This window comes from Dendrobates tinctorius, unplaced genomic scaffold, assembly GCF_039654945.1.
Source record: "Dendrobates tinctorius isolate UK_male_01 unplaced genomic scaffold, ASM3965494v1 ptg000233l, whole genome shotgun sequence".
Lineage (NCBI taxonomy): Eukaryota > Metazoa > Chordata > Amphibia > Anura > Dendrobatidae > Dendrobates > Dendrobates tinctorius.
In genome coordinates, this window is record NW_027361900.1 from 3,443,499 (window position 1) to 3,714,001 (window position 270,503).

The 270,503-nt window shown below is 46.4% G+C and overlaps 4 protein-coding genes, 1 long non-coding RNA gene and 4 other non-coding genes across 9 annotated transcripts; 4 read left to right on the forward strand and 5 right to left on the reverse strand.

Annotated features, from left to right (window-relative positions):
* Window positions 1–43,304: 43,304 nt before the first annotated feature.
* Window positions 43,305–148,309, reverse strand: LOC141060211 (uncharacterized). Its single transcript, XM_073556452.1, has 7 exons — window positions 148,174–148,309; window positions 72,638–72,787; window positions 72,329–72,508; window positions 72,123–72,246; window positions 71,942–72,039; window positions 71,653–71,743; window positions 43,305–44,199 (listed from the first exon to the last, which is right to left on the reverse strand). Exons 2-7 carry the CDS (start codon window positions 72,713–72,715, stop codon window positions 44,018–44,020), a joined length of 753 nt encoding a protein of 250 aa, XP_073412553.1. The 5' UTR covers window positions 72,716–72,787; window positions 148,174–148,309; the 3' UTR covers window positions 43,305–44,017.
* LOC141060209 (uncharacterized) lies at window positions 86,989–91,899 on the forward strand. The gene is made up of 2 exons (XM_073556450.1): window positions 86,989–88,955; window positions 91,782–91,899. Exons 1-2 carry the CDS (start codon window positions 87,127–87,129, stop codon window positions 91,837–91,839), a joined length of 1,887 nt encoding a protein of 628 aa, XP_073412551.1. The 5' UTR covers window positions 86,989–87,126; the 3' UTR covers window positions 91,840–91,899.
* On the forward strand, window positions 92,065–92,608 carry LOC141060186 (uncharacterized). The gene is made up of 3 exons (XR_012222672.1): window positions 92,065–92,240; window positions 92,323–92,446; window positions 92,530–92,608. It is a non-coding gene; the product is annotated as an uncharacterized lncRNA (long non-coding RNA).
* Window positions 92,822–103,330, forward strand: LOC141060210 (uncharacterized). The gene is made up of 2 exons (XM_073556451.1): window positions 92,822–92,881; window positions 102,505–103,330. The coding sequence occupies exons 1-2, from the start codon at window positions 92,875–92,877 to the stop codon at window positions 103,254–103,256; spliced, it is 759 nt and encodes a 252-aa protein (XP_073412552.1). The 5' UTR covers window positions 92,822–92,874; the 3' UTR covers window positions 103,257–103,330.
* On the reverse strand, window positions 126,734–126,816 carry TRNAL-CAG (transfer RNA leucine (anticodon CAG)). Its single transcript has one exon. It is a non-coding gene; the product is annotated as a tRNA-Leu (tRNA).
* On the reverse strand, window positions 133,824–133,906 carry TRNAL-CAG (transfer RNA leucine (anticodon CAG)). The gene has a single exon. It is a non-coding gene; the product is annotated as a tRNA-Leu (tRNA).
* TRNAL-CAG (transfer RNA leucine (anticodon CAG)) lies at window positions 142,782–142,864 on the reverse strand. Its single transcript has one exon. It is a non-coding gene; the product is annotated as a tRNA-Leu (tRNA).
* Window positions 146,742–146,824, reverse strand: TRNAL-CAG (transfer RNA leucine (anticodon CAG)). Its single transcript has one exon. It is a non-coding gene; the product is annotated as a tRNA-Leu (tRNA).
* Window positions 148,310–197,834: 49,525 nt separating the features above from the next.
* Window positions 197,835–210,240, forward strand: LOC141060271 (microtubule-associated serine/threonine-protein kinase 3-like). Its single transcript, XM_073556492.1, has 17 exons — window positions 197,835–198,120; window positions 202,545–202,612; window positions 202,860–202,945; window positions 203,839–204,047; window positions 204,444–204,582; window positions 204,673–204,805; window positions 204,997–205,162; window positions 205,279–205,449; window positions 205,685–205,798; window positions 205,940–206,052; window positions 206,146–206,237; window positions 206,641–206,709; window positions 208,091–208,164; window positions 208,318–208,417; window positions 208,778–208,854; window positions 209,337–209,429; window positions 209,655–210,240. The coding sequence occupies exons 3-17, from the start codon at window positions 202,866–202,868 to the stop codon at window positions 209,765–209,767; spliced, it is 1,743 nt and encodes a 580-aa protein (XP_073412593.1). The 5' UTR covers window positions 197,835–198,120; window positions 202,545–202,612; window positions 202,860–202,865; the 3' UTR covers window positions 209,768–210,240.
* Window positions 210,241–270,503: the final 60,263 nt, after the last annotated feature.

Here is a 270,503-nt window from a genome sequence, read left to right on the forward strand (position 1 = left end):
CACTATAAAGCCTGGGCCTCATTATACAGCTGTACAGGGGTCTAGTGAAGGCTTTTTAACCCTTTCCTCAGTCTGTAGCTCCTGGGCACAGGCCCTCACTCCTGTCCCTTCACTATAAAGCCTGGGCCTCATTATACAGCTGTACAGGGGTCTAGTGAAGGCTTTTTAGCCCTCAGACTGTAGCTCCTGGGAACAGGCCCTCACTCCTGTCCCTTCACTATAAAGCTTGGGCCTCACTATACAGCTGTACAGGGTTCTAGTGAAGGCTTTTTAGCCCTTTCCTCAGTCTGTAGCTCCTGGGAACAGACCCTCACTCCTGTCCCTTCACTATAAAGCCTGGGCCTCACTATACAGCTGTACAGGGTTCTAGTGAAGGCTTTTTAGCCCTTTCCTCAGTCTGTAGCTCCTGGGAACAGACCCTCACTCCTGTCCCCTCACTATAAAGCCTGGGCCTCATTATACAGCTGTACAGGGGTCTAGTGAAGGATTTTTAGCCCTTTCCTCAGGCTGTAGCTCCTGGGAACAGGCCCTCACTCCTGTCCCTTCACTATAAAGCTTGGGCCTCACTATACAGCTGTACAGGGGTCTAGTGAAGGCTTTTTAGCTTTCCTCAGACTGTAGCTCCTGGGATCAGGCCCTCCTGTCCCTTCACTATAAAGCCTGGGCCTCATTATACAGCTGTACAGGGGTCTAGTGAAGGCTTTTTAGCCCTTTCCTCAGACAGTAGCTCCTGGGAACAGGCTCTCACTCCTGTCCCTTCACTATAAAGCCTGGGCCCCATTATACAGCTGTACAGGGGTCTAGTGAAGGCTTTTTTAGATCTTTCCTCTGTAGCTCCTGGGAACAGGCCCTCACTCCTGTCCCTTCACTATAAAGCCTGGGCCCCATTATACAGCTGTACAGGGGTCTAGTGAAGGCTTTTTAGCCCTTTCCTCAGACAGTAGCTCCTGGGAACAGGCCCTCACTCCTGTCCCTTCACTATAAAGCCAGGACCTCATTATACAGCTGTACAGGGGTCTAGTGAAGGCTTTTTAGCCCTTTCCTCAGACTGTAGCTCCTGGGCACAGGCCCTCACTCCTGTCCCTTCACTATAAAGCCTGGGCCTCATTATACAGCTGTACAGGGGTCTAGTGAAGCCTTTTTAGCCCTTTCCTCAGACTGTAGCTCCTGGGCACAGGCCCTCACTCCTGTCCCTTCACTATAAAGCCTGGGCCTCATTATACAGCTGTACAGGGGTCTAGTGAAGGCTCTTTAGCCCTTTCCTCAGACTGTAGCTCCTGGGCACAGGCCCTCACTCCAGTCCCATCACTATAAAGCCTGGGCCTCATTATACAGCTGTACAGGGGTCTAGTGAAGGCTCTTTAGCCCTTTCCTCAGACTGTAGCTCCTGGGCACATGCCCTCACTCCAGTCCCTTCACTATAAAGCCTGGGCCTCATTATACAGCTGTACAGGGGTCTAGTGAAGGCTTTTTAGCTCTTTCCTCAGTCTGTAATTCCTGGGCACAGGCCCTCACTCCTGTCCCTTCACTATAAAGACTGGGCCTCATTATACAGCTGTACAGGGGTCTAGTGAAGGCTTTTTAGCCCTTTCCTCAGTCTGTAGCTCCTGGGCACAGGCCCTCACTCCTGTCCCTTCACTATAAAGCCTGGGCCTCATTATACAGCTGTACAGGGGTCTAGTGAAGGCTCTTTAGCCCTTTCCTCAGACTGTAGCTCCTGGGCACAGGCCCTCACTCCAGTCCCTTCACTATAAAGCCTGGGCCTCATTATACAGCTGTACAGGGGTCTAGTGAAGGCTTTTTAGCCCTTTCCTCAGTCAGTAGCTCCTGGGATCAGGCCCTCACTCCAGTCCCTTCACTATAAAGCCTGGACCTCATTATACAGCTGTACAGGGGTCTAGTGAAGACTTTTTAGCCCTTTCCTCAGACTGTAGCTCCTGGGATCAGGCTCTCACTCCAGTCCCTTCACTATAAAGCCTGGGCCTCATTATACAGCTGTACAGGGGTCTAGTGAAGGCTTTTTAGCCCTTTCCTTAGACTGTAGCTCCTGGGCACAGGCCCTCACTCCTGTCCCTTCACTATAAAGCCTGGGCCTCATTATACAGCTGTACAGGTGTCTAGTGAAGGCTTTTTAGCCCTTTGCTCAGACTGTAGCTTCTGGGCACAGGCCCTCACTCCTCTCCCTTCACTATAAAGCCTGGGCCTCATTATACAGCAGTACCGGGGTCTAGTGAAGGCTTTTTAGCCCTTTCCTCAGACTGTAGCTCCTGGGAACAGGCCCTGACTCCTGCCCCTTCACTATAAAGCCTGGACCTCATTATACAGCTGTACAGGGGTCTAGTGAAGGCTTTTTAGCCCTTTCCTCAGACTGTAGCTCCTGGGAACAGGCCCTCACTCCTGTCCCTTCACTATAAAGCTTGGGCCTCACTATACAGCTGTACAGGGGTCTAGTGAAGGCTTTTTAGCTTTCCTCAGACTGTTGCTCCTGGGATCAGGCACTCACTCCTGTCCCTTCACTATAAAGCCTGGGCCTCATTATACAGCTGTACAGGGGTCTATTGAAGGCTTTTTAGCCCTTTCCTCAGACAGTAGCTCCTGGGCACAGGCCCTCACTCCTGTCCCTTCACTATAAAGCCTGGGCCTCATTATACAGCTGTACAGGGGTCTAGTGAAGCCTTTTTAGCCCTTTCCTCAGACTGTAGCTCCTGGGCACAGGCCCTCACTCCTGTCCCTTCACTATAAAGCCTGGGCCCCATTATACAGCTGTACAGGGGTCTAGTGAAGGCTTTTTAGCCCTTTCCTCAGACTGTAGCTCCTGGTCACCATGTGATCTCACCATAACCCTAACAAGCTAATTAAGGTGTGAAATCTTCGTCAAAATTATCTTAGTACACAAATCTCCCAGGGTGCCCAAAGTTTTGCATCGCCCCTTTCTCCTTTTTGCAATTATGAAATTGTAAAAAAGTCTATATATATTTTTTTATTATTATTTTTGCCTAAAATACAAAGGCCATGTGTGATCTTAGAGGTTCGGCCTTTTAGAGATCATTTCATCTTCATCTTACTACTGCTCACAATAACGGTCATTTTGACCCGGGGCGCCCACACTTTTACATGCCGCTGTCAATGCTTCATCCCGCTGGTGCTCAATATTTAATAGGGTCTCACTATTAAACTTAATGAAAAGTTTGGTGAATGTCTTTGAGCTGTTATTACTAGAGATGAGCGAATATCGTCGGAGAAGTTGTTATTGGCTGATATCACTTACAGAATAGCTGCATCGGGACCCCGGATCCCTGGAGCGCTCCCGATAATCAGCTGCATGTGTCGCCCTCCATGCAGGTGCTGTGACTAGCGGAGCTAGGACCGCTCGGATCACAGAGATATGGTTATTATATATCTATGTTATAGGGCTTTCGCAGGGCAGGCTCTTAAAGGTTTACTTCTAACTCCTGATTTCAAATAAAGAGTTTTTTCCCCGCACTTTTTTCCTTTCAGTTGAGGCTGAGAGAAGCCAAATGGTGTAACAGCAGGGGGCCTCCTATTCCTAGTGTGAACACAGGCTGCAAAGGAGGGGGGGTGACACTGCTCTGTGTGTGTGAAGGGAGGAGGGGTGAAGCTGCAGTGCCAGCAGCCTGGATTGTCCTATAGTGCTGGATCTTTCTGGAAAGTTACAACAGAAAACATCATATTTTTGTAGGCAAAACCCCGTACCTCACAGACATTGTATATCACAAACATATCCTACACAAGGATGACCGGTTAAAAACACTATTCAAAGACCCCCCCTTGCTATGTTACAGACAACCTCCCAATCTAAGAAACATCATTATCCGAAGTTCAATGCCCTCAGATTCACCAAGAGGAACATATCCTTGCAATGGGAGAAGATGCAAAACCTGCATTCACATAGAGACCAAAGACAAAATCCGAATTCCCAACACAGCAGGACTATAAGATCCCAGGGACATTCACATGTTCCTCTTCCAATGTGGTGTATTTAATTCTATGCAATATATGTCCTGTGGGTGGCCTCTATGTTGGAGAAACAGGACAGAGACTGAGAGCAAGGATGAGGTCTCATCCTCATACAATTACAGACAAAAAAACCCATTTACCTGTGGCCAAACATTTCTGTGGTCCAGGACACAACATAGGCAATATGAAAGTTGTCATTTTAAAAGGCAATTTTAAATCACAGAAACACAGGAGAGTGTGGGAGCAGAAATTCATTACAATCTTTGATTCTATTCACACAGGACTCAATTTGTCAGAAGGTTTTATGGCCTATTACCATATCTGAGCTACTTGCTTCAAACAGCCCTTTGATCTCACAGAATTTTCACACCTCTGATGTAATCTTACCTAATTAAGGATTTTCCCTTCAAGCTCAGTATTTGTTTATTGAGATTGTATTGTCTATTTAAATGTCCATGTATCACACCAGCATGTGCTTTAAACTGTATATAAAAAAGGTTTCTTCAAATATTTTGTTATATCAGCCTGAGGAAGGGACATAAGCAGTCCCGAAAGCTTGCTTTGTAACAACATTCACTATTTGTTAGCCATTAAAAGGTATCATACCCACAAGATTCCTATTTTGTTTCTCTCACTGAGAGCACTTTATACAGTCATATGTAAAAGTTTGGGCACCCCTATTAATGTTAACCTTTTTTCTTAATAGCAATTTTGGTTTTTGCAACAGCTATTTCAGTTTCATATATCTAATAACTGATGGACTCAGTTATATTTCTGGATTCAAATGAGGTTTATTGTACTAACAGAAAATGTGCAATCTGCATTTAAACAAAATTTGACCGGTGCAAAAGTATGGGCACCCTTATCATTTTCTTGATTTGAACACTCCTAACTACTTTTTACTGACTTCCTGAAGCACTAAATTTGTTTTGTAACCTCATTGAGCTTTGAACTTCATAGCCAGGTGTATCAAATCATGAGAAAAGGTATTTAAAGTGGCCACTTGCAAGTAGTTCTCCTATTTGATTCTCCTATGAAGAGTGGCATCATGGGCTCCTCAAAACAACTCTCAAATGATCTGAAAACAAAGATTATTCAACATAGCTTTTCAGGGGAAGGATACAAAAAGTTGTCTCAGAGATTTAACCTGTCAGTTTCCACTGTGAGGAACATAGTAAGGAAATGGAAGAACACAGGTACAGTTCTTGTTAAGCCCAGAAGTGGCAGGCCAAGAAAAATATCAGAAAGGCAGAGAAGAAGAATGCTGAGAACAGTCAAGGACAATCCACAGACCACCTCCAAAGACCTGCAGCATCATCTTCCTGCAGATGGTGTCACTGTGCATCGGTCAACAATACAGCGCACTTTGCACAAGGAGAAGCTGTATGGGAGAGTGATGCGAAAGAAGCCGTTTCTGCAAGCACGCCACAAACAGAGTCGCCTGAGGTCTGCAAAAGCACATTAGAACAAGCCAGTTACATTTTGGAAGAAGGTCCTGTGGACTGATGAAAGAAAGATTGAGTTGTTTGGTCATACAAAAAGGCGTTATGCATGCGCTGTATTGTTGACCGATGCACAGTGACACCATCTGCAGGAAGATGATGCTGCAGGTCTTTGGAGGTGGTCTGTGGATTGTCCTTGACTGTTCTCACCATTCTTCTTCTCTGCCTTTCTGATATTTTTCTTGGCCTGCCACTTCTGGGCTTAACAAGAACTGTACCTGTGTTCTTCCATTTCCTTACTATGTTCCTCACAGTGGAAACTGACAGGTTAAATCTCTGAGACAACTTTTTGTATCCTTCCCCTGAAAAGCTATGTTGAATAATCTTTGTTTTCAGATCATTTGAGAGTTGTTTTGAGGAGCCCATGATGCCACTCTTCATAGGAGAATCAAATAGGAGAACTACTTGCAAGTGGCCACTTTAAATACCTTTTCTCATGATTTGATACACCTGGCTATGAAGTTCAAAGCTCAATGAGGTTACAAAACCAATTTAGTGCTTCAGAAAGTCAGTAAAAAGTAGTTAGGAGTGTTCAAATCAAGAAAATGATAAGGGTGCCCATACTTTTGCACCGGTCAAATTTTGGTTAAATGCAGATTGCACATTTTCTGTTAGTACAATAAACCTCATTTGAATCCAGAAATATAACTGAGTCCATCAGTTATTAGATATATGAAACTGAAATAGCTGTTGCAAAAACCAAAATTGTTATAAAGAAAAAAGGTTAACATTAATAGGGGTGCCCAAACTTTTACATATGACTGTATATTTTTTCTACTGGCTAACATGGTACCAAACCACTTTTTTCGCTTTTCAAAATAATGTACATATTTTATTAAAATTTCATACAAAACATTATTATGCCATGGATCATCCTTGGTAGCTGAGCCTGATTGGATATACAGGTAATACTGTTCACATGCCCATACACTATATTAGCATAATAGCAATCACTTATAGATGTGGGTTGGTCTTTGTCTATTAATTATTGTTGTCCATGTTATTTGGCTCTATCCATAGCACTGAGATATTTTCTCCCCTTGTGATATATACAGCATAGCTCTCATGGTTGCTTTTCCAAGGGGGTGGTGTGTCCTTTAAATCAACAGCTGCATATTTTGCACATTTCTTATCCATCATTCCCTCATGTTCTTTCCCCTGTGTCTTTTTTTTAGCATAATAATGTTTTGTATGAAATTTTAAACAATAAAATATGTGCATTATTTTGAAAAAACTCTTTGGACTAGTACACTTTTTTTCGTTTTTTCTTGCAGCCACCCCACAGAGTATAATGCAGCCCCCTCATAGAGTATGATGCAATCACCGCTCATAGAATATAAATATAATACTGTCCCCCAAAGAATATAATGTAGCCCCGAATAGAATATAATACAGCCCACCTCCCCATAGAATATAATGTAGCCCCATCAACGAGTATGATGCAATCCTCCCTCATAAAATCTAATACAGCCCCCCATAGAATATAATACAGCCCACCTCCCCATAGAATATAATGTAGCCCCATCAACGAGTATGATGCAATCCTCCCTCATAAAATCTAATACAGCCCCCATAGAATATAATACAGCCCACCTCCCCATAGAATATAATGTAGCCCCATCAACGAGTATGATGCAATCCTCCCTCATAAAATCTAATACAGCCCCCATAGAATATAATGTAGCCCCCCATAGAATATAATACAGCCCTCCTCCCCATAGTATATAATGCAGCCCCCCATAGTATAAAATATACCGCCCATAGTATATAACACAGCCTCCCTCATAGAATATAATATACCCCACAATAGTATATAACCCAGCCCACATATATAACCCAGCCCACATAGTGTATGGCACAGCCCTCATAGTATATAGCACAGTCCTAAAAGTACATAGCACTGCCCGCATAGTATATAGCACCGCCCGCATAGTATATAGCACAGCCCTCATAGTATATAGCACAGCCCGCATAGTTTATATAGCACAGCCCACATCTCCCCGCAAGAATGGCCTCACAGTCAAGTATTCACTTTTATAGTAAAAAAAACCCACTATCCTCACCTCTCCTCGTGCCTGCGCTGCTCCTGGCTCCTGTCTCAGCAGCTGCCTCTGCACTGCCTGCACCCGCAGTGTCAGAGGCAGGGAATGATGGGAGAGTGAGCATCAGCTGCCGCTCTCTCCCCCATCATTGCTTTGAACTGTACCGGCAGACGCTGGTATATTTCAATGTGGCGGTGGGTCAGCGCTGGTGGGCCCCCCTGCCTCACGGGCCTCAAAGCGGCTATGTGATGTGCCGCTAGCTGGGGACCCCTGGGGGAACGGGGGCCCTAGGCAGCGGCCTGGTCTGCCTGCCCCTAACGCCGGCCCTGGTTATAAGATACGTGGGGTTCCCGATCAGTTCGAAACCGCCGACCATAGACAAATGTCGGCGCAGCACAAAGCCCTGCTAGCGCTGATGTTTATCTACCGCTGGCAGTCATGAAGCGGTTAAGTTAAGGGTACCATAGTTTCTGTCCAGGCCTATTACATGAGATTAATTTTTTTTTTCATTCTGTGGAAGCATGGCTGAAAAGCCATGTCTGACATTCATTTCTTCATTTTCATAGATTTTTTGATTTATTATTACTTTTGTCAGATTCAAGTTATTTCTGTGACCATTGTGGGTTTTTCTGTCATTAAACGAGGGGCACCAACAATTTTGACCATGTGTGTAGGAGAAGTGAATAATTTGACTCCTCAGTCTCTTTCCAGAAATTAACACGCAGTGGATGTTGGAGTGAAAATTACACATTTGCCATTTTCTTACCCAGCACATAGTGCCCAGATTGTGCTCCAGGAGACACACACTGCAAATTAAGTGGATTCTTCTCACTATAATATTGCTAAATACAGGGATCCTAAATGTTGTTTGCGCACACTGCAAGACTCCGAAGTGAGAGCGGATTTTGCTGGATTGGTTTATAGAAACCTTGTTGCTTTTCAACAGCCTTTGAGCCACTAATAGTGTGGGAACCTCTGTTTTTCCACTGACAGATGATGGACCTGAGTGGGGACTTGTTTTTGTGAGATGAGAATTGGTATTATTTTCACCTACATGACATTGATTGGTTTCTTTTTATTCGATATTTGGGAGGCAGAATGAACAAACAGTTGAACACCACACACTACTGGCTCATCCAGCAAGGTTTTCTATTAGACTGTGAACTGTCATTGTCTTGGTAAATAAAGTTTTTTACATAGCTTGCCATTTTTATGGACAGTTTAAGTAGAAATGTTCAAAAATATAAAACTCAAGGATATTTTATTAAAAAATAATTTTTTCATCTTTGCAGATGACTGTACCAGGACATCAGAGGGACAGCTGACATCTTCAGCTTCTCAATCTGATGATCTTGAGATCCTACAGGATACAACTGAAGTGATTGCTGTTACTCCAGATATAGCATCAGCCATTCACAGCAAAGATCTGTCATCTGATCCTATGAAACAGGTCCCATCTTCTGATTCATTACCGACTACTAAGGAAAATGAAAGTCACAAAAGAGGCATTAAAAAACAAACTGCTCCTAAAGGAAAGAAGTCATTTTCCTGTTCAGAATGGGGGAATTGTTATGCACATAAATCACTGCTTGTTACTCACCATAGAAATCACACAGGGGAGAAGCCTTTTTCATGTTCAGAATGTGGGAAATCTTTTAATCAGAAATGGAGTCTTGTTACACACTCAGGGGAGAAGCTTTTTTCCTGTTTAGAATGTGGGAAATGTTTTACCCGGAAAGCGCAACTGATTAGTCACCAGAGAATTCACACAGGGGAGAAGCCTTTTTCCTGTTCAGAATGTGGGAAATGTTTTAACCAGAAAGTGAATCTGATTAGTCACCAGAGAACTCACACAGGGGAGAAGCCTTTTTCATGTTTAGAATGTGGGAAATGTTTTAACAATAAATCACATTTTCTTATCCGCCAAAGAACTCACACAGGGGAGAAGCCTTTTTCATGTTTAGAATGTGGGAAATGTTTTACCCGGAAAGCGCATCTGATTAGTCACCAGAGAACTCACACAGGGGAGAAACTTTTTTCCTTTTAATGTGGGAATATTGTAACCAGAAAGTTCTTCTTGATCGCCATCAGATGAAAAGCTTTTTCATTTTCTTAATGTGGGAAATATTTTACTTGCAAATCAACTGTTAATAAACATCAGAGACGTCACATAGGGGAGAAGCCTTTTTTATGTTCATAATGTTGGAATAATTTTAGCCAAAATTGAATCTTCTTAAATGGGCTGTCTCGTGTCAATCCTCATGTTTGCTGACAAAAGGATAAAACTAAACTTTATTAATTCCAAATGTAAAACTATACCTATAATTCCCCCCCTGAAGGTTAGTCAATAGGTGACTAATAGAAAATAACATGTACCCCACAGTTCAGTATTTAGGGTGAGGTGATGTATACACACTCTCCAAGCCTCTCATTTCTATGGGTTTCATCGTCCTCACCAAAGGCGACTCATCAGGAGACTCTTTAATATTGATCTATATTCAAGCGATATTAGACAAAAAAAGCTAAAATCATGTATCATTTTATCCAAAACAGTCAGAAAACTAGCCCCATATTGGCAGATCCCAGACTTCAAACTATATACAGTACATCGTAACAAGAAACGAGGAAAGGATTCGGCACACCAACCATGTAAAAATAAAAGAAAACCTTTATTGCAGCATGTGAAACTGGTTTAAAAACATTGGAAACACTTAACACGTTACAAGAGCCCTTACTCATAGGATATGAAAAAAAGAAACTGACATAAGCATTATATACAACAGAAAAGCAATCAAAATCATGTGAATAATGGCATTAATTATGCACCAGTTGTGAATCAATGAACTTGGGAATGGAAAGACACAATACAATAGTCAATGGACCCAACACTGTTCCTGTCTTAAATAACGTGAAAAACAAAAACTGATGATATAAAAATTATTAACATGATAATTGTACAGCCATGAAAAGAAAACGTAAAATAATATGGCAGGAAAATTAATAAATATAAAACAAATCGTGTCTCAAATTCATGCCTCTGGGGTGTTTAGTGTCAAGCTTTAAGATCCAATAGGCTTCACGTATAGTCAGAAGTTTGTGTTTATTGCCTCCTCTGGTCGGATTATAAACCTTCGCAAACGCATAAAAGGTAAAATTAGAACCATCTCCTCTGTGAACATTAACAAAGTGCTTGGCAGCCCCCGAATAAGCCACATTCTTATTGGGAAGATTGGTCAAGTGCTCGGCAATACGTTTGTTTTTATTTTCCGCGTATGTAATTTATCCCAAACAATGTGCATGAAATACAATAAATTACGGATTGGGGGTCACAATTGATAAATGAGGTAATGTCATACGATTTGCCGTCTGATGATTGAAAAACCTTTTTTCTGTCTATCGCATGCGTGCAAACATTACACCTACTACCAGCACATTTATAGAAACCAGAAATGGACGACCAAGATTTAGGAGTAGACATTGGCTTTAAAAGAGTAGGGGAAAGAGCATTAGCTAAAGTGCAACCCCGTCTGGCCATGGACCGCAGCCTGTACTGATAATATGCCGCAATTTGTCGTCCTGATATTGGTAAATATTTCTTAATTATAGATATTCAATTATATTGGGGCTGTAAGGTGCAGAAAAGGTGATAATAGAGTCGGAATGAAAATGAATAACGGATGATGTTTTAGTCGGTTCTAATGCGCTGGGTTTATTGGAAGCGTTATTAAATGCACGCTTGATGTTCAGGTTACTATAACCCCTGTGAAGTAGACGTTTACTGATAATTTCACTCTCCTTATAGAACAAACACTGATCACAGCATATACGCTCCGCTCCGTTACATTCACCGTAAGGGATCGCCTTAGTTGTATGATGGGGATGAGAAGATGAAGAAAGTGACAGAGAATTACCAGAATTCTCCTTCCTATGGATAGTGGTGTGAATACAATGGAGGGTGGGATCGCCCATAAGAAAAATGTCCAAGAGGCAGATTTGGGTATTTATATTACTGACAGTAAAAGAAAGATTCAAAATATTAGAATTCAGACACTTATGAAGGGAAGACAAATCAGATGGGAACCTCGCCGAATGAGCAGTAAATCATCCACATACCTACCAGAAAAAACAAGATTTATACAAAAAGGATTGGAATCAGAAAATAAATATAATTCCTCCCACCAAGCCATATAGAGAAAGGCTAATGTTGGGGAGAATTTTGAGCCCATTGGGACACCAAGGACCTGCAACAAAAAAAATCATTGTTAAACAGGAAAAAATTATGTTTTAACAAATATGTAAGAGAATCAATGATAAATGACTTAAGACGATCAGAATCATTGCTGTAACAATCTAAATGGTGAATAATCGCACGTACAGCCAAATTGTGGGGAACAGAAGAATATAGGATAACAACGTCACATGTAAAAAATTGAAAATCCTCTTGCCAATGAAAATGCTCAAAAACCTGCAAGACCGACAAGGTATCCTGGAAATCCCCGGAATTCTGGACACAAGAACTCAAATTCTCATGTAAAGATCCAATTCTAGAAATGATAGGACGTAAAGGTGGTGGAAAGACATTTTTATGACTCTTGGGTAGACCATGAAAACCAGGAATAATCTCATGATCTGGTAATAGCCATTTGCTGACTTTAGAATTTATGATGCCGGCACGTGTGGCTTTTCCACACTACAACCCCCTTTGTCAGATTGACGTATCACAATGTTGGAGTTGCACTGTATTTCCTCAACAGCATTAGATTAATAGACAAATTATTAACATGATTTATGTCAATTTCGGCATCCAGTGCTTTCGGTTCTTTTTAAACCAATGATTGGAAAACATCAAGAGAAGGAACCCTTGATTGTAAAGGGTAACTAGATGTGTATTTCCTGAAGGAAGTACAGATAGTGGTTTGAAATCGTACCCGGCTGCCCCTTTAAGAGAGACTTGCCTGCTGCCCCTGCAAGACTTTCAACTCAGGATCCGTTTTAACTATGAGTGCCTCTCAGGGGCCACTTTGGCCTCAGGGTCTGATTTGGTGGGTGGGGCCCCAGGATCTTATTCCTTGGCCTGGGCTCCTCAGGGCTTGAATTGTTGGCTGGGATCCCTCATGCTCCGATTTGGAGGCTGGGGTCGATCAGCCTCCGATTTGGAGGCCGGGGTGGCTCAGCCTCCGATCTGGAGGCCAGGGTCGATCAGCCTTCGATTTGGAGGCCGGGGTCGATCAGCCTCCGATTTCGAAGCCGGGGTCGATCAGCCTCCGATTTGGAGGCCGGGGTGGCCCAGTCTCCGATTTGGAGGCCGGGGTGGCTCAGTCTCCGATTTGGAGGCCGGGGTGGCTCAGTCTCCGATTTGGATGCCGGGATGACCCGGGGTCGATCAGCCTCCGATTTGGAGGCCGGGGTCGATCAGCCTCCGATTTGGAGGCCGGGGTTGATCAGCCTCCGACTTGAAGGCCGGGGTGGCTCAGCCTCCGATTTGGAGCCTGGGGTCACTCAGCTTTCGATTTGGCGTGTCGGCCCTTTAAGACTGATTTCGGTGCGCCGGCCCTTTAACAATCACTTTGGCGCGTCGGCCCTTTAAGAGCTAGTTTGGCTCACTGGGCTTCTTCTAAATAAACTCTGGCGGAAATTCTCTCTCAGGGGCATGCGTCATGTGATGAAGCTAGATTTGCATTAGAGCTGTGGGTTTCGCTTTAAGAGCTGATATTATGTGGCAGAAGCTCTGTCCTCGGGGCATCATGTGACGTTCGTAGGCGTTGGCATAGTAACTGGGTGTGCCTGCGCATATCAATGAGCTTAACTGCCATTTCAATCGCCTCTGGGCACGTTTTGCCATTTCCCATTGAAAAGCATTGGAGACAGTGCATTCCAATGACAGGAAAAAAAAATTTCAAACGCAAATTGCGCAAAAACTACAAATCTGATCGACATGAAAAATACTTAGCACACCTCTCATGGACGCTGGCTTCGAAACGACACCTCAACGGAGTCTGTGCGTGTAGCGGTTCGGGCCGCATTAATTGCGGAAATCAACTGAATAATAATAACTAGATGTGTATTTCCTGAAGGAAGTACAGATAGTGGTTTGAAATGGTGCCCGGGCTGCCCCTTTAAGAGAGACTTGCCTGCTGCCCCTGCAAGACTTTAAACTCAGGATCCATTTTAACTGTATGTGCCTCTCAGGGGCCACTTTGGCCTCAGGGTGTGATTTGGTGGGTGGGGCCCCTCAGGATCTGATTCCTTGGCCTGGGCTCCTCAGGGCTTGAATTGTTGGCCGGGATCCCTCAGGCTCCTATTTTGTGGGTGTGGCCCCTCAGGGTCCGATTTTGTGGGTGTGGCCTCTCAGGGTCCGATTTTGTGGGTGGGGCCCCTCAGGGTCCGATTTTGTGGCCGGGGCCCCGCAGGGTCCGATTTTGTGGCCGGGGCCCCTCAGGGTCTGATTTTGTGGGTGGGGCCCCTCAGGGTCCAATTTTGTGGCCGGGGCCCTCAGGGTCCAATTTTGTGGGTGGGGCCCTTCAGGGCCCGATTTTGTGGCCGGGGCTCCTCAGGGTCCGATTTTGTGGTTGGGGCCCCTCAGGTTCTGATTTTGTGGGTGGGGCCACTCTGGGTCTGATTTGGTAGGCGGGGCCCCTCAGGGTCTAATTTTCTGGCCGGGGCCACTCAGGGTCCGATTTTGTGGGCTGGGCCCCTCAGGGTCCGATTTTGTGGTTGGGAGCCCTCAGGGTCCGATTTTGTGGTTGGGGCCCATCAGGGTCTGATTTTGTGGCCGAGGCCCCTCAGGGTCCGATTTTGTGGTTGGGGCCCCTCAGGTTCCGATTTTGTGGGTCGGGCCACTCTGGGTCTGATTTGGTAGGCGGGGCCCCTCAGGGTCTGATTTTCTGGCCGGGGCCACTCAGGGTCCGATTTTGTGGGTTGGGCCACTCTGGGTCTGATTTGGTGGGCAGGTCCGCTCTGAGTCCGATTTTGTGGGTGGAGCCCCTCAGGGTCTGGTTTGGTGGGCGGGACCACTCTGGGTCTGATTTGGTGGGTAGGGCCCCTCAGGGTCCGATTTGGTGGGCGGGGCCACTCTGTGTCCGATTTGGTGGGTGGGGCCACTCTAGGTCTGATTTGGTGGGCGAGGTCACTATGGGTCTGATTTGGTGGGCGGGGCCACTCTGGGTCCGATTTGGAGACCAGGGTGGTTCAGTTTCCGTTTTGTAGGCCAGGGTCGATCAGCCTCCGATTTGTAGGCCAGGGTCAATCGATTTGGAGCCTGGGGTCACTCAGCCTTTGATTTGGCGTGCCGGCCCTTTAAGACTCATTTTGGTGCGCCGGCCCTTTAAGAATCACTTAGGCGCGTCTGCCGTTTAAGAGCCAGTTTGGCGCACTGGGCTTCTAAATTCTCTTTGCCGCACATTCTCTCTCAGGGGCATGCGTCATGTGATGAAGCTAGATTTGCATTTGTGCTCTGGGTTTCGCTTTAAGAGCTGATATTATCTGCCAGAAACTCTGCCTTGGAGGGGTCATGAAAAGTTTGTAGGCGTTGGCATAGTAACTGGATGTGCCTGCGCATATCAATGAGCTTAACTGCTATTTGAATCGCCTCACGACTGCCCCATGTTTTCCCTATGGCAAAATTTTCCATTTGAAATGCATTGAGACAGTGCATTCCAATGACAGGAAAATGTTTTTTCAAGCGCAAATTGCACAAAAACTATAAATCTGATCGACACGAAAAGTACTTAGCACACCTCTCGTGAACGCTGGCTTCGAAACGACACCTCAACGGAGTCTGTGCGTGTAGCGGTTCGGGCTGCATTAATTGCGGAAATCAACTGAATAGTAATAATAATACTAGATGTGTATTTCCTGAAGGAAGTACAGATAGTGGTTTGAAATGGTGCCCGGGTTGCCCCTTTAAGAGAGACTTGCCTGCTGCCCCTGCAAGACTTTCAACTCAGGATCCGTTTTAACTGTGAGTGCATCTCAGGCGCCACTTTGGCCTCAGGGTCCGATTTTGTGGGTGGGGCCCCTCAGGGTCCGATTTAGTGGCCAGGGCCCCTCAGGGTCCGATTTGGTGGGTGGGGCCCCTCAGGGTCTGATTTAGCGGCCGGGGCCCCTCAGGGTCTGATTTGGTGGGTGGGGACCCTCAGGGTCCGATTTTGTTGCCGGGGCCCCAGAGGTTCCAATTTGGTGGTTGGAGCCCCTCAGGGTCTGACTTTGTGACCAGGGCCCCTAAGGGTCCGATTTTGTGATTGGGGACCCTCATGGTCCGATTTTGTGGCCGGGGCCCCTCAGGGTCCAATTTGGTAGGTAGGGCCCCTCAGGGTTCGATTTTGTGGGTGCGTCCCCTCAGGGTCCGATTTGGTGGATGGGGCCCCTCTGGGTCCGATTTTGTGGCCGGGGCCCCACAGGGTCCGATTTTGTGGGTTTAGCCCCTCAGGGTCCGATTTGGTGGCTGGGGCCCCTCAGGGTCCGATTTGGTGGGCGGGGACACTCAGGGTCCGATTTGGTGGGCGGGGCCCCTAACGGTTCGATTTGGTGGGCTGGGCCCCTCAGGGTCCGATTTGGTGAGCGAGGCCCCTCAGAGTTCAATTTGGTGAGCGGGGCCCCTCGGGGTCCGATTTGGTCAGCATCGCCCCATAGGATCAGATTTGGTGGGCGGGGCCCCCCAGGGTCTGATTTTGTGGTTGGGGCCCCTCAGGGTCCGATTTTGTGGGTGGAGCCCCTTAGGGTCCGATTTTGTGTCCGGGGCCCCTCAGGGTCCGATTTTGTGTCCAGGGCCCCTCAGAGTCCGATTTTGTGGTTGAGGCCTTTCAGAATCCGATTTGGTGGGCAGGGCCCCTCAGGCTCCGATTTGGTGAGCGGGGCCCCTCAGGGTTCGATTTGGTGAGCGGGGCCTCTCAGAGTTCAATTTGGTGAGCGGGGCACCTCAGGGTCCGATTTTGTGGTTGGGGCCTTTCAGAATCCGATTTGGTGGGTGGAGCCGCTCAGGGTCCGATTTGGTGAGCGGGGCCCCTCAGAGTTCAATTTGGTGAGCGGGGCCCCTCAGGGTCCGATTTGGTGGGCGGGGCCCATCAGGGTCCGATTTGGTTTGTGGGGACCCTCAGGGTCCGATTTGGTGGGCAGGGCCCCTCAGGGTCTGATTTGCTGGGCGGGGTCCCTCAGGGTCCTATTTGGTGGGCGTGGCCCCTCAGAGTCCGATTTGGTGGGCGGGGCCACTCAGGGTCTGATTTGGTGGGCGGGGCCACTCAGGGTCCGATTTGGTGGGCGGGATCTCTCAGAGTCCGATTTGGTGGGCGGGGCCCCTCAGGGTCCGATTTGGTGGGCGGGGCCCCTCAGGGTCCGATTTGGTGGGCGGGGCCCCTCAGGGTCCGATTTGGTGGGCGGGGCCCCTCAGGGTCCGATTTGGTGGGCGGGGCCCCTCAGGGTCCGATTTGGTGAGCGGGGCCCCTCAGAGTTCAATTTGGTGAGCGGGGCCCCTCATGGTCCGATTTGGTGAGCGGGGCCCCTCTGTGTCCGATTTGGTGGGCGGGGCCCCTCAGGGTCTGATTTGGTGGGTGGGGCCCCTCAGGGTCCGATTTGGTGGGCGGGGGCACACTTTGCCGCACATTCTCTCTCAGGGGCATGCGTCATGTGATGAAGCTAGATTTGCATTTGTGCTGTGGGTTTCGCTTTAAGAGCTGATATGTGGCAGAAGCTCTGTCCTGGGGGCGTCATGTGACGTTCGTAGGCGTTGGCATAGTAACTGGGTGTTCCTGCGCATATCAATGAGCTTAACTGCCATTTCAATCGCCTCAGGGCACGTTTTGCCATTTCCCATTCAAATGCATTGAGACAGTGCATTCCAATGACGGGAAAAAAAATTTCAAATGCAAAATTGCGCAAAAACTACAAATCCGATCGACACGAAAAATACTTAGCACACCACTCGTGGACGCTGGCTTCAAAACAACACCTCAACGGAGTCTGTGCGTATAGCGGTTCAGGCTGCATTAATTGCGGAAATCAACTGAATAGTAATAATAATACTAGATGTGTATTTCCTGAAGGAAGTACAGATAGTGGTTTGAAATGGTGCCCGGGCTGCCCCTTTAAGAGAGACTTGCCTGCTGCCCCTGCAAGACTTTCAACTCAGGATACGATTTAACTGTGGGTGCCTCTCAGGGGCCACTTTGGCCTCAGGGTCTGATTTTGTGGGTGGGGCCCCTCAGGGCCTGATTTTGTGGGTGGGGCCCCTCAGGGTCCGAATTTGTGGGTGGGGCCCCTCAGGGTCCGATTTTGTGGCCGGGGCCACTCAGGGTCCGATTTGGTGGCCGGGGCCCCTCTGGGTCCGATTTGGTGGCCGGGGCCCCTCAGGGTCTGATTTGGTGGGTGGGGCCCCTCAAGGTCCGATTTTGTGGCTGGGGCCCTTCAGGGTCCGATTTTGTGGCCGGGGCCACTCAGGATCCGACTTTTGTGGCCGGAACCCCTCAGGGTCCAATTTTGTGGGTGGGGCCCCTCAGGGTCCGATTTTGTGGCCGGGGCCCGTCAGGGTCCGATTTTGTGGGTGGGGCCCTCAGGGTCCGATTTGGTGGGTGGGGCCCCTCAGGGTCCGATTTTGTGGCCGGGGCCCGTCAGGGTCCGATTTTGTGGGTGGGGCCCTCAGGGTCCGATTTGGTGGGTGGGGCCCCTCAGGGTCCAATTTGGTGGGCGGGGCCCCTCAGAGTCCAATTTGGTGGGCAGGGCCCCTCAGGGTCAGATTTTGTGGCCGGGGCCCCTCAGGGTCCGATTTTGTGTCAGGGGCCCCTCAGGGTCCGATTTTGTGGTTGGGGCCCCTCAGGGTCCGATTTTGTGGCCGCGGCCCCTCAGGGTCTGATTTTGTGGCCGCGGCCCCTCAGGGTCTGATTTTGTGGTAGGGGCCCCTCTGGGTCCGATTTTGTGGGTGGGGCCCCTCAGGGTCTGAATTGGTGGGTGGGGCCCCTCAAGGTCCGATTTTGTGGCTGGGGCCCTTCAGGGTCCGATTTTGTGGCCGGGGCCACTCAGGATCCGACTTTTGTGGCCGGAACCCCTCAGGGTCCAATTTTGTGGGTGGGGCCCCTCAGGGTCCGATTTTGTGGCCGGGGCCCGTCAGGGTCCGATTTTGTGGGTGGGGCCCTCAGGGTCCGATTTGGTGGGTGGGGCCCCTCAGGGTCCAATTTGGTGGGCGGGGCCCCTCAGGGTCCAATTTGGTGGGCGGGGCCCCTCAGGGTCCGATTTTGTGGCCGGGGCCCCTCAGGGTCCGATTTTGTGTCAGGGGCCCCTCAGGGTCCGATTTTGTGGTTGGGGCCCCTCAGGGTCCGATTTTGTGGCCGCGGCCCCTCAGGGTCTGATTTTGTGGCCGCGGCCCCTCAGGGTCTGATTTTGTGGCAGGGGCCCCTTTGGGTCCGATTTTGTGGGTGGGGCCCCTCTGGGTCCAATTTGGTGGGCGGGACCACTCTGGGTCCAATTTGGTGGGCGGGGCCTCTCAGGGTCCGATTTTGTGGTTGGGTCCCCACAGGGTCCGATTTTGTGGTTGGGGCCTCTCAGAGTCCGATTTTGTGGCCGGGGCCTATCAGGGTCCAATTTTGTGACTGGGGCCCATCATCCGATTTTGTGGCCGCGGCCCCTCAGGGTCTGATTTTGTGGCAGGGGCCCCTCTGGGTCTGATTTTGTGGGCGGAGCCCCTCTGGGTCCAATTTGGTGGGCGGGACCACTCTGGGTCCAATTTGGTGGGCGGGACCACTCTGGGTCCAATTTAGTGGGCGGGGCCTCTCAGGGTCCGATTTGGTGGGCGGGGCCCCACAGGGTCCGATTTGGTTGGCGGGGCCCCTCAGGGTCCGATTTGGTGGGCAGGGCCTCTCTGGGTCTTATTTGGTGGGTGGGGCCACTCTGGGTAAGATTTGGAGGCTGGGGTTGCTCAGCCTCCAATTTGGAGACCGGGGTCGTTGAGCTTCCTTTTTGGAGGCCGAGGTCAAAGAGCCTCCGATTTGGAGGCCGGGGTCGATGAGCTTCCGATTTGGAGGCCGGGGTCGATGAGCCTCCGATTTGGAGGCCAGGGTGGCTCAGCCTCCGATTTGGAGGCCGGGGTGGCTCAGCCTCCGATTTGGAGGCCGGGGTGGCTCAGCCTCCGATTTGGAGGCCGGGGTGGCTCAGCCTCCGATTTGGAGGCCGGGGTGGCTCAGCCTCCGATTTGGTGGCCGGGGTGGCTCAGCCTCCGATTTGGAGGCCAGGGTGGCTCAGCCTCCGATTTGGAGGCCGTGGTGGCTCAGCCTCCGATTTGGAGGCCGGGGTGGCTCAGCCTCCGATTTGGAGGCCGGGGTGGCTCAGCCTCCGATTTGGAGGCCGGGGTGGCTCAGCCTCCGATTTGGAGGCCGGGGTGGCTCAGCCTCCGATTTGGAGGCCGGGGTGGCTCAGCCTCCGATTTGGAGGCCGGGGTGGCTCAGCCTCCGATTTGGAGGCCGGGGTGGCTCAGCCTCCGATTTGGAGGCCGGGGTGGCTCAGCCTCCGATTTGGAGGCCGGGGTGGCTCAGCCTCCGATTTGGAAGCCGGGGTGGCTCAGCCTCCGATTTGGAGGCCGGGGTGGCTCAGCGTCCGATTTGGAGGCCGGGGTGGCTCAGCCTCCGATTTGGAGGCCGGGGTGGCTCAGCCTCCGATTTGGAGGCCGGGGTGGCTCAGCCTCCGATTTGGAAGCCGGGGTGGCTCAGCCTCCGATTTGGAGGCCGGGGTGGCTCAGCCTCCGATTTGGAGGCCGGGGTGGCTCAGCCTCCGATTTGGAGGCCGGGGTGGCTCAGCCTCTGATTTGGAAGTCTGGGTCGATCAGCCTCCGATTTGGAGGCCGAGGTGGATCAGGCTCCGATTTGGAGGCCGGGGTGGATCAGGCTCCGATTTGGAGGCCGGGGTGGATCAGGCTCCGATTTGGAGGCCGGGGTGGATCAGCCTCCGATTTGGAGGCCGGGGTGGATCAGCCTCCGATTTGGAGGCCGGGGTGGCTCAGCCTCCGATTTGGAGGCCGGGGTGGCTCAGCGTCCGATTTGGAGGCCGGGGTGGCTCAGCCTCCGATTTGGAGGCCGGGGTGGCTCAGCCTCCGATTTGGAGGCCGGGGTGGCTCAGTCTCCGATTTGGTGTGTCGGCCCTTTAAGACTCATTTGGGTGCGCTGGCCCTTTAACAATCACTTTGGCGCGTTGGCCCTTTAAGAGCTAGTTTGGCTGACTGGGCTTCTTTTAAATCCACTTTGGCGCACACATTCTCTCTCAGGGGCATGTGTCATGTGATGAAGCTAGATTTGCATTTGTGGTGTGGGTTTCGCTTTAAGAGCTGATATTATGTGGCAGAGGCTCTGTGCTGGGGTTCAAGTGAAGTTCGTAGGCGTTGGCATAGTAACTGGGTCTGCCTGCGCATATCAATGAGCTCAACTGTCATTTCAATCGCCTCAGGGCACGTTTTGCCACTTCCTATTGAAAAGCATTGGAGACAGTGCATTCCAATGACGGGAAAAAAAAATTTCAAACGCAAATTGCGCAAAAACTACAAATCCGATCGACACGAAAAATACTTAGCACACCTCTCAAGGACGCTGGCTTCGAAACGACACCTCAACGGAGTCTGTGCGTGTAGCGGTTCGGGCCGCATTAATTGCGGAAATCAACTTAATAATAATAATAATAAGAAGAATAAGTTAGCAGCGTTCGGATTACAATATAGTGGTTTTTTCAAACCACTATAACTAGATGTGTATTTCCTGAAGGAAGTACAGATAGTGGTTTGAAATGGTGCCCGGGCTGCCCCTTTAAGAGAGACTTGCCTGCTGCCCCTGCAAGACTTTCAACTCAGGATACGATTTAACTGTGGGTGCCTCTCAGGGGCCACTTTGGCCTCATGGTCTGATTTTGTGGGTGGGGCCCCTCAGGGCCTGATTTTGTGGGTGGGGCCCCTCAGGGTCCGATTTTTTTGGGTGGGGCCTCTCAGGGTCCGATTTTGTGGCCGGGGCCACTCAGGGTCCGATTTGGTGGCCGGGGCCCCTCAGAGTCCGATTTGGTGGCCGGGGCCCCTCAGGGTCTGATTTGGTGGGTGGGGCCCCTCAAGGTCCGATTTTGTGGCTGGGGCCCCTCAGGGTCCGATTTTGTGGCCGGGGCCCGTCAGGGTCCGGTTTTGTGGGTGGGACCTCTCAGGGTCCGATTTGGTGGGCGGGGCCCCTCAGGGTCCAATTTGGTGTGCAGGTCCCCTCAGGGTCCGATTTTGTGGGTTGGGCCCCTCAGGGTCCGATTTTGTGGCCGGGGGCCCCTCAGGGTCCGATTTTGTGTCAGGGGCCCCTCAGGGTCCGATTTTGTGGTTGGGTCACATCAGGGTCCGATTTTGTGGCCGCGGCTCCTCAGGGTCTGATTTTGTGGCCACGGCCCCTCAGGGTCCGATTTTGTGGCAGGGGCCCCTCTGGGTCCGATTTTGTGGGTGGGGCCCCTCTGGGTCCAATTTGGTGGGCGGGACCACTCTGGGTCCAATTTGGTGGGCGGGGCCTCTCAGGGTCCGATTTTGTGGTTGGGTCCCCTCAGGGTCCGATTTTGTGGTTGGGGCCCCTCAGGGTCGGATTTTGTGGCCGGGGCCTATCAGGGTCCAATTTTGTGACTGGGGCCCATCAGGGTCCGATTTTGTGGCCGCGGCCCCTCAGGGTCTGATTTTGTGGCAGGGGCCCCTCTGGGTCTGATTTTGTGGGCGGAGCCCCTCTGGGTCCAATTTGGTGGACGGGACCACTCTGGGTCCAATTTGGTGGGCGGGACCACTCTGGGTCCGATTTGGTGGGCGGGGCCCCACAGGGTCCGATTTGGTGGGCGGGGCCACTCTGGGTAAGATTTGGAGGCTGGGGTCGCTCAGCCTCCAATTTGGAGGCCGTGGTTGTTGAGTTTCCGATTTGGAGGCCGAGGTCAAAAAGCCTCTGATTTGGAGGCCGGGGTCGATGAGACTCCGATTTGGAGGCCGGGGTGGCTCAGCCTCCGATTTGGTGGCCGGGGTGGCTCAGCCTCCGATTTGGAGGCCGGGGTGGCTCAGCCTCCGATTTGGAGGCCGGGGTGGCTCAGCCTCCGATTTGGAGGCCGGGGTGGCTCAGCCTCCGATTTGGAGGCCGGGGTGGCTCAGCCTCCGATTTGGAGGCCGGGGTGGCTCAGCCTCCGATTTGGAGGCCGGGGTGGCTCAGCCTCCTATTTGGAGGCCGGGGTGGCTCAGCCTCCGATTTGGAGGCCGGGGTGGCTCCGCCTCCTATTTGGAGGCCGGGGTGGCTCGGCCTCCGATTTGGAGGCCGGGGTGGATCGGCCTCCGATTTGGAGGCCGGGGTGGATCGGCCTCCGATTTGGAGGCCGGGGTGGCTCGGCCTCCGATTTGGAGGCCGGGGTGGCTCGGCCTCCGATTTGGAGGCCGGGGTGGCTCGGCCTCCGATTTGGAGGCCGGGGTGGCTCAGCTTCCGATTTGGAGGCCGGGGTGGCTCAGCCTCCGATTTGGAGGCCGGGGTGGCTCAGCCTCCGATTTGGAGGCCGGGGTGGCTCAGCCTCCGATTTGGAGGCCGGGGTGGCTCAGCCTCCTATTTGGAGGCCGGGGTGGCTCAGCCTCCGATTTGGAGGCCGGGGTGGCTCCGCCTCCTATTTGGAGGCCGGGGTGGCTCAGCCTCCGAATTGGAGGCCGGGGTGGATCGGCCTCCGATTTGGAGGCCGGGGTGGATCGGCCTCCGATTTGGAGGCCGGGGTGGCTCGGCCTCCGATTTGGAGGCCGGGGTGGCTCTGCCTCCGATTTGGAGGCCGGGGTGGCTCAGCCTCCGATTTGGAGGCCGGGGTGGCTCAGCCTCCGATTTGGAGGCCGGGGTGGCTCAGCCTCCGATTTGGAGGCCGGGGTGGCTCAGCCTCGGATTTGGAGGCCGGGGTGGCTCATTGTCCGATTTGGAGGCCGGGGTGGCTCATTGTCCGATTTGGAGGCCGGGGTGGCTCAGCCTCCGATTTGGAGGCCGGGGTGGCTCAGCCTCCGATTTGGAGGCCGGGGTGGCTCAGCCTCCGATTTGGAGGCCGGGGTGGATCAGCCTCCGATTTGGAGGCCGGGGTGGCTCAGCCTCCTATTTGGAGGCCGGGGTGGCTCAGCCTCCGATTTGGAGGCCGGGGTGGCTCAGCCTCTGATTTGGAGGCCGGGGTGGATCAGCCTCCGATTTGGAGGCCGGGGTGGCTCAGCCTCCTATTTGGAGGCCGGGGTGGCTCAGCCTCCGATTTGGAGGCCGGGGTGGCTCAGCCTCCGATTTGGAGGCCGGGGTGGCTCAGCCTCCGATTTGGAGGCCGGCGTGGCTCATTGTCCGATTTGGAGGCCGGGGTGGCTCAGCCTCCGATTTGGAGGCCGGGGTGGCTCAGCCTCCGATTTGGAGGCCGGGGTGGATCAGCCTCCGATTTGGAGGCCGGGGTGGATCAGCCTCCGATTTGGAGGCCGGGGTGGCTCAGCCTCCGATTTGGAGGCCGGGGTGGATCAGCCTCCGATTTGGAGGCCGGGGTGGCTCAGCCTCCGATTTGGAGGCCGGGGTCGATCAGCCTCCGATTTGGAGGCCGGGGTCGATCAGCCTCCGATTTGGAGGCCGGGGTGGCTCAGCCTCCGATTTGGAGGCCAGGGTGGCTCAGCCTCCTATTTGGAGGCTGGGGTGGATCAGCCTCCGATTTGGAGGCCGGGGTGGCTCAGCCTCTGATTTGGAGGCCTGGGTCGATCAGCCTCCGATTTGGAGGCCGGGGTGGATCAGGCTCCGATTTGAAGGCCGGGGTGGATCAGGCTCCGATTTGGAGGCCGGGGTGGCTCATTGTCTGATTTGGAGGCCGGGGTGGCTCAGCCTCTGATTTGGAGGCCGGGGTGGCTCAGTCTCCGATTTGGTGTGTCGGCCCTTTAAGACTCATTTGGGTGCGCTGGCCCTTTAACAATCACTTTGGCGCGTTGGCCCTTTAAGAGCTAGTTTGGCTGACTGGGCTTCTTTTAAATCCACTTTGGCGCACACATTCTCTCTCAGGGGCATGTGTCATGTGATGAAGCTAGATTTGCATTTGTGCTGTGGGTTTCGCTTTAAGAGCTGATATTATGTGGCAGAGGCTCTGTGCTGGGGTTCAAGTGACGTTCGTAGGCGTTGGCATAGTAACTGGGTCTGCCTGCGCATATCAATGAGCTCAACTGCCATTTCAATCGCCTCAGGGCACGTTTTGCCATTTCCTATTGAAAAGCATTGGAGACAGTGCATTCCAATGACGGGAAAAAAAAATTTCAAACGCAAATTGCGCAAAAACTACAAATCCGATCGACACGAAAAATACTTAGCACACCTCTCATGGACGCTGGCTTCGAAACGACACCTCAACGGCGTCTGTGCGTGTAGCGGTTCGGGCCGCATTAATTGCGGAAATCAACTTAATAATAATAATAAGAAGAAGAATAAGTTAGCAGCGTTCGGATTACAATATAGTGGTTTTTTCAAACCACTATAACTAGATGTGTATTTCCTGAAGGAAGTACAGATAGTGGTTTGAAATGGTGCCCGGGCTGCCCCTTTAAGAGAGACTTGCCTGCTGCCCCTGCAAGACTTTCAACTCAGGATACGATTTAACTGTGGGTGCCTCTCAGGGGCCACTTTGGCCTCAGGGTCTGATTTTGTGGGTGGGGCCCCTCAGGGCCTGATTTTGTGGCCGGGGCCCGTCAGGGTCCGATTTTGTGGGTGGGGCCTCTCAGGGTCCGATTTGGTGGGCGGGGCCCCTCAGGGTCCAATTTGGTGGGCAGGGCCCCTCAGGGTCCGATTTTGTGGGTTGGGCCCCTCAGGGTCCGATTTTGTGGCCGGGGCCCCTCAGGGTCCGATTTTGTGTCAGGGGCCCCTCAGGGTCTGATTTTGTGGTTGGGTCCCCTCAGGGTCCGATTTTGTGGTTGGGGCCCCTCAGGGTCCGATTTTGTGGCCGCGGCCCCTCAGGGTCTGATTTTGTGACCACGGCCCCTCAGGGTCCGATTTTGTGGTTGGGGCCCCTCAGGGTCCGATTTTGTGGCCGCGGCCCCTCAGGGTCTGATTTTGTGGCCACGGCCCCTCAGGGTCCGATTTTGTGGCAGGGGCCCCTCTGGGTCCGATTTTGTGGGTGGGGCCCCTCTGGGTCCAATTTGGTGGGCGGGACCACTCTGGGTCCAATTTGGTGGGCGGGGCCTCTCAGGGTCCGATTTTGTGGTTGGGGCCCCTCAGGGTCCGATTTTGTGGCCGAGGCCCATCAGGGTCCAATTTTGTGACTGGGGCCCATCAGGGTCCGATTTTGTGGCCGTGGCCCCTCAGGGTCTGATTTTGTGGCAGGGGCCCCTCAGGGTCTGATTTTGTGGCAGGGGCCCCTCTGGGTCTGATTTTGTGGGCGGAGCCCTTCTGGGTCCAATTTGGTGGGCGGGACCACTCTGGGTCCAATTTGGTGGGCGGGGCCTCTCAGGGTCCGATTTGGTGGGCGGGGCCCCACAGGGTCCGATATGGTGGGCGGGGCCCCTCAGGGTCCGATTTGGTGGGCAGGGCCTCTCTGGGTCTGATTTGGTGGGTGGGGCCACTCTGGGTAAGATTTGGAGGCTGGGGTCGCTCAGCCTCCAATTTGGAGGCCGGGGTCGTTGAGCTTCCGATTTGGAGGCCGAGGTCAAAGAGCCTCCGATTTGGAGACCGGGGTCGATGAGCTTCCGATTTGTAGGCCGGGGTCAATGAGCCTCCGATTTGGAGGCCGGGGTGGCTCAGCCTCCGATTTGGAGGCCGAGGTGGCTCAGCCTCCGATTTGGAGGCCGGGGTGGCTCAGCCTCCGATTTGGAGGCCAGGGTGGCTCAGCCTCTGATTTGGAGGCCGGGGTGGCTCAGCCTCCTATTTGGAGGCCGGGGTGGCTCAGCCTCTGATTTGGAGGCCGGGGTCGATCAGCCTCCGATTTGGAGGCCGGGGTCGATCAGCCTCCGATTTGGAGGCCGGGGTGGATCAGCCTCCGATTTGGAGGCCGGGGTGGATCAGCCTCCGATTTGGAGGCCGGGGTGGCTCAGTCTCTGATTTGGTGTGTCGGCCCTTTAAGACTCATTTGGGTGCGCTGGCCCTTTAACAATCACTTTGGCGTGTTGGCCCTTTAAGAGCTAGTTTGGCTCACTGGGCTTCTTTTAAATCCACTTTGGCGCACACATTCTCTCTCAGGGGCATGTGTCATGTGATGAAGCTAGATTTGCATTTGTGCTGTGAGTTTCGCTTTAAGAGCTGATATTATGTGGCAGAGGCTCTGTGCTGGGGTTCAAGTGAAGTTCGTAGGCGTTGGCATAGTAACTGGGTCTGCCTGCGCATATCAATGAGCTCAACTGTCATTTCAATCGCCTCAGGGCACGTTTTGCCATTTCCCATTGAAAAGCATTGGAGACAGTGCATTCCAATGACGGGAAAAAAAAATTTCAAACGCAAATTGCGCAAAAACTACAAATCCGATAGACACGAAAAATACTTAGCACACCTCTCGTGGACGCTGGCTTCGAAACAACACCTCAACGGCGTCTGTGCGTGTAGCGGTTCGGGCTGTATTAATTGCGGAAATCAACTTAATAATAATAAGAAGAAGAATAAGTTAGCAGCGTTCGGATTACAATATTGTGGTTTTTTCAAACCACTATAACTAGATGTGTATTTCCTGAAGGAAGTACAGATAGTGGTTTGAAATGGTGCCTGGGCTGCCCCTTTAAGAGAGACTTGCCTGCTGCCCCTGCAAGATTTTCAACTCAGGATCCGTTTTAACTGTGCGTGCTTCTCAGGGGCCACTTTGGCCTCGGGGTCTGATTTGGTGGGTGGGGCGCCTCAGGATCCGATTCGGTGGCCTGGGCTCCTCAGGATTTGAATTAGTGGCTGGGATTCCTCAGGGTCTGATTTTGTGGGTGTGGCCCCTCAGGGTCCGATTTTATGGGTGGGGCCCCTCAGGGTCCGATTTTGTGGGTGGGGCCCCTCATGGTCTGATTTTGTGGGTGGGGCCCCTCAGGGTACGATTTTGTGGCCGGGGCCCCTCAGGGACCGATTTTGTGGCCGTGGCCCCTCAGGGTCTGATTTTATGGCCGGGGCCCCTCAGGGACTGATTTTGTGGGTGGGGCCCCTCAGGGTCTGATTTTGTGGCCGGGGCCCCTCAGGGTCCGATTTTGTGGCCGAGTCCCCTCAGGGTCCGATTTTGTGGCCAGGGCCCCTCAGGGTCCGATTTTGAGGGCGGGGCCCCTCAGGGTCCGATTTGGTGGGCGGGGCCCCTCACGGTCCGATTTGATGGGCGGGGCCCCTCAGGGTCCGATTTGGTGGGCGGGGCCCCTCAGGGTCCAATTTTGTGGGTGGGGCCCCTCTGGGTTCGATTTTGTGGCCGGGGTCTCTCAGGGTCCGATTTTGAGGCCGGGGCCCCTCAGGGTCCGATTTTGTGGCCGGGGCCCCTCAGGGTCCGATTTTGTGGTTGGGGCCCCTCAGGGTCTGATTTTGTGGTTTGGGCCCCTCAGGGTCCGATTTTGTGGCCGGGGCCCCTCAGGGTCCGATTTTGTGGTTGAGGCCCCTCAGGGTCTGATTTTGTGGCCGGGGCCCCTCAGGGTCCGATTTTGTGGCCGGGGCCCCTCAGGGTCCGATTTTGTGGCCGGGGCCCCTCAGGTTCCGATTTTGTGGCCGGGTCCACTCAGGGTCCGATTTTGTGGGTGGGGCCCCTTAGGGTCTGATTTTGTGGGTGGAGCCCCCTGGGTCCATTTTGGTGGGTGGGGCCACTCTGGGTCCGATTTGGTGGGCGGGGACCCTCAGGGTCTGATTTGGTGAGCGGGGCCCCTCGGGGTCTGATTTGGTGGGCGGGGCTCCTCGGGGTCCGATTTGGTGGGCGTGGCCTCTCGGTCCGATTTAGTGGGCAGTGCCCCTCAGGGTCCGATTTGGTGGGTGGGGCCCCTCAGGGTCCGATTTGGTGGGCGGGGCCGCTCAGGGTCCAATTTGGTGGGCAGGGGCCACTCTGAGTCTGATTTGGTGGGCGGGGCCCCTCAGTGTCCGATTTGGTGGGCTGTGCCACTCTGGGTCCGTTTTTGGTGGGCGGGGCCACTCTGGGTCCGATTTGGAGGCCAGGGTGGCTCAGCCTCCGATTTGGAGGCCGGGGTGGCTCAGCCTCCGATTTGGAGCCTGGGGTCACTCAGCTTTCGATTTGGCGCGTCGGCCCTTTAAGACTCATTTCGGTGCGCCGGCCCTTTAAGAATCACTTTGGCGCTTCGGCCCTTTAAGAGCCAGTTTGGCTCACTGGGCTTCTAAATACACTTTGGTGCACATTCTCTCTCAGGGGCATGCGTCATATGATGAAGCTAGATTTGCATTTGTGCTGTGGGTTTCGCTTTAAGAGCTGATATTATGTGGCAGAAGCTGTGTCCTTGGGGCGTCATGTGACGTTCGTAGGCGTTGGCATAGTAACTGGGTCTGCCTGTGCATATCAATGAGCTCAACTGCCATTTCAATCGCCTCAGGGCACGTTTTGCCATTTCCCATTCAAATGCATTGGAGACAGTGCATTCCAATGACGGGAAAAAAAATTTTCAAACGCAAATTGCGCAAAAACTACAAATCCGATCGACACGAAAAATACTTAGCACACCTCTCGTGGACGCTGGCTTCGAAACGACACCTCAACGGAGTCTGTGCGTGTAGCGGTTCGGGCCGCATTAATTGCGGAAATCAACTGGAAAATAAGAAGAATAAGAAGAAGATGAAGAATAAGTTAGCAGCGTTCGGATTACAATATAGTGTTTTTTTCAAACCACTATAACTAGATGTGTATTTCCTGAAGGAAGTACAGATAGTGGTTTGAAATGGTGCCCGGGCTGCCCCTTTAAGAGAGACTTGCCTGCTGCCCCTGCAAGACTTTCAACTCAGGATCCATTTTAACTGTGAGTGCCTCTCAGGGGCCACTTTGGCCTCAGGGTCCGATTTTGAGGGTGTGGCCCCTCAGTGTCCGATTTTGTGGGTGGGGCCCCTCAGGGTCCGATTTTGTGGCCGGGGCCCCTCAGGGTCCGATTTTGTGGGCGGGGCCCTTCAGGGCCCGATTTTGTAGCCGGGGCTCATCAGGGTCCGATTTTGTGGTTGAGGCCCCTCAGGGTCCGATTTTGTGGGTGGGGCCACTCTGGGTCCGATTTGGTGGGTGGGGCCACTCTGGGTCTGTTTTGGTGGGTGGGGCTCCTCAGGGTCCGATTTGGTGGGCGGGGCCCCTCAGGGTTCAATTTGGTGGGTGGGGCCCCTCAGGGTCTGATTTGGTGGGCGGGGCCACTCTGGGTCCGATTTGGTGGGTGGGGTCACTCTGGGTCTGTTTTGGCGGGCGGGGCCCCTCAGGGTCCGATTTGGTGGGCGGGGCCCCTCAGGGTTCAATTTGGTGGGCGGGGCCCCTCAGGGTCTGATTTGGTTGGCGGGGCCCCTCAGGGTCCGATTTTTTGGCCGGGGCCCCTCAGGGTCCGATTTTGTGGGTTGGGCCCCTCAGGGTCCAATTTTGTGGCCGGGGCCCCTCAGGGTCCGATTTTGTGTCAGGGGCCCCTCAGGGTCCGATTTTGTGGTTGGGACCCCTCAGGGTCCGATTTTGTGGTTGGGGCCCCTCAGGGTCCGATTTTGTGGCCAGGGCCCATCAGGGTCCGATTTTGTGACTGAGGCCCATCAGGGTCTGATTTTGTGGCTGAGGCCCCTCAGGGTCCGATTTTATTGGGGCCCCTCAGGGTCTGATTTTGTGGCAGGGGCCCCTCAGGGTCCGATTTTGTGGGTGGGGCACCTTAGGGTCTGATTTTGTGGGCGGAGCTCCTCTGGGTCCAATTTGGTGGGCAGGACCACTCTGGGTCCGATTTGGTGGGCGGGACCACTCTCGGTCCAATTTGGTGGGCGGGGCCTCTCAGGGTCCGATTTGGTGGGCGGGGCCACTCTGGGTCCGATTTTGTGGGCGTGGCCCCACAGGGTACGATTTGGTGGGCGGGGCCCCTCAGGGTCCAGTTTGGTGGGCAGGGCCTCTCTGGCTCCGATTTGGTGGGTGGGGCCACTCTGGGTAAGATTTGGAGGCTGGGGTCGCTCAGCCTCCTATTTGGAGGCCGGGGTCGTTGAGCTTCTGATTTGGAGGCCGGGGTCGTTGAGCTTCCGATTTGGAGGCCGAGGTCAAAGAGCCTCCGATTTGGAGGCCGGGGTCGATGAGCTTCCGATTTGGAGGCCGGGGTCGATGAGCCTCCGATATAGAGGCCGGGGTCATTGAGCCTCCGATTTGGAGGCCGGGGTCGTTGAGCCTCCGATTTGGAGGACGGGGTAGTTAAGCCTCCGATTTGGAGGCCGGGATAGTTAAGCCTCCGATTTGGAGGCCGGGGTCGATGAGCCTCCGATTTGGAGGCCGGGGTCGCTCAGCCTCCGATTTGGACCCCAGGGTCGATCAGCCTCCGATTTGAAGGCTGGGGTCGCTCAGCCTCTGATTCGGAGGCTGGGGTCGCTCAGCCTCCAATTTGGAGGCCCTGGTGGCTCAGCCTCCGATTTGCAAGCCGGGGTGGCTCAGCCTCCGATTTGGAGGCTGGGTGGCTCAGCCTCCGACTTGGAGGCAGGGGTGGCTCAGCCTTCGATTTGGAGGCCGGGGTGGCTCAGCCTCCGATTTGGAGGCCGGGGTGGCTCAGCCTCCGAATTGGAGGCCGGGGTGGCTCAGCCTTTGATCTGGAGGCCGGGGTGGCTCAGCCTCCTATTTGGAGGCCGGAGTGGCTCAGCCTCCTATTTGGAGGCAGGGGTGGCTCAGCCTCCATTTTAGAGGCCGGGGTCGATCAGCCTCCGATTTGGAGGCCGGAGTGACTCAGCCTCCGATTTGGAGGCCGGGGTGGCTCAGCCTCCGATTTGGAGACCGCGGTGGCTCAGCCTCCGATTTGGAGGCCGTGGTGGATCTGCCTCCGATTTGGAGGCCGGGGTGGATCAGCCTCCGATTTGGAGGTCGGGGACGATCAGCCTCCGATTTGGAGGCCGGGGTGGCTCAGCCTCCGATTTGGAGCCTGGGGTCACTCAGCTTTCGATTTGATGTGTCGGCCCTTTAAGACTCATTTCCGTGCGCCGGCCCTTTAACAATCACATTGGCGCGTTGGCCCTTTAAGAGCTATTTTGGCTCACTGGGCTTCTTCTAAATCAACTTTGGCGCACATTCTCTCTCAGGGGCATGTGTCATGTGATGAAGCTAGATTTGCATTTGTGCTGTGGGTTTCGCTTTAAGAGCTGATATTATGTGGCAGAAGCTCTGTCCTGGGGGCGTCATGTGATGTTCGTAGGCGTTGGCATAGTAACTGGGTCTGCCTGCGCATATCAATGAAAAAATGAGGATGAGTGACCTCATGGAGATCAACATCCAACACTGCGGAGACACCATCACATGTTTCTCAATGCAAGCAATGACTAGCCAGGTCTTTCATCGGGAAGGAACAACCACGGGAAGGGCAGTCTCCAATGAAGGAAACCACCTATGCCAAAACATAGTATCCATCCACAGACAGCTGTTTCGGGGTATCGTTGGCATAGTAACTGGGTGTGCCTGCGCATATCAATGAGCTTAACTGCCATTTCAATCGCCTCAGGGCACGTTTTGCCATTTCCCATTGAAAAGCATTGGAGACAGTGCATTCCAATGACAGGAAAAAAAATTTTCAAACGCAAATTGCGCAAAAACTACAAATCCGATCAACACGAAAAATACTTAGCACACCTCACATGGACGCTGGCTTCGAAACGACACCTCAACGGAGTCTGTGCGTGTAGCGGTTCGAGCCGCATTAATTGCGGAAATCAACTGGAAAATAATAATAAGAAGAAGAAGAAGTTAGCAGCGTTCGGATTACAGTATAGTGGTTTTTTCAAACCACTATAATAAGTCAAATTCTGAGTAGAAACAAAAATGTCATTGTCTTGAACAGAACATGGATTGCATTTTGGATCCTGAAGAGATGATAATGTACAAATGGCTTTCTGTTCCTCAAGTGAAAATAATGCGGTAGTCAAAGGTGATGAAGCGGGTTCAAATGTTGGTCAATTACATTGCCGATCCACAGAGAAAAAGTGTCTTTTGACGGTTAACAACCTCGTAAGTTTATTAACATCTTTGATGGTCTGGAATAAGTTGAACTTTTTGCTCGGTACAGAATTCAGTCCTTTTGATAAAACTTCCATTTGTGCTTGAGATAAAACCACAGGGGCCAGAATCAGGACATAAGAAAAACTATCAATGGCTTTTACTAAGTTGTTTTCCTGTGCCTCGTAGGATAGCGTCTCCATGGACGGTTTTCTCTGTCTCCGTCCTCCTCTCCTACGCAAATTGCGTTTTTTGTTGCAACAGTGGAAAAATTACGAGGGTCACGTGTATCCACAGCCCTCCTACGTGAGGAATGGCCAGTGTCCTAATCCGAGCTATTGTATTCAGATGAAGAAAAATAGACCGTTTTATTGTGTTTATAACCAGGTTTGGAAGCGTTCACATTATTTCTCAAGATGGATTTTTTAGAGGAACCATGAAAAGAAGATTTATTCCAACTATATACTTTGTTGTTTTTATAGTTCATAGTGTCTCTGGAAAACGTAGATTTTTTATGTCAGGATCCTGACAGCGCCGGCATGCAGCCTCCGCTGAGCAGGGACTCACCCACACTGTAGGGGGCCCGGGGTCAGGTACAGCTGGAAAGTACAGATGCACAGGACCTGTGGATGCTGAAGTTTGCAAGCATTCACAGGACCTATGGTCATGTGACTGCAAGGGGGCGGGGCTTAGCATCCTGATTTCAGAGATGGCAGGACATTATCCAAAAACTCAGAGTCAGTCAAAACGAAGGTCATACACAGTACGGGCAAGCGAGGTACAGGAGGGATATTCAGGAGGGAGGTCAGACAAAGCCAAGGGTCATACACAGCACAGGCAAAGCAGGTACAGAGTCAGCAAACCAGAGACATAAACCATAACAGAGCAGGGTCAGAATACCAGGCAGACGGACAATGATTGACAATGAGTGACGCACGGACAAAGCAGGGTCGGGCACACTCACATAGGAGTATAAGTGACAGGGGATGGCTCTCCCCTGAAGCTATAAAAACCCTCCCCAGATCCACAGAGAGGCTCTCAGAGTTAACTCCTTCACCACCTACCCAAAACACACCATGACATTTTAGTCTTGATTATATTGTCTTCCAATGAATTTATATTATCAGTGATTTTTTTCATGAAAATGTCAAATCAGGTCGTGAGTTAAATTTCTTTACCGTATATACTCGTGTATAAGCTGAGATTTTCAACCCATTTTTTAGGCTGAAAGTGCTCCTCTCGGCTTATTCTCGAGTCATTGTCTCAGGAGGTAGGCGTTGGAGGGGGAGCACAGGAGTCGGCAGCTGTCAGATCATACTCACCCCTTCCTGGCACGGTCTCTGCACTTCCCTGCTTCTCAGATGGTTTCCGGTGCCGCAGATCTTCCTGTGTTCAGCTGTCACGTGGTACAGCAAGATTAAGTGGCGCGTGGAGGTGAAACAGGGACAGGTGAATATCACAGGTGTCGGGGCCCTGAGCAAGCGGCGACACTGGCACCTGGCCCCCATAGCGTGTCAGTATCCGCACCTGCTCATGACACCGTCACCTGGCCAACAGCGGCGAGAGGTGAGTATGTCATTTTTTTTTAAATCACAGCAGCATATGGTGCATATATATATCTATGGAGCATCTTATGGGGCCATCAACATTTATGCAGCATTATATGGGGCATATATATCTATAGAGCATCTTATGGGCCATCAACCTTTATGGAGCAGCATATGGAGCAGCATATGGGGCATAATATTCTATGGAGCATCTATTGGGGCCATCAACCTTTATGGAGCAGCATATGGGGCATATTATTCTATGGAGCATCTTATGGGGCCATCAGCCTTTATGGAGCAGCTCTCCTCAACCACGACTATAAACTCTTGGTGAGGATCCTGGCGAACTGACTGCAGATGCTGCTACATGGCCTCCTATGTGAGGCTAAGACAGGATTTAATCAGGGATGCAGCAGCGTGGCAAATATTCGCATTTCAAACCTTTCAAACCTTTGCGGGCATTAAGGTTCCCGTGTCAATTTACTAATGGCTCACTGAAATGCTTGGGAATACAGGTGACAAAACACCCAGCTAAATTATAGAAAACTAATATTGATACATATCTTAAAAACTTAGAATCTACCTTAGTGAAATGGAAAGATTTTAACTTGTCATATCTAGGCAGAGCCAACTTAATTTAGATGACGGAATTCCCACGTCTCCTCTACCTCTTCCATACTATCCCAATTAACTATCTGTATCGCTCATTCATCTGGGAGGGAAAAATGCCCCGTATAGCCTTCAAAATACTCCAATGATTGCGGTGAAACGGGGGGATAAATTTCCCTGACATTTGACACTATACCTTAGCATCCCTGTACCGGGTGGTGGTGGACTGGCTGAGAGGAATGTCTTATTATGCCCAATATGACCTGGAGCGGTCTTACCCCGGCACTGGCTCTCCCTACCCTTCTACATCTCCCTTATACGGAATTGCTGACTGAAGTATAAGGGAGGGACAGGACTGTAGTCGTGACCTGTATTCCGGTGACAGCTGTGTCCAGTCCTTTCCCTACATGAAACAATACTATTCTCGGCATACCTGCATCTCCAGATTCAGGTTCACCCAGGCACTTCCCAGGCCATAGCAGTCTCTCTTCTAGGCGACCCCCATCAATGGAGACACAGTCCGAGACAACTTTAACACTTTCTCTACTTAGAATTTTGCACGTTACATTCACAGTTGGTACATCATAACATTTTCTTGCTTCCTGATCTTTCCTTTGCTTGTTGTCACTTCTGTGCAGTAAACGCCCGGACTGGACCGTACTAGACTGCTTCCCAGTTCCTTCCAGGCCTGACCTCACTATAATGACATTTCCTTCAGCCTGTTTCACCCCAGACATGAATTCATCAATCACTATGTTTGGTGGCCCCTAGTGAAGCATCCGGCCCGTCTGTACTGATCTTGTCGAAGCTCCAACTCCTTTCATCTCCTTAGTCCAGCCAACTTATGCCCTAAAAGCATTGGCCCAGGCGGTAAAATGCCACATCTTCCTTTTCCGATTCTGACCCACTGCTTAGGCATGCAGTGGCCGTGGGTAACGTGGACAATAACGACTTAATTTTATGTGACTGCCGAGCTGTCCGGCCCTATAGCCCATGTGGACACTTGGGCACCCTGGCCCCATCTGACTAAACCACTCTTCATCACTAACCTTAACTCTCAGCAGCCCCTCCTACAAATAACCCTCTAAGAACCTCCTATCAGGCCCCACTAGTATACCCCCTCTAGTGGTCCGCAACATAATTACAACTACCTGGTCTATAGGGGAAACTATATAGTAAGAGTGTCCTTCTCTAATATCCCAAGAAGGATACACTACCTATCCCTGACTGTACATATACAAAGAACACATAATATGTAAGCATTATAATACAGGAATGCAAGTCAATATATACAGTTTTCTATACAATGGTAACACATTCAAGTGGCAATACCATAAGCAATGAGCAGTAATACATAGTTATACATGTAGCAGTATCGCAGGCAATTATCATAAAACACGTCTGTAAACATTTAGAACTGGAAGACAATCAGAGGGAAGGGGAGCATGAAAGACATCATATCTTACACTCGTGAGAGCTAACCCACTTTTAATGTCCACATGGAGGGTATGGCGGAAACTACGTTGACATTTCCAGCTCTTTGCCTGGATGTCTCTTCTTCTTCCACTTATTGGTAACCCCCACTTTCAGGACGGGCACTCTCACCCTGTCTTCTACCAGTGGTACTCCCAAGGTATAACATCTATTAAGCACTTAGTCCACCCCGAGGAACGACGGATTTACTCAATAGAGGAGTTGAAATGTAAATATCCCACTGCCATATTCCCTCCCTTCCAATACTTGCAAGGTAAAAGCTATGGAACAAAAGTATTAGCACATCTTTCTGAATATGAATGGAGACCATCCGTGCTTAGATGGCTCACGAAATATAATTCTCCATCTGTCCAAATAGCCACTAATTACAAATTCATCCATATAGCTCTGGATTATGCACAATTCCAATTTCCAGTAACAAAATGGCAGACTGAAGACCCCAGCATGTCCTGTGACACTATTCTGAAAGCTCTAGACCCAGCCTACAAATTCCTCCCCTCAGCCCGTTTCCTAGAAATGAGATTGAAAATCTGTCACGGCTCTTACCTGACTCTGCGAAAAGGTCATAGAATGGGGTTGTACACAACTTCTAAATGTTTTATATGCCATTCCCTAGAAGCCAACCTGTTTCATTGCTTGTGGGCATGCCCGGTCATTAGACTATTTTGGGAAAGAGTACGGCAATACACTGCCACACATCTGACAAACTTTGTTCCTGATGAACCCTTATGGGCCATATTTGGATACCTAAAACCAGATAATTACACCTGTTCTCCAGGGGCCCATAAACTACTGCATTTGGTGGCGGCTGCCAGGACTAAGGCCATTTTACAGACATGGATCCACGACCATGCCCCTCCTTTCAATATCTTTCTAGAGAAGCTGTCGCTCTTGCTTCAAATGGACTGGGTTGAGGCCTCTTTACATAAAGAGGGAAGGGTGCAGGCCTTTTTCAAAACTTGGGAAAGCTTCATCTCTCTGCTCCCACAGCACATCCAGAGCGATATTAAGACCTGTTTTCAGCCAACAGTCTGGTACCAGGAGCAACTACTACTGGGGGAGACACCTGTCCATTGATGTCTCTGGGTGAACCGCTGCAGAGAGACACTTCGGGGTGTTTGGGGTGTACTTTAGTGTCAGTGGGTCCTGAACTTAAGATTAGACACATGTGCTGGGTGTCTGATGGGTAAACATTATGCTTGTTTTTGACATGCCCCCCGCTTCCTTCTCCCTTTTTTCCCATCCCCGGTTTTTCAGGTTTGTCTTGATCTATTGTTCTGTGTACCGATGCGATCTCTAATGAGGTTTCATTACATATGCCTCAAACATTATCTGCATGGATATATGTAGGAAAGATTTTTTTTCAATAAAAACAAAGTTAAAAAGACACAGCTGGATCCCAATGAAGGAGTAGAACCATCTCAAGGAGGATCACAGGGAAATGGACAGCATGAAACTTACATATGAGTGTCTGAGCAAAGGGTCTGAATACTTATGACCATGTGATAGTTCAGTTTTTCTTTTTTAATACATTAATAAAAATTTCTACATTTCAGTCAAGATGAGGTGCAGAGTGTACATTAATGAGAAAATTATGAAATTTTTTGAAATTGCCAAATGGCTGCAATGAAACAAAGAGTGAAAAATGTAAAGGGGTCTGAATACTTTCCGTACCACTATATATGTAGGGTGTATTTAGGTCATTGAGTGTAAACCGGCAGTGAGTGGGGCCGCCATATCGCAATCTTAGGGTGCCAACCTCGGCGGCAAGGCGGGCTGAGTGATAGGCCGTAATATGGCTAGATAACTTCTCCTCACTGTACCTCTGATATGATAAGCCCCCCTTTTTAAAGTATTAAAATTGTTGTAAGTAGTAGGAGGGTCTCTTTTTAGCTATTTTTTCATCTTCCCACTCTTCCATTATCATGGCTCTTATGTGTTTGTTAGCTGGAAAGACTCTGTTTCTCTGGGTTCACAGCCCCTAAACATTTCATCCTGTATTGAGTGAGCCATTTGTGCTTCCTCAGTTTTCATTGTACTCGTTCTGTATCGTCGGATGAAAAATAATCTTTATTCCTTTCCTCTGGGAGAACCTGAGGCATTTCCTCTCCACCCTCCAGATATTGGTACCGATCATAAGAACCTTCATCTTTCTCTGATGATACTTCCATTTCCCACCTTTCTCTCTTATGATGGGACATGACCTGTACTGTCTGAGGGGGAACTGGACTGGAAACTGTGCTTAGCGCGTCTTCCCTAATTATAGACCTCATGTCAGCCATGAATGAGGTCTGCTCCTTCTTTGGGATCTTTGTAATACATTCAGCACACAGCTGGTTCTTATGTGTCACAAGTAACTTAGCCAAGACACCTAACTACTTTGGCACGAAGGGTAATAAATGGTGATTTTTTCTCCTTGTCGTTAATGTATAGCTTGCCCAAATATGGAGGTGAGATTGACATTTAGCTTGAGAAATGGAAGTGTCAAGTACAACATTATCCATCACAGAACATGTGACACAGAGTTTGTCATTTACTTTGCCACTTGTCCTTGCAAGCTAATATATAGGACTCACGTGTCATGACTCTGGACAGGATGGTTCCGCCTCCATCCTGGTCAGGTCAGGGTTAATTTTAGTCTGCCTCTCTTTGGTTTTGGGGCGGCTATTTAATCTTGGCAGTTCCTGGATTTAGTGTCGGTGATACTTCTGTATACCTTGTTTGTGGTCGCTGACCCAGGTGACTCATCGTAAAGGTATGCCTTTGTCCCCTGACTTTTGCCTCTGTATTCTGCTTTGTACTTCTCTGTCTCTCCTGTTTATCTGATCCCCTTGGCTTGTCTCCGTTTACTCTTTGTCTTGTCGCTAGGTACTGCGCGCTCATCTGGCTTTTGACCCTCGGCTCTCTTTGACCAGGTTTACTGTCTTTGTCCTGTGCTCTGCATGCTCAGTTTCTTTCCCTGCACTCACGTGTGGTGTCTCTTCCCCCTGGTCACGTGATCGCTTAGTGCTGGGTCCTGTGCTTGCTGCCCTAGCCTCAGGTCCTTGTGTGCTGCATGCCTTCTGCCTGCACTCCCCGCGCTCATTCATGTGCCCCCTGATAGCGCTCCCTAGGCAGTGCCTGTGACACCTTAGAAAACCTAGAGACCGAATAAGGTCAGCTTCTTACTGCGCTAAAGCAGTCCGTTCAACGCATAGCGTTGATTGGCTGCGTTAACACTATAGCATAACGCGATCGCGTTATGCTATACCGCTAGTGCAGATGCTTCATATGCGCTAACGGTGACGGAAGCTCAGATGCTGCAGCACGTGTCCGAGGGTCCATCACAGAATAATGGCACATCGCTAGCGCATGCTGATTATGGCATGAGTTGGCGATGCGCCCAATAATGGGGGTTAATGGCAGCGTTAACAGATTGCGTTACACTGTGTTATGCCTCGGTGTAACGCAATACGTTAAACGGATTGCCATAACGCAGTGTGACCCAGCCTAAGTGAACATGTCTTGAGCATCAACAATTCTAAAAAGATTGAAGACATGACTCAAATAAAACCCTTGCCGAGACATTTCAAGACAAAACATAACTGTGATTCCAGCTTACTACGTGTCTCTGGCATCAATAGGGTCCTGGTTACCAAAAGGGGTGGCGAATGGAAAAAGATCTGGTCACTAGGGATGGGCGAACCCAAACTGTAAAGTTCTGGACCCGTACCGAACACATAGTGCTCGGTCACAAAGTTCTGAACATGGGTTTCCATGGGATACCTGTGTTACAGTTGGGGTCCAAAGCCTGTAATAGCATAAAATTAATAATAAATATTATACTTACCTGTCCTGGGTCGCATCCTCCAATCCTGCTGTCTCCTGGCCGCATCTGCTTCTGGGGCCGCGCATTAACTGGGGTGAACCCTGACGTCACCACACGAACGCCACTGACACTGGCTGAAAATTTCCGAGCAGTGGAGTGAATAAGCCGGAAGTTAATGAGCGGCCCCGGAAGTAGATGCAGCCGGGAGACAAGGCGGGAGGACGCGTCACTGGACTAGTAAGTATAATTATAATGTTTATTATTAATTTTATGCTTTTACAGCCCCCCCACCCCATATCTGTAAAGTCCAAGCTCTGGGTTTGGACGCAAGTTCGCGTCATCTCCGGCCCCGAGCTTGAACTTTACAAAAAATCTCGGGCGAACCCAGCGATCCCGATCATCGGGGGGGGGGGGGGGGGGGTTCGCCCATCACTACTGGTCACAATTAGAAACTAAATGGATCTGGCAATTACCTTATATCCCAATGGTGTAAATGAAGTTCTCAGCATCTCCCCTTTCCTATAGGGGGTTTGGTAGAATTTGTTCTCTACACTCTTTTTTAAATAAAACAGTTTTATCTGATTTCCATGTGTCTTATTTGTTTTTCATTTCCCTTTTATTTAAAAGGTTTCCTCATAAAACAACAGTCACAAGATAGCCTATCTGCACTTTACTCTCCTATGGTGAAGATCCTCTAGACATCCGGTGTCACGATATCACCGCTGCCACCAATATGTCACGATCCCACTGCTGACACCGATATGTCACGGACGGGGGAATGCGACGCACTGTCGACACATGGCTATCACAGGCACAGTGGGGGCTTATCTTAGTTAACCCACCACTGGCACCATGTGACAAAAATACAGCAAGCTAGTCTTGCCCTAACAATTTATCGCAGGGGGGTTATTTTGGATGCCCCAACACTGCTAACAACCTTCCAAGAACTGCGGGGATTTATGTATATCCCACTTTCTCAGTTCCACTTTGGAACTTGCAGCTCTCCGGCGCCCCCCTTATTCTCAGGTCAGTCAGGGAACTACACCTAGGATAATTAGTCGCCGGACTGGCTGCTTGTTGTGCACAGGCGATTAGACTGCTGCAGTAAGGGGATTATCAGTGCTCTGGCCTCAGTCACCCAATCAGCATATAAGACCCTTGCGTACTGCCAGCTAGCCCAACCAACCAAACACACCACGCCACCACCAGCCCCTGGTTTCTCTGCTTAAGTTATAGACTTAATAGAGGGGTTCGAAGCCAACCCAATTCGGTAGCATAATTATCTAAAGGCACGTGTTCGTTTCTTAGAGCATGAAGACAGACTGATAATTTTATGATTTATTCCCCAAAGGCGGGCAGTGATTACATAGATAAAAAGTTGTTACAAAGTTGAAACATTAGATATGTACATTGCAAATATAAAATAACAGGGATGAAAAGCAGAAATTAAAACTTACAGTTGCTCAATTATCTTTAGGCAAATCATGTGGCTGGGAGATGGGCAGGCAGCCAGCCAGACATCTCCCAACATCTGGTGGGTCCTTTCAGCATGAAAACTCCAGCTTAACTGACTGGTTTGTTTACTGGCATGCCTTATGGCGTCTGCTGTGTGACATCACAGAAGGGGTTGCTGGAGACGTTTGGCCCCCCTTTCTCTAAGTTACAATCTAACTGTAAAATTTATACTAACTATATCTCGATGAGGCAAGCTCACATAAACACGCAGATGGCATCGTTTTTCCCCATTTATCGAATACAATAAAACAAAACCAAACATGCAGTAGTTAGGACACATTTGGGAGTAATCCATATCTACGTTTATGAGAGTGCTAGAACTTCGCAAGAGCCACCGTAGCGAAGCCGGGTCCGCGCAGATCACAGAAATGTCTGTTTCATTTTTCTGTTGCGACCGGAGCCTGCGCTAGGCTTATTTTAATATCTCTCATTCATAAGCTTGCCCCGTATAGTTTAAACAAAGACTTCCTTTCCTGGCTGTGCAGGGAGGGGGGAAGAGAGAGAGAGACAGCTGCTTGCAACAGGAAATGTCTGGTGTCCTATTACTAATGCAGACACAGAGCTGTAAGTGAGTAAGGGGGGTTTTCAGCTGACAGGTAGATTTTCTCATCAGTAGAGTAGCAATGGGAGATACTAGAATGTTCCGTAAAATCATATCTACTTAGCATTACATCCGGACAGTCAGGAACATTGGATACCATCTGTGTCTACCCACTATTCTAACAATGAACGGTCTCTCCACATTCATTTACTCCTCTATACGGTTATTACTGGGAATGACACTATGATGACTTTTCTTCTGGGAGACACAGATCACATGTGACTGATATTGCAGTGTGAATATAAACTTATATTTTTTCTGTATTTTTCTGACCTTACATTGTGGGTTATGAGGTGTTTTGGGCTTGTTTTTTTGTATCCTTTATTTTTAACTTTCCAGTTGGTTAATTGGGATTCCAATATAAGCCCATATATCCTGGGAAGTGTCAGGTTCTGGGATTTAATTATATTTTTTAATAACAATTTCATTCACGATTATTCACTTAACTTATTGTTCATTACATTTTCTCAAAATAACATATTTCTCTTTTTTTACACATCCTAATACTGATTTATTTATATTTCAAAGAAAACATTTCTATGAGTGTATACACTTCACAACAAACACTTTTCCATATATTTTATTATCCATCACTGTTTCTTAAGCTGCTTTTATCGTTATAACTTTACCATATCACTTTTTATTCTCTTTTCTTATCCGTTGCACTTTCACTGGCCACTTGGTGGTGTCACATTTGGCTCTTTTCACATGCATTGTTTTGTTTCCTGACACCACTCACTGTCACCCCTAGATTGTTTCCTATAGAATTATAGATCCGTGTCCCTCGTGATGTAAAAACTGTATGAAGTATATAGTTTGAAGTCTGGGATCTGCATATATGTGGCTAGTTTTGTTTCGGATAACATGATACATGATTTTAGTTTTTTTTGTCTAGTCTCGCTTGAATATAGATCAATATTAATTAGTCTCCTGATGACGCCTTTGGTGAGGACGATGAAACCCGTAGAAATGAAAGGCTTGGAGAGTGAGTGTGTATACATCACCTCACCCTATATACTGAGATGTGGGGTACATGTTTTTTCTATTAGTCACCTACTGACTAACCTTCAGGGGGTGAATTATGGGTATAGTTTTACATTTGGAATTAATAAGGTTTATATTTATCCTTTTGTCAGCAAACATGAGGAATGACAAGAGACAACCCATTTAAGAAGATTTAATTTTGGTTAAAACTATTCCAACATTATGAACATAAAAAGTCTTCTCCCCTTTGTTATGTCTCTGATGTTTATTAACAGTTGATTTCCAAGTAAAATATTTCCCACATTAAGAAAATAAAAAAGGCTTCTCATCTGTGTGACTGCTCTGATGGCGATGAAGAAGCGCTTTCTGGTTAAAATGTTTCCCACATTCTGAACATGAAAATGGCTTCTCCCCTGTGTGAGTTCTCTGGTGCTTAACAAAATTTGATTTATTGTTAAAGCATTTCCCACATTCTGAACATGAAAAAGGCTTCTCTCCTGTGTGAGTTATTTGGTGGATAACAAAATGTGATTTATGTACAAAACATTTCCCACATTCTGAACATGAATATAGTTTCTCCCCTGTGTGAGTTCTCTGGTGCTTAACACAATGTGATTTATTGTTAAAACATTTCCCACATTCTGAACATGAAAAAGCCTTCTCCCCTGTGTGAGTTCTCTTGTGGGTAACCAATTGTGATTTCTGTGCAAAAGATTTCCCACATTCTGAACAGGAAAAAGGCTTCTCCACTGTGTGAGTTCTCTGGTGCTTAACATAATCTGATTTCTTGTTAAAACATTTCCCACATTCTGAACATGAAAATGTCTTCTTTCCTTTAGGAGCAGTTTGTTTTTTAATGCCTCTTTTGTGACTTTGATTTTCCTTAATAGTCAGTAATGAACAGAAGATGGGACCTGTTTCATAGGATCAGATGACAGATCTTTGCTGTGAATGGATGATGATATATCTGGAGTAATAGCAATCACTTCAGTTGTATCTTGTAGGATCTCAAGATCATCAGATTTAAAAATTGAAGATGTCAGCTGTCCCTCTGATCTCCTGCTACAGTCATCTGCGAAGATAAAAAAAAAAAAAAAAATTTAATAAAATATTAAGTTTTATATTTTTGAACATTTCTACTTAAACTGTACATAAAAATGGCAACCTATGTAAAAAACTTTAATTATTTACCAAGACAATGACAGTTCACAGTCTAATAGAAAACCTTGTTGGATGAACCAGCAGTGTGTGGTGTTCAACTGTTTGTTCATTCTGCCTCCCAAATATCAAATAAAAAGAAACCAATCAATGTTATGTAGGTGAAAATAATACCAATTCTCATCTCACAAAAAACAAGTCCCCACTCAGGTCCATCATCTGTAAACACTATTAGTGGCTCAAAGGCTGTTGAAAAGCAACAAGGTTTCCATAAACCAATCCAGTTATATCCGCTTTCACTTCGGAGTCTTGCAATGTGCGCAAACAACATTTAGGATTAGAGTTGAGCGAAACGGGTCGAAAAATTTCAAAAGTCGCCGACTTTGGGCAAAGTCGGGTTTCATGAAACGAAACCCGACCCTAGGATGAGGTCGGCCACGAGGTCGGCGACTTGCGTGCCAAAGTCGCGTTTCAAAAGTTTGTTTTGCGCTCTTTTTCAGCCAATCAGGATCCACGGACACTGTGGGCAACGTGATGACCTAGGCACGGGTCACCACCATCTTTCAGAAGGGCATGCAAGTGATTGGCTTGCTTTGGTGGGCGTCACAGGGGGTATAAAAGGGCGTGCACGCCGACCGCCATCTTACTTCTGCCGATCTCAGTATAGGGAGAGGTTGCTGCTGATTCTGTAGGGAGAGTGTTAGGCAGGGAAGAAAAAAAAACTGCTTCTGCTGCTAGCGATTGTGCCTGTACAACACACCAGTCACTGTGTGTGCAGTGCAAGGGGAGGCTATATTGTGGTGTATCAGTGGTGTTGGTTGTTGGGCTGCCTTCTAAGGCTTCCTGACAGCTGGCGTTGCTGTTTACCCACTGCTCTGCAAACTGCTTTTTTAAAAGCAATCCCAATTTTTTTTTTTGTCCTGCTGAGGTACTGAGCTGCAAACTGCTTTTTTAAAAGCAATCCCAATTTGTTTTTTTTTGTCCTGCTGAGGTACTGAGCGTGCATTTTTTCACACCATACAGCGGTGTACGCTCCTCACACAGTACCGTGTAACGGCTGTTATCACAGCCACAGTGAAGCTATCTGTGTCACTCTGTGAGAATAAGTCGAGGACATGTTCCGTTCTTACAGACCTGTACTCTAGGGAGATTCCTACTCTGCCCAATTCTACATACACCTTGTAGTTTGTGATACACTAGCCAATTTCTGCCTGTGACATAGCACTCAGATATTCAGTGGGCCTCACACAATCCAAAAGTGTCCAGTGTCTGCAGAAATTCAAAATCTCACTTATCCTCTAGTCACTTTGGTCACAGCTGTGCCATCGAGCCTGTGACATAGCGCTCAGATATTCAGTGGGCCTCACACAATCCAAAAGTGTCCAGTGTCCACAAGTGTCTGCAGAAATTCAAAATCTCACTTATCCTCTAGTCACTTTGGTCACAGCTGTGCCATCGAGCCTGTCACATAGCGCTCAGATATTCAGTGGGCCTCACACAATCCAAAAGTGTCCAGTGTCCACAAGTGTCTGCAGAAATTCAAAATCTCACTTATCCTCTAGTCACTTTGGTCACAGCTGTGCCATCGAGCCTGTGACATAGCGCTCAGATATTCAGTGGGCCTCACACAATCCAAAAGTGTGCAGTGTCCACAAGTGTCTGCAGAAATTCAAAATCTCACTTATCCTCTAGTCACTTTGGTCACAGCTGTGCCATCGAGCCTGTCACATAGCGCTCAGATATTCAGTGGGCCTCACACAATCCAAAAGTGTCCAGTGTCCACAAGTGTCTGCAGAAATTCAAAATCTCACTTATCCTCTAGTCACTTTGGTCACAGCTGTGCCATCGAGCCTGTGACATAGCGCTCAGATATTCAGTGGGCCTCACACAATCCAAAAGTGTCCAGTGTCCACAAGTGTCTGCAGAAATTCAAAATCTCACTTATCCTCTAGTCACTTTGGTCACAGCTGTGCCATCGAGCCTGTGACATAGCACTCAGATATTCAGTGGGCCTCACACAATCCAAAAGTGTCCAGTGTCAACAAGTGTCTGCAGAAATTCAAAATCTCACTTATCCTCTGGTCATTTGGTCACAGCTGTGCCTTCGAGCCTGTCACATAGCGCTCAGATATTCAGTGGGCCTCACACAATCCAAAAGTGTCCAGTGTCCACAAGTGTCTGCAGAAATTCAAAATCTCACTTATCCTCTAGTCACTTTGGTTACAGCTGTGCCATCGAGCCTGTGACATAGCGCTCAGATATTCAGTGGGCCTCACACAATCCAAAAGTGTCCAGTGTCCACAAGTGTCTGCAGAAATTCAAAATCTCACTTATCCTCTAGTCACTTTGGTCACAGCTGTGCCATCGAGCCTGTCACATAGCGCTCAGATATTCAGTGGGCCTCACACAATCCAAAAGTGTCCAGTGTCCACAAGTGTCTGCAGAAATTCAAAATCTCACTTATCCTCTAGTCACTTTGGTCACAGCTGTGCCATCGAGCCTGTCACATAGGGCTCAGATATTCAGTGGGCCTCACACAATCCAAAAGTGTCCAGTGTCCACAAGTGTCTGCAGAAATTCAAAATCTCACTTATCCTCTAGTCACTTTGGTCACAGCTGTGCCATCGAGCCTGTGACATAGCGCTCAGATATTCAGTGGGCCTCACACAATCCAAAAGTGTCCAGTGTCCACAAGTGTCTGCAGAAATTCAAAATCTCACTTATCCTCTAGTCACTTTGGTCACAGCTGTGCCATCGAGCCTGTCACATAGCGCTCAGATATTCAGTGGGCCTCACACAATCCAAAAGTGTCCAGTGTCCACAAGTGTCTGCAGAAATTCAAAATCTCACTTATCCTCTAGTCACTTTGGTCACAGCTGTGCCATCGAGCCTGTCACATAGCGCTCAGATATTCAGTGGGCCTCACACAATCCAAAAGTGTCCAGTGTCCACAAGTGTCTGCAGAAATTCAAAATCTCACTTATTTTCTAGTCACTTTGGTCACAGCTGTGCCATCGAGCCTGTCACATAGCGCTCAGATATTCAGTGGGCCTCACACAATCCAAAAGTGTTCAGTGTCCACAAGTGTCTGCAGAAATTCAAAATCTCACTTATCCTCTAGTCACTTTGGTCACAGCTGTGCCATCGAGCCTGTCACATAGCGCTCAGATATTCAGTGGGCCTCACACAATCCAAAAGTGTCCAGTGTCCACTAGTGTGAGCAGAAATTCAAAATCTCCCCTGTCCTATAGACACCTTGTACCTTGTTTTACATTACTATATAGTTTGTTGGATTTTGTCTACATTTTTACCAAAAATGAGGAAGGCTGGTGGAAGAGGCCGTGGAATTGGGCGGGGGTTGGCAGCTGGTAATGATGGTGTTGGATCTGATGGTAGTGGCAAGAGCAAAATAGGACCAAATGCAGGTGTTGAGCCTGCGTCATTGTCTGGCTCCATAAGGCTTCGAAGGCTTAGTTTTCTAGGAGTTGGCAAACCGCTTTTAAAGCCAGAGCATCAGGAAAAAGTTTTGTCTTACATTGCTGACTCAGCCTCCAGCTCTATCGCCTCCTCTTCTTCAGTTGTAAAAAGTAAAAGCACTGAGTCGTCATTGGAGGCTCATGTTCATGAAACACACCTTTCCTTGTGTCCTTCACCCCAACCAAGATTGAAGGATGACGCAGGCCATACTACTGATTACTCCATGGAGCTGTTTTCACATACCATGCCTGGATTATCAAGTCAAATGGTGAATTACCCAGGCCAAGATGAATCTGACATGGAGTGCACTGATGCACAGCCGCTGATGGATGATTCTGCTGGTACATTCACTCAGAGCACTACATTGTCCTCGCAGTGTACAGAGCCAGATTCTGACCCTGATGAGACTCAGGTGCCCCTTCCCGCACACTATACCACCATACACGGTGACACAGAGGAAGGTGCACATGACATTGAAAAGGAGGTGATAGATGACCCAGTTGTTGACCCAGATTGGCATCCATTGGGGGAAGAGGGTGCTGCTTCCAATAGCTCAGATGAGGAGCATCCACAGCAGACATCGACATCGCAACAGCTGTTATCTGGCAGGCCCGGAGCACTCCAAAGACAGGTTCCAAAAATCAAGAGTTGCTGGACAGCTTGTCCAGAGGGTCAAAAGATCACAGCGTGCTAGGCCGCAAAATGTCTGCCAAAGTAGGAAGAGTGCAGTGTGGCACTTTTTTGAACAAAATCCTCATGATCAGGCCAAGGTTATCTGTAAGAAGTGCGCAAAGACCTTTAGCCGAGGGAAAAATCTGAAAAATTTGAATACCAGTTGCATGCTTAGACATTTAACCAGCATGCACTTGCAAGCGTGGACACAACACCAAACCTCAAGTGCCACATGTGCAACTGATCACAACGAAGGTAGTCAGCAACGCTACATTGTTTCCCCCACTGTAAGCCCACCGGTTAGCACAGCAGCAAATGTTGAGGTGTCGTTGCAAGGCCACAGCAGTCAGGGAATCCCACTGTTATATCAACGAAAGACTGATTCTAGGCCATCAGAAAGAACACCAACTCCATCACCATCATCAACCCTCTCTCAGTCCGCCCTGTCCACCGCTACTTCCACCATATGCAGCTCTCAAGTCCAGCTCACCCTCCCAGACACTATGAATAGGTCAAGAAAGTACTCAGTCTCTCATCCACGTACACTGGGTTTGAACGCCCACATTGCCAAACTAATCTCGTTTGAGATGATGCCCTTTCGGTTGGTGGAAAGCGCAGCTTTCCGCGAACTCATGGCCTATGCAGTACCACGCTATGACCTACCCAGTCGCCACTTCTTCTCTCGCAAAGCCATCCCAGCCCTCCACCATCATGTGAAAGACCGCATTGTCCATGCACTCAAGCAGTCAGTGAGCGGAAAGGTGCACCTCACAACTGATGCATGGTCCAGTCGGCATGGCCAGGGCCGTTACGTGTCCATCACTGCGCACTGGGTTAATGTGGTGGATGCAGGGTCCACAGGGGACAGCGGTGGTGGGACAGTGCTGCCTAGCCCACGGTATAGGAAACAGTTGGCTGTAGGCGTTCGACCCTCCTCCTCCAGAAGCGAAAACTCGTCCAGAGCGCAGTCGTACGAGCACTCCATCTGCCACTGTTGCACACGAGGTGTCCCCCTATCGAGCAGCTAGTGGAAAGCGTCAGCAGGCTGTGTTGCAGATGATGTGTTTGGGCGACAGACACACCGCCGAGGTGCTGGCCGAGTACTTTCAGCGACAAACTGAGTCATGGCTGGGCAGTGTACATCTTGAGGCAGGCAAGGTAGTTAGTGATAACGGCCGTAATTTTGTGGCAGCCATAGCCCTTTCAAAACTCAGCCACATACCTTGCTTGGCTCACACCTTGAACCTGGTGGTGCAGTGCTTCCTCAAAAATTATCCGGAGTTAACAGCCCTGCTCCAGAAGGTGCGAAGACTGTGCGCGCACATCCGCCGGTCGCCTGTACACTCCGTTCGTATGCAGAAGCTGCAGCGATTGCTCCACCTTCCCAACCACCGCCTCATTATCGACATTGCAACAAGGTGGAACTCCACCCTGCACATGGTGGAGCGGCTGTGCGAGCAGAGGCAGGCCATAATGCATTTGTGGGAGGATACACGGCCAGGCACTTTGAGAGCAGACATGGAGTTGACAGGTGTGCAGTGGTCGAAGCTGAAAGACCTCTGTAAAGTCCTTCAGTGTTTTGAGGAATGCACACGGCTGGTAAGCGCAGACGACGCCATCCTAAGCATGAGCATCCCACTTATGCGTCTGCTCATGCAAACTTTGACGCACCTTAAGGAGCAGGCTTCTGCAGCCAATGTTGATGAGGAGGAAGAGGAGGAGGGAATCCTTGATGACATTCAGCCATTGTCTGCTCAGGGACCTCTCCTGGACGAGGTGGAGGAAGAAGAGGAGGAGGATGATGGGGATGATTACTTAGGGGAGGAGGATGCATCTCGTGGGGCAAGTGAAAATGTTGGCGTGGCAAGGTCTGGTACAGGGTTTGTGCATGACTGGAGGGATGTGGATTTGCCAGAAAGTGCTCCTCCAACCAGCACTCGCAGTGCATCATTGACACCGGGAACATTGGCCCACATGTCAGATTATGCCTTGCAGATCCTAAAAAGGGACCCCCGCATTGCCAAAATGATGAACGATGACGACTACTGGTTGGCCAGCATCCTGGATCCACGCTATAAAGGCAAATTACAAAACATCATGCCACAGGAGAACCTTGACCTAATATTGGCTAATAAACAAGCAACTCTGGTAAATCGGTTGCTTGAGGCATTCCCAGCACACAGCAGCGGTGATGGTTCTCACACGAGCCGTACGGGCCGGGGTCAGCTTGGCAGAGGTGTTCGTGGTGCACACAGCAGAAGTGGCGTTGGAGACAGGGGTTTCATGACAATGTTGTGGACTGATTTTTCAAGTACCGCTCACACAACTGGTAATACTGCATCGATGGAAAGTGACAGGAGACAGCAGTTGTCAACTATGGTTACAAACTACTTTTCCTCCCATATCGATGTTCTCCCACACAGGTCATTCCCCTTTGACTATTGGGCTGCTAAACTGGACACCTGGCCTGAATTGGCACAATATGCCTTACAGGAGCTCGCTTGCCCAGCTGCAAGTGTGCTATCGGAAAGAGTCTTCAGTGCAGCTGGATCAATCCTGACAGAAAAAAGGACCCGTCTGTCAACCCAAAATGTGGATGATCTAACCTTCATTAAAATGAACCACGCATGGGTTTCCAAGGATTTTGTCCCACCTTCCCCTGATGACACATAGGGTGACAGAAAAATGGCTTGCTTTGGTCCACCTATTCCTGGGTCTTGACCTATTTCACCTTTTGCATCAGCTGAATGTCCAACATCAACATATGCCACTTTCTAAAACTCCCTAACTGTGCTGCCTCCCCCCCCATGGCCGGGGTCACCACCTAGCGCACGACACCGTGCGAGTGCCGTTGCCCTGGACAGGTGGGTAGGCCGAATCTTGGGCGCGGGCACTGGCACAGGGTCCCTCATAGTGCAATCAAGTGTCTCTGACGGTGGTGGTGCACACCCGCCGTCAGACACACCGCCGTACTATGAGGGGCCCAGTGCCAGTACCGACGCCCACGAGTGGGCCCCCCTTGCTTGGGCGGGGCCCCAGCATTTGCAATCTTTACCTCTCCCTGCTCCTCCGCTGTGTAGTCTGGGCCGTCAAATCCATACTGGGCCTGACACCGTTTGAGCCTGCCTCCTGATGTATAGACATATATTTTGAATGTGTACGCTATCCATACATGTTATCTGGGGATACGGTACCCTTTCTCACCTTTGTGCAATCACGTGCAATCCATACTGGGCCTAACACCGTCTGAGCCTGCCTCATGATGTATAGACATATATTTTGAATGTGTACGCTATCCATACATGTTATCTGGGTATACGGTACCCTTTCTCACCTTTGTGCAATCAAGTGCAATCCATACTGGGCCTAACACCGTCTGAGCCTGCCTCCTAATGTATAGACATATATTTTGAATGTGTATGCTATCCATACATGTTATCTGGGGATACGGTACCCTTTCTCACCTTTGTGCAATCCATACTGGGCCTAACACCGTCTGAGCCTGCCTCATGATGTATAGACATATATTTTGAATGTGTACGCTATCCATACATGTTATCTGAGGATACGGTACCCTTTCTAACCTTTGTGCAATCACGTGCAATCCATACTGGGCCTAACACCGTCTGAGCCTGCCTCCTGATGTATAGACATATATTTTGAATGTGTACGCTATCCATATATGTTATCTGGGGATACGGTACCCTTTCTCACCTTTGTGCAATCACGTGCAATCCATACTGGGCCTAACACCGTCTGAGCCTGCCTCCTGATGTATAGACATATATTTTGAATGTGTACGCTATCCATACATGTTATCTGAGGATACGGAACCCTTTCTCACCTTTGTGCAATCACGTGCAATCCATACTGGGCCTGACACCGTCTGAGCCTGCCTCCTGATGTATAGACATATATTTTGAATGTGTATGCTATCCATACATGTTATCTGGGGATACGGTACCCTTTCTCACCTTTGTGCAATCACGTGCAATCCATACTGGGCCTAACACCGTCTGAGCCTGCCTCCTGATGTATAGACATATATTTTGAATGTGTACGCTATCCATACATGTTATCTGGGGATACGGTACCCTTTCTCACCTTTGTGCAATCACGTGCAATCCATACTGGGCCTAACACCGTCTGAGCCTGCCTCCTGATGTATATACATATATTTTGAATGTTTATAATAGCAACGGTACAGAGCCACATCCTAAATATATTATATATCATTCCTCATAGGTGTCACTCTGTTTGGAAAAAATAGAATCAATCGCTGATGTATACACCAAGAATTGTGGAAACCACAGTAAAAATTGCGACCATAGATCCATTATAATAAAATTACTTCTCTTTATTGAATTATAAATAGGACAGGACAAAAAATGGGGAACTGTGCAAGGAACAAACAAAAAGTGCAATAGTATAAGTGCTCATACAAGCAGAATCCGCCCCAGTCAGCCTGAACCATCATATACCAAGATAGATGCATATATTTCCTGTGTTAATGTTCCATATGAGGAGCATTATATATTTTGCATAAAGAGGGAAACACTGCCCATCAACTATCACACAGGATAAATCTGTGCACTATCACAACAGAAGGTAACTAGAGGGGTTAACAAATAAACAATACTACCCTCGGGCCATGTAAACCATGTCTTACATCTGTGGAAAGACGGAGGATGGTGCAGCAAACAATGCCCGAATTGCACCGGCAGGCAATTACCCGCCCTAAGAAAATAAGGACCCAAACCGTTACCTTAATGAGGCTCAAGGATGACCGGGCGGACCGCTCGTACCCCGACGCGCGTTTCGGAGCGATAAGCTCCTTCCTCAGGGGGCATAAATGTCAGCCACAAAGGCATCTTTATTTAAATGGGCCTGCCGGAAGTACCGCAGCACGCGCCGTCCATCCCTCCCCCCTGCGGACACATCCCCCACCGGTGACGAGGCCGGAAGCACGTGGGCCCACGTGATCCGGCACCCGACGTCGGCAGGATACGTCGGGTATACAAAATTTATTTAGAATACCCCGCACCTGACCAGACCGGGCATTAAAACTCGTGATAAACCTAACTATATCAGGTTTCATAGACTCATCCTTCTTTTTGTATAGAAGGGCATCCCTATTGTTATGTTTGGCACGTATATAGGCCCTTTTTATTGATCGGTTACTATATCCCCTATCTACAAAACGGCCCCTCATGTCCTTAGCCTGAATTTCAAATTCTTCCTCTGTGGAACATAAACGTCTAAGACGTAAAAATTGACCTATCGGTACAGCACGTACCATGTGTCTCGGATGTGAGGAGGATGCGTGTAGGAGCATATTTGTGGCCGTTGGTTTCCTAAAGATCGTGGTCTTCTTCCCCTCCTTCCTCCTTCTGTCTCCCCCTCCTTAATAATCATGGTTCTTATTAAGGTTACCATAATAACCGAGGATTGGATCTCAGTATGTTGAATGACCTTATATATAATGATTTTATAATGTCATGTTGTTTTTTCTTTGTTTGTTTTTTTCTCCGCTCACATGGTTTTGCATTGGTGTATTGTAGTGGGTAGAATCCATTTATCAGCCCTCTTGCAATATGGCCGCCGGAGCTTCAATTATACTGCGCATGCGCGCACTCTCCACCCCTGGTGTGACGTATCCTGCCGACGTCGGGTGCCGGATCACGTGGGCCCACGTGCTTCCGGCCTCGTCACCGGTGGGGGATGTGTCCGCAGGGGGGAGGGATGGACGGCGCGTGCTGCGGTACTTCCGGCAGGCCCATTTAAATAAAGATGCCTTTGTGGCTGACATTTATGCCCCCTGAGGAAGGAGCTTATCGCTCCGAAACGCGCGTCGGGGTACGAGCGGTCCGCCCGGTCATCCTTGAGCCTCATTAAGGTAACGGTTTGGGTCCTTATTTTCTTAGGGCGGGTAATTGCCTGCCGGTGCAATTCGGGCATTGTTTGCTGCACCATCCTCCGTCTTTCCACAGATGTAAGACATGGTTTACATGGCCCGAGGGTAGTATTGTTTATTTGTTAACCCCTCTAGTTACCTTCTGTTGTGATAGTGCACAGATTTATCCTGTGTGATAGTTGATGGGCAGTGTTTCCCTCTTTATGCAAGATATATAATGCTCCTCATATGGAACATTAACACAGGAAATATATGCATCTATCTTGGTATATGATGGTTCAGGCTGACTGGGGCGGATTCTGCTTGTATGAGCACTTATACTATTGCACTTTTTGTTTGTTCCTTGCACAGTTCCCCATTTTTTGTCCTGTCCTATTTATAATTCAATAAAGAGAAGTAATTTTATTATAATGGATCTATGGTCGCAATTTTTACTGTGGTTTCCACAATTCTTGGTATATATTTTGAATGTGTACGCTATCCATACATGTTATCTGGGGATACGGTACCCTTTCTCACCTTTGTGCAATCACGTGCAATCCATACTGGGCCTAACACCGTCTGAGCCTGCCTCCTGATGTATAGACATATATTTTGAATGTGTACGCTATCCATACATGTTATCCGGGGATATGGTACCCTTTCTAACCTTTGTGCAATCACATGCAATCCATACTGGGCGTGAGAACGGCTGGCGAGCTGTTAAGCAAGCTACAGCACCTGTGGTTTGCACACGTAAGTTTTTCATTTTTTCAGGAATGACGGTTAGGCCTAATTCCGGAACTGCAGTTGACCTGCACTTACTGGGAAATCATTGTTCGCGGGTAATAATTGTAATCACAGATCCCCATCACTAACGTTGTTCAGCGGGTTATCTGCACCTGTAAGCGACAAACGCTGGCCTTTTCAGTGTAGCGCACATGCAGCCACGGACATGTAAGGGCATGACACACCAGTTATTGGCCAATCTCATGTGCCAGAGCCTCACGTGTCCCTCTAGTAAGCCGGACTTGGACCGCGGGGCATGACGGAGTCTCGTTCGTTAACGGAATTAAGCTTGCAATGTGTGCATCTGTTCTGTAGCTGGCATGGTTTAGGTTTCCCAGGTGGAGTCGAATTTAACTGTAGGCTCCACTCCTGGTGGTGCCCTTCTGGACATTCCTTTAAGGTTCAGCTTTGCAACCATACTGCCCACGTAAAACAAACACTTTGCCTTCATGAACGCTGTTTGGAGGGTCATGACTCGTGGGAATAACGCCGCCCAATCAGTTAACCTGCTAGAGAGATCGTTCGTTGCTCCCAAGCATGACATCACACTCCCTAGGAAGAAGGTAATGCCACTGTGGCGACCGTACTCCTGGGGGCGACACAAGTGCACTGATGCCCAGCCACTGCTCGATGAATCTGCTGGTACATTGACCCAGACCACTACATTCCCCTCGCACGCTACACGGCCTGAATCTGACCCTGATGAAACTCAGGTTACCCTTCCCATATACAGTTCCATCTTACACGGTGACAAAGAGGAAGCTGAAGATGAAAGTGCAGGTTCGGCCCACCCGCCATCAGACACACCACCGTACTATCAGGGGCTCTGTGCCAGTGCCGTCGCCAACGAGTGGGCCCCCCCTGCTTGCTCAGGATCACAGCACTTGCAAAGTTGAAATACTGTGCAGTGAGATGGAAGATGGGGATGACGAGGAGTCCAGACAAGTACAGGGATTCCCTAGCGAGGAGACTTATTTGATTGTTTTCAATGTTGGGACAGCAATTTTTGGGGAGCACTATACTCTGGAGAATGATAGATGGGGCCCACCATACACTGGAACATTCCAAAGGTGGACATCAGACACTGGAGCAGCATTTACAGGGCCCATTATACACTAGAGCATTAGAAATGGGGCCCATTATGTTTGGAGCATTATTTGGGCCCATAAGACAGTGGAGCTTCATCCATGGGGACCAACATATACTGTAGCATTATGTGGAGCTCATCATATACTGTTTCAAACATTATATGGGACCAATGATTCTGTATGGAGAAATAGATGGGCCTCGTCATGAGATGTAAAAAGTGAAGTATTTTTCATTGTACTATATACCGCTATTTCTCTGCCGTATCGGAGCATGATGAGTTGTGGTATGTGTTAAAGGGGCGCTCTTTTGCCCAGGGCACATTAAAACCTGGAGCCAGCCCTCCCCCCCCACAGTTTGTAGCCAAATAACCCCCATTTTTCAGTGCATAACTTGTATTATGAAGTTAATTAAGGTTGACAAGCTTAAGTAAGAAGAATTGATGCTTTTGGCATTCAAATGGGCACTGTTGGTGTGTTTCCTGTACTCCTCTCACTGCCGACTTTTATTCCCCATTGACTTACATTGGGTTTCGTGTTTCGGGACGACCCCGACTTTTCCCTATCATCGGACGATCTTGCTCGACCCGACTTTTGGAAAAGTCGGGTTTCACGAAACGAAACGCGACCCTAAAAAACCAAAAGTCGCTCACCTCTATTTAGGATCCCTGTATTTAGTAATATTATAGTGAGAAGAATCCACTTAATTTGCGGTGTGTGTCTCCTGGAGCACAATCTGGGCACTATGTGGTGGGTAATAAAATGGAAAATGTGTAATTTTCACTCTCCAACATCCACTGCGTGTTAATTTGCAGAAAGTGGCTGTGGAGTCAAAATATTCACTCCTCCTAAGGATTATAACCCTCAGTGAATTAATTTATAAAATAGAATCACTTTATGGGGATTTCGATTGTTCTGGTTTTCTGTCATTTAGTTATGTTAGGTCTAGTGTTGAGCATTCCGATACTGCAAATATCGGGTATCGGCTGATATTCGCTTTATCGGAGTTCCGATATTTTTACACTATCGAATACCGGAATCGGAAGTTCCCATAATACATGAGCCAGTTGTGTTAGCCATGTTAACTAATGGCATGGCTGTGATTGACTGCTGAAATGATGTCATCATGATGCGCGGTTTGTGCGGGCCTGCCGGGGGTCTGTGCGGGCCTGCCGGGGGTTGTGTGTGTGTGCAGGCATCATCCGATGGGACTGCAAGTCCCATCGGGCTATGCCTGCTACAATGACAGTGATTGACACATTAGCCAATGATGAGACAGTAGTAGTCCCATCATCCGGCTAATGTGTTGAATGTAAAAAAAAAAAAAAACTATACATACTACATACATACAACATGCATACATACTACATTCATACATACTATATATACTACATTCATACAACATACATACTTACTACATATATACTACATTCATACAACATACATACATACTACATATATACACAACATTCATACAACATACATACTACATTCATACAACATACTACATATATACTACATTCATACATACTACATATATACACACAACATTCATACAACATACATACATACTACATTCATACAACATACATACTACATATATACTACATTCATACAACCATACATACTACATTCATACAACATACATACTACATAATACATACTTACTACATATATACTTCATTCATACAACATACCATACATATAGACATACAGTACATATAACATAGAGTACATACTCACCATCACTTGTCACTTTGATCCCCGAAGCCAGTGTCATCTGTAAAAAATATTAAAATAACAAACAACCAATATACTCTGTGATCCGCAGAAATCCACTAGTGTCCCACGACGATCTCCTGCAGTGCATCACTGAGAGGTTACTATAGTTCACTAGTCTCACTTTATGGCAAAAGCTGCGTGGGAACTTTCTCACACAGCAATGCCAAAAGTGAGACTAGGGACTATTTTTTTTACAGTGGCGGAGGAATGCCTACCTCCCGTCATTGTATTCCTGGAGCCCCTAGAGGGCAGTCGCATCAGCTGATGCTGCTGCTCTCCACGGGAGATCGTCGTGGGACACTCGTGGATTTCTGCGGACCAGGGAGTATATTGGTTGTTTGTTATTTTAATATTTTTTATAGATGACACTGGCTTCGGGGATCAAAGTGACAAGTGATGGTGAGTATGTACTCTGTTATACAGTTCACTGCGCACGGTAGACACAGGAACACTCAGGTCTTTGGAGATGGACTTGTAGCCTTGAGATCGCTCATGCTTCCTCACAATTTGGTTTCTCAAGTCCTCAGACAGTTCTTTGGTCTTCTTTCTTTTCTCCATGCTCAATGTACACACAAGGACACAGGACAGAGGTTGAGTCAACTTTAATCCATGTCAACTGGCTGCAAGTGTGATTTAGTTATTGCCAACACCTGTTAGGTGCCACAGGTAAGTTACAGGTGCTGTTAATTACACAAATTAGAGAAGCATCACATGATTTTTCGAACAGTGCCAATACTTTTGTCCACCCTCTTTTTTATGTTTGGTGTGGAATTATATCCAATTTGGCTTTAGGACAATTCTTTTTGTGTTTTTTCATTTAAGACAAATTAAATGAAGATAATAATATCAAAGAATTTGTGTTTGCAATCATTTTCAGGAAGAAACTGAGTATTATCTGACAGAATTGCAGGGGTGTCAATACTTTTGGCCACAACTGTATGTACTGTATGTCTATGTGAATGTATTGTATGAATGTATTGTATGTAGTATGTATGTTGTATGTATGTAGCATGTTGTATGAATGTAGTATATATGTAGTATGTATGCTTTTTTTTTTTTTTTTACATTCAACACATTAGCCGGATGATGGGACTACTACTGTCCCATCATTGGCTAATGTGTCAATCACTATCATTGTAGCAGGCATCACCCGATGGGACTTGTAGTCCCATCGGACGATGCCTGCACACACACACAACCGACAGGCCCACACACACAACCTACAGGCCCGCACAGACCCCCGGCCGGCCCGTACAGACCCCCGGCAGGCCTGCACAGACCCCCGGCAGGCCCGTACAGACCCCCTACAGGCCCACACAGACCCCCGGCAGGCCCGCACAGACCTCCGGCAGGCCCGCACAGACCCCGCCTGCACACACACACACACGCACAGCCTCCGCCCACACTCTTCCCCCCTCCCGAACTGGATGTGCAAGGAAAGAAAGGGTTTATTTTCATTCCGATATTTGTGCCCCATTGACTTGCATGGGTTTCCGGTATCTGAATCGGCAATACCCGATATTTTTGGGGTATCGGTACGATCCAATCCGATCCTATATTTCCCGATATCGGAAGGTATCGCTCAACACTAGTTAGGGCTTCTGCATATGGTGTGTCCAATCTCATCTGGGATCTGTTCCTGCTGTCCAGCTGGAGTAATCTGCTCCCTACTTCAGCCAATTGGAAAGTACCACACCTTACTAAAGCGCAAAGCACATGGCCGGAATCTGCCAGATACAGCGCTGTTCTCCTCTGGTTGAGTCCTCTGTGCTCAGCTTGCGGCTTGTGTATTTGTTTCCTGCTGTGACCGTGGCCCGTTTACTGACTACTCTTGTGTCTTCTGATTCTGTATTCTGTCCTTCTGGTTCTAACCCAGCTATCTGACTATTCTTCTTGCCATCTAACAGCACAGAATAGCAGGTAACACCATGGTCCAAGCCTAGGGGTCCCAGTGTAAGTCCAGATTCATGTAATGGTATTAAAGGGCGATGAGCAAGGCAATCCTTGGGATATGGAAAGCAGAGAAGATAGAGCCAAGCATGTTCATGGTGGACTTCTTTTGAGCTGCCAGGTGACCATGAACAGTGCTCCCAATACATTGTGTCTGCAAACTATTCCAGCTAGATCTTCATTCAAATAGCTAAATGGCGCTCCTTCCCTTCTGAACACTGCCATGTGCCCAGACAGTAGTGTACAATCGTATGTAGGGTATAGTGCGAAGCTGGAAAATAATTTGTAAGATCCAGTTGTTTTCTATTATCCTTTGTGAAGAATTTATCACCACATAAAGTGACACACGTCAGATATTAACCCCTTCACCCCCAAGGGTGGTTTGCACGTTCATGACCGGGCCAATTTTTACAATTCTGACCACTGTCCCTTTATGAGGTTATAACTCTGGAACGCTTCAACGGATCTAGGCGATTCTGAGATTGTTTTCTCGTGACATATTGTACTTCACTTTAGTGGTAAAAAATTTTCGCTATAACTTGCGTTTATTTATGAAAAAAACAGAAATATGGCAAAAATTTTGAAAATTTTGCAATTTTCAAACTTTGAATTTGTATGCCCTTAAAACAGAGAAATATGTGACACAAAATAGTTACTAAATAACATTTCCCACATGTCTACTTTACACCAGCACAATTTGGGAAACAACATTTTTTTTTGTTAGGAAGTTATAAGGGTTAAAATTTGACAAGCGATTTCTAATTTTTACAACAAAACTTACAAAACCATTTTTTTTAGGGACCACCTCACATTTGAAGTCACTTTGAGGGGTCTATATGGCAGAAAATACCCAAAAGTGACACCATTCTAAAAACTGCACCCCTGAAGCTACTCAAAACTACATTCAAGAAGATTATTAACCCTTCAGGTGCTTCACAGGAGCAGAAGCAACGTGGAAGGAAAAAATGAACATTTAACTTTTTAGTCACAAAAATAATATTTTAGCAACAATTTTTTTATTTTCCCAAGGGTAACAGGAGAAATTGGACCCCAAAAGTTGTTGTCAAATTTATCCTGAGTACGCTGATACCCAATATATGGGGGGGAACCACTGTTTGGGCACAAGGCAGGGCTCAGAAGGGAAGGAGCCCCGTTTGACTTTTTCAACCTAAAATTGGCTGGAATTGAGATCGGACGCCATGTCGCGTTTGACGAGTGTCTGATGTGCCTAAACAGTGGAAACCCCCCACAAGTGACCCCATTTTGGAAACTAGACCCCCTAAGGAACTTATCTAGATGTGTGGTGACCACTTTGAACCCCCAAGGGCTTCACAGAAGTTTATAACACCCAGGCGTGAAAATAAAAAATCATATTTTTTCCACAAACATGATCATTTAGTCCCCAATATTTTGTTTTCCCAAGGGTAACAGGAGAAATTGGACCCCAAAGGTTGTTGTCAAATTTGTCCTGAGTACGCTGATACCCAATATGTGGGGGGGAACCACTGTTTAGGCACATGGCAGGGCTCAGAAGGGAAGGAGCCCCGTTTGACTTTTTCAACCTAAAATTGGCTGGAATTGAGATCGGACGCCATGTCACGTTTGACGAGGGTCTGATGTGCCTAAACAGTGGAAACCCCCCACAAGTGACCCCATTTTGGAAACTAGACCCCCTAAGGAACTTATCTAGATGTGTGGTGACCACTTTGAACCCCCAAGGGCTTCACAGAAGTTTATAACACCCAGGCGTGAAAATAAAAAATCATATTTTTTCCACAAACATGATCATTTAGTCCCCAATATTTAGTTTTTCCAAGGGTAACAGGAGAAATTGGACCCCAAAGGTTGTTGTCAAATTTGTCCTGAGTACGCTGATACCCAATATGTGGGGGGGAACCACTGTTTAGGCACATGGCAGGGCTCAGAAGGGAAGGAGCCCCGTTTGACTTTTTCAACCTAGAATTGGCTGGAAGTGAGATCGGACGCCATGTCACGTTTGACGAGCGTCTGATGTGCCTAAACAGTGGAAACCCCCCACAAGTGACCCCATTTTGGAAACTAGACCCCCTAAGGAACTTATCTAGATGTGTGGTGACCACTTTGAACCCCCAAGGGCTTCACAGAAGTTTATAACACCCGGGAGTGAAAATAAAAAATCATATTTTTTCCACAAACATGATCATTTAGTCCCCAATATTTTGTTTTCCCAAGGGTAACAGGAGAAATTGGACCCCAAAGGTTGTTGTCAAATTTGTCCTGAGTACGCTGATACCCAATATGTGGGGGGGAACCACTGTTTAGGCACATGGCAGGGCTCAGAAGGGAAGGAGCCCCGTTTGACTTTTTCAACCTAAAATTGGCTGGAATTGAGATTGGACGCCATGTCACGTTTGACGAGCGTCTGATGTGCCTAAACAGTGGAAACCCCCCACAAGTGACCCCATTTTGGAAACTAGACCCCCTAAGGAACTTATCTAGATGTGTGGTGACCACTTTGAACCCCCAAGGGCTTCACAGAAGTTTATAACACCCGGGCGTGAAAATAAAAAATCATATTTTTTCCACAAACATGATCATTTAGTCCCCAATATTTTGTTTTCCCAAGGGTAACAGGAGAAATTGGACCCCAAAGGTTGTTGTCAAATTTGTCCTGAGTACGCTGATACCCAATATGTGTGGGGGAACCACTGTTTAGGCACATGGCAGGGCTCAGAAGGGAAGGAGCCCCGTTTGACTTTTTCAACCTAAAATTGGCTGGAATTGAGATCGGACGCCATGTCACGTTTGACGAGCGTTTGATGTGCCTAAACAGTGGAAACCCCCCACAAGTGACCCCATTTTGGAAACTAGACCCCCTAAGGAACTTATCTAGATGTGTGGTGAGCACTTTGAACCCCCAAGGGCTTCACAGAAGTTTATAACACCCGGGCGTGAAAATATAAAATCCTGTTTTGTTCCCACATAAATGATCATTTAGTCCCCAATTTTTAATTTTCCCAAGAGTAACAGGAGAAATTGGACCCCAAAAGTTGTTGTCCAATTTGTCCTGAGTACCCTGATACCCCACATGTGGGAGAAAACTACTGTTTGGGCACACGTCAGGGCTCGAAAGGGAAGTAATGACGTTTTGGAAAGCAGACTTTGATGGAATGGTCTGCGGGCGTCATGTTCCATTTGCAGAGCCCTTGATGTTCCTAAACAGTAGAAACCCCCCATAAGTGACCCCATTTTGGAAACTAGACCCCCTAAGGAACTTATCTAGATGTGTGGTGAGCACTTTGAACCCCCAAGTGTTTCACTAAAGATTATAATGCCCAGGCGTGAAAATATAAAATCCTGTTTTGTTCCCACATAAATGATCATTTAGTCCCCAATTTTTAATTTTCCCAAGAGTAACAGGAGAAATTGGACCCCAAAAGTCGTTGTCCAATTTGTCCTGGGTACTCTGGTACCCCACATGTGGGAAAAAACTGTTTAGGCACACGTTGGGGCTCGAAAGGGAAGTAGTGTTGTTTTGGAATGCAGACTTTGATGGTCTGCTGGCGTCATGTTCCATTTGCAGAGTCCCTGATGTGCCTAAACAGGAAAAAACCCCACATATGACATCATTTTGGATACTAGACCCCCAATGAACAAATCTAGATGTGCCCCCAACTAATCTAATGTAAATTAGTAGTGCATGGAGGTGTGGTACAATTTGAAGCAATCCTTCATGCACAGGCCAGGTTTTTCGGGGCAGGTGTCGCACTGGTAAGTGGTGTCCCTGCGTATTCCTTTTTTGTAACACACTCGACACCTTTTTTGCGGCTTACCTTTTCTTGGGGTTGGCGGGACCACCCCCGGAAAATGCTGACCTGGGACAATACGAGCACCTTCAGTTCCTGAAGTACTGGGGCCCGCTCCTTCCTGAGCGCCAAACATCATGGCCTTAACCACTACCTCCTGGAAATGAAGGTACGCCGTATCGCTGGGGCATGCACATTGTGACAGCAGGAATGCTTTGAGCATTGCCATTTGGACGATGTGCACGGCCAGCTTTTTGTACCACACCTTGGCCTTCCTCAATGCATTGTACGGTTGGAGGAGTTGATCGGAGAGATCAACTCCCCCCATTTTTTTGTTGTACCCCACTACACATGTCGGTTTGAGGACCTGTGTAGAGGTACCCCGTACAGTGCAGAGGGTACTGCCATCACCGTGTATGGTGGTCAAGAGATGGACATCTCTCTTGTCCTTGTACTTGACCACCAGCAGGTGGTCGCTACATTGGGCTCTGCTCTCACCTTTTCGGAGCATCTGCCCAAGTAGCGTCTTCAGGAGGCCTCTCTGATTTTTGCGGACAGTACCGCAGGCTGCGGTACGTCGCTCAGAGAGGGATTTGTAGAGTGGGATGCTGGTATAAAAGTTATCAGTGTAGAGGTGATAACCTTTATCCAGCAGTGGGTGCACCAAATCCCACACAATTTTCCCACTCACTCCCAGGAAAGGAGGACACTCAGGGGGTTCAATCCGGGTGTCCTTCCCTTCGTAAACTCTAAACTTGTGGGTGTACCCTGAGGTACTCTCACACAACTTATAGAGTTTGATTCCGTACCTGGCCCTCTTACTGGGCAGGTATTGACGGAATCGCAGCCTTCCCTTGAAGTGAACCAAGGACTCATCCACGCAGATGTCCCTTTGGGGCACGTACACTTCAGCAAACTTTTTGTTGAAGTGTTCGATGACCGGCCGAACTTTGAACAGACGGTCAAAGTTGGGGTCATCTTGTGCGGGACACGCTGCATTATCAGTATAATGCAGAAACTTGTGGATGGCCTCAAAACGCGTCCGGGCCATGACCATTCGGAACACTGGAGTGTTGTATAAAATATCAACACTCCAATATTGCCGAATTTCCGGTTTCTTCAGTATCCCCATATGGAGGACCAGGCCCCAAAACTGCGTCATTTCAACTGCGTCTACAGGAGACCAGTTTGAAAATGTTGAACGCGGGTTTTGCTCCAAAAATTGACGAGCGTACAAATTAGTTTGCTCCACCATGAGGTTAACAAAATCCTCAGAGAAAAAGACTTTGAAAAAGTCAATTTCTGTGAGGCCGGTGGTGTCAAACTTGATTCCTGATTCTGCCACAAAATCAGGAATCAGTGGCTCGTAATTTTCGGGGGGCGAGGTCCATACGGGGAGCACTGGGTCAGCTGCGGGCATGGTGGGCGCTGCCTCATCTTCTGTCCTGGAGCGTCTGCGTGGCGGTTCCGCAGGACCCGAGGAGGAAGATGAGGAGGGAGAAGAGGAAGAAGAAGAGGATGAAGAATCCGAAAAATAAAGAAAAGTCGGATCGTCATCCAAATCGCTATCAGTTTCGGAGGCAAGTAAAGCATATGCCTCCTCCACTGAATAGCGCTGTTGGGATGAATTTGATGACATTTTTGTGTAAATATGGTGCTTGGGTGTACACTTTATTGAAAACTGTATGTGTACGTGAGGGGGGGGGAGTGATTGGTGTAAACTTTCTGTAAAGAAAAAGCTGTGGAAAAAAGTATAAAACAGCAGGCCCTAGCTGATAAGTGTCACTTATCAAAACTAGGCTGCTGGATGTGCGCACGGGGTGGCGCAAGGGGGGGTGGAAAAAAAAAAAAGGAAAACGGCAAACTCTGATAAGTGAACTGTGTCACTTATCCAAGTTTCGCAGCTGCGGGATGTGTGTACGGAGGGGCTAAGGAAAAAAAAGCGAGCTCAAGTGTTGATCGGTGAACTGCGTCACCAATCAACGCTCGGCGGCTGCGCACGGAGGTGGCGCAAAAGTGGGGTGGAGGGGGGTAAAAATAGGGGGAAGGGGGATGGGGGGATTGGGGTGGAAGAAGAGAGATTGGGCAGGGATCAACAGTTAGGGTTGTAGTTAGGTGGCACAAAGGGGGGTGAAAAAAATGAAAAGCGGCAGGCACAAGCTTGGATAAGTGACGTGTGTCACTTATCCAACTTTTGCGGCTGCGGGATGTGTGTACGGAAGTGGCGCAAAAGGGGCTAAGGAAAAAAAAAACGAGCTCAAGAGTTGATCGGTGAACCTCGTCACCAATCAACGCTCGGCAGCTGCGCACGGAGGTGGCGCAAAAGTGGGGTGGAGGGGGGTAAAAATAGGGGGAAGGGGGATGGGGGGATTGGGGTGGATGAAGATAGATTGGGCAGGGATCAACAGTTAGGGTTGTAGTTAGGTGGCACAAAGGGGGGTGAAAAAAATGAAAAACGGCAGGCACAAGCTTGGATAAGTGACGTGTGTCACTTATCCAACTTTTGCGGCTGCGGAATGTGTGAACGGAAGTGGCGCAAAGGGGGCTAAGGAAAAAAAAGCGAGCGCGAGTGTTGATCGGTGAACTGCGTCACCGATCAACGCTCGCCGGCTGCGCACGGAGGTGACGCAAAAGTGGGGTGGAGGGGGGTAAAAGGGGGGTAAGAGGGGGGGTGGAGGGGGGATGGGGGGATGAAGATAGATTGGGGGGGTGAAGATAGATTGGGCAGGGGATCAGGGATCAATTAACACTTACAATTGTAGTTTTCTTTCTTCTTCTTCTTCTTTCTTCTGCAGGGATTGTGATGCTACAAGCTGTGGCACCACAATACCCAGCACAGGAGCTCTTGCTGCGTCCGACTTCTCTGCAGGAATCCTCAGCTAGAGTGAGGACCCCTGCAGACAGGTCAGACAGGTCAGAGGCAGGTCAGGGGGCAGGTCACAGAGCGGTCACATCGCTGCTGTGACCTGTCATTGGTGGGATCGAATGATTACATCGATCCCACCAATCCCTGATCTGCCTGGTGACCATGGCAACTGCCTAGAATCGGAGCTCACAGCTCCGATTACTAGGCAGGTCATGCCCAGGTCACCAGCAGGGCACAGAGCGGTCACATGGTGACCGCAGCTGTGCCCTGTGGTTGGCGCGATCGCCGATCTAATCGATCGCGCCAGCCAACTCCTGCAGGCCCTACTGGGCCTGCATCAGGCTCCAGCATGATCGGTGCTAATATAGCACCGATCCTGGCCGGTACTGGCAGGGCACAGCGGCGATATAGCGCCGCTGTGCACTGCGATTGGCGCGATCGATCAGATCGGCGATCGCGCCAATCCGGGTGCTTTTTGCCGGTGCCTGGCGTTGCCAGGCACCGGCTCTAGGATCGAGTACATCGGTACTCGATCCCCGCCTAGGACATCATTGTTTCAGCCAAGCTGATTGGCTGAAACAATGAGAAACGCTGCGATTGGCTGTTCAGAATTGAACAGCCAATCACAGCGCTCTGGATGCCGGGGGGGCCGGATCGCAGCCCGGGATGCCGACGCCATCTTTTCTAAGGTGAGATGGCGTCGGAATTTTAATGCGATCACCGCGACTTTAGTCGCGGTATCGCATTAAAGGGCCCGACGTACTATCCCGTCCCCGGTCATACGGGCCCGGGTACCGTGGACGGGATAGTACGTCGGATGGCAGGAAGGGGTTAATAATGGGGCCTGATTAGGAACTACTGAAATGATCAAACTCCACAGTCTCCATCAGTACTAAATGAGTAACTAGTGGTGAAACCTCTCTGGTGTAATTAGAGTATGGGTCTCGGAGACTTCACAATCTATACTATCCTAAGCTCCAATATTTTCTGTCAGATGAGTTTCAAGAAGAAATATTAGGCATTTAAAGAGAACTGTGTATAAGGACGGTTTCACACGTCCTGATATTTCCGGTACCGGAGATGTCCATGTGTGTAATACTTGTGGCACATGTGTGACAACCGTGTGCCGCCCTAGTGCAGCATCAGTACCACAAGGACGGCCGACAGGGAAGAAGCGCTACAGTAAGCGCTGTTCCCCGGCAGCGGGTGCTGAAGACGCTCACATCATTCTCCCCTGCTCTGCCGGCGGGGAGAATAATGATAGTTATATTAAAGTAAGAATGATGACTATTACTCCCATCAACCTACACCTGATGCTAAGAACAATGACAGCAGGAGCAGATGATGGGAGTATTCCTCACCCGCCGCCTGCGCTATAACTAAATAAAGGAATGAAAAAACGGCGTGCGTTCCCTTTTATTTTCTATAACCAGTCCGGAAAAACTCACAACTGGGGGCTGCAACCCTCATCTGTCAGCTTTGGCAAGGCTGGTTTTCAAGAATAGAGGGGTCCAAACAGTTTTTTTAATTAATTAAATAATTTAAAAAAACGGCGTGAGTTCCCCTCCATTTTTGACAACCAGCCTTGCTAAAGCTGACAACTGGGGGCTAGTATTCTCAGGCTTGTAAGGGGCCATAGATATTGACCCCCCAGCCTAAAAATAGCAGCCTGCAGCTGCCCAGAAAAGGAAAATCTATTAAATGCGCCTATTCTGGTGCTTTGCCCGGCTCTTCCCACTTGCCCTGTAGTGATGGCAAGTGGGCTTCATATTTGTGGGGTTGTATTGTCAGGTGACATCAAGCCCACGGCTTAGTAATGGAGAGTAAGACACCTATCCATTACTAATCCTATAGATATATGGTAAATAAATCACAGCCAGAATAAAGTCTTTTATTAGAGATAAAACAAAACACAGGGTAAGTAGGAAGAGCCGGGCAAAGTGTCGGAATTTCTGGGTTTTCTGGGCAGCTGCGGGCTGGTTATTGTTTAATCTGTATTTGTAGTTTTCAGTTAATGAGATTCTTGTGCTTCGGGGTGGGATTGTGGGAGTGGCTGTGGGTTGGGCTGTGGGCGGGGCCTTATGTGGTGTTCTGCGTACATATTCATCTGTATTGGCTTATGACACTGACCCTTCAGTGACCTGCCCCCTATTTTACATAAAAAATTACATCCAGAAAAATGTCACCGGCGATGGTGGCGCCTGCGCAGTACCATCTATAAGTAAGATATAGATGCTACTGGCCAGGCGCCGCCAGTGTCATTTGTAATTTCTTTTTTCTAAGCCTCACAATAGCCACAATATTATAGGCATAATCACCAATAATATCAACACTATTATATGCATTATGTAATAATGTGGGCAGGTCAGTGAGGGGTCAGCGACCTGTCATAAGCCAATACAGATGCATATGTAAACAGACCATCATATAAAGCTCCGCCCACAGCCCCGCCCCAGAGCACGAGAATCTCATTAACTGAAGACTACAAATACAGATTAAACATAAACCACAAGACGGATTTCATCACCAGGTATCACTGTAATCAGTATAACGACGCTGACCTGACAGTGTCTGTAGGTTACTGTGCACAATCCGGCTGACAGGATCCCTTTAAATTTAGATCTTAGGCATTTGGAAGAGGCAATGGAGAGATTTTTTTCAAGACTATCAGGGAGTTACAGACTCACATTAGGCAGGAAGGCCGATCCCACCACAATCAAACTATCATACAGAATGAACAGGTTATAAAAAAAAGACACAGAATAAAAAAATATGTTACATCCCCAACAACGTATGTACAAGGGGAGAACACTAAACGAGTTGCACTCATTTATGGTGGACCATTGCAGCCACTATGAGTCCTGACCGGAGGAGTAGAGAAAGTATTAGCGCCCCCATTTCAGGAGAGATTGTGCAGTTATCTGAATTCCTTAGGATGGAAAACATATTGGAATTCATGACGTTTAGTAAATCTATGACACCAGGGCTGGAGCCAACACATCTCCTGCAGGCGGGAATAAATGTATATTACAGCCATCAGCCACACACAGCTTAGAGATCTATCATGGCACAGGTGGAATGTTTGTCCTGGAGATTATCACAATCCTCCTTGAAATTACTGTATTTATTGGACCATAAGACGCACCTAGGTTTTAGAGAATGAAATTAGGAAAAAAAATTGAAGCAAAAAATGTGGTCAATTCTGTACTTAATATCCCCTATCCTGGTATATATGGTCCCCTCATACCCATTCTGATACACATGGCCCACTCATCTCTATCCTGGTATGCATGGCCTCATCCCAATCCTGGTATGCAGGGTCCCCATCTTGTCCTGGTATGCATGATCCCATCCCTATCCTGGTATGCAGAGCTCCCATCTTGTCCTGGTATGCATGGTCCCATCCCTATCCTTGTATGCAGGGTCCCCATCTCGTTCTAGTATGCATGGTCCCATCCCTATCCTTGTATGCAGGGTCCCCATCTCGTTCTAGTATGCATGGTCCCATCCCAATCCTGGTATGCAGGGTCCCCATCTTGTCCTAGTAGGCATGGCCCCATCTCATCCTGGTATGCAGGGCCCCATCTCATCCTAGTATGCATGGCACCTCATCGCTATCCTGGTATGCATGGCCCCATCATCCCTATCCTGGAAAGCATGGCCCCAACCTTATCCTGGTATGCATGGACCCCATCTCGTCCTGGTATTCAGTGACTTATTTCGTCCTGGTATGTAGGGCCCCATCCTTATAAGAAGCCCCCACCCCCATTCCTATCCTGGTGTGCATGGCCCATCACAAAACATTAAAAAAAAACCAAACCATTACGCTTACCTCTGGTGCCAGCATCTGCTATTTGCTTGTAAGCAGCGCTGAGAACAGTGAGCATTCATGAATATTCATTTCTCTTAAGTAGCGGCACACGTGACCGCCGGTAGCAGCAGGAAGCCGGTGGCTGACACTGCGCGCTACTGAAGAGCAATGAATACTCACTGCCCTTTGCGTGCACGTCCCTGCCATGCGCTGCTTACAAGCATATAGCAGTTGCTGGCACCGGAGCAGGACGCTGCGAGGGAGCGCGGGGTAAGTAAGTGTAATGATTTGTTTTTTAATGTTTTCTGATGGGACCATGCATACCAGGATGGGGACGGGGGTGGGGGCCAATTATAAGGATGGGGCCATGCATACCAGGACCGGGGTTAGGGGCTAATCATCTCAAGATACTATTATTAAAGAGAAATGAATATTCATTGCCCTCCAAGCCCATGGGCGTGTAATGCAGTGAATATTCATTTCTCTTTAGCAGCGGGAACAAGATTTAGCCGCAGTCACCGGCTCCAGCCTCCTGTGACCCGCTGCTCCGCTGATGCAGTTCCCTCACCTCCACACCAAAGCCAGAGCCGGTACATCCGGACTATAAGACGCAACCCCCATTTTCCTCCACATTTTTGAAGGATAAAAGTGTGTCTTATAGTCCGAAAAATACGGTAGTTTTAATACAAATTGGAAAGTCAGGATAAAGGGAAACTCTGCTGTTATTGTACAGAAATTCACACTTGGCCTCACTGCACATTTACTGTTGTGGATCATAAAAGAGATGTTTGGCCAGAAAGACTGGACCTGGTCTTGTAGGGACCATGAGACATTCAGCAGCACAGAAGGGAGAGAAGATTCATCCGATAAGATCTCAGGGATCTAGGAAGCCAACAGCATCATTACCCTCCGCTTTCTCTTACAGGCCCAGCATAAGATTTTTCTACAAGTGATTTTCTATCTTGTCAGCACATTCTACGTACGCTGTCATTTGGATTTAGTTACAGATCTGGGCAGGGAACAGTCAGCGTCTCCTAATCCCAGGGGGTAGGTGGATCTACCAGGTTGTAAGTTCTATAGAAAAGGGATTTCAATGTCCAAAATCAATGAACAGTTTTGGGTGGAGGAGAATGTTGTGGTACTAGAGGCAAAATGGTGATCATGGTAATACGGCCGGACTACACCACCGATAAAGCAACCACAGCCGGTGACTGAGAGGAATCTGTGACTTCTCTACATTCAGTGGTTACTACTCACCTGGGTAGTCATATGTGGGAATCTCCTCTTTACACCGCTCATCATCTCTTACATATGTCTCTGTAGTATTAATATGGGTCAGATCTTCACCCTGAAACAAATATTGTAAAAGTCACCGACAGATGGAGAAGTCCCATCTATGATCAGCTCTAATCCTGCCATCTCCACCGTTCTCATTACACAGGTATAAAACATATAACACTGGTGGATAAAACAAGACTGAGCACAAGACCTTCACAGCCGTCTACACATCATAGGGGAGATCTCCTGACACCTTCTCTCCATCTACCTGATGATCCTGAGGAGCACTGGGATCCTCTTGTTTACAGTCCTGTGGAAGAAGAGGACGGGGACATCTCTCTGGTGTTGTCCTCTTACTGGATAGATCTGGAGGAAACACATACAGGGACTGAATTCATTCTCTACATACAGATAATTATAGGCCGTGTGTATTTAGTCCTGTCTATTACCTGGAGATGTGAGGCGCTGGGGAACCTCCATTATGACGTTCTTGTACAGATCGCTGTGTCCTTCTAAATACTCCCACTCCTCCATGGAGAAATAGACAGCGACCTCCTGACACCTTATAGGAACCTGACACATACAATGATACCGTCATCCCCCGATCCCTTCATAGTGTTTCTGTATAATGTCCAGGCATTCCCAGCAGTGTCACCTCTCCAGTCAGCAGCTCAAACATCTTGTAGATGAGTTCTAGGATCTTCTGGTCATTGATATCCTCACGGATTAGGGGGTGAGGTGGAGGCCCCGTGATTGGGCTCAGGGGTCTTCCAGATCCCTCAGACACAGGGTCCTGACAGCGATCACTAGAGGTCTTCTTCACCACTGTGTAATCCTGGTTATGGAGAGACACATTAATAAATCTCACTACAGACATTTCCAGAGTCCTCACCTCTCCAGTTCTGTCCATATGTTATTCCCATAGATAAGAATGATAGAATGTGACGTCATCAGAATCTCTCACCTCTCCAGTGAGACGGAAGAGGATCTCTAGGGTGAGGTGTAACATTCTCTCCGCCATCTTGTCTCTGTCCATACCCATCCTTGATGGGTAAATCAAGAATATTTTCTTTTGTAGAAGATCTTCACTGAGAGGATCCGATATTGTAGAGACCTGAATGAGAAGAAGATGATGCGATGTAACACTGTGCTTGAGAGCGGGCCCACCTGGAGCTACTGTCAGGGCTGGCGTTTGTACTTCACATGTATCAGAGTGCAGGGAGTGAGTCATGTAACCACTCTTCTGCAGTTTGTGGAGGAGAGGGGGAAGGAAGGTTACCCACCCAATCCAGGATGAGCGCGCTCTCCTTCAAAGCTCCCTGCTGCAGAGAAGTCATCAGCCCCAAAAGCCTGGACGCAGCGGGGCTTGCTCTGCCTCTGACTGTGAGCTGAGCTCACTGTCTGCACTCTTCTGCTTCTGTCTGGAAGGAGCCTGACAGCCAAGGAGGCTAGGAGCAGCACTGAGGACCAGGGACACACTGGACACAGCATGAGGACTGATGAGTGTCTTGGCACATGTCATTTACTATTTGATATGTCTAATCTATTGGTCGAATATATACATACAGATATATAAAGCAATGAAGGTTCTTAAAGGGGTTGTCCACTACTTTAAATTAACCCCCCAATGTATCCCCCTGGCGCCCCTAATGAATTTTGTAAATACCTCATGTTGCCTATACTGCCTGTGAGCGTCGCTATCGCTGGCCGCTCACAGGCAGCACATGACCCCTGGCTGCAGCCGGCTCTTGCTTCCGCTGACGTCCCGACAAGTGCTGGCAGCAGCCGGGGGTCCATCTTCCTCCTTCCGCGCTGGCTGCCAGGCTGTGGGAGCGATTATCACCCCGCTTCACACCCGGCATCCACCAAGCGCCCATTCATTGAGAAAGCGCGCAGTGGATGCTGGGTGTGACCCCGGGGGTAACCCCGCCCACAACCCAGCAGCCACTGCGGGGACCCAGCGCTGAGTCACGCCTCACTTGTGACATCAGCGCTGGGTTACGTGCTGCCTGTGAGCGGCCAGCGATAACGCCACTCACAGGCAGTATAGGCAACATGAGGTATTTACAAAATTCATTAGGGGCCTGGGGGGATACTTTGAGGGTTAATTTAATGTAGTGGACAACCCCTTTAAACTTTTATGTCTTGTTTATCCTGCAAGCTGGACAGAGACTAAGGGTATGTGCACACGTTGCTTATTCCATTGTGGATTTTTCTGCATGGATTCTGCAGAATCCGCAGGTAAGACGACCTGTGTTTTACCTGCAGGTTCCTGCGGATTTAGTGCGGATTTGCTCTGCGTTTTTACACCTGCAGATTCCTATAATGGAATAGGTAAAGGTTTTAAATACAAGAGTTAGGACTGTCCCACAAGGGTTGCCGTGACGTGGCGGGATGGCTTCTACATTATTTTGATCAAAATTATGTTAACTAAATACCCTTATTATTACTATTATTACTACCTTCATGCAATTTTTGCAATATATTTTTTTACTTTTTTATTCCAGGATATTTGTTTTGTGTTTTGCTTTTGGTTTTCTCTGTGTAAAGGTCATGTGTTCATATGCAATTACAATTTGCATGCACATTAATTTACTTTTTCTGCTCAGACCCAGTTTCTCATTTGTTTCATTGCGCATTCTGTGCATATAAGGGTGTGACCGCCCTGCTTCTGAGATGGAAAATCCATCCTGTCTGGCCTACACTATTACTGGTGGTTCAGTCCCTCTGTCCTTGTTCACATTTACGTCACTTGACAAGTGGAAAGGTTTTAAATACAAGAGTTAGGACTGTCCCACAAGGGTTGCCGTGACGTGGCGGGATGGCTTCTACATTATTTTGATCAAAATTATGTTAACTAAATACCCTTATTATTACTATTATTACTACCTTCATGCAATTTTTGCAATATATTTTTTTACTTTTTTATTCCAGGATATTTGTTTTGTGTTTTGTTTTTGGTTTTCTCTATAATGGAATAGGTGTAAAACCGCTGCGGAATCCGCACAAAGAATTGACATGCTGTGGAAAATAAACCGCTGTGTTTCCGCGCTGAATTTTCAGCATCATGTGCACAGCGGTTTTTGTTGCTCACTATGGGCCTGATTCACCGTCTCTCCTGCCTTGATTGACATGGCTGACGTCTCCTGTGTCATCCACTGTCTGTCCAGCTCTCGCACCTGCACAGGAGGGAACAGGAGCTGCGCAGCGCAACAGACTGGATGACATAGGAGGCGTCAGCCACGTCAGTAAAGGCAGGAGGATGGCAATTGTGGGGTCAGAGGAGGTGCTAAGCAGGGACCATAGACACTCATCCGACTGGACGCTGCCGATTAGCTTACGAGAAGGAGAATGATTATTTTCTTAAGTTTGCAAGCGGCTGGAATCTTACAGGATGGCTTTTTAAATGTGGCTAAAAGATGGTGGCTACAGGTCTTACAGATTAACCCCTTCACCCCCAAGGGTGGTTTGCACGTTCATGACTGGGCCAATTTTTACAATTCTGACCACTGTCCCTTTATGAGGTCATAACTCTGGAACGCTTCCATGGATCCCGGTGATTCTGACATTGTTTTCTCGTGACATATTGTACTTCATGTTAGTGGTAAAATTTCATTCAAATAACTTGCGTTTATTTGTGAGAAAAATGGAAATTTGGCAAAAATTTTGAAAACTTCGCAATTTTCCAACTTTGAGTTTTTATGCCCTTAAATCACAGAGATACGGCACACAAAAAACTTGATAACTAATATTTCCCACATGTTTACTTTACATCAGCACAATTTTGGAACCAAAATTTTTTTTTTGTTAGGAAGTTATAAGGGTTAAAAGTTGACCAGTGATTTCTCATTTTTACAACACCATTTTATTTTTAGGACCACATCACATTTGAAGCCACTTTGAGGGGTCTATATGATAGAAAATACCCAAAAGTGACACCATTCTAAAAACTGCACCCCTTAAGGTGCTCAAAACCACATTCAAGAAGTTTATTAACCCTTTAAGTGCGTCACAGGAATTTTTTTGAATATTTAAAAAAAAAAACCATCTAACTTTTTTTCACAAAAAAAAACTTCAGGTTCAATTTTTTTTATTTTACCAAGGGTAACAGGAGAAATTGGACTGTAAAAGTTATTGTGCAATTTGTCCTGAGTGCGCTGAAACCTTATATGTGGGGGGGAACGACTGTTTCGGCGCATGGCAGAGCTCAGAATGGAAGGAGTGCCGTTTGACTTTTTCAATGCAAAATTGGCTGGAATTCAGATCGGACGCCATGTCACGTTTGGAGAGTCCCTGATGTACCTAAACAGTGGAAACCTCCTACAAGTGACCCCATTTTGGAAACTAGACCCCCAAGGAACTTATCTTGATATGCGGTGAGAACTTTGAACCCACAAGGGCTTTACAGAAGTTTATAACGTACAGCGGTGCAATTAAAAAATCATATTTTTTCCACAAAAATGATCTTTTCACCCCAATTTTTATTTTCCCAAGGGTAACAGGACCCTAAAATTTATTGTGCAATTTGTCCTGAGTACGCTGATACCCCACATGTGGGGGTAAACCACTATTTGGGCGCATGGCAGAGCTCGGAAGGGAAGCAGCGCCATTTGACGTTTTTGGCTGGAATTGAGATCGGACATCATGTCGCGATTGGAAAACCCCTGATGTACCAAAACAGTGGAAACCCCCCACAAATGAAACCATTTTGGAAACTAGACCCCCTAAGGAACTTATCTAGATGTGTGGTGAGAACTTTGAACCCCCAAGGGCTTCACAGAAGTTTATAACATACAGCCGTACAATTAAAAAATCATATTTTTTCCACAAAAATGATCTTTTCACCCTCAATTCTTATTTTTCCAAGGGTAACAGGACCCTAAAAGTTATTGTGCAATTTGTCCTGAGTACGCTGATACCCCACATGTGGGGGTAAACCACTATTTGGGCGCATGGCCGAGCTCGGAAGGGAAGCAGCGCCATTTGACGTTTTTGGCTGGAATTGAGATCGGACACCATGTCGCGATTGGAAAGCCCCTGATGTACCTAAACAGTGGAAATCCCCCACAAATGACACCATTTTGGAAACTAGACCCCCTAAGGAACTTATCTAGATGTGTGGTGAGAACTTTGAACCCCCAAGGGCTTCACAGAAGTTTATAACATAAAGCCGTACAATTAAAAAATCATATTTTTTCCACAAAAATGATCTTTTCACCTTCAATTCTTATTTTTCCAAGGGTAACAGGACCCTAAAAGTTATTGTGCAATTTGTCCTGAGTACGCTGATACCCCACATGTGGGGGGAAACCACTATTTGGGCGCATGGCAGAGCTCGAAAGGGAAGCAGCGCCATTTGATGTTTTTGGCTGGAATTGAGATCGGACACCATGTCGCGATTGGAAAACCCCTGATGTACCTAAACAGTGGAAACCCCCCACAAATGACACCATTTTGTAAACTAGACCCCCCAAGGAACTTATCTAGATGTGTGGTGAGCACTTTGAACTCCCCAGTGCTTCACAGAAGTTTATAACGCCCGGGCGTGAAAATAAAAAATTCGTATTTTTTCCACAAACATGATCTTTTAGTCACCATTTTTTTATTTTCCCAACGGTACCAGGAGAAATTGGACCCCAAAAGTTGTTGTCCTATTTGTCCTGAGTATGCTGATACCCCATATGTGGGAGAAAACTACTGTATGGACACACGTCGGGGCTCGGAAGGGAAGTAGTGACGTTTTGGAATGCAGACTTTGATGGAATGGTCTGCGGGTGTCATGTTGCCTTTGGAGAGCCCCTAATGTACCTAAACAGTGGAAACCCCCCACAAATGACCCCATTTTGAAAACTAGACCCCCTAAGGAACTTATCTAGATGTGAGGTGAGCACTTTGAACCCCCAAAGGCTTCACAGAAGTTTATAATGCCAGGGCATGAAAATAAAAAAATCGTATTTTTTCCACAAACATGATCAATTAGTCCCCAATTTTTTTTATTTTCCCAAGGGTAACAGGAGAAATTGAACCCCAAAAGATGTTGTCCAATTTGTCCTGAGTACGCTGACACCCCATATGTGGGAGAAAACTACTGTATGGACACACGTCGGGGCTCGGAAGGGAAGTAGTGACGTTTTGGAATGCAGACTTTGATGGAATGGTCTGCGGGTGTCATGTTGCCTTTGGAGAGCCCCTAATGTACCTAAACAGTGGAAACCCCCACAAATGACCCCATTTTGGAAACGAGACCCCCTAAGGAACTTATCTAGATGTGAGGTGAGCACTTTGAACCCCCAAAGGCTTCACAGAAGTTTATAATGCCCGGGCATGAAAATAAAAAAAATCGTATTTTTTCCACAAGCATGATCAATTAGTCCCCAATTTTTTTTATTTTCCCAAGGGTAACAGGAGAAATTGGACCCCAAAAGTTGTTGTCCAATTTGTCATGAGTACGCTGACACCCCATATGTGGGAGAAAACTACTGTATGGACACACGTCGGGGCTCGGAAGGGAAGCAGTGACATTTTGGAATGCAGACTTTGATGGAATGGTCTGCGGGTGTCATGTGCGTTTGGAGAGCCCCTGATGTACCTAAACTATTGAAACTCCCCACAAGTGTCCCCATTTTGGACACTAGGCCCCCCACGGAACTTATCTAGATGTGTGGTGAGCACTTTGAACCCCCAAGTGCTTCACAGAAGTTTATAACGCTCGGACGTGAAAATAAAAAAATCATTTTTTTCCACAAAAATGATATTTTTGCCCCCAATTTTTTATTTTCCTAAGGGTAACAGGAGAAATTGGACCCCAAAAATTGATTTGCAATTTGACCTGAGTAGGCTGATACATGTGGGGGTAAAACACTGGGCGCATGGCAGAGCTTGGAAGGGAAGGAGCACCATTTGACTTTTTTAACTCAGAATTGGCTGGAATTGAGATCAGACGCCATGTTGCATTTGGAGAGCCCCTGATGTGCCCAAACAGTGGAAACCCCCAATTATAACTCCAACCCTAACCCCAACACACCCCTAACCCTAATCTGAGCCCTAACCCTAGCACTAACCCTAGCCCTAACCCTAACGGGAAAATGGAAATAAATACATTTTTTAATTTTATTTTTCCCTAACTAAGGGGGTGATAACGGGGGGTTTGATTTACTATTTATGGCGGTTTTTATGTTTGGCAGCTGTCACACGCTAAAAGACGCTTTTTATTGTAAAAATAGTTTTTGCATCACCACATATTGAGAGCTATAATTTTTCCGTATTTTGACCCACCGAGTCATGTGAGGTCTTATTTTTTGCGGGACGAGTTGACGTTTTTATTGGTACCATTTTCGGGCACGTGACATTTTTTGATCACTTTTTATTCCGATTTTTGGGACGCAGAATGAACAAAAACCAGCGTTTCATGAATTTCTTTTGGGGGGGTGCGTTTACACCGTTCCGCGTGCGATAAAATTGATAAAGCGTTTTTATTCTTCGTGTCAGTACGGTTACAGCGATACCTTATTTAGGTCGTTTTTTTTATGTTTTGTTGGTTTTATGCAATGAAAACTATTTTATATAAAAAATAATTATTTTTGCATCGCTTTATTCTGCGAGCTATAACTTTTTTATTTTTTTGCTGATGATGCTGTTTGGCAGCTCGTTTTTTGCGGGACAAGATGTCGTTTTCAGCGGTACCATGGATATTTATATGCGTCTTTTTGATCGCGCGTTATTACACTTTTTGTTTGGCGGTATGATAACAAATCATTATTTTTTGCTTCGTTTTTTATTTTTATTTTTTAAGGGGTTCGCTAAAGGGGTTAACTAATGGGATAGTTTTATAGGGCGGGTCGTAACGGACGCGGCGATACCTAATATGTGTACTTTTATTGTTTTTTTTTTTTATTTCTAAAAAATGGATTTATTTGGGGGAATATTTTTTTTTTTTTCTAATTTATTTGGCGATTTTTTTTAATTTATTTTAACATTTTTTTTAATTTTTTTTTTTACTTTATTAAATAGTCCCAGGTGGGACATCACTGTCCTGTGACAGATCGCTGATCTGTCACATCACAAATCACTGTGACAGATCAGCAATCTGTCACAGGCACTGCAGAAGGCTTCCTCATGCCTGCGCTTTGCAGGCACTGAGGAAGCCAGCTTCCTGCAGGCCCCCGAAGGCCCCCGTCGCCATCTTTGATTCGGGGGCCTGCAGGAAAGGAGCCCCCCGCAGCAGCGCTGCACATTGCGCTGCCGTGGGGGGCTCAGGGAAGCACGGAGGGAGCCCCCTCCCTGCCGATGCTTCCCTTTAACCCCCGGTACACCGTGATCATGTTTGATCGCGGTGTGCAAGGGGTTAACATGTTGGGGGCGGTCCGTGACCGCCCCTGACACATTGTGCCGGGTGTCAGCTGCGATAATCAGCTGACACCCGGCCGCGATCAGCGCCGCTCACCACGTGGGCGCCGCTGATCTCGGTAGACGTACTATCCCGTCCATGGGCATAGGGGCCCGGGTCCCATGGATGGGATAGTACGTCTCATGTCAGAAAGGGGTTAAAGTTCGGCTCACGATCGCCGAAATTGCAATATTCAACAATTTAATCATCGATTAAATCACCAAATATAGCCGAACATACCCAGCACAAAAGCCGGTGTTTCCCAACCTGTGTGACATTGTGGTAAACACGGACTAAAACTACATTATCCTATAACACAGCAAGTGAAGAGCTAAGCGGCCTATACACCAAGCACTTAACCGACCCAATTTAGAAAATAGGCATAAATGGATTAAAGCTAAAGCAGAATTTGACCTTTAGCTGGACAGACTAGAAAGAATAAGGGGGAACCAAAAAACATCTGAATTTTTTAGATACGGTAATAAGGCTGGTTCATTATTGGCTCGCTTGGCAAAAAGCCGAACACCTATGAGATTTATAGGTAGATTGAATGATCACAAAGGTTCACCACAAACAGACCCAAAAATCATAAATGACATCTGGCATAAATACTATAACACATTGTATGAACAAGAACCAGTAGATGGAGAAGAGGGGAAGACATTCCTAGATAGACTATCCCTCCCAACAGTCTCAGAAGGTGAGAAAGATTCAACTCTACAATAAGAAAGGAAGAGATAGTGGACACTATTAACTCCCTGAAAAATAGCGAGGCACCCGGACCAGATGGGCTGCCAGGGGAGTTCTGCAAAATATTAGTAGAAGAGGTTTCTTCTCCACTGGTGGCCGTTTTTATCAAATCCTAAAAGAAAAGGTATACCTGCCAACAGGAAATAGGGCCAATATTAAAGTACACTACCGTGTGACTATTCTAGCTGCAAATGTCTGGTTTGTAATGCAATATCTTCATAGGTGTAAGGAGGCCCATTTCCAACAACCATCGCTACAGTGTTCTTATGGTACTTTGATAACTGTGTAAGAAGCTAATGGATGGTTAGATTACCATTGTGCAAGTATGTTAGCACAGCTGAAAACAGTTTGGCTGATTAGAGAAGCTATAAATCTGACCTTCCTTTGAGCTAGTTGAGAATCTGGAGCATTATATTTGTTGGTTCCATTAAACTCTCAAAATGGCCAGAAAAAAGGACTTTCGTGTGAAACTTGACAGTCTATTCTTGTTCTTAGAAATGAATTATTTGTGAGACATTGCCAGAAAACTGAAGAATTCCTACCACGGTGTGTACTACTCCCTTCAGAGGAGACGACAAACAGGCTCTAACCAGAGTAGAAAGTGAAGTAGGAGGCCCCACTGCACAACTGAGTAACAAGTACATTAGAGTCTGTAGTTTGAGAAATCGACGCCTCACAGGTCCTCAACTGGCAGCTTCATTAAATACACACAAAACACCAGTATCAACACCTACAGTGAAGAGGCGACTCCGGGATGCTGGCCTACAGGGCAAAGTGGAAAAGAAAAAGCCATATCTGAGACTGGCTAATAAAAGGAAAAGATTAATATGGGCAAAAGAACACAGACATTGGACAGAGGAAGATTGGAAAAAAGTGTTAAGGACAGACGAATCCAAGTTTGAGGTGTTTGGATCACACAGAAGAACATTTGTGAGACGCAGATTAACTGAAAAGATGATGAAAGAGTGCCTGACGCCATCTGTCAAGCATGGTGGAGGTAACGTGATGGTCAGGGGTTGCTTTGGTGATGGTAAAGTGTGAGATTTGTACAAGGTAAAAGGGATTTTGAATAAGGAAGGCTATCACTCCATTTTGCAACGCCATGCCATACTGTTATGGATGAGTCACCGAAGGAGGAAAAAACAAAAATAATAGCTAAGTCCAGAAAACCAGAGAAGTTGGAAGCTATCGGATTGCAGACCCCCTGAACCTATCCACAACAACTAGCAGTAGCCGTGGGGGGTTCCTACGGTGCCCTAGACCCCTCGATCACAGCCAGAGAACTAAATTAGCCTAAAGACAGAAAGGGGAAATCTAAACTGCCCCAGAGCAGCCCCCAAAGCAATAGGCAGCCCCCAACATATAATGACTGTGAAGCAAGATGAAAAACACTAACACAGATAGAAAGATAGGCTGAGCAAATGATGGGGCCCAAGCTAACTAAATAAGACAGGACAGAAAAGCTGCTGTCTGCAATCCGCAAAAACCCTATCCAAAAATGTACCAACAGACTGATAGGAGAAACAGGCCCTGAAGTCGCTAGGCTTCAAAAAGACTATATCAGCACTCAGGTAAATTCTTAAGACAGAGCCAAAGATCAACAGATCAGAGACAAAAATGGAATTCAGCTCACCCCTGGCCGGGGATGGCAGAACTCCCAAAAAACAAGGCAAACAAAACCAGAACTAAAGTGTACAAAAAGCAGAGCAAAACTTAGCTTTGAGAAGCAGAAATCAGACTGGTCTCCAAGAATGCAGCAGGAAGATCACCAGCAAGGCAGCAGGGCGTCGGCTGCCTTATATCCAGTCATCAGTTCCTGTGACCCAGTCATCATCTACCTGCTCAGCTGTTTGGTAATCAGCCTCACTACCTTCCTTCGCCAGAAGAGGGAGTTCATCAGACATCACTGGTGAAGGGAAAAATGAACTCACAACACCATACCCTGTGGACAGCGCTTGAATGGAGCCAATTTCATCCTACAACAGGACAATGACCCAAATTATGAAAGAACTATTTAGGGAAGAAGCTGGCAGCTGGTATTCTATCTGTAATGGAATGGCCAGGGCAGTCACCAGATCTCAACACCATTGAGCTGTTGTGGGAGCAGCTTGACCGTATGGCACGCAAAAAGTGCCCATCAAGACAAACCAACTTGTGGGAGAGGCTTCTGGAAGCATGGGGTGAAATTTCTCCAGATTACCTCAGCAAATTAACTGCTAGAATGCCAAAGGTTTGCAATGCTGGAATTGCAGCAAAGGGAGCATTCTCTGACAAAAGCAAAATTTGAAGGAGAAAATTATTATTTCAAATAAAAATCTTTTTTTCGAACCTTGTCAATGTCTGGACGAGATTTTAACCCCTTACAGACCGCTGACGGGATAGTACATCAGCGGTCAGTATCCTCTGCTTTGATGTGGGCTCCGGCGGTGAGCCCACTTCAAAACCTCGACATGTCAGCTGTTATAAACAGGTGACATGTGCCGGCAATAGGCGCGGGCGGAATCAAGATCTGCCCGCGCCTATTAACTAGTTAAATCCCACTGTCAAACACTGACAGCGGGCATTAAACTAGTATTTCCGGCGTCCAACCGGAAATGAGCGTATCACCAACCCCCGTCACGTGATCGGGGGGTCAGCGACGCGTTGCCATGACAATCAGAGGTCTCATAGAGACCTCTATGGTTGTTGCCGTCAGATTGCTATGAGTGCCACTCTGTTGTTGGCGCTCATAGCAATGCTGTATTACTGCTACATATGAGCGATCTGCTCATCTCCCATATGTAGCAGAGCCGATCAAGTATGGCATGCTTCTACTCTCCCGTGGAGACTATTGAAGCGTGCCAAAAATAAAAAAAAAGTGTTTAAAAATTAAAGAAAATAAAAATCATAAAAATTCAAATCACCCCCCTTTCGCCCCAATCAAAATAAACAATAAAAAAAAATCAAACCTACAGATATTTGGTATCGCCGCATTCAGAATCGCCCGATCTATCAATAAAAAAAGGATTAACCCGACTGCTAAATGGCGTAGCGAGAAAAAAAATCAAAACGCCAGAATTACGGTTTTTTGGTCGCCGTGACATTGCATTAAAATGCAATAACGGGTGATCAAAAGAATGTATCTGCACAAATATGGTATCATTAAAAACATCAGCCCGGCACGCAAAAAATAAGCCCTCACCAAGCACAAGATCACGAAAAATGGAGACGCTACGGGGCTCGAAAAATTGTGCTTATTTTTTAGCAAATTTTGGAATTTTTTTCCACCACTTGGATAAAAGAGAACCTAGACATGTTTGGAGTCTATGAACTCGTAATGAGCTGGAGAATCATGATGGCAGGGCAGTTTTAGCATTTAGTGAACTTAGCAAAAAAGCCAAACAAAAAAGTGAGGGTTTGCACTTTTTTTGCAATTTTACCGCATTTAGAATTTTTTTCCCGGTTTTGAGTACAAGACATGATAAAACGAATGGTGTCGTTCAAAAGCACAACTCATCCTGCATACAGCCATACTGACGGAGAAATAAAAAAGTTATGGCTCTGGAAATAAGGGGAGCGAAAAATGAAAAAAGCTCCGTTCATTAAAGGGAGTCTGTCACCCCATTTTAGCCCTATCAGCTGCGGCCACCGCCATCAGGGGCTTATCTACAGCATTCTGTAATGCATTCTGTAATGCTGCAGATAAGCCCCTGATGTAACCTGAAAGATAAGAAAAACACGTGAGATTATACTCACCAGGGGGCGTTGCAGTCTGGTCCAGGGCCTCCCATCTTCATACGATGACGTCCTCCTCCTAACTTCTCCCTCGGCTCCCGCGCAGGCGTGCTTTATCGGTCCTGTAGAAGGCAGAGCAGAGTACTGCAGTGCGCAGGACCTCTGTGCCCTTCCCGGCCCCTCGCACTGCAGTACTTTACTCTGCCCTCTACAGGTCAGATCAGTACGCCTGCACAGGAGCCGAGGGAGAAGTTAGGAGGAGGACGTCATCGTATGAAGATGGGAGGCACCGTACGCCGGGGTGAGTATAATCTAACGTGTTTTCCTTATCTTTCGGGTTACATCGGGGCTTATCTACAGCATTACAGAATGCATTACAGAATGCTGCAGATAAGCCCCTGATGGCGGCGGCCCCAGCTTATAGTGCTAAAATGGGGTGACAGACTCCCTTTAAGTGGTTAAATTAATTTGGCAACTCAATAGATGAATAAAAGTCGGAGTTTTCATGGAAAACACAAAATTGTCTGGGTGACCCCAAACTTTGGAGCGGTCGTGTGTTACACAAGCGATTCCCCTGAGGGTTAATAATCCTCCCTGTCCCCTAGAGGTGAAGGGGGTAACATGGGGCCACTTGTGGGGTCTCTGCTGTTCTGGTGTCAGCGCTCTTCACACGTTACACGGCGTCCGCCGTCTATCCCAGTCACAATGGCGCCCCTTCCCTCCTGAGCCTGTGGGGTATCGGCACTCAGGAGACACGGCGCACTGTGCGGCCTCAGCGCTCCTGTCACCTTTGGGACAATGATACATTGGGGGGAAAGTCACATTTCTGTGAGGAAAACTGTCATTTTTTCCTTCCACATTGCTGAAATTCCCGTCACACTGTCCGAATTCAGAGATTGTCCTGTCAGAAAGGAGAAGACAGGGAGCGAAAGGGTTAATAGGACTCACAGGAGGAACCGGCCCAGAAAGCAGAAGGTCCAGGAGTGTCCACCACATATATGGCTGCTCTGTGCACACAGGACCTGTAGTGACGTCATGCCCATGTGACCAGAAGGGGCGGTGCCTCCTCCTCCATAGAGCAGACGGGAGGAAGCTGTGGCCCCGCCCACACTGTCCAGCATTCACCATAGGAGAGCAGTGTGGAGAGCGCGCAGCAGAGGAGCGGAACTTTCAGCGGGGAAGAGCGCGGAGGAGGGAGCAGCCGACACCCCGCAGAGGACAGAAAGAAGACGGTCTGTGGAGAGAGAGTGTGGGGGGGCAGAGGCTGGGCATGGGGTAACAGGCAGAGGCTGCCAATGTGGGGTGGGGAGAGGCGGAGCTGGCGCGTGGTGGACGGGAGCGGAGCCGGAGCTGGCACGTGGTGGACGGGAGCGGAGCCGGAGCTGGCGTGTGGTGGACGGGAGCAGAGCTGGCGCGTGGTGGACGGGAGCAGAGCCGGAGCTGGAGTGTGGTGGACGGGGCGGAGCTGGCGCATGGTGGACGGGGGCGGAGCTGGCGCGTGGTGGACGGGGCGGAGCCGGAGCTGGCGCGTGGTGGACGGGAGCAGAGCCGGAGCTGGAGTGTGGTGGACGGGGGCGGAGCTGGCGCGTGGTGGACGGGAGCAGAGCCGGAGCTGGCGCGTGGTGGACGGGAGCAGAGCCGGAGCTGGCGCGTGGTGGACGGGAGCAGAGCCGGAGCTGGCGCGTGGTGGACGGGAGCAGAGCCGGAGCCGGCGTGTGGTGGACGGGAGCAGAGCCGGAGCTGGCGTGTGGTGGACGGAAGCGGAGGCGGAGCTGGCGCGTGGTGGACGGAAGCAGAGCCGGAGCTGGCGTGTGGTGGACGGGAGCAGAGCCGGAGCTGGCGCGTGGTGGACGGGGGCAGAGCTGGCGTGTGGTGGACGGGAGCAGAGCCGGAGCTGGCGCGTGGTGGACGGGGGCGGAGCTGGTGCGTGGTGGACGGGGGCGGAGCTGGCGCGTGGTGGACGGGAGCAGAGCCGGAGCAGGCGCGTGGTGGATGGGAGCAGAGCCGGAGCTGGTGCGTGGTGGACGGGAGCAGAGCCGGAGCTGGCGGAGCTGGCGTGTGGTGGACTGGAGTGGAGCCGGAGTTGGCACGTGGTGGACGGGAGCGGAGCCGGAGCTGGCGTGTGGTGGACGGGAGCAGAGCTGGCGCGTGGTGGACGGGAGCAGAGCCGGAGCTGGAGTGTGGTGGACGGGGCGGAGCTGGCGCATGGTGGACGGGGCGGAGCTGGCGCATGGTGGATGGGAGCAGAGCCGGAGCTGGCGCGTGGTGGACGGGAGCAGAGTCGGAGCTGGCGCGTGGTGGACGGGAGCAGAGCCGGAGCTGGCGCGTGGTGGATGGGAGCAGAGCCGGAGCCGGCGTGTGGTGGACGGGAGCGGAGCCGGAGCTGGCGTGTGGTGGATTGAAGCGGAGGCGGAGCTGGCGCGTGGTGGACGGGAGCGGAGGCGGAGCTGGTGTGTGGTGGACGGGAGCAGAGCCGGAGCTGGAGTGTGGTGGACGGGGCGGAGCTGGCGCATGGTGGACGGGGGCGGAGCTGGCGCGTGGTGGACGGGGCGGAGCCGGAGCTGTCGCGTGGTGGATGGGAGCAGAGCCGGAGCTGGAGTGTGATGGACGGGGCGGAGCTGGCGCGTGGTGGACGGGAGCAGAGCCGGAGCTGGCGCGTGGTGGACGGGAGCAGAGTCGGAGCTGGCGCGTGGTGGACGGGAGCAGAGCCGGAGCTGGCGCGTGGTGGACGGGAGCAGAGCCGGAGCCGGCGCGTGGTGGACGGGAGCAGAGCCGGAGCCGGCGCGTGGTGGACGGGAGCAGAGCCGGAGCTGGCGTGTGGTGGATGGAAGCGGAGGCGGAGCTGGCGCGTGGTGGACGGGAGCGGAGGCGGAGCTGGCGCGTGGTGGACGGGAGCGGAGCCGGAGCTGGTGCGTGGTGGACGGGAGCAGAGCTGGCGCGTGGTGGACGGGAGCAGAGCTGGAGTGTGGTGGACGGGGCGGAGCTGGCGCGTGGTGGACGGGGCGGAGCTGGCGTGTGGTGGACGGGGCGGAGCCAAAGCTGGCGCGTGGTGGACGGGAGCAGAGCCGGAGCTGGAGTGTGGTGGACGGGGGCGGAGCTGGCGCGTGGTGGACGGGAGCAGAGCCGGAGCTGGCGTGTGGTGGATGGAAGCGGAGGCGGAGCTGGCGCGTGGTGGACGGGAGCGGAGGCGGAGCTGGCGTGTGGTGGACGGGAGCAGAGCCGGAGCTGGCGTGTGGTGGACGGGAGCAGAGCCGGAGCTGGCGCGTGGTGGACGGGAGCGGAGCTGGCGCGTGGTGGACGGGAGCGGAGCCGGAGCTGGCGCGTGGTGGATGGGAGCAGAGCTGGCGCGTGGTGGACGGGATCAGAGCTGGAGTGTGGTGGACGGGGCGGAGCTGGCGCGTGGTGGACGGGGGCGGAGCTGGCGTGTGGTGGACGGGGGCGGAGCCAAAGCTGGCGCGTGGTGGACGGGAGCAGAGCCGGAGCTGGAGTGTGGTGGACGGGGGCGGAGCTGGCGCGTGGTGGACGGGAGCAGAGCCGGAGCTGGCGCGTGGTGGACGGGAGCAGAGCCGGAGCTGGAGTGTGGTGGACGGGGGCGGAGCTGGCACGTGGTGGACGGGAGCAGAGCCGGAGCTGGCGCGTGGTGGACGGGAGCAGAGCCGGAGCTGGCGCGTGGTGGACGGGAGCAGAGCCGGAGCTGGCGCGTGGTGGACGGGGACGGAGCTGGCGCGTGGTGGACCGGAGCAGAGCCGGAGCCGGCGCGTGGTGGACGGGAGCGGAGCCGGAGCGTGGTGGACGGGAGCGGAGCCGGAGCGTGGTGGACGGGAGCGGAGGCAGAGCCGGCGTGTGGTGGACGGGAGCGGAGGCGGAGCTGGCGTGTGGTGGACGGGAGCGGAGGCGGAGCTGGCGTGTGGTGGACGGGAGCGGAGGCGGAGCTGGCGCGTGGTGGACGGGAGCAGAGCTGGAGCTGGCGCGTGGTGGACGGAGGCGGAGCTGGCGTGTGGTGGACGGGAGCAGAGCCGGAGCTGGCGTGTGGTGTACGGGGGCGGAGCTGGCGCGTGGTGGACGGGAGCAGAGCTGGCGCGTGGTGGACGGGAGCAGAGCCGGAGCTGGCGCGTGGTGTACGGGGGCGGAGCTGGCGCATGGTGGACGGGAGCGGAGGCGGAGCTGGCGTGTGGTGGACGGGAGCAGAGCCGGAGCTGGCGCGTGGTGGACGGGGGTGGAGCTGGCGCATGGTGGACGGGAGCAGAGCCGGAGCATGGTGGACGGGAGCAGAGCCGGAGCGTGGTGGACGGGAGCATAGCTGTAGCCGGCGCGTGGTGGACGGGAGCAGAGCCGGCGCGTGGTGGATGGGAGCGGAGCTGGAGCCGGCGTGTGGTGGACGGGAGCGGAGGCGGAGCTGGCGTGTGGTGGACGGGAGCGGAGATGGCGCGTGGTAGGCGGAGCTGGCGCGTGGTGGACGGGGGTGGAGCTGGCGCATGGTGGACGGGAGCAGAGCCGGAGCCGGCGCGTGGTGGACGGGAGCATAGCTGGAGCCGGCGCGTGGTGGACGGGAGCAGAGCCGGAGCCGGCGCGTGGTGGATGGGAGCAGAGCCGGAGCCGGCGTGTGGTGGATGGGAGCGGAGGCGGAGCTGGCGTGTGGTGGACGGGAGCGGAGCTGGCGCGTGGTAGGCGGAGCTGGCGCATGGTGGCCGGGAGCGGAGGCGGAGCTGGTGCGTGGTGGACGGGAGCGGAGGCGGAGCTGGCGCGTGGTGGACGGAAGCGGAGGCGGAGCTGGCGCGTGGTGGATTGGAGCAGAGCTGGCGCGTGGTGGACGGGGGCGGAGCTGGCGTGTGGTGGACGGGAGCAGAGCCGGAGCTGGCGCGTGGTGGACGGGAGCAGAGCCGGAGCTGGCGCGTGGTGGACGGGAGTAGAGCCGGAGCTGGCGCGTGGTGGACGGGAGCGGAGGCGGAGCCGGCGTGTGGTGGACGGGAGCGGAGGCGGAGCCGGCGTGTGGTGGACGGGAGCGGAGGCGGAGCCGGCGTGTGGTGGACGGGAACGGAGGCGGAGCTGGCGTGTGGTGGACGGGAGCGGAGGCGGAGCTGGCATGTGGTGGACGGGAGCGGAGGCGGAGCCGGCGTGTGGTGGACGGGGGCGGAGCTGGAGCTGGCGTGTGGTGGATGGGAGCGGAGGCGGAGTCGGCGTGTGGTGGACGGGGGCGGAGCTGGAGCTGGCGTGTGGTGGACGGGAGATAAAACATAACCTTTAGTTAGATAGTAGAATAAATACAATTTTGTGTCCCCCAGAGTGAATGAATATAAATGTTTGGGTGAAGTCACAAATAAAGGGGCGTGAGGAGCACAGCCCGATCAGGAGGAATGATTCCCACTTGAAATGGCTGAACTGCAATCAGCAAGTCCCAGAATCTCACCTTGTGGATCTGGGAGAATCCCACAGAACCCCGCAAATAACGACTGACAGATTCTGGCTGCATATAACAGGAATGACTGGAATCTGGATGACAGTTATAGAGTTACCACCCGAAATATGCCAGAGCAATAAGGAAGGAAAGGCACAAGCTCAGCAATTCATGAAGCCGGTGCGGGAGGAAAAGGAGATCCTGGGTCCAGGATGATCCATACAGGAAAAGGGGAAGAAAATGCCCTACAAGACCCCAAAGGGCTAACAGTAGTCTATCCCCAAGACTCCCCCCCCCCCCGACCGTCCACAGCTCCCCCTGTGCTAAACAAGCCCTGCATTCCCCCATGGAAGGGCCCAACGCGTTTCTTCCAAGCTGAGTCATCAGGGGACTTCTGCTTGTGATAGGAGGTGAGGTGCCATAGTGCTGAGCTAGAGAGGAATGGATCCCTCCACTCCTTGTCTGAAGCTGTGAGGAACGGCAGGACAAAAAGGGTTAACTTTACATAGATGAGGAGAAATTAATTACCACTTCCCATTAGGAATTCCCACAGGTGTTAACACTGAACATATGGTGTGCATGCCATTATGTCTCCAATCACTAGGACGTCTTACAGACGCGTGTTACCCCAGAGAAAGGCAGGGGGAGAACATACCATGGTACTTCTGGTGGTTGAAACGCACGCCAGTGTGCTATAAAGGCGCGTGAGCCGCAAGGAAAAAATCCACCACACTCAAATGAAGGCGGGCTACTAATTGTGTCCAATGAGGTAGAGGCGTGCGCTCCACAACCTAGTGTTTCCGGTACGTGGAACACACGCCAAAATAACTTCCGGTTTCTTGAACCGCATAGAAGTAGAATATGAAACCAAGTTGGCTTGATGGCGCACGGTCCACAGCCTTGTATCTCCGGCAAGTGGAACGCACGCCAATGCCACATCCGGCAAGTGGAACGCGCGCCAATGCCACATCCGGCAAGTGGAACGCACGCCAACGCCACATCCGGCAAGTGGAACGCGCGCCAACGCCACATCCGGCTTTGATGGCACCTTCCCTTTAAACTGCCAGGGTTTTGTTGCAGACGCTCCTGTGCCGTTCCTGCGGTGTACATCTATGTTATGGGGCCCAAAAAGTTTCACTTGTTAAAATATAATGTGTCTTCTGCTTTTTTTATGTTTTTATTTTTACAAGAATTGTTGGAGCCAATTTTCTGTAGAAACATTTTAATATCGGCTTTTTCTGGAGTTTTTCTTGTAATATAGGAAAGCCTAAGGCCAGAAATAAACCCCATAAATCACTGTACATGGAGACTTTGGGATCAGATCATTTCTGTCCGTTGTGATTGTGGAACCTAAAAATCTTTTCTAAAAGCCTCAAACTTCTGTGTGTGACTCAGAGCTGAGATCTAACGTGAGAGAAGATTCCAGTATGGGGAAGACGGGAAACCTTAATATAGACGGCCGGTGGGGATGGAGTCAGTGACCGACTCTGGCCAAATCTGTTTCTAGAGCCGCAGTAGAAGATGAAGATGTTGTCCTCATCATGAAGGAGTTATTTCTCATGTCGCGTGTAATGAATATCTCCTGCAGTATTGCTAATGCCGATTCCAGTGTCGGTAATGAGACGAGAATTAGCGTTATGGAAGATGAGTCTATGAGGAACGTGTTCAACTGCCGACTCCGAGGAGGAAACTGCTTGTTGTCTGTGGCCTAAATATATAGGTTTTATTAGTAGATGTCAGGGAAGAAAACTAAACCCTGTAAGATAATAAATCTCCTCATATGTTTCCCTTATTATCTCCAGTAATTGTATTATTACACAGGATTCTTATGGTGTTACATCGGATCATCTTCTTCTCATTCAGGTCTCTACAATATCGGATCCTCTCAGTGAAGATCTTCTACAAAAGAGAATTTTCCTGATTTACCCACCAAGGATGGATATGGACAGAGACAAGATGGCGGAGAGGATACTACACCTCACCCTAGAGATCCTCTTCCGTCTCACTGGAGAGGTGAGAGATTCTGATGACGTCACATTACATCATTCTTATCTATGGGAATAACAGATGGACAGAACTGGAGAGGTGAGGACTCTGGAAATGTCTGGAGTGAGATTTATTAATGTGTCTCTCCATAACCAGGATTACACAGTGGTGAAGAAGACCTCTAGTGATCGCTGTCAGGACCCTGTGTCTGAGGGATGTGAAAGACCCCTGAGCCCAATCACGGGGCCTCCACCTCTCCCCCTGATCCATGTGGACATCAATGACCAGAAGATCCTAGAACTCACCTACAAGATGATGGAGCTGCTGACTGGAGAGGTGACACTGCTGGGAATGCAGGGACATTATACAGTAACACTATGAAGGGATCGGGGGATGACGGTATCATTGTATGTGTCAGGTTCCTATAAGGTGTCAGGATGTCGCTGTCTATTTCTCCATGGAGGAGTGGGAGTATTTAGCAGGACACAGAGATCTGTACAAGGACGTCATAATGGAGGTTCCCCAGCCCCTCACATCTCCAGGTAATAGACAGGACTAAATACACACGGCCTATAATTATCTGTATGTAGAGAATGAATTCAGTCCCTGTATGTGTTTCCTCCAGATCTATCTAGTAAGAGGACAACACCAGAGAGATGTCCCCATCCTCTTCTTCCACAGGACTGTAACCAAGAAGATCCCAGTGCTCCTCAGGATCATCAGGTAGATGGAGAGAAGGTGTCAGGAGATCTCCCCTATGATGTGTAGACGGCTGTGAAGGTCTTATGCTCAGTCTTGTTTTATCCACCAGTATTATATGTTTTATACTTGTGTGATGAGAACGGTGGAGATGGCAGGATTAGAGCTGATCATAGATGGGACTTCTCCATCTGTCGGTGACTTTTACAATATTTGTTTCAGGGTGAAGATCTGACCCATATTAATACTACAGAGACATATGTGAGGGGTGATGAATGGTGAGTAGTAACCACTGAATCCAGAGAAGTCACAGATTCCTCTCAGTCACTGGCTTTGGCTGCTTCATCGGTGGTGTAGTCCGGCCGTATTACCATGATCACCATTTTGCCTCTAGACCACAACATTCTCCTCCACCCAAAACTACTGTTCAAATGACTTTGGGCATTGAAAGCCCTTTTCTATAGAACTTACAACCAATTACATTGTTTTTGATCCTAAGGAATTCAGATTACTGCACAATCTCTCCTGAAATGGGGAGCAAAACTATCTCTAATCTTCTGCTCAGGATTCATAGTAGCTCCAATGAGCCACCATAAATGAATGCAACTCTGGTTTACTGTTGTGTAATCTGTATTTGTAGTTTTCAGTTAATGAGATTCTCATGCTCTGGGCGGGGCTTTATGTGGTGCTCTGATTACATTTTTTTTTATTATTTATATAGCACCATTGATTCCATGGTGCTGTACATGAGAGGGGGTTACATACAAATTGCAGATGTCACAGTAAACAAGCTAACAATCACAGATTGATAGAGGGGAGAGAGCACCCTGCCCTTTAGGGCTTACATGCTACAGGATGGTGGGTAAGGAGACAGTAGGTTGGTGGGTCGTAGCAGTTCCGGTGTTGGTTGAGGTGATATCCCCGGTAGTGGTGAGAGAGAAGGAGGTAGCGGGGTCATTGCAGGCTGTAGGCTTTCTTGAAGAGGTGGGTTTTCAGGTTCCGTCTGAAGGATCCAAATGTGGTTGATATTTGGACTTGTTGGGGCAAAGAATTCTACAGAATTGGGGCAGTTCGGGAGAAGTCTTGGAGGCAGTTGGGTGAGGAGCGAATAATTGTGGAGGTGAGGAGGTCTTGGGAGGACCAGAGATTACGTGAGGGAAGGTATCGGGAGATTAGTTCAGAGGCATATGGGGGAGACAGGTTATAGATGGCCTTGTAGGTCAGTATTAGTAATTTGAACTGGATACGCTGAGGGAGTGGGAGCCAGTGAAGAGATTTGCAGAGGGGAGAAGTGGAGGAGTAGCGAGGAGAGAGATTAATTAGTCGGGCAGCAGAGTTAAGGATGGACTGGAGAGGTGCGAGGGTGTTAGCAGGGAGACCACAGAAAAGAATTCTGCCGTAGTCGAGGCGGGAGATGAGGTCATGCACAAGTATTTTAGTAGGTTGAGGAAAGGACGGGTTCTTGAAATATTTTTGAGCTGGAGGCAAGAGGAGGTAGAAAGAGCTTGGATGTGAGGTTTGAAGCACAGGGCAGAGTCAAAGGTTACTCCGAGGCAGCAGACTTCTGTTACTGGGGAAAGCGTGATGTCATTAATCGTGATAGGTCAGGTAAGGAAGATCTGTGAGATGGAGGAAAGAAGACTTCAGATTTGTCCACATTGAGCTTGAGGAAGCGAGAGGAGATGGAGGAGGATATGGCTGATAGACACTCCGGGATTCTGTACAGCAGAGAGGTGACATCTGGGCCAAAATGTTGTACCCAAAATGTACCCACTCAGAGAGGTAGATCTGAGTGTCATCGGCATAAAGGTGGTACTGGAATCTGTGGGACTTTGAGTTGCCCCAGGCCAAGTGTATAGATTAAGAAGAGTAGGGGTCCTAGAACAGAGGCTTGGGGGACTCCAACAGAGAGAGAGGGTGGGATGAGGAAGGTAGTGTGGGAGTGGGAGACGCTGAATGTGCGGTTGGAAAGGTATGAGGAGATCCAGGATAGGGCGATGTCTTTGATGCCAAAGGAGGAGAGGATATGTAGTAGGAGGCAGTGGTCAACTGTGTCGAATGCAGAAGACAGGTCTAGAAGCAGGAGTAGAGAGTATTGTCCATTTAATTTTGCTGTAATTAGGTTGTTAGTAATTTTGGTCAGGGCTGTCTCAGTGGAGTGATGGGGGCATAAATAAAGATTGTAGATTGTCAAAGAGCAAGTTAGATGATAGATGGGAAGAAAGTTCAGCGTGGACGTGCTGCTCCTGGAGTTTGGAAGCAAATGGGAGCAGTGATATTGGACGATAGCTGGACATTGCGGTTGGGTCGAGGGTTGGCTTTTAAAGGATAGGCGTGATTGTGGCATGTTTGAAAGCAGAAGGGAAGGTACCAGACGTTAGTGATAGGTTGAAGAGGTGGGTTAGGGATGAGATAAGTGTGGTGTTGAAGTTGGGGAGGGGATGGGATGTGGTCGAGTGCACAGGTTGTGAGGTGCGATTTGGAGAAGAGACAATTAAGCTCCCCTTCAGCGATGTTGGAGAGGGAGGTTATGGGGTTTGGGCAGTGGTCTGGTATACAAAGGGGTTGTGTTGGTTGAATGATGAAGACTTGGCTTGTTTGGTAGATCTTATTTTTGAAGTGTGTGCCAAATTCCTCGGCAGAGATAAGGGAGGTTGGAGGGGACAGTGGTGTGACCTTTGACCGCACACGGCTATCACATGTGCAGGGGGGCTTATCTTAGTTATCCCACTGCTGTCAACAATGTGATGAAAGCAGCAAGCTTGTCTTGCCCCAACAATTTACCGCAGGGGTTTATTGTAGATATCCCACTGCTGCCACAATATGTCACGAACTGCCGAGATTTATGTATATCCCACTTTCCAGTTCCACTTTGGAGCTCGCAGGCGCCCCCCCTTACCTTCAGGTCAGTCAGAAAACTGCACCTAGGAAGTTGCCGGACGGGCTACTTGTTGTGCAATGGCTATTAGGTCCACTTGCAGTGAGGGAATTATAAATGCTTTGGCCGCAGCTACACAATCTGCCTATAAAACCCGCTCAGTCACTACCAGCTCTACCCACCTAGCCAAAACACACCGCTGCCACCAACTTCTGATTCTCTATATTAATATTTAAAATTAATACAGGGGTTCCGAAGCCAACCCAAATAGTAGCGTAATTAGCTTATAGGCACGTGAATTCGTCACAGAACAAGGAGACGGAACTAATAAATTTTATATTTACTCCAAAAAGTAGGCACTGTTTACAGAGATATAAAAAGATCTTACAATGGGAGACAATTAAAATATGTACATGCCTATAATATTGTGGCTATTGTTGGGCTTATAAAAAAAATTACATCCAGCAAAATGTCACCGGCGATGGCGGCGCCTGCACAGTAGCATCTATATCAACTATATATATATATATATATATATATATATATATATATCAGCACAATTTTGGAAACAAATTTTTTTTCCTTAGGAAGTTATAAGGGTTAAAAGCTAAACAGCGATTTCTCATTTTTACAACAAAATTTACAAAACCATTTTTTTTAGGGACCACCTCACCTTTGAAGTGAGTTTGGGGGGGTCAGTATGACAGGAAATACCCAAAAGTGACACCATTGTAAAAACTGCACCCCTAAAGGTACTCAAAATCACATTCAAGAAGTTTCTTAACCCTTCAGGTGCTTCACAGGAATGATTGGAATGTGTAAGGAAAAAATAAACATTTACTTTTCTTTCACAAAAATTTTCATGTAGACCTAATTTTTTTTTTACTTTTGCAAGGGTAACAGGAGAAAATGGATGATACGTTTTGTTTTGAAATTTCTCCTGAGCATGCTGATACCCCATATTTGGGGGAAATCTACTGTGTGTGCGCACGGCAGAGCTCAGAAGGGAAAGCGCACCATTTGACTTTTTGAATGTAAAATTTGCTGGAATAATTAGCGGTTGCCATGTCGCGTTTGGAGAGTCTGAATTCAGCTTACTGGGAGGGATCAGAAAAGGTGCATGAGTGGTCACAGACGTTCGGTGGTCAAGGCTGGTGCGGCGGCAGCGCTCTGTGCTGGTGCGGCGGCAATGCTCTGTGCTGGGGCGGCAGTGCTCTGTGCTGCGAGGGGCCTCCGCCACCATTTTGTCAAAGCCGGAGTCCCCACAGCTCCATTGCTGCGATGCGCCGCAGCATTTGTAAGTATATTCCGACTCTAAAAAATTTTTGGGAAAAAGTGCGTCTTATAGTCCGAAAAATATGGTACATTTTTACCGCTAAAATGTTGTTTTAAGCCCAGATTTTACATTGGAAAATAGGTAGATAAGTATATGGTCAACATAGGTAAAACTATGGGTGTACATAGATGTGTTGTGAACTCTCTTAATCTTACTTTTGAGGCAGGGCTCCCTCTGGTGGATACTGCTGGTAGTGGAGCTGGTCAATTTGATGTTAATCCAACAGCTGCAGAGGATGATTGGAGAAGTGGGGGTAGAGACTGGGAGTACATAAGCGAGCAGACTTCTCTCAGTGGCAGCCGTGGATACTCCTGTCTGTGCATAGTGAGGATATCTGTCTCCTGCCTGATCCTGCATTTTCCAGCTAAGTGTCATTTGCTAAATCCTTTGCATCTGATTTTGCCTTGCTGTCAGGAGTCAGCTGGCTCCCCCTGGGGCTTCTGGCTCCTGCCATGTATTTTTGTATCTTGTGTTTGTTTGCTCAGTCACCTGCTGTATTAGCCTGTTGCTAGCCTCCATTTCACACCTGAGTGCTGATTTAGTGGGGGCGAGGTTGTGCTAACCTCAGTATTTTTGTGCTTCAGTCATGTTGGAATTTGTAGGGTTTTTGCGTGATTGCAGACAGTGCCTTTTCTGTCCTATCCTATCTAGTCAGTGTGGGCCCCATCATTTGATCAGTCTATTTTCTGTCTGTGTCTCATCTTGTCTCCCCGACAATATATGTTTGGGGGCTGTCTATTCCTTTGGGGATCTGCTCTGGGGCAGTTTAGATTTCACCTTTCTGTCTTTAGGCTTAGTTAGTCCTCCGGCTGTGACGAGGCGTCTAGGGCATCGTAGGAACGCTCCACGGCTACTGCTAGTTGTGTTGTTAAGATCAGGGGTCTGCAATCCGCTGAGTGACCAACCTTTCTGGTGTTCTGGTGGCATAGCCTTTTGCGCTTTCCTCCTCGGTGACCCATTCATAACATAGATAAATTCGAGGAAGGGTGTCATTTCCAATTCCCAGAGGGGTGTCATTTCCAAAATGGGGTCACTTCAGGGGGGATTCTGCTGTTGTTGCCCTTTGGAGAGCCTCTAAGTGCCAGAACACCAGAATTTCCCCTGAAGTGATCCTTTTTGGAAATGACACCCCTCTGGGAATTCATCTATGGATATAGTGACCATTTTCACTACATGGATGATTTCCAGAAACTCTTAGAAGAAGTTTCAGAGCAAAAATTGCAAAAATGTCATTGTAGTGCCCAATATATTGTGCCCAATTTGTGTCTCTGGAGACCTACCCCCGGAAAATGTTAAAAGGAACCTGTCACCCCTCTCAGGCATTTTTAAGTAAAAGAGCCACCACCTCCTGTATTTTGTCAAGCAGTGCATGGAAGTCCATAAATTAGTTCCATAAGAATTGATATATCAGCGGTCACTTGTTTGACCTTTTAGATGTGCAGCAGCTGACTACTAATCATACATGCCTGATCTCTCCTGCAATAGGTGAGTGGATTTCTTTTATATTTATTATTAACCCAGATAAGACCCTATTTGTGCTTTTTTGTTCCTATAGTGTACTATATTGAAAGCTGTCATGGAGGCATAAGGCTGGCAATGATGGGCATTGTGGGTAATAGCAAGTATCATGCCTCATTCGTCTCTTGGAACATACACAACATCTTCTCTGGGTGTTCTTTCTTGTTTCAGTTACTGAGATGAGTGCAATAAAATGTCGCTCAGTGAGTCTTCTGACATCAGATTCTAAAGGATTGGCAGGGACAACATTTTCAAAAACAAGGTTTTCAGTGATCTTTTCCTGGTAATCAAAACCATTTTTCCAGATGTCCCCAGATAAGTAGGGCATCCTGGTGGGTTTAGTTGGCTGTCTTTCCCCTCATAAATGTGAAATGCTGATGTGTATCCGGTTGAACTCTCGCACATTTTATAGAGCTTTATTCCGAACCTTGCCCTCTTAGAAGGAATAAATTGCTTGAGGTGCAGTCTTCCTTTGAATTTTACAAGGGACTCATCAATGGAAATGTTTTCTGTTGGGGTGTAGAGCTATAAGAACTTTTCTGTCAAGTATTCGATGATGGGTCTGATTTTGAATAGTCTGTCATGTTCTGGGACATCTCTGGGCAGGCATTGACTATTGACGTTAAAATGCCAAAATCTCATGAGCATTTCATAACGGGTCCTAGGAAGAATGGCAGAAAACATAGGGGTGGCTTGAACAGGGCGGTTGGACAAATAGGACTGAATGATCGTTTTTTAACAAGCCCCATAGCGAATGTAAGTCCTAAAAATGTTTTAATTTCTAGGATATTAGTTGGTACCATAAATTTGACCTAGCATAATAGGATCGTGGATTCTGGCTGATGAATTTGGACGCATATAAATTTGTAGGACAATATGCTCTTGCAAGCTATCTGTCATAAACAAATTAAAAAAATTAATTGGTCCAAAATTTTCCACCTCCACATTTATACCAGGAGTGGCATTAAAATTAGGGATGAATGGAGTAGCCGAATCCGAAGCCTCCCTTCTGAGAAATGCTACATCAAGAGGCAAAGCCCCTTGGACATTGGTGTGCGCCAATTCGCGAGCACTAGGGACAACGCTAGTACTGGGCATTGTTCCCTGAGTTGGTGACATTTCTCCAGAAGCGCTATTTGTCCTTCTTGTTGTACTGGTCCTTGTGTGTGAGGATGGACCAGAATCACTGCTCATTTCTGAGCTATCACTGTGGCTGCTAATAAAGCCCTCGCCATCCTCATCGCCATCTGACACTGCACTTTCTTCACTGTCAGAACATAAAAGTGCATAAGCCTCCTCTGCACTATAAAACTGACGGGCCATTTTATTCGTTTTTATTTTTTTTCCCGTAAGTAGAAAACTACGACGTGACTGATGTGACCTAATTATTGGGGAGACAATTGAGAAAAGCCTAATTCTTTAGCCTACCTGTTATGAACAGGTCACCGAGGAGGATGGCAGGAATAGGCTAGGCCACCAGAAAACCAGAAAGGTTGGTCACTTAGCGGATTGCAGATCCCTAGTCCTAACAACACAACTAACAGCAGCCGTGGAGCGTACCTATGATACCCTTGATGCCTTGGCACAGCCGGAGAGCTAGCAAAGCCTAAAGCAAGAAAGGTGAAATCTAAACTGCCCTGGAGTAGACCCCAAAGGAATAGATAGCCCCCAAACATATATCGTCGGTGAGACAAGATAAAACACAAACGCAGGCAGAAAATAGACTGAGCAAATAATGGGGCCCAAGCTGGCTAGATAGGATACGAAAGGAAAGACACTGTCTGCAATCACGCAAAAAACCCTGAAAAATCCAACATGTCTGATGTACAAAAAAACACTGAGGTCTCACGACCTCGCCCCCACTATATCAGCTTTCTGATATGAACTGGAAGCAAAGCAAAAGAGACTAATATAACAGGGGATTGAACAAACTGACACAAGCTGTAACATATGGAGCGGTGGTCTCTTACAGCCCCCAGCAGGGAGCAAGCTGAACCCTCACAACAAGCAGAAAGAGACAAAACCAGATCAGATGCAAAGGATTAGCACATGAACAACTTAGCTGAACATTGCAGGATCAGGGCAGGAGACATCAGACCTCAGAATGCACAGGAAAGCAATCATCACCCGGGATTGAAGGAAGTCTGCTGACTTAAATACTCTAATCAGTAACCCCAGATCTCCAATCGTCATCATCATCAGGTGGCAGACCTCTGTCAATCCGGCCAGCTCCACTACCTCCAGTAACCACCAGAGGGAGCCCTGACCCAGAAGTAAGAGAATTCACAATACCTACCCCTAACTTTAGAATAAACCCTAACTTTAGCCCAACAGTAACCCTAACTTTAACCCTAACTATCCTATAAAGAGAGCACGGCACTCAGGAATAGTTTGGTTGTTGGTGCTCAAGTCGGATATCCAACCCATCAATCAAAAATGACAAAAATCTTGGCACTCAATATGTGAAATATTCAGACACTTTTATTTTGTGCATCCAGACAGAAAGGTTTAAACGTTTTCAGTCTTACACACAGGGCAGCCAGACCACGGACCAGGGCTTCACCAGTGCAATTCAATTCTAGAGGTTGTATAACCACTGCTATCAGTGCTGTCTTCACTCCTTATTTTAGTGACCCTAGAGGTCCTTTTTCTGAAGCCCTACGCTGTACAGCTGCCTGTTCTAATTTTGGACGGCTCAGTCCACATACGCTTTCCAGACGCCAGCCATTTAACATTTCCACTGGCCATCCAGGCGCTCTACTTTGTCCTTCTTTTGGCTACCATTGGAAGGATTTATTTATTTCAGTAAACGAGATTTTTCTGATGAAGGTCCTATGCTGGACTGAAAACGTTTAAACCTTTCTGTCTGGATGCACAAAATAAAAGTGTCTGAATATTTCACATATTGAGTGCCAAGATTTTTGTCATTTTTAACCCTAACTATAGCACTAACCCTAACCTGCCTTAGTTGTTTTTTTACTTTATAGCACAATCGCTGACTGACACAGCTGGTGCCAGCAGCACTTGTAACACTGTTTCTCCTCTAATCTCTCACTGACAGGAGATCTGAGGAGAAACAGTGTTTTTATGATGCAGATTGCCCGGGAAAGTTCGCTGCTACAACAAACTTTCCTAGTGATTTGTCTCGTTGCCTGGTGTGATGCTGACATCATAAGGACCTGAACCAACCAGGTCTCAATGAGGTCGAGGGTCACATGATACGTTGTGCGCTGGAATCCCCTCGTTATAAGGTACATGGGGGCCTGATGAGCACAAAACCGCCGACCGTAGATAAAAGTCAGTGCTGCACAAAGCCCTGCTAGCGCCGACATTTATGTACTATTGGTGGTCACAAAGCGGTTAAGTTAAAGGCACCATAATTTCTGTCCAGGCCTAATTCATGAGTTTTATTTTTTTTAAAGTACTGTGGAAGCATGGTTGAAAAGCAATATCTGACTTTCATTTGCTTCAAGTTATTTCTGTGACCATTGTGGGTTTATCTGTCAGTAAACGAGGGGTTCCAACAATTTTGACCACGTGTGTAGGAGGAGTGAATATTTTGACTCCACAGCCTCTTTCTGGAAATTAACACGCAGTGGATGTTGGAGAGTGAAAATTACACATTTGCCATTTTCTTACCCAGCACATAGTGCCCAGATTGTGCTCCAGGAGACACACACCAAAAATTAAGTGGGTTCTTCTCACTATAATATTGCTGAATACAGGGATCCTAAATGTTGTTGGCGCACACTGCAAGACTCCGAAGTGAGAGCGGATTTTGCTGGATTGGTTTATAGAAACCTTGTTGCTTTTCAACAGCCTTTGGGCCACTAATAGTGTGGGAACCTCTGTTTTTCCACTGACAGATGATGGACCTGAGTGGGGACTTGTTTTTGTGAGATGAGAATTGGTATTATTTTCGCCTACATAACATTGATTGGTTTCTTTTTATTTGATATTTGGGAGGCAGAATGAACAAACAGTTGAACACCGCACACTACTGGTTCATCCAACAAGGTTTTCTATTAGACTGTGAACTGTCATTGTCTTGGTAAATAATTAAAGTTTTTACATAGCTTGCCATTTTTATGGACAGTTTAAGTAGAAATGTTCAAAAATATAAAACTCAAGGATATTTTATTAATAAGTAATAATTGTTTTTATCTTAGCAGATGACTGTACCAGGAGATCAGAGGGACAGCTGACATATTCAACTTTTAAATCGGATGATCTTGAGATCCTACAAGCTACAACTGAAGTGATTGCTATTACTCCAGATATATCATCATCCATTCACAGCAAAGATCTGTCATCTGATCCTATGAAACAGGTCCCATCTTCTGATTCATTACTGACTACTAAGGAAAATCAAAGTAAAAAAAGAGGCAATAAAAAACAAACTGCTCCTAAAGCAAAGAAGTCATTTTCCTGTTCAGAATGTGCGAAATGTTTTGCACATAAATCACTGCTTGTTACTCACCATAGAACTCACACAGGAGAGAAGCCTTTTTCCTGTTCAGAATGTGGGAAATGTTTTAACCAGAAAGGGAATCTTGATGATCACCAAAGAACCCACACAGGAGAGAAGCCTTTTTCATGTACAGAATGTGGGAAACGTTTTAACCGGAAATCAGATTTGGTTAATCACCATAGAACTCACACAGGGGAGAAGCCTTTTTCCTGCTCAGAATGTGGGAAATGTTTTAACCATAAAGGGAATCTTGTTAAACACCAAAGAATTCACACAGGCGAAAAGCCTTTTTCATGTTCAGAATGTGGGAAATGTTTTGCACGTAAATCACATTTTGTTAGCCACCAGAGAGCTCACACAGGAGAGAAGCCATATTCATGTTCAGAATGTGGGAAATGTTCTAAACGGAAAGCTCTTCTTGTTAGACATCGGAGCAGTCACACAGAGTAGAAGCCTTTTTCATTTTCTTAATGTGGGAAATATTTTACTTGGAAATCAACTGTTAATAAATATCAGAGACGTCACATAGGGGAGAAGCCTTTTTTATGTTCATAGCAGGGTGTTATGAATGAGTCACCGTAGGAGGCAAAAACAGAAATACTAGCTAAGTCCAGAAAACCAGAGAAGTTGGCAGCTATCGGATTGCAGACCCCTGAACCTATCAACAACAACTAGCAGTAGCTGTGGGGGGTTCCTACGGTGCCCTAGACCCCTCGATCACAGCCGGAGAACTAAATAACCTAAAGACAGAAAGGGAAATCTAAACTGCCCCAGAGCAGACCCCAAAGCAATAGGCAGCCCCCAACATATAATGACGGTGAAGCAAGATGAAAAAACACTCACACAGATAGAAAGATAGGCTGAGCAAATGATGGGGCCCAAGCTAACTAAATAGGACAGGATAGAAAAGCTGCTGTCTGCAATCCACCAAAACCCTATCAAAACAAGAGCCAACAGACTGATAGGGAAAAAAGCCCTGAAGACGCTAGGCTTCAAAAGACTATATCAGTACTCAGGTATTTTCTGAAGACAGAGCAAAAAGGAATTCAGCTCACCCCAGCAGGGAATGGCAGAATTCCAGAAAAACAAGGCAAAACAAAACCAAAACACAAATGCAAAAAGCAGAGCAGAAAACTTAACTTTTGAGGAGCAGGAATCAGACTGGTCTCCTAGAATCCCTCTGAGAAATCACTAGCAAGGCAGAAGGACGTCGGCTGCCTTATATCCAGTCAGCAATTCCAGTCACCATCATCCTGCTCAGGTGCTTGGTAATCAGCCTCACTACCTTCCTTCACAGAAGAGGGAGTTCATCAGACCTCAATGGTGAAGAGGAAAATTAACTCACAACAGCAGGGCTGTTGAGTCGGTAAGCCAAACCTGCGACTCCGACTCCTCAATTTCCCTTACACCGACTCCAACTCCCACATATATTGCTTATATTTAAGTGAAAAATTTATTGTTGTACAATGTGAACAACAGACATTTAATCATTTCTATGATCCAATAATCAAGATATGTAGATAGAACATAATATCTATTTATTGGAATACAACTTTATAACACAAAAAACTAATAAATTGTAAATATGTAATACACTGTATACATGTATACGGTACAGACCAAAGTTTGGACACACCTCCTCATTCAAAGAGTTTTCTTTATTTTCATGACTATGAAAATTGTAGATTCATTCTGAAGGCATCAAAACAATGAATTAACACATGTGGAATTATATAATTAAAGTGTGAAACAACAGAAAATATGTCATATTCTAGATTCTTCAAAGTAGACACTTTTTGCTTTGATTATTGCTTTGCACACTCTTGGCATTCTCTTGATGAGCTTCAAGTGGTAGTCACCAGAAATGGTCTTCCAACAGTCTTGAAGGAGTTCCCAGAGATGCTTAGCACTTGTTGGCCCTTTGGCCTTCACTCTGTGGTCCAGCTCACCCCAAACCATCTCGATTGGGTTCAGGTCTGGTGACTGTGGAGGCCAGGTCATCTGGCGTAGCACCCCATCACTCTCCTTCTTGGTCAAATAGCCCTTACACAGCCTGGAGGTGCGTTTGAGGCCATTGTCCTGTTGAAAAATAAATGATGGTCCAACTAAACACAAACCGGATGGTATAGCATGCCGCTGCAAGATGCTGTGGTAGCCATGCTGGTTCAGTATGCCTTCAATTTTGAATAAATCCCCAACAGTGTCACCAGCAAAGCACCCCCACACCATCACACCTCCTCCATGCTTCACGGTAGGAACCAGGCATGTAGAGTCCATCCGTTCACCTTTTCTGCGTCGTACAAAGACACGGTGGTTGGAACCAAAGATCTCAAATTTGGACTCATCAGACCAAAGCACAGATTTCCACTGGTCTAATGTCCATTCCTTGTGTTCTTAGCCCAAACAAGTCTCTTCTGCTTGTTGCCTGTCCTTAGCAGTGGTTTCCTAGCAGCTATTTTACCATGAAGGCCTGCTGCACAAAGTCTCCTCTTAACAGTTGTAGAGATGTGTCTGCTGCTAGAACTCTGTGTGGCATTGACCTGGTCTCTAATCTGAGCTGCTGTTAACCTGCGATTTCTGAGGCTGGTGACTCGGATGAACTTATCCTCCGCAGCAGAGGTGACTCTTGGTCTTCCTTTCCTGGGGCGGTCCTCATGTGAGCCAGTTTCTTTGTAGCGCTTGATGGTTTTTGCCAATGCACTTGGGGACACTTTCAAAGTTATCCCAATTTTTCAGACTGACTAACCTTCATTTCTTAAAGGAATGATGGCCACTCGTTTTTCTTTACTGCTTTTTTCTTGCCATAATACAAATTCTAACAGTCTATTCAGTAGGACTATCAGCTGTGTATCCACCAGACTTCTGCACAACTGATGGTCCCAACCCCATTTATAAGGCAAGAAATCCCACTTATTAAACCTGACAGGCCACACCTGTGAAGTGAAAACCATTTCCGGTGACTACCTCTTGAAGCTCATCAAGAGTGTGCAAAGCAGTAATCAAAGCAAAAGGTGGCTACTTTGAAGAACCTAGAATATAAGACATATTTTCAGTTGTTTTATAAAAGGGGGGTTAAGAGAAGAAATAATACTCGCATGCATCTGTATTGGCTTATGACAGGTCGCTGATCCCTCACTGACCTGCCCCCATTATTACATAATGCATATAATAGCATTGATATTATTGGTGATAATTTATTGGTGATAATGCCTATAATATTGTGGTCATTGTGAGGCTTAGAAAAAAAATTACATCCAGCACAATGTCACCGGCGATGGCGGCGCCTGCACAGTAGTATCTATATCAACTATATATATATCAGCACAATTTTGGAAACAAAATTTTTTTCCTTAGGAAGTTATAAGGGTTAAAAGCTAAAGATAGGGTGCGCAGATCGCAAGCATCCATGTGCGATAGTAGGCGGTGATGACCGGATGGGGCGGGCAGGGAGTCGGCAGGGGGCGGGGCTTAGCGGCGCCGTGCGCTGCGTCGAATAAACTCTAGTGTGAAACTAGCCTTAGCCTGTTGCTAGCCGCCATTTCACACCTGAGTGCTGATTTAGTGGGGGCGAGGTTGTGCTAACCTCAGTATTTTTGTGCTTCAGTCGTGTTGGAATTTTTAGGGTTTTTGCGTGATTGCAGACAGTGCCTTTTCTGTCCTGTCCTACCTAGTCAGTGTGGGCCCCATCATTTGATCAGTCTATTTTCTGTCTGTGTCTCATCTTGTCTCCCCGACAATATATGTTTGGGGGCTGTCTATTCCTTTGGGGATCTGCTCTGGGGCAGTTTAGATTTCACCTTTCTGTCTTTAGGCTTAGTTAGTCCTCCGGCTGTGACGAAGCGTCTAGGGCATCGTAGGAACGCTCCACGGCTACTGCTAGTTGTGTTAAGATCAGGGGTCTGCAATCCGCTGAGTGACCAACCTCTCTGGTGTTCTGGTGGCATAGCCTTTTGCGCTTTCCTCCTCGGTGACCCATTCATAACATAGATGAATTCGAAGAAGGGTGTCATTTCCAATTCCCACAGGGGAGTCATTTCCAAAATGGGGTCACTTCAGGGGGGATTCTGCTGTTGTTGCACTTTGGAGAGCCGCTAAGTTCCAGAACACCAGAATTTCCCCTGAAGTGACCCTTTTTGGAAATGACACCCCTCTGGGAATTCATCTATGGATATAGTGACCATTTTCACTACATGATTTCCAGAAACTCATAGAAGTTTCAGAGCAAAAATTGCAAAAATGTCATTGTAGTGCCCAATATATTGTGCCCAATTTGTGTCTCTGGAGACCTACCCCGGAAATTGTTAAAAGGAACCTGTCACCCCCTTCAGGCGTTTTTAAGTAAAAGAGCCACCTCCTGTATTTTGTCAAGCAGTGCATGGAAGTCCATAAATTAGTTCCATAAGAATTGATATATCAGCGGTCACTTGTTTGACCTTTGGACGTGCAGCAGCTGACTACTAATCGTACGTGCCTGATCTCTCCTGCAATAGGTGAGTGGATTTCTTTTATATTTATTATTAACCCAGATAAGACCCTATTTGTGCTTTTTTGTTCCTATAGTGTACTATTTTGAAAGCTGTCATGGAGGCATAAGGCTGGCAATGATGGGCAAATGATGGGCATTGTGGGTAATAATAGCGGGTATCATGCCTCATTCCTCTCTTGGAACATACACGACATCTTCTCTGGGGGTTCTTTCTTGTTTCAGTTACTGAGATGAGTGCAATAAAATGTCGCTCAGTGAGTCTTCTGACATCAGATTCTAAAGGATTGGCGGGGACAACATTTTCAAAAACAAGATTTTCAGTGATCTTTTCCTGGTAATCAAAACCATTTTTCCAGATGTCCCCAGATAAGTAGGGCATCCTGGTGGGTTTAGTTGGCTATCTTTCCCCTCATAAATGTGAAAAGCTGATGTGTATCCGGTTGAACTCTCGCACATTTTATAGAGCTTTATTCCGAACCTTGCCCTCTTAGAAGGAATAAATTGCTTGAGGTGCAGTCTTCCTTTGAATTTTACAAGGGACTCATCAATGGAAATGTTTTCTGTTGGGGTGTAGAGCTATAAGAACTTTTCTGTCAAGTCTTCGATGATGGGTCTGATTTTGAATAGTCTGTCATGTTCTGGGACATCTCTGGGCAGGCATTGACTATTGACGTTAAAATGCCAAAATCTCATGAGCATTTCATAACGGGTCCTAGGAAGAATGGCAGAAAACATAGGGGTGGCTTGAACAGGGCGGTTGGACAAATAGGACTGAATGATCGTTTTTCAACAAGCCACATAGCGAATATAAGTCCTAAAAATGCTTTCATTTCTAGGACATTAGTTGGTTCCATAAATTTGACCTAGCATAATAGGATCGTGGATTCTGGCTGATGAATTTGGACGCATATAAATTTGTAGGACAATATGCTCTTGCAAGCTATCTGTCATAAACAAATTCAAAAAATTAATTGGTCCAAAATTTTCCACCTCCACATTTATACCAGGAGTGGCATTAAAATTAGGGATGAATGGAGTAGCCGAATCCGAAGGCTCCCTTCTGAGAAATGCTACATCAAGAGGCAAAGCCCCTTGGACATTGGTGTGCGCCAATTCGCGAGCACTAGGGACAACGCTAGTACTGAGCATTGTTCCCTGAGTTGGAGACATTTCTCCAGAAGCGCTATTTGTCCTTCTTGTTGTACTGGTCCTTGTGTGTGAGGATGGACCAGAATCACTGCTCATTTCTGAGCTATCACTGTGGCTGCTAATAAAGCCCTCGCCATCCTCATCGCCATCTGACACTGCACTTTCTTCACTGTCAGAACATAAAAGTGCATAAGCCTCCTCTGCACTATAATACTGGCGGGCCATTTTATTCGTTTTTATTTTTTTTCCGTAAATAGAAAACTACGACGTGACTGACGTGACCTAATTATTGGGGAGACAATTGAGAAAAGCCTAATTCTTTAGCCTACCTGTTATAAACAGGTCACCGAGGAGGATGGCAGGAATAGGCTAGGCCACCAGAAAACCAGAAAGGTGGGTCACTTAGCGGATTGCAGACCGCTAGTCCTAACAACACAACTAACAGCAGCCGTGGAGCGTACCTACAATATCCTTGATGCCTTGGCACAGCCGGAGAGCTAGCTAAGCCTAAAGCAAGAAACGTGAAATCTAAACTGCTCTGGAGTAGACCCCAAAGGAATAGATAGCCCCCAAACATATATTGTCGGTGAGACAAGATGAAACACAAACACAGGCAGAAAATAGACTGAGCAAATGATGGGGCCCAAGCTGACTAGATAGGATAGGAAAGGAAAGACACTGCAATCACGCAAAACCCTGAAAAATCCAACATGTCTGATGTACAAAAAAACACTGAGGTCTCACGACCTCGCCCCCACTATATCAGCATTCTGGTATGAACTGGAAGCAAAGCAAAAGAGACTAATATAACAGGGGACTGAACAAACTGACACAAGCTGTAACATATGGAGCGGTGGTCTCTTACAGCCCCCAGCAGGGAGCAAGCTGAACCCTCACAACAAGCAGAAAGAGACAAAACCAGATCAGATGCAAAGGATTAGCATATGAACAACTTAGCTGAACATTGTAGGATCAGGGCAGGAGACGTCAGACCTCAGAATGCACAGGAAAGCAATCATCACCAGGGATTGAAGGAAGTCTGCTGACTTAAATACTCCAATCAGTAACCCCAGATCTCCAATCGTCATCATCATCAGGTGGCAGACCTCTGTCAATCCGGCCAGCTCCACTACCTCCAGTAACCACCAGAGGGAGCCCTGACCCAGAAGTAAGAGAATTCACAACACCTACCCCTAACTTTAGAATAAACCCTAACTTTAGCCCAACAGTAACCCTAACTTTAACCCTAACTATAGCACTAACCCTAACCTGCCTTAGTTGTTTTTTTACTTTATAGCACAATCGCTGACTGACACAGCTGGTGCCAGCAGCACTTGTAACACTGTTTCTCCTCTAATCTCTCACTGACAGGAGATCTGAGGAGAAACAGTGTTTTTATGATGCAGATTGCCCGGGAAAGTTCGCTGCTACAACAAACTTTCCTAGTGATTTGTCTCGTTGCCTGGTGTGATGCTGACGTCATAAGGACCTGAACCAACCAGGTCTCAATGAGGTCGAGGGTCACAGGATACGTTGTGCGCTGGAATCCCCTCGTTATAAGGTACATGGGGGCCTGATGAGCACAAAACCGCCGACCGTAGATAAACGTCAGTGCTGCACAAAGCCCTGCTAGCGACGACATTTATGTACTATTGGTGGTCACAAAGCGGTTAAGTTAACCCCTTCACTACCAAGGGTGGTTTGCACGTTAACTCCCGGGCCAATTTTTACAATTCTGACCACTGTCCTTTTATGAGGTCATAACTCTGGAACGCTTTCATGGATCCCGGTGATTCTGACATTGTTTTCTCGTGACATATTGTACTTCATGGTAGTGGTAAAATTGCATTCAAATAACTTGCATTTATTTGTGAAAAAAACGGAAATTTGGCGAAAATTTTGAAAATTTCGCAATTTTCCAACTTTGAATTTTTATGCCCTTAAATCACAGCGATACGGCACACAAAAAACTTAATACATAACATTTCCCACATGTTTACTTTACATCAGCACAATTTTGGAACCCAAATTTTTTTTTGTTAGGAAGTTATAAGGGTTAAAAATTGACCAGCGATTTCTCATTTTTGCAACACCATTTTATTTTTAGGGACCACTTCACATTTGAAGCCACTTTGAGGGGTCTATATGATAGAAAATACCCAAAAGTGACACCATTCTAAAAACTGCACCCCTTAAGGTGCTTAAAACCACATTCAAGAAGTTTATTAACTCTTTAGGTGCGTCACAGGAATTTTTTGAATATTAAAAAAAAAATGAACATTTAACTTTTTTTCACAAAAAAAATACTTCAGGTTCAATTTTCTTTATTTTACCAAGGGTAACAGGAGAAATTGGACTGCAAAAGTTATTGTGCAATTTGTCCTGAGTACGCTGATACCTGATATGTGGGGGGGAACCACTGTTTCGGCGCATGGCAGACCTCAGTAGGGAAGGAGCGCTGTTTGACTTTTTCAATGCAAAATTGGCTGGAATTCAGATCGGACGCCATGTCGCGTTTGGAGAGCCCCTGATGTACCTAAACAGTGGAAACCCCCCAAGTGACCCCATTTTGGAAACTAGACCCCCCAAGGAACTTATCTAGATATGTGGTGAGAACTTTGAACCCACAAGGGCTTCACAGAAGTTTATAACGTACAGCGGTACAATTAAAAAATCATATTTTTTCCACAAAAATGATCTTTTCACCCCCAATTTTTATTTTTCCAAGGGTAACAGGACCCTAAAAGTTATTGTGCAATTTGTCCTGAGTACGCTGATACCCCAAATGTGGGGGTAAACCACTATTTGGGCGCATAGCAGAGCTCGGAAGGGAAGCAGCGCCATTTGACGTTTTTGGCTAGAATTGAGATCGGACACCATGTCGCGATTGGAAAACCCCTGATGTACCAAAACAGTGGCAACCCCCCACAAATGACACCATTTTGGAATCTAGACCCCCCAAGGAACTTATCTAGATGTGTGGTGAGAACTTTGAACCCCCAAGGGCTTCACAGAAGTTTATAACGTACAGCAGTACAATTAAAAAATCATATTTTTTCCACAAAAATGATCTTTTCACCCTCAATTCTTATTTTTCCAAAAGTAACAGGACCCTAAAAGATATTGTGCAATTTATCCTGAGTACGCTGATACCCCACATGTGGGTATAAACCACTATTTGGGCGCATGGCAGAGCTCGGAAGGGAAGCAGCGCCATTTGACGTTTTTGGCTGGAATTGAGATCAGACACCATGTCGCGTTAGGAAAGCCCCTGATGTACCAAAACAGTAGAAACCCCCCACAAATGACACCATTTTGGAAACTAGACCCCCCAAGGAACTTATCTAGATGTGTGGTGAGCACTTTGAACCCCCCAGTGCTTCACTGAAGTTTATAACGTCCGGGCGTGAAAATAAAAAAATCGTATTTTTTCCACAAACATGATCTTTTAGTCCCCATTTTTTTATTTTCCCAAGGGTAACAGGAGAAATTGGACCCCAAAAGTTGTTGTCCAATTTGTCCTGAGTACGCTGATACCTCATATGTGGGAGAAAACTACTGTATGGGCACACGTCGGGGCTCGGAAGGGAAGTAGTGACATTTTGGAATGCAGACTTTGATGGATTGGTCTGCGGGTGTCATGTGCGTTTGGAGAGCCCCTGATGTACCTAAACAGTGGAAACCCCCCACAAGTGACCCCATTTTGGAAACTAGACCCCCTAATGAACTTATCTAGATGTGTGGTGAGCACTTTGAACCCCCCAGTGCTTCACAGAAGTTTATAACGACCGGGCGTGAAAATAAAAATATCGTATTTTTTCAACAAACATCATCTTTTAGTCCCCATTTTTTTTATTTTCCCAAGGGTAACAGGAGAAATTGGACCCCAAAAGTTGTTGTCCAATTTGTCCTGAGTACGCTGATACCTCATATGTGGGAGAAAACTACTGTATGGGCACACGTCGGGGCTCGGAAGGGAAGTAGTGACGTTTTGGAATGCAGACTTTGATGGATTGGTATGCGGGTGTCATGTGCGTTTGGAGAGCCCCTGATGTACCTAAACTATTGAAACTCCCCACAAGTGACCCCATTTTGGAAACTAGACCCCCCACGGAGCTTATCTAGATGTGTGGAGAGCACTTTGAACCCCCAAGTGCTTCACAGAAGTTTATAACGCCTGGGCGTGAAAATAAAAAAAACTTTTTTCCGCAAAATTATATTTTTGCCCCCAATTTTTTATTTTCCTAAGGGTAACAGGAGAAATTGGACCCCAAAAGTTGTTTTGTAATTTGTCCTGAGTAGGCTGATACCCTACATGTGGGGGTAAAACACTGTTTGTGCACATGGCAGAGCTTGGAAGGGAAGGAGCACCATTTGACTTTTTCAACGCAGAATTGGCTGGAATTGAGATCAGACGCCATGTTGCCTTTGGAGAGCACCTGATGTGCCAAACAGTGGAAACCCCCAATTATAACTCCAACCCTAACCTCAACACACCCCTAACCCTAATCTGAGCCCTAGCCCTAACCCTAGCCCTAACCCTAACCCTAGCCCTAACCCTACCCTAACCCTAGCGGGAAAATGGAAATAAATACATTTTCTTTTAGTTTTATTATTTTTCCCTAACTAAGGGGGTGATAACGGGGGGTTTGATTTACGATTTATGGCGGTTTTTATGTTTGGCAGCTGTCGCACGCTAAAAGACGCTTTTTATTGTAAAAATAGTTTTTGCATCACCACATATTGTGAGCTATAATTTTTCCGTATTTTGACCTACCGAGTCATGTGAGGTCTTATTTTTTGCGGGACAAGTTGACGTTTTTATTGGTACCATTTTCGGGCACGTGACATTTTTTGATCGCTTTTTAATCCGATTTTTGGGGCGCAGAATGAACAAAAACCAGCGTTTCATGAATTTCTTTTGGGGGGGTGCGTTTACACCGTTCCGCGTGCGGTAAAATTGATAACGCATTTTTATTCTCCGGGTCGGTACGGTTACAGCGATACCTCATTTAGGTCTTTTTTTATGTTTTGTCGGTTTTTTGCAATGAAAACTATTTTATATAAAAAATAATTATTTTTGTATCGCTTTATTCTGCGAGCTATAACTTTTTTATTTTTTTGTGGATGATGCTGTATGGTGGCTCGTTTTTTGCGGGACAAGATGACGTTTTCAGCGGTACCATGCATATTTATATCTGCCTTTTTGATCGCGCGTTATTGCACTTTTTGTTCAGTGGTATGATAATAAATCATTATTTTTTGCTTCGTTTTTTATTTTTATTTTTTAAGGGGTTCGCTAAAGGGGTTAACTAATGGGACAGTTTTATAGGGCAGGTCATTACGGACGCGGCGATACCAAATATGTGTACTTTTATTGTTTTTGTTTTTTTTTATTTTGAAAAAATGGATTTATTGGGGAATATTTTTTTTTTTTTTACTAATTTATTTAGCGATTTTTTTTTAATTATTTTTAACACTTTTTTTTTACTTTATTACCTTGTCCCAGGTGGGACATCACTGTCCTGTGACAGATCGCTGATCTGTCACATCACAGATCACTGTGACAGATCAGCGATCTGACACAGGCACTGCTGAAGGCTTCCTCATGCCTGCGCTTTGCAGGCACTGAGGAAGCCAGCTTCCTCAGGCCCCTGAAGGCCCCCGTCGCCATCTTGGATTCGGGGGCCTGGAGGAAAGGAGCCCCCCGCAGCAGCGCTGCACATTCCGCTGCCGTGGGGGGCTCAGGGAAGCACGGAGGGAGCCCCCTCTCTGCCGATGCTTCCCTTTAACCCCCGGTACACCGCGATCGCGTTTGATCGCGGTGTGCAAGGGGTTAACGTGTCGGGGGCGGTCCGTGACCGCCCCTGACACATTGTGCCGGGTGTCAGCTATGATAATTAGCTGATACTCGGCCACGATCAGCGGCGCTCACCACGTGGGCGCCGCTGATCGCGATGACGTAATATTCCGTCCATGGTAATTAGGTCCATGGTCACATGGACGGAATATTACGTCAATTGTAGGTAAGGGGTTAAAGGCACCATAATTTCTGTCCAGGCCTAATTCATGAGTTTTATTTTTTTAAAAGTACTGTGGAAGCATGGTTGAAAAGCAATATCTGACTTTCATTTGCTTCAAGTTATTTCTGTGACCATTGTGGGTTTATCTGTCAGTAAACGAGGGGTTCCAACAATTTTGACCACGTGTGTAGGAGGAGTGAATATTTTGACTCCACAGCCTCTTTCCGGAAATTAACACGCAGTGGATGTTGGAGAGTGAAAATTACACATTTGCCATTTTCTTACCCAGCACATAGTGCCCAGATTGTGCTCCAGGAGACACACACCGCAAATTAAGTGGGTTCTTCTTCCTATAATATTGCAAAATACAGAGATCCTAAATGTTGTTTGCGCACACTGCAAGACTCCGACATGAGAGCGGATTTTGCTGGATTGGTTTATAGAAACTCTGTTGCTTTTCAACAGCCTTTGAGCCACTAATAGTGTGGGAACCTCTGTTTTTCCACTGACAGATGATGGACCTGAGTGAGGACTTGTTTTTTGTGAGATGAGAATTGGTATTATTTTCGCCTACATAACATTGATTGTTCATTCTGCCTCCCAAATATCAAATATAAAGAAACCAAACAGTTGAACACCACACACTACTCGTTCATCCTTCAAGGTTTTATGTTAGACTGTGAACTGTCATTGTCTTGGTAAATAATTATAGTTTTTTTTACATAGCTTGCCATTTTTATAGACAGTTTAAATAGAAATGTTCAAAAATATAAAACTCAAGGATATTTTATTAAAAAAATAATTGTTTTTATCTAAGCAGATGACTGTACCAGGAAAGCAGAGGGACAGCTGACATCTTCAGATTTTAAATCTGATGATCTTGAGATCTTACAAGATACAACTAAAGTGAATGCCATTACTCCAGATATATCATCATCCATTCACAGCAAAGATCTGTCATATAAGCCTATGAAACAGGTCCCATCTCCTGATTCATTACTGACTACTAAGGAAAATCAAAGTAAAAAAAGATTCATTAAAAAACAAACTGCTCCTAAAGCAAAGAAGCCTTTTTCCTGTTCAGAATGTGGGAAACGTTTTAACCGGAAATCAGATTTGGTTAATCACCATAGAACTCACACAGGGGAGAAGCCTTTTTCCTGCTCAGAATGTGAGAAATGTTTCAACCATAAAGGGAATCTTGTTAAACACCAAAGAACTCACACAGGGGAGAAGCCTTTTTCTTGTTCAGAATGTGGAAAATGTTTTGCATGTAAATCACATTTTGTTAGCCACCAGAGAGCTCACACAGGAGGGAAGCCATATTCATGTTCAGAATGTGGGAAATGTTCTAAACGGAAAGCTCTTCTTGTTAGACATCAGAGCAGTCACACAGAGGAGAAGCCTTTTTCATTTTCTTAATATGGGAAATATTTTACTTGGAAATCAACTGTTAATAAATATCAGAGACGTCACATAGGGGAGAAGCCTTTTTTATGTTCATAGTGTTGAAATAGTTTTAACGGAAATTGGATCTTCTTAAATGGGTTGTCTCTTGTCATTCCTCATGTTTGCTGACAAAACTAAACTTTATTAATTCCAAATCTAAAATTGTACCCATAATTCACCCCCTGCAGGTTAGTCAGTAACATAGTAACATAGCTATTAAGGTTGAAGGAAGACTTTAAGTCCATTTAGTTCAACCCATATCCTAACCTAGCATGTGTGTGTGTGGGGATCAAGCAGAGAGTAGAGTGTGTGTGGGGGGTCAGGCAGAGAGTAGAGTGCGTGTGGGGATCAAGCAGAGAGTAGAGTGTGTGGGGGCTAGGCAGGAAGTGTCTGAGGTCTGGTTTTTAATTTTTTCCTAATTTTTTTTCCTGACTTTTTGGAGCTGAAACTAAAGTTTTTGAATTTTTTTTGTTCAATTTTTTCTTCAAAAACTCCTTGAGATACTCATCTTAAAGAAGTGGTGAAATCTTGCTCTTATTCTTCATGGCAGATTTCCATAAATTGGTAATACTGGAAGGGCATCTGTGTATGATTTGGGAGAAAGTTTAAAAAAAATAAAGAGACATGTAAAATAAAACAGCTTGATCTCTGCTTGTTGGTGTGAACAGCTCAGATGCAGCCCTATGGTAACAGACTAGAAACAAATCTGTGTAGTCAGAGTCTTCAGGCCACATTGGTTGAGAAATTACATCTTCCAGAAATCTTTAGATGCGTGGGCTGAGCAGTTCATTACATACTTGTAGATTGTGAGCCCTCGCGGGCAGGGTCCTCTCTCCTCCTGTACCAGTTATGACTTGTATTGTTTAAGATTATTGTACTTTTATTATGTATACCCCTCCTTACATGTAAAGCGCCATGGAATAAATGGCGCTATAACAATAAATAATAATAATAATAATAATAATAGTGGAATGTGTTGATAACAATAAAACATAATGATCAATGTAAATTACAGTATCCCACGGAGAGCTGGATTTGGAATGATGCTCAAAATCAAGGAGAAAAATCTAATTACAGGCTGGTCCAACTTCAGTGGAAAGTCCTCTAGAAAAAGAAATGATGCTCAGGAATGTGTGTGGCCTCCATCTGCCTGTATGACCTCCCTACAATGCCTGGGCATTCTCCTGATGAGGCGAATGTTCTCCTCAGGGATCTCATCCCTGACCAGGATTAATGTATCAGTTAACTCCTGGACAGTCTGTGGTGCAACGTGGTGGATGGAACGAGATACAAAGTCACAGATATGCTTGATTGGATTCAGGTCTGGGGAATGGGCACGTCAGTCAATAGCATCAGTGCCTTCATCATGCAGGAACTGATGACATTTCAGCCACATGAGGCCTAGCATTGTCATGCAGCAGAAGGAACTCCGGACCCACTGCACGGGCCCATGATCTCACAATGGGTCTGAGGGTCTCATCCCGGTACTTAATGGCAGTCAGAGTACCTCTGGCTAGCACATAAAGGGATGTGTGGCCCTCCAAAATAATGCCTTCCCATATCATTACTGACCCACTGCCAAACCGGTCATGCTGGAGGATGTTGCAGGCAGCAGAACTTTCTCCACAGTGTCTCCAGACTCACGTCTGTAACATGCTCAGGGTGAACCTGCTGTCATTCATGAAGAGCACAAGGCACCAATGTTGAATCTGCCAATCTTGGTGTTCTCTGGCAAATGCCAATCACCGTGCACAGTGTTGGGCTGTAAGCACAACACCCACTTGTGGACATTGGGCCCTCAAACCATCTTTATGGAGTCTGTTTCTGACAGTCTGAGCTAATTATGCAAATTGTCTCATCAGTGAGGAAGAGGACTAGAACTCTAGTGCCACCTATTGGAAGTAGCAATCCTAAAAGTCAATGTCGACCCTTTAACGAGCCTTGTTACATGACTTAGGATAAAAGCCAAGCCAGACAGTCTGAGCAGACACATGGATGTTAGTGGACTGCTGGAGGTCGTTTTGCAGGTCTCTGGCACTGCTCCTCATATTCCTCCTTGCACAAAGGAGGAGGTAGCAGTCCTGCTGCTGGATTGTGGCCCTCCTATGGCCCCCTCCATGTCTCCTGGTGTACTGGCCTGCTTCCTGGTATCTGCTCCATGCTCTGGACACTGCTGACAAACACAGCTACCGTTCTCGGCACAGCTCGCACTGATGTGCCATCCTGGAAGAGCTGCACTACCTGAGCAACTTCTATGGGTTGTAGATACTGCCTCATGCTACTGTACACGCTCTAGAGATGACAGCAATGACAAAACGCAAAAGTGACCAAAACAACAGCCAAGAAGGATGAGATCAGAGAAATGGTCTGTTGTCACCCCCTGCAGAATCCTCCTTTATAGGGTTGTCATGCTAATTGCCGATCATTTCTACCTGTTGTTTGTTCCATTTGCACAACAGCAGGAGGAACTGATTCACAATCAGTGTTGTATCATCACTGGACAGGTTATCTTACAGAAGTGATTGACTTTGAGTTACATCGTGTTGTATAAGTGTTCCCTTTATTTTTTTTGCGCAATATATTATAATATCTACTTAATAAACAGTGCCCTCATCGATATTCTACATCATAACGTATCCTTTCAATATCACATTCATTTGTTTGTCATAAATTACATTTATGTATATTCTGATTAGTGATGAGCGAACGTGCTTGCTATTCCTCGTTACTCGCCTGAGTATCACTGTACTCGGCGAGCACAGTGCATATCCGGGACTACTCGGCGGGAAATGCTCCACCCAGCATTTTTGGCGGTCTTTAGAGACCCAATCACCATGCAGGGATTGTCTGCCAGGCACTGTAATGCCGCAGCCATCTTTGTTATGGTCGTGCAGTTATTGGCTGGCCACACAGCATCATCAAGGGTTTAAGAGACCGGACACCACCCTGATCGGTGCATTCAACTCTGGATTGAGATAGTGTAGGGAGAGCTGCTGCAGAGATAGGGTCAGATTTGGGGAGTTATTAGTCAGTGTGGGGTCTACCATCCTAAATACTCACATCCAGCTAAACCAACAGTCCTTCTAAGGACTAATTCCGGAGTATATAGGTTGCAGTGTTATGTGGACAGGGGAGTGTACGTCGCTCTATACATATTAGTGCAAGGCCGGCAAGCACTCTATGTGTGTATATACATATCATATGCATACAAATTGTGGCAATTCTGGCCAATATTCCACTGTATTTGCTGTCAGATACCCTAGTCCTCTACACTATTTTGGGGTAAAAATACAGGCCACATATTGAACAGTGTGATATCTCGGTAAAAATACTTCTGTTTCAAGTCATTATGGCTGCTTCATGACTGTCTTAAATACTCCAACTACTACCACCATCATCTTTTGCCTAGAGGCATTCATTGCGCAGATAGAAAGTCTGAGGAGCAGAGGGTTAACGCTTGGGCGGTGTTGTACTCTGTCTCTGAATTTAAAGGCAAAATCTTCTAGATTAAATCATGACTGAAAGAGCCAGAGCAAGATCACGCGGAAGAGCAGGACTCGCAACTACTGAAGGCTGCTGTTCCTGGGCCGCAATCTGAAAATCCATTACCTACTAATACTGAACTGGTTGGATGATGACGTAAAAAAGGAGCCCCTGCACTTTCTGTAACGGAGATTTTGACATTTCGGCTGCATTTCAAGAGGTGTCAATTGGAGAGCGTGGTGGTCATAGATGTGACTTCTACACCACCACATGAGCTGCTGCCTCTCCACCAGCTGAGGCACCGCACCCTCGACCTTCTGTCTCATCCCCATTATCCTGTAGAATGTTAGTCCACAAGGACAAGGTCCTCTACTCTCTGTACCAGTCTGTCATTGTAAATTTGTTTACTGTAAACGATATCTATTACTTTGTATGTAACCTCTTCTCATGTACAGAACCATGGAATTAATGGCGCTATATAAATAAATAATTATAATAATACTATATGGGTGTTTCCACTAGACAAACCATCCAACATGTTATTGAATCAAAATCGTTTTTCTGACAACTCTGTTCAGCTGTGCACAAACTGTCAAATTGGTAGCTAGATCCCAGTGGGTCTTGGCACAGTGTCATGTTGACTACAGTCCACAGATGTTATCTAGATCACTAATCTCACCTCTACTTTACCAGCACAATGAATTAATAGGAAAAGCACGTGGTATTGATGGTGCTGTTGTTTTCTTGCCAAAGAAACTCAATAAGATCAATGAGGTGGTTAGCCGCACACGGAATGGAGAAATAGTAAAGATGACAATTCGTTTCACATTTGAGTTAAAACACACTTCACCAACTTGCTTTCACTTTTACATTAGATTCCGAAGCCTTTAAGAAAAAGATGAATATATTGTGAAGCAAATAGGTATGAATAATTATTATCACCCAAATGATGTTACATATGTCAGAACATACCCAGCCTATCAGTGGGGAAATGATTTACCACCGAAATTTTGAAGTATGAGACTAGTGTCATCTTGTGGATTGATATGAGCCACAAAGTCCTTCAAAGTGAAAGTGTTCTGGATGTAATGTACAATTTTCTCTTGAAAATTGGAAGAACATGCCTTCTATGATTTTTGCATTAAAGAACTGATTGGCCAGATATGTACGCAGTCAGGATGACCGTGCTGCGGGTACCTGTGCTGTGCCGGGTTCGGAACTGTCAAGGCTGCGTTTCCCGAGGGAAGTAATAGGGGAATGGACAGGCTCCATTACCCAGGAAGAGGGGGCATGTATAGACAGGGAACGTGGTCGGAAGCTGAGGGAAAAAAAACACAAAGCAGGAGTGAGTCCCCAGCTGTGAGCGTGTGAGCAGCAAGGGGGGTAGTGCACAATGCACTCGAAGTGCCGACGCTGCAGCGAACTGCAGCAGACAGACCCTGTGACCTAGAGGCAGGGGGCCAGCTTAAGAGAAAGGGCACGACAGCAGAGATTTTTGGTGTGGACAAGCAGCGCAGAGGAGGCTGAGCGGCGTGCTCTGTCCTTAGAGCACAGGCACCGCAAAGGACTTCCCGTCAGCTCCTGCCAATACAGTTGTGGCCAAAAGTATTGACACCCCTGCAATTCTGTCAGATAATACTCGGTTTCTTCCTGAAAATGATTGCAATCACAAATTCTTTGGTATTATCTTCATTTAATTTGTCCTAAATGAAAAAACACAAAAGAGAATGAAGCAAAAAGGAAAACATTGATCATTTCACACAAAACTCCAAAAATGGGCCAGACAAAAGTATTGGCACCCTCAGCCTAATACTTGGTTAGACAACCTTTAGAGAAAATAACTGCGACCAACCGCTTCCAGTAATCATCAATGAGTTTCTTACAATGCTCTGCTGGAATTTTAGACCATTCTTCTTTGGCAAACTGCTCCAGGTCCCTGATATTTGAAGGGTGCCTTCTCCAAACTGCCATTTTTAGATCTCTCCACAGGTGTTCCATGGGATTCAGGTCTGGACTCATTGCTGGCCACCTTAGAAGTCTCCAGTGCTTTCTCAAACCATTTTCTAGTGCTTTTTGAAGTGTGTTTTGGGTCATTGTCCTGCTGGAAGACCCATGACCTCTGAGGGAGACCCAGCTTTCTCACACTGGGCCCTACATTATGCTGCAAAATTTGTTGGTAGTCTTCAGACTTCATAATGCCATGCACACGGTCAAGCAGTACAGTGCCAGAGGCAGCAAAGCAACCCCAAAACATCAGAGAACCTTCGCCATGTTTGACTGTAGGGACCGTGTTCTTTTCTTTGAATGCCTCTTTTTTCTCCTGTAAACTCTATGTTGATGCCTTTGCCCAAAAAGCTCTACTTTTGTCTCATCTGACCAGAGAACATTCTTCCAAAACGTTTTAGGCTTTTTCAGGTAAGTTTTGGCAAACTCGTCTCGGGGTAAGAAGTGGGGTCTTCCTGGGTCTCCTACCATACAGTCCCTTTTCATTCAGACGCCGATGGATAGTACGGGTTGACACTGTTGTACCCTCGGACTGCAGGGCAGCTTGAACTTGTTTGGATGTTAGTCGAGGTTCTTTATCCAACATCCGCACAATCTTGGGTTGAAATCTCTTGTCTATTTTTCTTTTCCGTCCACATCTAGGGAGGTTAGCCACAGTGCCATGGGCTTTAAACTTCTTGATGACACTGCGCACGGTAGACACAGGAACATTCAGGTCTTTAGAGATGGACTTGTAGCCTTGAGATTGCTCATGCTTCCTCACAATTTGGTTTCTCAAGTCCTCAGACAGTTCTTTGGTCTTCTTTCTTTTCTCCATGCTCAATGTGGTACACACAAGGACACAGGACAGAGGTTGAGCCAACTTTAATCCATGTCAACTGGCTGCAAGTGTGATTTAGTTATTGCCAACACCTGTTAGGTGCCACAGGTAGGTTACAGGTGCTGTTAATTACACAAATTAGAGAAGCATCACATGATTTTTCGAACAGTGCCAATACTTTTGTCCACCCTCTTTTTTATGTTTGGTGTGGAATTATATCCAATTTGGCTTTAGGACAATTCTTTTTGTGTTTTTTCATTTAAGACAAATTAAATGAAGATAATAATAACAAAGAATTTGTGTTTGCAATCATTTTCAGGAAGAAACTGAGTATTTGACAGAATTGCAGGGGTGTCAATACTTTTGGCCACAACTGTAAAAGTGGTACTGCCATTTAGCGAGGTGCCGTGTGCCCAGTGACCGCCAGAGAGCGAGTCACCGTGCACTCCTTGACCATGAGTACAGCACACATGCGCAGTAGAGAGAGCCAGTTCATGCCACATGTTCAGTGTGTCTGTCTTCTAAAGCTAAGTTTTGCTCTGTTATTGTTCTATGAGATTTTGTCTGATTTGCTTAGTTTTGTGTTCAGGCAGCCCCGACTGGGGCTTTGCTGAATTTCCATTTTTGTCCCTGATCGGTTAAATCTCTTTTGCTCTGTCTTCAGAATATATCGGAGTGCTGATATAGGGATTTTGAAGTCTAGTGACTTCAGGGCCGTTTTTCCTATCAGACGTGTTGGGACATTTTTTGGTAGGGTTTTTGTGGATTGCAGCCAGCATCTTTTCTGTCCTTTCCTATCTAGTTAGTTGGGCCCCATCGTTTGCTCTGCCTTTCTTTCTGTCTGTGTTTGTGTTTTCACCGACAATACATGTTGGGGGCTGTCTATTGCTTTGGGGTCTGCTCTGGGGCAGTTTAGATTTCCCCTTTCTTTCTTTAGGCTTATTTAGTTCTTCGGCTGTGAAGAGGCGTCTAGGACCACCGTAGGAACGCTCCACGGCTACTGTTAGTTGTGAATAGGATCAGGGGTCTGCAATCCGCTAGCTACCAACCTCTCCGGTTTTCTGGACATAGCTTGCATTTTTGTTTTTTCCTCCGGTGACTCATTCATAACACATAAGTATCCATACAACCTCGGAGACCGGGCCCCGGCCTTGCGCTGAGAACCTATAGGCAGGGTTCCTCTTCCAACCCACAACTCCTCTCTGTTCTCTACTCCTTCGTTCCGTACTGTTCTTTCTCTCTCTAATGGAAGCTTAGGTTGCAGTTCTACATCTTTCTCCTTGTTCCTTTCCCATGCCAGCTGTCTCAGATCACTAAGGCAGCTGCAGCACTCCTTCTTCCTTCCCTCTTGGACCCATCCTCAGACTCTCCTGACTGACTGTCCTTCTTTTGCCTGACCTCCCGCCAGACTGACCTGTAATCCTACACTTTCCCACTCTTTTATGTATCTCAACTCCACCCACCTCCCAGCACATCTCGTGTTATAAAGCCAGGAACCACGAAAGGTGCTCTGCTACCCTCTAAGCATGAAGCCGCAATGTGGTCCTGCTGAACTATCCTGTGTGTGGGATGCAGATGTTGGAGTGAGGAAAGGAGTTCCCAACTTACCTAGGCGGTGGGGCACTACACCTTAGGAGAAGGTGCAGTACCTCTGTGGCAACAGCCTCAGGGGCGCCACACTTGCGTTCCATGGACTGGGGTGTGGACAACTGAACGCTGCGGTGGGACAAGGATGTGGACGTGCTTGTTAATGGTGCTAGTTGAGTTTTTGTGCAACTACAGATGCAGTGAAATTTAGAATTAGCCTGCACACTGTGAGAATTAAAGTGAGGGGCTGGGGTAATGGACCATATAGGCCCTAGACCAGGATAAGGCCGGGGACACACATGCAAGAAACTCATGATTCTCGTGCGAGTCTCTCGCATGAACACCGGGCACTGCCGCCGACACTCGGACCAGAGTGTGCAGTATGTATTTCTATGCAGCCGCAAGCTCTGGTCCGAATGCCAGCGGCAGTGCCGGGTGTTCATGCATAAATAGAAAAGATTTATTGGGGTTTTCACAAGGGAGCGATAATTTACAATGTGAGGAAGCAACTACAGTTGTTGATGTTTTCACCCCGCAGGGGTCTTAATCATAATGTTGCTCCATCATAATTAATTATTATTTTTATCATTCTATTTTATGTTTTGATTATTTTTTGTTTTTTTTGTATATAGCATTGCAATTTACCCCTTGGGGCTGTGGTACTACCTTATATACACCGACCCGTGTATAAGCCGACCCCCCTAATTTTGTCACAAAAAAACTTATTGACTCGCGTATAAGCCGAGGGTGCACAGTGAGTGGCCCCAGATAATGCTGCACAGTGAGTGGCCCTAGTTATGCTGCACAGTGAGTGGCCCCAGATAATGCTGCACAGTGAGTGGCCCCAGATAATGCTGCACAGTGACTGGCCCCAATTATGCTGCACAGTGAGTGGCCCCAGATAATGCTACACAGTGAGTGGCCCCAGATAATGCTGCACAGTGAGTGGCCCCAGATAATGCTACACAGTGAGCGGTCCCAGATAATGCTGCACAGTGTGTGGCCCCAGATAATGCTGCACAGTGAGTGGCCCCAGTTATGCTGCACAGTGAGTGGCCCCAGATAATGCTGCACAGTGAGTGGCCCCAGATAATGATACACAGTGAGTGGCCCCAGATAATGCTGCACAGTGAGTGGACCCAGATAATGCTGCACAGTGAGAGGCCCATATAATGCTGCACAGTGAGTGGCCCCAGATAATGAGGACAGCGAGTGGCCCCAGATATTGCTACACAGTGAGTGGCCACAGATAATGCTGCACAGTGAGTGGCCCCAGATAATGCTGCACAGTGAGTGGCCCCAGATAATGCTGCACAGTGAGTGGCCCCAGTTATGCTGCACAGTGAGTGGCCCCAGATAATGCTGAACAGTGAGTGGCCCCAGATAATGCTACACAGTGAGTGGCCCCAGATAATGCTGCACAATGAGTGGCCCCAGTTATGCTGCACAGTGAGTGACCACAGATAATGCTGCACAGTGAGTGGCCCCAGTTATCTGCACAGTGAGTGGCCCCAGTTATGCTGCACAGTGAGTGGCCCCAGATAATGCTGCACAGTGAGTGGCCCCAGATAATGCTGCACAGTGAGTGGCCCCAGATAATGCTGTACAGTGACTGGCCCCAGATAATGCTGCACAGTGACTGGCCCCAGATAATGCTGCACAGTGACTGGCCCCAGATAATGCTGCACAGTGAGTGGCCCCAGATAATGCTGCACAGTGGGTGGCCCCAGATAATGCTGCACAGTGAGTGGCCACAGTTATGTTGCACAGTGAGTGGCCCCAGCTTTGCTGCACAGTGAGTGGCCCCAGTTATCTGCACAGTTAGTGGCCCCAACATGTTGCTGCTGCCGCTGCCTCCGATACAAGAAAAAAAAACTGTATAGTCACCTACATAGTTACTACAGCCTGAGCCAAGTACTGCTGACTATCCAACAAGTTTGGGCATGTCAACTGAATGCAGGGAAAAAGAAACTAAACCAAAACTGAAACCAAGCTAGAAGTGTGGAATTAAAGGGGCAGTATGAACAAAATGTGGAGGCTATTAATAGTTTATACAATTAAGACATGCTGCTTTTAAACACCTACCTATTGCCATATAGTAAAACAAAAAAGATTTTTACTTACTTTGGGGTCCCCCCCTCACCCTGGCGTTAGATCGTTGCCCCTACTTTCGTCCGTGTAACTATGGGCGCACATGCACACTGCTCTCACTTCTCATTTTAATCGTGATTTATATTAAAAAAAAAACCTTTTGATTTAAATCAGTGATTTAAATCATGATTAAAATCATGATTTAAATCGATCCGATTTAAATAGAAAAAAATCTTTTGATTTAAATCGTGATTTAAATCATGATTTAAATCGGCGTGATTTAAATCAATCCACCCTGAGCAGCACCCTTGTTCGTTGGGTGAATTGACCTTTTAAGGGAGCCCGACGTACTCACTAAATTGTCCCTATCCCTAAGTTTTTTTGGATGCAGATTGCTCTCACACGAGTGTTTTTTTGATTTGGAAAAGAAAGAAATGAGGATGGAGAATCAAAACTTTAAGGCTAAAAAATATACTCACACATATATACACCAACTGTATAGACACACATATAAATATTTATGGTGTATACATTAGGCTATAAGACCTGGAGACTTATTACACATGCTGCCACTAGGTTTATTTTCTTTTCTTTAAAAAAAAACAAAAAAAAAAACTGTCGCTGTCAGGAGTGGGATTCGAACCCACGCCTCCACGTGGTGACTGCAGACGCTGAACACGCTCCCTGGTGCACAACAGCTTGCACCTCCAGGGACCAGTACTGCTGCTGTCAAGGAGTGGGATTTGAACCCACGCCTCCACATGTGGTGACTGCAGACGCTTAACACGCTCCCTGGTGCACAACAGCTTGCACCTCCAGGGACCAGTACTGCTGCTGTCAGGAGTGGGATTCGAACCCACGCCTCCACGGGAGACTGCAACCTGAACACAGTGCCTTAGACCACTAGGCCATCCTGACTGCTGACATTGACATGCTCCCTGGTGACACAAGAGTTTGCACCACCAGGGACTTCAGTACAGATCTGCTGTCCAAATCAGACATTGGGGCCCCTGGTGGGACTTCTGGCAAAGCCAGAGGGGACATTGGGATGTCATTTGAAAGCTAATTACCAGACTGAGGTGAGGGAGCAGTTCTTGGGGCTGTGTGGTGCTCTGTTGGGCATTTGTGCACCCTCAAGCCTGCACCACAAGGACCACTTTTATCCATGGACAGCCAGGCTCTGACCCCCTGAATTCAAATTCCATTTGGAGCAGGGGGACAAGTGATGTTGCTGTATGTAGGTGGCCTCCTGGATGATGTTCCTGCCAAGCTTGATTTGCCTGACCCCTTCTGCAGAGTAGTTAAGGGGATTGAGAACCCCCAAGACTGCCCCAGACTGAAAATGTCTTTTCAAATCTGCTGTCCAAATCAGACATTGGGGCCTCTGGTAAAGCCAGAGGGGACATTGGGATGTCATTTGAAAGCTAATTACCAGCTTCTTTTTCATTACTTTAGTTCTGCAGACAGATGGTAAACGCCATTGTCTGTAAAGACCCCGTTACACACTGCGATATCGCTAGCAATATTTTTGAACCCCTCTCCATAATCTTTGAAAATTCTTGGAGAACAGGAGAAGTGCCAGAAGACTGGAGAAGAGCAAATGTTGTTCCTATCTTCAAAAAGGGGAAGAAGGTGGACCCAGGCAACTATAGGCCGGTGAGTCTGACTTCTATACCAGGAAAGATCTTTGAACAAATTATTAAACAACATGTATGTCAATACCTGGATAAGAATGAAGTGATTAAACAGAGTCAGCATGGGTTTCTAACTAATAAGTCATGTCAGACTAACTTAATTTCCTTCTATGACGGTATCACTGATTGGGTGGATCAAGGAAATGCTGTAGATATAGTATATCTTGACTTCAGCAAAGCATTTGACAAAGTCTCTCATACAATCCTTATTGAAAAAATGACTAAGTATGGAATGGACAAGGCAACTGTTAGGTGGATTCATAACTGGCTTAGTGATCGGACCCAAAGAGTGGTCGTAAATGGCTGCACATCCAGTTGGAAGAATGTCTCAAGTGGGGTACCACAGGGCTCTGTCCTGGGCCCTGTATTGTTCAACATCTTTATCAACGATTTAGATGAAGGAATTGAGGGTAAACTGATTAAATTTGCTGATGACACAAAGCTAGGAGGGATAGCTAATACTAGAGAAGAGAGAGAGAGGATTCAAAAAGATTTAAATAAACTGGAGAAGTGGGCAGCAACTAACAGAATGGTTTTTAACAGGGAGAAATGCAAAGTACTACATCTGGGCAATAAAAATGAAAAAAGCATATATAGAATGGGAGGAATAGGGCTAAGTGACAGCACATGTGAAAAAGACTTGGGTATACTAATAGATCACAGACTGAATATGAGTCAACAGTGTGATGCAGCAGCAAAAAAGGCAAATGCAATTCTAGGATGTATTAACAGAAGCATACAGTCTAGATCACGTGAAGTCATTATTTCCCTCTACTCCTCTTTGGTCAGACCTCATCTGGAATATTGTGTCCAGTTTTGGGCACCACATTTTAAAAAAGACATCAACAAACTGGAGCAAGTTCAGAAAAGAGCGACCAGAATGGTGACCGGTCTGCAAACCCTGTCTTATGAGGAAAGGTTGCAGGATTTGGGAATGTTTAGTTTGCAAAAGAGAAGACTGAGAGGAGACTTAATAGCTGTCTACAAATATCTAAAGGGCTGTCACATTGTAGAAGGATCAACTTTATTCTCATTTGCACAAGGAAAGACTAGAAGCAATGGGATGAAACTGAATGGGAAGAGACACAGATTAGATATTAGAAAAAACTTTTTGACAGTTAGAGTGATCAATGAGTGGAACAGGCTGCCACGAGAAGTGGTGAGTTCTCCTTCAATGGAAGTCTTCAAACAGAGGCTGGACAGACATCTGACTGGGATGATTTAGCGAATCCTGCTTTGAGCAGGGGGTTGGACCAGATGGCCCAGGAGGTCCCTTCCAACTCTACGATTCTATGATTCTATATTGCTGTAAAGTCACCGATTTTGTGACGTTGCAGCGATATTGCTAGCGATATCCCTGCATGTGATACTTACCTCCGACCGGCTCCCCCGCTGGTTATCACTGATCGCGCGAGAAGCTCCTGGTCCATTCCTCGTCGGCCACTTCCTGCTGGGCTTCCTGTGGCGCCCAGGGCGGGAGGACGCAGGATCGCCGCGTCTGACAGGTAAGTAGCGATCCCCGTCCCCAGCAATGTCGCTGGTGAGATCTGCCTGTGTAGCAGCTCACTAGCGACCACCTAGCGATGCACCAGCGATCCTGACCGCGTCATATCGCTAGTCGGGATCGCTGGTGCATCGCTAGGTGTAACGGTACCCTAAGTGTTACAATGAGTCACTTCTAACTGGCTAGATAGAAAAGTTGCAGACTCTGTAATCTCAGGATAAATTACCGTATTTTTCGGACTATAAGATGCAACGGACCATAAGAACACCCCAATTTTCAGTAGGAAAATAGGGGGAAAAAAAATAATGTGTCAAATGGGGGTCCGTCTTACAGTCCGAATTCAGCTTACCTGGGAAGGGATCTGGCACAGGTGAAGTAGTCACAGGGGTCATTCAGTGGTCCAGGCTCGTGCGGTGGCGGCTCTGTGCTAGGGCAGGTTGGTTGTGCTGGGGCAGCTGCGCTGGGGGAGAGGCAGCTGCGCTGAGGCAGGGGCAGCAGCAGCGCTGGGGCAGGGGCAGCAGCAGCGCTGAGGCAGGGGCAGCAGCAGCGCTGAGGCAGGGGCAGCAGCAGCGCTGAGGCAGGGGCAGCAGCAGCGCTGAGGCAGGGGCAGCAGCAGCGCTGAGGCAGGGGCAGCAGCAGCGCTGAGGCAGGGGCAGCAGCAGCGCTGAGGCAGGGGCAGCAGCAGCGCTGAGGCAGGGGCAGCTGTGCTGGGGCAGGGGCAGCTGTGCTGGGGCAGGGGCAGCTGTGCTGGGGCAGGTGGGCTCTGTGGTGGTGGCAGCGGGCGGCGCTCTGCGGTGCGGTGGTGGCAGCGGGCTGTGCTCCGGTACAGGGACGGCGGCTCCGCCGCGATTTCTTCGCAGCCCGGAGGCCCCCGCACTTCCCTTGCTGGCCGCCGCCATGTTGCAGTGGCCTCCGGGAGCATGGACGCCGGAAAGAATCTGCCGCAGACCTCAAAATTTGAAATCTCATTTTCAAAAGTGAGAGCCGGCTAATGGTGCCAAAAATGAGAGCAATAGCTTTAACAACCGGTTCCACCGAACCGGGGAGAACCCGCTGAATCCCACCCCTGGCTGCGCCCCGAGGGCTCATAGTGCTGCGCTGTGTGGAGTGGGATTCGAACCCACGCCTCCACGTGGTGACTGCAGACGCTGAACACGCTCCCTGGTGCACAACAGCTTGCACCTCCAGGGACCAGTACTGCTGCTGTCAGGAGTGGGATTCGAACCCACGCCTCTACGGGAGACTGCCCCGAGGGCTCATAGTGCTGCGCTGTGTGGTGCGGGGTGGGCAGGGTCAGCGCTGCGCCCCCAGGGCTCATAGTGCTCCGCTGTGTGGTGCGGGGTGGGTGGGGTCAGCGCTGCGCCCCCAGGGCTTATAGCGCTGCGCTGTGTGGTGCGGCGTGGGCGGGGTCAGCGCTGCACCCCCAGGGCTCATAGTGCTCCGCTGTGTGGTGCGGGGTCATCTCCCATCTCCTCCCTGGCTCTGTGCTGCTGTGTAAGATCGCTTAGTGGTGGGGGAGGGGCGGCAGTGACTGGCCGGTGGGCAGGGTCACTGTGCTATGGGAACCAAGATCCGGCCTGCATAGAAGGTGGAAGAGGGAGGAGTCGTGTGACACGCCGAGCTGCCTGTGACTCATCCCCTGGCTCGGGGGGCGGAGTCAGCGCCGTGCAGCACACAAACAGTCTCTCCCTGGCTTGCAGTACAGTGAGGCTGGGGGATGGGCGGCCGGGCTCTGTGTCACGTGGCTCCGAGCCCACCCCCTGCTTTCTCGGTCTAACTGCAGCAACAATGACGTCACCTGAGCGCCAGATTTGAACCTTGGAGCTGCCGGCCGGTAACTGTATGCCTGTATGGGGTCAGCTGTGGGGGGAGGCAGGGGGTCCCTGCAGAGTGTATGGGGTCAGCTGTGGGGGGCACTGCGGGTAGACAGGGGGTCCCTGCAGAGTGTATGGGGTCAGCTGTGGGGGGCACTGCGGGTAGACAGGGGGTCCCTGCAGAGTGTATGGGGTCAGCTGTGGGGGGCACTACGGGGGAGACAGGGGGTCCCTGCAGAGTGTATGGGGTCAGCTGTGGGGGGCACTGCGTGGGAGACAGGGGGTCCCTGCAGAGTGTTTGGGGTCAGCTGTGGGGGGCACTGCGTGGGATACAGGTGGTCCCTGCAGGGGGAGGTGAGGACAGTGTATGGGCACAGCTGTGGGGGGCATGGCGGGGTACAGGCGTTCCCTGTGGGGTAGGGGAGGGTTAGGGGGGCTGTGTTGTCACTCTGCTGTGAACACTAATTATGAATGCAATATTTCCCTTATTAATTATTGTTTTTTTATTTCTCTGTCTCTCAGTAGGTAACACTTGGGGCAGTCGGCCGCTCTCTGTGTGTCTGCTGGCAATATACGCTCGTAGAAAAAGGGGTTAATGTACCAGTACAATTCATAGGACTTAATTTTTATTCTATGTCAAAATTCAATAATTTCCTTTGCCCTTTTTTTTCCAATAGGTAACAAGGCATCGTGGACACTAAACTGGCTCAAGAACTGGCGGGACAAGGACACCAAGTTTGCCTAATGGACGACATCGCTATGGAGGAACACAGCTCTCCGGCCACCATCATCATGTGGAGCAGCTAAGCCTCTTCATCCTCGGTTTGGGTAAGTGACAATCCATGTATGTATGGTCTAAGGAGCGGTCATGGCACATGTACATACATGTATGTGTAAACATGTATATACAGTCAGCTGTCATGGCACTCGGGAAGTCACACCAGGGGGCTGTGTGGCCCTGTAGGCCTCTACACCACCACACAGCCTCCCGCAACCCGCTCTACAGCACCACACAGCCTCCCGCAGCCCCGTCTACACCACCACACTTCCTCCTCCAGCCTCTGTCTCCCCCCTCCAGTCCCTGACGCCCCCCCCTCCAGCCTCCTTCCTAATTTAGAGCTTTTGGTTTTTTTTATCAGCATAAATTGTCATTTAAGAAACGATTGTCCATTCAAGAAGAGATTTGTGTTGGCAGATTATCCTAGGAAAGCGTGTTAGATGATAATAATCGTGCTGCCCATCTCACCCGACGAGCAAGCAGCACCAGGGTGGATAAAAATCTTGAATTTTTTAAAAAAATCAAAAAAATCAGATTTTTTTGATTTAAATCATTTGATTGCAGTTTTCATAATGTGATTTCAAACGGCAAACAAGTCCTTGGATATCCTTTTGACAGTATTTGCACTTTGCTCTTGCACCTTTCTTTCCAAGATCTGCTGCTGGCATCTCAACAAAATGAACCCAAATAGGGTCTCTCTTACGACCTGCTGCCATGGCTCACACAGATCACTTATGAAGTTTGATTGTTACTACAGCCTGAGCCAAGCACTGCTGATGTTACTACAGCCTGAGCCAAGTACTGCTGACTATCCAACAAGTTTGGGCATGTCAACTGAATGCAGGGAAAAAGAAACTAAACCAAAACTGAAACCAAGCTAGAAGTGTGGAATTAAAGGGGCAGTATGAACAAAATGTGGAGGCTATTAATAGTTTATACAATTAAGACATGCTGCTTTTAAACACCTACCTATTGCCATATAGTAAAACAAAAAAGATTTTTACTTACTTTGGGGTCCCCCCCTCACCCTGGCGTTAGATCGTTGCCCCTACTTTCGTCCGTGTAACTATGGGCGCACATGCACACTGCTCTCACTTCTCATTTTAATCGTGATTTATATTAAAAAAAAACCTTTTGATTTAAATCAGTGATTTAAATCATGATTAAAATCATGATTTAAATCGATCCGATTTAAATAGAAAAAAATCTTTTGATTTAAATCGTGATTTAAATCATGATTTAAATCGGCGTGATTTAAATCAATCCACCCTGAGCAGCACCCTTGTTCGTTGGGTGAATTGACCTTTTAAGGGAGCCCGACGTACTCACTAAATTGTCCCTATCCCTAAGTTTTTTTGGATGCAGATTGCTCTCACACGAGTGTTTTTTTGATTTGGAAAAGAAAGAAATGAGGATGGAGAATCAAAACTTTAATGCTAAAAAATATACTCACACATATATACACCAACTGTATAGACACACATATAAATATTTATGGTGTATACATTAGGCTATAAGACCTGGAGACTGTTATTACACATGCTGCCACTAGGTTTATTTTCTTTTCTTTAAAAAAAAACAAAAAAAAAAACTGTCGCTGTCAGGAGTAGGATTCGAACCCACGCCTCCACGTGGTGACTGCAGACGCTGAACACGCTCCCTGGTGCACAACAGCTTGCACCTCCAGGGACCAGTACTGCTGCTGTCAAGGAGTGGGATTTGAACCCACGCCTCCACATGTGGTGACTGCAGACGGTTAACACGCTCCCTGGTGCGCAACAGCTTGCACCTCCAGGGACCAGTACTGCTGCTGTCAGGAGTGGGATTCGAACCCACGCCTCCACGGGAGACTGTTATTACACATGCTGCCACTAGGTTTATTTTCTTTTCTTTAAAAAAAAACAAAAAAAAAAAACTGTCGCTGTCAGGAGTGGGATTCGAACCCACGCCTCCACGTGGTGACTGCAGACGCTGAACACGCTCCCTGGTGCACAACAGCTTGCACCTCCAGGGACCAGTACTGCTGCTGTCAAGGAGTGGGATTTGAACCCACGCCTCCACATGTGGTGACTGCAGACGCTTAACACGCTCCCTGGTGCACAACAGCTTGCACCTCCAGGGACCAGTACTGCTGCTGTCAGGAGTGGGATTCGAACCCACGCCTCCACGGGAGACTGCAACCTGAACACAGTGCCTTAGACCACTAGGCCATCCTGACTGCTGACATTGACATGCTCCCTGGTGACACAAGAGTTTGCACCACCAGGGACTTCAGTACAGATCTGCTGTCCAAATCAGACATTGGGGCCCCTGGTGGGACTTCTGGCAAAGCCAGAGGGGACATTGGGATGTCATTTGAAAGCTAATTACCAGACTGAGGTGAGGGAGCAGTTCTTGGGGCTGTGTGGTGCTCTGTTGGGCATTTGTGCACCCTCAAGCCTGCACCACAAGGACCACTTTTATCCATGGACAGCCAGGCTCTGACCCCCTGAATTCAAATTCCATTTGGAGCAGGGGGACAAGTGATGTTGCTGTATGTAGGTGGCCTCCTGGATGATGTTCCTGCCAAGCTTGATTTGCCTGACCCCTTCTGCAGAGTAGTTAAGGGGATTGAGAACCCCCAAGACTGCCCCAGACTGAAAATGTCTTTTCAAATCTGCTGTCCAAATCAGACATTGGGGCCTCTGGTAAAGCCAGAGGGGACATTGGGATGTCATTTGAAAGCTAATTACCAGCTTCTTTTTCATTACTTTAGTTCTGCAGACAGATGGTAAACGCCATTGTCTGTAAAGACCCCGTTACACACTGCGATATCGCTAGCAATATTTTTGAACCCCTCTCCATAATCTTTGAAAATTCTTGGAGAACAGGAGAAGTGCCAGAAGACTGGAGAAGAGCAAATGTTGTTCCTATCTTCAAAAAGGGGAAGAAGGTGGACCCAGGCAACTATAGGCCGGTGAGTCTGACTTCTATACCAGGAAAGATCTTTGAACAAATTATTAAACAACATGTATGTCAATACCTGGATAAGAATGAAGTGATTAAACAGAGTCAGCATGGGTTTCTAACTAATAAGTCATGTCAGACTAACTTAATTTCCTTCTATGACGGTATCACTGATTGGGTGGATCAAGGAAATGCTGTAGATATAGTATATCTTGACTTCAGCAAAGCATTTGACAAAGTCTCTCATACAATCCTTATTGAAAAAATGACTAAGTATGGAATGGACAAGGCAACTGTTAGGTGGATTCATAACTGGCTTAGTGATCGGACCCAAAGAGTGGTCGTAAATGGCTGCACATCCAGTTGGAAGAATGTCTCAAGTGGGGTACCACAGGGCTCTGTCCTGGGCCCTGTATTGTTCAACATCTTTATCAACGATTTAGATGAAGGAATTGAGGGTAAACTGATTAAATTTGCTGATGACACAAAGCTAGGAGGGATAGCTAATACTAGAGAAGAGAGAGAGAGGATTCAAAAAGATTTAAATAAACTGGAGAAGTGGGCAGCAACTAACAGAATGGTTTTTAACAGGGAGAAATGCAAAGTACTACATCTGGGCAATAAAAATGAAAAAAGCATATATAGAATGGGAGGAATAGGGCTAAGTGACAGCACATGTGAAAAAGACTTGGGTATACTAATAGATCACAGACTGAATATGAGTCAACAGTGTGATGCAGCAGCAAAAAAGGCAAATGCAATTCTAGGATGTATTAACAGAAGCATACAGTCTAGATCACGTGAAGTCATTATTTCCATCTACTCCGCTTTGGTCAGACCTCATCTGGAATATTGTGTCCAGTTTTGGGCACCACATTTTAAAAAAGACATCAACAAACTGGAGCAAGTTCAGAAAAGAGCGACCAGAATGGTGACCGGTCTGCAAACCCTGTCTTATGAGGAAAGGTTGCAGGATTTGGGAATGTTTAGTTTGCAAAAGAGAAGACTGAGAGGAGACTTAATAGCTGTCTACAAATATCTAAAGGGCTGTCACATTGTAGAAGGATCAACTTTATTCTCATTTGCACAAGGAAAGACTAGAAGCAATGGGATGAAACTGAATGGGAAGAGACACAGATTAGATATTAGAAAAAACTTTTTGACAGTTAGAGTGATCAATGAGTGGAACAGGCTGCCACGAGAAGTGGTGAGTTCTCCTTCAATGGAAGTCTTCAAACAGAGGCTGGACAGACATCTGACTGGGATGATTTAGCGAATCCTGCTTTGAGCAGGGGGTTGGACCAGATGGCCCAGGAGGTCCCTTCCAACTCTACGATTCTATGATTCTATATTGCTGTAAAGTCACCGATTTTGTGACGTTGCAGCGATATTGCTAGCGATATCCCTGCATGTGATACTTACCTCCGACCGGCTCCCCCGCTGGTTATCACTGATCGCGCGAGAAGCTCCTGGTCCATTCCTCGTCGGCCACTTCCTGCTGGGCTTCCTGTGGCGCCCAGGGCGGGAGGACGCAGGATCGCCGCGTCTGACAGGTAAGTAGCGATCCCCGTCCCCAGCAATGTCGCTGGTGAGATCTGCCTGTGTAGCAGCTCACTAGCGACCACCTAGCGATGCACCAGCGATCCTGACCGCGTCATATCGCTAGTCGGGATCGCTGGTGCATCGCTAGGTGTAACGGTACCCTAAGTGTTACAATGAGTCACTTCTAACTGGCTAGATAGAAAAGTTGCAGACTCTGTAATCTCAGGATAAATTACCGTATTTTTCGGACTATAAGATGCAACGGACCATAAGAACACCCCAATTTTCAGTAGGAAAATAGGGGGAAAAAAAATAATGTGTCAAATGGGGGTCCGTCTTACAGTCCGAATTCAGCTTACCTGGGAAGGGATCTGGCACAGGTGAAGTAGTCACAGGGGTCATTCAGTGGTCCAGGCTCGTGCGGTGGCGGCTCTGTGCTAGGGCAGGTTGGTTGTGCTGGGGCAGCTGCGCTGAGGCAGGGGCAGCAGCAGCGCTGGGGCAGGGGCAGCAGCAGCGCTGAGGCAGGGGCAGCAGCAGCGCTGAGGCAGGGGCAGCAGCAGCGCTGAGGCAGGGGCAGCAGCAGCGCTGAGGCAGGGGCAGCAGCAGCGCTGAGGCAGGGGCAGCAGCAGCGCTGAGGCAGGGGCAGCAGCAGCGCTGAGGCAGGGGCAGCAGCAGCGCTGAGGCAGGGGCAGCTGCGCTGGGGCAGGGGCAGCTGTGCTGGGGCAGGGGCAGCTGTGCTGGGGCAGGTGGGCTCTGTGGTGGTGGCAGCGGGCGGCGCTCTGCGGTGCGGTGGTGGCAGCGGGCTGTGCTCCGGTACAGGGACGGCGGCTCCGCCGCGATTTCTTCGCAGCCCGGAGGCCCCCGCACTTACCTTGCTGGCCGCCGCCATGTTGCAGTGGCCTCCGGGAGCATGGACGCCGGAAAGAATCTGCCGCAGACCTCAAAATTTGAAATCTCATTTTCAAAAGTGAGAGCCGGCTAATGGTGCCAAAAATGAGAGCAATAGCTTTAACAACCGGTTCCACCGAACCGGGGAGAACCCGCTGAATCCCACCCCTGGCTGCGCCCCGAGGGCTCATAGTGCTGCGCTGTGTGGAGTGGGATTCGAACCCACGCCTCCACGTGGTGACTGCAGACGCTGAACACGCTCCCTGGTGCACAACAGCTTGCACCTCCAGGGACCAGTACTGCTGCTGTCAGGAGTGGGATTCGAACCCACGCCTCTACGGGAGACTGCCCCGAGGGCTCATAGTGCTGCGCTGTGTGGTGCGGGGTGGGCAGGGTCAGCGCTGCGCCCCCAGGGCTCATAGTGCTCCGCTGTGTGGTGCGGGGTGGGTGGGGTCAGCGCTGCGCCCCCAGGGCTTATAGCGCTGCGCTGTGTGGTGCGGCGTGGGCGGGGTCAGCGCTGCACCCCCAGGGCTCATAGTGCTCCGCTGTGTGGTGCGGGGTCATCTCCCATCTCCTCCCTGGCTCTGTGCTGCTGTGTAAGATCGCTTAGTGGTGGGGGAGGGGCGGCAGTGACTGGCCGGTGGGCAGGGTCACTGTGCTATGGGAACCAAGATCCGGCCTGCATAGAAGGTGGAAGAGGGAGGAGTCGTGTGACACGCCGAGCTGCCTGTGACTCATCCCCTGGCTCGGGGGGCGGAGTCAGCGCCGTGCAGCACACAAACAGTCTCTCCCTGGCTTGCAGTACAGTGAGGCTGGGGGATGGGCGGCCGGGCTCTGTGTCACGTGGCTCCGAGCCCACCCCCTGCTTTCTCGGTCTAACTGCAGCAACAATGACGTCACCTGAGCGCCAGATTTGAACCTTGGAGCTGCCGGCCGGTAACTGTATGCCTGTATGGGGTCAGCTGTGGGGGGAGGCAGGGGGTCCCTGCAGAGTGTATGGGGTCAGCTGTGGGGGGCACTGCGGGTAGACAGGGGGTCCCTGCAGAGTGTATGGGGTCAGCTGTGGGGGGCACTGCGGGTAGACAGGGGGTCCCTGCAGAGTGTATGGGGTCAGCTGTGGGGGGCACTACGGGGGGAGACAGGGGGTCCCTGCAGAGTGTATGGGGTCAGCTGTGGGGGGCACTGCGTGGGAGACAGGGGGTCCCTGCAGAGTGTTTGGGGTCAGCTGTGGGGGGCACTGTGTGGGAGACAGGTGGTCCCTGCAGGGGGAGGTGAGGACAGTGTATGGGCACAGCTGTGGGGGGCATGGCGGGGTACAGGCGTTCCCTGTGGGGTAGGGGAGGGTTAGGGGGGCTGTGTTGTCACTCTGCTGTGAACACTAATTATGAATGCAATATTTCCCTTATTAATTATTGTTTTTTTATTTCTCTGTCTCTCAGTAGGTAACACTTGGGGCAGTCGCCAGCTCTCTGTGTGTCTGCTGGCAATATACGCTCGTAGAAAAAGGGGTTAATGTACCAGTACAATTCATAGGACTTAATTTTTATTCTATGTCAAAATTCAATAATTTCCTTTTCCCTTTTTTTTCCAATAGGTAACAAGGCATCGTGGACACTAAACTGGCTCAAGAACTGGCGGGACAAGGACACCAAGTTTGCCTAATGGACGACATCGCTATGGAGGAACACAGCTCTCCGGCCACCATCATCATGTGGAGCAGCTAAGCCTCTTCATCCTCGGTTTGGGTAAGTGACAATCCATGTATGTATGGTCTAAGGAGCGGTCATGGCACATGTACATACATGTATGTGTAAACATGTATATACAGTCAGCTGTCATGGCACTCGGGAAGTCACACCAGGGGGCTGTGTGGCCCTGTAGGCCTCTACACCACCACACAGCCTCCCGCAACCCGCTCTACAGCACCACACAGCCTCCCGCAGCCCCGTCTACACCACCACACTTCCTCCTCCAGCCTCTGTCTCCCCCCTCCAGTCCCTGACGCCCCCCCCTCCAGCCGCCTTCCTAATTTAGAGCTTTTGGTTTTTTTTATCAGCATAAATTGTCATTTAAGAAACGATTGTCCATTCAAGAAGAGATTTGTGTTGGCAGATTATCCTAGGAAAGCGTGTTAGATGATAATAATCGTGCTGCCCATCTCACCCGACGAGCAAGCAGCACCCTTGTTCGTTGGGTGAATTGACCTTTTAAGGGAGCCCGACGTACTCACTAAATTGTCCCTATCCCTAAGTTTTTTTGGATGCAGATTGCTCTCACACGAGTGTTTTTTTGATTTGGAAAAGAAAGAAATGAGGATGGAGAATCAAAACTTTAAGGCTAAAAAATATACTCACACATATATACACCAACTGTATAGACACACATATAAATATTTATGGTGTATACATTAGGCTATAAGACCTGGAGACTGTTATTACACATGCTGCCACTAGGTTTATTTTCTTTTCTTTAAAAAAAAAAAAGATGCAACGGACCATAAGAACACCCCAATTTTCAGTAGGAAAATAGGGGGAAAAAAAAATAATGTGTCAAATGGGGGTCCGTCTTACAGTCCGAATTCAGCTTACCTGGGAAGGGATCTGGCACAGGTGAAGTAGTCACAGGGGTCATTCAGTGGTCCAGGCTCGTGCGGTGGCGGCTCTGTGCTAGGGCAGGTTGGTTGTGCTGGGGCAGCTGCGCTGGGGGAGAGGCAGCTGCGCTGGGGGAGGGGCAGCTGCGCTGGGGCAGCTGCGCTGAGGCAGGGGCAGCAGCAGCGCTGGGGCAGGGGCAGCTGGGCAGGGGCAGCTGCGCTGGGGCAGGGGCAGCTGTGCTGGGGCAGGTGGGCTCTGTGGTGGTGGCAGCGGGCGGCGCTCTGCGGTGCGGTGGTGGCAGCGGGCTGTGCTCCGGTACAGGGACGGCGGCTCCGTCGCGATTTCTTCGCAGCCCGGAGGCTGTGGGGGGGAGACAGGGGGTCCCTGCAGAGTGTATGGGGTCAGCTGTGGGGGGCACTGCGGGTAGACAGGGGGTCCCTGCAGAGTGTATGGGGTCAGCTGTGGGGGGCACTGCGTGGGAGACAGGGGGTCCCTGCAGAGTGTTTGGGGTCAGCTGTGGGGGGCACTGCGTGGGAGACAGGTGGTCCCTGCAGGGGGAGGTGAGGACAGTGTATGGGCACAGCTGTGGGGGGCATGGCGGGGTACAGGCGTTCCCTGTGGGGTAGGGGAGGGTTAGGGGGGCTGTATTGTCACTCTGCTGTGAACACTAATTATGAATGCAATATTTCCCTTATTAATTATTGTTTTTTTATTTCTCTGTCTCTCAGTAGGTAACACTTGGGGCAGTCGCCCGCTCTCTGTGTGTCTGCTGGCAATATACGCTCGTAGAAAAAGGGGTTAATGTACCAGTACAATTCATAGGACTTAATTTTTATTCTATGTCAAAATTCAATAATTTCCTTTTCCCTTTTTTTTCCAATAGGTAACAAGGCATCGTGGACACTAAACTGGCTCAAGAACTGGCGGGACAAGGACACCAAGTTTGCCTAATGGACGACATCGCTATGGAGGAACACAGCTCTCCGGCCACCATCATCATGTGGAGCAGCTAAGCCTCTTCATCCTCGGTTTGGGTAAGTGACAATCCATGTATGTATGGTCTAAGGAGCGGTCATGGCACATGTACATACATGTATGTGTAAACATGTATATACAGTCAGCTGTCATGGCACTCGGGAAGTCACACCAGGGGGCTGTGTGGCCCTGTAGGCCTCTACACCACCACACAGCCTCCCGCAACCCGCTCTACAGCACCACACAGCCTCCCGCAGCCCCGTCTACACCACCACACTTCCTCCTCCAGCCTCTATCTCCCCCCTCCAGTCCCTGACGCCCCCCCCTCCAGCCTCCTTCCTAATTTAGAGCTTTTGGTTTTTTTTATCAGCATAAATTGTCATTTAAGAAACGATTGTCCATTCAAGAAGAGATTTGTGTTGGCAGATTATCCTAGGAAAGCGTGTTAGATGATAATAATCGTGCTGCCCATCTCACCCGACGAGCAAGCAGCACCAGGGTGGATAAAAATCTTGAATTTTTTAAAAAAAATCAAAAAAATCAGATTTTTTTGATTTAAATCAGATTTTTTTGATTTAAATCATTTGATTGCAGTTTTCATAATGTGATTTCAAACGGCAAACAAGTCCTTGGATATCCTTTTGACAGTATTTGCACTTTGCTCTTGCACCTTTCTTTCCAAGATCTGCTGCTGGCATCTCAACAAAATGAACCCAAATAGGGTCTCTCTTACGACCTGCTGCCATGGCTCACACAGATCACTTATGAAGTTTGATTGTTACTACAGCCTGAGCCAAGCACTGCTGATGTTACTACAGCCTGAGCCAAGTACTGCTGACTATCCAACAAGTTTGGGCATGTCAACTGAATGCAGGGAAAAAGAAACTAAACCAAAACTGAAACCAAGCTAGAAGTGTGGAATTAAAGGGGCAGTATGAACAAAATGTGGAGGCTATTAATAGTTTATACAATTAAGACATGCTGCTTTTAAACACCTACCTATTGCCATATAGTAAAACAAAAAAGATTTTTACTTACTTTGGGGTCCCCCCCTCACCCTGGCGTTAGATCGTTGCCCCTACTTTCGTCCGTGTAACTATGGGCGCACATGCACACTGCTCTCACTTCTCATTTTAATCGTGATTTATATTAAAAAAAAACCTTTTGATTTAAATCATGATTAAAATCATGATTTAAATCGATCCGATTTAAATAGAAAAAAATCTTTTGATTTAAATCGTGATTTAAATCATGATTTAAATCGGCGTGATTTAAATCAATCCACCCTGAGCAGCACCCTTGTTCGTTGGGTGAATTGACCTTTTAAGGGAGCCCGACGTACTCACTAAATTGTCCCTATCCCTAAGTTTTTTTGGATGCAGATTGCTCTCACACGAGTGTTTTTTTGATTTGGAAAAGAAAGAAATGAGGATGGAGAATCAAAACTTTAAGGCTAAAAAATATACTCACACATATATACACCAACTGTATAGACACACATATAAATATTTATGGTGTATACATTAGGCTATAAGACCTGGAGACTGTTATTACACATGCTGCCACTAGGTTTCTTTTCTTTAAAAAAAAACAAAAAAAAAAAAACTGTCGCTGTCAGGAGTGGGATTCGAACCCACGCCTCCACGTGGTGACTGCAGACGCTGAACACGCTCCCTGGTGCACAACAGCTTGCACCTCCAGGGACCAGTACTGCTGCTGTCAAGGAGTGGGATTTGAACCCACGCCTCCACATGTGGTGACTGCAGACGGTTAACACGCTCCCTGGTGCGCAACAGCTTGCACCTCCAGGGACCAGTACTGCTGCTGTCAGGAGTGGGATTCGAACCCACGCCTCCACGGGAGACTGTTATTACACATGCTGCCACTAGGTTTATTTTATTTTCTTTAAAAAAAAACAAAAAAAAAAAAAACTGTCGCTGTCAGGAGTGGGATTCGAACCCACGCCTCCACGTGGTGACTGCAGACGCTGAACACGCTCCCTGGTGCACAACAGCTTGCACCTCCAGGGACCAGTACTGCTGCTGTCAAGGAGTGGGATTTGAACCCACGCCTCCACATGTGGTGACTGCAGACGCTTAACACGCTCCCTGGTGCACAACAGCTTGCACCTCCAGGGACCAGTACTGCTGCTGTCAGGAGTGGGATTCGAACCCACGCCTCCACGGGAGACTGCAACCTGAACACAGTGCCTTAGACCACTAGGCCATCCTGACTGCTGACATTGACATGCTCCCTGGTGACACAAGAGTTTGCACCACCAGGGACTTCAGTACAGATCTGCTGTCCAAATCAGACATTGGGGCCCCTGGTGGGACTTCTGGCAAAGCCAGAGGGGACATTGGGATGTCATTTGAAAGCTAATTACCAGACTGAGGTGAGGGAGCAGTTCTTGGGGCTGTGTGGTGCTCTGTTGGGCATTTGTGCACCCTCAAGCCTGCACCACAAGGACCACTTTTATCCATGGACAGCCAGGCTCTGACCCCCTGAATTCAAATTCCATTTGGAGCAGGGGGACAAGTGATGTTGCTGTATGTAGGTGGCCTCCTGGATGATGTTCCTGCCAAGCTTGATTTGCCTGACCCCTTCTGCAGAGTAGTTAAGGGGATTGAGAACCCCCAAGACTGCCCCAGACTGAAAATGTCTTTTCAAATCTGCTGTCCAAATCAGACATTGGGGCCTCTGGTAAAGCCAGAGGGGACATTGGGATGTCATTTGAAAGCTAATTACCAGCTTCTTTTTCATTACTTTAGTTCTGCAGACAGATGGTAAACGCCATTGTCTGTAAAGACCCCGTTACACACTGCGATATCGCTAGCAATATTTTTGAACCCCTCTCCATAATCTTTGAAAATTCTTGGAGAACAGGAGAAGTGCCAGAAGACTGGAGAAGAGCAAATGTTGTTCCTATCTTCAAAAAGGGGAAGAAGGTGGACCCAGGCAACTATAGGCCGGTGAGTCTGACTTCTATACCAGGAAAGATCTTTGAACAAATTATTAAACAACATGTATGTCAATACCTGGATAAGAATGAAGTGATTAAACAGAGTCAGCATGGGTTTCTAACTAATAAGTCATGTCAGACTAACTTAATTTCCTTCTATGACAGTATCACTGATTGGGTGGATCAAGGAAATGCTGTAGATATAGTATATCTTGACTTCAGCAAAGCATTTGACAAAGTCTCTCATACAATCCTTATTGAAAAAATGACTAAGTATGGAATGGACAAGGCAACTGTTAGGTGGATTCATAACTGGCTTAGTGATCGGACCCAAAGAGTGGTCGTAAATGGCTGCACATCCAGTTGGAAGAATGTCTCAAGTGGGGTACCACAGGGCTCTGTCCTGGGCCCTGTATTGTTCAACATCTTTATCAACGATTTAGATGAAGGAATTGAGGGTAAACTGATTAAATTTGCTGATGACACAAAGCTAGGAGGGATAGCTAATACTAGAGAAGAGAGAGAGAGGATTCAAAAAGATTTAAATAAACTGGAGAAGTGGGCAGCAACTAACAGAATGGTTTTTAACAGGGAGAAATGCAAAGTACTACATCTGGGCAATAAAAATGAAAAAAGCATATATAGAATGGGAGGAATAGGGCTAAGTGACAGCACATGTGAAAAAGACTTGGGTATACTAATAGATCACAGACTGAATATGAGTCAACAGTGTGATGCAGCAGCAAAAAAGGCAAATGCAATTCTAGGATGTATTAACAGAAGCATACAGTCTAGATCACGTGAAGTCATTATTTCCCTCTACTCCTCTTTGGTCAGACCTCATCTGGAATATTGTGTCCAGTTTTGGGCACCACATTTTAAAAAAGACATCAACAAACTGGAGCAAGTTCAGAAAAGAGCGACCAGAATGGTGACCGGTCTGCAAACCTTGTCTTATGAGGAAAGGTTGCAGGATTTGGGAATGTTTAGTTTGCAAAAGAGAAGACTGAGAGGAGACTTAATAGCTGTCTACAAATATCTAAAGGGCTGTCACATTGTAGAAGGATCAACTTTATTCTCATTTGCACAAGGAAAGACTAGAAGCAATGGGATGAAACTGAATGGGAAGAGACACAGATTAGATATTAGAAAAAACTTTTTGACAGTTAGAGTGATCAATGAGTGGAACAGGCTGCCACGAGAAGTGGTGAGTTCTCCTTCAATGGAAGTCTTCAAACAGAGGCTGGACAGACATCTGACTGGGATGATTTAGCGAATCCTGCTTTGAGCAGGGGGTTGGACCAGATGGCCCAGGAGGTCCCTTCCAACTCTACGATTCTATGATTCTATATTGCTGTAAAGTCACCGATTTTGTGACGTTGCAGCGATATTGCTAGCGATATCCCTGCATGTGATACTTACCTCCGACCGGCTCCCCCGCTGGTTATCACTGATCGCGCGAGAAGCTCCTGGTCCATTCCTCGTCGGCCACTTCCTGCTGGGCTTCCTGTGGCGCCCAGGGCGGGAGGACGCAGGATCGCCGCGTCTGACAGGTAAGTAGCGATCCCCGTCCCCAGCAATGTCGCTGGTGAGATCTGCCTGTGTAGCAGCTCACTAGCGACCACCTAGCGATGCACCAGCGATCCTGACCGCGTCATATCGCTAGTCGGGATCGCTGGTGCATCGCTAGGTGTAACGGTACCCTAAGTGTTACAATGAGTCACTTCTAACTGGCTAGATAGAAAAGTTGCAGACTCTGTAATCTCAGGATAAATTACCGTATTTTTCGGACTATAAGATGCAACGGACCATAAGAACACCCCAATTTTCAGTAGGAAAATAGGGGGAAAAAAAATAATGTGTCAAATGGGGGTCCGTCTTACAGTCCGAATTCAGCTTACCTGGGAAGGGATCTGGCACAGGTGAAGTAGTCACAGGGGTCATTCAGTGGTCCAGGCTCGTGCGGTGGCGGCTCTGTGCTAGGGCAGGTTGGTTGTGCTGGGGCAGCTGCGCTGGGGGGGCAGCAGCTGCGCTGAGGCAGGGGGGGCAGCAGCAGCGCTGAGGCAGGGGGGGCAGCAGCAGCGCTGAGGCAGGGGGGGCAGCAGCAGCGCTGAGGCAGGGGGGGCAGCAGCAGCGCTGAGGCAGGGGGGGCAGCAGCAGCGCTGAGGCAGGGGGGGCAGCAGCAGCGCTGAGGCAGGGGGGGCAGCAGCAGCGCTGAGGCAGGGGGGGCAGCAGCAGCGCTGAGGCAGGGGGGGCAGCAGCAGCGCTGAGGCAGGGGGGGCAGCAGCAGCGCTGAGGCAGGGGGGGCAGCAGCAGCGCTGAGGCAGGGGGGGCAGCAGCAGCGCTGAGGCAGGGGGGGCAGCAGCAGCGCTGAGGCAGGGGCAGCAGCAGCGCTGAGGCAGGGGGCGGCGCTCTGCGGTGCGGTGGTGGCAGCGGGCTGTGCTCCGGTACAGGGACGGCGGCTCTGCCGCGATTTCTTCGCAGCCCGGAGGCCCCCGCACTTCCCTTGCTGGCCGCCGCCATGTTGCAGTGGCCTCTGGGAGCATGGACGCCGGAAAGAATCTGCCGCAGACCTCAAAATTTGAAATCTCATTTTCAAAAGTGAGAGCCGGCTAATGGTGCCAAAAATGAGAGCAATAGCTTTAACAACCGGTTCCACCGAATCGGGGAGAACCCGCTGAATCCCACCCCTGGCTGCGCCCCGAGGGCTCATAGTGCTGCGCTGTGTGGAGTGGGATTCGAACCCACGCCTCCACGTGGTGACTGCAGACGCTGAACACGCTCCCTGGTGCACAACAGCTTGCACCTCCAGGGACCAGTACTGCTGCTGTCAGGAGTGGGATTCGAACCCACGCCTCCACGGGAGACTGTTATTACACATGCTGCCACTAGGTTTATTTTCTTTTCTTTAAAAAAAAAAAAAAAAAAACTGTCGCTGTCAGGAGTGGGATTCGAACCCACGCCTCCACGTGGTGACTGCAGACGCTGAACACGCTCCCTGGTGCACAACAGCTTGCACCTCCAGGGACCAGTACTGCTGCTGTCAAGGAGTGGGATTTGAACCCACGCCTCCACATGTGGTGACTGCAGACGCTTAACACGCTCCCTGGTGCACAACAGCTTGCACCTCCAGGGACCAGTACTGCTGCTGTCAGGAGTGGGATTCGAACCCACGCCTCCACGGGAGACTGCAACCTGAACACAGTGCCTTAGACCACTAGGCCATCCTGACTGCTGACATTGACATGCTCCCTGGTGACACAAGAGTTTGCACCACCAGGGACTTCAGTACAGATCTGCTGTCCAAATCAGACATTGGGGCCCCTGGTGGGACTTCTGGCAAAGCCAGAGGGGACATTGGGATGTCATTTGAAAGCTAATTACCAGACTGAGGTGAGGGAGCAGTTCTTGGGGCTGTGTGGTGCTCTGTTGGGCATTTGTGCACCCTCAAGCCTGCACCACAAGGACCACTTTTATCCATGGACAGCCAGGCTCTGACCCCCTGAATTCAAATTCCATTTGAATTCAAATACAACACAAAAAACACAAAAAGTTGTGCATACAACTTATACCACAATGAACAGATTACTAATAAAACAATCCACCAGGAGTTAACAGTGGACATGTGGAGCTTTCATGTAGCCTCACTGTGCCCAGTAACATTGGCTGGTCACCCTACATGAGAAAAAATTGTAATATTCCAATATTCAAAACTCTGTCCCTGTCTAATTTCTTTGTAACAAGACATCAGATGATCGTAGATAAAGGCATTTTATTCAACTTTTCACAAAGTTAACAGAGAGGCTGTAAAAACATCAAGAGACATTTTTTGGCTTAAAAAAAAAAAAAAAAAAATTTAAACTGATGAATCAGCTGGTAAGTTTTTTTGGATGTACAGTGGTCAGATGGATTTGAGAAGGACGTTCTCTCGGCAGACGGGTGCCTGTTATACCCTATAGAATATATTCAGTGTACACGTCCTGGTGTGAAAAGAACCTAATATATATATTTTTTTTTTTTACTCCAAAAACAGAAAAAAAAAACAGAGTGAAGGCAATCAGTTTCCACCAGACACAAACAAACCTAAGTTTGCTTCGGCCAGAAATCACTCGAAATAAAAGGGTTTCCAGGACCTTCAGGCCCCTGAAGCTTAAAACTAGTGAAGAGACTGGGGGGGTGAAAACTAAAATATATATATATATATACACACCACCTGCCCAGACTGGACTGATGACGACCCGACCAGAACCCATGTGAGGCCTAGTCGGCCCCGGTAACTGAAAAGGCCACTACTGTTATGCTTTTAATCCTTTCCCAGTCATATAAAAGAATTTAAAAAAAAATGGCCGGAGAGTTGCTATATGGCGCAAGTTCCCACCCCAAAAAAAGTGTCTAACACATTCAGTTACAAATGTGTAATTTTCCTACATCTGAGGGGGAAAAGGCCACCATGGAGGTGTGTGTAAGAAGGTATGGCCGCTCCCAGGGTCCTCCATCACATACAGAGGCCTAGAGACATCACCGGCCTCACACGGCCCGAACTACGCGCACAGACTGAAGAAGAAGGGGCTCCGCCATTACCTGAGGAGATTGTGCGCCTCCATGCTGCGGTTCTGGAGCACACCGCGGCCACACGGAGCGGGGTGGACGGCATTATGGTATCAGGCCGCCGAGATCTCCCCCTCACGAAAACCTCCTGACTCGGCGGAGACACGGTGAGGAGGACCGCAGCCGCTGCTACAGATGGCGGCACTTCCGCCTGTGCTCCGCCACCACAGGAACTAAAATGGCGGCCGGGCGGGGAAGTGACGTGTGGTGAGGAGACGTGGGAGGCCGGACTGAGTCATGGAGGAGGCGACGGTGGTGTCGTAATGTTTGCTGTGGAGAGAGCGCAGCAGAGGAGCGGAGCTGTCAGCGGGGAAGAGCGCGGCACAACACAAAGCCCGGAGGAGGGAGCGGCGACACCCCGCAGAGGACAGAAGGGAGACGGTGTGTGGGGGGAGAGAGTGGGGGGAGCAGAGGCTGAGCATGGGGGGGAGCAGAGGCTGAGCATGGGGGGGGAGCAGAGGCTGAGCATGGGGGGGGGAGCAGAGGCTGAGCATGGGGGGGGGAGCAGAGGCTGAGCATGGGGGGGAGCAGAGGCTGAGCATGGGGGGGGGAGCAGAGGCTGAGCATGGGGGGGGAGCAGAGGCTGAGCATGGGGGGGGGAGCAGAGGCTGGGCATGGGGGGGGGAGCAGAGGCTGAGCATGGGGGGGGGAGCAGAGGCTGAGCATGGGGGGGGGAGCAGAGGCTGAGCATGGGGGGGGGAGCAGAGGCTGAGCATGGGGGGGGAGCAGAGGCTGAGCATGGGGGGGGGAGCAGAGGCTGAGCATGGGGGGGGGAGCAGAGGCTGAGCATGGGGGGGAGCAGAGGCTGAGCATGGAGGGGAGCAGAGGCTGAGCATGGGGGGGAGCAGAGGCTGAGCATGGGAGGGAGCAGAGGATGGTGCTTGGGGGGCGGAGCCGGAGCTGGAGTGTGGTGGACGGGAGATAAAACACAACCTTAGTATGTAGGGCTGTGGAGTCGGAGTCGGAGCTCATTTTGGTGGAGTCGGAGTTGGTATAAAATGGACCGATTCCGACTCCTAAAATATATAATAAATTGGGTACAGTAATTCAATGCAGAATGTGCTGAATATTTTTTCATAGGAATTTGGGAAAGTTATGAAATGTCCTATAAATGACTGTTCTATTCCTGATCTAAGGCTACATTCACACACAGCGTTTTTGCTGCGTTTTTTGAGGATACGTTTTTCAGTTGCAAAAGCAGATCAGCTTTTTAAAAACTGCATCACCTGAAAGGTTTTTGAGCTCATAGATAATGTTTTCAATATCAGAGCAGATTTCTAATCTGCTTTTATTTATATATCTGTCTATCCATATCATATCTGTACCAAAAAGAATGAAAGCCGGATAGCACACAGACTAACACTCCTTTTTTTTAGCACCAGTCAGGTCCACCTCATAGCTGCCCAAAAGGACGCCCAGGACAGGCATTGCTCGTCTTCAGTAACATCAACTGATAGTTGGAATAAATATACTGCATTCACCACCACATCTTCTCAAGGTGCAGGCTTTATTTTCAAGTGTAGGGGTGTGCAGTATGAGGTTCTGCCCCCCCCAGGTTTGATCCTGGCTACGCCCATGATGTGGATGTGGCCTGAGGATCTAGGCTTTGTCTTAGCCGAGATAAGTCATAGTGTGTGTATGTGTGTGTATGTGTGTATATATATATATATATATATATATACACACATACACACACACACACACTACAGACCAAAGGTTTGGACACACCTCAATCAAAGCGTATTCTTTATTTTCATGACTATGGTTTAATAAGTGGGATTTCTTGCCTTATAAATGGGGTTGGGACCATCAGTTGTGCAGAAGTCTGGTGGATACACAGCTGATAGTCCTACTGAATAGACTATTAGAATTTGTATTATGGCAAGAAAAAAGCAGCTGAGTAAAGAAAAACGAGTGGCCATTATTACTTTAAGAAATGAAGGTCAGTCAGTCCGAAAAATTGGGAAAACTTTGAAAGTGTCACCACGTGCAGTGGCAAAAACCATCAAGCGCTACAAAGAAACTGGCTCACATGAGGACCGCTCCAGGAAAGGAAGACCAAGAGTCACCTCTGCTGCGGAGGATAAGTTCATCCGAGTCACCAGCCTCAGAAATCGCAGGTTAACAGCAGCTCAGATCAGAGACCAGGTCAATGCCACACAGAGTTCTAGCAGCAGACACATCTCTACAACAACTGCTAAGAGGAGACTTTGTGCAGCAGGCCTTCATGGTAAAATAGCTGCTAGGAAACCACTGCTAAGGACAGGCAACAAGCAGAAGAGACTTGTTTGGGCTAAAGAACTCAAGGAATGGACATTAGACCAGTGGAAATCTGTGCTTTGGTCTGATGAGTCCAAATTTGAGATCTTTGGTTCCAACCACCTTGTCTTTGTGCGACGCAGAAAAGGTGAACGGATGGACTCTACATACCTGGTTCCCACCGTGAAGCATGGAGGAGGAGGTGTGATGGTGTGGGGGTGCTTTACTGGTGACACTGTTGGGGATTTATTCAAAATTGAAGGCATACTGAACCAGCATGGCCACCACAGCATCTTGCAGCGGCATGCTATTCCATCCGGTTTGTGTTTAGCTGGACCATCATTTATTTTTCAACAGGACAATGACCTCAAACACACCTCCAGGCTGTGTAAGGGCTATTTGACCAAGAAGGAGAGTGATCGGGTGCTACGCCAGATGACCTGGCCTCCACAGTCACCAGACCTGAACCCAATCGAGATGGTTTGGGGTGAGCTGGACCGCAGAGTGAAGGCCAAAGGGCCAACAAGTGCTAAGCATCTCTGGGAACTCCTTCAAGACTGTTGGAAGTCCATTTCCAGTGACTACCTCTTGAAGCTCATCAATAGAATGCCAAGAGTGTGCAAAGCAGTAATCAAAGCAAAAGGTGGCTACTTTGAAGAACCTAGAATATAAGACACATTTTCAGTTGTTTCACACTTTTTTGTTAATTATATAATTCCACATGTGTTAATTCATAGCTTTGATGCCTTCAGAGTGAATCTACAATTTTCATAGTCATGAAAATAAAGCAAACTCTTTGAATGAGAAGGTGTGTCCAAACTTTGGTCTGTACAGCCATGGCTAAAAATTTTGAGAATGACACAAATAATAATTTTTACAAAGTCTACTGCTTCATTTTTTCTAATGGCAATTTGCATATACTCCAGAATGTTATAAAGAGTGATCAGCTTAACAGCAATTACTTGCAAAGTCAATATTTGCCTAGAAAATTAACTTTATCCCCCAAAATACATTTCAACATCATTGCAGCCCTGCCTTAAAAGGACCAGCTAACATCGTTTCAGTGATTGCTCCATTAACACAGGTGTGGGTGTTGATGAGGACAGGGCTGGAGATCAATCTGTCATGATTAAGTAAGAATGACACCACTGGACACTTTAAAAGGAGGCTGGTGCTTGGCATCATTGTTTCTCTTCTGTTAACCATGGTTATCTCTAAAGAAACACGTGCAGTCATCATTGCACTGCACAAAAATGGCCTAACGGGGAAGAGTATCGCAGCTAGAAAGAATGCACCTCAGTCAACAATCTATCGCATCATCAAGAACTTCAAGGAGAGAGGTTCCCTTGTTGCCAAAAAGGCTCCAGGGCGCCCAAGAAAGACCAGCAAGCGCCAGGACCGTCTCTTAAAAGTGCTTCAGCTGTGGGATCGGACTACCAGCAGTGCAGAGCTTGCTCAGGAATGGCAGCAGGCAGGTGTGAGTGCTTCTGCACACGCTGTGAGGCGGAGACTCTTGGAGCAATGCCTGGTCTCAAGGAGGACAGCAAAGAAGCCACTTCTCTCCAGAAAAAACATCATGGACAGACTGATATTCTGCAAGAGGTACAGGGAGTGGACTGCTGAGGACTGGGGTAAAGTCATTTTCTCTGATGAATCCCCTTTTCGATTGTTTGGGACATCTGGAAAACGGCTTATTCGGAGAAGACCAGGTGAGCGCTACCACCAGTCTTGTCTCATGCCAACTGTCAAGCATCCTGAAACCAGGGCCGCCATCAGGGCATGACAGGCCTTACATGTGTATGGGGCCCGGTGATTAGGGGGGCCCGACCATGCTGGCAGCCCGATCCGCGCTGGGGCCCCCCTACATTTTATACAGGCTTCTGCAGCTATATTTTAAATTCAGACTCAGCGCCTGCCGGGCCCCTCGGGCAGGGCCCCCCCCCCCCCGCACCATGGTCCAGCCAGCGCCGAAATCCCCCCCTGCACAATGGTCCAGCCACAGCTCCGCCCTCACCTGACGTCACACACTGCTCTGCTCCTCCACTTCCTCATTCAGTCAGTGTGCCACGTGGGACTGGGAGAGGGAGGGAGCCTCGCCACTGGAGCACAGCCAGATAACAAGGTAAGAAGAATTTATTTTATTTTTTTTTTTTTTTTGAGAGCGGCTATCCAGGGAGCATGGGGCATAATGCTGGACACTGGGGGCAGAATGCTGGACGCTGGGGACAGAATGCTGGACGCTGGTGGCAGAATGCTGGACATGGGGCAGAAGAATGCTGGACGCTGGGGCAGAATTCTGGACATGGGGCAGAATGCTCGAAGCTGGGGCAGAATGCTCGAAGCTGGGGCAGAATGCTGGAGACTGAGGCAGAATGCTGGACATGGGGGCAGGCTGTGAGCTGGGGCAGAATGTTGGATACAGATACTGCACAGTACCACTCATCCTGTATATATATACACTGCACAGTACCACTCCTGTATATGTATATACTGCACAGTACCACTCCTCCTGTATATATACACTGCACAGTACCACTCCTGTATATGTATATACTGCACAGTACCACTCCTCCTATATATACACTGCACAGTACCCCTCTTCCTGTATATATACACTGCACAGTACCCCTCCTCCTGTATATATACACTGCACAGTATCACTCCTCCTGTATATATACACTGCACAGTACCCCTCCTGTATATATACCCTGCACAGCACCACTCCTATATATACACTGCACAGTACCCCTCCTCCTGCATATATGCACTGCACAGTACTACTGTCCTGTATATATACACTGCACAGTACCACTCCTGTCCTGTCTATATACACTGCACAGTACCACTCCTGTCTATATACACTGCACAGTCCCACTCCTGTATATATACACTGCACAGTACCACTCCTGTATATGTATATACACTGCACAGTACCACTCCTGTCTATATACACTGCACAGTCCCACTCCTGTATATATACACTGCACAGTACCACTCCTGTCCTGCATATACACACTGCACAGTACCACTCCTGTACATATACTCTGCACAGTACCACTCCTGTATATACACTGCACAGTACCACTCCTGTCCTGTATATATACACTGCACAGCACCACTCCTCCTGTCCTGTATATATACACTGCACAGTACCACTCCTGCATATACACACTGCACAGTACCACTCCTCCTGTATATATACACTGCACAGTACCACTCCTGTCCTGTATATATACACTGCACAGCACCACTCCTCCTGTCCTGTATATATGCACTGCACAGCACCACTCCTGTCCTGTATATATACATTGCACAGCACCACTCCTCCTGTCCTGTATATATACACTGCACAGCACCACTCCTCCTGTCCTGTATATATACACTGCACAGTACCACTCCTATATATACACTGCACAGTAACCCTCCTCCTGCATATATGCACTGCACAGTACCACTCCTGTCCTGTATATATACACTGCACAGTACCACTCCTCCTTTCCTGTATATATACACTGCACAGTACCACTCCTCCTGTCCTGTATATATACCCTGCACAGCACCACTCCTGTCCTGTATATATACACTGCACAGTACCACTCCTCCTGCATATATGCACTGCACAGTACCACTCCTGTCCTGTATATATACACACTGCACAGTACCACTCCTGTCTATATACACTGCACAGTTCCACTCCTGTATATATACAATGCACATTACCACTCCTGTCCTGCATATACACACTGCACAGTACCACTCCTGTATATATACACTGCACAGTACCACTCCTGTATATACACTGCACAGTACCACTCCTGTCCTGTATATATACACTCCACAGCACCACTCCTCCTGTCCTGTATACATACACTGCACAGCACCACTCCTCCTGTCCTGTATATATACACTGCACAGTACCACTTCTGTCCTGTATATATACACTGCACAGCACCACTCCTCCTGTCCTGTATATATGCACTGCACAGTACCACTCCTGTATATATACACTGCACAGTATCACTCCTGTCCTGCATATACACACAGCACAGTACCACTCCTCCTGTATATATACACTGCAAAGTACCACTCCTCCTGTCCTGTATATATGCACTGCACAGTACCACTCCTCCTGTATATATACACTGCACAGTACCACTCCTGTCCTGCATATACACAGCACAGTACCACTCCTCCTGTATATATACACTGCACAGTACCACTCCTCCTGTCCTGTATATATGCACTGCACAGTACCACTCCTCCTGTATATACACTGCACAGTACCACTCCTCCTGTATATACACTGCACAGTACCACTCCTGTATATATACACTGCACAGTACCACTCCTGTCCTGTATATATACATTGCACAGTACCACTCCTCCTGTATATATACACTGCACAGCACCACTCCTCCTATATATACACTGCACAGTACCCCTCCTCCTGTATATATACACTGCACAGTACCACTCGTGTCTTGTATATATACACTGCACAGCACCACTCCTCCTGTCCTGCATATATGCACTGCACAGTACCACTCATGCCCTGTATATATACACTGCACAGTACCACTCCTGTCTATATACACTGCACAGTCCCACTCCTGTATATATACACTGCACAGTCCCACTCCTGTCCTGGATATACACACTGCACAGTACCACTCCTGCATATATACATTGCACAGCACCACTCCTGTATATACACTGCACAGTACCACTCCTGTCCTGTATATATACACTGCACAGCACCACTCCTCCTGTCCTGCATATATGCACTGCACAGTACCACTCATGTCCTGTCTATATACACTGCACAGTACCACTCCTGTCTATATACACTGCACAGTACCACTCCTGTCTATATACACTGCACAGTACCACTCCTGTCTATATACACTGCACAGTACCACTCCTGTCTATATACACTGCACAGTACCACTCCTGTCCTGCATATATACACTGCACAGCACCACTCCTCCTGTGATGTATATATACACTGCACAGCACCACTCCTGTCTTGTATATATACACTCCACAGTACCACTCTTCCTGTATATATACACTGCACAGTACCACTCCTGTCCTGTATATATTCACTGCACAGTACCACTCCTGTCCTGTATATATACATTGCACAGCACCACTCCTCCTGTCCTGTATATATACACTGCACAGCACCACTCCTCCTGTCCTGTATATATACACTGCACAGTACCACTCCTATATATACACTGCACAGTAACCCTCCTCCTGCATATATGCACTGCACAGTACCACTCCTGTCCTGTATATATACACTGCACAGTACCACTCCTCCTTTCCTGTATATATACACTGCACAGTACCACTCCTCCTGTCCTGTATATATACCCTGCACAGTACCACTCCTGTCCTGTATATATACACTGCACAGTACCACTCCTGCATATATGCACTGCACAGTACCACTCCTGTCCTGTATATATACACACTGCACAGTACCACTCCTGTCTATATACACTGCACAGTTCCACTCCTGTATATATACAATGCACATTACCACTCCTGTCCTGCATATACACACTGCACAGTACCACTCCTCCTGTATATATACACTGCACAGTACCACTCCTGTATATACACTGCACAGTACCACTCCTGTCCTGTATATATACACTCCACAGCACCACTCCTCCTGTCCTGTATACATACACTGCACAGCACCACTCCTCCTGTCCTGTATATATACACTGCACAGTACCACTTCTGTCCTGTATATATACACTGCACAGCACCACTCCTCCTGTCCTGTATATATGCACTGCACAGTACCACTCCTGTATATATACACTGCACAGTATCACTCCTGTCCTGCATATACACACAGCACAGTACCACTCCTCCTGTATATATACACTGCAAAGTACCACTCCTCCTGTCCTGTATATATGCACTGCACAGTACCACTCCTCCTGTATATATACACTGCACAGTACCACTCCTGTCCTGCATATACACAGCACAGTACCACTCCTCCTGTATATATACACTGCACAGTACCACTCCTCCTGTCCTGTATATATGCACTGCACAGTACCACTCCTCCTGTATATACACTGCACAGTACCACTCCTCCTGTATATACACTGCACAGTACCACTCCTGTATATATACACTGCACAGTACCACTCCTGTCCTGTATATATACATTGCACAGTACCACTCCTCCTGTATATATACACTGCACAGCACCACTCCTCCTATATATACACTGCACAGTACCCCTCCTCCTGTATATATACACTGCACAGTACCACTCGTGTCTTGTATATATACACTGCACAGCACCACTCCTCCTGTCCTGCATATATGCACTGCACAGTACCACTCATGCCCTGTATATATACACTGCACAGTACCACTCCTGTCTATATACACTGCACAGTCCCACTCCTGTATATATACACTGCACAGTCCCACTCCTGTCCTGGATATACACACTGCACAGTACCACTCCTGCATATATACATTGCACAGCACCACTCCTGTATATACACTGCACAGTACCACTCCTGTCCTGTATATATACACTGCACAGCACCACTCCTCCTGTCCTGCATATATGCACTGCACAGTACCACTCATGTCCTGTCTATATACACTGCACAGTACCACTCCTGTCTATATACACTGCACAGTACCACTCCTGTCTATATACACTGCACAGTACCACTCCTGTCTATATACACTGCACAGTACCACTCCTGTCCTGCATATATACACTGCACAGCACCACTCCTCCTGTGATGTATATATACACTGCACAGCACCACTCCTGTCTTGTATATATACACTCCACAGTACCACTCTTCCTGTATATATACACTGCACAGTACCACTCCTGTCCTGTATATATTCACTGCACAGTACCACTCCTGTCCTGTATATGTACACTGCACAGTACCACTCCTGTCCTGCATATGTACACTGCACAGTACCACTCCTCCTTTATCTATACACTGCACAGCGCCACTCCTGTATATATACACTGCACAGTACCACTCCTGTCCTGTATATATGCACTGCACAGTACCTCTCCTCCTGTCCCGTATATATGCACGGCACAGTACCACTCCTATATATATACACTGCACAGTACCACTACTCCTGTCCTGTGTATATACGCTGCACAGTACCAATCCTGTATATATACACTGCACAGTACCACTCCTGTATACATACACTCCACAGTACCACTCCAGTCCTGTATATATGCACTGCACAGTACCAATCCTGTATATATACACTGCACGACATCACTCCTCCTTTCCTGTATATATACACTGCACAGTACCACTCCTATATATACACTGCACAGTACCACTCCAGTCCTGTATATATACACTGCACAGTACCAGTCCTGTATATATACACTGCACGACATCACTCCTCCTTTCCTGTATATATACACTGCACAGTACCACTCCTATATATACACTGCACAGTACCACTCCTGTCCTGCATATATGCACTGCACAGTACCACTCCTGTCCTGTATATATACACACTGCACAGTACCACTCCTGTCCATATACACGGCACAGTCCCACTCCTGTATATATACACTGCACAGCACCACTCCTCCTGTCCTGTATATATACACTGCACAGTACCACTCGTGTCCTGTATATATACACACTGCACAGTACCACTCCTCCTGCATATATGCACTGCACAGTACCACTCCTGTCCTGTATATATACAATGCACAGTACCACTCCTGTCCTGCATATATGCATTGCACAGTACCACTCCTGTCCTGTATATATACACACTGCACAGTACCACTCCTGTATATATACACTGCACAGTTCCACTCCTGTATATATACACTGCACAGTACCACTCCTGTCCTGCATATACACACTGCACAGTAACACTCCTGTATTTATACACTGCACAGTACCACTCCTGTATATACACTGCACAGTACCACTCCTGTCCTGTATATATACACTCCACAGCACCACTCCTCCTGTCCTGTATATATACACTGTACAGCACCACTCCTCCTGTCCTGTATATATACACTGCACAGCACCACTCCTCCTGTCCTGTATATATACACTGCACAGCACCACTCCTGTCCTGTATATACACACTGCACAGTACCACTCCTGTCCTGCATATACACACAGCACAGTACCACTTTTCCTGTATATATACACTGCACAGTACCACTCCTCCTGTCCTGTATATATGCACTGCACAGTACCACTCCTCCTGTCTATACACACTGCACAGTCCCACTCCTGTATATATACACTGCACAGTACCACTCCTGTCCTGTATATATACACTGCACAGTACCACTCCTCCTGTATATATACACTGCACAGCACCACTCCTCCTATATATACACTGCACAGTACCCCTCCTCCTGTATATATACACTGCACAGTACCACTCGTGTCCTGTATATATACACTGCACAGCACCACTCCTCCTGTCCTGCATATATGCACTGCACGATCCACTCATGCCCTGTCTATATACACTGCACAGTACCACTCCTGTCTATATACACTGCACAGTCCCACTCCTGTATATATACACTGCACAGTCCCACTCCTGTCCTGCATATACACACTGCACAGTACCACTCCTGCATATATACATTGCACAGCACCACTCCTGTATATACACTGCACAGTACCTCTCCTGTCCTGTATATATACACTGCACAGTACCACTCCTGTCCTGTATATATACACTGCACAGCACCACTCCTCCTGTCCTGCATATATGCACTGCATAGTACCACTCATGTCCTGTATATATACACTGCACAGTACCACTCCTGTCTATATACACTGCACAAACCCACTCCTGTATATATACACTGCACAGTACCACTCCTGTCCTGCATATATACACTGCACAGCACCACTCCTCCTGTGATGTATATATACACTGCACAGCACCACTCCTGTCCTGTATATATACACTCCACAGTACCACTCCTCCTGTATATATACACTGCACAGTACCACTCCTGTATATATACACTGCACAGTACCACTCCTCCTGTCCTGTATATATAAACTGCACAGTACCACTCCTCCTGTATATATACACTGCACAGTACCACTCCTGTATATATACTGCACAGTACCACTCCTCCTGTCCTGTATATATACACTGCACAGTACCACTCCTCCTGTCCTGTATATATACACTGCACAGTACCACTCCTGTCCTGTATATATGCACTGCACAGTACCACTGCTGTCCTGTATATATACACTGCACAGTACCACTCCTGTCCTGTATATATACACTGCACAGTACCGATCCTCCTGTATATATGCACTGCACAATACCACTCCTGTCCTGTATATATACACTGCACAGTACCACTCCTGTCCTGTATATATACACTGCACAGTACCACTCCTGTCCTGCATATGTACACTGCACAGTACCACTCCTATATATACACACTGCACAGTACCACTCCTGTCCTGTATATATGCACTGCACAGTACCTCTCCTCCTGTCCCGTATATATTCACCGCACAGTACCACTCCTATATATATACACTGCACAGTACCACTACTCTTATCCTGTGTATATACGCTGCACAGTACCAATCCTGTATATATACACTGCACAGTACCACTCCTGTATATATATACACTGCACAGTACCACTCCAGTCCTGTATATATGCACTGCACAGTACCACTCCTGTATATAAACACTGTGCAATACCAATCCTGTATATATACACTGCACGACATCACTCCTCCTGTCCTGTATATATACACACTGCACAGTACCACTCCTGTCCATATACACGGCACAGTCCCACTCCTGTATATATACACTGCACAGCACCACTCCTCCTGTCCTGTATATATACACTGCACAGTACCACTCGTGTCCTGTATATATACACACTGCACAGTACCACTCCTCCTGCATATATGCACTGCACAGTACCACTCCTGTCCTGTATATATACAATGCACAGTACCACTCCTGTCCTGCATATATGCATTGCACAGTACCACTCCTGTCCTGTATATATACACACTGCACAGTACCACTCCTGTATATATACACTGCACAGTTCCACTCCTGTATATATACACTGCACAGTACCACTCCTGTCCTGCATATACACACTGCACAGTAACACTCCTGTATTTATACACTGCACAGTACCACTCCTGTATATACACTGCACAGTACCACTCCTGTCCTGTATATATACACTCCACAGCACCACTCCTCCTGTCCTGTATATATACACTGTACAGCACCACTCCTCCTGTCCTGTATATATACACTGCACAGCACCACTCCTCCTGTCCTGTATATATACACTGCACAGCACCACTCCTGTCCTGTATATACACACTGCACAGTACCACTCCTGTCCTGCATATACACACAGCACAGTACCACTTTTCCTGTATATATACACTGCACAGTACCACTCCTCCTGTCCTGTATATATGCACTGCACAGTACCACTCCTCCTGTCTATACACACTGCACAGTCCCACTCCTGTATATATACACTGCACAGTACCACTCCTGTCCTGTATATATACACTGCACAGTACCACTCCTCCTGTATATATACACTGCACAGCACCACTCCTCCTATATATACACTGCACAGTACCCCTCCTCCTGTATATATACACTGCACAGTACCACTCGTGTCCTGTATATATACACTGCACAGCACCACTCCTCCTGTCCTGCATATATGCACTGCACGATCCACTCATGCCCTGTCTATATACACTGCACAGTACCACTCCTGTCTATATACACTGCACAGTCCCACTCCTGTATATATACACTGCACAGTCCCACTCCTGTCCTGCATATACACACTGCACAGTACCACTCCTGCATATATACATTGCACAGCACCACTCCTGTATATACACTGCACAGTACCTCTCCTGTCCTGTATATATACACTGCACAGTACCACTCCTGTCCTGTATATATACACTGCACAGCACCACTCCTCCTGTCCTGCATATATGCACTGCATAGTACCACTCATGTCCTGTATATATACACTGCACAGTACCACTCCTGTCTATATACACTGCACAAACCCACTCCTGTATATATACACTGCACAGTACCACTCCTGTCCTGCATATATACACTGCACAGCACCACTCCTCCTGTGATGTATATATACACTGCACAGCACCACTCCTGTCCTGTATATATACACTCCACAGTACCACTCCTCCTGTATATATACACTGCACAGTACCACTCCTGTATATATACACTGCACAGTACCACTCCTCCTGTCCTGTATATATAAACTGCACAGTACCACTCCTCCTGTATATATACACTGCACAGTACCACTCCTGTATATATACTGCACAGTACCACTCCTCCTGTCCTGTATATATACACTGCACAGTACCACTCCTCCTGTCCTGTATATATACACTGCACAGTACCACTCCTGTCCTGTATATATGCACTGCACAGTACCACTGCTGTCCTGTATATATACACTGCACAGTACCACTCCTGTCCTGTATATATACACTGCACAGTACCGATCCTCCTGTATATATGCACTGCACAATACCACTCCTGTCCTGTATATATACACTGCACAGTACCACTCCTGTCCTGTATATATACACTGCACAGTACCACTCCTGTCCTGCATATGTACACTGCACAGTACCACTCCTATATATACACACTGCACAGTACCACTCCTGTCCTGTATATATGCACTGCACAGTACCTCTCCTCCTGTCCCGTATATATTCACCGCACAGTACCACTCCTATATATATACACTGCACAGTACCACTACTCTTATCCTGTGTATATACGCTGCACAGTACCAATCCTGTATATATACACTGCACAGTACCACTCCTGTATATATATACACTGCACAGTACCACTCCAGTCCTGTATATATGCACTGCACAGTACCACTCCTGTATATAAACACTGTGCAATACCAATCCTGTATATATACACTGCACGACATCACTCCTCCTTTCCTGTATATATACACTGCACAGTACCACTCCTGTCCTGTATATATACACTGCACAGTACCACTCCTATATATACACTGCACAGTACCCCTACTCCTGCATATATGAACTGCACAGTACCACTCCTGTCCTGTATATATACACTGCACAGTACCACTCCTGTCCTGCATATGTACACTGCACAGTACCACTCCTCCTTTATCAATACACTGCACAGCGCCACTCCTATATATACACACTGCACAGTACCACTCCTGTCCTGTATATATGCACTGCACAGTACCTCTCCTCCTGTCCCGTATATATTCACCACACAGTACCACTCCTATGTATATACACTGCACAGTACCACTACTCCTATCCTGTGTATATACGCTGCACAGTACCAATCCTGTATATATACACTGCACAGTACCACTCCTGTATATATACACTGCACAGTACCACTCCAGTCCTGTATATATGCACTGCACAGTACCACTCCTGTATATAAACACTGAGCAATACCAATCCTGTATATATACACTGCACGACATCACTCCTCCTTTCCTGTATGTATACACTGCACAGTACCACTCCTGTCCTGTATATATACACTGCACAGTACCACTCCTATATATACACTGCACAGTACCCCTACTCCTGCATATATGAACTGCACAGTACCACTCCTGTCCTGTATATATACACTGCACAGTACCACTCCTCCTTTCCTGTATATATACACTGCACAGTACCACTCCTCCTGTCCTGTATATATACCCTGCACAGCACCACTCCTGTCCTGTATATATACACTGCACAGTACCACTCCTATATATGCACTGCACAGTACCACTCCTGTCCTGTATATATACACTGCACAGCACCACTCCTCCTGTGATGTATATATACACTGCACAGCACCACTCCTGTCCTGTATATATACACTCCACAGTACCACTCCTGTCCTGTATATATACACTGCACAGTACCACTCCTCCTGCATATATGCACTGCACAGTACCACTCCTGTCCTGTATATATACACTGCACAGTACCACTCCTGTCCTGCATATATGCACTGCACAGTACCACTCCTGTCCTGTATATATACACACTGCACAATACCACTCCTGTCTATATACACTGCACAGTTCCACTCCTGTATATATACACTGCACAGTACCACTCCTGTCCTGCATATACACACTGCACAGTACCACTCCTCCTGTATATATACACTGCACAGTACCACTCCTGTATATACACTGCACAGTACCACTCCTGTCCTGTATATATACACTGCACAGCACCACTCATCCTGTCCTGTATACATACACTGCACAGCACCACTCCTCCTGTCCTGTATATATACACTGCACAGTACCACTCCTGTCCTGTATATATACACTGCACAGCACCACTCCTCCTGTCCTGTATATATACACTGCACAGCACCACTCCTGTCCTGTATATACACACTGCACAGTACCACTCCTGTCCTGCATATACACACTGCACAGTACAACTCCTCCTGTATATATACACTGCACAGTACCACTCCTCCTGTCCTGTATATATGCACTGCACAGTACCACTCCTCCTGTATATATACACTGCACAGTACCACTCCTGTCTATACACACTGCACAGTCCCACTCCTGTATATATACACTGCACAGTACCACTCCTGTCCTGTATATATACACTGCACAGTACCGCTCCTCCTGTATATATACACTGCACAGCACCACTCCTCCTATATATACACTGCACAGTACCCCTCCTGTATATATACACTGCACAGCACCACTCCTCCTGTCCTGCATATATGCACTGCACAGTACCACTCATGCCCTGTATATATACACTGCACAGTACCTCTCCTGTCTATAAACACTGCACAGTCCCACTCCTGTATATATACACTGCACAGTCCCACTCCTGTCCTGCATATACACACTGCACAGTACCACTCCTGTATATATACATTGCACAGTACCACTCCTGTATATACACTGCACAGTACCACTCCTGTCCTGTATATATACACTGCACAGCACCACTCCTGTCCTGTATATATACACTGCACAGTACCACTCCTGTATATATACACTGCACAGCACCACTCCTCCTATATATACACTGCACAGTACCCCTCCTCCTGTATATATACACTGCACAGTACCACTCGTGTCCTGTAAATATACACTGCACAGCACCACTCCTCCTGTCCTGCATATATGCACTGCACAGTACCACTCATGTCCTGTCTATATACACTGCACAGTACCACTCCTGTCTATATACACTGCACAGTCCCACTCCTGTATATATACACTGCACAGTACCACTCATGTCCTGCATATATACACTGCACAGCACCACTCCTCCTGTGATGTATATATACACTGCACAGCACCACTCCTGTCCTGTATATATACACTGCACAGTACCACTCCTGTCCTGCATATACACACTGCACAGTACCACGCCTCCTGTCCTGTATATATATGCACTGCACAGTACCACTCCTCCTGTATATATACACTGCACAGTACCAAACCTGTGTATATACACTGCACAGTACCACTCCTGTCCTGTATATATACACTCCACAGTACCGCTCCTCCTGTATATATACACTGCACAGTACCACTCCTGTATATATACACTCCAAAGCACCACTCCTGTCCTGTATATATGCACTGCACAGTACCACTCCTGTCCTGCATATGTACACTGCACAGTACCACTCCTCCTTTATCTATACACTGCACAGCGTCACTCCTGTATATATACACTGCACAGTACCACTCCTGTCCTGTATATATGCACTGCACAGTACCTCTCCTCCTGTCCCGTATATATGCACCGCACAGTACCACTCCTATATATATACACTGCACAGTACCACTACTCCTGTCCTGTGTATATACGCTGCACAGTACCAATCCTGTATATATACACTGCACAATACCACTCCTGTATATATACACTCCACAGTACCACTCCAGTCCTGTATATATGCACTGCACAGTACCAATCCTGTATATATACACTGCACGATATCACTCCTCCTTTCCTGTATATATACACTGCACAGTACCACTCCTATATATACACTGCACAGTACCCCTCCTCCTGCATATATGCACTGCACAATACCACTCCTGTCCTGTATATATGCACTGCACAGTACCACTCCTGTCCTGCATATATGCACTGCACAGTACCACTCCTGTCCTGCATATATGCACTGCACAGTACCACTCCTGTCCTGCATATATATACACTGCACAGTACCACTCCTGTCTATATACACTGCAAGTCCCACTCCTGTATATATACACTGCACAGTACCACTCCTGTCCTGCATATACACACTGCACAGTACCACTCCTCCTGTAAATATATACCGCACAGTACCACTCCTGTGTATATACACTGCACAGTACCACTCCTGTATATATACATTGCACAGCACCACTCCTCCTGTCCTGTATATATACACTGCACAGAACCACTCCTCCTGTCCTGTATATATACACTGCACAGTACCACTTGTGTCCTGCATATACACACTGCATAGTACCACTCCTATCCTGCATATACACACTGCACAGTACCACTCCTCCTGTATATATACACTGCACAGTACCACTCCTCCTGTCCTGTATATATGCACTGCACAGTACCACTCCTACTGTATATATACTGCTCAGTACCACTCCTGTCCTGTATATATACACTGCACAGTACCACTCCTCCTGTATATATACACTGCACAGTACCACTCCTCCTGTCCTGTATATATACACTGCACAGTACCACTCCTCCTGTCCTGTATATATACACTGCACAGCACCACTCCTCCTGGCCTGTATATATGCACTGCACAGTACCACTCCTGTCCTGCATATATGCACTGCACAGTACCACTCCTGTCCTGCATATATGCACTGCACAGTAACACTCCTGTCCTGCATATGTACACTGCACAGTACCACTCCTCCTTTATCTATACACTGCACAGCACCACTCCTGTATATATACACTGCACAGTACCACTCCTGTCCTGTATATATGCACTGCACAGTACCTCTCCTCCTGTCCCGTATATATGCACCGCACAGTACCACTCCTATATATACACTGCACAGTACCACTACTCCTGTCCTGTGTATATACGCTGCACAGTACCAATCCTGTATATATACACTGCACAGTACCACTCCTGTATATATAAACTGCACAGTACCACTCCAGTCCTGTATATATGCACTGCACAGTACCACTCCTCCTGTATGTATACACTGCGCAATACCAATTCTGTATATATACACTGCACAACATCACTCCTCCTTTCCTGTATATATACACTGCACAGTACCACTCCTCCTGTATATATACACTGCACAGTACCACTCCTCCTGTCCTGTATATATACGCTGCACAGTACCACTCCTGTATTTATACACTGCACAATACCACTCCTGTATATATACACTGCACAGTACCACTCCTCCTGTATATACACACTGCACAGTACCACTCCTGTATATATACACTGCACAGTACCACTACTCCTGTCCTGTATATATACACTGCACAGTACCACTACTCCTGTCCTGTATATATACGCTGCACAGTACCACTCCTCCTGTCCTGTATATATACACTGCACAGTACCACTCCAGTCCTGTATATATTCACTGCACAGTACCACTCCTCCTGTATATACACACTGCACAGTACCACTCCTCCTGTATATATACACTGCACAGTACCACTCCTTCTGTCCTGTATATATACACTGCACAGTACAACTCCTCCTTTCCTGTATATATACTGCACAGTACCACTCCTGTATATGTATATACTGCACAGTACCACTCCTCCTTTATATAAACTCTGCACAGTACCACTCCTCCTGTATATATACACTGCACAGTACCACTCCTGTATATATACACTGCACAGTACCACTCCTCCTGTATATATACACACTGCACAGTACCACTCCTGTATATGTATATACTGCACAGTACCACTCCTGTATATATACACTGCACAGTACCACTCCTGTATATGTATATACTGCACAGTACCACTCATCCTGTATATATAGACTGCACAGTACCACTCCTGTATATGTATATACTGCACATTACCACTCCTCCTGTATAAATACACTGCACAGTACCACTCCTATATATGTATCAGCCCGCATCATTGTGAGAAGCTCTGCCACCTTGTATGAACATAGAACATTCCCCCCCCCCGCGTGCAGAATCCAAAATCATAGGACCCCTGGCTCCTCTTGCAATCGATACCACTTCCGGTAGAACTTGCGGCCATTGCAAGCCCCTGATGCCTCTCCACATGAAGGCCACGTCACGGAAACCTAGATGCCTCCCGCCAGGGCGGCACTCAGCTCGCTGCGCTGCCCAAAATATGTAGGAGTGTCCTAGTAACCAGACAGTCGGTCTAACGGCATCATAGGCTTGCCACGTAGACGAAGTCACCGACGAACGAACCAGCGACATCAACTGCTCGCGACCATCTCCTACAGATGCACCCGGGTCCGCTGATGGAGGAGGGACTCCATCCCCAGCATATTTATCGGGCAACGGGAGGCGGGTAACTGTCAGCGCAAGGGCGGACATGGACATACGCCCTACCGCGTCCATAAGTGCCTGGACGGCAGCATCTAGACCCTGGCGCTAGTATTATGTTACGGCGGCGGTACACGCTTAAAAAAATATAAATAAACGTGTTCGCCGCCCGGGGTCCACCGTGCGGCAGGTGATATAACCGCTGCTAGAGAGGCAGAGCACTATGGCGGTAATGTGCACGGGGTTAACTGCACCCTAAGTGCACAGAAGAGAGCTCTGTTATGCTCACAGAGCTGCAGGGAAAAGAATAAAGTGACACGCTACGTCTGTTCGGGGACACAGAATAACAGCGAAACTGTCACGGTAAAAATAGTCACAGAAGTAGCCTTAGGCAGCAGGACTACTCCCTCTAGATCTACCGTGAAATCAGACAGGAGGCGTCGCAACTGCAGACGCGGAAAACTGCAATCGCAGCGCGGTGTGAATGGAGCCACAGAGAAGACACCGCAATCTAGCTGGCGGGATGCAGGACGCTAGCTGCTGAAAACGTATAGCTGGAGCGCGCTGGCGCTAGCGCTGCTACTGGCAGCTGCCCAATCACACAATCGTAATATCAGAGGGAAGGGGTTTCAGAATAAGTCAGTCACCAGTCCAAGCATCCATCACCATACATACAGCAGCAGTATGAAAATACTAGCGCATGGCATAGCGGCCATGCGCACTTTTTATAGCGTACGGGACCTGCCAGAAATCTCCAGAGCCCTGAGCTAAGCCAATGGAATCAGGAGCAGGACCTGAGCACCTGACTCCTGAACTCCAATGGGAGCTCATTCCAGGAGCATGCTCAGAAGCTGGCTGAAAGGACTTAGCCTCTGGAGACAAATGTGAGGATCTGGATCTCTGCATAAGTATGGTAGGACACAGATTCCTAACAAAGTCCCCCTCTCGACTTATATTCGAGTCATATACAACAGGGGGTCAGAGGGAAGGGGGGGCGGGGGTGTCAGGTCATACTTGCCTGTCCTGGCACGATCTCTGCAGCCCCCAGCTTCTCCGCGATCTCCCTTCCTTCCTTCAGCGGTCACGTGGTACCGCTCATTACACTCATGAATATGAGCATATTTATGAGTGTAATGAGCGGTACCATGTGACTGCTGAAGGCAGGAAGGGAGACCGCGGGAGAACGAGGCTGCGCCAGGATGGGTAAGTGTAGCAATATTCACCTGTCCCCGTTCCATCGCTGCTTGCTGCTGTCTGAAATAAAAACACACATGTGACATGCACAATGTGAACAAGTCTGTTGGACCATGTTCACACCACATGTGTGTTTTTAATCCAGTTTTTTTCGTGCTTATGCATGATTTGAGAGACCCCACCCCTCTCTTGTGTGACATGCACATAAGGAGCTGTCTTGCATCACATGCCCATACCAGAAAGTGCCTGTCTTAATCCTGCTCATTTAGACACTGTTCATATGTTCAGGTATTAAATACATTAGATAGGGACTGCTTCAATACGGGTTACCTTGACGTTGGTGAGGCAGCTTGGTATACATTTTTTTGCAAAAAAAGTATCGACTAAATACCCTGTGTTTGTTATTACCTTTTATCAGCACTTGCTGACTGTTATATGTCTTATTGCAAGGTATTTTTGCACATTTGTCATTCTGTGCTTTTTTGTTTGTGTTGTTGCTGTCTGGCACGTCATGTCAGTGATGTTCAGACAGCAGAGGGCACGGTGAAGTGGTTAGTGCGCGCCGCGCCCCCTGCAGTCTGAACGTCACTGACAGATGACGTGCCAAACAGCAGCAATCAGCGATGGACCCTGGACAGGTGAATATCTCAGGTGCCAGCAGTGACACCAGCACCTGGCCCCCAGCGACAGAGAGGTGAGTATGTCATTTTTTTTTATTTTTAAATGCAGCAGCGACAGCACATGGGGGCATAATCTATGGAGCATCTTATGGGGGGCAGCATATGGGGGTAAAATCTATGGAGCATCTTATGGGGGCAGCATATGGGGGTAAAATCTATGGAGCATCTTATGGGGGCAGCATATGGGGGTAAAATCTATGGAGCACCTTATGGGGGCAGCATATGGGGGTAAAATCTATGGAGCATCTTATGGGGGCAGTATATGGGGGTAAAATCTATCGAGCATCTTATGGGGGCAGCATATGGGGGTAAAATCTATGGAGCATCTTATGGGGGCAGCATATGGGGGTAAAATCTATGGAGCATCTTATGGGGGCAGCATATGGGGGTAAAATCTATGGAGCATCTTATGGGGGGCAGCATATGGGGGTAAAATCTATAGAGCATCTTATGGGGGGCAGCATATGGGGGTAAAATCTATAGAGCATCTGGTGAGGATCCAGCGGTCATGGTGCACATTGGCACAATTGACAAAGTTAGAGGTAGGTGGAAGGTCCTTAAAGATGATTTCAGGGAATTAGGCTGTAAGCTTAAAGCAAGGACCTCCAAGGTGGTATTTTCGGAAATACTTCCTGTACCACGTGCCACGCCAGAGAGGCAACGGGAGATTAGGGAGGTTAATAAGTGGCTCAGGAGTTGGTAAAGGAAGGAGGGGTTTGGGTTCCTGCAGAACTGGGTACAGGTTCTACGCTAGGGACGGGCTGCACCTCAATGGGGAGGGTGTAGCTGTGCTGGGGGAGAAAATGGCTAGAAGGTTGGAGGAGTGTTTAAACTAGGGATGGGGGGAGGGTATTCCTTTTATAGGAGGGGAAGACAGTGCAGATAGAGACCTGGGCACAAATAATGAAATTGGGGTGGGGGTGGCATGGGGGGTGGGGTTAGAACAGTTAATTAAGAAAGAATAGAGGTACAGAGAGATACATAAAGTGCATGTATACTAATGCCAGAAGCCTCACCAACAACATGGAGGAATTGGAGTTAATGTTGTTGGAACATGATTCTGACATGGTGGTGATATCTGAGACATGACTGGACGAGAGCCATGACTGGGCTGTTAATTTACAGGGCTATAGTCTGTTCAGAAATGACCGAACAAATAAGCGAGGGGGAGGCGGGTGTTTATATGTAAAATCATCCTTAAAACCCATCCTGCGTGATAATATATATGAATCTAATGAAAATGTAGTCTCTGTGGGTGGAGATAGGGGGAGGGGGGAAAAATAATAAATTACTGATAGGGGTTTGTTATAAGTCTCCAAAAATAATGGAAGCAACAGAGAATATCCTCATAAAGCAAATAGATGAAGCTGCGACTCAAGGAGAAGTCATTATTATGGGGGACTTCAACTACCCTGAAATACATTGGGGAACAGAAACCTGCAGTTCCAGCAAAGGTAATAGGTGTCTGACCACTTTGAGAGACAATTACCTTTCACAACTGGTTCAGGACCCAACAAGAGGGGGGCACTGCTAGACCTAATATTACCCCACAGGCCAGACCGCAGATCAGATATAAGGGTTGGGGGTCACTGGGGGAATAGTCATAGAATCGTAGAGTTGGAAGGGACCTCCTGGGCCATCTGGTCCAACCCCCTGCTCAAAGCAGGATTCGCTAAATCATCCCAGTCAGATGTCTGTCCAGCCTCTGTTTGAAGACTTCCATTGAAGGAGAACTCGCCACTTCTCGTGGCAGCTTGTTCCACTCATCGATCACTCTAACTGTCAAAAAGTTTTTTCTAATATCTAATCTGTGTCTCCTCCCATTCAGTTTCATCCCATTGCTTCTAGTCTTTCCTTGTGCAAATGAGAATAAAGTTGATCCTTCTACAATGTGACAGCCCTTTAGATATTTGTAGACAGCTATTAAGTCTCCTCTCAGTCTTCTCTTTTGCAAACTAAACATATCCAAATCCTGCAACCTTTCCTCATAAGACAGGGTTTGCAGACCGGTCACCATTCTGGTCGCTCTTTTCTGAACTTGCTCCAGTTTGTTGATGTCTTTTTTAAAATGTGGTGCCCAAAACTGGACACAATATTCCAGATGAGTTTTCATGTATCCTTTAATAAGATGTGTAGTAGAGGGGTTACAAGGACACTAAACTTCAGGAAAGCAAATTTCCAACGGATGAGAGATCATGATCTTGGTGCAATTAACTGGGACGATGTCCTAAGACATAAAAATACACAAAGAAAATGGGAGACGTTTATTAGTATCCTGAATAGGACCTGTGCACAATATATACCGTATGAGAATAAACATGATAGAAATAGGAGGAAACCACTATGGCTAAATAGAGCTGTAAGGGGCGCAATAAGAGATAAAAATAAAGCATTTAAAGAATTAAAGCAAGTAGGTAGTGATAAGGCATTAAATAAATACAGAAGATTAAATAAATTCTGTAAAGCAAATCAAGGCAGCAAAGATTGAGACAGAGAGACTCATTGCCAGAGAAAGTAAAAATGATCCCAAAATATTCTTTAACTACATAAATAGTAAGAAACTAAAAAATGATAGTGTTGGCCCCCTTAAAAATAGTCTGGGTGAAATGGTGGATGAGGATGAGGAAAAAGCCAATATGCTAAATGACTTTTTTCCAACAGTATTTACACAAGAAAATCCCATGACGGTTAACATGATCGGGGATAGAAATTCTCCATTAAATGTCACCTGCTTAACCCAGCAGGAAGTACGGCGGCGTCTAAAAATCACTAAAATTGACAAATCCCCGGGCCCGGTTGGGATACACCCCCGAGTACTGCAGGAATTAAGCACAGTCATAGATAGACCATTATTTTTAATCTTTAAAGATTCCATAATAACAGGGTCTGTACCACAGGACTGGCGTATAGCAAATGTGGTGCCAATATTCAAAAAGGGGACAAAAACTGAACTTGGAAATTATAGGCCAGTAAGTTTAACCTCGACTGTGGGTAAAATCCTGGAGGGTTTTCTAAGAGATACTATACTGGAGTATCTGGAGAAGAATAACCTCATGACCCAATAGCAACATGGGTTTACAAGGGACCGTTCCTGTCAGACTAATCTGATAAGCTTTTATGAAGAGGTAAGTTCCGGACTGGACCAAGGGAATGCAGTGGACGTGGTGTACATGGACTTTTCAAAAGCTTTTGATACGGTGCCACACAAAAGGTTGATACATAAAATGAGAACAATGGGGATAGGGGAAAATATGTGTAAGTGGGTTAAGAGCTGGCTCAGGGATAGGAAACAAAGGGTGGTTATTAATGGAGCACACTCGGACTGGGTCACGGTTAGCAGTGGGGTAACATTTATTAATGACCTTGTAGGGGGCATAGAGAGTAGAATTTCAATATTTGCAGATGATACTAAACTCTGCAGGGTAATCAATACAGAGGAGGACAATTTTATATTACAGGCGTAAACTAGAAGCTTGGGCTGATAAATGGCAAATGAGCTTTAATGGGGATAAATGTAAGGTCATGCACTTGGGTAGAACGAACAAGATGTATAATTATGTGCTTAATTGTAAAACACTGGGCAAAACAGTCACTGAAAAAGACCTGGGTGTATGGGTGGACGACAAACTCACATTTAGTGGCCAGTGTCAGGCAGCTGCTGCAGAGGCAAATAAAATAATGGGATGTATTAAAGGAGGCATAGATGCTCATGTGGAGAACATAATTTTACCTCTATATAAGTCACTAGTGCGACCACACTTAGAATACTGTGTACAGTTCTGGTCTCCGGTGTATAAGAAATGCATAGCTGAACTGGAGCGGGTGCAGAGAAGAGCGACCAAGGTTATTAGGGAACTGGGGGGTCTGCAATACCAAGACAGGTTATTACACTTGGGGTTATTTAGTTTGGAAAATCGAAGGCTTCGGGATGCTCTTATTACAATGTATAAATAAATGCGGGGACAATACCAAGAGCTTTCTAATGATCTTTTTACTCTTAGACCTGTGACGGGGACAAGGGGGCATCCTCTACGTCTGGAGGAAAGAAGGTTTAAGCATACTCATAGACGCGGATTCTTTACTGTAAGAGCAGTGAGACTATGGAACTCTCTGCCATATGATGTTGTATTCCCTGCTAAAATTTAAGAAGGGACTGGATGCCTTTCTTGAAAAGTATAATATTACAGGGTATATACACTAGTTTCCTTAATATGGCGTTGATCCAAGGAGCAAGTCTGATTGCTGTATGTGGAGTCGGGAAGGAATTTTTTTCCCCAATGTGAAGCTTACTGTTTGCCACATGGGTTTGTTTTGCCTTCCTCTGGATCAACATGTTAGGGCGAGTTAGGACAGGATATGGGATGAACTAGATGGACTTAAAGTCTCCCTTCAACCTTAATAACTATGTTACCAGTTCAGGGACATACTCAGGCCAGCGGGCCTTTCGGTCGCTTCCAGGGTACGCAGAATTTGAATTAGTGTCCGATTAAATCGTTCGCGGGATCCGTTCCCCTGCGGGTGATATGGTGTAGTCCGAGACTTATCGATACCGTAGAGATGATGCAGTTCTTCCATGACTCTTCCTAGGAAGCACGTTCCCTGATCCCAATGTATTTGTTGCGGGCAGCCGTACACTTGGATGAAGTTTTTACAAATCGCATAGGCGGCCGACTCTGCAGTTTGGTCTCGGGAAAATAAGATAAAAATACTCTGGAGGTTTCAGTTAATTTTATCTCCACCTTCTCATCCAAAATAAAGAGATTAAGGATATCATTCATAAACATTGGGGGATCTTGCTAAATGACCCCATATGCAAGAAATGTTTACCCCTGACCCCATTGGCGACATTCAAGAGAGCACCTTCCTTAAAAAGTATATTGGCCCCCAGTAGACTTAGGAAAAAGAAATCGGCTATAAAGGGATTTAATACCTTCTCTAGGATAATGTCTGTGGGTTTGTATAGGTGCAATAAAAAAAACTGTTTGTAGATTAATCATAAAGCGTCCACCTTTTTTTCCCATAATGATAAAGGGACAATTTTTAACATCATGTACAGGCTAGATTGCCAGTCAAGTTTTGTACTCTACCTTGTAGAGTGTATATGCGGTAAACAGTATATAGGTAGAACTATCTAACCCCTACACAAAAGGATTAATGACACAACATTAAAATAAGTTTTTTAAAACATGGGTAATCGAGGCATGTTAGTGCTATGTATAGGGGTCATGTCGAATTGAAGGTTACCCCTATAGACCATATTCCCATTGATACTCTGAACAGGGTTCAAGCCTTGAATAAACGTGAAATTTTTTTGGATTTATAAATTAGGCACGATAAATCCTGGAGGGCTAAATGAGATTTCTGACTTGTTTTAATAAATAATTTTTTGTTTTTTCTTAATTCAACTAAATTCTACCTCCTTGGTCCCGCCCCCCCCTGGGTGGTCACCCTGGGAATAGGTCTTGGTGTGACCTTTGGCCCTTGAACCTTGGTGTCTGTTTTGGGGTTTTCCCGCCTGTGTCGTCCCCTTTCCCTGTCACTTGCAGGTGTGTTTAGTTCGTCATCATCATGTTCTTTCAATTTCACATTTAAAAGTTTTTTTGGTTCTCCTCGTTTTCTAGGTAGGTGCCCTCTTCTTCAAACTGATCCCTTCCGTTGTTATCTTTACCTTTTTCCCCTTTTCTTTATCCTTTTCGCCGTTGGTCCTATTACTCCCTGCGCCGGTCCAGCTGGTAATGAAATTTTTCTTCGTCATATGGGTGTTCTAATAGATATCACTTTTTTGGTGGTGTCAAATCAGAAGAAGTTCTGGTGGAGCCACAGGTTAGCGGTGTCATCAGTGTAGATTGGAGTGTGGGCTATCTTATATAAGTTCAACCCCCCCAATGTTCTTTAACCTAGATGATGTAATCATGGTGCTGAAGCTTTAAAGTAACCTGATAGCACACTACCAGCAGGGCAAGCGAGCTCCTGTAAGGCCCAGTAGTCAAAGGGGAATGACCTGTGAGGGAGAACATCGATAGGGGAAGAGAGGTAATTTTGAACCATAGTTGACAACTGCTGTCTCCTGTCTGTTGCAATCGATTCAGTATTACCAGTCGTGTGAGCGGTCCTCGAGAAATCAGTCCACAACATGGTCATGAAACCCCTGTCTCCAACGCCAGATGGGCTGTGTGGACCACGAACACCTCTTCCATTTGGCCCAGTATGGCTCGTGGTAGAACCTGCACCGCTGCTGTGTGCTGGGAATGCCTCTAACAAACGGTTTACCAGAGTTGCTTGTTTGTTCGCCAATATTAGCTCTAGGTTCTCCTGTGGCATGATGTTCTGTCATTTGCCTTTATAGCGTGGATCGAGGATGCTGTCCAACCAGTAGTCGTCATCCTTCATAATTTTGGCAATGCGGGGGTCACTTTTTAGGATCTGCAATACATAATCACACATGTGGGCCAATGTTCCAGGTGTCAATGATACACTGCCAGTGGTGGGTGGAGGAGCACTTTCTGCCAAATCCACATCCCTCCAGTCACGCACAAACCCTGTACCTGACCTTGGCAAGTCAACATTTTCTCTTGCCCCCGAGAAGCATCCTCCTCCCCAAAATAATCCTTCCCCTAATCCTCTCCTCCTCCTCTTCCTCCACCTCATCCAGGACAGTTCCCTGGGCAGACAATGGCTGACTGTCATCAAGGCTTCCCTCCTCCTCCTCTTTGTCCTCCGCTGCAGATGCCTGATCCTAAATGTGTGTCAAAGTTTGCATGAGCAGACACATAAGTGGGATGCTCATGCTTATGATGGCGTCGTCTGCGCTTACCAGCCGTGTGCATTCCTCAAAACACTGAAGGACTTTACAGAGGTCTTTCAGCTTGCACACCCGACAACTCCATGTCTGCCTTCAAACTGCCTGCCCGTGTATCCTCCCACAAATGCATTACAGCCTGCCTCTGTTCGCACAGCCTCTCAACCATGTGCATATCTATAACTCTCTCCCAGTATGTATTTGACCGTAATCCAAGCAGCAAATATATGGTACTGTATCAGAATCGTACAGCTGAATATGGTGTAGGGGAAAATGTAAATCTCTGTATATGTATTTCTGGAATCACACACACATGCTGTCTTAGTATGGATTTGACCGTAATCCAAACAGCAGATATACGGTACTGTATCAGAAGCAGACAGCTCTATACGGTGTATGTATGGAAAAATGTAAATCTCCGTCTATTTTTTTCCAGAGTCACACACACATAGCATGTATTTGTCCGTGATACCAGCCGGTACACAGTAGTGTGTGAGGAGCGTACACCTCTATACGGTGTGGGAAAAAATAAATGCTCGGTAACTGTGCAGAAAAAAAGAATAAAAGTAGGAGTGCTGTGTAAAAAGCAGTCTGCACAGCATTGTGCACACAGTAATGCAGCTATCAGGTAGCCTAATAAGGCAGCCTAATAACCAGCACTGCTGCACACACAAAAATCCTCTCCTGTCACTGCACACTAACTGTACAGGACAATTGCTATCAGCACAAGCACAGAATGTTTTTTCTTCCCTGCCTATCTGTTTGCTTTCCTGCCTAACACTCTCCCTATTGAGAAACAGCGGCAGCAACCTCTCCCTATGCTAAGATCGGCAGAAGTCTAATGGCGGTCTGCGGTCAGGGCTTTTATAGGCACTGTGACGCCACACAAAGCAAGCTAATCACTGCAATGCCCTTCTCTAAGATGGTGGTGGCCGCTGCCCATGTCATCGCGTTGCCCACAGTGTGCGTCCTTGCTCATTGGCAGAGAAAAGGCACCTGAAAGCATTATGGGAAACGCAACTTTGGCGTTTGGGTCGGCGACTGCATGGCCGACCTCACGCTATGGTTGGGTTTCGCTCGGCAAAACCCGACTTTGTCGAAAGTGGGCGACTTTTGAATTTGACCAACCCATTTCACTCAACTCTACTGGGGAGGTTTTTCTTCAGCAGGGGCAGGGAAACTGGTCAGAGATGATGGTAAGATGGATGGAGCTAAATACAGGACAATCCTGGTGGAAAACCTGTTACAGGCTGCAGAAGACTTGAGACTGGGGCATAGATTCACCTTCCGACAGGACAATGACCCTAAACATCCTGTCAAAGCTACAATGGATGGTTTAGATCAAAGAATATTTCAGCATCATCGGCCCAGTCACTGTCCAGACCCAAATCCCAGTGAGCATCCATGACAAGATATGAAAATTGTTCTCAGGCATCTCCATGCAATCTCACTAAGCAAGTGTGCAAAGAAGAAAAGGCACAACTGTCACCTCTAGATGAGCAAAGCCATGTGTAGACACCGACCCCAAAAGACCTGCAGCAGTAATTACAATGAAATGTGGCCCTAAAAAGTATTGACTCAGGGGCTGAACACAATTGCACGCTACAATTTACAGTGGGGAAAAAAAGTATTTAGTCAGTCAGCAATAGTGCAAGTTCCACCACTTAAAAAGATGAGAGGCGTCTGTAATTTACATCATAGGTAGACCTCAACTATGGGAGACAAACTGAGAAAAAAAAATCCAGAAAATCACATTGTCTGTTTTTTTTTTCATTTTATTTGCATATTATGGTGGAAAATAAGTATTTGGTCAGAAACGAAATTTCATCTCAATACTTTGTGATATATCCTTTGTTGGCAATGACAGAGGTCAAACGTTTTCTGTAAGTCTTCACAAGGTTGCCACACACTGTTGTTGGTATGTTGGCCCATTCCTCCATGCAGATCTACTTTAGAGCAGTGATGTTTTTGGCTTTTCGCTTGGCAACACGGACTTTCAACTCCCTCCAAAGGTTTTCTATAGGGTTGAGATCTGGAGACTGGCTAGGCCACTCCAGGACCTTGAAATGCTTCTTACGAAGCCACTCCGTTGCCCTGGCGGTGTGCTTTGGATCATTGTCATGTTGAAAGACCCAACCACGTTTCATCTTCAATGCCCTTGCTGATGGAAGGAGGTTTGCACTCAAAATCTCACGATACATGGCCCAATTCATTCTTTCATGTACCCGGATCAGTCGTCCTGGCCCCTTTGCAGAGAAACAGCCCCAAAGCATGATGTTTCCACCACCATGCTTTACAGTAGGTATGGTGTTTGATGGATGCAACTCAGTATTCTTTTTCCTCCAAACACGACAAGTTGTGTTTCTACCAAACAGTTCCAGTTTGGTTTCATCAGACCATAGGACATTCTCCCAAAACTCCTCTGGATCATCCAAATGCTCTCTAGCAAACTTCAGACGGGCCCGGACATGTACAGGCTTAAGCAGTGGGACACGTCTGGCACTGCAGGATCTGAGTCCATGGTGGCGTAGTGTGCTACTTATGGTAGGCCTTGTTACATTGGTCTCAGCTCTCTGCAGTTCATTCACTAGGTCCCCCCGCGTGGTTCTGGGATTTTTGCTCACCGTTCTTGTGATCATTCTGACCCCACGGGGTGGGATTTTGCGTGGAGCACCAGATCGAGGGAGATTATCAGTGGTCTTGTATGTCTTCCATTTTCTAATTATTGCTCCCACAGTTGATTTCTTCACTCCAAGCTGGTTGGCTATTGCAGATTCAGTCTTCCCAGCCTGGTGCAGGGCTACAATTTTGTTTCTGGTGTCCTTTGACAGCTCTTTGGTCTTCACCATAGTGGAGTTTGGAGTCAGACTGTTTGAGGATGTGCACAGGTGTCTTTTTATACTGATAACAAGTTTAAACAGGTGCCATTACTACAGGTAATGAGTGGAGGAAAGAGGAGACTCTTAAAGAAGAAGTTACAAGTCTGTGTGAGCCAGAAATCTTGATTGCTTGTTTCTGACCAAATACTTATTTTCCACCATAATATGCAAATAAAATGAAAAAAAAAAACAGACAATGTGATTTTCTGGATTTTTTTTTCTCAGTTTGTCTCCCATAGTTGAGGTCTACCTATGATGTAAATTACAGACGCCTCTCATCTTTTTAAGTGGTGGAACTTGCACTATTGCTGACTGACTAAATACTTTTTTTCCCCACTGTATATATTTTATGATATTTAGAAAACCATGTATCATTTCCTTTTACATGTCACAAACTTGCTACTGTGTTGATTTATCACTGAAAATCCCATTAAAGAAACATTTATGTTTGTGGGTGTAATGTAAAAAATGTTTTGAGGGTATGAAGATTTTATCCAGGCGTTGTATATTACAAAGTAAACACTCCTTGATATTAAAATTGCCATTTTGGGTATCAAATTAGGCAGAAAACCGGAGTCAGGCTATAATTTAAATCCACCCTCCCTCGTTTTATCTTAACCCCGTCACCCCTGGACAATTTTCCGATTTTGCCTTTGTTCCACAACTTTTTTATTTTTCCATCAGTATGGCTTTTTTTCTTTTAAATTCGTTTATTGAACCAAAGGCAGGGTATACAGTATGCAAACTGACAGCAATGACAATATCATGTAACACACATACATATCACAGAGGATCAATGTCAAACAGCGTGTGTACACCAACTGTGCATTGAATAAAACATACTGTCAATTGCCTTACATTAGTCTGTATTATTATTCAAATAATAAAGCCTGCCTACTTCTAAAACATTACTACTACTACAAAACAACTATTTGCAGCCTATGTCTATATGTTTAGCTCTTTATCATGCGATATCTCCGTCCTACAACCTGAGGTGAGAGGAGTTCCACCTCTCCCATATCTTCTCAAATTTACCCGGGCACCCTCTGTTTTGGTAAAGCGTACGCTCATATGGGATAATCGAGTTCACCAATTCTTTCCAGGCCCTAAGGGAGGAATCCGAACCCCCCATCCACCGCAGTGCCAACACCTTCCGTGCCATGAACAATGTCTCCCGTAAGAAAATCCCCGTATAATGTCCCCATGTCTCATCATCCCACACCCCAAACAGACAAACCAATGGCTCAAGGGGAACAGGAATCTGTGCCAGGGAGGTTAATAATAACGTCACCTCTTTCCAGTAGTGTACTATAATCGGACATTGCCAAATCATGTGCACAAAATCTGCATCGGATGCATGGCATCTCAGACACTCCGAAGATTGGAAACGGCCCATCTTAAAAAGTCGAGTCGGATTCAAACATGATTGGTTTATGATATAAAGTTGTTTCATTCTATTGTTAATTGACGGAGACACCTTAGTTGGTGACTCCAGAATTTCCTCCCACTCCTCTCCCTGAGTATCAGGGATGAGCCTTTCCCATTTCCCCCTAACCAAGCATACGGCAGATTCCGTCCCCACCAATAGCATGTGTGTGTACAGAGAGGAGATGAGACCCTGGGGACCCTGTGATTTGAGAATGCCCATCAAGGGTAGAGACGAAATAGCATTATTCATACTGACATGTCTCATGTGCGATTGAAAGGCTGATCTTATTTGCAAATATCGGAAGAATTGTGACCTCGGGACATTGCACTTAGCTTGTAATTGTTCAAAAGATAATAGTGTACCGCATTCATATAAGTATGGCTTTTTTTTGGTGGGGACGAGTTATACTTTTGAATGACACCATTCCATGTGTGGTGAAATTGCAAAAATTTGCAATTCTACTTTTTTCTACTAATAGCAAAGAGACAACTGATGCCAATATGTATTTCTCAGACTAATAGAAAACACACAGCGTCTTATAGCACAGTACTAGCACAGATATGACTTATAGAGTACACACAATGGCTTTTAGCACAGTATTAGCACAGATATGGCTTACAGAGTACACACAGCAGCTTTTAGCACAGTACTAGCACAGATATGACTTACAGAGTACACACAGCAACTTAAAGCACAGTACTAGCACAGATATGGCTTACAGAGTACACACAGCAGCTTTTAGCACAGTACTAGCACAGATATGACTTACAGAGTACACACAGCAACTTATAGCACAGTACTAGCACAGATATGGCTTACAGAGTACACACAGCTTTGTGTTTGTAGAGTGCGCAGTTACAATCTGTCCCTCATTCCAGATGCGTCCTATCCCTACACTAACGAGAACATAATGCCGGTTATCGAAAACAGTGAGGACCCCTTGTCTTTTTTTCATATGGTGCTGTGATGGGGCTGGAAGTGCTCAGACAGAAAAAGCTTGTTGACTGGCTGCACTCCCAGACCCAAACAGTAACATGGACTTCCTTGAGAAGTCCTTGTTCGGGGTCCATGCCCACACTCTAGATGTCTGGTATGGATCCCGAACTTTAGCGTTCGGATTCGGCCATCTCTATGTACAACCCCTTCTATGCTGCTTTCTCTGCCAATGAGAGAAAGGAGGCTGACAGCAGAGAAAGCCATCAGTGCTGAGTAGGATTTCTGACGGACTATAATTGTTGCAGATCAGTCAGCCAGATGAAGGGCTTACAGACAGAAGCAAAATGGTAGAATATTTCTAATGAAAAACAGTTTAAAAAGTTGCTTCACTTTGCATTTAGCAAGAAAATAATCTATAACCTTTAAGTTTTACATCCACTAATTGTAAGATTTTTCAGCAAGAGTGATTAAACCCACCATAGAGCTTTCTGTCGAGTGTTCTTGGAAGGTTTGTTGTGCAACAATTGCATCTAACCTCTCACCAATCTGGTCATATTTATAATAATGACCCATGATGCTAAAATGCCATTGATGTAGGCTCACAAAATAGCTTTACAGTTTTGAGTTTCTTATAATTGCCACATAAAGCCCTAAGATTTCTACCCCTTCTAATACACCCCGATGCTGCTGCCAGACCCCTTCTTAAAGGGAACCAGTCCTCTTACTCATGCTGCCCAGTCCGCAGGCAGCATGGATCATAGAAAAATCAAAAAAGGCTATGTAAGAGCCAAGGAGAGCACTAGGAATAATCTACTCTCATCCCACAAAAAGATATGTGGTGATAAGTAGATACGGTATATATCCATGTACAATCATCAATGGGATGCTAGGAGCAGGATTTTTCAGAAACACTGGCCAGTGCTCAGGACTAAGGCCACATTATCCAAACATCTCTCTCAATCGCCATTAATGACAGCCAGGGCTGCCACTAGGAATTTCGGGGCCCCATACAGGCAAAATTTTCGGGGCCCCCTTGAGACTCCACCCAGGCTCCATGCCTCAAACTGTCCACAGTCCCACTGCTCTCTCTTGGAAAAACTCGACTTCTCACCAATCACACATTAACAGTTCCCATCTCCAGATCACACACACAGCCAGCAGCTCTTGTTTTGGCTTAAAGATTTTTTTAAATTTACCACCACAACAAGGTGGACTCTTTTGGCCTGGCCCTACTGTACTCTAACCTATTAAATATTTGTTAAAATATTCAAATACAATTTTGGTATATTTATTTTTCAGTTTTTAAAATGTCCAATAATATCATATCCAAACTGACAAATACCACCACACCATGTCCAGACTACATATTACCATCACACAGTGACCTATAATACCACATACAAGGAACAAATACAGCCACACCATGACCAGACCACATATTACAACCACAGTGACAGAATAATAGCACATACAAGGGACAACTACCACCGCACCATGCCCAAACCACATATTACCACCACATGTTGACTGAATACTACAATATTGATCATTAATAAAAAAAAATGCTATCACCATAAGTGTCATTATGCACAGGAGATCTGTACTTAGTGTGCAGTGTCTGTGTACAGGTAATACAGTGATCACCAGTAACATTACACACAGGAGCTTTTTATATAGTGCCAGTGTACAGGTAATACAGTGATCACCGGTGACCTTATGCACAGGACCTCTGTATATAGTGCCAGTGTACAGGTAATACAGTGATCACTGGTGACATTGTTCACAGGAACTCTGTATATAGTGTATAGTGTCAATGCACAGATAATACAGTGATCACTGGTGACATTGTACAAAGGCACTCTGTATATAGTGTATAGTGTCAGTGTACAGGTAACACACTGACTCACCAGTGATGTCTCTAGGTTAAGTCTTTCATCCTGCACAGACCGCCATCATGTCTTCCAGCCAGGACTTGTCTCTGCAGGAAATAACACAGTTATCTAGAGCTCCACTTGCAGAACACATTACTTAATTTTTTTCCCAACTTTTACACTACACCAGATCAAGAAAAAAAAGGCAACATAGTGTCGCTCTGCACAGTAACAGGACCTTCCCCCATTTAAAACAGTGTCCTCAAAAAAATAAAATACATCACTGCAGTAATAATATCTCTTAATTAGGCCCTATGGTAATAATATCCCCCATCCTGTCCCCCGTGTGTCTCATTCCTGGCTCCAGCGATATTTTCTCTCATCCTGCCCTCATGAGTATCCATTCTACCCCCATATGATCTCCCCATTCTGTCCCATCTGTCTACATTGTATCCATCCTGCCCCATGATCTTGCACCATGTGTCTCCCTTCATGCCATGTGTCTCGCATCCTGCCCCTTTCTGTGTCTCACATTCTGCCCCCTCCTAGAATCATAGAATCGTAGAGTTGGAAGGGACCTCCTGGGCCATCTGGTCCAACCCCCTGCTCAAAGCAGGATTCGCTAAATCATCCCAGTCAGATGTCTGTCCAGCCTCTGTTTGAAGACTTCCATTGAAGGAGAACTCACCACTTCTCGTGGCAGCCTGTTCCACTCATTGATCACTCTAACTGTTAAAAAGTTTTTTCTAATATCTAATCTGTGTCTCCTCCCATTCAGTTTCATCCCATTGCTTCTAGTCTTTCCTTGTGCAAATGAGAATAAAGTTGATCCTTCTACAGTGTGACAGCCCTTTAGATATTTATAGACAGCTATTAAGTCTCCTCTCAGTCTTCTCTTTTGCAAACTAAACATTCCCAAATCCTGCAACCTTTCCTCATAAGACAGGGTTTGCAGACCGGTCACCATTCTGGTCGCTCTTTTCTGAACTTGCTCCAGTTTGTTGATGTCTTTTTTAAAATGTGGTGCCCAAAACTGGACACAATATTCCAGATGAGGTCTGACCAAAGAGGAGTAGAGGGAAATAATGACTTCACGTGATCTAGACTGTATGCTTCTGTTAATACATCCTAGAATTGCATTTGCCTTTTTTGCTGCTGCATCACACTGTTGACTCATATTCAGTCTGTGATCTATTAGTATACCCAAGTCTTTTTCACATGTGCTGTCACTTAGCCCTATTCCTCCCGTTCTGTATATGCTTTTTTCATTTTTATTGCCCAGATGTAGTACTTTGCATTTCTCCTTGTTAAAAACCATTCTGTTAGTTGCTGCCCACTTCTCCAGTTTATTTATATCTTTTTGAATCCTCTCTCTTCTCTAGTGTTAGCTATCCCTCCTAGCTTTGTGTCATCAGCAAATTTAATCAGTTTACCCTCAATTCCTTCATCTAAATCGTTGATAAAGATGTTGAACAATACAGGGCCCAGGACAGAGCCCTGTGGTACCCCACTTGAGACATTCTTCCAACTGGATGTGCAGCCATTTACGACCACTCTTTGGGTCCGATCACTAAACCAGTTATGAGACCACCTAACAGTTGCCTTGTCCATTCCATACTTAGTCATTTTTTCAATAAGGATTGTATGAGAGACTTTGTCAAATGCTTTGCTGAAGTCAAGATATACTATATCTACAGCATTTCCTTGATCCACCCAATCAGTGATTCCGTCATAGAAGGAAATTAAGTTAGTCTGACATGACTTATTAGTTACAAACCCATGCTGACTCTGTTTAATCACCACATTTTTATCCAGGTACTGACATACATGTTGTTTAATAATTTGTTCAAAGATCTTTCCTGGTATAGAAGTCAGATTCACCGGCCTATAGTTGCCTGGGTCCACCTTCTTCCCCTTTTTGAAGATAGGAGCAACATTTGCTCTTCTCCAGTCTTCTGGCACTTCTCCTGTTCTCCAAGAATTTTCAAAGATTATGGAGAGGGGTTCAAAAATTTCTTCTGCTATCCCCTTCAGTACTCTGGGGTGTAATTCATCTGGACCTGGAGACTTGAATTCATTTAGGTTAGCTAAGTGTTTCCTCACTATCTTTCTGCTTATAGATATCCTGGATTCTTCTGGATTCCTGTGTCTCAATGTCACATTCTGCCTCATGCCTCACATTCTGCCCCCTCCTGTGTCTCACTGTCACATTCTGCCCCCTTGTCCATTCTGCCCCCTCCTGTGTCTCACTGTCACATTCTACCCCCTCCTGTGTCTTACTGTCACATTCTGCCCCTGTGCCTCATATTCTGCCCCCTCCTTGCACAAGGAAAGACTAGAAGCAATGGGATGAAACTGAATGGGAGGAGACACAGATTAGATATTAGAAAAAACTTTTTGACAGTTAGAGTGATCAATGAGTGGAACAAGCTGCCACGAGAAGTGGTGAGTTCTCCTTCAATGGATGTCTTCAAACAGAGGCTGGACAGACATCTGACTGGGATGATTTAGCGAATCCTGCTTTGAGCAGGGGGTTGGACCAGATGGCCCAGGAGGTCCCTTCCAACTCTACGATTCTATGATTCTATGATTCTATGTCTCACTGTCACATTCTGCCCCATGTCCATTCTGCCCCCTCCTGTGTCTCAGTCACATTCTGCCCCCTCCTGTGTCTTACTGTCACATTCTTCCCCTGTGCCTCACATTCTGCCCCCTACTTTGTCTCACTGTCACATTCTGCCCCGTATCCATTCTGCCCCATCCTGTGTCTCACAGTCACATTCTTCCCCCGCGTCCATTCTGCCTCCTCCTTTGTCTCACTGTCACATTCTGCCCCGTATCCATTCTGCCCCCTCCTGTGTCTCACTGTCACATTCTGCCCCCATGTCTCACATTCTGCCCCCATGTCTCACATTCTGCCCCCTCCTGTGTCTCAGTCACATTCTGCCCCCTCCTGTGTCTTACTGTCACATTCTTCCCCTGTGCCTCACATTCTGCCCCCTACTTTGTCTCACTGTCACATTCTGCCCCGTATCCATTCTGCCCCATCCTGTGTCTCACAGTCACATTCTTCCCCCGCGTCCATTCTGCCCCTCCTTTGTCTCAATGTCACATTCTGCCCCGTATCCATTCTGCCCCCCTCCTGTGTCTCACTGTCATAATCTGCCCCCATGTCTCACATTCTGCCCCGTGTCCATTCTGCCCCCATGTCTCACATTCTGCCCCATGTCCATTCTGCCCCCATGTCTTACATTCTGCCCCCATGTCTCACATACTGCCCTCTTGTCTCGAATTCTGTCCCGCGTCTCATATTCTGCCCCATGTCCATTCTGCCCCTGTATCTCGCATTCTGCCCCATGTCTCACACTCTGCCCCATGTCTTGTATTCTGCCCCCATGTCTCACATTCTTCCCCATGTCTTGCATTCTGCCCCCATGTCTCACATTCTGCCCCATGTCCATTCTGCTTCCATGTCTTGCATTCTGACCCCATGTCTTGCATTCTGCCCCCGTGTCTCACATTCTGACCCATGTCTTGCATTCTGCCCCCATGTCTCGCATTCTGCCCCCGTGTCTCACAGTCTGCCCCGGGCCCCCCCAGATTGCCGCTTTCAATTAAAAAATAAAAAGTCCTTCTTACCTGCCTGCACTCCTGCGGCAAAGCCCCCTCCACGCAGCTGAAGCAGGCACTCACCATGCGCGCTGCGGCTGATGTCAGCTGCCAGCCTCCAATTGGCTGGCGACTGTGAACTATTGACATGCAGGCCTGGTTTAGCCTGCCGGTAAGGCCCGGTGAACAGATGAGACGGGGCCCGATGTGGGCACCCTCCGCCCACCGGGCCCCATATGCCAGTCAGGGCAGTAATGTCCTGATGGCAGCCCTGATGACATCTAGAAGAAATAAAACCCTGAAAGATTTTCTAGTTAATATCCATTGTGTGCCGAAATCCCATGAACTTTTTAAGGTGGGGAGAAAAAAATGTGGAGGTAACCCTTGCGGTGACTGCGACGCCTGTAAGAACGTACTGTGCGCCTCATCCTTTACACCATCAGATGGCCTTAGAGAGTACAAAATATTAATATTATTATTATTTATATAGCACCATTGATTCCACAGTGCTGTACATGAGAAGGGGTTACAGATAAAAGATTATATCACATGTCACACAACGCACGTAGTATATCATGTAAGATGGTCTATATTGGATTCACATCTCACGAACTGCGTGTCAGGACTCGAGAACATGTGAGGGACATCATGTCCACGCAAAATGCCGAGGATACAGGTACTCTAAACAATCCTCATTCACTTCAAATTGTACCATAAATGTACAATGAAGGTCAAGGGTATTGACAGAGTTTATACCAGAATAAGGGGTGGAGATATCAGTCACCAGTTGGCGCAAAGGGAATGTAGGTGGATTACAGTCCTTCAAAGGAAATGTAGGTGGATTACAGACCTTCAAAGGGAATGTAGGGGGATTACAGTCCTTCAAAGGGAATGTAGGTGGCTTACAGTCCTTCAAAGGGAACGTAGGTGGATTACAGTCTTTCATAGAATCGTAGAGTTGGAAGGGATTTCCTGAGCCATCTGGTCCAACCCCCTGCTCAAAGCAGGATTCGCTAAATCATCCCAGACAGATGTCTGTCCAGCCTCTGTTTGAAGACTTCTATTGAAGGAGAACTCACCACCTCTCGTGGCAGTCTGTTCCACTCATTGATCACTCTAACTGTCAAAAAGTTTTTTCTAATATCTAATCTGTGTCTCCTCCCATTCAGTTTCATCCCATTGCTTCAAAGGGAATGTAGGTGGATTACAGTCCTTTAAAGGGAATGTAGGTGGATTACAGTCTTACAAAGGGAATGTAGGTGGATTACAGTCCTTCAAAGGGAATGTAGGTGGATTACAGTCCTTCAAAAGGATTGTGGATGGATTACAGTCCTTCAAAGTCCTTCATAGGGAATGTAGGTGGATTTCAGTCCTTCAAAAGGAATATATGTGGATTTCAGTCCTTCAAAGGGAATGTAGGTGGATTACAGTCCTTCATAGGGAATGTAGGTGGATTTCAGTCCTTCAAAGGGAATATAGGTGGATTACAGTCCTTCAAAGGGAATATAGGTGGATTACAGTCCATCATAGGGAATGTAGGTGGATTACAGTCTATCAAAGAATCATAGAATCGTAGAGTTGGAAGGGATCTCCTGGGCCATCTGGTCCAACCCCCTGCTCAAAGCAGGATTCGCTAAATCATCCCAGACAGATGTCTGTCCAGCCTCTGTTTGAAGACTTTTATTGAAAGAGAACTCACCACCTCTCGTGGCAGTCTGTTCCACTCATTGATCACTCTAACTGTCAAAAAGTTTTTTCTAATATCTAATCTGTGTCTCCTCCCATTCAATTTCATCCCATTGCTTCAAAGGGAATGCAGAAGGATTATAGTCCTTAAAAAAAGAACGTAGGTGGATTACAGTCCTTTAAAGGGAATGTAGGTGGATTACAGTCATACAAAGGGAATGTAGGTGGATTACAGTCCTTCAAAGTCATTCATAGGGAATGTAGGTGGATTACAGTCCTTCATAGGGAACGTAGGTGGATTACAGTCCTTCATAGGGAATGTAGGTGGATTTCAGTCCTTCAAAGGGAAAGTAGGTGGATTACTGTCCTTCAAAGGGAATGTAGGTGAATTACAGTCCTTCATAGGGAATGTAGGTGGATTACAGTCCTTCATAGGGAATGTAGGTGGATTACAGTCCTTCAATGGGAATGTAGGTGGATTACTGTCCTTCAAAGGGAATATAGATGGATTACTGTCCTTCAAAGGGAATATAGGTGGATTACAGTCCTTCAAAGGGAATGTAGGTGGATTACAGTCCTTCAAAGGGAATATAGGTGGTTTACAGTCCTTCAAAGGGAATATAGGTGGATTACAGTACTTCAAAGGGAATGTAGGTGGATTACAGTCCTTCAAAGGGAATATAGGTGGTTTACAGTCCTTCATAGGGAATATAGGTGGATTTCAGTCCTTCAAAGGGAATGTAGGTGGATTGCAGTCCTTCAAAGGGAATATAGGTAGATTGCAGTCCTTCAAAGGGAATATAGGTGGATTACAGTCCTTCAAAGGGAATGTAGGTGGATTACAGTCCTTCAAAGGGAATGCAGGTGGATTACAGTCCTTCAAAGGGAATATAGGTGAATTACAGTCCTTCAAATGGAATGTAGGTGGATTACAGTCCTTCAAAGGGAATATAGGTGGTCTACAGTCCTTCAAAGGGAATATAGGTGGATTACAGTCCTTCAAAGGGAATATAGGTGGATTACAGTCCATCATAGGGAATGTAGGTGGATTACAGTCTTTCAAAGAATCATAGAATCATAGCATTGGAAGGGATCTCCTGGGCCATCTGGTCCAACCCCCTGCTCAAAGCAGGATTCGCTAAATCATCCCAGACAGATGTCTGTCCAGCCTCTGTTTGAAGACTTTTATTGAAAGAGAACTCACCACCTCTCGTGGCAGTCTGTTCCACTCATTGATCACTCTAACTGTCAAAAAGTTTTTTCTAATATCTAATCTGTGTCTCCTCCCATTCAATTTCATCCCATTGTTCCAAAGGGAATGCAGGGGGATTATAGTCCTTCAAAAAGAGCGTAGGTGGATTACAGTCCTTTAAAGGGAATGTAGGTGGATTACAGTCATACAAAGGGAATGTAGGTGGATTACAGTCCTTCAAAGTCCTTCGTAGGGAATGTAGGTGGATTACAGTCCTTCATAGGGAACGTAGGTGGATTACAGTCCTTCATAGGGAATGTAGGTGGATTTCAGTCCTTCAAAGGGAATGTAGGTGGATTACAGTCCTTCAAAGGGAATGTAGGTGGATTACTGTCCTTCAAAGGGAATATAGGTGGATTACTGTCCTTCAAAGGGAATATAGGTGGATTACAGTCCTTCAAAGGGAATATAGGTGGATTACAGTCTTTCAAAGGGAATATAGGTGGCTTACAGTCCTTTAAAGGGAATGTAGGTGGATTACAGTCTTACAAAGGAATGTAGGTGGATTATAGTCCTTCAAAAGGAATGTAGGTGGATTACAGTCTTACAAAGGAATGTAGGTGGATTACAGTCCTTCAAATGGAATGTAGGTGGGTTACAGTCCTTCAAAGGGAATGTAGGTGGATTACAGTCTTACAAAGGAATGTAGGTGGATTACAGTCCTTTAAATGGAATGTAGGTGGGTTACAGTCCTTCAAAAGGATTGTGGATGGATTACAGTCCTTCAAAGTCCTTCATAGGGAATGTAGGTGTATTTCAGTCCTTCAAAGGGAATATAGGTGGATTTCAGTCCTTCAAAGGGAATGTAGGTGGATTACAGTCCTTCATAGGGAATGTAGGTGGATTTCAGTCCTTCAAAGGGAATATAGGTGGATTACAGTCCATCATAGGGAATGTAGGTGGATTACAGTCTTTCAAAGAATCATAGAATCGTAGAGTTGGAAAGGATCTCCTGGGCCATCTGGTCCAACCCCCTGCTCAAAGCAGGATTCGCTAAATCATCCCAGACAGATGTCTGTCCAGCCTCTGTTTGAAGACTTTTATTGAAAGAGAACTCACCACCTCTCGTGGCAGTCTGTTCCACTCATTGATCACTCTAACTGTCAAAAAGTTTTTTCTAATATCTAATCTGTGTCTCCTCCCATTCAATTTCATCCCATTGCTTCAAAGGGAATGCAGGGGGATTATAGTCCTTCAAAAAGAACGTAGGTGGATTACAGTCCTTTAAAGGGAATATAGGTGGATTACAGTCATACAAAGGGAATGTAGGTGGATTACAGTCCTTCAAAGTCCTTCATAGGGAATGTAGGGGGATTACAGTCCTTCATAGGGAACGTAGGTGGATTACAGTCCTTCATAGGGAATGTAGGTGGATTTCAGTCCTTCAAAGGGAATGTAGGTGGATTACTGTCCTTCAAAGGGAATATAGGTGGATTACAGTCCTTCAAAGGGAACGTAGGTGGATTACTGTCCTTCATAGGGAATGTAGATGGATTTCAGTCCTTCAATGGGAATGTAGGTGGATTACTGTCCTTCAAAGGGAATGTAGGTGGATTACAGTCCTTCAAAGGGAATATAGGTGGTTTACAGTCCTTCAAAGGGAATATAGGTGCATTACAGTCCTTCAAAGGAAATGTAGGTGGATTACAGTCCTTCAAAGGGAATGTAGGTGGATTGCAGACCTTCAAAGGGAATATAGGTGGTTTACAGTCCATCAAAGGGAATGTAGGTGGATTACAGTCCTTCAAAGGGAATATAGGTGGTTTACAGTCCTTCAAAGGGAATATAGGTGGATTACAGTCCTTCAAAGGGAATGTAGGTGGATTACGTTTCTTCAAAAGGATTGTGGATGGATTACAGTCCTTCAAAGTCCTTCATAGGGAATGTAGGTGGATTTCAGTCCTTCAAATAGAATGTAGGTGGATTGCAGTCCTTCAAAGGGAATGTAGATGGATTACAGTCCTTCAAAGGAAATGTACTGTAGGTAGATTACAGTCCTTCCAAGGTAATGTACATGGATTACAGTCCTTTAAAGGGAATGTACTGCAGGTGGATTACAGTCCTTCCAACAGAACGTAGGTGGAATACAGTCCTTCAAAGGGAACGTAGGTGGATTACAGTCCTTCAAAGGGAATGTAGGTGGATTAGAGTCCTTCAAAGGGAATGCAATGTAGGCGAGTTACAGTCCTTCCAAAGGAATGTAGGTGGAATACAGTCATTCAAAGGTAATGTAGGTGGACTACAGTCCTTCATAGGGTACGTAGGTGGATTACAGTCCTTCATATGGAATATAGGTGGATTACAGTCCTTCATAGAGAATATAGGTGGATTACAGTCCTTCATAGGGAATGTAGGTGGATTACAGTCCTTCAAAGGGAATGTAAGTGAATCACAGTCCATCAAAGGTAATGTAGGTGGACTACAGTCCTTCATAGGGTACGTAGGTGAATTACAGTCCTTCATATGGAATATAGGTGGATTACAGTCCTTCATAGGGAATGTAGGTGGATTACAGTCCTTCAAAGGGAATGTAGGTGAATTACAGTCCTTCATAGGGAATGTAAGTGAATCACAGTCCATCAAAGAGAATGTAGGTGGATTACAGTGCTTCATAGGGAATTTAGGTGGATTGCAGTCCTTGAAACCATGCAGAAAAGGATTTCCAGTTTGTCAAGGAGCGCTTCCAGCTGATTCATTAATTACTCCGAATATTTCAAGGAATATCCAGTTTATTGTTAGACATACAACGCGTTTCAGCTATACATAAATTTAGCCTTCATCACCCTCTCACCCTTGTCTCGTAGACTCCATTGTCTTCAAAGACGATATTGATTTAGTCCTTGATACCATGACACCATCAGGTTTAAATGAACATTTGAGTTTTGTCCCATATTTCTAAATATGTTGTCTCTTATTTAGATTTTAATTTGTGTGTTTATTTCCATTAAATGTTATTTGTTTCTAACCCCTGATGATTCCTGAATCCCTTGGTGATATATTACATCATATATGGCATCATTATATCAATGATCACATCAGAAAATGATCCTTTTGGTGGATAGGATCCTCCATCCACAACCTTGTGCTACCGAGATGACAATCTATAGTTGGTATTTGCAATACAATTTTCTTCTTGGACTTACTTTTCAAATGTGGGAATGAACTATGAAGCATTTGCTTGTTGTGGGGTAGCGTTCCCTTTACCCGCACATTATGATCTTATTAGTCACTATATTTGATCATAATAATAAAAAATGTTTTCCACTTGTAGACTCAGTGCATTAGGATTGAAACGGAACTCTGTCACTACTGATTAGCACTTTTAGGGGCAGCTATTAATTCACATTTACTTATTATATCTAGACATTATCGGGTTTATCTCTCATCTAGTTCCTTTTTCATGTTTTTATTGAATTGATAAATAGGTACACTGTCACTTTATCTTGCACATAGCACTTTATACAGGTTCCGCTTCAGAATTCATATTTAATCATTCTTATTTATGCAATATAGGTCTTATTGGCTGCTATGTATAGCAGTATTTGGTGACTGTATTCCTGCCCTTTCATTAGCCCACAATAAACATGGTAACAGGTTAGTGCGCATGCCTGATGTGCAGTGAGACTAGAAACATTGCTGACGGCATCATTCATATGATACGGTGAGGTTATGTGACGTCACAGGGGATTTCCTCTTACATGTTGAAGCCTCAAAGATGCACCATGACAGCTCTCATCATGAAAGCCTATGAGCTTGATCAAGACAAATCCTGGGCTCCTCACATCTGTTGATCTTACAGGTTGGATGAGAGGTTCTCATAAGTCAGTGCCAGGAACAGAAGGATCACGTGACTGTTACTTCTGTCTAACCAATGTCCCAGGTTTTCCTACAAAAGAACAAGAAGTCCATGGAATATCCTAATCTGCCTTCAGCTATGAGACCAGTGCCACATGATGACCCTCGTCCAGTAGCAAAGCCTCTAGAGACAAGGAGCCTAGTGGAGGCATCCAATGAAGATGTTGCTGTCCATGGGTCAGCGATGGGGAACAATGCTGATTCAGACATTGAGCCATGTATGTCTGGTGAGCCTCATCTTATATCACAGCCAGAACTTAATGACTTGCTCCAGAACTTATGTTTGCCAAAACCAAATGCAGTTACTGGCTTCAAGACTTCAAGGATGGCATTTGCTGTCACCCGCTACAAAAGTTTCTGTCTTTCGAAGCCGCTAAGATGTCATAACACAGTTTTTAGAACTGGTTGACAACCTGAGCTTTTGCACCGACATTGGTGGGTTGTTTGCAGCTTTGGATTGCTCGCATGAGTCAAGACAGTGGTGTCTCCTAATTGACTCATCAGTGTAAAGACTCCAGGCTGTCTTGTTACACAATGGTAATGTTCACCGTCCAATACCAATACTAATCAATAATTCAATATTCAAATGTTCCCAAGAATAACCGACGCTGAGATTAAGGAAGGCATTTTTGTTGGTCCACAAATCTGACACATCATGAATGACAAGCAATTCAAGGAGCTGCTGGCGGGGAATGAGAAAATTGCTTGGAAATCATTCAAGGATGATTCCCAGAATTTTTTTCGCAACAACCCAACCCCAAATTACATCAAACTGTCATCAACCTTCTGGAAGCTTACAAAGCGATGAAGTGCAACATCTCATTGAACATTCATTTCTTGCATTCACATTTGGAATTTTTCCCTGTAAATCTTGGTGCCATTAGTAATGACCATGGCGAATGGTTTCCCAAAGATATTGCTACTATGAAAAAGCGTTATCAAGTGTCCTGGACTCCATCAATGCTGGCTGACTATTGCCGGACACTAATACGGGACGCACCAGACGGTGACTACAAATGACCTAATGCTTCATAATCCGTAAAACGTCATCTCATGTTTCACAACGTTTCTAAGTAACATAGTAACATAGTTTTGAAGGCTGAAGGAAGACCTTATGTCCATCTAGTTCAGCCTATTTTTAGTGCAGCTGTTCTGCATTGTTGATCCAGGGGAAGGCAAAAAACCCACAGAGTAGAAGCCAATTTTCTCCATAGGGAAAAAAATTCCTTCCCCTAAGCTGGGTCAACCATCTACCTATAATATTCTGTTATTCGTAACCTTCTATACTGTTACTCACAAGAAAAGCCTCCATTCCTTTCTTAAATTCATTCAGTGAGTTGGCCATCACCACTTCCTCAGGAAGAGAATTCCAGAGCCTCACTGCTCTTACCGTGAAGAACCCTCTTCTATGCTGGTGCAGAAATTGTCTTTCCTCCAAACGAAGAGAATGCCCCCTTGTTCTTGTCACAGTCCTTGGTACAAACAGTTCATTGGAGAGATCTCTGTATTGCCCTCTGATATGCTTGTACATATATATTAGGTCTCCCCTAAGTCTTCTCTTTTCTAGAGTAAATAGACCTAATTTTGATAACCTTTCTGGGTATTGTAGTGAACCAACTCCATTTATCATTTTAGTAGCCCGCCTTTGAATCCTTTCAAGTTCAGTAAAGTGATGCAGACGATCTGAAATTATATTTCTGCTGGGCTCTAATGGGTTTATTATAATCACGTCACATTTTCAAGGAAGCAAAACTTTGGAAAAAATGTGTTGCCCAGTGTAACATGGAGATTTGTCATTTCCTAATGATATCATTGCATTACATATTTAGGATTGGTACAATCTAATATATTATATTTATTCAGATTTTTTTATTCAGATTTTAGGAACAAATGTGCTGGCAAATCCTGATAATGGAAAATCGTAGCCCCCGGAGATCCATGAGTCTGTCAGTGTGAGTATCACAGATGGAGATGTCTGTGTGTAATGACTCTATAGAATAGGTGACTCTCACTTTTTGTATTGAAGAACTGAAATCAATTCCCTTTTGATGATCTTCTAATGATGTGAGAGGCTCCTGTATAGAGACTCTCCTTTTTTCCATGATCGGGGCTCTTGTTTAGGAATCTAATGTACGGAGTGTGACCTGGTCAATTTCTTATGGACTAATATGTAGACTCATTTTATAGTACTGACCTAGAAAACAAGGATTCTGAAATCTCAGCGTTTTTTTAAATCAGTGGTTTGTCAAGTGTTTCAGGAGTTTTGCAGCAAATTTTACTTATTCAAGTGAATTAAAAAATGCATGTAAAAGCACAGCAAATACTTGTATTCAGCACGGGAAAAAACCAGACAGAGCCAGAAAACAGTCACATGCCATACGGACCATCAGAGTGACAGAGTGATGCTAGCCCATTGTGACATCACTGGCGATGCTAGCCCATTATGATATCACTGGTGATGCTAGCCCATTATGATATCACTGGTGATGCTAGCCCATTGTGACATCACTGGTGATGCTAGCCCATTATGACATCACTGGTGATGCTAGCCCATTATGATATCACTGGTGATGCTAGCCCATTATGACATCACAGGTGATGCTAGCCCATTGTGACATCACTGGCGATGCTAGCCCATTATGACATCACTGGTGATGCTAGCCCATTGTGACATCACTGGTGATGCTAGCCCATTATGACATCACTGGTGATGCTAGCCCATTATGATATCACTGGTGATGCTAGCCCATTATGACATCACTGGTGATGCTAGCCCATTATGACATCACAGGTGATTCTTGGCCATTGTGACATCACAGCTCAGTCCCTACTTATAGAATGTTCACAGGGTCACCGGTGCCATTTATGGTTCTATAGTGACTGAGAGCGTTTGCAATTTTTCACTATGTCTGGATTATGTCTGAGCGATTTTCAGGTAGATGCTCTGTTGGAGACTCTTACCAACAATCTCCCTAACACTGAGCTTCTACCACCCGATGGCGTCCTCTGCTTCACTCACCGGCTGGTGGTGGAGCTAGTCAATGACTGCCTGACCAAAAACAATGAAGATAAACTAACATCAGAGTATCTGACGGATTTACGTCACAACATCAGAACATTACTACAGCAGGTAAGTGGCGGACACTCGGCACAAATCTTCTCCATAGTCATAGATAATAATTGTGGGAGAGAAGCTTCTTCTTTCCTTCCATATAAAACACACCGAGTCCCTAGATATGGAGTCGTTGTATCTGCAGAGAGGAGCAGAGGACACATACAATGGCCGCCTCCATTGTTTCCTTTCTTATCTCTGAATTTTTCTTTTTGTGTCTTTTCTTCTTTATAGGCTGAAAATAGATCTCAATATGGAGATTTGGCTTTTGTTAAGGAACTGGCCGAAGAAGTCCTGCATGTATTAGAAGGTCCGGCCTGCTCGCTGGAACGCCCGGTAAGGAGCCATCATCTTCTCTATCACACGTCCTTGTTTTCTGATCTTCTCCAGATCACCAATCAGATATCAGAAGATCTGGTGTCACATAATCCACATAAGTGAGAGACGTTTCTAAGAAAAGTTCTCATGATGGCGCGTGATTTGTAGAGTTACAGTTGGTGCATCAGTAAATGTTGGTTTACTCCTTCCTGATTCATGTATTTGGTGATTTAGTGAAATCTTCCACATATTAATTAACTGTATTATATCTATCAGGAAACACCAGAAGGCGACGACGAATATGGGGCGACTGTGACCTCGGAAACCCCTGACTCTAATAGGAGTCAGCCGGAGCTGAGCAGCGATCTGATCACAGGTGAACCGATCACATAACCTCCTACAATGAATCTCCAGATATTACACAGCAGGGAATAATGGCAGATCACTCTCTACTCCATGGAATGGGACCTGTCAGCACATGTTACATATAGGAGTGGTGGGATGACGGTGTAGGACGTTCCCCTATTATATACAGATATTACACAGCAGGGAATAATGGTAGATCACTCTCTACTCCATGTAATGGGACCTGTCAGCACATGTTACATATAGGAGTGGTGGGATGACGGTGTAGGACGTTCCCCTATTATATCCAGATATTACGCAGCAGGGAATAATGGCAGATCACTCTCTACTCCATGTAATGGGACCTGTCAGCACATATTACATATAGGAGTGGTGGGATGACGGTGTAGGATGTTCCCCTATTATATCCAGATATTACACAGCAGGGAATAATGGCAGATCACTCTCTACTCCATGTAATGGAACCTGTCAGCACATATTACATATAGGAGTGGTGGGATGACGGTGTAGGACGTTCCCCTATTATATCCAGATATTACACAGCAGGGAATAATGGCAGATCACTCTCTACTCCATGGAATGGGACCTGTCAGCACATGTTACATATAGGAGTGGTGGGATGATGGTGTAGGACGTTCCCCTATTATATACAGATATTACACAGCAGGGAATAATGACAGATCACTCCCTACTCCATGTAATGGACCTGTCAGCACATGTTACATATAGGAGTGGTGGGATGACGGTGTAGGACGTTCCCCTATTATATCCAGATATTACACAGCAGGGAATAATGGCAGATCACTCTCTACTCCATGTAATGGGACCTGTCAGCACATGTTACATATAGGAGTGGTGGGATGACGGTGTAGGACGTTCCCCCTATTATATCCAGATATTACACAGCAGGGAATAATGGCAGATCACTCTCTACTCCATGTAATGGACCTGTCAGCACATATTACATATAGGAGTGGTGGGATGACGGTGTAGGACGTTCCCCTATTATATCCAGATATTACACAGCAGGGAATAATGGCAGATCACTCTCTACTCCATGTAATGGAACCTGTCAGCACATATTACATATAGGAGTGGTGGGATGACGGTGTAGGACGTTCCCCTATTATATCCAGATATTACACAACAGGGAATAATGGCAGATCACTCTCTACTCCATGTAATGGGACCTGTCAGCACATATTACATATAGGAGTGGTGGGATGACGGTGTAGGATGTTCCCCTATTATATACAGATATTACACAGCAGGGAATAATGGCAGATCACTCTCTACTCCATGTAATGGACCTGTCAGCACATGTTACATATAGGAGTGGTGGGATGACGGTGTAGGATGTTCCCCTATTATATACAGATATTACACAGCAGGGAATAATGGCAGATCACTCTCTACTCCATGTAATGGGACCTGTCAGCACATATTACATATAGGAGTGGTGGGATGATGGTGTAGGATGTTCCCCTATTATATACAGATATTACACAGCAGGGAATAATGGTAGATCACTCTCTACTCCATGTAATGGACCTGTCAGCACATATTACATATAGGAGTGGTGGGATGACGGTGTAGGATGTTCCCCTATTATATACAGATATTACACAGCAGGGAATAATGGCAGATCACTCTCTACTCCATGTAATGGACCTGTCAGCACATGTTACATATAGGAGTGGTGGGATGACGGTGTAGGACGTTCCCCTATTATATACAGATATTACACAGCAGGGAATAATGACAGATCACTCCCTACTCCATGTAATGGACCTGTCAGCACATGTTACATATAGGAGTGGTGGGATGACGGTGTAGGACGTTCCCCTATTATATCCAGATATTACACAGCAGGGAATAATGGCAGATCACTCTCTACTCCATGTAATGGGACCTGTCAGCACATGTTACATATAGGAGTGGTGGGATGACGGTGTAGGATGTTCCCCCTATTATATCCAGATATTACACAGCAGGGAATAATGGCAGATCACTCTCTACTCCATGTAATGGACCTGTCAGCACATATTACATATAGGAGTGGTGGGATGACGGTGTAGGACGTTCCCCTATTATATCCAGATATTACACAGCAGGGAATAATGGCAGATCACTCTCTACTCCATGTAATGGAACCTGTCAGCACATGTTACATATAGGAGTGGTGGGATGACGGTGTAGGACGTTCCCCCTATTATATCCAGATATTACACAGCAGGGAATAATGGCAGATCACTCTCTACTCCATGTAATGGAACCTGTCAGCACATATTACATATAGGAGTGGTGGGATGACGGTGTAGGACGTTCCCCTATTATATCCAGATATTACACAGCAGGGAATAATGGCAGATCACTCTCTACTCCATGTAATGGGACCTGTCAGCACATATTACATATAGGAGTGGTGGGATGATGGTGTAGGATGTTCCCCTATTATATACAGATATTACACAGCAGGGAATAATGGCAGATCACTCTCTACTCCATGGAATGGGACCTGTCAGCACATGTTACATATAGGAGTGGTGGGATGACGGTGTAGGACGTTCCCCTATTATATACAGATATTACACAGCAGGGAATAATGACAGATCACTCCCTACTCCATGTAATGGACCTGTCAGCACATGTTACATATAGGAGTGGTGGGATGACGGTGTAGGACGTTCCCCTATTATATCCAGATATTACACAACAGGGAATAATGGCAGATCACTCTCTACTCCATGTAATGGAACCTGTCAGCACATATTACATATAGGAGTGGTGGGATGACGGTATAGGACGTTCCCCTATTATATCCAGATATTAAACAGCAGGGAATAATGGCAGATCACTCTCTACTCCATGTAATGGACCTGTCAGCACATGTTACATATAGGAGTGGTGGGATGACGGTGTAGGACGTTCCCCTATTATATCCAGATATTGCACAGCAGGGAATAATGGCAGATCACTCTCTACTCCATGTAATGGACCTGTCAGCACATGTTACATATAGGAGTGGTGGGATGACGGTGTAGGACGTTCCCCTATTATATCCAGATATTACACAACAGGGAATAATGGCAGATCACTCTCTACTCCATGTAATGGAACCTGTCAGCACATATTACATATAGGAGTGGTGGGATGACGGTGTAGGACGTTCCCCTATTATATCCAGATATTAAACAGCAGGGAATAATGGCAGATCACTCTCTACTCCATGTAATGGACCTGTCAGCACATGTTACATATAGGAGTGGTGGGATGACGGTGTAGGACGTTCCCCTATTATATCCAGATATTACACAGCAGGGAATAATGGCAGATCACTCTCTACTCCATGTAATGGACCTGTCAGCACATGTTACATATAGGAGTGGTGGGATGACGGTGTAGGATGTTCCCCTATTATATACAGATATTACACAGCAGGGAATAATGGCAGATCACTCTCTACTCCATGTAATGGACCTGTCAGCACATGTTACATATAGGAGTGGTGGGATGACGGTGTAGGATGTTCCCCTATTATATACAGATATTACACAGCAGGGAATAATGGCAGATCACTCTCTACTCCATGTAATGGACCTGTCAGCACATGTTACATATAGGAGTGGTGGGATGACGGTGTAGGATGTTCCCCTATTATATACAGATATTACACAGCAGGGAATAATGGCAGATCACTCTCTACTCCATGTAATGGACCTGTCAGCACATATTACATATAGGAGTGGTGGGATGACGGTGTAGGACGTTCCCCTATTATATCCAGATATTACACAGCAGGGAATAATGGCAGATCACTCTCTACTCCATGTAATGGACCTGTCAGCACATGTTACATATAGGAGTGGTGGGATGACGGTGTAGGACGTTCCCCTATTATATACAGATATTACACAACAGGGAATAATGGCAGATCACTCCCTACTCCATGTAATGGACCTGTCAGCACATGTTACATATAGGAGTGGTGGGATGACGGTGTAGGACGTTCCCCTATTATATCCAGATATTACACAGCAGGGAATAATGGCAGATCACTCTCTACTCCATGTAATGGACCTGTCAGCACATGTTACATATAGGAGTGGTGGGATGACGGTGTAGGATGTTCCCCTATTATATACAGATATTACACAGCAGGGAATAATGGCAGATCACTCTCTACTCCATGTAATGGGACCTGTCAGCACATGTTACATATAGGAGTGTGCAGCGAGGGTGGGGGTCCTCATTCATGTGATGATTGGGGGTCCGCCACCACTTACCTTACATTAATCTATGGATGCACCATACGTCCGTATTATTCCCGTTTACAGACGTCTTGTTATTTCTCCCTTATGTTGCGGTATTATGTATGTAGGATTGATATTGACTAATATATTTTATTTCTTCATCACTTTATCACTATTTTAGTACCATCAGCGCTGGCGAATCCCAACAGTGGAATCTGTGGGATCCCGGAGATCCAAGAATCTGCCGGTGTAAGTATTATAGAGCCATAGGGGGTGTCTGTGTATCACCAGATCATGGGGTGTGAGTGACCCGTCCAGTATTATCCCCATATAACCATGGGACGGCTCTGTTCTAAGCGTAGATGACTCTATGGTGTTAGAGAATAGTATTTATAGTAAATGGAATCTGTCACCAGGTTTATGCTGCTGACAGATTCATCCTGAGATGTTTTCCTGCAGCTTCTAGATCTTAGTATTATTTCTAATTCTTTTTTAGGACTTGATGAAATCATTGATCCCGGCAGGAGAACCGCGTATGAGCGACTATGAAACATCTAAACTGATCGGCAGAGGAGGTTTTGGGTGAGATTTCTGTTCCCATAATCCCCATTTCTCAGGGTTCCCTATGACAATGCTTCGGCCTCTGTGCTCTGCCAGTCAGTGTTGTCATAGGGAAACGATTGGAGTCCACATCTCCAGGTCACTATTCAGCTCAGTTATATACAGCTGAGCGAACTGTTCTGTAACCAATCAGTCTGTAAGGAAAGGGATGATATAATAGACGACACTCCCCGGTCCTAGACCTCCTCTGCTCTTCTGCTTCCGCCTACACCAGTTTCCCTGTCCTCCGCATCGATCTTAGGTTTTTTGGGGCCCCATTATGGAGCTGATAAGAGTAATTGGTTGCACACGGTCACGTGAGGGGTGACACGATACTGACGGTAATGACATCTGCACCCCCACCCTCCACCATAACCATGTGAGTCCGATCACCGGCCCCAGCAGCAGAAGGAAGAACAGCCAAAGACCGGCACAGAGGACGGAGCACTGCAATGATGGATGGGCAGGGACGAGGACAAATGGGTCTAATGTGTTTCATTAAATTTTAACCTCTTCCTGCCCCTCCATTTATTCTGCCTCGGGCTGTGGAGAAAGCCAAAAACCAACTTCTTACGACTATTGGAGCATTTTCAATTTTATCCAATTTTTATTTTTACTGAATCCTATCTATTGGTGGGTTATAGGGAATCTGCCCAAGATGAATTTCAGTAGATTCTCTCATCTACAATGTGACCTGGTGAGGGCAGACGTGGCATGGTGCAGACCTCCCATCATCTATGGAGTGTTATTTCATGGGTTCTAGATGTGGATTTCTAGCTGGTATTAAACATTAGTATAAAAGATCATGGAATGACTTGTGTATATAGACTGTTAATAAGGCTTTATTATAAACCATGGATTCTCCTTCTCTTCAGGGCCGTCTACCTAGTGCGCCACAAAGAATCACAACAGACCTTTGCCATGAAGAAAGTGACCAAGAGGAGCCTGAAAACTCCTATTAGAGTGGACATGGCCTTTCTGGAGCGGGACATCCTAACATTCGCAGATTGTCCCTTTGTGGCCTCCATGCTCTGCTCTTTCCCTACGAGATCTGACCTGTGTATGGTCATGGAGTATGTAGGAGGTAGGACCCACACCTTGTGTTATATTCAGCCCATGTCTGCTGACATCTTATCACCTCTCACATCATTAAGACTTATCCCCATGGACGGTTACATCCCCACAGAGCATTTACTATAGGTTATCTCTTACCATGGTGCCCGGAAAGTCATTGATGTGTGGGATCTCCCTGTCGGTCCGCACTGAGCACGTCAATATCTCCAGCTGTAGACGAGATGTGACATCACTTTATGTCATTAGTTACTTGGACAACAATTTCATCATGACCTCAGACTAATATTCTGTACATTCTGTGCTTATATATTTTCTCCTGCCCCAATGTTTCTGCTCACTTCTCTTTATAGATCATGGTGTTCTGCTGTATAAACCCCTCACCGGTCATATTTCCTTTCTTCTATAGGTGGAGACTGTCGGACCCTTCTAAACATGATGGGTCATTTCCCTGTCCCGTTGGCCCGCTTGTACTTTGCAGAAGCGGTCCTTGGTGTGGAATACCTGCATAGTTACGGTGTGGTGCACAGAGACCTGAAGCCGGAGAAGTAAGTGCATACCTGTAGTATAACAAAGGGGGGAAGTTATCCCTTATCATCTCACGGACAATAAAGCTAAAATCATCTTCTCTTTCACAGCTTCCTGATAACATCTGCTGGACATATTAAAATTAGCGACTTTGGACTTTCAAAAGTTGGTGTCATGATACCACACACCAACATCTACAAGCAATCAGCAGAGGACATCTCCAGAGAGTTCCAGGATGAGGAGGTCAGCATTACACACAGGAACTTAGCTTGTTCTGTACAAATCTCATAACTCTATTTTCTCTTCCCCACATTCTTCATTTTTAGACAGCTTTTCCACTGATATTTTATCTTCTCTAATTCTGTTATTATGTCAAGAACTTGTCATAATAATCGTTTCATCGATTCTCATCTCTATCTTCTGTTGGTTTCCAGGTGTGCGGCACCCCGTGGTACACAGCCCCTGAGGTCATCCTGAAGAAAGGCTACGGAAGACCTATTGACTGGTGGTCAATGGGCATCATATTATATGAATTTGTCCATGGCTATACACCATTTGATGGGGATTTCCAAACTGGGCTGAATAAAAATATTGTCGGTGGTAAGTAGAATAATCCCATCATTGCTTTGCCTGGTTACATGGCTTTAGTTATTTCCTTTGCTTTACCTTATAGTCCAATACAGAGGATTTATTTTCTGTAACTTTCTATATAACAGGAGATATAATTTGGGATACTTATCAAGCTACTCTATCCGATGATCAGGACCCCATCACTCAGCTGCAGGACCTCATCACTCAGCTGCTCAGTATAAATCCTGTGGATAGCCTTCTGCAGGACCTCATCAGTCAGCTGCTCAGAGCAAATCCTGTGGATAGACTTGGGACAGGTAACAGATACAATAATATCAATATTCCCTTGTTACACCGATGACGTATCACTCATGTCCATGAGGATCATTACTTCTCTATCAGCTTCATCATTTATAGTTCTCCCTACTAAGATTTTCATTCTATTTCCTACATGTCTGCTCAGTTGTGTAATTAGTTCTAATTAAGATAAACTGTTCAGATATGAAGCTGTCTCTGACAATGTCCGAATCACTTTTGTTTTCCTTTATCCAGGAGGAGCTTTTGAGATCAGGGGTCATCCATTTCTTGTTGACTTAGACTTTGATTCCCTTCTAAGTCAAAAGCTAGTGTACGTTCCTCAGCTTGTGGACACCAGCTTATTTACCAGTAAGTAGAAGGAGCCATCATCTAGACTAAGTGTCTGTTTGTCTCATCTTCCTTATTTTGTGACAATTGGTTCCCATTAATAAATGGTGACTCTATTATACTGACAATCTCTAATAACACTTCATTACCTATGTCTTGCAGACCTTTGGGATATGAAGAAACATCTGGTCTCAGAGGATGAGAAGGCCACAAGTGAGGACAATGAGAGCCTTGACTTTAAAAATTTTACATCATCTTCTGAAAGGCTTTTTAAAGTAAGTATGTGATTAATAAATCAAAAATATGTATAAAAAGACCTATGAAGGTAGACATACAATTATTTCATATCTTATTGCTTCCGCATGTAGCTCCTTACCACCGCTAACAGAATGAAGATTAATGAGAATCCCAAGTCTTCTCCAGATTGTACCCTAGAATCCAGCACAAATATCTCAGAAATGTGAGTAGATTATGGGGCTATTACTGGGATCTCTAGGCTGATTATGTGCACACCAAATATGGGACATAAATATCATAATATCAAATGCAACATCCACCATCCCATGGTTAGCAGTCAATGTGCTTTTAGCCTTAGTAATTGCTGGTGATAACAGCCTATGATCGAGGCCAGTCATGCATTTTTAGAACTGCCCACTATGAAGGAGAGATGTATTATTATATGCCAGATATTCATGGTAGTTGTTTTCCACTCTACTCGATAAAAGTTAGTTTTGAGCAGAAGACCTTCCCCGCTATGGCAGTCATATGTCCTATTAGGCCTTATTGTCGGTGTTCTTATAGTGAGACAACCCCTTTTATAATGCGTTTACTTGTGATTTACATGTTTTTCTTCTTCCAAACAGGCAGAAAGAATCTGTTCCCTTATCTGATAGCGACAACGCTATTTGTTTCTTGCCATTCTTGTTCCAACTGTCAGGTATGTCCATGTCTACAGCACCTACAATGGGAATGTTGACTTCAAGGCTCCAATATTTCCACATGGTTTTTCTGTAATAGGTCTCTTAAGTTTTCCATGTTTCATGTATAAATGGTGACCATTTTATACTGACAACCTCTAATAACACTTCATTACCTATGTCTTCTAGATCATTCTGAGATGAAGAAACATCTGGACTCAGAGGATGAGGAGGATCCCGAGTCCCCTCCAGAGTGTGCACCAAAATCTAGCACAAATGTCTCAGAAAAGTAAGTAGCTTATGGGGTCATTACTGGGAGCTCATCACCAAATATAGGATATAAATACCATAATATCACATGCAGCATCCACCATCCCATGATTAGCGGTCATTGTGCATTTGGTCTTAGTAACTTCTTCTGATAACAGCCCATAATTGTGGATGGTTATGCATTTTTAGTGCTGCCCCCAACACTGTAGGAGAGATGTCAAATAATAAGCCAGATATTCTTGGTACTTGTTTTCTGCTCCACTCCATAAAAGTTAGTTTTGAGCAGAAGACCTTCCCCACTATGGCAGTCATATGTCCTATTAGGCCTTATAGTCGGTGTTCTTATAGTGAGACAACCCCTTTTATAATGCGTTTACTTGTGATTTACTTGTTTTTCTTCCATACAGGCAGAAAGAATCTGTCCTCATATTTGATAGTGATGATTCTGCTTTTCTCTTGCCATCCTTGTCCCATCTATCAGGTATGTCCATGTCTACAGCACCAACAATGTGAATGTTGACTTCAAGGCTCAAATATCCATACATGGTTTTTATGTTTTCCATGTTTCATGTATAAATGGTGACTATGTTATACTGACAACCTCTAATAACACTTCATTACCTATGTCTTGTAGATCATTCTGAGATAAAGAAACATCTGGACTCAGAGGATGAGGAGGATCCCGAGTCCCCTCCAGAGTGTGCACCAAAATCCAGCACAAACGTTTCAGAAAAGTAAGTAGATTATGGGGTCATTACTGGGAGCTCATCACCAAATATAGGACATAAATACCATAATATCACATGCAGCACCCACCATCCCATGGTTAGCGGTCATTGTGCATTTGGCATTAGTAACTTCTGGTGATAACAGCCCATAATTGTGGATGGTTATGCATTTTTAGTGCTGCCCCCCAACACTATAGGAGAGATGTCATATAATATGCCAGATATTCATGGTAGTTGTTTTCTGCTCTGCTCTATAAAAGTTAGTTTTGAGCAGAAGACCTTCCCCACTATGGCAGTCATATGTCCTATTAGGCCTTATAGTCGGTGTTCTTATAGTGAGACAACCCCTTTTATAATGCGTTTACTTGTGATTTACTTGTTTTTCTTCTTCCATACAGGCAGAAAGAATCTGTCCTCATATTTGATAGTGACGATTCTGCTTTTCTCTTGCCATCCTTGTCCCAACTATCAGGTATGTCTATGTCTACAGCACCAACAATGTGAATGTTGACTTCAAGGCTCAAATATCTCCACATGGTTTTTATGTTTTCCATGTTTCATGTATAAATGGTGACTACGTTATACTGACAACCTCTAATAACACTTCATTACCTATGTCTTGTAGATCATTCTGAGATAAAGAAACATCTGGACTCAGAGGATGAGGAGGATCCCGAGTCCCCTCCAGAGTGTGCACCAAAATCCAACACAAACGTTTCAGAAAAGTAAGTAGATTATGGGGTCATTACTGGGAGCTCATCACCAAATATAGGACATAAATACCAGAATATCACATGCAGCACCCACCATCCCATGGTTAGCGGTCTTTGTGCATTTGGCTTCAGAAACCATTGGTGATAACAGCCCATATCTGCCGCCGGTTGAGCATTTTTCGTGCTGCCGACACTGTAGGAGAGATGTAGTATTACATGCCACACATTCTTAGTAGAAGGTAGCGTTGAGCAGAAGACCTTCCCTACTATGGCAGTCATATCTCCCATTAGGCCTTATAGTTGGTGTTCTTATAGACAACCCCTTTTATAATGTGTTTACTTGTGATTTATGAGTTTTTTTCTTCCTAACAGGCAGAAAGGATCTGTCCCCGTATCTGATGGAGACGATGACGCTATTACCATCTTACCATCCTCGTCCCCACTATCAGGTATGTCCATGTCTACAGCAAAAACAATGTGAATGTTGACTTCAAGGCTCCAATATCTCCACATGGTTTTTCTGTAATAGGTCTCCTTTGTTATTTATGTTGCCCATGGGCCCATACTGCATCTCTATTTCACTAATTTTGCACAGGAGCTTTTTCATGGATTCTGTGAGATGCGTTGTGGGATCCAATAACCTACATCATCATAAGGCGACATTGTCTCCTATAGTAGAATATCGCTCATCAGTGATGCACCACATGGTGGCACACAGGACGCTTACTGCTCTATATCAGTGACAAAGCTAATGCCCCTCAGATGGGATTATGTACATTATATAGGACTTATTCTGCCCTATTATGATATAATACCAGATTATCAGGACTATAGGAGACAGGACTAGAACAATCCTACTATATACAGGAGACAAAGCAGATCCCATTAGGATATGGCGTTACTGAGGTTTTGTTTTTTACTTTCTGATCAGATTTTCCAGCTCAGACAGAAAGAATATCTGCAACAAATCTGAGTAATAAAGAAGAAAAATCAGAAAAAGGAAAAAAGGGGAAAAAGAGACGAGGTAAGTGTGAGAATCGGCTCCATGTTGTGTGATGTTAGTGAGAATCATTCATGTGGAGCAGATGTCATCTGTCAGTGATGGGATTATCACATGTATGATGGCTGACAATGACCCCTGACCTCTGTGTGATAATATTCCTCTGCCGTCCGGCCACAGTGACCGCACAGTAGTATCATGTCCGATGGCGTCCCATCACTTACATTATATTCACTTCTCTTCTCATAGGCTCCATCTTCCGCCGGATCTTATCATCCTGCCGGCGTGGATTATCCAGGGCTGCTCGAGTATTTGCTTGTTGTCACTGTTGCCCTAGAACATCTGAAAGACAGGAAACCTAAGCATCCAGCGCCCTGAAGCCCAGCAGATCAATCATCACTGCTGGGCACAAAAGCGGGACTAACTCCTAGCCGCGGTCTACGGACCAAACATTGGGCATGGGCAGGGCCTTGGGGGCAGATCCCAAGTGCGCTCAACCATGTGAAATTGGAATCATGGAAAAGTTGACAGTGATTTCTCATCTTTACAACAAAATTTACAAAACCATTTTTTTTTAGCGACCACCTGTCCCTCTGATTTCCCTTTGAGGGGTTTCTATGGCAGAAAATACCCAAAAGTGACACCATTCTAAAAACTGCACCCCTCAAGGTGCTCTAAACTACATTCAAGAAGATTATTAACCCTTCAGGTGCTTCACAGGAACTAAAGCAACGTGGAAGGAAAAATGGACACTTTAATTTTTCCAACAAAAATGTTCTTTTAGCATCAATTTTTTCATTTTCACATGGGCAACAGGATAAAATGGTTCGCAAAATTTGTTGAGCAATTTCTCCTGAGTAAACCGATACCTCATATGTGGTCATAAACCACTGTTTGGGCGCACGGCAGGGCTCGGAAGGGAAGGAGCGCTATTTGACTTTTTGAATGGAAAATATGCTGGAATATTTAGCGGTTGCCATGTCGCGTTTGGAGAGCCCCTGTGTACCTAAACATTGGAGCTCCCCCTCAAGTGACCCCATTTTGGAAACTAGACCCCCAAGGAACTTATCTAGATGCATATGAGCACTTTGAACCCCCGGGTGCTTCACAAATTGATCCATAAAAATGAAAAAGTACTTTTTTTTCACAAAAATTTTCTGTCAGAGACACCGCAGTGAACTTGCTCACTGAGCCAGTGCGCGTGTCCTGAGTAAAGCGAACAGTGCTCAAAGATACCTGTGGAGCGGGCAGCAACCGAGTAGATGTGTACTTCACACCCGCAGGACCTGAAGCACGTGACTGCTAGGGGCGTGGCCTAAACTCCACAGAGCTAGGAGCTGCAAGACAATTCCTAGCAGAGTAACTGCGAGACAAAGTTACCAAGGGGCATAGACAGTGAGAATAGTCAGGACGTAGCCAATGAGTCACACACAGATATAGCTGCAAGGTACCAGAGGGGCGAGCAGAGAGTAGTCAGGTCACAGGCAATGAGTCATACACAGATAGTTGCAAGGTACAAGAGGGGCGAGCAGAGAGTAGTCAAGTCACAGGCAATGAGTCATACACAGATAATAACGCAGTACAAAATCAACAGGCAAACTCACAACGGGAAACAGAATTGGGTCAGAACCATATAAACAAGCTATAGCAACAAACAGGCACACGGGGGTCAGCACACTAGGCCAAAGGCAAAAGTATAACTGGCAGGGATTGAAGCTACCCAGGGGTTTATGAAGCTCTCCCAGAACCAGAAAGAGGCCACAATCATTAACCCCAAGTGTGCAGGTCAAAACCTGCACAGAGCTCCAGACATTAACCCCCGGTGTGCAGCTCAAAAACCTGCACTGGGATCATGACAGTACCCCCCTCTCAACGGGGGGCCTCTGGACCCCCAGGCTTCCCCGGGTACTTGGCATGGAACGCCTGAACCAGGCGATCTGCATGTACCGAGCGAGCAGGGACCCATGAGCGCTCTTCTGGTCCATATCCCTTCCAGTGGACCAGGTACTGCAAAGAGCGGCGCACCCGCCGAGAGTCCACAATATGTCCGACCTCATACTCCAATTGACCCTCCACCAGCACTGGAGGAACAACAGTCTCAGAGTTCTCTTTGACAGATCCTGCTGGTTTCAACAGAGACTTATGGAACACATTAGATATTTTTAAGGAGGCGGGGAGACGCAACCTATATGCCACAGGGTTGACTATCTCCATAATATCGTACGGACCAATGAACTTTGGTCCCAACTTAACTGATGGTACCTTTAAGTTGATGTTACGCGTGGAGAGCCAAACCTTCTCTCCCACCTGAAACATGTCTCCCGAGGCTCTCTTTTTGTCCGCAAAATATTTGTATCTCCCCTGGGCTCGAGAGATATTACGCCGGACTTCAGCCCAGAGGTTTTTTAACCGTTGAACGGACCCCTCTGCTCCTGGACAACCGGAATCCACCCGAGAAAACTCCCCAAAATGCGGATTAAAGCCATAGTTAATCAGGAATGGGGACATGTTGGTGGACTGACTCACCCGGTTGTTAAAAGCGAATTCAGCCAACGGTAACGCATCACACCAATCCTCCTGTCTGGCGGAGGTCAGACACCTGAGAATTTGTTCCAGGGATTGATTGGTGCGTTCTGTCTGACCATTACTCTCCGGGTGATATGCCGACGAGAAGGAGAGTGAGATGCCCAATTTCATACAGAACGCCCTCCAAAATTTGGCCACAAACTGCACACCTCTGTCAGACACAACATTCAGGGGTACCCCATGCAATCGGACCACATGCTGCACAAACAATCTTGACAACGTTTCTGCTGAAGGTAATGCTGCCAAGGGAATGAAATGGGCCTGTTTAGAAAACCTATCCACCACCACCCAGATCACGGTATTGCCCCTGGAAGGTGGAAGGCCGGTAATAAAATCCATGGAAAGATGAGTCCATGGCCTATCAGGAACCGGTAAAGGTATGAGTTCCCCAGCCGGTCGGTTATGCGAGCTTTTGGAACGGGCACATATGTCACAAGCAGAAACAAATTCCTTGACATCGGTCCTTGATACCTGGATGAGCACTCAGCCTAGAATCATCAAACTCCTGCAGAAGTCTAGGCCGCAATGAATCTGGAACAAACAGTTTATCGCTTGGCCTGGTTGCCGGAGCTAGGGCTTGAGCCCTTAGGATTTTTTGTTCCAACTCAGTTGAGACCCCCGCCACTACCACCCCTGGGGGAAGAATGGAGGACGGCGGCTCAGGGGGAGACACTGGATCAAAACTTCTGGACAGGGCATCCGCTTTAACATTTTTGGACCCCGGTCGAAAAGTAATTGAGAACTGAAATCGTGAAAAAAAAGTGACCAACGGGCCTGTCTAGGAGTAAGCCTCTTAGCAGATTCAAGGTATGCCAAATTTTTGTGATCCGTGACAACCGTGATAGGGTGAGCCGCCCCTTCCAAAAAGTGCCTCCATTCCTCAAACGCCAGCTTGATCGCAAGAAGTTCTCTATTGCCTACATCATAGTTTTTCTCAGCTGAAGAGAACTTCTTGGAGAAGAAGGCACAGGGTTTGAGATTGGTAAGGGTGGCCGGACCCTGGGACAGCACAGCCCCCACCCCCACTTCAGAAGCATCCACCTCCACAATGAATGGTTTGGACGGGTCAGGTTGCACCAACACCGGGGCAGACATGAAACATTTCTTAATCGCTGAGAAGGATTCCTTAGCGAGTACAGACCAATTTTTTACATCAGCTCCCTTCTGGGTAAGATCTGTGAGTGGTTTCACCACTTGTGAGAAACCTTTAATGAATCTCCGATAATAGTTCGCAAATCCTAAGAAGCGCTGGAGCCCCTTGAGATCTCGAGGCTGAACCCAGTCAGCGATCGCCAGCACCTTCTTAGGATCCATATGAAACCCCTCAGAGGACACAATCAACCCCAAAAAAGACAGCTCCTGTACAAAAAACAAACATTTTTCCAATTTGGCGAACAATTGGTTCTCCCTGAGTCTCTGGAGAACTGTCTTTAGATGTTGCAAGTGAGATTGACTGTCCGGGGAATACACCAAAATATCATCCAAATAAATAATAACAAAACGGCCTATCAGATCAGAAAACACAACGTTGATGAAATTTTGGAAAATAGCGGGTGCATTAGTTAACCCAAATGGCATTACCAGGTTCTCAAAGAGTCCTTCTGATGTGAGGAATTCCGTTTTCCACTCGTCCCCTTCCCGAACCCTTATCAGATTGTAGGCCCCCCGCAGATCTAACTTGGAGAACCATTGGGCCCCAGCTAACTCGTTACATAAGTCTGGGATGAGGGGAAGCGGGTAAGAGTTCCTAACCGTTATCTTGTTCAGTTCCCGAAAGTCGAGGCACGGCCGCAAACCACCATCTTTTTTCTTCACAAAGAAGAACCCTGCTGCCACAGGTGACACAGAAGGCCTGATATGCCCTTTGCGGAGACTCTCAGCTATGTACTCCTTCATGGCTTGGCGCTCTGGCCCAGACAAATTGAACAATCGAGCCTTAGGTAACTTGGCTCCGGGTACTAAATCAATGGCACAATCATAGGGTCTATGTGGTGGCAGCGCCTCAGCCTCACTTTCGGAAAAAACGTCTTTGAAATCTTTCAGGTACTCCGGAATACCTTCCAGATCGACAGACGACACAGACATGGATTTAACAGCGTTAACAAGATGTCCCCGGTTACCACATTTATTATTGCATCCCCATTGAGTGATTTCCCCTGTAACCCAATCAATGGTAGGATTATGGCGTTGAAGCCAAGGCATCCCCAGTACCAGTCCTGCAGGCAAGTTATCTAGCACCAGACAACTTAGTTTCTCCACATGAGTGGAACCCACTTTTAGAGAAAAAAGTTCAGACCTGCAACAGATACCATCTTGGGTAAGAGGAGATGAGTCAATTGCCACAAGTTTAACAGGATCATGAAGCCTGACTGTCCCTATCTTATTAAGTGTCATAACCTTGGTATCAATCAGGTTCACAGCCGATCCGCAGTCAATAAAAGCAGTAGTCTGAACAGGACCATAACCAAGTTCCAGTTCCACCTGCAGCACCATCTTTGCACATGAGGAAAATTGTACCTGAAGGTCTGGGTAGCCTCCTCGATTACTACCCAGACCTAGTCGTTTCCCGCCATCTTGGAGGATGACGGACAGGAGGGGCAGTCCTTCTTCCAATGTCCAGATTTCCCATAATAGAAGCACAACTGCTTTTCCCGGCGGCGTCTTCTTTCCTTTCCCTCACAGGTGACAGTGCTCACCTCCATAGCCATAGGAAGAGCCTGGGTCTCATCTCCACTGAAGAATAAGGGTGTTTTCCGTTGCATAATGCCTCTAGCCCGCAGCCTGCGATCCATGCGAACCGCTTGGACCATGGCATCCTCCAGGGAGTCAGGCGGAGGATGGAGTGCCAAAGCATCCTTCAGACGTTCACACAGGCCTCTGTGGAACAGCCCCCGAAGGGCGGCATCACTCCAGGAAATCTCCGCTGCCCAACGTCTGAATTCAGTACAGAACCATTCGGCCGAGTGCTCCCCCTGACAGACACTCATTACTTTGTCCTCAGCCAACCGCACTCTATCAGGCTCATCATAAATAAGCCCTAAGGCTTCAAAAAATGCATCCACAGACATTCTCTCAGGGGCAGAAGAGGAAAGTGAGAATGCCCAGGCTTGTGGTGACCCCCTAAGCAGGGACATCACCACCCCCACCCTCTGTTTCTCATCCCCAGAGGAGCGGGGTCTCAAAGAAAAAAAAAGAGCTTACAGCCCTCCTTAAATGCCCTGAACTCATCCTTGTTACCAGAAAACATATCTGGCAATTTAACCGGGGATTCAGGTGGGACTAAAATGACATCTCTATTCCCCACCTGCTGGAAGCCTGCGGAAAGTACCCCCTGAACTGAGTCCTCAACCCGCCGTTGGGACTGGGCCAGAGCTTGGTGTTCCAAACTAAGCTTCTGCAGTGACTGAGTCAAGCTTTTCACCTGCTCAGATAAAGCACATATTGGGTCCATGCTGCAGAAGTGAGGAGAGAAAAAAAAATTGTAGGCCAGTTATAATGTCAGAGACACCGCACTGAACTTGCTCACTGAGCCAGTGCACGTGTCCTGAGTAAAGCGAAACAGTGCTCAAAGATACCTGTGGAGCGGGCAGCAACCGAGTAGATGTGTACTTCACACCCGCAGGAACTGAAGCACGTGACTGCTAGGGGCGTGGCCTAAACTCCACAGAGCTAGGAGCTGCAAGACAATTCCTAGCAGAGTAACTGCGAGACAAAGTTACCAAGGGGCATAGACAGAGAGAATAGTCAGGACGTAGCCAATGAGTCACACACAGATATAGCTGCAAGGTACCAGAGGAGCGAGCAGAGAGTAGTCAGGTCACAGGCAATGAGTCATACACAGATAGTTGCAAGGTACAAGAGGGGCGAGCAGAGAGTAGTCAGGTCACAGGCAATGAGTCATACACAGATAATAACGCAGTACAAAATCAACAGGCAAATTCACAACGGGAAACAGAATCGGGTCAGAACCATATAAACAAGCTATAGCAACAAACAGGCACACGGGGGTCAGCACACTAGGCCAAAGGCAAAAGTATAACTGGCAGGGATTGAAGCTACCCAGGGGTTTATGAAGCTCTCCCAGAACCAGAAAGAGGCCACAATCATTAACCCCAAGTGTGCAGGTCAAAACCTGCACAGAGCTCCAGACATTAACCCCTGGTGTGCAGCTCAAAAACCTGCACTGGGATCATGACATTTTCTTTTAGCATCAATTTTTTCATTTTCACATGGGTAACAGGATAAAATGGATCCTAAAATTTGTTGGGCAATTTCTCATGAGTACACCGATACCTCATGTCATGTTTGCAGAGCCCTTGATGTGCCTAAACAGTGGAACCCCCCCACAAGTGACACCATTTTGGAAACTAGACCCTCCAAGGAACTTATCTAGATGTGTGGTGAGAACTTTGAACCCCTAAGTGCTTCACAGAAGTTTATAACGTAGAGTCATTGTTACAGAACCCCCCCAGCACACCGAATAGGAGATGTGTGCCCTTAATGCAGCAACCGACCTGCTGCCACCCCCTGGGCAGAAGTAAGCAAGATATGCCACTTCTGACCTCCCCCCACCTTTGTAAATCCCACGGCTATTGTAATGTACGTCTGGCGTCTTAATTGGAGCCTGTTATCTACTGGCCTGACTAGAGTTGAGCGAAACGGGTCGAAAAAATTGAAAAGTCGCCGACTTTTGGCAAAGTCGGGTTTCATGAAACGAAACCCGACCCTAGGATGAGGTCGGACACGAGGTCGGCGACTTACGCGCCAAAGTCGCGTTTCAAAAGTTTGTTTTGCGCTCTTTTTCAGCCAATCAGGATCCATGGACACTGTGGGCAACGTGATGACCTAGGCACGGGTCACCACCATCTTTCAGAAGGGCATGCAAGTGATTGGCTTGCTTTGGTGGGCGTCACAGGGGGTATAAAAGGGCGTGCACGCCGACCGCCATCTTACTTCTGCCGATCTTAGTATAGGGAGAGGTTGCTGCTGATTCTGTAGGGAGAGCGTTAGGCAGGGAAGAAGACAAAAAAACTGCTTCTGCTGCTAGCGATTTGGCCTGCACAAGACACAAGTCACTGTGTGTGCAGTGCAAGGGGAGGCTATATTGTGGTGTATCAGTGGTGTTGGTTGTTGGGCTGCCTTTTAAGGCTTCCTGACACGCTGGCATTGCTATTTTCCCACTGCTCCGCAAACTGCTTTTTTAAAAGCAATCCAATCTCCCTTATCCTCTAGTCACTTTTGTCACAGCTGTGCCATCGAGCCTGTCACATAGCGCTCAGATATCAGTGGGCCTCACACAATCCACAAGTGTCCAGTGTCCAAAAGTGTGCGCAGAGATTCAAAATCTCCATTATCCTCTCATCACTTTGGTCACAGGCAGCTGTGCCATCGAGCGTGTCACATAGCGCTCAGATATCAGTGGGCCTCACACAATCCACAAGTGTCCAGTGTCCAAAAGTGTGCGCAGAGATTCAAAATCTCCATTATCCTCTCGTCACTTTGGTCACAGGCAGCTGTGCCATCGAGCGTGTCACATAGCGCTCAGATATCAGTGGGCCTCACACAATCCACAAGTGTCCAGTGTCCAAAAGTGTGCGCAGAGATTCAAAATCTCCATTATCCTCTCGTCACTTTGGTCACAGCTGTGCCATCGAGCCTGTCACATAGCGCTCAGATATCAGTGGGCCTCACACAATCCACAAGTGTCCAGTGTCCAAAAGTGTGCGCAGAGATTCAAAATCTCCATTATCCTCTCGTCACTTTTGTCACAGGCAGCTGTGCCATCGAGCCTGTCACATAGCGCTCAGATATCAGTGGGCCTCACACAATCCACAAGTGTCCAGTGTCCAAAAGTGTGCGCAGAGATTCAAAATCTCCATTATCCTCTCGTCACTTTGGTCACAGGCAGCTGTGCCATCGAGCGTGTCACATAGCGCTCAGATATCAGTGGGCCTCACACAATCCACAAGTGTCCAGTGTCCAAAAGTGTGCGCAGAGATTCAAAATCTCCATTATCCTCTCGTCACTTTGGTCACAGGCAGCTGTGCCATCGAGCCTGTCACATAGCGCTCAGATATCAGTGGGCCTCACACAATCCACAAGTGTCCAGTGTCCAAAAGTGTGCGCAGAGATTCAAAATCTCCATTATCCTCTCGTCACTTTGGTCACAGGCAGCTGTGCCATCGAGCGTGTCACATAGCGCTCAGATATCAGTGGGCCTCACACAATCCACAAGTGTCCAGTGTCCAAAAGTGTGCGCAGAGATTCAAAATCTCCATTATCCTCTCGTCACTTTGGTCACAGGCAGCTGTGCCATCGAGCGTGTCACATAGCGCTCAGATATCAGTGGGCCTCACACAATCCACAAGTGTCCAGTGTCCAAAAGTGTGCGCAGAGATTCAAAATCTCCATTATCCTCTCGTCACTTTGGTCACAGGCAGCTGTGCCATCGAGCCTGTCACATAGCGCTCAGATATCAGTGGGCCTCACACAATCCACAAGTGTCCAGTGTCCAAAAGTGTGCGCAGAGATTCAAAATCTCCATTATCCTCTCGTCACTTTGGTCACAGGCAGCTGTGCCATCGAGCCTGTCACATAGCGCTCAGATATCAGTGGGCCTCACACAATCCAAAAGTGTCCACTGTCCACAAGTGTGTGCAGAAATTCTAAATCTCCCCTGTCCTATAGGCACCTTGTACCTTGTTTTACATTACATTACAGAATCTATGATTCTATGATTCTACTATATAGTTTGTTGGATTTTGTCTACATTTCTACCAAAAATGAGGAAGGCTGGTGGAAGAGGCCGTGGAATTGGGCGGGGGGTTGGCAGCTGGTAATGATGGTGTTGGTGGTGGATCTGATGGTAGTGGCAAGAGCAAAATAGGACCGAATGCAGGAGGTGCTGACCCTGCGTCATCGTCTGGCTACATAAGGCCTCGAACGCTTAGTTTTCTAGGAGTTGGCAAACCGCTTTTAAAGGCAGAGCATCAGGAAAAAGTTTTGTCTTACATTGCTGACTCAGCCTCCAGCTCTATCGCCTCCTCTTCTTCAGTTGTAAAAAGTAAAAGCACTGAGTCGTCATTGGAGGCTCATGTTCATGAACCACACCTTTCCTTGTGTCCTTCACCCCAACCAAGATTGAAGGATGACGCAGGCCATACTACTGATTACTCCATGGAGCTGTTTTCACATACCATGCCTGGATTATCAAGTCAAATGGTGAATTACCCAGGCCAAGATGAATCTGACATGGAGTGCACTGATGCACAGCCGCTGATGGATGATTCTGCTGGTACATTCACTCAGAGCACTACATTGTCCTCGCAGTGTACAGAGCCAGATTTTGACCCTGATGAGACTCAGGTGCCCCTTCCCGCACACTATACCACCATACACGGTGACACAGAGAAAGGTGCACATGACATAGAAGAGGAGGTGATGGATGACCCAGTTGTTGACCCAGATTGGCATCCATTGGGGGAAGAGGGTGCTGCTCCCAATAGCTCAGATGAGGAGCATCCACAGCAGACATCGACATCGCAACAGCTGTTATCTGGCAGGCCCGGAGCACTCCAAAGACAGGTTCCAAACATCAAAAGAGTTGCTGGACAGCTTGTCCAGAGGGTCAAAAGATCACAGCGTGCTAGGCCGCAAAATGTCTGCCAAAGTAGGAAGAGTGCAGTGTGGCACTTTTTTGAACAAAATCCTCATGATCAGGCCAAGGTTATCTGTAAGAAGTGCGCAAAGACCTTTAGCCGAGGGAAAAATCTGAAAAATTTGAATACCAGTTGCATGCTTAGACATTTAACCAGCATGCACTTGCAAGCGTGGACACAACACCAAACCTCAAGTGCCACATGTGCAACTGATCACAACGAAGGTAGTCAGCAACGCTACATTGTTTCCCCCACTGTAAGCCCACCGGTTAGCACAGCAGCAAATGTTGAGGTGTCGTTGCAAGACCACAGCAGTCAGGGAATCCCACTGTTATATCAATGAAAGTCTGATTCTAGGCCATCAGAAAGAACACCAACTCCATCACCATCATCAACCCTCTCTCAGTCCGCCCTGTCCACCGCTACTTCCACCATATGCAGCTTTCAAGTCCAGCTCACCCTCCCAGACACTATGAGTAGGTCAAGAAAGTACTCAGTCTCTCATCCGCGTACACTGGGTTTGAACGCCCACATTGCCAAACTAATCTCGTTTGAGATGATGCCCTTTCGGTTGGTGGAAAGCACAGCTTTCCGCGAACTCATGGCCTATGCAGTACCACGCTATGACCTACCCAGTCGCCACTTCTTCTCTCGCAAAGCCATCCCAGCCCTCCACCATCATGTGAAAGACCGCATTGTCCATGCACTCAAGCAGTCAGTGAGCGGAAAGGTGCACCTCACAACTGATGCATGGTCCAGTCAGCATGGCCAGGGCCGTTACGTGTCCATCACTGCGCACTGGGTTAATGTGGTGGATGCAGGGTCCACAGGGGACAGCGGTGGTGGGACAGTGCTGCCTAGCCCACGGTATAGGAAACAGTTGGCTGTAGGCGTTCGACCCTCCTCCTCCTCCTCCTCCAGAAGCGAAAGCTCGTCCACAGAGCGCAGTCGTACGAGCACTCCATCTGCAGCTGCCACTGTTGCACACGATGTGTCCCCCTATCGAGCAGCTAGTGGAAAGCGTCAGCAGGCTGTGTTGCAGATGATGTGTTTGGGCGACAGACACACCGCCGAGGTGCTGGCCGAGTACTTGAAGCGACAAACTGAGTCATGGCTGGGCAGTGTACATCTTGAGGCAGGCAAGGTAGTTAGTGATAACGGCCGTAATTTTGTGGCAGCCATAGCCCTTTCAAAACTCAGCCACATACCTTGCTTGGCTCACACCTTGAACCTGGTGGTGCAGTGCTTCCTCAAAAATTATCCGGAGTTAACAGCCCTGCTCCAGAAGGTGCGAAGACTGTGCGCGCACATCCGCCGGTCGCCTGTACACTCCGTTCGTATGCAGAAGCTGCAGCGATTGCTCCACCTTCCCAACCACCGCCTCATTATCGACATTGCAACAAGGTGGAACTCCACCCTGCACATGGTGGAGCGGCTGTGCGAGCAGGCAGGCCATAATGCATTTGTGGGAGGATACACGGCCAGGCACTTTGAGAGCAGACATGGAGTTGACAGGCGTGCAGTGGTCTAAGCTGAAAGACCTTTGTAAAGTCCTTCAGTGTTTTGAGGAATGCACACGGCTGGTAAGCGCAGACGACGCCATCCTAAGCATGAGCATCCCACTTATGCGTCTGCTCATGCAAACTTTGACGCACCTTAAGGAGCAGGCGTCTGCAGCCAATGTTGATGAGGAGGAAGAGGAGGAGGGAATCCTTGATGACATTCAGCCATTGTCTGCTCAGGGACCTCTCCTGGACGAGGTGGAGGAAGAAGAGGAGGAGGAGGAGGATGATGGGGATGATTACTTAGGGGAGGAGGATGCATCTCGTGGGGCAAGTGAAAATGTTGGCGTGGCAAGGTCTGGTACAGGGTTTGTGCGTGACTGGAGGGATGTGGATTTGCCAGAAAGTGCTCCTCCACCCAGCACTCGCAGTGCATCATTGACACCGGGAACATTGGCCCACATGTCAGATTATGCCTTGCGGATCCTAAAAAGGGACCCCCGCATTGCCAAAATGATGAACGATGACGACTACTGGTTGGCCAGCATCCTGGATCCACGCTATAAAGGCAAATTACAAAACATCATGCCACAGGAGAACCTTGACCTAATATTGGCTAATAAACAAGCAACTCTGGTAAATCGGTTGCTTGAGGCATTCCCAGCACACAGCAGCGGTGATGGTTCTCACACGAGCCGTACGGGCCGGGGGCAGCTTGGCAGAGGTGTTCGTGGTGCACACAGCAGAAGTGGCGTTGGAGACAGGGGTTTCATGACAATGTTGTGGACTGATTTTTCAAATACCGCTCACACAACTGGTAATACTGCATCGATGGAAAGTGACAGGAGACAGCAGTTGTCAACTATGGTTACAAACTACTTTTCCTCCCATATCGATGTTCTCCCACACAGGTCATTCCCCTTTGACTATTGGGCCGCTAAACTGGACACCTGGCCTGAATTGGCCCAATATGCCTTACAGGAGCTCGCTTGCCCAGCTGCAAGTGTGCTATCGGAAAGAGTCTTCAGTGCAGCTGGATCAATCCTGACAGAAAAAAGGACCCGTCTGTCAACCCAAAATGTGGATGATCTAACCTTCATTAAAATGGACCACGCATGGGTTTCCAAGGATTTTGTCCTACCTTCCCCTGATGACACATAGGGTGACAAAAAAATGGCTTGCTTTGGTCCACCTCTTCCTGGTACTTCACCTATTTCGCCTTTTGCATCAGCTGAATGTCCAACATCAACATATGCCACTTTCTAAAACTCCCTAACTGTGCTAACTCCCCCCCCATGGCCGGGGTCACCACCTACCGCACGACACCGTGCGAGTGCCGTTGCCCTGGACAGGTGGGTAGGCCGACTCTTGGGCGCGGGCACTGGCACAGGGTCCCTCATAGTGCAATCAAGTGTCTCTGATGGTGGTGGTGCACACCCGCCGTCAGACACACCGCTGTACTATGAGGGGCCCAGTGCCAGTACCGACGCCCACGAGTGGGCCCCCCTTGCTTGGGCAGGGCCCCAGCATTTGCAATCTTTACCTCTCCCTGCTCCTCCGCTGTGTAATCTGGGCCGTCAAATCCATACTGTGCCTGACACCGTCTGAGCCTGCCTCCTGAGACATATATTTTGAATGTGTACGCTATCCATACATGTTATCCGGGGATACGGTACCCTTTCTAACCTTTGTGCAATCACGTGCAATCCATACTGGGCCTAACACCGTCTGAGCCTGCCTCCTGAGACATATATTTTGAATGTGTACACTATCCATACATGTTATCCGGGGATACGGTACCCTTTCTAACCTTTGTGCAATCACGTGCAATCCATACTGTGCCTGACACCGTCTGAGCCTGCCTCCTGAGACATAAATTTTGAATGTGTACGCTATCCATACATGTTATCCAGGGATACGGTACCCTTTCTAACCTTTGTGCAATCACGTGCAATCCATACTGGGCCTGACACCGTCTGAGCCTGCCTCCTGAGACATATATTTTGAATGTGTACGCTATCTATACATGTTATCCAGGGATACGGTACCCTTTCTAACCTTTGTGCAATCACGTGCAATCCATACTGGGCCTAACACCGTCTGAGCCTGCCTCCTGAGACATATATTTTGAATGTGTACGCTATCCATACATGTTATCCAGGGATACGGTACCCTTTCTAACCTTTGTGCAATCACGTGCAATCCATACTGGGCCTAACACCGTCTGAGCCTGCCTCCTGAGACATATATTTTGAATGTGTACGCTATCCATACATGTTATCCGGGGATACGGTACCCTTTCTAACCTTTGTGCAATCACGTGCAATCCATACTGGGCCTGACACCGTCTGAGCCTGCCTCCTGAGACATATATTTTGAATGTGTACGCTATCCATACATGTTATCCAGGGATACGGTACCCTTTCTAACCTTTGTGCAATCACGTGCAATCCATACTGGGCCTGACACCGTCTGAGCCTGCCTCCTGAGACATATATTTTGAATGTGTACGCTATCCATACATGTTATCCAGGGATACGGTACCCTTTCTAACCTTTGTGCAATCACGTGCAATCCATACTGGGCCTAACACCGTCTGAGCCTGCCTCCTGAGACATATATTTTGAATGTGTACGCTATCCATACATGTTATCCGGGGATACGGTACCCTTTCTAACCTTTGTGCAATCACGTGCAATCCATACTGGGCCTAACACCGTCTGAGCCTGCCTCCTGATACATATATTTTGAATGTGTACGCTATCCATACATGTTATCCGGGGATACGGTACCCTTTCTAACCTTTGTGCAATCACGTGCAATCCATACTGGGCCTAACACCGTCTGAGCCTGCCTCCTGAGACATATATTTTGAATGTGTACGCTATCCATACATGTTATCCAGGGATACGGTACCCTTTCTAACCTTTGTGCAATCACGTGCAATCCATACTGTGCCTGACACTGTCTGAGCCTGCCTCCTGAGACATATATTTTGAATGTGTACGCTATCCATACATGTTATCCAGGGATACAGTACCCTTTCTAACCTTTGTGCAATCACGTGCAATCCATACTGGGCGTGAGAACGGCTGGCGAGCTGTTAAGCAAGCTACAGCACCTGTCCAGACAAGTACAGGGATTCCCTAGCGAGGAGACTTATTTGATTGTTTTCAATGTTGGGACAGCAATTTTTGGGGAGCACTATACTCTGGAGAATGATAGATTGGGCCCACCATACACTGGAACATTCCAAAGGTGGACATCAGACACTGGAGCAGCATTTACAGGGCCCATTATACACTAGAGCATTAGAAATGGGGCCCATTATGTTTGGAGCATTATTTGGGCCCATAAGACAGTGGAGCTTCATCCATGGGGACCAACATATACTGTAGCATTATGTGGAGCTCATCATATACTGTTTCAAACATTATATGGGACCAATGATTCTGTATGGAGAAATAGATGGGCCTCGTCATGAGATGTAAAAAGTGAGGTATTTTTCATTGTACTATACCGCTATTTATCTGCCGTATCGGAGCATGATGAGTTGTGGTATGTGTTAAAGGGGCGCTCTTTCGCCCAGGGCACATGAAAACCTGGAGCCAGCCCTCCCCCCCCACAACTTTAGCCAAATAACCCCCATTTTTCAGTGCGTAACTTGTATTATGAAGTTAATTAAGGTTGACAAGCTTAAGTAAGAAGAATTGATGCTTTTGGCATTCAAATGGGCACTGTAGGTGTGTTTCCTGTCCTCCTCTCACTGCCGACTTTTATTCCCCATTGACTTACATTGGGTTTCGTGTTTCGGGACGACCCCGACTTTTCCCTATAATCGGACGATCTTGCTCGACCTGACTTTTGGAAAAGTCGGGTTTCACGAAACGAAACGCGACCCTAAAAAACCAAAAATCGCTCAACTCTAGGCCTGACACACATTCATTGTCCTGCCCTCTGTATGTATATATATTCTGAGACCGATGAGTAAAATGTGTCACACTGGAAATACATGGAGTAGCAGTGATCTTTTATTGTATATGTTCCCATGTTACAAAGCCATTCGAACCAGCGTCCTTCATTCGGCAGTGAGGAAAACCAGAGTGGACCTCCTGAGAAACGGGGTGGTAATGTAAGAGGTATTACAGCACAGAAGACCCCTTTACACTGGTGGCAGCAGCGGAATATGATATCCCGTCTATAGGAGTAAAGGACTGAATGGAAAACAAATACCAGAAGTTAAAGAGGAATACATTAAAAGACCTGGTGGAAGCTCGAGGGTTAATCGCCAGCAACAAAACAAGAGCGGATTTGATAGCAGCCATCATGGAACACAACAGTGCAGCGCCCCCCAATGTGAACGTGGAAGAGACTGAATTCCAGAGGGAGGTAAAGAACAGACTGGCGTTCTATGGCCCAAACCCTGCAGTAGAGATCGTACGAGAGGTGATGGCTGATGTGCGTACTGATCTGAAGGAAAAGATGGCAGAGCGGACCAGGATAGAGCTAGCCAAGATGGAGATGGCAGAGTGGACCAAAGTAGAGCTAGCCAAGACAGAGCTAGCCAAGATGGAGATGGCAGAGCGGAGAGAGGAGAGTCAGTGAGCAGGGGGAGCTCTGGCCTCCGCCCAGGTACCATCAGCAGTAAGCCACAAAAAAATCCAGTATAATGCCTTCCGACAGTTGGAGAGGCAGAGGAAAACATTGATGGCTTTCTGCAGGACTTTGAGCGGCAGTGTGCCCTTCATCAAGTGAAGCCGGAGGATTGGGTTCAGGTTCTGGCTAGCAAGCTGACAGGCCAGGCAGCGGACGCCTATCGCACGGTACCTGATGAGAACTGTATGGACTATGAAAGGGTCAAAGAAGTGATCTTGGCCCGGTATGCGCTGACAACAGAGGCATACCGCCAAAAGTTATAAAACAGGTAACAGATACCCACGCTGAATGGGTCTGTAAACTACTGCGGTCACTGCTACAGTGGGTACAAGGGAGCCAAGCAACCACTAAGGCTACTTTCACATGTCCGTCGGTGGCATTCCGGCTCTGTGCGGCAAAAAGATGGAGTGCCGGATCCAGCAGTGAATTGAGGGACCGGAAGTATATGCGGCGCATCTTACGGCGCCTGACACGGCTATGTTGCGGAGTCGCCGGGGGAGAAAAGGATCCACGAGCCAGTGAACAGGGTATGAAAGAGAGAGAATGGGGTATGAAAGAGAGAGAGAACGGGGTATGAAAGAGAGAGAGAACGGGGTATGAAAGAGAGAGAGAGAACGGGGTATGAAAGAGAGAGAGAACGGGGTATGAAAGAGAGAGAAAGAGCGGGGTATGAAAGAGAGAGAGAGAGAACGGGCATGCGCACAGGGTAAAACCGTGCATGCGGTGGCCGGATCAGATAGAAGTCTGATCCGGCGGCCGGAATGTACCATTGAGAAACATTGTCCCGCAGAGCCGGAAGGGCCGCATACGTCCATGTCCGGCTTTTTTCGCCGGACAAAAAAACGCTGCAGCACCTGTCCTGTCCGGCCGCCGGACAGAGGAATTCAGCCGGATCCGGTAAAAACCGGAACAAACGGAAGCACATGCGGCGCGATCCGGCGCATGTGCTTCTCAATGACAAAAAACGCATCCGGCGGTAAAAAAAAACGGATCCGTTTTTTTACACACATGCCGGATTGTGCCTGACGGCACAAACCGGATGTGTGAAAGAGGCCTTAGGAGGTCGTCCTCCAGCTCTTCTTGTTAGAGTGATTCTTTACTGGACTGAACTCAGAGACACAAGAATCACTTCGGGACAGACGGCCAATGACTCTTGAGGAGGCCGCTCATCTGGCCGATGAACATCATGATGCCAGGAGGTCTCAGTTCAAAGGATCAAAGACTGTCACTAGGGGCCCTCCCATGAGTCTGGAGGCCCCTAAACCACAGAAGATCGTCGGGGACCAGCTAAAACCCCGGCTTACCAGAGTCCCCCTGGGCCACCTGCAAAGACAATGTCCCAATCGGACTCAGCGTACCAAGTGTCCAAAGGCGGGAATGGCTACTGTCAACCGGGCCACTGTACACAACTACCAGGGCGAAGCTAACCCGGCATTGGGGGCTATGACTAATCCGGGGATGGAAGAGTTGGAGGAAGTGCTGCATGAAGTAGACCCCGTGCAGGCAGCCCAGGCAGATAATCGACAACAGCATCGACAGACGGTGTGGGTTAATGGGTAATGTATGCAGGGACCAAGAGATTCCGGAGCAACTTTGACCCTTGTGAAGCCTCATTTCGTCCGGGACCAAGAGAAGACAAACCGGACAGTGGCCGTCCGTGTAGCAGGGGGAGCCATACATCAACTGCCCACTGCCAGGATTCACCTGAACTGGGGAGTCGGGGATGGCCTTGTTGAGGTCGGCCTGATGAAGGATTTGCCTGCAGTCGTCTTACTGGGAAATGACTTGGGGCCCATGTTGTCTGCATTCTCGGTCATCCCTCTGGCTGAGACCTATCCTGTGACCATCCAGAGACAAGCTCAAGCTGCGGAGGTGGAATCACACTCAGAGGAGGCCCAGGTAAGACACCCCAGCCCTACACGTATCCCCATAGCCAGACACATTTCTTGGGCCACCCCAGCTGAGTTTAAAAAGGAGGTACTTGAGGATCCCTCATTACAGGGGTATCGTGGGAAGGCACAGGAGGGGAGAGGAGTACTGGAAGTGAAACAGTTTATATGGCATCGGGGACTCCTCTACCGGGTTACAGAGCAGTGCCACACAGGGACGAGCCCCACTATAAAACGACAGCTGGTAGTTCCCAAGAAGTATAGGCAGGAGCTACTGCGAATCTCTCATGACATACCCTTGGCCGGGAACCTCGGCGTTAGTCACACCAGGCATCGTCTGACACAAAACTTCTTGTGGCCGTGGGTAACCTATGATGTTCGTCAGTACTGCCAGACCTGTGACAGTTGCCAGCGCATTGGCAAAAGGGGAGATCACTGCAAGGCCAAACTACACCCCCTCCCCATTGTGGAGGAGCCATTTTTGCTGAGTAGCGGTCGATCTGATAGGGCCATTAGCCAAACCCAGTCTGTCAGGGAAAAAGTATATATTGACAGTGGTAGATTATGCCACACGGTATCCAGAAGCGGTTGCATTACCTAACATACTGGCAGAGACAGTGGCGGCTGCCCTGCTCCAGGTTTTCTCACGGGTTGGATTTCCCCGGGAGGTTATCTCGGACCAGGGTACCCAGTTTACAGCAGAGGTGACCAACCAACTATGGAAGCTGTGCGGCGTAAAGTCCATTAGAAGCGTATCACCCGCAAACCAATGGGTTGTGTGAACGTTTTAACGGAAGATTAAAACAACTCATTGGGACTTTTACCAGGACCTACAGGGACTGGGAGAAATTCTTGCCACACCTCCTGTTTGCCTATCGGGGGGTGCCCCAAGAATCTATGGGGTTCTCCCCATTCGAACTGTTATACAGGAGGCGGGTAAGGGGACCCCTAGACTTAGTGCGAGAACACTGGGAAGGGGAGGGAACCATAGAAGGGATACCTATCGTTCCCTATGTGCTGGAATTCCAGGACCGCCTAAAGAAGCTGACTCAGGCTGAACGTGGGAACATGCAGGCGGCCCAACAGCGCCAGCGTGTATGGTACGATCGGAGGGCCAGAGAACGCACCTTTGAGATAGGACAGAAGGTCCTGGTGTTAGAACCAACAAGGCAGAACAAGTTCAAAGCTGCATGGCAGGGGCCCTACCAGGTAGTGGGGAAAATAGCCGACACCACCTACAATGTCGCCGATTGTGACGACCCCAGGGTTATCCGCATATTCCACGTGAATATGCTGAAATCCTACCGGGAGCGCCCTGAAGAGGTAGTGGCCATCTCTGCATCCGAAGCAGAGGATTTAGCAGGACTCCCCTTGACTGATGTCTTAGGGGAGAAGACTCAGTCTAAAACATGGGTCCAGGTACACTTGGGAGAAAACCTAGGGCCCCGGGAGAGACAGCAGGCAGAGGCATTGTTGAGGCAGCAACAGAGGATGTTTTCAGAGAGACCGGGGTACACCCGCCTGGCACAACACAAGGTTGAGACCCAGGATCAGACCCCCCTGAGACAACCCCCCTTCAGCGTCCGAGTCTGTACGAGAAGGGATGCAACAAGAGATACAAGAGATGTTGCGTTTAGGGGTCATTGAAGAGTCAGATAGTCCCTGGGCATAACCCGTAGTGTTAGTGCCCAAGAAGGATGGGACTACCCGGTTTTGTGTAGACTATCGCAAGCTAAATGAGAAAACGGTGACGGATGCGTATCCCATGCCGCGTGTGGATGAGTTGTTAGACCGGCTGGCAGGGGCAAAGTATATCACTAACGCCACGCTTCTAGTACTGCACACGGGGCGGGTCACCAACGCCACGCTTCTATTACTGCACGCGGGGCGGGTCACCAATGCCACGCTTCTAGTACTGCACGCGGGGCGGGTCACCAACGCCACGCTTCTAGTACTGCACGCGGGGCGGGTCACCAACGCCACGCTTCTAGTACTGCACGCGGGGCGGGTCACCAATGCCACGCTTCTAGTACTGCACGCGGGGCGGGTCACCAACGCCACGCTTCTAGTACTGCACGCGGGGCGGGTCACCAACGCCACGCTTCTAGTACTGCACGCGGGGTGGGTCACCAACGCCACGCTTCTAGTACTGCACGCGGGGCGGGTCACCAACGCCACGCTTCTAGTACTGCACGCGGGGCGGGTCACCAACGTCACGCTTCTAGTACTGCACGCGGGGCGGGTCACTAACGTCACGCTTCTAGAACTGCACGCGGGGGGGTCAGTAACATGACGCTTCTAGTACTGCACACGGGGGGGTCAGTAACGCCACGCTTCTATTACTGCACAGGGTGGGGTGGGGGGTCAGTAACGTCACGTTTCTAGTACTGCACACGGGGGGGTCAGTAACGTCACGCTTCTAGTACTGCACAGGGTGGGGTGGGGGGTCTGTAACGTGACGCTTCTAGTACTGCATGGGGGGTCAGTAACGCTTATAGTACTGCAGCGATGACAGTGCACTCCATCAACTGTCCACTAGGGGGAGCTGAACAATCCTGGACCTAAACTGTTTCCTTTTTATTCCCAGGACTATTGAAGGGATGTTCCGCAAACTGAACAACCTGTCGGAGCGGCTGCACCAGTCCTACTTCTACCTGCTTCCTTCCCTCTCCGGATCCTTCATATGATGCATGAGACGTTTTACTGACGACTAGACTTTTTTTTCCCTGTATGGGAATAAGTTTCAAACTTTCTACTTTCAGGAACATGGCTCCCAAGTGACGTGGTGCAATGATGACAACGCTGCGGATGGATAACAGTTCTTCAGGAGCAGCAGGTTTTACCACAAGAGTGAAACTCGGACAACTCCTAATAAATGGGACATCATAATAAAAAGATTAAAAAAACTCTTTACTTTTATTCAAGAGTTGTAATGTTATGTACAAAGACTGTTAACTACTCGCTTCACTAATCATACAAAACCTACAAAAGACAAAATGAAAAAAACCCTGCTGGAATTAAAGAAGTAAAAAGCAAAAGTGCGTGTAAATGCTGCAGAGTTCTTAGTAATACTGTATTTGATCTAACACGGCATAAAAGCCTAGTTCGCCCCAGTCCAAGAGGTGGGGATTTTCTATAACAGATGTCTAGAATTGAATCCAGAAGGATTTTTCCTCTGGACAGTATGGCCCCCAAGGGCCTAAACTATGAAATTGAACTTTATGCCTTTGACACTATTCTCTATTAGATATTTCTAATTAAGGACAAATTCAATTTTAATCTGGTGAAAATGGTAGAATTGGTGCAGGGAATGCATAGGGGTCCTCTATTTACCCTACTATTAGTCACTACTTAATAAAATCCCCGTTTTTAAAGAGAGCTTCTCCAATATTGCCTTTTATATCTCCTAACAAACACCTATTTTATTGCTTACTAGGTGTTTCATTTTATACTTACATTTATACTCAGTTTTTTAATTATTTCCCTTTGAACACAATTGTAATAAAGTATACATATAGTTTTAGATTATTTTTTATTTTCATATCCGCTCAGTCTTCCCAATATGTGGTATGCACACGATATTCAATCCTATTTTCTCCATGACATTCATGTTGTAGCCTTGAGGTCCTGTAATTGCCTCCATAGAGTAGGCGTGTCATTACGTGAATGGTGTGGGCGGATCCAAACCGGGAGGCAGGGGGTTATAAGGACGGATTAGGGCCAATGCCTGTGACCTTGAAGAAGAGGGACCGCGTCGCTCGAAACGCGTCGTTCAGCACTGACCCGTGCCACTATCCGTCCAGCATAGCAGCCAGCTACGTAACGCCCCCAGCTTCCTGCAGTTTGCTAGCGGCAGTGCTTCGGCCGGAGCCCGCCGTAAACTTCTGCTTTTCTACGCCCTTGCACCTTACTCCCCGCATACTAAACTGCCGTCAGCAATCAGCGGTACGGGGGAGCGCACTCCTTGGTGTTATATGTTGGACCATTGTCCGGTAACTGAATGCGGTATTTTATTCAGCATCTACATACAAGTAAGTGCCCAGCATACCGCTATCCATCATTAGCGGTGAGAGACCAGTATTAGTGCATCACCACGGTACAATTATTTTCGCACTGTTTTCAGGTTTTTAGAGTATAAGCGCAGTGAATTTTCATCCAGTATTTGTTTAATAGCATAAAAGCCGTCCCACCATCGACAAGGTGACTGTGCAAGCTGGGGTGTGGCCTCCCTCTCCTGAGCTGGAAATTGGATTTAAAGGCTTCCCCTGACTGGTGTCCAGTGGTTGGCACCTGGTCCTTGTCTGCCCTTATTCACACAGACGTCAACTTTGACACGATAAGGTTGTTAATATTAGTCATTGTAGGACCGCCCCGACCACAGAGTCACCTTGTCGATGGTGGGACGGCTTTCATGCTGTGTAAGATCAAATACAGTATTACTAAGAACTCTGTAGGATTTACATGCACTTTTGCTTTTTACTTATTTAATTACAGCAGGGTTTTTTCATTTTGTCTTTTGTAGGTTTTGTATGCTTTTGGGCCATGTGAACATTCATTTATATGCTGCATGTGTACCAACTCAAACCAAGCTCAATTTTTGTGTTTTTAGCTTCACTAAGCAGCCAAACTGTTTTCAGCTGTGCTAATATACTTGCACAAAGTACCATAAGAACACTGGAGTGATGGTTGTTGGAAATGGGCCTCTATACATCTATGAAGATATTGTATTAAACACCAGATGTGCAGCTAGAATAGTCATTTACCGCATTATCAATGTATAGAGAGTATTTCTGAATCATTTCATGTTAGCTTCATTGGAAAAAAATGTGCTTTTCTATCAAAAATAAGGAAACTTCTAAGTCACACTAAATTTTGACAGGGTAGTGTATATACACCGCACAGTACCACTCCTCCAATATATATACACTGCACAGTACCACTCCTCCTGTATATATACACTGCACAGTACCACTCCTCCTGTATATATACACTGCACAGTACCACTCCACCAATATATATACACTGCACAGTACCACTCCTTCTGTATATACATTGCACAGTACCACTCCTGTATATATACACTGCACAGTACCACTCCTCCTGTCCTGTATATATACACTGCACAGTACCACTCCTCCTGTATATATACACTGCACAGTACCACTCCTGTATATATACACTGCACAGTACCACTCCTGTATATATACACTGCACAGTACCACTCCTCCTGTCCTGTATATATACACTGCACAGTACCACTCCTCCTGTATATATACACTGCACAGCACTCCTCCTGTCCTGTATATATACACTGCACAGCACCACTCCTGTCCTGTATATATACACTGCACAGTACCACTCCTCCTGTATATATACACTGCACAGTACCACTCCTCCTGTCCTGCATATACACACTGCACAGTACCACTCCTGTATATATACACTGCACAGCACCACTCCTCCTGTCCTGTATATATGCACTGCACAGTACCACTCCTGTCCTGCATATACACACTGCACAGTACCACTCCTCCTGTATATACACTGCACAGCACCACTCCTCCTGTCCTGTATATATACACTGCACAGTACCACTCCTGTCCTGTATATATACACTGCACAGTACCACTCCTCCTGTCCTGTATATATACACTGCACAGTACCACTCCTCCTGTATATATACACTGCACAGTACCACTCCTGTATATATACACTGCACAGTACCACTTCTCCTGTATATATACACTGCACAGTACCACTCCTCCTGTCCTGTATATATACACTGCACAGTACCTCTCCTCCTGTCCTGTATATATGCACTGCACAGTACCACTCCTGTCCTGTATATATACACTGCACAGTACCACTCCTCCTGTCCTGTATATATGCACTGCACAGTACCACTCCTGTCCTGTATATATACACTGCACAGTACCACTCCTGTCCTGCATATGTACACTGCACAGTACCACTCCTCCTTTATCTATACACTGCACAGCGCCACTCCTGTATATATACACTGCACAGTACCACTCCTGTCCTGTATATATGCACTGCACAGTACCTCTCCTCCTGTCCCATATATATGCACTGCACAGTACCACTCCTCCTATATATATATATATAAATATATACACTGCACAGTACCACTACTCCTGTCTTGTGTATATACGCTGCACAGTACCACTCCTGTATATATACACTGCACAGTACCACTCCTGTATATATACACTGCACAGTACCACTCCTCCTGTATATATGCACTGCACAGTACCACTCCTGTATATATACACTGCACAGTACCACTCCTGTATATATACACTGCACAGTACCACTCCAGTCCTGTATATATGCACTGCACAGTACCACTCTTGTATATATACACTGCGCAATACCAATCCTGTATATATACACTGCACGACATCACTCCTCCTTTCCTGTATATATACACTGCACAGTACCACTCCTGTCCTGTATATATACACTGCACAGTACTACTACTCCTTTCCTGTGTATATACACTGCACAGTACCACTCCTGTATACGTATATACTGCACAATACCACTCCTGTCCTGTATATATACACTGCACAGTACCACTCCTGTCCTGCATATGTACACTGCACAGTACCACTCCTCCTTTATCTATACACTGCACAGCGCCACTCCTGTATATATACACTGCACAGTACCACTCCTGTCCTGCATATGTACACTGCACAGTACCACTCCTGTCCTGTATATATGCACTGCACAGTACCTCTCCTCCTGTCCCGTATATATGCACCGCACAGTACCACTCCCCCTATATATATATGCACTGCACAGTACCACTACTCCTGTCCTGTGTATATACGCTGCACAGTACCACTCCTGTCCTGTATATATACACTGCACAGTACCACTCCAGTCCTGTATATATGCACTGCACAGTACCACTCCTGTATATATACACTGCGCAATACCAATCCTGTATATAAACACTGCACGACATCACTCCTCCTTTCCTGTATATATACACTGCACAGTACCACTCCTGTCCTGTATATATACACTGCACAGTACCACTCCTCCTGTCCTGTATATATATGCTGCACAGTACCACTTCTGTATATATACACTGCACAGTACCACTCCAGTCCTGTATATATGCACTGCACAGTACCACTCCTCCTGTATATATACACTGCACAGTACCACTCCTCCTGTATATACACACTGCACAGTACCACTATTCCTGTCCTGTATATATACGCTGCACAGTACCACTCCTCCTGTCCTGTATATATACACTGCACAGTACCACTCCAGTCCTGTATATATACACTGCACAGTACCACTCCTCCTGTATATACACACTGCACAGTACCATTCCTCCTGTATATACACACTGTACAGTACCACTCCTTCTGTATATATACACTGCACAGTACCACTCCTCCTGTCCTGTATATATACACTGCACAGTACCACTCCTCCTGTCCTGTATATATACACTGCACAGTACCACTCCAGTCCTGTATATATGCACTGCACAGTACCACTCCTCCTGTATATACACACTGCACAGTACCACTCCTCCTGTATATACACACTGCACAGTACCACTCCTTTTGTATATATACACTGCACAGTACCACTCCTCCTGTCCTGCATATATGCACTGCACAGTACCACTCCTCCTGTATATATACTCTGCACAGTACCACTCCTGTATATGTATATACTGTACAGTACCACTCCTGTATATATACACTGCACAGTACCACTCCTGTATATGTATATACTGCACAGTACCACTCCTCCTGTATATATACACTGCACAGTACCACTCCTGTATATGTATATACTGCACAGTACCACTCCTGTATATATACACTGCACAGTACCACTCCTCCTGTATATATTCACTGCACAGTACCACTCCTGTATATGTATATACTGCACAGTACCACTCATCCTGTATATATATACACTGCACAGTACCACTCCTGTATATACTGCACAGTACCACTCCTCCTGTATATATTCACTGCACAGTACCACTCCTGTATATGTATATACTGCACAGTACCACTCATCCTGTATATATATATATATATATATATACACTGCACAGTACCACTCCTGTATATGTATATACTGCACAGTACCTCTCCTCCTGTATGACTGTGTTGACATAGGGCTAAACAACCCCTTGGCGCATTTCCTCAGCCCCACTTAACCATACAAATCAAAACTCAGAGACCAAGTGATGGGTGAAGGTCGGTCACAGCTTTATTAAATATTTTCTTACCAACCATTTGAAAAGGCACTTAGCTTTCTTAAAAACGCGCTCGCTGCCTAATGCCCTACTCCATATTCGCAGGCAAGTCAGCCAGCAAGCCGTAACTTATGTGCCATTACTTCTCCACCGCCACGGAGGATCCTGTTTCTCAAACAGGACTCCGACCCCCACCCATCAGTAGCAATGCCTGCTCTATGCCATCTTGGAGACCGGATAAGCTATCGAGCCCGATATCGTTCAAGTGCACCCCGTCAGGTCTCAATAAAGCAGCATTATCCCCTTCTAGTTGTCTGTGTCTAACAACCAAACCTCTCACGCACCATCTTAGAAATACAGGCGTGTATGGTCCTCCTAGTGCGCTCAACGGCAATACCATCCCTAGCTCCTTGCCACACCGCCCTCGGGACAATCTCAGACCAGACTAGCACCAATTCCTGAAAAAAAAAACATGGAAACGTTCCATATCAGCCCGCATCATTGTGAGAAGCTCTGCCACCTTGTACGAACATAGAACATTCCCCCCCCGTGTGCAGAATCCAAAATCATAGGACCCCTGGCTCCTCTTGCAATCGATACCACTTCCGGTAGAACTTGTGGCCATTGCAAGCCCCTGATGCCTCTCCACATGAAGGCCACATCACGGAAACCTAGATGCCTCCCGCCAGGGCGGCACTCAGCTCGCTGTGCTGCTCAAAATATGTAGGAGAGTCCTAGTAACCAGACAGTCGGTCTAACGGCATCATAGGCTTGCCACGTAGATGAAGTCACCGACGAACGAACCAGCGACATCAAATGCTCGCGATCATCTCCTACAGATGCACCCGGGTCCGCTGATGGAGGAGGGACTCCATCCCCAGCATATTTATCGGGCAACGGGAGGCGGGTAACTGTCGGCGCAAGGGTGGACATGGACATACGCCTTACCGCGTCCATAAGTGCCTGGACGGCAGCATCTGTGGCCTGTGCAGCTGCGAGAGACCTCTCAAGGGTAGCAAGACGAGCCTCGAGCTGACGCACAAGCTGTAACAGCTGCTTCTGATCTGCCATCTCTAGCCAGACCCTGGCGCTAGTATTATGTTACGGCGGCGGTACACGCTTATAAAAATATAAATAAACGTGTTCGCCGCCCGGGGTCCACCGTGCGCCAGGTGATATAACCGCTGCTAGAGAGGCAGAGCACTATGGCGGTAATGTGCACGGGGTTAACTGCACCCTAAGTGCACAGAAGAGAGCTCTGTTATGCTCACAGAGCTGCAGGGAAAAGAATAAAGTGACACGCTACGTCTGTTCGGGGACACAGACTAACAGCGAAACTGTCACGGTAAAAATAGTCACAGAAGTAGCCTTAGGCAGCAGGACTACTCCCTCTAGACCTACCGTGAAATCAGACAGGAGGCGTCGCAACTGCAGACGTGGAAAAACTGCAATCGCAGCGCGGTGTGAACGGAGCCACAGAGAAGACACCGCAATCTCGCTGGCGCGATGCAGGACGCTAGCTGCTGAAAACATATAGCTGGAGCGCGCTGGCGCTAGCGCTGCTACTGGCAGCTGCCCAATCACTCACACAATCATAATATCAGAGGGAAGGGGTTTCAGAATAAGTCAGTCACCAGTCCAAGCATCCATCACCATACATACAGCAGCAGTATGAAAATACTAGCGCATGGCATAGCCGCCATGCGCACTTTTTATAGTGTACGGGACCTGCCAGAAATCTCCAGAGCCCTGAGCTAAGCCAATGGAATCAGGAGCAGGACCTGAGCACCTGACTCCTGAACTCCAATGGGAGCTCATTCCAGGAGCATGCTCAGAAGCTGGCTGAAAGGACTTAGCCTCTGGAGACAAATGTGAGGATCTGGATCTCTGCATAAGTATGGTAGGACACAGATTCCTAACAAAGTCCCCCTCTCGACTTATATTCGAGTCATATACAACAGGGGGTCAGAGGGAAGGGGGGGCGGGGGTGTCAGGTCATACTTGCCTGTCCTGGCACGATCTCTGCAGCCCCCAGCTTCTCCGCGATCTCCCTTCCTTCAGCGGTCACGTGGTACCGCTCATTACACTCATGAATATGAGCATATTTATGAGTGTAATGAGCGGTACCATGTGACTGCTGAAGGCAGGAAGGGAGACCGCGGGAGAACGAGGCTGCAGAGATCGCGCCAGGATGGGTAAGTATAGCAATATTCACCTGTCCCCGTTCCATCGCTGCTTGCTGCTGTCTGAAATAAAAACACATGTGACATGCACAATGTGAACAAGTCTGTTGGACCATGTTCACACCACATGTGTTTTTAATCCAGTTTTTTTCGTGCTTATGCATGATTTGAGAGACCCCACCCCTCTCTTGTGTGACATGCACATAAGGAGCTGTCTTGCATCACATGCCCATACCAGAAAGCGCCTGTCTTAATCCTGCTCATTTAGACACTGTTCATATATTCAGGTATTAAATACATTAGATAGGGACTGCTTCAATACGGGTTACCTTGACGTTGGTGAGGCAGCTTGGTATACATTTTTTTGCAAAAAAACGTATCGACTAAATACCCTGTGTTTGTTATTACCTTTTATCAGCACTTGCTGACTGTTATATGTCTTATTGCAAGGTATTTTTGCACATTTGTCATTCTGTGCTTTTTTGTTTGTGTTGCTGCTGTCTGGCACGTCATGTCAGTGATGTTCAGACAGCAGAGGGCACGGTGAAGTGGTTAGTGCGCGCCGTGCCCCCTGCAGTCTGAACGTCACTGACAGATGACGTGCCAAACAGCAGCAATCAGCGATGGACCCTGGACAGGTGAATATCTCAGGTGCCAGCAGTGACACCAGCACCTGGCCCCCAGCGACAGAGAGGTGAGTATGTCATTTTTTTTTATTTTTAAATGCAGCAGCGACAGCACATGGGGGCATAATCTATGGAGCATCTTATGGGGGCAGCATATGGGGGTAAAATCTATGGAGCATCTTATGGGGGCAGCATATGGGGGTAAAATCTATGGAGCATCTTATGGGGGCAGCATATGGGGGTAAAATCTATGGAGCATCTTATGGGGCAGCATATGGGGGTAAAATATATGGAGCATCTTATGGGGGCAGCATATGGGGGTAAAATCTATAGAGCATCTTATGGGGGCAGCATATGGGGTAAAATCTATAGAGCATCTTATGGGGGGCAGCATATGGGGTAAAATCTATAGAGCATCTTATGGGGGGCAGCATATGGGGTAAAATCTATAGAGCATCTTATGGGGGCAGCATATGGGGGTAAAATCTATAGAGCATCTTATGGGGGCAGCATATGGGGTAAAATCTATAGAGTATCTTATGGGGGGCAGCATATGGGGTAAAATCTATAGAGCATCTTATGGGGGGCAGCATATGGGGGTAAAATCTATAGAGCATCTTATGGGGGGCAGCATATGGGGGTAAAATCTATAGAGCATCTGGTGAGGATCCAGCGGTCATGGTGCACATTGGCACAATTGACGAAGTTAGAGGTTGGTGGAAGGTCCTTAAAGATGATTTCAGGGAATTAGGCTGTAAGCTTAAAGCAAGGACCTCCAAGGTGGTATTTTCGGAAATAGTTCCTGTACCACGTGCCACGCCAGAGAGGCAACGGGAGATTAGGGAGGTTAACCCCTTCACTACCAAGGGTGGTTTGCACGTTCATGACCGGGCCAATTTTTACAATTCTGACCACTGTCCCTTTATGAGGTAATAACTCTGAAACGCTTCCATGGATCCCAGTGATTCTGACATTGTTTTCTCGTGACATATTGTACTTCATGTTAGTGGTAAAATTTCATTCAAATAATTTGTGTTTATTTGTGAGAAAAATGGAAATTTGGCGAAAATTTTGAAAATTTCGCAATTTTCCAACTTTGAATTTTTATGCCCTTAAATCACAGAGATACGGCACACAAAAAACTTGATAACTAACATTTCCCACATGTTTACTTTACATCAGCACAATTTTGGAACCAAATTTTTTTTTTTTTTAGGAAGTTATAAGGGTTAAAAGTTGACCAGCGATTTCTCATTTTTACAACACCATTTTATTTTTAGGACCACATCACATTTGAAGCCACTTTGAGGGGTCTATATGATAGAAAATACCCAAAAGTGACACCATTCGAAAAACTGCACCCCTTAAGGTGCTCAAAACCACATTCAAGAAGTTTATTAACCCTTTAGGTGCGTCACAGGAATTTTTTTGAATATTTAAAAAAAAATGAACATCTAACTTTTTTTCACCAAAAAAATACTTCAGGTTCAATTTTTTTTATTTTACCAAGAGTAACAGGAGAAATTGGACTGCAAAAGTTATTGTGCAATTTGTCCTGAGTACGCTGATACCTGATATGTGGGGGGGGAACGACTGTTTCGGCGCATGGCACAGCTCAGAATGGAAGGAGCGCCGTTTGACTTTTTCAATGCAAAATTGTCTGGAATTCAGATCGGACGCCATGTCACGTTTGGAGAGTCCCTGATGTACCTAAACAGTGGAAACCCCCTACAAGTGACCCCATTTTGGAAACTAGACCCCCCAAGGAACTTATCTAGATATGTGGTGAGAACTTTGAACCCACAAGGGCTTCACAGAAGTTTATAACGTACAGCGGTACAATTAAAAAATCATATTTTTTCCACAAAAATGATCTTTTCACCCCAATTTTTATTTTCCCAATGGTAACAGGACCCTAAAAGTTATTGTGCAATTTGTCCTGAGTACGCTGATACCCCACATGTGGGGGTAAACCACTATTTGGGCGCATGGCAGAGCTCGGAAGAGAAGCAGCGCCATTTGACGTTTTTGGCTGGAATTGAGATCGGACATCATGTCGCGATTGGAAAACCCCTGATGTACCAAAACAGTGGAAACCCCCCACAAATGACACCATTTTGGAAACTAGACCCCCTAAGGAACTTATCTAGATGTGTGGTGGGCACTTTGAACCCCCAAGTGCTTCACAGAAGTTTATAACGCCCAGGCGTGAAAATAAAAAAATATTTTTTTTCCACAAAAATGATATTTTTGCCCCCAAATTTTTATTTTCTTAAGGGCAACAGGAGAAATAGGACCCCAAAAGTTGTTCTGCAAATTGTCCTGAGTAGGCTGATACCCAACATGAGGGGGTAAAACACTGTTTGGGTGCATGGCAGAGCTTGGAAGGGAAGGAGCACCATTTGACTTTTTCAATGCAAAATTGTCTGGAATTCAGATCGGACGCCATGTCACGTTTGGAGAGTCCCTGATGTACCTAAACAGTGGAAACCCCCTACAAGTGACCCCATTTTGGAAACTAGACCCCCCAAGGAACTTATCTAGATATGTGGTGAGAACTTTGAACCCACAAGGGCTTCACAGAAGTTTATAACGTACAGCGGTACAATTAAAAAATCATATTTTTTCCACAAAAATGATCTTTTCACCCCAATTTTTATTTTCCCAAGGGTAACAGGACCCTAAAATTTATTGTGCAATTTGTCCTGAGTACGCTGATACCCCACATGTGGGGGTAAACCACTATTTGGGCGCATGGCAGAGCTCGGAAGGGAAGCAGCGCCATTTGACGTTTTTGGCTGGAATTGAGATCGGACATCATGTCGCGATTGGAAAACCCCTGATGTACCAAAACAGTGGAAACCCCCCACAAATGACACCATTTTGGAAACTAGACCCCCTAAGGAACTTATCTAGATGTGTGGTGGGCACTTTGAACCCCCAAGTGCTTCACAGAAGTTTATAACGCCCAGGCGTGAAAATAAAAAAATATTTTTTTTCCACAAAAATGATATTTTTGCCCCCAAATTTTTATTTTCTTAAGGGCAACAGGAGAAATAGGACCCCAAAAGTTGTTTTGCAAATTGTCCTGAGTAGGCTGATACCCAACATGAGGGGGTAAAACACTGTTTGGGTGCATGGCAGAGCTTGGAAGGGAAGGAGCACCATTTGACTTTTTCAACGCAGAATTGGCTGGAATTGAGATCAGACGCCATGTTGCGTTTGGAGAGCACCTGATGTGCGCAAATAGTGGAAACCCCCAATTCTAACCCTAACCCTAGCCCTAACCCTAGCCCTAACCCTAACCCTAGCCATAACCCTAATGGGAAAATGGAAATAAATACATTTTCTTTTAATTTTATTATTTTTCCCTAACTAAGGGGGTGATAACGGGGGGTTTGATTTACTATTTATGGCGGTTTTTATGTTTGGCGGCTGTCGCACGCTAAAAGACGCTTTTTATTGTAAAAATAGTTTTTGCATCACCACATATTGAGAGCTATAATTTTTCCATATTTTGACCCACCGAGTCATGTGAGGTCTTATTTTTTGTGGGACGAGTTGACGCTTTTATTGGTATCATGTTCAGGCACTTTTTGATCGCTTTTTATTTCGTTTATTGGGACGCAGAATTTACAAAAACAAGCGTTTCATGAATTTCTTTTGGGTGGTGCGTTTACGCCGTTCTGGGTGCGGTAAAATTTATAAGGCGGTTTTATTCTTTGGGTCAGTACGGTTACAGTGATACCTCATTTAGGTAGTTTTTTTTATGTTTTGGCGCTTTTATGCAATGAAAACAATTTTATATAAAAAATAATTATTTTTGCAGCGCTTTATTCTGTGAGCTATAACTTTTTATATTTTTTCGCTGATGATGCTGTATGGCGGCTCGTTTTTTGCGGGACAAGATGACGTTTTCAGCGGTACCATGGATATTTATATGTGTCTTTTTGATCGCGCGTTATTGCACTTTTTGTTCGGCGGTATGATAATAAATCATTATTTTTTGCTTCGTTTTTTATTTTTATTTTTTAAGGGGTTCGCTTAAGGGGTTAACTATTGGGACAGTTTTATAGGGCGGGTCGTTATGGATGCAGCGATACCAAATATGTGTACTTTTATTGTGGTTTTTTCTTTTATTTCCAAAAAATGAATTTATTCGGGAATATTTTTTTTTTTTTTTTAATTTATTTAGCGATTTTTTTTAAATTATTTTTACACTTTTTTTTTTTTTACTTTATTACAATGTCCCAGGGGGGACATAACTGTCCTGTGACAGATCGCTGATCTGTCACATCACAGATCACTGATCTGTCACATCACAGATCACTGTGACAGATCAGCGATCTGTCACAGGCACTGCACAGGCTTCCTCAAGCCTGCGCTTTGCAGGCACTGAGGAAGCCAGCTTACTGCAGGCCCCCGGAGGTCCCCGTCGCCATATTGGATCCGGGGACCTGCAGGAAAGGAGTCCCCCGCAGCAGCGCTGCACATTGCGCTGCCGTGGGGGGCTCAGGGAAGCACGGAGGGAGCCCCCTCCCTGCCGATACTTCCCTTTAACCCCCGGTACACCACGATCGTGTTTGATCGCGGTGTGCAAGGGGTTAACGTGCCGGGGGTGGTCCGTGACCGCCCCTGACACATTGTGCCGGGTGTCAGCTATGATAATTAGCTGACACTCGGCCACGATCAGCGGCGCTCACCACGTGGGCGCCGCTGATCGCGGTGACGTAATATTCCGTCCATGGTAATTAGGTCCAGGGTCACATTATTATTATTATTATTTATTGTTATAGCACCATTTATTCCATGGCGCTTTACATGTGAGGAGGGGTATACATAAAAACAAGTACAATAATCTTAAACAATACAAGTCATAACTGGTACAGGAGGAGAGAGGACCCTGCCCGCGAGGGCTCACAATCTTCAAGGGATGGGTGATAATACAGTAGGCGAGGGTAGAGCTGGTCGTGCAGCGGTTTGGTCGATCGGTGGTTACTGCAGGTTATAGGCTTGTCGGAAGAGGTGGGTCTTCAGGCTCTTTTTGAAGGTTTCGATGGTAGGTGAGAGTCTGATATGTTGTGGTAGAGAGTTCCAGAGTAGGGGTGATGCGCGAGAGAAATCTTGTATGCGATTGTGGGAAGAGGAGATAAGAGGGGAGTAAAGAAGGAGATCTTGTGAGGATCGGAGGTTGCGTGCAGGAAAGTACCGGGAGACGAGGTCACAGATGTATGGACGGAATATTACCTCAATTGTAGGTAAGGGGTTAATAAGTGGCTCAGGAGTTGGTGAAGGAAGGAGGGGTTTGGGTTCCTGCAGAACTGGGTACAGGTTCTACGCTAGGGACGGGCTGCACCTCAATGGGGAGGGTGCAGCTGTGCTGGGGGAGAAAATGGCTAGAAGGTTGGAGGAGTGTTTAAACTAGGGATGGGGGGAGGGTATTCCTTTTATAGGAGGGGAAGACAGTGCAGAGACCTGGGCACAAATAATGACATTGGGGGTGGCATGGGGGGTGGGGTTAGAACAGGTAATAATTTCAGAAAGAATAGAGGTACAGAGAGATACATAAAGTTCATGTATACTAATGCCAGAAGCCTCACCAACAACATGGAGGAATTGGAGTAAATGTTGTTGGAACATAATTCTGCCATGGTGGGGATATCTGAGACATGGCTGGACGAGAGCCATGACCGGGGGATAATTTACAGGGCTATAGTCTGTTCAGAAATGACCGTACAAATAAGCGAGGTGGAGGCGTGTGTTTATATGTAAAATCATCCTTAAAACCCATCCTTCGTGATAATATATATGAATCTAATGAAAATGTAGTCTCTGTGGGTGGAGATAAGGGGAGGGGGGAAAAATAATAAATTACTGATAGGGGTTTGTTATAAGTCTCCAAAAATAATGGAAGCAACAGAGAATATCCTCATAAAACAAATAGATGAAGCTGCGACTCAAGGAGAAGTCATTATTATGGGGGACTTCAACTACCCTGAAATACATTGGGGAACCGAAACCTGCAGTTCCAGCAAAGGTAATAGGGTTCTGACAACTATGAGAGACAATTACCTTTCACCACTGGTTCAGGACCCAACAAGAGGGGGGCACTGCTAGACCTAATATTACCCCACAGGCCAGACCGCATATCAAATGTAAGGGTTGAGGGTCACTGGGGTAATAGTGATCACAAATTAATAAGTTTTCATGTATCCTTTAATAAGATGTGTAGTAGAGGGGTTACAAGGACACTAAACTTCAGGAAGGCAAATTTCCAACGGATGAGAGATGATCTTGGTGCAATTAACTGGGACGATATCCTGAGACATAAAAATACACAAACAAAATGGGAGACGTTTATTAGTATCCTGAATAGGACCTGTGCACAATATATACCGTATGGGAATAAACATGCGAGAAATAGGAGGAAACCACTATGGCTAAATAGAGCTGTAAGGGGCGCAATAAGAGATAAAAATAAAGCATTTAGAGAATTAAAGCAAGTAGGTAGTGATGAGGCATTAACTAAATACAGAAGATTAAATAAATTCTGTAAAAAGCAAATCAAGACAGCAAAGATTGAGATAGAGAGACTCATTGCCAGAGAAAGTAAAAATAATCCCAAAATATACTTTAACTACATAAACATTAAGAAGCTAAAAAATGATAGTGTTGGCCCCCTTAAAAATAGTCTGGGTGAAATGGTGGATGAGGATGAGGAAAATCCAATATGCTAAATGACTTTTTTTCAACAGTATTGGCGGCGTCTAAAAATCACTAAAATTGACAAGTCCCCAGGCCCGGATGGGATACACCCCCGATTACTGCAGGAATTAAGCACAGTCATAGATAGACCATTATTTTTAATCTTTAAAGATTCCATGATAACAGGGACTGTACCACAAGACTGGCGTATAGCAAATGTGGTGCCAATATTCAAAAAGGGGACAAAAACTGAACTCGGATATTATAGGCCAGTGAGTTTAACCTCAACTGTGGGTAAAATCCTGGAGGGTTTTCTAAGAGATACTATACTGGAGTATCTGGAGAAGAATAACCTCATGACCCAATTTCAACATGGGTTTACAAGGGACCGTTCCTGTCAGACTAATCTGATAATATGAAGAGGTAAGTTCCGGTCTGGACCAAGGGAATGCAGTGGATGTGGTGTACATGGACTTTTCAAAAGCTTTTGATACGGTGCCATACAAAAGGTTGATACATAAAATGAGAACAATGGGGATAGGGGAAAATATGTGTAGATGGGTTAAGAGCTGGCTCAGGGATAGGAAACAAAGGGTGGTTATTAATGGAGCACACTCGGACTGGGTCACGGTTAGCGGTGGGGTACCACAAGGGTCAGTTTTGGGCCCGCTTCTTTTTAACATATTTATTAATGACCTTGTAGGGGGACATAGAGAGTGGAATTTCAATATTTGCAGATGACACTAAACTCTGCAGGGTAATCAATACACAGGAGGACAATTTTACATTACAGGAGGATTTATGTAAACTAGAAGCTTGGGCTGATAAATGGCAAATGAGCTTTATTGGGGATAAATGTAAGGTCATGCACTTGGGTAGAACGAACAAGATGTATAATTATGTGCTTAATTGTAAAACACTGGGCAAAACAGTCACTGGAAAAGACCTGGGTGTATGGGTGGACGACAAACTCACATTTAGAGGCCAGTGTCAGGCAGCTGATGCAAAGGCAAATAAAATAATGGGATGCATTAAAAGAGGCATAAATGCTCATGAGGAGAACATAATTTTACCTCTATATAAGTCACTAGTGCGACCACACTTAGAATACTGTGTACAGTTCTGGTCTCCGGTGTATAAGATATACATAGCTGAACTGGAGCGGGTGCAGAGATTAGCGACCAAGGTTATTAGGGAACTAGGGGGTCTGCAATACCAAGACAGGTTATTACACTTGGGGTTATTTAGTTTGGAGAATCAAAAGCTTAGGGGTGATCTTATTACAATGTATAAATATATGCAGGGACAATACAAAGAGCTTTCTAATGATCTTTTTACTCTTAGACCTGTGACGGTGACAAGGGGGCATCCTCTACGTCTGGAGGAAAGAAGGTTTAAGCATACTCACAAGTTATAGAAAAAAATGACGGCACATCTAGAACTAGTCTGAATAGGTGCATACCAAAAGGCAACTTACATATTAAATTATAAAATGGTAGCACACTAAATATGAAATAGGAATAGCAAAATGGCTTTAGTAATACACTTCACAATGGCCTTCATAAGGTATATCAAATATGAAATAAGTGAAATATGAATAGCATAATGGCTTTTGTAATCTAGAAAAACATATGAGATACTTAGCACAAAATTTGGCCAAAAGATGTGAGCCCATTCACCAGCGACAAGGTGATCTCAGATTGAATGGGTCCCTATACTGACTGCCTGGTGTGAAAAAAGAAAATTTTTTCAGCTCATCCCAAAGAAGACAGCTATAAGTCCGATCGGTGCACGGAATGTGGAAACAGGATCCCTCTGCAGCAAAGCGTAATATGGAAAAAATTCCAGTATCCAGATCAGTAATTAGATAAAAAAAATTTTTATTCCTTTATTCCAAAATTTAAAAAAATCATAAGATTCTCCATCATGATAAGAGACGCATCAGAACATGTAGTTGGACGCGTTTCGGACAAAAAACCAGTCCTTATTCTAAGACAACACATAATACATCTGAACACATGCTTATAAAGGGAAACATAGAAAGTCAAGGAACAATCAAGACTAAACATAGCCAGCTGATTAATAGGAGGTAGTAAGTCACAATCACACTTACAAAACACTCAAAATCTCACGCCTAATATTCATACCCGTTGGAACTCTGCTTTGTAACAATAACATCCATTTTGCCTCTCGGCGTAATAATAAATCATTTAAATTTCCACCTACCCTTTTTGTCTGCACCTTCTCTATGGCATTAACCCTAAAGTTGCTGAGATCTCCTTTGTGTATATGCAAAAAATGTCGAGAAGCAGCAGACAAACTGCGCGTGGTAGTGTGACCTACGTCATAAACGTGCTCGGAAATACGACGTCTCAAGGTGCGTGAAGTATTTCCCACATACTGAATATTACAATCCACGCATGTTATGACATAGATCACACCAGTAGAACCACAGTTCAAAAAAGATTTTATTTTAAATTCCTTTCCATTAACAGAAGATACTATTTTTTCTGTGTTGCACATAAACCTACATAGCCCACAGTTTTTCTGAGCACATTTAAAAGATCCACAAGTGGGTAACCAATTAGTTATACTTGCTGAACTGTCTGAAAAATATTTGTTAGCATGTCTATTGACACTAGTATGATCACTTGGAGATACCTTATTAGCAATAGTTTTATTCCTCCTTGAAACAAATCTGATCCCATCCTTCAGTATATTCTTCAATGTATCATCAACATACAAAATAGGGAGGAATTTTTTAATAATATGAACAATCCTGTAGTAGTCAGTACTAAAATTAGTTGAAAAAACAATAGGTGACCGACCCTCCACAGAATTTGGTGTTTTTCTGCTTTCCTTCTGCAAATAATCCTCTCTACTTTTTTCATCCGTTCTGTGCTTAGCTTTCTGAATGTCTACCTTAGTATAACCCCTCTTTATAAAACGTTTACCAATGATCTCACATTGTTTATCGTATAGATTAGGCGTGGTACATGTTCTTTTTGCTCTTACAACCTCCCCTGTAGGTATATTGGCTATAACATGACGTGGATGGCAGCTAGATGCGTGTAACAGTGAATTACCTGCCGTAGGTTTTCTAAAAATATCACAATCAATCTTTCTTTCCTCCAAATTTGCCGACAAAAAAATATCCAAAAACGAAATAATCCTGGCATCAAATTGATATGTGAAACGTATATTGCATGGATTATTATTAATATAGAACATGAAATTCTCAATATTAAATACATCACCATCCCACACAATTATAACATCATCAATGAATCTCAGAAAAAGAAAAATATCAGAAGAAAAAGGATTTTTTTCAGAAAAAATGTACTCCTCCTCCCACCAGGCCATAAAGATGTCAGCAAGAGACGGTGAAAACTTGGAACCCATGGAACAGCCTTGCACCTGTAAATAAAGATCATCCGAAAAAGAAAAAAAATTGTTTTTTAACAAAAAATAAGTCACTTCAATCAAATACATCTGTAAATCTTCTGAAAAATTACTGTATTTCTGTAAATAAGTAGTAAGAGCCAAAATGGCCAAATCGTGTGGGATGGAAGTGTACAAACTTTGTACATCACAAGTGAGCCAACAAAAGGAACTTCGCCATTCCACCTGAGAAAAAATGCTAAGAACATGCTTGGAATCCCGCACATAGCTAGGTGAAATAGTGGCTAGAGGTTTTAGGCCTCTTTCACACATCAGGTTTTCACCGTCAGGCGCGATCCGGCGCTTTTGACAGAAACCGGATCCGGCGAAATGCAATGCCGGATCCGGTTTCCCCATTGACTTGCATTTGCGCCGGATCTCGCCAGATGGCCATGCGTTTCATCCGGTTTTCGCCGGATCCGGCAATGTGTCGCGATCCGGCGTCTGGAAAAAACGGCTACTGTAACGTTTTTTGTCTCCGGCGAAAAAGCCGGACACGCCGGATCCGGCACGTCCGGCTTTTTCACACAATGAAAGCCTATGAGCGCCGCAATGCGCCGGATCCGGTTTTTTGGTCTGAGCATGCTCAGTAGCTCTGCCCACAGGAGATATATAAAAGCAAGACAATGGGACCCTCAGCCACACCCAACATGCCACCCAAGCCAAGAACCAGGAGCAGGAGAAGGCAGCAGACATCTGCAGCAGCAGCACCATCAGCACCACCCCAAATGGAGCAGCAAATGGAACATGCTGAGGAGGGGAGTCCAGCAGCAGATGAGAGACGATAATTATCAAATCCCCCATTCCTCCAAACTAGGGCCATGGAATATCAAGATATTCATTGGCCCTTTGTTTCTCTTTATTCAACAGCCGCCTAAGAGATGCAGCAGCAGCAGCAGAAATGGCATCACTGGCAGCAGCAACAGCAGCAGCAATACCCACAGCCATGGAGTCTGGCCATCAACAGGACAGCACATCTTCTTCTGGGAGCCCTCCCTCGCATCGTCAGCGTTTGACGGTAAGTTTTTATTTCCAAAATCCATCATCTCTGTAATATATGTCTATTCATTGCCTTTTATTTCAAAACAGGAATCACAAGATGAAGAGGAGCTCCCAGAAGAAGAAGGAAGGGGTGGACAGACACCTGGAGTGGGCTCACAATTGGTAAGTTTTTTGCATCAAACGCAGAAACACAACATCACACTACACACAACACATAGAAAACAATGTTCTGCAGACCACACACAGCAAACAAATGCCTACATCCAAACACATAACATTTTTTGTTTTCTTCTCTAGTCTTCCCAATCTGGTGCTCGGCCAAGAGGTCCTCGCAGTGCCTCCCAGGGTCGTCGGCGACAGCAACGCGGCGGTCACCAGCGTGTAAGTATAAATATTTTTGCTTTGTTTTTTTGCACTTTTTATTTCATTTCTTTTGTGGAGGCTAATTATGTTATTTTTGTCTTTTTCTTTAACAGCCTTCACAGCGTGCTCCCGACTCTGACGGTGAGGATGGAGGGATTGATGTGGACCGCCTCATCGATCTCGTCAGAGAAAGGGAGCCGCTCTGGAATATGGCTGACCGCCGCCACGCTGACCTTATCGTTACCCGACGACTCTGGGAGGAAATCTGTTCGCTCCTTGTGGGCCGCTGGGAGGACCTCGATGTTCGGGCCCAGATTAAAGAGCGTAAGTATATACAGTACCGGTTGCTTGATGTAAACCAGTGTTTCCCGAACTCCAGTCCTCGTGGTCCCCACGGATCATGTGTTCAGGATTTCTATTTACTATGGAAATCCTGAAAACATGACCCCTGGGGACCATGAGGACTGGAGTTTGGGAAACACTGATGTTGTATACTAACCACTCCTTTCTCGTTTCAGGGAACAGAATTGTGAATCGGTGGCGGTCTGTGAGGGATCGTTTCAAGAAGGAGTTCAATAAAGAGATGCGGGCCCCGAGTGGATCTGGAGGACGCAGGAGCAAGTACAAGTACGCACGAGCCCTGTCGTTCCTCCGGGAAACAATGGTCACCAGAAGGTAAATATTACACACCACATGTGAAAAAAATGTTAGATGTAACTTTTTTTTTCAGCCAGGGCCATACCATGTCAGTATTTTAATTGTTTTTTTTTCTCTTTATTCCACAGCACGGTGAGCAGCACTCGGGAGCCTGCACGATTGGACCCTTCTGAGGCGATCCCTGAGGAGACCGGCACCGAGGGACACTTCGACCGCCCAGTACATCTGCACCTTCCCAGCCTTCCCACACATTCGACCCATCTGTCCCATCCACCAGCACAGGAGCATCGTGGCCGCCTACATTACATGAAGCTGCTGGTGAGGAGATCGCTTTCCCTTTACCCCACCCTTCTGCCCCTGCCGCCTCTAGTACACCTGCGGGTACTGGGCGGCAGCGGCAGAGGGGTCAGGAAAAGAGTTATGCGCAAGAGTTCTTGCATCTGAATGCATCTTTCCAGAACTGTCTAAAAGTCTTGTCAGAGCAAATCTCCGCAGGCTTTCAGCAGATCAACTCCAGCATTCTGGAGGTGAAGACACTTCTGCAAACCATGCATTCAGAAGCAAGATCTTCGCCAAACCACACCTTTTTCAGGTCTGTTGTGGAGCGCATGGCAACACTATCTCCTACCCAGCAGATGCATGTAATGCATTCGTGCCACGGTGCTCTACAGCAGGTTACCTCCCAACCTCCACCTCCCACCACTGTAGTTCCTCCACCTGCACCCCCTCCAGCCACTTTCCATCCTCCCCCTCCTATTACATCTGCACCCCCTCCAGCCACTTTCCATCCTCCCCCTCCTATTACATCTGCACCCCCTCCAGCCACTTTCCATCCTCCCCCTCCTATTACATACCAGCAACCTCACCAGTACCAGCAACCTCCCCAGTACCAGACATCTCCCCACTTCCAGCAACCTGCCCCGTACCAAACTCCTTCCCCGTACCAAACTCCTTCCCCGTACCAAGCTCCTTCCCCATACAACTTTCCATCAACATCATCTGCTCCTACAGTCCCTGCCCAACCCTCCACTCCACCGCCCACCACCTCTTCTGCCTCCCACATGTCCACCCATTCTGTAGCTTTTTCCACACCTTCACCTCTAACTGTTCCTTCCCCACCACGATCCCAGTCCTCTCTCCACACACCCAGTGTCGAAGTGTCCCGCAGCCCCTCCAGCAGTATTTCCACCCCACAGTACACAGATTTGTAATGTGTGTTTTTTGTAATAAAAATGTCCATTGGGTTTAAAACCTTTATTAAAAAAGTTTTTTGCACTTTAAAAACATTTTACAAAAAAAAAAAAATTTTAAATAAAAGTTAAATTATCGTTTCACAATGGTTGTCTGTCATTTCTTTCTGCGGCGAACTATGTTTAAAAAAAAGGTTAAATACAGGGTATTTCAAAGGTAAAAAGGTATTCAAAACCAGGTATATAACTGTGGGTAAATTTTAGCTTTTTGCCACAGTTGTGTTCCTGGTTGTGTTTGAAGCAAAGTATTTCACCTAAAAAGTTGTGTTTATTGTTGGTGATTTCCTACCAATGTACACAACTTTTGTTAAAAGGTGAAATACTTTGCATAAAACACAACCAGGTACACACCTGTGGCCTAAAGCTAAAAATAGTAAGACCATGACAAGATAGCCAACTTTGGTTGGCAAAGGTATATACTGTTGGTCCAGAAGGTACACAAGTTTAGGGCACAAATCTTTCACACTCTGTCATCCTGCCAGTGTACTCTGCCTTGAGGTGACATAAAGTATAGTGGAAAATTGTCCCTCATTACTGAAACCGTCACAGAACTTCTAGTGGTAATATTTCCAATGACAACATCCATCTTCGCCAGTAACTTGCTCTTCTCTCCAACCTGCACTTTCTTCTCTACAACCTGTCAAAGAAGGGCTGTAGGAACATGCTATATCTAGTTTTCCAGTAGCCAATCCCGTTCGGAAGGCCACAAGGGTCAATTTTAAAAACCGGATCCGGCGTAATCCGTCGAAAAACGGATAGAAAAACGGATGAACCGGATGAGACGGATCCGGTTTTGTCTGTCAAGAACAAGACGGATCCGGCAGAAAACCGGATCCGGCACATCAGGTTTTACAAAACATTTGCCGGATCCGGCATTCCGGCACGACGCCGGATCGCGCCTGACGCCGAAAACCTGATGTGTGAAAGTAGCCTAAATCTTGCGTCCAACCATTCTGACAAATTTTCATTAAGAGATCCGATGCCCGATATGATAGGACGAAACAAAGGTGGAAAAACCTCCTTATGAACTTTTGGAAGTGCATGTAACAAAGGAACTCTGGGATATAAAGGACAGAAAAATTCACATTGTTTTTGATTAATAATTCCCAAACTAAAACCCCTATGTAACAATTCCTGTAATTCCATTCTGATGTTATCTGTAGGGTTATAATTAATTCCCTTGTATACTTCACTATTAAAAAGCATAGCCCTCACCTCTCTTTCATACAGCCCAGTATCTAATATGGTCACAGATCCCCCCTTGTCAGAATTTCTTATCACGATATTGACATTGGCAGATAACAAATCAAGTGCCTGTTTCTCAGTACGAGAAATGTTAGAACGACCATTCTGATTAGCATTATAGATTTTCATAAGTTCATCCTCAACAAGAAATTGAAAATCATCCATAACTTGCAATTTTGACTGCTCAGGATAATATCTAGGATTAGGGACTCTAGAGGAAAAATTAACATCAGTTAAATACATTAACTTAGAACCAGAATCAGACAAGTCCCTCAAATTCTTTAGGGTAACTTGCTCCTGGAAAGAAGTAGGCATAAATTCCTCAGGAACTTTATCAACATATTCATCATTAATATTGGAAATGTTTTCATGTTCCACATCCTCCGCAAAAAAATGTCTCCTAAGAGTCAATCTTCTCATAAAGTGATTAACATCAAGCATAGTGTTGAATAAGTCCATTTTCACTGTAGGCACAAAATTAAGACCCCTTTCAAGGATATTAATTTGATCATTCGATAAAATCGATGCAGAAAGGTTCAGGACTGTAAAATTATCAGTTGTGTCTAAGCATGCTTGTTCCGCGCTGATCTCCTGAATTCTCTTATGATGGGAGTGTTTCCTCCTTGATCTCCTTTGACGTTTTTTCTTTTTCCTGAACCGGTTTTTGGAAAACTACTGCTTTGTGGAATCCGCTGCCCCACATCCCGTGCACACATGGAACTGTTAGATGGTAAATTCTCAGTATCAGAAGTGTCAGTATTAACATCCGTATTATCCATATCCGTTGAGGAAACGCTTACCCTATTATCTCTGCGTTTGAGAATAGAAGGGTGAATGTTATTACGTTTTCTTCTATAATCATGCCAGTCATAAATATGATTATTCTGGTTATCAGTTTTATCTCTTCTGAGTTTCTTTTCCTTTATCACTGTAATAGAGTCCTCCATTTTGCTCAGATTGTCATTAATTTTATCTCTAGTCATTATAAAAGAAGAAGAATCTTTATATTTCACCAAATCACTTTCAATCATTTTAATAGATTCCTCCAAAGTTAACATCTTGGCTTCCTCTCTCTTCACAATCAAATTCATCAGCTTAGTAGAACAGTCACTCAGAATATTGTCCCATTCTTTTACAAATTCAGGGTCATATTCCGTAGTAGGGCGCTTCTTGATGCGCAAACCTCTTGGAATCATATTGCTGTTCTTATAAGCTTGTAAGGTTTTGTGCGGAACAAGCATGCTTAGATACAACTGACGATTTTACAGTCCTGAACCTTTCTGCATCGATTTTATCGAATGATCAAATTAATATCCTTGAAAGGGGTCTTAATTTTGTGCCTACAGTGAAAATGGACTTATTCAACACTATGCTTGATGTTAATCACTTTATGAGAAGATTGACTCTTAGGAGACATTTTTTTGCGGAGGATGTGGAACATGAAAAAACTTCCAATATTAATGATGAATATGTTGATAAAGTTCCTGAGGAATTTATGCCTACTTCTTTCCAGGAGCAAGTTACCCTAAAGAATTTGAGGGACTTGTCTGAATGTGGTTCTAAGTTAATGTATTTAACTGATGTTAATTTTTCCTCTAGAGTCCCTAATCCTAGATATTATCCTGAGCAGTCAAAATTACAAGTTATGGATGATTTTCAATTTCTTGTTGAGGATGAACTTATGAAAATCTATAATGCTAATCAGAAGGGTCGTTCTAACATTTCTCGTACTGAGAAACAGGCACTTGATTTGTTATCTGCCAATGTCAATATCGTGGTAAGAAATTCTGACAAGGGGGGATCTGTGACCATATTAGATACTGGGCTGTATGAAAGAGAGGTGAGGACTATGCTTTTTAATAGTGAGGTATACAAGGGAATTAATTATAACCCTACAGATAACATCAGAATGGAATTACAGGAATTGTTACATAGGGGTTTTAGTTTGGGAATTATTAATCAAAAACAATGTGAATTTTTCTGTCCTTTATATCCCAGAGTTCCTTTGTTACATGCACTTCCAAAAGTTCATAAGGAGGTTTTTCCACCTTTGTTCCGTCCTATCATATCGGGCATCGGATCTCTTAATGAAAACTTATCGGAATGGTTGGATGCAAGATTAAAACCTCTAGCCACTATTTCACCTAGCTATGTGCAGGATTCCAAACATGTTCTTAGTATTTTTTCTCAGGTGGAATGGCGAAGTTCCTTTTGTTGGCTTACTTGTGATGTACAAAGTTTGTACACTTCCATCCCACACGATTTGGCTATTTTGGCTCTTACTACTTATTTACAGAAATACAGTAATTTTTCGGAAGATTTACAGATGTATTTGATTGAAGTGACCTATTTTTTGTTAAAAAACAATTTTTTTTCTTTTTTGGATGATCTCTATTTACAGGTGCAAGGCTGTTCCATGGGTTCCAAGTTTTCACCGTCTCTTGCTAACATCTTTATGGCCTGGTGGGAGGAGGAGTATATTTTTTCTGAAAAAAATCCTTTTTCTTCTGATATTTTTCTTTTTTTGAGATTTATTGATGATGTTATAATTGTGTGGGATGGTGATGTATCTAATATTGAGAATTTCATGTTCTATATTAATAATAATCCATGCAATATACGTTTCACACATCAATTTGATGCCAAGACAATTTCGTTTTTGGATATTCTTTTGTCGGCAAATTTGGAAGAAAAAAAGATTGATTGTGATATTTTTAGAAAACCTACGGCAGGTAATTCACTGTTACACGCATCTAGCTGCCATCCACGGCATGTTATAGCCAATATACCTACAGGGGAGGTTGTAAGAGCAAAAAGAACATGTACCACGCCTAATCTATACGATAAACTATGTGAGATCATTGGTAAACGTTTTATAAAGAGGGGTTATACTAAGGTAGACATTCAGAAAGCTAAGCATAGAACGGATGAAAAAAGTAGAGAGGATTATTTGCAGAAGGAAAGCAGAAAAACACCAAATCCTGTGGAGGGTCGGTCACCTATTGTTTTTCAACTAATTTTAGTACTGACTACTACAGGATTGTTCATATTATTAAAAAATTCCTCCCTATTTTGTATGTTGATGATACATTGAAGAATATACTGAAGGATGGGATCAGATTTGTTTCAAGGAGGAATAAAACTATTGCTAATAAGGTATCTCCAAGTGATCATACTAGTGTCAATAGACATGCTAACAAATATTTTTCTGACAGTTCAGCAAGTATAACTAATTGGTTACCCACTTGTGGATCTTTTAAGTGTGCTCAGAAAAACTGTGGGCTATGTAGGTTTATGTGGAACACAGAAAAAATAGTATCTTCTGTTAATGGAAAGAAATTTAAAATAAAATCTTTTTTGAACTGTGGTTCTACTGGTGTGATCTATGTCATAACGTGCGTGGATTGTAATATTCAGTATGTGGGAAATACTTCACGCACCTTGAGACGTCGTATTTCCGAGCACGTTTATGACGTAGGTCACACTACCACGCGCAGTTTGTCTGCTGCTTCTCGACATTTTTTGCATATACACAAAGGAGATCTCAGCAACTTTAGGGTTAATGCCATAGAGAAGGTGCAGACAAAAAGGGTAGGTGGAAATTTAAATGATTTATTATTACGCGGAGAGGCAAAATGGATGTTATTGTTACAAAGCAGAGTTCCAACGGGTATGAATATTAGGAGTGAGATTTTGAGTGTTTTGTAAGTGTGATTGTGACTTACTACCTCCTATTAATCAGCTGGCTATGTGTAGTCTTGATTGTTCCTTGACTTCCTTTGTTTCCCTTTATAAGCATGTGTTCAGATGTATTATGTGTTGTCTTAGAATAAGGACTGGTTTTTTGTCCGAAACGCTTCCAACTACACGTCCTGATGCGTCTCTTATCATGATGGAGAATCTTATGATTTTTTTAAATTTTGGAATAAAGGAATAAAAAAATTTTTAATCTAATTGCTGATCTGGATGCTGGAATTTTTTTCCATATTACGCTTTGCTGCAGAGGGATCCTGTTTCCACATTCCGTGCACCGATCGGACTTATAGCTGTCTTCTTTGGGGTGAGCTGAAAAAATTTTCTTTTTTTACCTTACTGTTTGGATTCCCTATTTTTCGTGCTCCCCTTAATTTGATTGTGACATATCCATTATTATTCATAAATATGAATTTGGAGATAGCTACCAATATTTCTGATGGTATTATTAGTGATGATTTTTTCAATGTGAACAGTCGGCAACGACTAGACAAGGCTGCCAACATTTTTTCTACTATCCATGCCTTTACACCTGAGGATGGAAAGGATTTGAAACCACTTATGTGGGAACTTGAAAAACTTATGTCATCACGACTCAGGGTGTGGTGGGACCACAAAACCTTACAGGCTTATATAAGCAGCAATATGATTCCAAGAGGTTTGCGCATCAAGAAGCGCCCTACTACGGAATATGACCCTGAATTTGTAAAAGAATGGGACAATATTCTTAGTGACTGTTCTATTAAGCTGATGAATTTGATTGTGAAGAGAGAGGAAGCCAAGATGTTAACTTTGGAGGAATCTATTAAAATGATTGAAAGTGATTTGGTGAAATATAAAGATTCTTCTTCTTTTATAATGACTAGAGATAAAATTAATGACAATCTGAGCAAAATGGAGGACTCTATTACAGTGATAAAGGAAAAGATAAAACTGATTACCAGAATAATCATATTTATGACTGGCATGATTATAGAAGAAAACGTAACAACATTCACCCTTCTATTCTCAAACGCAGAGATAATAGGGTAAGCTTTTTCTCAACGGATATGGATAATACGGATGTTAATACTGACACTTCCGATACTGAGAATTTACCATCTAATAGTTCCACGTATGCACGGGATGTGGGGCAGCGGATTTCACAAAGCAGTAGTTTTCCAAAAAACGGTTCAGGAAAAAGAAAAAACGTCAAAGGAGATCAGGGAGGAAACACTCCCATTATAAGAGAATTCAGTAGATCAGCGCGGAACAAGCATGCTTAGACACAACTGATAATTTTACAGTCCTGAACCTTTCTGCATCGATTTTATCGAATGATCAAATTAATATCCTTGAAAGGGGTCTTAATTTTGTGCCTACAGCGAAAATGGACTTATTTAATACTATGCTTGATGTTAATCATTTCATGAGAAGATTGACTCTTAGGAGACATTTTTTTGCAGAAGATGTGGAACGTGAAAAAATTTCCAATATTAATGATGAATATGTTGATAAAGTTCCTGAGGAATTTATGCCTACTTCTTTCCAGGAGCAAGTTACCCTAAAGAATTTGAGGGACTTGTCTGAATGTGGTTCTAAGTTAATGTATTTAACTGATGTTAATTTTTCCTCTAGAGTCCCTAATCCTAGATATTATCCTGAGCAGTCAAAATTGCAAGTTATGGATGATTTTCAATTTCTTGTTGAGGATGAACTTATGAAAATCTATAATGCTAATCAGAAGGGTCGTTCTAACATTTCTCGTACTGAGAAACAGGCACTTGATTTGTTATCTGCCAATGTCAATATCGTGGTAAGAAATTCTGACAAGGGGGGATCTGTGACCATATTAGATACTGGGCTGTATGAAAGAGAGGTGAGGACTATGCTTTTTAATAGTGAGGTATACAAGGGAATTAATTATAACCCTACAGATAACATCAGAATGGAATTACAGGAATTGTTACATAGGGGTTTTAGTTTGGGAATTATTAATCAAAAACAATGTGAATTTTTCTGTCCTTTATATCCCAGAGTTCCTTTGTTACATGCACCTCCAAAAGTTCATAAGGAGGTTTTTCCACCTTTGTTCCGTCCTATCATATCGGGCATCGGATCTCTTAATGAAAACTTATCGGAATGGTTGGATGCAAGATTAAAACCTCTAGCCACTATTTCACCTAGCTATGTGCGGGATTCCAAGCATGTTCTTAGTATTTTTTCTCAGGTGGAATGGCGAAGTTCCTTTTGTTGGCTCACTTGTGATGTACAAAGTTTGTACACTTCCATCCCACACGATTTGGCCATTTTGGCTCTTACTACTTATTTACAGAAATACAGTAATTTTTCAGAAGATTTACAGATGTATTTGATTGAAGTGACTTATTTTTTGTTAAAAAACAATTTTTTTTCTTTTTTGGATGATCTTTATTTACAGGTGCAAGGCTGTTCCATGGGTTCCAAGTTTTCACCGTCTCTTGCTAACATCTTTATGGCCTGGTGGGAGGAGGAGTATATTTTTTCTGAAAAAAATCCTTTTTCTTCTGATATTTTTCTTTTTCTGAGATTTATTGATGATGTTATAATTGTGTGGGATGGTGATGTATTTAATATTGAGAATTTCATGTTCTATATTAATAATAATCCATGCAATATACGTTTCACACATCAATTTGATGCCAAGACAATTTCGTTTTTGGATATTCTTTTGTCGGCAAATTTGGAAGAAAGAAAGATTGATTGTGATATTTTTTAGAAAACCTACGGCAGGTAATTCACTGTTACACGCATCTAGCTGCCATCCACGTCATGTTATAGCCAATATACCTACAGGGGAGGTTGTAAGAGCAAAAAGAACATGTACCACGCCTAATCTATACGATAAACTATGTGAGATCATTGGTAAACGTTTTATAAAGAGGGGTTATACTAAGGTAGACATTCAGAAAGCTAAGCATAGAACGGATGAAAAAAGTAGAGAGGATTATTTGCAGAAGGAAAGCAGAAAAACACCAAATTCTGTGGAGGGTCGGTCACCTATTGTTTTTCAACTAATTTTAGTACTGACTACTACAGGATTGTTCATATTATTAAAAAATTCCTCCCTATTTTGTATGTTGATGATACATTGAAGAATATACTGAAGGATGGGATCAGATTTGTTTCAAGGAGGAATAAAACTATTGCTAATAAGGTATCTCCAAGTGATCATACTAGTGTCAATAGACATGCTAACAAATATTTTTCAGACAGTTCAGCAAGTATAACTAATTGGTTACCCACTTGTGGATCTTTCAAATGTGCTCAGAAAAACTGTGGGCTATGTAGGTTTATGTGGAACACAGAAAAAATAGTATCTTCTGTTAATGGAAAGGAATTTAAAATAAAATCTTTTTTGAACTGTGGTTCTACTGGTGTGATCTATGTCATAACATGCGTGGATTGTAATATTCAGTATGTGGGAAATACTTCACGCACCTTGAGACGTCGTATTTCCGAGCACGTTTATGACGTAGGTCACACTACCACACGCAGTTTGTCTGCTGCTTCTCGACATTTTTTGCATATACATAAAGGAGATCTCAGCAACTTTAGGGTTAATGCCATAGAGAAGGTGCAGACAAAAAGGGTAGGTGGAAATTTAAATGATTTATTATTACGCCGAGAGGCAAAATGGATGTTATTGTTACAAAGCAGAGTTCCAACGGGTATGAATATTAGGAGTGAGATTTTGAGTGTTTTGTAAGTGTGATTGTGACTTACTACCTCCCATTAATCAGCTGGCTATGTGTAGTCTTGATTGTTCCTTGACTTCCTTTGTTTCCCTTTATAAGCATGTGTTCAGATGTATTATGTGTTGTCTTAGAATAAGGACTGGTTTTTTGTCCGAAACGCGTCCAACTACACGTCCTGATGCGTCTCTTATCATGATGGAGAATCTTATGATTTTTTTAAATTTTGGAATAAAGGAATAAAATTTTTTTTTATCTAATTACTGATCTGGATGCTGGAATTTTTTCCATATTACGCAGTGCGGAAAATAAGTATTTGATACGCTGCCGATTTTGCAAGTTTTCCCTCCTACAAGGAATGGAGAAGTCTGTAATATTTATCACAGGTACACTTCAACGGTGACAGAAAATCTAAAAATAAAAAAAACAGAAAATCACATTGTATGATTTTAAAATAATGAAATTGCATGTTATTGCATGAAATAAGTATATGATCACCAACCAACCACCAAGAATTCAGACTCTCACAGACCTGTTAGTTTTTCTTTAAAAAGCCCTTCTACTCTGCTCTCACCTGTATTAATTGCATCCGGTTTGAAATTGTTGCCTATATAAAAGACACCTTTCCAGATAATCAGTCACATGCCAACCTCTCCACCATGGCCAAGACCAAAGAGCTGTCTAAGGACACCAGGGACAAAATTGTAGACCTGCACAAGGCTGGGGTGGGCTGCAGCACAATAGGCAAGCAGCTTGGTGAAAAGGCAACAATTGTTGACAAAATTATTAGAAAATGGAAGAAACACATGTTGACTGTCAGTCTTCTTCGGTCTGGGGCTACATGCAAGATCTCGTCTCGTGGGGTAAGGAAGATTCTGAGAAAGGTCAGAAATCAGCCCAGAACTACATGGTAAGACTTGGTCAATGACCTGAAGAGAGCTGGGATCACAGGACCGGGCCTGCTCAGGAAGTGTGCATAGCTACCTAGTGTTCACTGGTGGATACAGACTGACCTGCAGGTAGCCGCCAGGTACCACTCCTGGGCAATATTGCAGCTGCAGACCCCAGGGGTCAGGTTCGCTGACATTGAATAGGGATATGTCTCTGTTCAGACTAGTAAGTTCTGGTACCTCTACAGAACGGTTACTGACACTGATTAGGGCAAGGTTAAGACACTCTGGTCTATGATACTGGAACAGGGTTTGGCCGAACACAGACCAGATGACAATGTTCAGGCACTGGCCACTCATGGACAAGCTTCAAGCACTGGCCGCTTCGGGAATGAGATTCAGGCCCTGGCCTTTCTGGATCCAGGGGACTATGGATACAGGACTTGCCACACTGGAATGAGTTTCAGACACTGGCTGCTCTGGGACCAGGGGATGACTGATTCAGGACTGGCCACACTGAGGCAAGGAATACAGGTTTAGGACACTGGCCAAACCAGGACCAGGGGACCTCATAACTCACTAGTAGTACATCTTACTGACTAATGATTCTACACGTTGCATGGCGAATCCCTAAGGGAGAGGGAGTCTTTTATATAGGATGACTCCCAGCAATTAGCTGGAAGCCATCTTCCAGGTGTAGTAATTATACTAAACATCTCTGAGCAACAAGCTAAGAGTATTTAGTATATACTTGCTCTGCCCCTTTAAGAATGGGGGAGTGCGCGCATGTGTGTACTAGGTGCATCGCTTGGAGCTGCGGCTTTCACACAACCAGGAAGCAGGAGAACGCTGAGGATTGTGCCGAGGGACTGAGGCAGTAAGCTGGCATCCCACCATGCAGGGGTGCCCGTAATAGAGCTACAAGCACACTATGCCATCATGGATTAAAATCTTTCCGGGCACACAAGGTCCTGCTACTCACACCAGCATATGTCAAGGCCCATTAGAAGTTTGCCAAAGGCCATCTGGATGATCCAGATAAGACCAAAATAGATAGTCAGATAAGACCAAAATAGAACTTTTAGCTATCATCACCACCTGCCATGTTTGGAGGAAGAAGAAGGATGAGTGCAAATCCAAGAACACCGTCCCAACCATGAAGCACGGTGGGGGGGAAACATCATACTTTAGGGGTGTCTGTCTGCAAAACAGACAAGATGACTTCACCGTATTTAAGGGAGGATGGATGGGTCAAGGATCGAGAGATTTTAGCCAAACACCTCCTTCCCTCAGTTGGAGCATAGAAAATGGGTCGTGGCTGGGTCCTCCAGCATGGCAATCACCCAAAACACACAAGAGGAACTAAGAAGCATTTCAAGGTCCTGGCGTGGCCTAGCCAGTCTCTAATCCTGAACCCAATAGAAAATCTTTGGAGGGAGGTTAAAATCAATGTTGCCCAGCGACAGCCCTGAAACCTAAAGGATTAGGAGAAGATCTGTATGGAAGTATGGGCCAAAATCCCTGCTGCAGTGTGTGCAAACTTGGTCAAGAACTACAGGAAACGTCTGACCTCTGTAATTACAAACAAAGGTTTCTGTACCAAATATTAAAACAGTTATCCACTACCCTAATTCGTTTAATTTTGTATTCATTAATCTTACTATTATGTGCCAGTAATGGATCCATACTCTTATTATAGTAATATATACCTTTATAAGGCAGATAGCCTCACTTGGTGTCTGCCAGATGCAGCTCTGATGTTTATCAATCACTTCTTGTCCCCCGGCGTACTTGTCCTCCCTTCAGTGATTGGTCTCCCCAGGACTATGAGCTTCCATCTCAGTCTCCACAGGCTGCTGCTTTACCAGTGAGCCACAGCTCACAATGCTGGAGATGGGAGAATTTGGTCATATTGACCGCTATATTGCCGGCAATGAACTCAGAAGCAGAGTAAACATATCCATAGCAATACATTGTGTATAAGAATGTTTTTTATGGTGCCTGTATACTGAGGGGAAGAAAAATATATTTTTTTGTTCCTATAAAAGTATTAAAAATAATAAGCAATTACAAAAATGTATTTTTTAGCATTACACTCCCAGATCCCAAACCCACAGCCTCAACATTACTGACAGGCACTGTAAGCTGCTGAGCCACAAGCTCCGGTGAAGTGACTACAGGATTGTGTGCACTTGATCCATATTCCAGGCTCTGACTACAGGCAGATTATTCAGATAGAAATACACTGCTGTGTACAATGGATATTTCTGTATTCTAGAGGAGAAGAAGAGATTTTTTCATCCTATAAAATTACTAATAATAATGAAAAACACTTGATAATGAAAAAAATGTCATTGTTAGTTTTATTTAAAATAATAAGCATCACAGATCAGTGAATAACCCGGACATAGTTGTGTCAATATAACTGTAATGACCCGCAGAACACAGCGATCAGATTATTTACAGGAATCGGTAAATTACGGGAGAAACAAAATGGCGTAATGCGGAGGACGTGTTCACACGTAGCGTAAATGCTGCGTTCTTTCTTCTGTAAATGTCTGACCCAGATGACTTAGTGACAATCTTCCCTGATTATTGTGCGTTTGCTGCGTTTCTTCTTTTTTGCATTTTCCCCCATATTTGATGTTATTTGGCGGATATGAAGCCGCGTTTAACACTTGTATAATCGTACAGAAAAGCTTTGATTCTGCGCTTATAAATGTGACGGCGGTTTTCTCTTCATACATTTTTTATCTTAATACGTTTTTTTCAGAAGAGGCCTATAAAGGGAAAATGCATCAAAGCCCCAGAGGTCGGCAGGGTCTTCAGACCACAGAGAGCGCAGATTTCATGAGAACTGCGGCGCTATCAGACTCCAACACTCAGTATCTTCCATGGTGTAACAGTCAGGATTCCTCTAGATTCTCGTCTCTCCGCCTGGTTACAGCTGTTCTTCCTTTCTCCCCTTTTCTTTCCTCGCCTTTCCCATTCCTTCTCTTCCCCTCCCGCCTCTTAAATGTTTTATATATAAGGTATTACATGTGTCCCGTAACCCCTTTCCCGGCCTATCCGGTGCAGACCAATCTTTTTCATTTTCTTTCTATCCCTTTCATTTTTCCCTTTTCGTCATGTTCCTTAACCCCTTTACGACCGTACTAGTACGGTGCAGGTAACTTCTCTCCCTTTGATGTCGGCTCCGGTGGTGAGCCCGCATCTTTCCCAGCACACGTCAGCTCAAGTGAGGTATTCTGCTACATAGAGGAGATCTGATCATCGCCTGTACGTAGCAGAGCCGACCGAGTTATGGCAGCTTCTAGTCTCCCATGGAAACTATTGAAGCAGGCCAAAAGTGAAAAAAAATGTTTTTAAAAATATATAAAATATATAAAAGTTCAAATCCCCCCCTTTCACCCCACTCAAAATAAAACAATAGAAAAACCAAACATACACAAATTTGGGATCGCCGCGTTCAGAATCGCCCGATCTATCAATAAAGAAAGGAACAACCCGATCACTAGACGGCGTAGTGAGAAAAAAAGGCAAAATGCCAGAATTAAGGTTTTTTGGTCGCCGCGACATTGAATTAAAATGTAATAACGGATGATCAAAAGATCGTATCTGCACCAAAATGGTATCAATAAAAACCTCAGCTCAGCGCACAAACAATAAGCCCTCACCCAACCCGAGATCATGAAAAATGTAGATGCTACGGACCTCAGAAAATGGTGCAATATTTTTTTCTTAACAAATTTTAGATTTTGTTTCACCACAAAGGAACTGAGACCTGTCTGGTGTCTATGAACCTGTAATGACTTGGAGAATCATAATGGCAGGGCAGTCTTAGCATTTGGGGAATATGGCAAAAAGAAAACCCCAAAAAAGTTGTGGAGTTGCACTGTGTTTGCAATTTCATTGCACTTGGAAATTTTTTTCCCATTTTTGAGTACACGATATGGTAAAACCAATGATGTCGTTCATTGTAAATACACCCCTGTCCTCTGTATCTCCCCTCCTCATTGTAGATTGTGAGCTCTCACCAGCAGGGGCGGCTGATTCTGCTTTATTATTGTATCAACGTTGCTACTTATGACTTGTGTTTTGAAACTGTAAGGCCGGGGTCACACTAACCGACGCAAAATACGGTCAGTATTTTACATGCGTAATACGGATGAATGTCCCCTAAATAGTGCTCCGTTTGTCATCCGTAATCAAGGTGTGTTCCGTGTGTAATCCGTATTTTTTGCGCACCCATAGACTTGCATTGGCGTACTATGGCCGTAATACGCTGACAATCGCAGCATGCTGTGATTGGCACGGAGCGTAGAATACGGATGAGAAATATACGGCTGGTGCGAGGTACCCCATAGAGAATCATTGGTCCGTGTGTAATGCGTGCTTTTAGCGCCTCTCACTCGGCCGTATTCCTCGCCAGTGTGACCCCGGCCTTAGGCTGTGTGCCCACTCTGAGGATATCTAGCGGATCCGCAGCGGATTTTTCCGTGCAGAAACGTTACATATCCGCATTGTGATGTACAGTAGCATTAAAATCAATGTAAGAAAAACCGCTGTGCAGACGGTGCGGATTTTTCCGCGCGGTTTTCCTGCGGTACAAAATCCGCAGCATGTCACTTCTTTTGTGCGGTTTTCCACCTCCCCTGTCTCCAAATCCGCAGGGGGGAATCCGCAGTGGAAAACCGCACAAAAACCGCAAGAAAACCGTATTAAAAATGGAAGAAATCCGCAGGAAAAATGCAGGTCATTCGTCCTGCGGATTTCTTCCAATCTGCGTGGAAAAATCCGCAGGGCAAAAAGTACGTGTGCACTCAGCCTTAGGCAGTGTGCGCACGCTGCGGATTCTGCTGCGGTGTACAGTAACATTATTCCCTATGGGAAATGGAAACCGCAGTGCAGACGCTGCGGAATTTTCCACACGGATTATCTGCGGTTTCTAAACCGCAGAAAGAATTGACATGTCAATTCTTTCTGTGGATTCCTATCTCCTCCATTGTGGAGATGGTAAAACCGCAGAGCCAATCCGCAGGATAATCCGCAGATAAACCGCAGGTATTTTGACCTGCGGATTTATCTGCGAATTTTGAAAATCCGCGCAGATCAATCCGCAGCAGATTCCGCAGCGTGTGCATGTACCCTTAAACTGTAAAGCGCTGCTGAATATGTTGCCGCTATATAAATAAATATATCAATGTTGTCCTTTAATAATTATTAGGCTCTGGCACTTTCAAGATACATATAATCACAACAATATTCCGGACTTACATATAACCCTTGCCGAAATGAAATAAAGAGATCCAGAAAAAATAATAAAATATCATATTTATTAAATACAATTAAAAATACAAACCACTAAAAACTGCCCAGTAGAAGGCACAGTGTACCCAGATAACAAATACAGGTAGTTTGAATTCAAAGCCACAAAAATCACAAATGACAAATTACATAAAGTCACATATAGCGGTAACATGATCTGCCAATCTAGGTCCCTATATCCATTTTATACCAAAAATATTAGAAAATACAAGAAATTTAATAATTACTAGGCCACAAAGCAGGTCATGAATCTCATATAGCTGAAAACATCATATGCCCATAGAGATGTAGCGGCAACATGACTGGCCAGTCTAAGTCCCCTAATCCATCCTAATGAGTAAACCGCTCCAATGTGATTGAAAAGTTAAATATGTATAAACAAGGTGACAATACCTGAATGAGGTAGATACAATAAGCGATGGGCACCGCAGCCTCCTCCACCCCAATGCGCGTTTTGCATTAAGCTTCTTCTGGGGGCGTGTCCCAATAACAGGCTGGCTGTGTTTAAATAACGCTGATAACAAATCATTAAGCACCATACAGAATTGAAAAAAGTGCGTGATCAGGTGAGGACTCTGCCTGATGACAAGCGGCGCATGCGCTGTTGGACACCGCCGCCAAACGTCACTTCCGGTGACGCGCTCACCGGCATCATGGGCAAAGCCCAGGATACACAGCTGAGAACACTCACGGAAGTGAGTGGCATGACACAACTGCGCAAGCGCACCATCACAACAGAGATCAATAGTCCCGTGACAATAGTATTTACAGTCATATGTTAAAGTTTGGGCACCCCTATTAATGTTAACCTTTTTTCTTTCTAACAATTTTGGTTTTTGCAACAGCTATTTCAGTTTCATATATCTAATAACTGATGGACTCAGTTATATTTCTGGATTCAAATGAGGTTTATTGTACTAACAGAAAATGTGCAAGCTGCATTTAAACAAAATTTGACCGGTGCAAAAGTATGGGCACCCTTATCATTTTCTTGATTTGAACACTCCTAACTACTTTTTACTGACTTCCCGAAGCACTAAATTGGTTTTGTAACCTCATGGAGCTTTGAACTTCATAGCCAGGTGTATCAAATCATGAGGAAAGGTATTTAAGGTGGCCACTTGCAAGTAGTTCTCCTATTTGATTCTCCTATGAAGAGTGGCATCATGGGCTCCTCAAAACAACTCTCAAATGATCTGAAAACAAAGATTATTCAACATAGCTTTTCAGGGGAAGGATACAAAAAGTTGTCTCAGAGATTTAACCTGTCAGTTTCCACTGTGAGGAACATAGTAAGGAAATGGAAGAACACAGGTACAGTTCTTGTTAAGCCCAGAAGTGGCAGGCCAAGAAAAATATCAGAAAGGCAGAGAAGAAGAATGGTGAGAACAGTCAAGGACAGTCCACAGACCACCTCCAAAGACCTGCAGCATCATCTTGCTGCAGATGGTGTCACTGTGCATCGGTCAACAATACAGCGCACTTTGCACAAGGAGAAGCTGTATGGGAGAGTGATGCGAAAGAAGCCGTTTCTGCAAGCACGCCACAAACAGAGTCGCCTGAGGTCTGCAAAAGCACATTTGGACAAGCCTGTTACATTTTGGAAGAAGGTCCTGTGGACTGATGAAACAAAGATTGAGTTGTTTGGTCATACAAAAAGGCGTTATGCATGGAGGCTAAAAAACACAGCATTCCAAGAAAAACATTTGCTACCCACAGTAAAATTTGGTGGAGGTTCCATCATGCTTTGGGGCTGTGTGGCCAATGCCGGCACCGGGAAACTTGTTAAAGTTGAGGGTCCCATGGATTCAACTCAGTATCAGCAGATTCTTGACAATAATGTGCAAGAATCAGTGACGAAGTTGAAGTTACGCAGGGGATGGATATTTCAGCAAGACAATGATCCAAAACACCGCTCCAAATCTACTCAGGCATTCATGCAGAGGAACAATTACAATGTTCTGGAATGGCCATCCCAGTCCCCAGACCTGAATATCATTGAACATCTGTGGGATGATTTGAAGCGGGCTGTCCATGCTCGGCGACCATCAAACTTAACTGAACTGGAATTGTTTTGTAAGCAGGAATGGCCACAAATACCTTCATCCAGGATCCAGGAACTCATTAATAGCTACAGGAAGCGACTAGAGGCTGTTATTTTTGCAAAAGGAGGATCTGCGAAATATTAATGTCACTTTTATGTTGAGGTGCCCATACTTTTGCACCGGTCAAATTTTGTTTAAATGCAGATTGCACATTTTCTGTTGGTACAATAAACCTCATTTGAATCCAGAAATATAACTGAGTCCATCAGTTATTAGATATATGAAACTGAAATAGCTGTTGCAAAAAACAAAATTGTTATAAAGAAAAAAGGTTAACATTAATAGGGGTGCCCAAACTTTAACATATGACTGTAAATATCAAAAAGTGAAAGTAATAAAATCTATTAAAGAGTGTAAAAGTGCATATATGAATACTTTAATCTAAATACCCGTTTATACAGTGAACAAGTGACTGGTATATATAGAAAAATATATATCTATAATACATAAATATGAGTACAGTGAAAAGAATACAATATAAATAGCTCAACACACTGAGCAAAAGTGCAAAAATGCAAGAGTGCAATGACACAGGCGCTTATGAAAAATTACATTTTTTAAAAAAAAACCTTCCATCAAATGAAAATATATCCAAATTTAAATCTAAAAAAGAAGAAGAGACATGCCCAGTATTTTCCCAAATATAAAAATATCTATACATGTCAATCACAAGATACTCTTGTTGAAGGTATTGCACAATGATCTAGGCATGCTCAAATCCCACTAATAAGCAAGCTCAAGGATACAGTACCCTACATTCATCCAAACATATTGATATTCTAGACATTTATATACTAGGTATTACATACTAATATAAGAGTGTGCATAACACATACATAGAATCCTCTAATGGTAAAAATTATCCCAATAAACCCTACGATGCATATCCCGGGCGTTTTAGGCCCGGGAACTTTTGTTTTGCAAAAATTCTGAAAGGTTTTTAAACTTAGAATTTTGAAACTCTAGGTACTCCTCAGGTCTGTAGTTGTGTGTAATTTCCAGTTGTTTATATATTTTTATGTGAGGGGGGTTTTTTATATAATTTTTTTTTTTGGAAAACTACAGCTTTACATATCACGGGCCTTTTAAGCCCGTATTAGGTTTATCATATACTCATCAGTTTATTTGTCTTTTTTTGCTATTTTCTGCAAGATTATTTGCTGTACTTTAAAATTTTGAAACTCTAGGTATTTCTCAGGTTTTTAGTTGTTGGTAATTTCCTAGTTTCATGTGATCATCGTTTTTTTTTATAAAAATGCTTTTTTGGAAGAACAAATATTTCC

What these genes read in the sequence shown, in the direction of transcription:
- LOC141060211 (XM_073556452.1), bottom strand. Translation starts at nt 72,715, where the DNA reads ATGGGTATGGACAGAGACAAGATGGCGGAGAGAATGTTACACCTCACC. An exon ending in CCAGCGCCTCACATCTCCAG is followed by an intron (nt 72,040 to 72,122) that starts GTAATAGACAGG and finishes TGTTTCCTCCAG; the next exon opens with ATCTATCCAGTAAGAGGACA. An exon ending in GTGCTCCTCAGGATCATCAG is followed by an intron (nt 71,744 to 71,941) that starts GTAGATGGAGAG and finishes TATTTGTTTCAG; the next exon opens with GGTGAAGATCTGACCCATAT.
- LOC141060209 (XM_073556450.1), top strand. Translation starts at nt 87,127, where the DNA reads ATGGACGGGGCGGAGCTGGCGCGTGGTGGACGGGAGCAGAGCCGGAGC. An exon ending in GGGAGCGGAGATGGCGCGTG is followed by an intron (nt 88,956 to 91,781) that starts GTAGGCGGAGCT and finishes CTTCTCATTCAG; the next exon opens with GTCTCTACAATATCGGATCC.
- LOC141060271 (XM_073556492.1), top strand. Translation starts at nt 202,866, where the DNA reads ATGAAATCATTGATCCCGGCAGGAGAACCGCGTATGAGCGACTATGAA. An exon ending in ATCGGCAGAGGAGGTTTTGG is followed by an intron (nt 202,946 to 203,838) that starts GTGAGATTTCTG and finishes CCTTCTCTTCAG; the next exon opens with GGCCGTCTACCTAGTGCGCC. An exon ending in GAATAAAAATATTGTCGGTG is followed by an intron (nt 205,163 to 205,278) that starts GTAAGTAGAATA and finishes TCTATATAACAG; the next exon opens with GAGATATAATTTGGGATACT.